This window comes from Leptodactylus fuscus, chromosome 2 (assembly GCF_031893055.1).
Source record: "Leptodactylus fuscus isolate aLepFus1 chromosome 2, aLepFus1.hap2, whole genome shotgun sequence".
In the NCBI taxonomy this organism is placed as follows: domain Eukaryota; kingdom Metazoa; phylum Chordata; class Amphibia; order Anura; family Leptodactylidae; genus Leptodactylus; species Leptodactylus fuscus.
Window position 1 is genome coordinate 85,365,603 of NC_134266.1, and position 288,358 is coordinate 85,653,960.

The following is a 288,358-nucleotide window of genomic DNA, read 5'->3' on the forward strand; positions in this document are numbered from 1 at the left end:
TGGAAAAATTTGATGGAGAACCAGCGTTGATTGGCTGAATGCTATACAGTCAGCCAATCAACGCTGATTCTTCTCCTACCTTTTGAAGTCTTCTCCTTGCTGCGTCACTGCGGTGTCTTCCGGCTCTGAATTCCCTCTGCCAGGCATCGGGCCTGGGCAGAGCCGACTGCACATGCCCGCGCTACAAGAAAATGTCCGTTTTGACTGTAAGCGGACATTTTCTTGTAGTGCGGGCATGTGCAGTCGTCTATGCGCAGGCCCGATGCCTAGTAGAGGGAATTCATTGCCTGATGACGAAACGGGGACGCTGCATGGAGAAGACTTCTTGGAGAATCCAGCCCAACCCTCACTCGTGGACTTGGTAAGTTCAATTTGATCGAATGTTGCCTACCCCTGAAATGAGCATTTTTCCCCATAGAGCATAATAGGATTCAATATTCGATTCTAGTAGTCGAATATTGAGGGGCTACTCGAAACGAATATCGAATATCGAGTATTTAACTACTCGCTCATCTCTACTCCTTAATCTAAAAGCAGAGATTTAGATAACTTTATTACAAAATGTAAATCTGGAAAATGTAAATCTTTTCCAGCAAAAGTTTATAGCAATCTTAGATTCTCCGCTATATAACATGCTGCAGATCAGACAGCATTATTCAATGCAAAGGATTGCCTTCAAAGATCTGGTTACTTTTACACCCAAAAACTATAGTATAAATTTATATGGACTCCAGCAGAGGTATGCACAGATATCATAAGGTCATATTGCAAAAATCAGAATGTGCCCCGCACCTCACTGAGAGCTTCACTAAATGTGTGTAATTTTATTTTAAGGCCCACAATTAGGTGCTGATTAATTTTGTAATATATCTGTATAAGGGGAAAACTGCACCAGCAAATGTACAGTACAGACCAAAAGTTTGGTCACACCTTCTCATTCAAAGAGTTTTCTGTATTTTCATGACTATGAAAATTGTAGATTCACATTGAAGGCATCAAAACTATGAATTAACACATGTGGAATTATATATTTAACAAAAAAGTGTGAAACAACTGAAAATATGTCTTATATTCTAGGTTCTTCAAAGTAGCCACCTTTTGCTTTGATTCCTGCTTAGCACACTCTTGGCATTCTCTTGATGAGCTTCAAGAGGTAGTCACCTGAAATGGTCTTCCAACAGTCTTGAAGGAGTTCACAGAGATGCTTAGCACTTGTTGGCCCTTTTGCCTTCACACTGCGGTCCAGCTCACCCCAAACCATCTCAATTGGGTTCAGGTCTGGTGACTGTGGAGGTCAGGTCATCTGACGTAGCACCCCATCACTCTCCTTCTTGGTCAAATAGCCCTTACACAGCCTGGAGGCGTTTGGGGTCATTGTCCTGTTTGGCCTCAAACATACAAATGTAACAAGGTTGAACTATAGGGAAAATAATAGGGAAAGAGATAAGGTAATGGGGCAATGTTATTATTATTTTAAGCCAGTTTTCTGGCATAAAGAAATTGCAAACCTTGGGCCAGTTTGCGACATAAATTACACTTCAAAGAAAAACTTTTGTACATAAGACTGGAAACCTATGCTAGTCTGAAAGCACCAGTCATCAGAAATCTTCTATAGTGTTTTTACTGTATTAATTGTCAATTAAATGTTGCTAATAGTGTATAATCATTGGTAAAACTGATATATATAACTGGTATACACAATACACATGTATCTGAACATAGTCATTTTTATGCATGTTTATTTCTGCAGTCCTATTACTGTGTTTGTGTAGATCCTTCTCATATATTATGAATGTCTGACCTTTCCCTGTTTAATTAATATGGCTGCAGGAAGTAACAGGGTATTTCCAAACTGAGATTTCATTCCCACTTCAAATACTGCCACAGTCAGCGTAATCCTATCCTTGTAATGCCCCATAGAGAATAACTCTATGCAGACAGATGTAGATTTTTTACAGGGGGCCAGTATTGACTCACAGTTAGATAAATGTAACATTTATTGCCGGTACTTTTTAGAGCCAGTTTAGGTGATGGATACATATTGGGTAAACCTAGGTAGATTGGCATGTAAAAGCAACTTTTTAAATTCAGAGGCCTCAATGTTTTCCTATAAATAAATATTTTTCATATTTTTTACAATTATTTTTTGATTTTTTTTTTTGGGAGTATTTTTTGCTTATATTTTTCTCAATGTTTCCCTGTTAGATATAAGGTTGCATAAAACCTTTCAACTTCTGACTTGTTCTCAATACAGATTTTACGGATAATGAACCGTCACTCAGTGTTATGCTGGTGCCTGGAAATGGCCTCTCACCACCATATCAATATAATCAAAGAAATTTCCAGCACTCAATAAGTATGCTTCCAAAAGTGAATATTTATTTTGACAAATAAATACTTTGACAAAATAAATATTCACTTTTGGAAGCATACTTATTGAGTGCTGGAAATTTCTTTGATTATTTTGTTCTCAATACACATCTGGACAAATGTTGTCATGTAGCCCTAGCCTTAACCACTTCAGTACTGGGCCAATTTGTGGCCCAGGACCAGACACATTTTAGGTTTATTTTGTATGTGCAGTTTTGAGGGCTGTAACATTTTTCTCGTATGTCTCAGTCAATTAATTTTTGCGTCTTTTTTTCGGGGACACATAGGGCTTTATTTTTATGTTGTTTTTATTTTCAAATGTGTTTTAATTTTTTTTTTACATCCGGGAAAATATGAACAAAATAGGAGGGAAATTGTGTCTGGTTTTCAATTTTTTTTTTTTTTTTAATTTAATAACACAAAGTGTCACTGAAAAACTTTATAATATAGTTTTTCCTCTCCGTTACGGTAAGTTTTATTTTGTATGGTGTCATCGGGGGTGGGGCTATAACCTTTAATAACAGCGTTTTATTAGCGTAGTATTATTTTTTTATTATTATTATTTTATTTACATTTCTTTTAAAACTTTTTATTATATTTTTATTTTATTTTTTCTTTAGATTGTGTCCCCATAAGGTGATAAGAGACCTTTGGGGACATCTGATCACTTTTTTTTTGTACTGGAGGCTGCTTTCTCCTATAACTGGGGCTGCTACATTTAACCCCAGTTGCAGGAGGAATACAGCCTCCTGCACACTGTATATACAGCTTACTGAGCTGATCTGGGTCCTGTGGGACCCAGCAGCTCTGGTAAGACGCTGCTCCCGGTGGATTATGTGACCGCCGGCTCAGAGGGTGGCTGAATTATGGCAGCGTCCATAGCTGTGTATACAGCGCTCATTGAGTGCTGTATACACAGCAATCGAGAAGGTAGGGGAGGTAATAAATCTTCCCTGCCATCTCTGTGGGAGCTGGCTTCAAACTTCTAGGCATGCACAATCAGCTCTGTTGTCCGGCCTCAGGCAGATTTTCCTGTGGTGGCTTACACAGTAAACTGGTTTAGGCGGCTATGTTTTAGCGGCTATGTTGGCTGCTTACAGAGTAAGCTTGGGCAAGCGGCTACAAGAAAATGGCCGCAGGCATGTATAGTCAGCCCTGCCCGAGGTCTGTCTGCGCATGCCTAGAAGTTTGAAGCCAGCGCAGGATGAAGACACAGGGAGAGGACGTTCCAGGTGAAGATAGAAGAGGCGATGCAGAATTCTCTTCTGTATGCAAGAGAACTCATTTGCATACAGAGGAAAACCGGGATTTCTTCTGAACAGTGACACGAAGAAGACATCTAAAGGTAGGAGAAGAATAGCCTTTCTTAAGGTTATTGCTACATTCTAGGGAGAAAAAAATTGAATTTTAATGATTGAATCCCTTTAAACTATTCCAGTTTATCTAGGTTTCTAACAGCGATTTAAATAAAAAGAATGCAAATTACACTAAATCTTTTCCCACTACATATAAATCTACTCTTCTCTTTCTGCTCTATAATATGCAACCTGCAGAGTAGACACTATTCTTAAGCATACCTCCAGTTATAAAACAGCATTTCATAAAGTAATAGTACAGGTGAATATGATAAAATCTGTAATATAGCGTATAAAAAAATATGTTTCCTTCCCAATTTATCAGGCTTAGAATTACTTTTTACATATTAGTCTATGGAGAGGGGAGGGGAGGAGTAGGCTGCTGGAAAACATATAAATTACTGCAGCTATAATGGGAGTCAGGTACTGTAACTTTTCTGACTCTCATTTCTGACTGCTGAAACTTCAAGATTCACGGCACAGAATGAAGCAATAAGTAAATGAATTGGTCAGCAGCAGATTCCTCCTCTCCGCTTCCTTCTCCATGAAGTACTATATGAGAGGTGAATACTGAGATGGATCTCAATGTGAATAAACAGTTTGAGGGAAACCTATCTGGCCAGGACAATCCAGGTGACCAGGTGAGCTATAATAACTCATATGATAAGTCTATCATTTTTAATGGTGGGCATGTGCTGACATGAGTTAATACGTTTAAGTGGAAGGGGTCCTATTTAGAGATGAGCGAACAGTGTTCTATCGAACTCATGTTCGATCGGATATTAGGCTGTTCGGCATGTTCGAATCGAATCGAACACCGCGTGGTAAAGTGCGCCATTACTCGATTCCCCTCCCACCTTCCCTGGCGCCTTTTTTGCTCCAATAACAGCACAGGGTAGGTGGGACAGGAACTACGACACCGGTGACGTTGAAAAAAGTAGGCAAAACCCATTGGCTGCCGAAAACATGTGACCTCTAATTTAAAAGAACAACGCCGCCCAGGTTCGCGTCATTCTGAGCTTGCAATTCACCGAGGACGGAGGTTTCCGTCCAGCTAGCTAGGGCTTAGATTCTGGGTAGGCAGGGACAGGCTAGGATAGGAAGGAGAAGACAACCAACAGCTCTTGTAAGAGCTAAATTCCAGGGAGAAGCTTGTCAGTGTAACGTGGCACTGACGGGCTCAATCGCCGCAACCCAGCTTTCCCAGGATCCTGAATGGAATACACTGTCAGTGTATTCCCGTATACCCGATATATACCCCGATACCCGTTCCAACGGTGTGCCCCCCCACCTTCACCCCAGAAATACCCTGCAAGTCCCCTAGCAATAGAATTGGGGCTATATACACCCACAATTTTTACTACTGGTATACAGTGCCATTGTCTGACTGGGAATTCAAAGAATATATTGGGAATACAAATACCCTCATTTCTTGCTACTGCCATATAGTGCCAGTTTCTGACTGGTAATTCAAAGAATATATTGGGGTTACGTGCACCCACAATTTTTACTACTGGTATACAGTGCCATTGTCTGACTGGGAATTCAAAGAGTATATTGGGAATACAAATACCCTCATTTCTTGCTACTGCCATATAGTGCCAGTTTCTGACTGGGAATTCAAAGAATATATTGGGGTTACGTGCACCCACAATTTTTACTACTGGTATACAGTGCCATTGTCTGACTGGGAATTCAAAGAATATATTGGGGTTATAAATACCCTCATTTCTTGCTACTGCCATATAGTGCCAGTTTCTGACTGGTAATTCAAAGAATATATTGGGGTTACGTGCACCCACAATTTTTACTACTGGTATACAGTGCCATTGTCTGACTGGGAATTCAAAGAATATATTGGGGTTATAAATACCCTCATTTCTTGCTACTGCCATATAGTGCCAGTTTCTGACTGGTAATTCAAAGAATATATTGGGGTTACGTGCACCCACAATTTTTACTACTGGTATACAGTGCCATTGTCTGACTGGGAATTCAAAGAGTATATTGGGAATACAAATACCCTCATTTCTTGCTACTGCCATATAGTGCCAGTTTCTGACTGGGAATTCAAAGAATATATTGGGGTTACGTGCACCCACAATTTTTACTACTGGTATACAGTGCCATTGTCTGACTGGGAATTCAAAGAATATATTGGGGTTATAAATACCCTCATTTCTTGCTACTGCCATATAGTGCCAGTTTCTGACTGGTAATTCAAAGAATATATTGGGGTTACGTGCACCCACAATTTTTACTACTGGTATACAGTGCCATTGTCTGACTGGGAATTCAAAGAGTATATTGGGAATACAAATACCCTCATTTCTTGCTACTGCCATATAGTGCCAGTTTCTGACTGGTAATTCAAAGAATATATTGGGGTTACGTGCACCCACAATTTTTACTACTGGTATACAGTGCCATTGTCTGACTGGGAATTCAAAGAATATATTGGGGTTATAAATACCCTCATTTCTTGCTACTGCCATATAGTGCCAGTTTCTGACTGGTAATTCAAAGAATATATTGGGGTTACGTGCACCCACAATTTTTACTACTGGTATACAGTGCCATTGTCTGACTGGGAATTCAAAGAGTATATTGGGAATACAAATACCCTCATTTCTTGCTACTGCCATATAGTGCCAGTGTCTGACTGGGAATTCAAAGAATATATTGGGGTTACGTGCACCCACAATTTTTACTACTGGTATACAGTGCCATTGTCTGACTGGGAATTCAAAGAATATATTGGGGTTATAAATACCCTCATTTCTTGCTACTGCCATATAGTGCCAGTTTCTGACTGGTAATTCAAAGAATATATTGGGGTTACGTGCACCCACAATTTTTACTACTGGTATACAGTGCCATTGTCTGACTGGGAATTCAAAGAATATATTAGGGTTATAAATACCCTCATTTCTTGCTACTGCCATATAGTGCCAGTTTCTGACTGGTAATTCAAAGAATATATTGGGGTTACGTGCACCCACAATTTTTACTACTGGTATACAGTGCCATTGTCTGACTGGGAATTCAAAGAATATATTGGGAATACAAATACCCTCATTTCTTGCTACTGCCATATAGTGCCAGTTTCTGACTGGGAATTCAAAGAATATATTGGGGTTACGTGCACCCACAATTTTTACTACTGGTATACAGTGCCATTGTCTGACTGGGAATTCAAAGAATATATTGGGAATACAAATACCCTCATTTCTTGCTACTGCCATATAGTGCCAGTTTCTGACTGGTAATTCAAAGAATATATTGGGGTTACGTGCACCCACAATTTTTACTACTGGTATACAGTGCCATTGTCTGACTGGGAATTCAAAGAGTATATTGGGAATACAAATACCCTCATTTCTTGCTACTGCCATATAGTGCCAGTTTCTGACTGGGAATTCAAAGAATATATTGGGGTTACGTGCACCCACAATTTTTACTACTGGTATACAGTGCCATTGTCTGACTGGGAATTCAAAGAATATATTGGGGTTATAAATACCCTCATTTCTTGCTACTGCCATATAGTGCCAGTTTCTGACTGGTAATTCAAAGAATATATTGGGGTTACGTGCACCCACAATTTTTACTACTGGTATACAGTGCCATTGTCTGACTGGGAATTCAAAGAGTATATTGGGAATACAAATACCCTCATTTCTTGCTACTGCCATATAGTGCCAGTTTCTGACTGGTAATTCAAAAAATATATTGGGGTTACGTGCACCCACAATTTTTACTACTGGTATACAGTGCCATTGTCTGACTGGGAATTCAAAGAATATATTGGGGTTATAAATACCCTCATTTCTTGCTACTGCCATATAGTGCCAGTTTCTGACTGGTAATTCAAAGAATATATTGGGGTTACGTGCACCCACAATTTTTACTACTGGTATACAGTGCCATTGTCTGACTGGGAATTCAAAGAGTATATTGGGAATACAAATACCCTCATTTCTTGCTACTGCCATATAGTGCCAGTGTCTGACTGGGAATTCAAAGAATATATTGGGGTTACGTGCACCCACAATTTTTACTACTGGTATACAGTGCCATTGTCTGACTGGGAATTCAAAGAGTATATTGGGAATACAAATACCCTCATTTCTTGCTACTGCCATATAGTGCCAGTGTCTGACTGGGAATTCAAAGAATATATTGGGGTTACGTGCACCCACAATTTTTACTACTGGTATACAGTGCCAATTTCTAACTAGGAATTCAAAATGCGCAAGGCTCCCGGAAAGGGACGTGGACGAGGCCGTGGGCGAGGTCGGGGGAATGGTTCTGGGGAGCAAGGTAGCAGTGAAGCCACAGGGCGTCCCGTGCCTACTCCTGTGGGGCAGCAAGCATTGCGCCACTCCACAGTGCCAGGGTTGCTTGCCACATTAACTAAACTGCAGGGTACAAACCTTAGTAGGCCCGAGAACCAGGAACAGGTCTTGCAATGGCTGTCAGAGAACGCTTACAGCACATTGTCCAGCAGCCAGTCAGACTCTGCCTCCTCTCCTCCTATTACCCAACAGTCTTGTCTTCCTTCCTCCCAAAATTCCGAAGCTTTACAGAACAATAACCCAAACTGTCCCTGCTCCCCAGAGCTGTTCTCCGCTCCTTTCATTGTCCCTCAACCTGCCTCTCCACGTCACGATTCCACGAACCTAACAGAGGAGCATCTGTGTCCAGATGCTCAAACACTAGAGTCTCCTCCATCTCCGTTCGATTTGGTGGTGGATGACCAGCAACCCACCCTCATCGACGATGATGTGACGCAGTTGCCGTCAGGGCATCCAGTTGACTGGCGCATTGTGCGGGAGGAGGAGATGAGACAGGAGTTGGAAGAGGAAGTGGTGGATGATGAGGACACTGACCCGACCTGGACAGGGGGGATGTCAAGCGGGGAAAGTAGTGTGGATGTTGAGGCAGGTGCAGCACCAAAAAGGGTAGCTAGAGGCAGAGGCAGAGGTCAGCAGCTTAGGCGAAGCCAGGCCACACCCGGAATCTCCCAAGATGTTCCAGTTCGTACCCAGCCCCGAAAAACTCCCACCTCGAGGGCACGTTTCTCGAAGGTGTGGAGTTTTTTCAAGGAATGCGCCGAGGACAGATATAGTGTTGTCTGCACAATTTGCCTCTCGAAATTGATTAGGGGCTCTGAGAAGAGCAACCTGTCCACCACTTCAATGCGCCGTCATTTGGAATCCAAGCACTGGAATCAGTGGCAGGCAGCAACGGCAGGACAAAGGCCGCCTGCCGTTCACGCCACTGCCACTGCCTCTGCCTCTGCCTCTGCCACTGCCACTGCTGACTGTGCTGGCGATGCACTCCAGAGGACGAGCCAGGACACCACTTCATCTGCCTCCGCCACTTTGTTGACTTCTACCTCATCCTCCCCTGGTCCTGTCTTATCTCCTTCTCCTGCACCATCAAAGGCACCATCAGGCGTTTCTTTACAACAACCCACCATCTCTCAGACATTGGAGCGGCGGCAGAAATACACTGCTAACCACCCACACGCGCAAGCCTTGAACGCCAACATCGCTAAACTGCTGGCCCAGGAGATGTTGGCGTTCCGGCTTGTTGAAACTCCCGCCTTCCTGGACCTGATGGCAACTGCGGCACCTCGCTATGCCGTCCCTAGCCGTCACTACTTCTCCCGGTGTGCCGTCCCCGCCTTGCACCAGCACGTGTCACTCAACATCAGGCGGGCCCTTAGTTCCGCGCTTTGCACAAAGGTCCACTTGACCACCGACGCGTGGACAAGTGCATGCGGACAGGGACGCTACATTTCACTGACGGCACACTGGGTAAATGTAGTTGAGGCTGGGACTGCTTCCCAAACTGGCCCGGTGTACCTCGTCTCCCCGCCTAACATTCCTGGCAGGGACACGAGAAGAACACCCCCCTCCTCCTCCTCCTCTACCGCCTCCTCCTCCGCCTCCTCCTCCGCCACCGCCTCCTCCTCCGCTGTTAGATTGACTCCAGCTACGAGTTGGAAACGTTGCAGCACTGGCGTTGGTAGACGTCAGCAGGCTGTGCTGAAGCTGATCAGCTTGGGGGACAGACAGCACACTGCCTCCGAGGTGAGGGATGCCCTCCTCGATGAGACGGCAATATGGTTTGAGCCGCTGCACCTGGGCCCAGGCATGGTCGTTTGTGATAACGGCCGGAACCTGGTAGCAGCTCTGGAGCTTGCCGGACTCCAACATGTTCCATGCCTGGCCCACGTCTTCAACCTAGTGGTGCAACGTTTCCTAAAGAGCTACCCCAATGTTCCAGAGCTACTGGTGAAAGTGCGGCGCATGTGCGCCCACTTTCGCAAGTCGACAGTAGCCGCTGCTAGCTTAAAATCTCTCCAGCAACGCCTGCATGTGCCACAACACCGGCTTTTGTGCGACGTCCCCACACGCTGGAACTCAACGTTTCAGATGTTGAATAGAGTGGTTGAGCAGCAGAGACCTTTGATGGAATACCAGCTACAAAACCCTAGGGTGCCACAAAGTCAGCTGCCTCAGTTTCACATCCATGAGTGGCCATGGATGAGAGACCTTTGTGACATCCTACGGGTCTTTGAGGAGTCCACAAGGAGGGTGAGCTCTGAGGATGCGATGGTGAGCCTTACAATCCCGCTCTTGTGTGTTCTGAGAGAATCCCTGATTGACATCAGGGATAACTCAGATCACACAGAGGAGTTAGGGATAGCATCCGATCCGTCACAGCTGGAGAGTAGGTCCACACATCTGTCCGCTTCACTGCGTTTAATGGAGGAGGAGGAGGAGGAGGAGGAGGAGGAAGAAGAGTTGTCCGATGATGTGATGGTGATACAGGAGGCTTCCGGGCAACTTCGAATCGTCCCATTGTTGCAGCGCGGATGGGTAGACATGGAGGATGAGGAGGAAATGGAGATTGAACTTTCCGGTGGGGCCAGAGGAGTCATGCCAACTAACACTGTGGCAGACATGGCTGAGTTCATGTTGGGGTGCTTTACAACCGACAAGCGTATTGTCAAAATCATGGAGGACAACCAGTACTGGATCTTTGCTATCCTTGACCCCCGGTATAAAAACAACATCTCGTCTTTTATTCCGGTAGAGGGGAGGGCCAATCGCATCAATGCTTGCCACAGGCAATTGGTGCAGAATATGATGGAGATGTTTCCAGCATGTGACAGTGGCGGCAGGGAGGGCAGTTCCTCCAGTAGGCAACCAAGTTCTCACCGGTCCACACAAACGAGGGGCACACTGTCTAAGGTCTGGGACACCTTGATGGCACCCCCTCGCCAAAGTGCCGCCACGGAGGGTCCTAGTGTCACCAGGCGTGAGAAGTATAGGCGCATGTTGCGGGAATACCTTTCCGACCACAGCCCTGTCCTCTCCGACCCCTCTGCGCCCTACACGTATTGGGTGTCGAAGTTGGACCTGTGGCTTGAACTTGCCCTATATGCCTTGGAGGTGCTGTCCTGTCCTGCCGCCAGCGTCCTATCTGAGAGGGTGTTCAGTGCAGCCGGTGGCATCATCACTGACAAGCGCACCCGTCTGTCAGCTGAGAGTGCCGACCGGCTCACTTTGATAAAAATGAACCACCACTGGATAGAGCCTTCATTTTTGTGCCCACCTGTGTAAAGCACCCCAACATGAAACTCCATGTCTGTACTCAACCTCTCCAATTCCTCCGCATCCTCATACTCATCCACCATAAGCGTTGCACAATTCTGCTAATACTAGGCTCCCTCCAACATGATTTCCCCCAACTCTGCTGGTTAGAGGCTCCCTCCACCCTGATTTCCACCAACTCTGCTGGTTAGAGGCTCCCTCCACCCTGCTTTCCCACAACTCTGCTGGTTAGAGGCTCCTTCCACCATGAATTTGCCCAAACTGGGCTGTTTAGAGGCTCCCTCCACCATGAATTGGTCCAAACTGGGCTGGTTAGAGGCTCCCTCCACCATTAATTGGTCCAAACTGGGCTGGTTAGAGGCTCCCTCCACCATGAATTTGCCCAAACTGGGCTGTTTAGAGGCTCCCTCCACCATGAATTTGCCCAAACTGGGCTGTTTAGAGGCTCCCTCCACCATGAATTGGTCCAAACTGGGTTTTTTAGAGGCTCCCTCCACCATGAATTGGTCCAAACTGGGGTGGTTAGAGGCTCCCTCCACCATTAATTGGTCCAAACTGGGCTGGTTAGAGGCTCCCTCCACCATGAATTGGTCCAAACTGGGCTGGTTAGAGGCTCCCTCCACCATGAATTGGTCCAAACTGGGGTGGTTAGAGGCTCCCTCCACCATTAATTGGTCCAAACTGGGCTGGTTAGAGGCTCCCTCCACCATTAATTGGTCCAAACTGGGCTGGTTAGAGGCTCCCTCCACCATGAATTTGCCCAAACTGGGCTGTTTAGAGGCTCCCTCCACCATTAATTGGTCCAAACTGGGCTGGTTAGAGGCTCCCTCCACAATTAATTGGTCCAAACTGGGCTAATTAGAGGCTCCCTCCACCATGAATTGGTCCAAACTGGGTTTTTTAGAGGCTCCCTCCACCATGAATTTGCCCAAACTGGGCTGTTTAGAGGCTCCCTCCACCATGAATTGGTCCAAACTGGGCTGGTTAGAGGCTCCCTCCACCATGAATTTCCCAAAACTTGGCTGTTTAGAGGCTCCCTCCACCATTAATTGGTCCAAACTGGGCTGGTTAGAGGCTCCCTCCACCATGAATTGGTCCAAACTGGGGTTTTTAGAGGCTCCCTCCACCATGAATTGGTCCAAACTTGGCTGTTTAGAGGCTCCCTCCACCATGAATTGGTCCAAACTGGGGTGGTTAGAGGCTCCCTCCACCATTAATTGGTCCAAACTGGGCTGGTTAGAGGCTCCCTCCACCATTAATTGGTCCAAACTGGGCTGGTTAGAGGCTCCCTCCACCATGAATTTGCCCAAACTGGGCTGTTTAGAGGCTCCCTCCACCATGAATTTGCCCAAACTGGGCTGGTTAGAGGCTCCCTCCACCATGAATTGGTCCAAACGGGTTTTTAGAGGCTCCCTTCACCATGAATTGGTCCAAACTTGGCTGTTTAGAGGCTCCCTCCACCATGAATTGGTCCAAACTGGGGTGGTTAGAGGCTCCCTCCACCATTAATTGGTCCAAACTGGGCTGGTTAGAGGCTCCCTCCACCATTAATTGGTCCAAACTGGGCTGGTTAGAGGCTCCCTCCACCATGAATTGGTCCAAACTGGGGTTTTTAGAGGCTCCCTCCACCATGAATTGGTCCAAACTTGGCTGTTTAGAGGCTCCCTCCACCATTAATTGGTCCAAACTGGGCTGGTTAGAGGCTCCCTCCACCATGAATTGGTCCAAACTGGGTTTTTTAGAGGCTCCCTCCACCATGAATTTGCCCAAACTGGGCTGTTTAGAGGCTCCCTCCACCATGAATTGGTCCAAACTGGGTTTTTTAGAGGCTCCCTCCACCATGAATTGGTCCAAACTGGGCTGGTTAGAGGCTCCCTCCACCATGAATTGGTCCAAACTGGGGTGGTTAGAGGCTCCCTCCACCATTAATTGGTCCAAACTGGGCTGGTTAGAGGCTCCCTCCACCATTAATTGGTCCAAACTGGGCTGGTTAGAGGCTCCCTCCACCATGAATTTGCCCAGACTGGGCTGTTTAGAGGCTCCCTCCACCATTAATTGGTCCAAACTGGGCTGGTTAGAGGCTCCCTCCACAATTAATTGGTCCAAACTGGGCTAATTAGAGGCTCCCTCCACCATGAATTGGTCCAAACTGGGTTTTTTAGAGGCTCCCTCCACCATGAATTTGCCCAAACTGGGCTGTTTAGAGGCTCCCTCCACCATGAATTGGTCCAAACTGGGCTGGTTAGAGGCTCCCTCCACCATGAATTTCCCAAAACTTGGCTGTTTAGAGGCTCCCTCCACCATTAATTGGTCCAAACTGGGCTGGTTAGAGGCTCCCTCCACCATGAATTGGTCCAAACTGGGCTGGTTAGAGGCTCCCTCCACCATTAATTGGTCCAAACTGGGCTGGTTAGAGGCTCCCTCCACCATGAATTTGCCCAAACTGGGCTGGTTAGAGGCTCCCTCCACCATGAATTGGTCCAAACTGGGTTTTTTAGAGGCTCCCTCCACCATGAATTTGCCCAAACTGGGCTGGTTAGAGGCTCCCTCCACCATGAATTGGTCCAAACTGGGCTGGTTAGAGGCTCCCTCCACCATGAATTTGCCCAAACTGGGCTGTTTAGAGGCTCCCTCCACCATTAATTGGTCCAAACTGGGCTGGTTAGAGGCTCCCTCCACCATGAATTTGCCCAAACTGGGCTGTTTAGAGGCTCCCTCCACCATGAATTGGTCCAAACTGGGTTTTTTAGAGGCTCCCTCCACCATGAATTGGTCCAAACTGGGCTGGTTAGAGGCTCCCTCCACCATGAATTTCCCAAAACTTGGCTGTTTAGAGGCTCCCTCCACCATTAATTGGTCCAAACTGGGCTGGTTAGAGGCTCCCTCCACCATGAATTGGTCCAAACTGGGGTTTTTAGAGGCTCCCTCCACCATGAATTGGTCCAAACTTGGCTGTTTAGAGGCTCCCTCCACCATGAATTGGTCCAAACTGGGGTGGTTCTAGGCTCCCTCCACCATTAATTGGTCCAAACTGGGCTGGTTAGAGGCTCCCTCCACCATTAATTGGTCCAAACTGGGCTGGTTAGAGGCTCCCTCCACCATGAATTTGCCCAAACTGGGCTGTTTAGAGGCTCCCTCCACCATGAATTTGCCCAAACTGGGCTGGTTAGAGGCTCCCTCCACCATGAATTGGTCCAAACGGGTTTTTAGAGGCTCCCTTCACCATGAATTGGTCCAAACTTGGCTGTTTAGAGGCTCCCTCCACCATGAATTGGTCCAAACTGGGGTGGTTAGAGGCTCCCTCCACCATTAATTGGTCCAAACTGGGCTGGTTAGAGGCTCCCTCCACCATTAATTGGTCCAAACTGGGCTGGTTAGAGGCTCCCTCCACCATGAATTGGTCCAAACTGGGGTTTTTAGAGGCTCCCTCCACCATGAATTGGTCCAAACTTGGCTGTTTAGAGGCTCCCTCCACCATTAATTGGTCCAAACTGGGCTGGTTAGAGGCTCCCTCCACCATGAATTGGTCCAAACTGGGTTTTTTAGAGGCTCCCTCCACCATGAATTTGCCCAAACTGGGCTGTTTAGAGGCTCCCTCCACCATGAATTGGTCCAAACTGGGTTTTTTAGAGGCTCCCTCCACCATGAATTGGTCCAAACTGGGCTGGTTAGAGGCTCCCTCCACCATGAATTGGTCCAAACTGGGGTGGTTAGAGGCTCCCTCCACCATTAATTGGTCCAAACTGGGCTGGTTAGAGGCTCCCTCCACCATTAATTGGTCCAAACTGGGCTGGTTAGAGGCTCCCTCCACCATGAATTTGCCCAAACTGGGCTGTTTAGAGGCTCCCTCCACCATTAATTGGTCCAAACTGGGCTGGTTAGAGGCTCCCTCCACAATTAATTGGTCCAAACTGGGCTAATTAGAGGCTCCCTCCACCATGAATTGGTCCAAACTGGGTTTTTTAGAGGCTCCCTCCACCATGAATTTGCCCAAACTGGGCTGTTTAGAGGCTCCCTCCACCATGAATTGGTCCAAACTGGGCTGGTTAGAGGCTCCCTCCACCATGAATTGGTCCAAACTGGGTTTTTTAGAGGCTCCCTCCACCATGAATTGGTCCAAACTGGGCTGGTTAGAGGCTCCCTCCACCATGAATTTCCCAAAACTTGGCTGTTTAGAGGCTCCCTCCACCATTAATTGGTCCAAACTGGGCTGGTTAGAGGCTCCCTCCACCATGAATTGGTCCAAACTGGGGTTTTTAGAGGCTCCCTCCACCATGAATTGGTCCAAACTTGGCTGTTTAGAGGCTCCCTCCACCATGAATTGGTCCAAACTGGGGTGGTTAGAGGCTCCCTCCACCATTAATTGGTCCAAACTGGGCTGGTTAGAGGCTCCCTCCACCATTAATTGGTCCAAACTGGGCTGGTTAGAGGCTCCCTCCACCATGAATTTGCCCAAACTGGGCTGTTTAGAGGCTCCCTCCACCATGAATTTGCCCAAACTGGGCTGGTTAGAGGCTCCCTCCACCATGAATTGGTCCAAACGGGTTTTTAGAGGCTCCCTTCACCATGAATTGGTCCAAACTTGGCTGTTTAGAGGCTCCCTCCACCATGAATTGGTCCAAACTGGGGTGGTTAGAGGCTCCCTCCACCATTAATTGGTCCAAACTGGGCTGGTTAGAGGCTCCCTCCACCATTAATTGGTCCAAACTGGGCTGGTTAGAGGCTCCCTCCACCATGAATTGGTCCAAACTGGGGTTTTTAGAGGCTCCCTCCACCATGAATTGGTCCAAACTTGGCTGTTTAGAGGCTCCCTCCACCATTAATTGGTCCAAACTGGGCTGGTTAGAGGCTCCCTCCACCATGAATTGGTCCAAACTGGGTTTTTTAGAGGCTCCCTCCACCATGAATTTGCCCAAACTGGGCTGTTTAGAGGCTCCCTCCACCATGAATTGGTCCAAACTGGGTTTTTTAGAGGCTCCCTCCACCATGAATTGGTCCAAACTGGGCTGGTTAGAGGCTCCCTCCACCATGAATTGGTCCAAACTGGGGTGGTTAGAGGCTCCCTCCACCATTAATTGGTCCAAACTGGGCTGGTTAGAGGCTCCCTCCACCATTAATTGGTCCAAACTGGGCTGGTTAGAGGCTCCCTCCACCATGAATTTGCCCAAACTGGGCTGTTTAGAGGCTCCCTCCACCATTAATTGGTCCAAACTGGGCTGGTTAGAGGCTCCCTCCACAATTAATTGGTCCAAACTGGGCTAATTAGAGGCTCCCTCCACCATGAATTGGTCCAAACTGGGTTTTTTAGAGGCTCCCTCCACCATGAATTTGCCCAAACTGGGCTGTTTAGAGGCTCCCTCCACCATGAATTGGTCCAAACTGGGCTGGTTAGAGGCTCCCTCCACCATGAATTTCCCAAAACTTGGCTGTTTAGAGGCTCCCTCCACCATTAATTGGTCCAAACTGGGCTGGTTAGAGGCTCCCTCCACCATGAATTGGTCCAAACTGGGCTGGTTAGAGGCTCCCTCCACCATTAATTGGTCCAAACTGGGCTGGTTAGAGGCTCCCTCCACCATGAATTTGCCCAAACTGGGCTGGTTAGAGGCTCCCTCCACCATGAATTGGTCCAAACTGGGTTTTTTAGAGGCTCCCTCCACCATGAATTTGCCCAAACTGGGCTGGTTAGAGGCTCCCTCCACCATGAATTGGTCCAAACTGGGCTGGTTAGAGGCTCCCTCCACCATGAATTTGCCCAAACTGGGCTGTTTAGAGGCTCCCTCCACCATTAATTGGTCCAAACTGGGCTGGTTAGAGGCTCCCTCCACCATGAATTTGCCCAAACTGGGCTGTTTAGAGGCTCCCTCCACCATGAATTGGTCCAAACTGGGTTTTTTAGAGGCTCCCTCCACCATGAATTGGTCCAAACTGGGCTGGTTAGAGGCTCCCTCCACCATGAATTTCCCAAAACTTGGCTGTTTAGAGGCTCCCTCCACCATGAATTGGTCCAAACTGGGCTGGTTAGAGGCTCCCTCCACCATGAATTTCCCAAAACTTGGCTGTTTAGAGGCTCCCTCCACCATGAATTGGTCCAAACTGGGCTGGTTAGAGGCTCCCTCCACCATTAATTGGTCCAAACTGGGCTGGTTAGAGGCTCCCTCCACCATGAATTGGTCCAAACTGGGTTTTTTAGAGGCTCCCTCCACCATGAATTTGCCCAAACTGGGCTGTTTAGAGGCTCCCTCCACCATGAATTGGTTCAAACTGGGCTGGTTAGAGGCTCCCTCCACCATTAATTGGTCCAAACTGGGCTGGTTAGAGGCTCCCTCCACCATTAATTGGTCCAAACTGGGCTGGTTAGAGGCTCCCTCCACCATGAATTTGCCCAAACTGGGCTGGTTAGAGGCTCCCTCCACCATGAATTGGTCCAAACTGGGTTTTTTAGAGGCTCCCTCCACCATGAATTTGCCCAAACTGGGCTGGTTAGAGGCTCCCTCCACCATGAATTGGTCCAAACTGGGGTTTTTAGAGGCTCCCTCCACCATGAATTTGCCCAAACTGGGGTGTTTAGAGGCTCCCTCCACCATGAATTTGCCCAAACTCTGCTGGTTAGAGGCTCAATCCACCCTGATTTTCAAAACAAATGTTGGTGCCAACCTCAACTTACTACAAGGGCCAAATTCACTGCTGGTGACAAGCTCTCCTCACTGCAAGTGCCAAATACACATGTTTCAAGGTGTTTTCCTACTGTCAGAGAGGTGGTATTGAGTGTGTAAAGTGTGTAGTTGTTAGGCTGTGATGTTGGGGTAATAGAGGGTCTTTGGTGTGTTAGATGCCCCCAGACATGCTTCCCCTGCTGTCCCAGTGTCATTCCAGAGGTGTTGGCATCATTTCCTGGGGTGTCATAGTGGACTTGGTGACCCTCCAGACACGGATTTGGGTTTCCCCCTTAACGAGTATCTGTTCCCCATAGACTATAATGGGGTTCGAAACCCGTTCGAACACACGAACATTGAGCGGCTGTTCGAATCGAATTTCGAACCTCGAACATTTTAGTGTTCGCTCATCTCTAGTCCTATTATATATTTTGCTAAAAGGCAATGACTTCTTTAAATTCACAAACCTAATTTTCATCCAGGATCCATGTTCTAATGTACATGGCATTAATGAAAATCATTAAGCGAAGGTGCTGCCTACTAAACTAATACACTGTAAACTGTAGTGACAATATATCACAGTTTTCCACAGTGCTTTTCACAGAAAGTGAAAAAGTAAGGACTTTCTGCTTCCATTATACCTATAGGGAAACCACACCTGTTTCTCTAGGTACACTGTCTACCAATAAGTATTTGGACACCCATGCAAATGAAGGTATCTGCAGTCATGACTTACGTCACGCCTTCCTCCGTTAAATAGGAAACAGCATTGGCATTAGTACATTGGTATTAGTGCATTGCCATTAGTCACATGCAAGATGCCACAAAGTTCAGAGTTGTCCGATTTCAAGAAAGGAGTAATTGTGGGGTACCACAGAAATGGTCAATCCTTAAGGGACATAGCAAGCAAACTGAATTACCCAAAATCGACAGTGACCTATGTGATTACGAATTGGAAGGTGAACGATGATTGTCAGAGAAACCGTACTCAATCGATGGCTCACACACACCAGGAGTTACAACAGGCATCCGGGAGTATTGTGTCGATCAATACCATTGTTAGAGTAATCTTATAGTTAGCTTGCTTGTGCTATGCAGTAGGGACTCCATTTTGTATCATATGTTACCTTTATCTGAACCTTTGTACTCTAAGTAGAAGAGCAAAATAAGTTGTTGTTCCATAACCTAAGACACATATCTTTTCTTAGGCGTTTATCACATTTATACAGAATTAGAGGATGTGTGTTAGGGGTGTTTGGGAAGAGGGAGTATAGCTTTTTGTCAGAGACAATTGTGGAATCGGTCAGGTCTCGGAAATACCCTCATCCTCGCATCCCTTTTTCTTAGAATTTGTATGAAATCATATCCATAAGCATATTATAAGCCAGAATTCTGCCATTACTGTGATTGATTGATTTATTGTATCGTCATACTATAAAATAAACCACTCAGGGGCGGGTTCTTTGCAGAGCTCTGACCCTTGTGTACTATACACTTGGATTGTGTGTCTTTCCATTCTTTGACCCATCTCATCTGATGACATCAGTCTATGCCACGGTCTGCTTGGTAAGAACTTATTAGACTCTAACAGTTTTGGAGGCCCCAGCGAGATACGCTGCCTGTCTCCAGGGGGGGAGGTTGGCCCTGAGGGGGGTTGATGCTCTGTTTGGGGAGACCACATTTGTCCTAGGTAAGTGAGGGCTATGCCCCACTGTGTGTGTCTCACTTGATAGAGACTCATTCCTTTGGGGGGAGCCTTCCCTTAAGGGAGCAACAGAGCGTTTTGACCAAGTAGCTTGGCATACTCTGGTGTGTCATTTCAGCATTGTCATTTCATTTTCCATATATTAACATTTGTCAATCTTCATTCACTCCGTTCTTAGTTGGTTTGAAAAAGGTTGATTTGAGTGTTGTGTTTTGCTGCTATTTTTGTGATTGACTTGTTATTGCTGATATATTTACAACTTATTGGCTATTATTGTATGCTTTTTGCTCAGCTGCTTGACACTGCCATTTATTGTTTGTGGTCCTTTGTTTGTTTGTCTGTTTTGTCATGTCCTTTGTTCCCCTCTTCCCCCCTCCCTGTTTCCTCCGCTATGGTCAGTTCGTAGCAGGCTGAATGTCTGCAACTATCCTGAATGAGGTGAGAGTGGCGTGCTGGGAGGGAGGAGGTGTCAGCGAGGAGTTATATGCCTGATAACAGATTTTCACCCACAAGTATATGAATATAGCAGCCCACACCAACAGGAGAACGATTAACCCAATCAGCTCAGAAACCAGCATCTGCTTTTGCAGGGGAAAGGTTAATTGCTCCTAGCACGGAACAAAAGACAATGCAGTGAACACTAGTCACATTCAAACTACCACAGCAGGAAATGAGATCTACGCCTCATATTGAAAGTCACACGAATCGCAACAAAAATGCTAAAAATCACCAATCCACTCACTACTAGCACAAAACCCTCAGTACAATATATTGTCAACCATCTCGAAGAGGAGTCACACAACAAAGTAGAATTCTCGGACATAGAGAAGGAAAAGAAGAACACAACGTAACAGATAATGCATAAACACCACAACAGTACAATGTAACTGTGACACAACTCAGTGTGATCAACTTAATATCAGACTCCTTAGACAAATCCAAAATGCAATACTCCAAATAAGTGCATCACAAAAACATCCACATTGATTGCAACATAGAACAAAGCCACAAGCACATACAACAAAATATAACGGACATAAAGGGGAACATATGAAGATATGACCAGACTCGAGGAGCGGGTTCATGACAGTGTCCACCCTCCAGCTTATTCAAATGATTGGAGAGTTGCCCCCTCACCTCACTCAATGTCATCAGAAGGAGTAGGTGAGGAATGGGAGTTGGGCTGGGGATGTGAATATTGTGGATACTGTAACAGTGAGCGTGTGAATGTCTGTGAGTCTTGCAACAGAGCTAAGGGTGAATTCGCAACTCCTTGCGATATATTAGCGGGGGGAGGTAATGAGTCCTTAAGGTTAAAAGTGACGCCAGGGGCACGGCGGACACCTACTGCTACGTCCACTCCCATACTTAAGTCCCCCAAATTGATTACAGAGAGAGTGATGGGGGGAAATTGGCGCACCAGTGCAACCTTAACTGTTCCCCCTAGCCCAATGCCTGCTCGGCGGCCTGCCCTTAGATCTCAGACTTGGATTTGTGCATGTCAGGGGATGCACAGGCGCAGTGTAAGTCCAGAATGTCGCACCTGTGGCCAAAGAGCTCCCCCGTTGATGGGAGCACCAAAGTTACAGACGTACCCAGTTATTACACAGGTATCCACTGCCCCTAGTCAAGGTGGAGGTAGAGAAGAGACTCAAACTGTAAGTTGGTATAAGCCCTGGAGTCAGAGTGAACAATTGACTATGGCAGCTGCGCTCCCTGATCCTTACAAGAACCCTTCTGGGTTCCAGAAGGCATTGCAGAGGGTCCAAGAAACGTATGATGCCACCTGGTTAGATCTAGCTTCCCTGTGTACAGTTTCAGTGGGGAGTCCTTTTGTGGAAAGGGTTAAAGCAGTAGCCACTGATGCAGCCAATGGTATAGAACCCGTGCCCACTGGGACTGATTTAAGAGTCAGGAAAAGTGGGGAACTGTTTATAAAAAGGCTGCAAGTGGTTGTTCGTACCTTAAATGATCAATTGGCAACAGGTTTGCCTGAAGCTTTCCAGGGGACTGAAGAGTCGATTGATAAATATCATGCCCGTTTAGTCGGCATATTCAGGGATCAGGATTTTGATGTTACCACCCCAAACAGTCGAGATGCCAGAATATTGCGTACTTGTTTCATTAATGGCCTGAGGGAGGAATACAAGACAGAATTGACTAAGATACGCCCTGAGTGTATGCATACTCCACTAGAACAGTCCCTAGTAGTCCTCAGAAGTTTGGAGGAGCAAAACAACAAAAAGAAATTAAAGAAAGTTCAGAAACAGGTTACCCCAGTTTTAATTGTGTCTCCAACCAACCATTTTTACCAACAGGGAGGGGGAAATAGAAGGGAAGGAAAGAGGGACCCTAGGAAGATGAGTACTGAGGAGTATAAGAAAAAGGGATTGTGTTTTGAATGTGGAGGGAAGGGTCATATGAAAAAAGATTGTCCATCAAAAGATCCTAATGTTCAAAAGACTCAGGGGAAATGGAAGCCCAGCTCACAGCAATGTCCTGCACAGTCTGTGCAGCTTGTTGCAACTGAGTGTAGAGAGTAGGAAATAGGCAGCCCCCAGTCAGGACCGGCCCACACACTCATGGTCCCTCCCCAACCTGGTCCGCAAGCAATGATGAAATTAACCCTTCCCACAGGGAAAGATATTAACTGTGTCTTAGACACGGGGGCGAGCCGTACAATTTTGAAAGCTGATAATATTCCTGGAATTTTGTTAACCCCTGAAAAGCAGATAGGAGTGGGTCTGGGGGGAAAGCCATACACCTTGGTTCAAACAAAGCCAATAAAAGTGAGGGTGCAGGATTCTATAGAATTGTTAGCACAATTCCTGGTGTCTGATTCATGCCCTGTGAACTTAATAGGTGCTGATGTGCTCAGTGCCATAAACGCAAACATACAGTTTGGGAAGAAGGGGATAACGGTAACAGGGCCCCTTGCAGAACCTGTCTTGTCAATGATATGTGCTGCTCTTTATCCACTAGGAACTGAACAGAAGCCCCAAGATGAACAAGTGGATGATATGTTGGCCCAAATTCCCCAGCAGTTATGGGTCAAAAGTAAAACTGATGTGGGCTTGTTGAAAGTTGCCCCGGTTAAGGTTAGATTGAAGCCGGGAGCAGTTCCAGTCAGGATTAAGCAGTACCCACTCAGCCAAGATCAGACTGGAGCAATATCTACACAATTGCATGATTACAAGATGTCAGGGATTATAAGGGAATGCCGATCCCCTTTTAATACACCTCTTTTTCCCGTCCGAAAGAAAGTAGAGCCAGGAAAGCCGCAGGCCTATAGGATGGTACATGATCTAAGAGAAATAAACAAATTGATGATCATTGATACCCCTATAGTACCGAACCCCCACACCCTCCTCAACCAAATCCCTTCAGATTCAACCCATTTCAGTTGCATAGACTTAGGTAACGCATTTTTTTCTGTGCGACTTGATGAGGAAAGTCAACTTTACTTTGCATTCACTTTTGATGGAAAACAGTACTGCTGGACAAGGGTGCCACATCTCCATCTGAGTTCTCTGAGGCAATGTCTAGGGTCTTGCAAGCATGGTCCCCAAAGTATGAGAGCACACGACTCCTACAGTACGTGGATGATTTACTCCTATGTACTGTAGGAAGAGGGGAATGTCTTGAGGAAACTTTGTCACTCTTGAAATTTTTGTGTCAGGAGGGGTGCAAAGTGTCCAGAGACAAGTTGCAGGTGGCCAAGGAGAAAGTTATATTTCTGGGACATTGCATTTCACAGCAGACCAAGCACATTACCTCAGAGAGGAAACAGGCAATCAGTCACTTGACACAGCCCACAACTGTCAGGGAATTGAGAACTTTTCTTGGCCTTGTGAGTTATTGTAGAGAATGGATTCCATCTGCTTCTGCATTGATGCAGCCTTTGTTCGATGTGTTGAAAGGCTGCAATAAGGGTCAGCCTTATGGTCTAACTGATGAGGCAAAAGAGGGATTCCACCGTCTGAAGTTGGCAATCGTTGCTGCCCCGGCCCTAGGAATACCCAACTATGATCTGCCATTCAATCTGTTTTGTCATGAGAATGTAGGACATGCTAAGGGTGTCCTGACTCAGCTTCATGGGGGTAGGCATCGACCACTTGGCTACTACTCAACACAGCTGGATGCAGTAACTCGAGGGGCTCCAACCTGCATCCGGGCGGTAGCCGCATGTGTCCTATTGAAAGACAAGGTAGCTGACATTGTACTGGACCATGACTTAATCATTTTTGTCCCACATGCTGTCCAGGAATTGTTGGCACAAGCAAGGATCAGACATTTGTCCATGGCACGTCTGACCAAGTATGAAGTTGCTCTTTTAACCCCTCCGAACGTTACCATTAAGAGGTGTAGTATCCTCAACCCAGCAACTTTACTTCCTGACAGCACTGACAGTGACACTGATATTCCTGACACGTTAGATCATGATTGTCTGGAATTAATGGAGACAGAAACTCAGGAGTTAGGACATGTTACTGAATTGCCAATAACTAATGCTGATCTTGAATTTTTCGTAGATGGATCCAGATACTACAAAGAGGGCAAACCATACACAGGCTATGCAGTGACCACCCTTGAAGAAATAGTGAAAAGTGAGGCCTTACCACCTGGGTGCTCAGCTCAGGAGGCAGAACTTAAGGCACTCATTGAGGCGTGCACATTGGCGGAAGGACGTGTGGTAAACATCTTCACCGACTCACGGTATGGTTTTGGCATAGCGCATGATTATGGTCCCATCTGGCGCAGCAGGGATTTTGTTGGGTCCTCAGGCAAACCAATCAAACACGCTGAGTTAGTCTCTCAGCTTTTCAGAGCATTGATGCTGCCTAAGCAGGTAGCAATAGTGAAGGTTCAAGCTCACACGAGAGAACAGACTAAGGAGGCTGAGGGAAACCGTAGGGCGGATGCTGCTGCAAAAGCCGCCGCTCTGCTCCCACCTTCCAGCGCCACATATATTGTGGACACTAAGGTGGCTGGAGGGGGGATATGGACCTGAACCTCCTCAAGTCATATCAGGAGCAGACCTCACAACAGGAAAAGGAGACATGGAAAAAAAAGATGGTCACACAGAATGAGGATGGGTTGTATGCCTTAGATTGTAAGTTGTGTCTCCCAAAGGCATTGTACCCAATGATGTGTGCTCTATCTCATGGGCCTACCCATCAATCCAAGGAAGCAATGGTAAGTTTGGTAGAGCAGGCTTGGATTGCCCCTGGATTCAACTATGCTGCTGCCAGATTTGTGCAGGGATGTATGATCTGTGCGTGTCATAACGCTGGGAGAACGGTCAAGGTGCCACAAATGTGTTCCCCTAAGCCATTGTACCCGTTCCAACGAATCCAGATAGATTTTATTCAGTTGCCAAGGGTGGGCACCTATGAGTATGTCCTGGTATGTGTTGACCTCTTTTCAGGCTGGCCGGAGGGTTGGCCTGCTGCCAAGGCAAATGCTAAAACAGTAGCAAAAAATTGCTAGCTGAGGTGGTTTGTAGATATGGAGTTCCGGAAGTAATTGAAAGTGATCGAGGAACTCATTTCACCTCAGAAGTGTTACATGAAATACTGCATGCTTTATGCATAGAACAAGCCTTCCACACCCCTTATCATCCTCAGAGCAGTGGGAAGGTGGAAAGGCTGAATGGGACACTTAAGTTGAAAATTCAGAAGGCCATGGCAGAAACAGGAAGGCCTTGGACTGAGTGCTTACCTATAGCATTGCATTCAGTCCGTGTGACACCTCATAGAAAGACAAGGTTGAGTCCCTATGAAATCCTTTTTGGTTCTGTGCCAAGAACCGGCCTGTACTTTCCTCAGCGGTTACAAATCAAACATTCTGACTTAACAGGATATGTAGGGGCTCTGCAGAGGAATCTTCAACAGATTCATGACCATGTTTTCAGTTCTATTCCAGATCCTGATTCATTGGAGGGCACACATATCCTTCAACCCGGAGACTGGGTCACCATAAAGAGGCACATCCGGAGGCCTCTGGAACCCCGATTTGACGGCCTATTCCAGGTTCAACTGACCACACCAACCTCAGTGAAAGTGGATGGTAAATCAGCCTGGATACACGCTTCCCACTGCAAAAAGCTATTCCAACAATGATTGCAGGGAAGTATTTGATCCTAATTTCTTGTCTTATTACTGTAAGAGCATATAATGACATTGATGGGAGTTGGGACAATAAATTCCTGAAGTATCATCATATTGTAGCAACTTTAAAGAATCTTTCCAGTTGCTGGATCTGCAGTCATTCCCCTATATCTGCCCATTCTATGCCTTATGCTGCCGAACCCTTATCTGTAGATGAACTCATAGAGGCCCCTTGTTGGAATTTAGACCCTTTAAATCTGGAAAAAGGAGGAGATACCTCTGTGGCTTTGAAAGTAACTGGATGGATTTCCCCACCCTGGTGGCAAGTAAATCTCACTATGAAAGAGGGGGCCTGGTATGTGTACGGTACCTATGGTGCAAAATTCAGAGATAACGGTTGGGCAAGTAAACTTGTCACCCACCTAGATGTGGGAAAGGTCCCTACAACTGGATTGAAAATCAGTTTCTCATCCCTTCACGATGATTCATTGTTATATAAGTATAAGATCACAAGAAACATACATGATACCAATTGGACCCAATCTAGTAAGTTTCCATCTGGGAATGTGGCCCACTGTAAAGAAATTGGTGCATATTATAGGAACAGAGAAGCTGGGGAAGGCAGATTGAGTGAACAGGAGGAAGTGGAGAGTGAAGCGAGGGATGGAGCAGATCAGATGAGTATCAAGCTCAATAAAAATGAATATAAGAATGAATGCACTCCATTCTCTTACTATAGATTCATAACATTTGAACAAGATTCTCCAGAATCTTGGTGTCTATATTATGACACTACTCCATTAGTTTCTGTTGTTTACCTCTTACTTAACCGGGGGCAGTTTAACTTGCCAAAAGATGTGTACATCGTGTGTGGTGATCAAGCCTATAAGTGGCTGCCAGAAGGCATAGGGGGAACATGTACCCTGGCTAGATTGGAACCAGCCACGTGGACATGGAAGTCAGAAGATATCCCATATCACCACATGCCAGAGCACACCCTTATAAAGAGAGAGGTTGGTGAGGCTGATGGGAAGGGAGATTGGGAAGCCCCCAGAGTTGCACCAGAAATTCCAGAGATACCGCCACTGTCAGAGCAGCATCATAAGTTGCTATATACCACCTGGCAGGACACTGCAGTTACTTTCCTACCGGTGATAGGTTATTATTTTGGGATATTGAGAAATGCTCACAGAATAGAAAATCTTGGAGAATTATTCGACAATATAACCACTTATTTGTTCGATGCAGTAGAAGTAAATACTGTCTATTTGAAGCAGTTAGTTCTAGTCACCAACCAACATGCCATGGTGTTGGACTACTTAACAGCCGCACAAGGAGGTTTGTGTCAGATTGTAGGACCCACTTGCTGTCATTACATAGATGAGAAGGGAGTTCTGAGAATTGCCTATGACCTGCAAGAAGCAAGGAAATTCAAGGAAAAATTCAGAAATGCACAACTGGAGAGGGAGAGTTCCTGGCCAAGCTGGCTCTCCTGGTTGAATCCCCTCAATTGGTTCAAGGGGTTATCCGGCTGGATATCTGGCATCCTTCATTTTGTGCTCCAAGGATGTCTCCTCTTGTTGATGCTGTATATCGTGTTAAAACTTGCCTTTATGTTCTGCAACAACATATTAAAGAGATATTGTTTTGCAGGAAAACCAAAGATTAACCTGACCACAGTAGAGGGTTCCAACACTCAAGCTATGGTGATGCTGTCAACTCGAAAGTATACCTGCACCTGTTGTGGAAAGGAAGCTTTGGAAGACATCACCAATTGCATCTATTGTGGAACTGACTTTGAAACCTCTCTGTGAATGGACTAAATAACTCCTACCGCATATAACCCTGATAGGAATATATACATATATATATATTCGGAAAATAGATACATGCAACGCCCTGATGCAAGTAGAAAGTGCCTATTCCCCTATTATTCCTTTTTGTACAGGTTTCATGCACAACACTTAGGGATTAAGCTAGTTGGATAGAGGTGTTGGGACCGTCCGGATGGATGCAGGCATCCCTCAATCTGTGGAATTAGTATTCGCACACTTTGAGTAGGTAGGGTGGTCCTACTTTGCTATCCAGTGAAAAGGGAGTTAGGAGTTTGAGCTGTGGATCCTGTATAAAAATGATAAAAGAGGGGAGTTGTTAGAGTAATCTTATAGTTAGCTTGCTTGTGCTATGCAGTAGGGACTCCATTTTGTATCATATGTTACCTTTATCTGAACCTTTGTACTCTAAGTAGAAGAGCAAAATAAGTTGTTGTTCCATAACCTAAGACACATATCTTTTCTTAGGCGTTTATCACATTTATACAGAATTAGAGGATGTGTGTTAGGGGTGTTTGGGAAGAGGGAGTATAGCTTTTTGTCAGAGACAATTGTGGAATCGGTCAGGTCTCGGAAATACCCTCATCCTCGCATCCCTTTTTCTTAGAATTTGTATGAAATCATATCCATAAGCATATTATAAGCCAGAATTCTGCCATTACTGTGATTGATTGATTTATTGTATCGTCATACTATAAAATAAACCACTCAGGGGCGGGTTCTTTGCAGAGCTCTGACCCTTGTGTACTATACACTTGGATTGTGTGTCTTTCCATTCTTTGACCCATCTCATCTGATGACATCAGTCTATGCCACGGTCTGCTTGGTAAGAACTTATTAGACTCTAACACCATCTGTAAGAAAGCACATCTGCTGGGTCTACCAACTATTGAATATGAATAAATATTGTTTTTCTATTCTACCACAGGTGTCCAAATACTTATTGGTAGACAGTGTATACATGTTTAAGATAAGATAAGATAAGATAATTCTTTAATAGTCCCACCATGGGGACATTCAGTGTGTTACAACAGCATGGATAATGCTACTAATATTATAAATGTGAAAGTTTATGTGTTTGGATGTTTGTTCCTCAATCACGCAAAACCGTCTGAACGGATTTGAATGAAATTGGCACATAGATAGCCACCGTGTGGCCCCCAACCTTAGTCCATTCTGTACATACATTTGCATTCTGTACATTGTCTGGGTCTGGGGTTGCTAGATGGGGTGGCATAGACACACAAGTCCAGTTTCTTTTAGTCCAAAACAAAGGTAGAGTTTATTTTCACTCAAAAAGGTAGTGCAGCAACAAAAGGAAACAATACAAAAATAAATACCTGCCCGTCTAGGCTCTAACTAAACAGAGAATAGGTTACCTCACCTAGAATAACAGAAATCCAAAAACAGCCAGTAGAATCATTCAGGACACAGCTCCAAAAATATGACCTCTCTGTCAGCTCTCCAGCCAAACTCTGCCAAAGTGTTACTGCTGGAGCTGGCTTCTTAAGCCTCCTTGATGAGGAGACTCTCTGCAGCTGAGTCACTGCTGGGAACATCCCCAAAGTGTGGACTTGAGGGGGGTGGAATGACAGGTCCCACTACCAATCCTACCTATCATTCCTAAAAATCCAGCCAAGTACTGAGCATTTACCAAAATGCTCAGCAGACGAAAGTTGTCTGCTGAGAACAAACATTCCTGGAGTTTTCTTATCTCACCCACCTGAGTAGTCTGGGTGAGATGTACACCCCTTCCATTACCTGACCGGCCATCGGCTTACAATATGCATTTGCATATTATCTGATATGCTCCAGGCAACATGTTGACATGGCAGTTTGCAAATTTTAAACATGCTGTGAAAAAGAAAATCTAATTTGTTGCAAAATACTAAAACAATGAGAGCTATGAAGGTACTCAGAAATCAACAGAGTTCTCCTCAAGCGGAGCTGAGGGGGATCATTGGCACCAACACTCATATGATGCCTCAGTGAGCTGCTGAGTTGCCAGAACAATCACAGGAATGAGTTCAGCAGCAGCTCAGCTTGACAGCTGCTGAAATGCCGAAACAACATGCTCATTATATGGCATCCCAGTGAGCTGCTGAGATGCTGGACCAATCACAGACATGAGATGAGGAACAAGTTCAGCTGCAGGACAGCTTAAGAGCTGCCAAAATGCTGGAGCAGGCAAACCATCAACGGCAGCAATTTGCTGAATATAGGCGGATCATCGACGCCAACAACATGCAGACGAAGTTGCGGGCAGAGGCTAGTACAGTAATACATTACAAGAAAAGAACACATACAAGCTCAGAATAGCAGATAGCAAAGATACTAGGAGTCATAAAAGCTAAAAAGAAAGACTCAGGATCTTTTAGTTCTCTGTGCGAAGTGATCTCCACTTAGCTCGATGTTGATTATACATTTCACTGCAGGGGGATTGACACATCCACCAGTGGAATAATATATAAATATAAAACTTCACTTTTATTTCTAGACCATAAAATTGACACACCAAAAAAAAAAGTGAAAAAAATTGTGCACAATCCACCATATAAAATCAGACAAATGTCTCTAGGGGGAGAGGAAAGGCTACTGCATATATAAGCCCTGCCATTATTTTCTCTCTACCTCCCTAGTAATACATACGATGTGCACCAAAACTCACAGGTTTAAAGTCAGAGCAAGACACACATGCGTGAGCTCAGTGGAATGATCCCCCACCCCTCCGAGGATACTGACCTAATGTCACACCAACGAAGAGGGGAGGTACCACTGGCTGTGTCTAAACTCAGGCTACCCGTGTGTGGGTGCTACACCATTAACTTTGCTGCAACCCTACGCGTTTCCTCTCTATAAAGGAGATTCATCAGGGGTCTATATCTTGGCTCTATAGGTCAGAGCTCAAGCCAAAAACATTAAGGTCTGCGGTAGATGGTCTGACCGCTAGCAGGACCGCCGCACATTTAATCAGCGGTGAATTGCCCTGCTATACTCGCGATATTTAAAGCATATTTCCACACCCTTCCACCGTCATACAAACCAATCATTCTCATTGGTCGGCGGCATCCAATTGGCACCCCGTGCGAAAACCATCCCTCGGAGCTGTGCGTCATACTCCCACTCTCATTGGTTAGCATAAACACACCTCCGCACCAAGTTCGCGCATGCGCGAGAACTTTAAACATTTTTCTACTTGGAGCGGCGTCTGACAGCCAGTCCATCAACGTCTGCGCATACGTGGCTGGCATAGACACACCTCAGCACCAAGTTCGCGCATGCGCAAGAACTTTAAACATTTTACTCCTCGGAGCGGCATTTGACAGCCAGTCCATCAACAACTGCGCATGCGAGTAGGACCGTGTCTATTAGATCCCATTATACGCCATCACGCATGCGCATGGACTCATTATACGGGCTGTCACTGCAATATTAGTTACAGTGTCTCCATCTTCTGCTCATATACCATCATACCATGTACTTTCCCACTGGATACTCTGTATCCCACTGTTTTGAAAAACATAGTTATATGGTATCGGGGACTTATATTGCTGTGTATTAACACTGTTACAACTCCCATTGTGAATTATATGCCGCTCTATCTTTTACAGGGTATAACTTCACATTCACATTCACCCTTTTGGATGTGCACTATTGTGTCCCACAAAGGGTGTCGCCGTTAGACACTGGAATTAGGTTTATAGGAAATAAGTCCCTTTCAACAGGGATATTACAGACTGAATCCATTAACTGTGAGATGTCACTGTATAATCCACAGGTAACATATTGTGTACTACAGACGAGTGGACAAGAGGACAAATATTGCTGTTAGATTGTAACAAAAAGTTTAAAGTTCTCGCGCATGCGCGAACTTGGTGCGGAGGTGTGTTTATGCTAACCAATGAGAGTGGGAGTATGACGCACAGCTCCGAGGGATGGTTTTCGCACGGGGTGCCAATTGGATGCCGCCGACCAATGAGAATGATTGGTTTGTATGACGGTGGAAGGGTGTGGAAATATGCTTTAAATATCGCGAGTATAGCAGGGCAATTCACCGCTGATTAAATGTGCGGCGGTCCTGCTAGCGGTCAGACCATCTACCGCAGACCTTAATGTTTTTGGCTTGAGCTCTGACCTATAGAGCCAAGATATAGACCCCTGATGAATCTCCTTTATAGAGAGGAAACGCGTAGGGTTGCAGCAAAGTTAATGGTGTAGCACCCACACACGGGTAGCCTGAGTTTAGACACAGCCAGTGGTACCTCCCCTCTTCGTTGGTGTGACATTAGGTCAGTATCCTCGGAGGGGTGGGGGATCATTCCACTGAGCTCACGCATGTGTGTCTTGCTCTGACTTTAAACCTGTGAGTTTTGGTGCACATCGTATGTATTACTAGGGAGGTAGAGAGAAAATAATGGCAGGGCTTATATATGCAGTAGCCTTTCCTCTCCCCCTAGAGACATTTGTCTGATTTTATATGGTGGATTGTGCACGATTTTTTTCACTTTTTTTTTCGGTGTGTCAATTTTATGGTCTAGAAATAAAAGTGAAGTTTTATATTTATATATTATTCCACTGGTGGATGTGTCAATCCCCCTGCAGTGAAACTTATCAAAAGGAGTAATAATATCAAACATCAGAGAAAACGATGTTGATTATACAGCCTGTCCACGGTTGGGAGGAAAGATCTCCGATAACGCTCCTTCTCACACTTGGGGTGAAGCAGTCGGTCACTGACAGTACTGCCCAGTGCTGTCATGGTCTCATACATGGGGTGGGAGTTGTTCTCCAGCATGGAGCTCAGCACAGACAGTATCACTAGTATTATTACTAATATCACATTTTATTGTTAAGAATGTAATGTTTACAATTTATTATCCTTAATGTTTTAATATATTATATTAACATTGTCATATCTAGGCTATATTATTCCATATGGGTCTGCAGTAGGTAATCTTCCCAACTATATACAGTAGAAATATCTTTTAATCAGAATATACTATACATTGTAATCTGGATACTGGATAATATGAGTAAACAGATCATTTTCTTGCATTAGGTAATGAGTGATACCATGACCTTTCTAGTTTGGCAACCATATACATATACTGTAGGCAGGAGTAATTGAAGAATATCACAAGCTAACTTTCTTTTACAACATGGTGTTATACATGACCAGAGATGCTCAGGAATATTTATTGTTTTTTGTTTTTTTGTAAATTTCCCGGTGTTAGCAGCAGAAAGGATACACTCATAAAAATGTAATAAAAAAAAGGAATTAACTTTTCGGCTTCCTTAATGGCTGTGAATAATTCAGGGAAACGTAGCAGGAGATTGTGCTAAATTATACAAACAAGCTGAAAAATGTTACATGGACGATATTGTATTTCACTCCCTACTATCTTTCATTTGGGAGATATTAACTGTAAATCCCACATGTAGGTTATATTGTTTTGTTTTCTGCTATAGTATAATACATTTAAACTACATTGTCTTCATATTTGACATCGGTTTTATTTCCATACCTGTCTGTTCTTTCTTTTAGACCCAGACATTCTTGACTAGTGTATGTATAGCCCTTCCCCTTGGTCTTAGTCTACCTGATTATACATACTTCATATATATATATATATATATATATATATATATATATATATATATATATGCTAGGAAAGCAGCAGTCTCGGATCAGATTTCGACTCCAGCGAAGATAATTCCTTCTCATTGTACTTCTGTTATAGAACTGTAGAACAAGGACAATTCTAAACTTTACAAATGACAGTAATTGGTATTCTTGTTGGAAGTATTACACTGCTAAAGCATTGCTGGAAGATGAATACAATAAAATCTGCATAATTATTACCTCAGTCTTTTAAATGAATACAACTGAAAGGTGTGGAGGATTTTATTACCACTTCAAGCTATAGAAAATAAAACTTCTTGGCGTATTTGTACTTGACACAAACAGGTGGGGATTGTTTTCCCTTGGGATGTGCACAATAAAAGTCATTCACTTCTTTTTTTATAAATGCATGAAAAAGACTTAATACAGTAAAGCGCGTGTATTTTCTACAGTTGTGTATTTTATAGATTTATATCATATTATAATATGTCTGACTCATTCTATAATGAGTCAATGACCTCCATGTGAGTCTCACGTATGGAATGGAGGTCCCAATTGCATTTACCAGAATCAAAAGGAAGTTCATCAGCTCCTAATTCACACTACAAGAAGTTATAGCATTATGCAAAGTACTTTACTATCTTCAAAGACATTGTTGTTTCTTAACGCCTTTAGCAGAAAGGTCATACCCATGGTCCAATGAGAAGCTCATTTACCAGAAGATAAAAGTGCAATTTTTGCAAAACGTCACCTCTGTAGGGCTTATTCACTTTTCCAATTGCTTTGACCTGCAAGTCTTTCGTACCTCCTGTCTGACATGTCTGAAAATATATCCCCTCTCATATAATATGTGATAGGCAGTTTATTCTTCTCAATGCCATACGATGTCATTAGAACAGTTGCTACCAGCTTACGGGAACATGCTGAGGATGACAACATTCTGCATTCCCAGAAATAGATTTATGATATGTGACAGTGGATAACTTGACCTGTATTAATGTCAACTTTAATATTGAGATCCAAGGACACTACCTCTGTCACTCTTACCTCTGAGGTAAAGTGCAAGTTCTAGGGGTTGTAATGTAGATAGGATACAAAGTCTGGTATAGACTTCACATCAGATGCCCAGATTAATATGAGGTCATCTATATAGTGGCCATACCAGACGAGGAATCACTCCTAACCTCCTAACCAGACGATCCTTCCCAGAAGGACATAAATATATTTGCCAGAGACTGTGAATATTTAGAGCCCATAGATGCTCCTGTGTTCTGTATATAAAACTGACCATCAAAAATAAAATATTTACATGAGCATAGAAATTCTACAATCATACTATCAAATTCTTTTAGCATAGTGGAATAATTGCTGCTAAAACCATCTTAAAGGGGTATCCCCATCTCAAGGATCCTATCTATACTGCTAGCTTATGTAAATTGAAGACTTCCTAAATACTTTGCTTTTGCAAAGCTGCTTTGTTTTCCTGCTATGTGAAATTATTTCTCCCATTATTTACACAGCATTTCTAAAACGCTGGACCTGTGTGATAGGACAAGTGATGTCACTCACTGCTCTCACTGTTACTGTATCTACAGCTCTGTAATCAGTTCAGTTAATTGCAGTTTGCTGATAAAGCCCTGCCTGTTATCTCTTCCTATAAACACAGAGATAACACTGAGTCCATTCTCTCTCTCTCTCTCTCTCTCTCTCTCTCTCTCTCTCTCTCTATATATATATATATATATATATATATATTAGATTTCTAGTAATCATAAGTATTGTGATACTTCATAGCATCCTGTTCATCAAGCTGAGGGGGGATGCAGGAAGTGAGAGGAGGATACAGCAGGCAAAGCTGCTGAAACAGGGAGATGGAAAAACCCCTTAAAGGCTGAGATGGCCAAATCATGTTGTAAAGAGGTGTATGTGACAATGCAGGTAATCCAATTATGTGACAGTTCCCATTTTAAGTCTTGTAGCAGCACCAATATTTGCCTTTTGTTTATTATATATCAAGGAATATTTTAACCATAGTTGTAAATTCTCATTCAAGACATTGCACTATTTGTTGTATTGGTGGGTGCTAAAAACCTCTTATTATAAATTCATAGTTAATAAAAACCCAACAAAGGGTTCTCCAGTATTAGAAACTCTGCCTCCTTATCATTGAGTAAGTGTATCTGTAAACCAGTTGTTTTACCCTCTATTTCTTTGTGCAGTTAAAAGAAAACCTTTTTCTGGATCACCACTTAAATTAGCTTACAAGTAAGTATCAGGTAAATGCTTTTCAGGCCAGGGCCACGGTAAATACCAAAGTTTGGCCAAGGTGGAAATGAAGTGGGAAAAAAACATGGCATTAAAATATTAAGATACATGGCATACAGTCACAGAAAGGTGGATGGGATCCCATCAACACCTTGAGAAAAAAATGCACCCTACAGACATGCTGCGTTTTCCAAAACCATTGTGGTTTATACCTAGAGAAACGTTGGCCGTTTCCTTATAGGTATAATGGAAGCAGATAGTTCACAGAGGAAATCTGTGAACTTTCTCTGAAAAGCTCTGCAATGCGTTGCCCTTGTGTTTTTTGTTTTTTTTAAATGTACAGTGTGATCTCTATATGGGGCTCACAATGTACATTTAAAAAAGTAGATTGTAAGCCCCATATAGGGATCACAATGTATTTTTTCCCTATCAGTATGTCTTTGTAGAATGGGAGGAAATCCACACAAACACGGGAAGAACATACAAACTCCTTGCATGTTGCCCCGCCTTTGTGGCTTTTCCTGCAACGCATTTTTGCTGCGTCCTTTGCCTCCTTTTTGTTTTTTACATTTCATGGTGTTCAATAACACAACAAATGATTACTTGTAGGGTGATTTGGATGCTGATAAACTTCTTTAACCCCTTAAGGACCAGGCCATTTTTTGGTTTCGCATTTTCGTTTTTCCCTCCTCACATTTCAAGAGCCATAACTTTTTCATTTTTCAGTTCACAGAGTCACATGATAGCTTATTGTTTGCGGGACAAATTGTACTTTGTAATGGCACCATTCAATATGCTGTGCAATGTACTGGGAAGCTGGAAAAAAATTCAGAATGAGGCGCAATTGGAGAAAAAATGCATTTGCGCCATTTTCTTATGGGTTTAATTTTTACAGCATTCACTGTTTGGTACAAATGACATGTTACCTGTGTTCTACGTGTAAGTACAAACGCGGTGATACCAAATTTATATAGTATTTGAAATTTTTTGATACTTTTAAAAAAATGATAAACTTTGCAAAATAGAAAAAAAAATTTGTGTCATCATGTTCTAACACCTGTAACTTTTTCATATTTCCATGTATGGAGCTGGTTGTGGTGTCTTTTTATGCGAGACAAGATGACGTTTCTATTGATACCATTTGGGGAAAGATCCGATGGTTTGATCACTTTTTATTCAATTTTTTATAGGAGGCAAAGTGTTGAAAAAAACGCTTTTTGGCTGTTTTTATTTTTTTTGCCGCTACGCCGTTCGCAGTACGGGATAAATGTTTTAATATTCTAATAGTTCAGGCATTTTGGAGCGCAGGGATACCTAATATGTTTATGTTTAATGTTCTTTAATTACTTTTATAGCTGATCTAGGGAAAGGGGGGTGATTTGAACTTTTATATTTTTTTAATACTTTTAAAAACTTTTTTTTTTCTTCTGTTACATTTATGATCAGACCCCTTAGGTACCTTGAAACCTAGGGAGTCTGATCGCTCATACTATTCACTGCAATACTACAGTATTGCAGTGAATAGGAAAATCGCAGCACTTCTATTAGACGATGCCTCTGGCATCGTCTAATAGATCTAGTGCAGAGACAAGCCTGGAAGCCTTCAATAGGCTTCCGGCTGTCATAGCAACCGATCACCGCCCTCATGTGACGTTCAGGAGGGCGGCGATCGGCAAAACATGGCGGCGCCCATGCCACCGGCGCCGTTTACACACTGCAGTCACGTTTGACCGCAGTGTGTAAAGGGTTAACAGCAGCGATCGGCTCGGGCACCGCCCGCTCTGTTAGTGGCAGGTCCTGGCTGTATTATACAGCCGGCATCTGCCGTGTATGGAGCTCGCTCAGCATGTGAGCTCGCTCCATACATCCCCATGCGACCCATGACGTACAGTTACGTCAAGGGTCGCTAAGGGGTTAAGCATGATACATTTCAAAACAGTATGCTTTTGGCATAGGTTTAGTCTGTAATCATAAGGCCAACTGTATGCAACTGTATGTTTAATCAAATATGGTACTTTTTATTTATTTAGAAAGTAAATATTACAAAAGATCAGTTGTTTGACAAGTAAGTATAGGAACAAATAAGCACAGGGATAAGGGCCTCATTCCACCTTGAGAAACTTAAGCAATACGTTTAAAAAATTATGATTATTTTGATCTCCTTACTACCAAAAGGCATAATTCACACAGTAGCATCTCCAAACAGGCATAACGCACACAGTGATGTCATAGTACAAGGAGAATGCATAGTGATGTCACAGACAGTACAAGGATAATGTAGTGATGGAGTAGAGTATTGCCATAAGGTATATCGTTTTGTGAAGGATATCGCCTTATTAAACCTCTTGGCACACCTGCAATCACCCCTCTTGTTCTCCACTCACACACCGTGAGTGTGCCTGGGTTTATAGGATAATATGAAATGAGCTTTATAAATTTTATGTATTTATTAAGCCAAATGGGTTAGTACCAGCCATTAACATATACAGAAATACATATCAGTGAATACAAGCAAACACAGATAAAAGCACAATACAATACATAAAATAAAATGGAAATAAAAGATAGAAAAGAAACAATACCATAATGGGTTCACCAAAGCCTGACTCCTAGGCCTCAGGGCACATGCTTAAGTCAGTAAGGGAACCTGTCTGCTTACATGGCTTCCAGGATCAGAACTCGCTTTGTCCCCTCAGGTGAGACCATTAAACTCTCCCAGTCTCCTCTCAGGCATTTCCCTGAGTGATGTCATTAGAGGGGAAGTCCAACCCTCCATACTTGAAACCAAATAACCATGAATGGTCATATTTCCTCTCCAGATGACCATAGAGTCAGACAAATTGTATGGGGGGATTTGTGGCGAGACCCCCATTTTGTAGACACCAAAGATGACACCCAATCCCCTTTAGCAATGATTTCCATGTCTGGACCTTTTTCCTGCCCCCAAACAGTACTTTGTGTGGGCTTGGAGCAGGCGCCTTCATTTTGTGCAGGTGAATTTATCGGGGCAACTGTAATCTGTCCTCCTAGGGAAATATTATCATGAAACCATATTACCTTTGAAGTTTGAGTTACAGACACCAAGTCTGATGGTGGTGTACTCAGAGGTCTTTCAATACACAACTTCAGAAGGTCCACCTACTGTGATAATGAGTTTAGCACAAGTATGCAAATGCGGCTAGGCATTGAACAAGAAAAGGGCTTTGATACAACAGATGGGGCTTGCTTACAAAGCAGAATTACCACATTCCTGCCCAGAAGGGTTAATATGAACCAGGTGTAATACACAAAAATAAAAATACAGGAGTGAAAATACATAACCGATGGTCTCTTCATCCCAGGTGTATGAGAGAAATAGTTGCAATGCAAACTGTCACTCTCTGCCTGGTATTATTAAGATACACAATGTTATACCAAACCTTATTCTTGACATATTGTGTTGGTAATCTGGTGTGCTAATAGCATATTGTTTCCTGTGGTTTATTGTTTCCTGCATAACAATGCATATTACTCAACATTTATCAAAGAATACATGTTATACAATATATTTCACTCATAAAAATCAAGGCTAAACATAATACATTCTAAATGATTTTCAGAATTTCAGTCTTTTGCTGCCTGGACTCCGAGTCTGTACTGATTTAAAATGGGTTTACAATTCTTCTAAAATATTTTTTAATACTCACAAGAATTCTTTCAGAGTTTTATCATAATATCCAATTTTGATTGATAAATGTTTGAAAAATGAGAACCAAATTTTGCAAATATCCAGGTTATGATTCTTCCTTCATCTATTCTACAAAAACACTTAAGTACCCTTTGGCAAAAAAAAAATAAATAAAAATTCCTATGATAAAATATAACTTTTATTTTGATTATTTTAAAAAAGCCAAAAAAGCGCTCATAGCCCACACGCGTGTATATTTATAAACTGAAGATACCAGACACACCCGATATCACATACACAGATATCCGACCCTCTCTGATGTGCATATGAAATCCTATATCACTGGAGGACTCTATAATCAATAGTATTTTTTAGAGTATCCTTCCCATGCTACACATCTCTACATCTAGATAGGGTCTGTACTAGCGATTTAAAGGAACAGTTTAAAATAGTTCATACACAATGGCAGATATGTTTCTAGGCTACTGGGTCCAGGGTTCTTAACGCTAATACTAATGGTCAGCCTAGGCTTGATACTATGTATCACCTGAAGAGTTAACCCCTTGTTGTCTCCCACATTTTGCCTATAGGTCCAATAAACCTAGATCCACCATACTATATAACGGCTATTGTAGATCCTATACTCTTTCTACTCCTCAACGTGTTTCACCATTAGAATCGTCAGGAGGACAATCTGTACGCTCGATACAAGATGTGCGGTTAGAACCACAGTTCCCGGGGTCTTCAAGAAGATCCAAAACCTTTCCTACAAGTGAATCTCCACTTATACACCTAGTACATACAGTATGCTGTATACAGTATATCTTACTTTTATTGACATTGAACTTCATTTCCCAAATGGATGCCCAAATAAACATGTCATTTTTAACGGACCTAAACAAAACATAAACTACTAGAAAAAAAAAAAAGTACAATGTTATATCATATTATACAAAAAATGTAACTGATCTTATATATATTTGATAGGTCTAGGGTTAAGTAATGTAATATCTCAGCGTCCTCTGAAGAGAAAAGGTTAAAACTTGTTCAAGACATATTACAAATAGGATTAAGGTGGACACAATGTAGCAAAGAAATAGAGAAACGTGATTAAAATTTGCGCTTGACATGGAAGCATCATTAATTTCTTACGTCCTGACAACAGAAGAAACTTCTGATCACACACTGCTCACTGAATATGGTGCAATGTGCCTGTGGAGCTGCCTAAGCTTTCCCATAAAATGAGAGAAAAATGTAATACTATATTGTCCATTAAAAGCTTTAATGACCTACAACAAAGCCGTGCTTCTTCAGGGCTGAAAATTCATTGGAATTTCTAGATGAGTCGATGCAAGATGCAGCAATTTATCATATGCAGATGAAAATTGCTTTCTATTCACTTCTATTTGCTGTGCATTAGACAGCTGAATAAATCTGCTATTTACAATGGTCTGTACAGGAGATAGATATATATATATAAAAAAAAAAGGAAACCATTTTTCATGTCCTCACTTGTATATTATTGCTGGGCATATTTCAAAGCTATAACCCAGTGATCATGGAAAAGGCTGCTGGCGTTTGGATGATTATTAAACTCCTGTTTTACTTCATAGGAGCGGTCAGACAGAATAATATTTCTGGGAGTTATGAGTAGGATGATTCATCCTTGTACCCATTGGCTAACAGGAATGGAAGTGAGCACGTGTTAAACAAAGCAGCATTGTGTTTGCTTTAACTAAAGGTAAATCAATATAGCCTTCTATCTATCTATCTATCTATCTATCTATCTATCTATCTATCTATCTATCACGTTCCTCAACCTTTTCAAGCCAAATGTTGGAAGATTCTCTTTGTTCCTTTTTTTTTTTTAATGTAGATGGTGAGCCCCACATAGAGCTCACAATGTACATTTTTCCCTATCAGTATGTCTTTTTTGGAATGTGGGATGGAAATCATGGGGAGAACATACAAACTCCTTGCAGATGGTTTTTCGCCCTTGGTGGGATTTGAATACCGGGACTCCAGCGCTGCAGGGGTGCAGTGCTAACCACTGAGCCACTGTGTGGCCCCTCTCTGTTCCCTACTTTGTCATTCTAGATAAAATAAGAAGTGAGAAATCCGTGTTCACACATCTTACTTTCTACAGCTCAAAATATTTAATAAAGTGTTACTACAGATTACATATAAACTTACATTAAATAATGTTACATAAAATACATCATTTAAGTAAACTGCACATAGCAAACAACTTCTTGTTATAACATTAGAACATTATAATGTCTTATAATTACCCCAGAAACATGCTAGTAAGAGTCAACCCTATGTTCCTGTGAAGATTCATGCAGCAATAGATATTGGCATCTTATAAGTAACTGGTCATTTTTACATAATATCTGGCTCATTTCAGGACTTTTCTAAGCACCACAAAAAAAGTTTCCATGACATACTTGATCATAGGCTTTGGCGTGTGGGAGGAAATCCACACAAACACAAGAAGAAAATACAAAGTCCTTGCATATGTTGTCCTTGTTGGTGTTTGAATCCAGAACCCCAGTGCTGCAAGACTACAGTACTAACCACTGAACCACACTGCTGCCCAATTCTTGCGCATATTTCTTCACCTGTATAGAAGCTGGGGGTTGTCACTAATAGCTATGCGACAGACTTGTGAAGTGGCCAGTCTTCTGGAAATAATTAACTCCTTGTTGTCTGTTCCAATTAAAATCTTTGTTGCTTTGCAAAATACATTCAGTTTACCATAAAGCCATCCAATTCATTATGAGAACTTTACAGAATATCTCCATCATACATTATTATCCCCCCCCCCCCTCCTTTAATGCTGAATTTTTTTATAAGGCACAAACGTGATAACCATAATATCAGATATAAAGTAACATTAGGGGGCATTCACACGGAGTAACGCCGGATATGTATCACAGTCGTACACACCGGCGTTACGCAGTCTGCACCGCTGTTATGAGCGCTCCCATTGAAGTGAAAGGGAAGTGTTCGTCAGTCTGCCGTAGCGCCGGCGTGTACGGCTGTGATACACGACCGGCGTTACTCCGTGTGAATGCCCCTATATTGCATAAAATAACTCCTAACCCCACTATGAGTGTACATTAATACTGTCTCAATAATGTTACTTCCATATGCACTCCATAATACATATGATAATCACACACAATGAAGAGTTTAAATAATAACACATACAAATCTGAATAGTGAAAAGTTACATAGTATTGGAATTTCTGAACGCAGTACCCCAGGAATGTTTAGAAAAGGAATTTGCCAATCTTGTTGTACCGGTCAGTTCTGTGAACAAATGTCAATCTGTCAATCTGTTGTTTATATATAAAAAATAACATTATAGCAGCATGAATCCATTATTACTCTGGCCTGATCTGGCAAAAAAAATCTTTGTTGGAAACTTCAAGCAACTAGAAATGTATATTTGTTCTGGTACTGACCCATTAATCACAAAATTAGGAAACTTTAGCTTATGATGTATTATATGTGATTCAGTTACGGGAATCCATATATTATATTCTTTGATACATACCACTAATTGGAACTAATGATATAGCTCTACAGATATACTTTTCCCATCTCAGCCAATTATTTACCTATAAATCTTGATGTCGTGCTGTGCAAATGTGCTAAGTAGTGGGCAAGATTGCTGGCTTAGCTAGGGAGACAGGGAAGGGGGTGTAATGGAGTGAGAGGGGGGGGCAGTGACTGGGAAGAAGTGTGGAAGATGAACACTGAAACCAGGAAGCTAACACCACAAAAACAAATGCAGAAGATTCCAGGAGCCCAGAATAGCACTAACAGATACTACCTAATGGTGTTTGCCTATTCTTCATGGATTGTGTTAGTAACTTACAAAATCCCACAGTAAACTTATCAACTTGCCAATTGTTCCTAACAATACTTCTTGTTCACGTTGTATAGCTGGACCATGCACTCTTATCATTGCCTCTGTTAATGTTTCTATCATTTCTATCATTGTTTCTAGCAATTTGTAATATTTAGGACAAACAGACCAGCTCAGAACAAACCAGTTCGCCCACCTTTACTCTATATCTCTAGGATATGCAGTAACTACTTCAAGTAACCTTTTGTTATAACATTTTGTATTGTTATATGTTTTCTATTGCAGCTTTAATAGACACTATAATTGAATCAGAAGAAATACATATTTTCAACCTTGAACTTTGCAAATTATAATTATGTATTATACTCCCAGTGAAAAAACCTTGTATCATGTTGTTTTTACACAGAAATTACAGCAATAATAATGTTTCCCATCCCCTGGGTGAACTTTATGGGCATATGTCTTTTTCCAACTAACTATGGAACTATACAGTATAATGTCATATACACACCAACTATCGGTATATTATCAGGTTTTTTTCAAATATGTTTTTATTAAAAGAACAACAAACAGAACAGAAATATGGATTGTATCAGTGAGTAGTACAACTGTTTACGGTATATAATAGTAGTACAGCTGTTTACGGTATATAATAGTAGTACAGCTGTTTATGGTATATACTAGTAGTACAGCTGTTTACGGTATATAATAGTAGTACAACTGTTTACGGTATATAATAGTATTACAGCTGTTTATGGTATATAATAGTAGTACACCTGTTAATGGTATATAATAGTAGTACAGCTATTAATGGTATATAATAGTAGTACAGCTGTTTATGGTGTATAATAGTAGTACAGCTATTAATGGTATATAATAGTAGTACAGTTGTTTATGGTATATACTAGTAGTACAGTTGTTTATGGTATATAATAGTAGTACAGCTGTTTATGGTATATAATAGTAGTACAGCTGTTTATGGCATATAATAGTAGTACACCTGTTAATGGTATATAATAGTAGTACACCTGTTTACGGTATATAATAGTAGTACAGCTGTTAATGGTATATAATAGTAATACAGCTGTTTACGGTATATAATAGTAATACAGCTGTTTACGGTATATAATAGTAGTACAGCTGTTTATGGTATATAATAGTAGTACACCTGTTAATGGTATATAATAGTAGTACAGCTGTTTATGGTATATAATAGTAGTACAGCTGTTTATGGTATATAATAGTAGTACAGCTGCTTACGGTATATAATAGTAGTACAGCTGCTTACAGTATATAATAGTAGTACAGCTGCTTACGGTATATAATAGTAGTACACCTGTTAATGGTATATAATAGTAGTACAGCTGTTTATGGTATATAATAGTAGTACAGCTGCTTACGGTATATAATAGTAGTACACCTGTTAATGGTATATAATAGTAGTACAGCTGTTTATGGTATATAATAGTAGTACAGCTGCTTACGGTATATAATAGTAGTACAGCTGCTTACAGTATATAATAGTAGTACACCTGTTAATGGTATATAATAGTAGTACACCTGTTAATGGTATATAATAGTAGTACAGCTGTTTATGGTATATAATAGTAGTACAGCTGCTTACGGTATATAATAGTAGTACACCTGTTAATGGTATATAATAGTAGTACAGCTGTTTATGGTATACAATAGTAATACAGCTGCTTACGGTATATAATAGTAGTACAGCTGTTTACAGTATATAATAGTAGTTAATAGTAGTACAGCTGTTTACGGTATACAATAGTAGTACAGCTGTTTCCGGTATATAATAGTAGTACAGCTGTTCAAAATAAAATAAAAAAATCAAAATAAAAAAAAGCTTTATTGGCACGTCCGAATAGATATTTGGCATTGCCAAAGCTAGTAGAGTGTGTGTGTGTGTGGGGGGAGTTGGACTCGGGTGGGTGAGTGGTGGGGGTGGGGTGGGTGATTTGTGGTATAACAGTCCATGGAGTCTCATCTTCCTTTTCGTTGGTGACCGTTATATGGGGAGGTGGGGTGGGGCAGTTGGTTTGGGGTATAACAGTCCGTGGAGTCTCATCTTCCTCTTCGTTGGTGACCGCTATATGGGGAGGTGGGGGTGGGGTGGGGCGGGTGTTTTGGGATAAATATAACAGTCCGTGGAGTCTCATCTTCCTCTTATTTGGTGACAGCTGGACACATATTGGGCAGCGATCTCCACAGTGGCCTCTTCTTCTCCCAGTAGGATGTAGAGTTTCCTCTTCTCGTCTGCAGATATGAAGTCTGGGATGTGGGCAGAGAGTCTTTGGTAGTAGACGGCCCTCACAGCTGAGTATTTGGTGCAGTGTAGCTGTTTTTGGTATATAATAGTAGTACAGCTGTTTTTGGTATATAATAGTAGTACAGCTGTTTATGGTATATAATAGTAGTACAGCTGTTTATGGTGTATAATAGTAGTACATCTATTTACGGTATATGATAGCAGTATAGCTGCTAATGGTATATAATAGTAGCACAGTTGTTTATGGTGTATAATAGTAGTACAGCTGTTAATGGTATGTAATAGTAGCACATCTATTTACGGTATATAATAGCAGTATAGCTGCTAATGGTATATAATAGTAGTATAACAAATTAAAAATATATGTTAAAGATGAATGCAAGAAATTCACTGCAACAAACAACAATCAATGGCATAACAGATTGTTAAGCTTTTAATATAGAAGAAAAGAATAAGAAAAGAATAATGAAAAGCTCTAATGATTTTTCTAGATGTGAGGTTAAGAAGCTGAGAAATCTCAAACTGCACTTTGATACGTGTTATTCTTGTCTGGGAACATGGATCACAATATGACATTTGCTTCTTTTTTTTTTTTAACCTTTTTTTTAATTAGGACCACGGGTCCATGTCAAACAACCTGAACAGTGTTTAGACCTTTTCAATTCAATAGGTATATCTGCATTCCATAAGATTTAGACCGCACTATGGACATTGAACTCAGAAGACACATGGTTGTCTAATTGGGCCCTTAATGGACATGAAGAACTGAGAACGTCATGTTTTTCTTTAAAAAAAAGAAAGCCAGTATGGCATAGGCCAGTCTATAGGGGTGTGGTATACCAGCATGGTTCCACTGCATTGACTGCAATACCACATGTAACCTACAGACAGGTGTGGCACTGTTTTTTCTACACCGACCGATAAACAACACAGTGGGCTCTGACAAACCAGGCTGGTTGAAATTATAACCTTTGTATCCTTGTATGCTATCAAATGCATTGTATTGCTATAGTAATTTAGCAGATGTGCTCTGAAAAACAGATTAAATATGTCATTCATTTTTTAATCTGTCAGAATTATTTATTACCCATCTTGTGCACACATATTCAATATAAATGAACGTTGTATCTTCCTGAATGTCACTGATAATTTAGCTAAGCTAAGAAAACCTCATTGCATTTATTTCTTTTAACATTTATTTGCTTGACTTGTCATCTGTTTTATATTTGCAAATACTATTTTATAAAACCTCCTGAGTCTAAAAAAAAAATCTGATGACCTGAGAATTGTCAGAGCATACACTGTAAATTTTTATGTATAGACTGTGCGGTGAAGTCAATCATAAGGCACGAACGTGAGAATATAGAATGATGGATATGTCACTGACGGAGTACATGCCTCACAGAAACATCATAAATCAGTAGTGTCACAAAGGCAAGGTTGATCAGGAGCCGAGCAATATGATGAACCCATAATAATGACATTAATGTACAGTGAGGATTCATTGCAAAGTTTGAAGAATATGAGGAATGAACAAGCATAGATTAGTTGTGTCATGGCTCTCACAAAGGGACAAGTAATTGTTGTGGCTGCACAAGGTTACATTTATATTGACAATAACTAATTGACTTTTTTATTATTATGAGGTTTTACTAAAGATTTTAGGTACATGGAAATGCAAAGTTACAATGAGTACCTATATAACAGAGATAAGACAAGTAAAATAGATACAAGCTACAGACCTCAGCGCCACCAATGTCACAATTTCTGTCGACCATGGATCTGGTAGCGAGATTCGAAGAATTGTCGAGTTGGGCTAACTTCTCGCATCATAAATTTCTGAAAGTATGGTCCCCGTGGCTGCAATATAGGAAAACCTCTTTGTCTGTTGAATCTTAGACCTGCTGAAGACATATTTAGTAGGTGTAGATTTGAGTCTTGAACTGCACTATCGGATACTGTGGATGGAAATACTGATTATATTTGCTCATTTTGATCCCCCCTAATATTTTCTGTCTTATACCCGGAGATTATGTGCCTTAACTTTCAATTCCCTGTATTTTGTTTTAGGTTACAATAAGCGGATTGTATAAAAGACCAATTCATCAGAATACTCGATTTGATATGTTTATTTTTGTTGTTCTGTATAATTGCTGTATTCTTTTTCTTGGACTCGGAATGTAGTATTGTTTAACGCTTTTCGACTACAAGTTTAGACTGTGGATTTTTGTTCTCAATTACTTTTCTGATATTGTACTTGTAAAAAATTTGTAAAAATGTAATAAAATAAGACTTAAAAAAAAAAAAAAAAGTAAAATAGATACAAGCCTAACAGGGTTGAAGAATACACATGGTATAAAATAAGAGATGGACTGTAACAAACAATCCATAACAAGAATGTCCGGATGCAAGAAAGAAGTCCTAATACCTGTGTAACAATAAACTAAAATAGGAGTAGGATCTGAAAGAAGAGGAAGAGAAAAAAGATCAAACATTGCACTATTTTGATTCTTGCTATGGATGGAGATGATAATGACGGTGGCCATGTGCTAGATGAGGATGTGACCAGCCTATAAAAAAGATTGTGGAAATAAGGAATAGAACTTTCTTGCTGACTTGGTTCCACTGCCAATTCCATTTTACCAAATGAGTTTGTGATATGATTTCATATGTGTGAAGAGATCTAGTACCTACACCAAGGCAAATTATCTGTTTGCACCTGTTTATACCTTGCCACTGAATTGTCATTTGGTAATGCACAAAAAAAAATCCCATACAGGAGATGACTACACATAGCTGATGCTACCAAAACCAGCAGCAATGGAAATGTGTCTGCCAGTGCCAACACCACTCAAGCTTGCAGGTCTTTTGGATGTTGGGTCTGCACATCAGGTGGAATTCTTAATATTGCAGCTGCCACTATCCTTTTCCTCTGGAGTGAAACGGTAGCTCTGACCTGGTTGCCAGGTCTTATCTGTTATAGAATCATCATTGTATTCAGTAATGTCATCATCTTCCCCAATTTTTGTAACTCATCATGACAATGCTCTCACAATTCCTAACAAATTTTCCCTCCAGCACAACTACCTGTATCACACCCACAGCCACTTCTATCTCTCAGCAGATGGCACATGACTAGAAAAGACATACAGAATGTGTCAGAATTGTTACCAATCACTATTATAATTAAGCAGTGTTCAGTAAAATGACTGTAAGAAAATTAAGGCAGGAGACAGGAAAAAGGAGGAAGAAATACTCATGCAAGTACTAACATTACGAATGTGGATAGCAACAACAATAATATATTTTTTTCCCAGATTTACAAAATGCCGAAGAAGAAAAAGCAAAAACAAATGCCAAAAAAAGCCAGATTGACAGATCAAAAACTGGGTGCCTAAACTCACCTCCCTCTTCCAAACCTATAAAAAAATTACAGTCCGAAAAAAAACATAAGTCACATCTGGCCAACAGTGGCTGCGCAACAATGCTGGAGACCACTTGATCACGTAAGTGAGCTAAGTAATCAGCCAACACCCATGTGTCTCAGCGAGTATCACCCGCCATATTCCTATCACCAACTGCCTCCTTTCATTCCCTCTATGCTTTACCGGGATTGGCCCACGTTGAAGGTGCCACTGAAACCTTGATGAGAAAATGTGTTGTCCAGCAGCATCCAGATGGAGGCCAGGCATTCCATAGGATGTGGCCTAGGATTCTCTGGCTGACCATGACCCTGAAGGTGGGTATTGACCAGTACAGGTTACTGGCACCTGAGGGCAAAGTGGGCTCGGTCACGATTGGAGCAGTCATATGTAAACTTACAGGACTCGTAAAAATGGCAATGCCCTTCATTAAAGAGCAAACATGTATAGGATCTAACAGGTTGTCCTTCTGTAGAGGGAAGATCTGAGAGCATGGTGGAGTGGGGAGGCAAGAAAGAGACACTATGATATCATCAACCAGGCCACATGACGTTCAACTTTTGCTGACACAGGTAATGCAGAGTCCAATTTAGACAAGGCTTTGACTGTGGATATCACTTCCCCATCAGACTCACCAGAACCAGACAACTGAAGGTAGCTTTGGATCAAGTTTGGGTGTCAAAGGCAGGACTGAAGGTAAAGCGTGACCAATCTGGATTCTCCGAGATGACTGGGAACCTCTATGATGGTGATTAGTGTTGAGCGAATAGTACTCAAATCCTAGTTTTGATTACCTCACTCTCATAGGAATGCATTTAACCCCTTCGCGATCGGCCGCTCCCATGCATGAGAGTGGAGGTATTCAAATCTAGGAATCAAATACTATTCGTTCAACACGAACGGTGATGTCCTCCTGTCCTGGCTCTCTTCCGCCTTCATCTTCTATTCTTCTGGATTGAGTTCGTTCGTGAGCGTACTGCGCATGCTCACCTAGTTCTGAGGGATACTTCGAACTACAACAAAAACGGCATTGGCGCGTTCGCAGCAGCGCTCTGGAGGGAGCGCTACTGCGCACGCGCGGGATTTGAATGCAACCCGCCGGAAGAACAGAAGATGAAGGCGGAGAAGAGCCAGGACAGGAGGACGTCGCTGGAAGAAGAAAGAAGAGGAAGGCGGGACAGAAGATGACGTCGGATCATGCATGACTGCCCCTGTGCATGCAAAGGTATGATTTACATAGATGTTTTTATAGTTTTATTTTAAAACAGGAGCGGGGTTTAAAATAAGATTAGCGGTGCCTGAATACCCTTTTTAAAGGCTATTCACGCATATGTGGGACTCATACAGCAAAATTTTGCTGATAGAGCCCTTTAATGACTTTTTAGTTGAAAATCCAAAGAACCTGTGGGAAGTGCATGTGTAATAAAGGGAATATTTATTTAGCAAGTATCTTGGTTGAAAAAGAAGGGACTAGAAGTAATTTTAAAACTTACAGAAGAGATCAGCATGTTGGAATCTATTCATAAACATACTCTAGCTAATGACTTTGCAACCTTGTTGCTTTTAAAAAGGGAGGAGCTTACTGACGGTTAGGGTCCATTCACACGGAGTAACACGAGGTGTTTTTTGAATAGTTTTTTGAAAAATATGCCTGTAAAATAACGGACGTAAAATTACGGACGTAAAAATACAGGCGTATTTTACTATAGAACTCAATGGAAACGTCTTTTTACAGCCGTAAAAATAAGCACAAAATAAGCACAAAAAACGCCTCGCATTACTCCGTGTGAATGGACCCTAAATGTTAAAAAATCGCTCTCTAACTGAATGCAAAATTTTTACAAATATGGTAATAAGTGTGGTAGGTCTCTAGCTAGAGCATTACATTACAAGCTAGTACTTTTGTCCTAGCTATCAAGGATTATTATAAAATTACTTCCGCACGATATAGCTAAAGTTTTTAGAAACAACTATGCAACTTTGTATAATGTAAAGCACAATAACTCATTGACCTTAACGTCTGATTTTCATAAACTAGAGAGAGAATAAGTTGAAATGTCGGGCCTCCTAGCAGTAACAAACAAAGCTATTCAATTATTATAAGCTATAATTACACAGCAGGAATTACAGGAAGCGAAGTGGCACTATGATTAATAAGTCTCCAGGCCTGGATGGGTTCCCTTTGATTTATTACAAAAGATTTTTTGAAGAATTAAAACAATGTATGTTACAGGTTTTTAATAGCATACTAGGACCTAAGTCTTTTCCAAGAGAATCTTTAAGAACTTAAAGAGTTATCCTAAAGGAGAGGGATGGAACTACATACCTGTCTTTCTACTGACTATAGATATAAAGTTGCTGGTTAAGATAATAAGACCTATATTGGCCCCATGGCTGAAGGATGTTATTAACCTCTTCAAGACCGAGCCTAAAAGTACCTAGATGACCAGGCCTCATTTTTCAAATCTGACATGTGTCACTTTAGGTGGTAATAACTTTGAGATGCATTAACTTATCATGGTGATTCTGAGATTGTTTTTTCGCAACACCTTGTACTTCCTGTCAGTGGTAGATTTTGGACAATATGTTTTGTCTTTAATTATGAAAAAATAGGAAATTTGGTGAAAATTTAGAAAAAAATGCAATTTTCAAACTTTGAAATTGCATGCCTTTCATGTAGAATGTCATACTACCCAAATTACTTCATACATTTAATTTGCCATATCTCTGCTTTATATTGGCATCAAACTTTAATTGCCCTTTCATTTTATTCAGATGTTATAAGGCTTACAAGTCAAGCAGTAATTTTCCAAATTTTTAAGAATATTTCCAACACATATTTTTCAAGGGACCAGTTCAGTTCTGAAGGGGTCTTGAAAGGCCTCTCTATTAGAAACCCCCATAAATCACCTGGAGGTGCCGGTAATTTTGAATTCCCCAACAAGTGACCCCATTTTGTAGGGGAAATTTTAGAGTCTCTACAAATGTGACATGGTGTCCAAAAACCAACAATCTAAATCAGCTGTCCAAAAGCACATATCGCTCCTTCCCTTCTGCGCCCTGCTGTGTACCCAAGCAGCAGTTTATGCCCACAGGTATGACACTGGTGTACCCAGGATAACGTACTTAATACCATATGTGGGTAGAAACGGCTGTTTGGGCACAGTCAGGCACAGAAGGGAAGGAGCACTATTTTGTTTTTTGGATCGCAGATTCAGATGTTTGCTATCTGGTTGCCCATGTCAGGTTTGTAGAGCCTCTAAAGTACCAGTAAAGTGGAATCCCTTAGAGAATGACCCCGTTTTAAAAACTGCACCCCTCAAAGAACTTATTAGGGGGTGTATCGGGCAATAGTATCCTAAACATGATTGCACAGCGGATGGTGAATAGTAGATATGTAAGCTGTGCGGACTACATTGGGAACACCAAATTCCCTACTATATCCGCAGTAGCTACTAAGTTTGAGTGGGGGGGGTTCACTCTGGGGGGCAGTTCTGGTTTATTTTCCGTCGTAAGCTCTAAATCTGGTTTGTACCCCAATATTCGCTCACACAGCTTATACATTCCCTTCCTGCCATAGCGAGTTGTGTTCTTATGATTTGGTGATTTTGTTTTTATTTTTGTCACATTGTACAAGCTATAATTTTTTTTTATTTTTCTGGTGATGTGGCCGCATGAGGGCTTGATGTTTGCGGTATGAGATGTATTTTGTTATAACATTTTTGGGTGTTTTTAACATATTGACTAACTTTTATTAGCTCTTTCTTGGTGAATTAAAAAAATCCCTATCAATTCTGGTATTGTGTTTTGCCTTTAAAAAAAATTTCAGCAAGGCGTATAGCATAAGTAACATGTGACCTTTATTCTGCGGGTCGGTACGATTACGGCGATACCTCATTTATATTGTTTTTTATGTGTTACAAGTTTTGCAGAACAAAAAATCCATTTGGGGACATAAATCAATTACTTTTGCATCACCAACTTCTGAGACGCGTAACATTTTTCGGTTGACAGAATTGGTTTATGGCTTATTTTTTGCGGAACAACCTGTGCTTTGTATTGGTACTGTTTTGGGGTACATGTGACTTTTTGATCACTTTTTATAGCGTATTTTGTAAGGTGAGATGGCAAAAAACCATTACTTTTGCCGGGTTGTTTGCGTTTTTTTTCCCAGTATTCACTGTGTAGGTTAAATATTGTTTCCGTTTTATTGTACAGGTTATGACGGACGCGTTGATACCAAATATGTATTGTTTTTAGTAATATTTTGTTTGGTTTTTTATATCATTAATTTTATATAAGAAAAGGGAATTTTGGGGTTTTTATAACTATATAAAAATTTTTTACACACTTTATTTATTTGTTTTTTAACTTTTTATTTACATTTTTTATTTGTCCTATAAGGACACTAGAACCAGCGATCAGAGAGGATTGCTGGCTCTATGCTATAGACTGCAATACAGTGCATTGCAGTCTATGGAGGAAGCCAGCCGATACAGACGTATCGGCTGGCTTCCTCAATACCTGGTAGGATCAACCAGGTACTGGGGGCTCTTAGCAGCCTGGGGTCACTGGTCAGACCTCAGGCTGCAGAAGATACTTATGGGCACCCCCCGATCTCGCCGCGGGGGGTGCCCAGGGGGCACTTTATCTTTTTCTAAGCCCCTTGGATACGGCGGTGATGTTTCACCGCCGGCATCTAAGGGGTTAAAACCTCCGCTCGGAGACCAGCTCCGAGCGGAGTACATCGGGCACAGTGCTAGCTATAAGATATGGCTAATACTTGCTTCCAATGCCGCCCGCAGGATCATCTAACCTGCGGGCGGCATCGCATGTCAGGGAAAGTTTGTTACTCCAACAAACTTTCCCTGACATGGCCGCTACATGATCGGGACCTGAATCTATCAGGTCCTGATCATGTCTCCGTGGACCCCAGCAGCTATTAGCGCTGGGTCCACGGAGCTCCCGACCCTTGGGGAGACCCGATCCCCATTTTAAAAGGGACCGTTAATTAACGTTGGCGCGGCACAGAGCCCAAGCCGCGCCGACGTTAATCTACAGGGGCCGGTCGGGAAGCGGTTAAACCAGACCAAGAAGGTTTTATGGAGGAAAGAGAAGCCTAAGACAACACAATTAAAGCTACAAATTTGATCTATAAGGCTAAGGTGGAAGAAGTTCCTTTGGTCCACTGATGTGTCAAAAACTTTAGAATGGGTAAATTGGAAATTTATGTAAGATGTTCTATTAAAATTGGGCCTTCAGGAATTTATGATACATTGGATTATGACCTTGGAGTTCGACCTATTTTCTAAGGTTTGGGTGAATGGCATCCTGTCTGATGATTTTAATCCTTTCCTGCAGAAAGTGATTTTCATTTTTTACTCCCCAACTTTCCAAAACCCATAACTTTTATATTTTTATGTTCACAAAACCATATGAGGGCTTAATGTTTGTGGGGCAAATTGTAATTTGTAATGGTACCATTTATTATTCTCTCATAGACTGTAAGCCCTTGCGGCAGTGCCCTCTATCCCACTGTGCCAGTCAGTTATTGTTAGTATTATATTTATTTGTGTATTTTGTGTACCGTATGTAAACCCTCAAATGTAAAGCACCATGGAATTAATAATGCTATATAAATAAACAATAGTAATAATAATAATAATTCTGTATGATATACTGGGAAGCTGTAAAAATTCTGAATCGTGAGGAATTGGAGAAAAACTGTCGTTTTGCCATTTTTTTACCAGCTTTGTTTTTACGTCATTCACTCTGAAGCCAAAATAACTGTATTTTATGGTTTGGTACGATTCTGGGGATACAAAATTTATATAGTATTATTTGTGTTTTAATTCCACAAAAAAATGGCACCTCGGTGAGCTTTGATCGAGGCGGCAGAGGCCTTCATGCCCATGTTCAGTATGACCCAAATTTAGGAACTATATTTCTCAAGAAATTTAAGAGGTATATGTGATCATATGGATATCAGGAGTGTTTCTCAAAGATTAATGTGCAAATTGAAAATTTTAACATCATACTCCATTTCTTTGCCCAACAGTGCTTAATCTATTGTGCCCAGCTTGTCAGTAAAGACAAAAACTTGAAAGACTATTAAGTGGGTTGTGTCAGGTACAACAGATTTTGGTGTGTGTGGGTTTCATAATGCCATGCTTGCAAGGGTATGCACAGACCTAGGAGTTTCAGTTCTAAACCCAGACATCACTGATACTGCATTTGTCCCTACTGACAAATTTCCTGGCCTCCTCAAAGGGTTTTAGAAGGCAACACACTTCCTTCATTGGTTCCCATTGGTAGATTTCAGAATAACATATTGTCCTTGTGGTTTGCTGCATGCAGAAATCATTCACCATCTTTTACTGCTGCTCATATAGACAGTTTAGCATGTGCAATATGGAATACCAGTAAGTTACAATTAGAGATGAGTGAGTAGTACTCGATCGAGTAGGTATTCGATCGAATACTACGGTATTTGAAATACTCGTACTCGATTGAGTACCACTCGCTATTCGAATGTAAAAGTTCGATGCAGAACCAGCATTGATTGGCCGAATGCTATACAGTCGGCCAATCAAAGCTGGTTCTTCTCCTACCTTTAGAGGTCTTCTCCGTGCAGCTTCCCCGCGGCATCTTCCGGCTCTTCATTCACTCTGCCAGGCATCGGGCCTGGGCAGAGCCGACTGCGCATGCCTGCTTGTAGTGCAAGGAGAAGACTTCTCGGAGGATCCAGCCCGACCCTCACTCGTGGACTTGGTAAGTATAATTTGATCGAATGTTGCCTACCCCTGAAACGAGCATTTTCCCCCCATAGACTATAATAGGGTTCGACATTCGATTTGAGTAGTCGAATATTGAGGGGCTACTCGAAACAAATATAAAAACCTCGAACATTTTACTGTTCGCTCATCTTTAGTTACAATGTCACAGGTGGTACAAGAGCATGCTGTTTTGTAGCTACAAGTCCAGCAGAAATGTTTTAGTCACTGAAATGGTTGAAACATGCTGAAACTTCTGCTGCACCTTCTATGTAGAGATTGCCGAACCTCTCAGGTTTCATTTAATTTCAGGTCTTTTCGGGTCGAACATGTTTTTCTCGGTGTGCAAATTAGCTCTCTCACAGCACTAGGGGTGGGCCCCAGTGCTCAAACAGCATTGGGGGCATCCCCAATGCTGCGAGAGAACTCTCTCCAGTGCTGCCTCCATCTTAGTCAGCAGCATCCTCTCCAGCCTCTTCTTCCGTCGGTGGCTTGTAACTTCTAGGTCTCAGGCCTTGGGCAGAGCAGACTGCGCATGCCCACAGGCCACAAGAAAATGGCCACTTGCACAGTATTGTAAGCAGCCATTTTCTCATGGCCTGTGGGCATGCGCAGTCAGCTCTGCCCAAGGCCAGAGGCCTAGAAGTTACAAGTCACCGCCGGAAGAAGAGGCTTAAGAGGACGCTGCTGACGAAGATGGAGGTGGCGCTGGAGAGAGTTCTCTCGCAGCATGTAAAATGAAATATGCCACACAGTGTGCTTTTTACTTGGATGATTCTGTATTAAAAAGTGTTGCTCACAATGCATTCATATTAAGAAATATAAACAAAAACAAAAACAATACATTCTTAACAGAGGTAAATACACATTTTCATCTTTTATTGGGTGATAAAAAAGGCATGTTGCTATATCCAGGGTATGTCCTGATGCTTTCCTGATGCATACACCAAAAATGCAATATGAACAGAGTCGAGTTACCACAAATGAGATTTGATCAAATTTCATTCATCTTTATAAAAAAGAGAGGGATACATTGTCTGTATTAAGCCAATGAATAGCTGTTACTTTAAGATAAACATGCATAAAATGTAAGATGTCTGCATGGCTTAACCCCTTAATGCAATATTCCAAAAGACATAACTAGAGATGAGCGAATAGTATTCGAAACTAGAGTTTCAATTACCCCGCTCCCATAGGAATGCATGGGAGCGGCCAAACACCAAGAGGTTAAGCGTTGGCCGGCGGCGCCGGCCGCTAACATACATTCCTATGGAGCGAGGTGTTAGAATCTAGTATTCAAATCAACTCTAGACATAACTTTTTATTTTTCTGTTCAAAAAGACTTGGGGGACAAATTGTACTTTGCATGGATTTGGTTTTTACTGCACTAACTGTGTGGTAAAGATGAAATATTTCTTATATACTTCAGCTCCATTTCATCAGAGCAACGCCAAAATTATATATATTTACATATTTACTAGAGATGAGCGAGTACTGTTCGGATCAGCCGATCCGAACAGCACGCTAGCATAGAAATGAATGGACGTAGCCAGCACGCGGGGGGTTAAGCGGCCGGCCGCCGTCAAAGCGGAAGTACCAGGTGCATTCATTCATTTCTATGGAGCGTGCTGTTCGGATCGGCTGATCCGAACAGTACTCGCTCATCTCTAATATTTACATATTTTACTGTGTTTTAATATCTTAACAAAAATTTTAAATTTAGAAAAATGCAAAAATGTATTTTAGTTGCCTTATTCTGACACCTGTAATGTCTCCATGTATGGAACTGTTTAAGGCATCTTTTTTTGGCGACACAAGATTACATTTCATTTATTTACTTTCGGGGAATGTCCTGTGTTTTTATCATTTTTTATTCAGTTTTTTTTTTGTCTAGGTGAAACTGAAAAACATGGAGAATCCTAATATATTTATATATATTTTTTTTTTAGATATTTTTTTTTTATTTATATATTTTTCAACTGTGACCTGGGAAAAGGAGGTTGATTTGTATTTTTTAAATATTTAAAAAAAACTTGAAAAAAAAAAACAAAAAAAAACTGTTATGCCTCTACAGAAATATATCTGTGATGGGCTTGGAAGCCTTTAGAATGTTTTTGGGTGTCATAAAGAACGGATCTTGTCCTTTGGGAGTCATCTCCAAAAACTGAAGTAAGCATGCGGAGGAGGAGGCTTAGGTGGCACTGGAGGGGCTTTTTTCTTGTTAGAAATACACACCCACACAAATGGCTATTTAGTTTTATAAACAACTCATGCTCCTAACCTATATACTATATCATATTATCATGTTAGTTGTTAGACATAGATAGTAGTACTACTAGCATTTGCTACGCTATGACTTTGCACTCACATGTTTACTGATTGTCATGTTGCCTGGTTTGTTATCAAGTCTTTGGCATGAGATTGTACGTGACAGAAATTAGTTACAAAATAGGGTTACTGTAAGAGGCTTTGGGTTTTTCTTTTACATGTGCTCATTAGCTTAATAGATCCTTTATTTTAGACAATTTTTGATCATTTTTTTTGTTTAACCCTTTCACTGCCAGGCACGTACACTGTACGTGCTCCCAAGGTGGCACTTCAGTAGCCGAGGACGTACTTAGTATGTCCTCCCTACTAATGCCGATATCTCTGGACTGCATCAACATATCTTGATGCTTTAAAATGCATTTTAAAGAAGAGACTCTCATCTTTAAAATGATACCAGGAACTTGATGATTTTACCTACAGTCTTGGAGGGATTCACTGTTGAAAACACTATTTGGCATTGAGATCCAACTGCAGATCTCAATTCCCGACAGCATTTCAACAGTGAATTTCTCCAAAACTGTACATCCAATCATCGAGTTTTTTATATCATTTTAAAGATGAGATTCTCCTCTTTAAAATGCAATTGAAAGCATCAAGATATGTTTATGCAGTCCAAAGATATAGAGCTCCAAATTATCGCCCCCTCCTGTCTAAGCAAGCAATTTGCGATCTAAAGAAAGGAAGAGGGACACGGAGCAGCCCAGCAGAGAGAGACACACACACAGAAACGATCTCTCTCTCTGCATAACTTGTATGTGACAGCAGCAGGGGGGTGGCAGGGACTCTATTGTCCCTATTAACCCTTCTCCTGCCAATCAGAGCGTATACTATACATTTGTCTCTGATTGTCACATACAGTTATAATGTAATTCCCCCCTGAGCTTTACTAGTGGGGTATTCTTATGTTATACCTCCTGAACATAACCAGGAAGTTTGTTGGTGCTGTGACCCAGACGTTTACCATTGTCCAGGTCGCAAGCCAAAAAAAAAAAGTCGCACCAAACACTTACACAACATATACATAAAGTCGCAAATAAAGTTTACATTTCACCCAATCCCTGTCCTGTCTATACCTGAGCTTTCTACAGTAAAATACGTCTCTAGTGATATCCGTTACACACTAAAATAATAGTAATAACGATTATCACTAGAGATGAATGTATAGCTGGCTAAAATTTTTATAGGGGGATGGAAAATAACATTTTTATGAAAAGTCCTATTTAATTTGCATGCACAAAATGGGATGGCACATTTCTGCGATTTTGGCGATTCTTTAACACCCGCCCCTGTAAATATATACATGTGTGGTATGTATGAACTCCTCACATATTGCAGTTTTATGGACAGTACATTATGTTTGCAAAAAGGGATTTCTTGAGCCGCACTTTAGTGGCAAATTTGAATTTTTGCGCAATTTTTGCTAGCAATCTCTGTTTGCGGGAAAGTTGAATGAAGGTGGTTGTATATATAAACTATTAAATTGTGTTTTTATATACGGTATGCTGTGTACTCTGAAAAAAGTTAGATTTTGGTATCACAGACACAGTTTGGTAGGTGCAGTATAGCTTTTTAACATATTAGTGAACAACAGCAAAATCCTGCTTGTCTTCTGTATTCGTGTTTTTGGAAGTCCGAGCTCTTGTTGTAGTTGATGTTTGCGGTACATATAGTATATATACACATTGTATACACCATAAGCTATTATTTTAAAAGTATTTTGTATATGAATGTGAGATTGAACATGAGTTTTAGGTGCAAATATGTGTTTTAGCGTATTTTTTCAAAAAATTATTTGTGTTGGTCGCAAAGTTGCATGAAGGTGGATGTGGCTATCGATAACCCATTAAGACATTTGTAATCTTCAGATTGTCTACTTTCAAAAAATATATAGGGCTTAGGGGTTCGCTTACTTTTCATGGTGTGTAATCCCTACATTTTATAGGATGATACTTTTTTAACATTTCTAGCTTCAAAGCAGAATTTTGTTCCTTCCAGTTCTAGCGATTTTCTGAAGACACGTGCATGCGGGTTCAGGCCATAGTGATATGTATGAACTCTGCACATGTTGAACTCTTATTTTTAGGAGGTTTGGTGCATTTAATTTTTTGTTTGGTTTCCGCTTTTAACAACTAATATACATTTATTTGCATTTTTTCATAAAACATTCACTTTAAATCAAAATTGCATGAAGGTGCCTGTTCGTATACAGTACCAAGTGGCATTCTGACAATGCTGCAGGTGTCTACTTTAAGAAAATATATAGGTATGGGGGGGTCGGATGCTTTTTTAATGTTGCAATTTAGGTTTGATTTGTCCATCTCAAAACTGTGAAAATTGCTCTGGCTACTGGAGGTGCAAAATTTCCAGAGACCCTTGGCAGCGAAAAGGTTAATAAAACTTATATTTTAACCTTAGTCCATTGAGGAAACTTTTCTGTGATTTGAATACTATTTAGATGGTTTCTTCATTCACCTTCTGTGATGTTCAACATCCATCATACTACCACAACAGATATTGGCAAAGGGTTAAGCAATGCTAAAAAAAGGCTAAGGACTAATGATGAGCGAATTCCGTTCGATCAAGTAGGTATTCGATTGAATATTACGGTATTCAACATATTCGATTCCGATCGAGTACCACGCGATAAACGCAGTAAAAATTTGTATCCCCTCCCACCTTCCCTGGCGCTTTTTTTTTTTGTACCAATAACTGTACAGGGGAGATGGGACAGGAAGCCGGAAAACACAGGCATCGAAAAAAAAAAAAAAAAAAAAAAAAAAAGGAAAAAGTCATTGGCTGGCTAAATCAGGTGACCTCGGATTTATAAGAATAGTGGCAGCTATATTTGTGTCAGATACGGTTTGATGAGATAGAGAGAGGGTCAGAGAGAAATTTTAGCTTCTGCTAGGCAGCAAAACTGAAAATCAACAGCTCTTTTCAGAGCTAAACTGCAGGAAGAGTATATATTCACCTCCAGTATATACACTCAACCTGCCAAAATTTCACAAAAGCCCTTTTTAGGGCTCAAATTCCCTACCACTCATATACACTATATACCTGTCCCATAGGGGGTGAGAAGAAACCTGTATACTGTCATCCGGTATATAGGGTAGTGGATATACGCTCAATATATCTACCCTTCAAGTGTATACTTTAACCAAAAACACTTGTATACATCTGAAAATGCTTCAGGGTAGCACAAGGGGATGGGGACAGGGGCGTGGAAATCCAGCTGGGGATCAGGGCCGCAGTCGGGCTACTGCGGATCCGATGGCTACTGGAGAGGGGTAGCCAGCAGTGCGCTCATCCACAATGTCAAGCAGGGTGCAGGGTACAATGCTGATGAGGCCAGAGCACCAAGAACAGGTGTTACAGTGGATAGTGGATATTGCTTCCAGTGGCATTTCCACCAGCTAGTCAGCCACTACCCCCAGGCATGTTACTACACAACAGTCTGCCTCTCCTGGCAATTTAGTGGTTGTGGACCCGCAACCAGCATGTCCCATCCTCAGTGCTAATGACGAGACACAGTTCCATGTTTCTGTTCTAGCTCACAAGTTCCTCCTCCTCCTCCTCCTCCACCACCATCACCGTTGAAAAACATTTAAAACCACCCCATTAAGGCTCACTTCAAGGGCCTTAAAATAATTTTTTCATGGCTCACCCCAAAGGCCTTACAAATAATTTTTTCATGGCTCACCCCAAGGACCTTACAAATGATTTTTTTCATGGCTCACCCCTAGGGCCTTACAGATATTTTTTTCATGGCTCTCCCCAAGGGCCTTGCAAATAATTTTTTCATAGCTCACCCCAAGAGCCTGAAAACTAATTTTTTATGGCTCACCCCAAGGGCCAAAAACACTGCTGGTTTAAGGCTCAATTCACCCCAAGTGCCAATAACTAAAACTCTGCTGCTACAAGGATCAACTCAACAAAAGGGCCAAAAACACTGCTGCTTAAAGGTTCAATTCACCTCAAGGGCCGAAAACATTGCTGGTTAAAGGCTCAATTCACCTCAACGGCCAAAAACACTGCTGGTTAAAGGTTCAACTCACCTCAAGGGCCAAAAAGACTGCTGGTACAAGGCTCAACTCACCTCAAGGGCCAAAAACTCTGCTGGTTAAAGGCTCAATTCACCCAAAGGGCCAATAACTAAAACTCTGCTGGTAAAAAGCTCAACTCAACTCAAGCGCCTCAATCTCTGCTGGTAGCTCAGCTTAAGGTCCTCTAACTTAATTTGGAAAGGCTTACCTAAAAGGCCAGAAAAGTATTTTTTGGAGGTCTCACCACATCACACCCACATACACAATGACAGCTATGGGTGGGGACTGTTGGATTCCCTATTGCCTATGCCATCTGTGGTTGTCATCGGCAACGTTATTTAAAGGGGTGCTTGCTAATGTTCCTTTAGCTTAAAATTTGTGTTTCTTTCCATACTAATGTAGAGGAAAGAAAGTTTCCATGTATTTTTCCATTTTCCATATTTAGTTTGGAGTGTCTAGTTGATAGCCTGTGATAGTGGGGTAATCTTGGGACTTGGTTGTGTTAGATGCACCCAGGTATGCTTCCCCTGCTGTCCTAGTTGCATTCCAGAAGTGTTGGCATCATTTGCTGAGGTGTCGTTGTGGACTTGGTGACTCTCCTTAGTCGAATTGTGGTTTCCCCTGAAACAAGCATATTTTCCCCATAGACTATAATGGGATTCGATATTCAGTTGAATAGTCGAATATTGAGGCGCTACTTGAAACGACTATCGAATATCTCACTACTTGCTCATCTCTACTAAGGACATTGGCAAGAAGCACTAAGGCAAGAGAGTAATCCTGATACATATTGACTTTCATGACCCCAAACTGATCAACAGAATGATGTGGTCACAGCAGTACAGATAGGACCCTAACCTGTGTGAATGTTAAGGTAAGTCTTAGCAATATGACATAACATTCTAAGATGGTAATGGTTAAAAGGATTTTTCCAGGAACATAACCATATTCCTTACACAAGTGTTATGGACATGAGGATATGTCTTCAATAGCTAGGAAGTGGAATACCCCTGCCATGAGCATGGGGTCCTCACTTTAGCCTCATGATAGCAAAGCCAACCACTGGCTTCTTTGCAAAAAAATGTCAAAGGCAATAAATCACTGGCAGCAGAAAACAGCACTCATTTAGATTTCAGTACAATGACCTACACAGGCATCAAAAAGCAAAGATGAGTATATATGCTGTTGTATTGGTATTGCTGTAGAGGGTTATGCCCCTGCTACCGAATATAGGTAATGTGTCAATTGCTATAAATAGTGAACGTCGTAACAAAAGCCATAAGAAAATGGTCCAACTGTGTTTCTTTTCTACTTTCACAACACTGGAATTTTTCCAGCTTCCAACTACATCACATGGAATTTCATTTGGTATCACAAGGAAGTACAATTTGCCTTGCAAAAAATAAGCCCGTATAAGACTCAAAACATTTAGTAAGTCAAGAAATAATAAACTAAAATAAACAGGAACTTATAAAAAAAACAAAAAATAGATCCCGAAAGTAAAATGTTAGCAAATATTCTATAGTTGTATATATGATTTCAGTTAATGCAATATTTTCACAGAATGTGATACATGTAACTCATTTACCATTACATAGCATGATGAATTATATCTCTTGAGAAATAGAAAATGTCATTCATTTCCATTCAGTGTTGGGTAAATTAAGTTTATTTTCGATTATGTAAGCATGTCGTATGTCTTTTACATGTCTTTTTGTCTCAAATGACTATTGATTTTTAGATGTTACCCAATATTCCTGTTGATTCCAAAGATGAATTTCTCTGCATGAAATTTCAAATTGTGTTTTTTCCTTAGAAAAATGTAAAGTCTCAGACATCTATATTCGCATATTTACAATACAACCCACTACTTAGATCGTCCATATCGAGTAACAAAACAAGAACACTTTGATCCTGTGTCGATACCTTCAAAATCAAATGTTTTTATCATTCAATAAAGGACCTTGTTCAGGTAACAGGTAGAGACGAGCGAACAGTAAAATGTTCAATATTCGATATTCGTTTCGAGTAGCCGCTCAATATTCGACTACTCGAATCGAATATTGAATCCTATTATAGTCTATGGGGGGAAAATGCTCGTTTCAGGGGTAGGCAACATTCAATCAAATTACACTTACCAAGTCCACGAGTGAGGGTCGGGCTGGATCCTCCGAGAAGTCTTCTCCGTGTAGCATCCCCGCGGCATCTTCTGGCTCTGAATTCACTCTGCCAGGCATCAGGCCTGGGCAGAGCCGACTGCGCATGCCTGCACTACAAGAAAATGGAGGCTTACAGTCAAAGTGGCCATTTTCTTGTAGCGCGGGCATGCGCAGTCGGCTCTGCCCAGGCCCAATGCCTAGCAGAGTGAATTCAGAGCCGGAAGACGCCACGGGGAAGCTGCACAGAGAAGACTTCTAAAGGTAGGAGAAGAACCAGCGTTGATTGGCCGACTGTATAGCATTCGGCCAATCAATGCTGGTTCTGCATCGAACTTTTCCATTCGAATAGCGAGTGGTAATCGATCGAGTACGAGTATTTCGAATACCGTAGTATTCAAACGAATACCTACTCGATCGAATACTACTCACTCATCTCTAGTAACAGGTAAAAATTGCACTTATGGCAGCTAAAAGGATATTTTGTCATTCATCTTCTTAAAGGTTGTATGACCTCATGATCAGACGACACAAAATTTGTATGTCGCATTTAGAGAATTTAGCACTACAGCACCGTGGTCTTTTGATCTCTGTTTTGATCTCTATCATTATCGAGACACTTTGACCTTTAGAATCAGTGCTGCTAAGAAATACCAGAACCGAATGGACACTATTAAAAATGGCTTCTGTCAGAGTTTACTTGAGCCCACTGGAAAATAGATCTGTCACGGTGGCCATGACACTATTATATACAGGTACACCACTGATCTGTCTTCCTATGTTACATTTCCTATTCCCTTTGTCTTAATTTTCATGTAAATAATGGATGCATTGGAAAGCTGCAGTATTTGTTTCGCATCATGTTTTTTCTCACTTCCTACAAACGTAATCATCGGTTAATTTGACAAATTGGGGACAAGGTGAATGCAAAGATTGTGGAGCAATGAGGCATACAGTATGTTCTGCTATATACATGATGATATACATTATACAAGAGATGGGTCTATGCTTGTATTCCATTATCTTTAAGAATATACATTTCATGTAATGTATGCTGTGCAGACTGTTATGGATTATCCATGGAAGTTTATGTCTTATATAAATGAATCATTCTAATATGATAATATAGTCTTTTTCAATTTAGGCCCGGAAACTATCCCTCTGCCTTTAATTGATAGTGTGGTAGCAAGGTGAATGCTTTATTTTTAGATAGATAGATAGATAGATAGATAGATAGATAGATAGATAGTATAAATACTGTGTAATATTTTTCATTCCCGGTCATTTATATTCTAGAACGTTGTATAATTATGGTTTCCCTCAGCTAATGTTGCCCACAGTGATATTAGAGTGCTCAAATATGAGGTTAGTGATCATTTCTTAATTTTCCTCTGACAGCCTGCGGGCATATTAAATTGATTTTTATCTCCAGCAAATGCAACCATCTTCAGTAAGGCTATTAGAGAAATATGCCGCACCCAGATGTTATGTCCTAAGGGAAGAAGGAGAGCTACAGGAATTTAGTACAATATTTCCGCTGTTTATTCATTCTTAGATTTACAGTACTAAGACAATTCTTCAAAGTTTTCCAAACAAAGCCATTCTGCATTGAATGAAAGGTGTTGCTCCAATTTATAAATTGCTGTTCTATCTGTATTCTTATATAATTCCAGGACACTGTGCAGCATCCTGGAGTGCTGCTATTTTTTCAAGTAATGTATCCTCATTACATCTCTGGCACTTGTTTACTTAAACAAGTGCTAGTAATAATCTCTGAAGGTATTATGTCCTATAAATGGCAAAGGCTCACAAGCTATAGCTTCATTTACATTATATGTTGTTACACTCTTACTGTAGCATTCACAATATATAGTGACACCACTTTGAAATGACCATCCAACTTTGCATGAAAAAGTGGTCTTCTGGAGAGGTTCAAAGAAGATGGGTAGTATGAAAAATTGAAAATCCATCACAGAAAATATAGCCTGGATATGGCAACTTTTGATTTTTGTCAACATTTCTGTTAATAATAAATATTCTAATATACTTTGTTAATTGATTTAATCTCCTTTCTATCTATTAAATTCACTTTCTATCCCCTGTTTCTCTAGTGACTTTAGAAATCCTTACTGCTTGATACTGTACTGATCCTTACAATTGATACTGGAATATGTTATGTAAAACATTACTTCTGGTGTCATATGAAAGATGAGTTTTTCAGCTTTCATATGCCATCAGTATCACAGTTCTACATGTATTATTTCCATAGATACAGATATAGCCATCCTGTGCTACTAGTGTGCAATTTGTTCCTTCTCCCTCTTCCCCTCCCCACCAGCAGGCACCTGATTTTACCAGTGCTACTGGTGTGGAAATGTATGACAAAGGCTATTGTTTAGCCTTCAGCTAAACTATGCATTATAGTGCAAACCAGGGCCACATAAGTTATCTAGCTCATATATGTGTAACACCCCTTCAGATCTCACTCTATAGGAAGGGTGTGTGTATCTTTAAATTTGCTATGGCGCAGTGCCTCCACCCGAATCTTTCTCAGAGCTCTGTAGGAAGGCATGAGGGTTATCCTCTTCTGCCAGGGGTTGATTGGGAAACCCCTGCCTAAGATCAGTACACATTCACAGAAATAGGGGTAAAACAACTGGGGAATATTTATTGGGATAGAATTAAATAGGAATGTTCTCAGGAGAGCAAATTGCAAAAGTAGAAAGGTAAGATAGCATATAACATATAAACAATCCAGCGGTTGCTCCTTTGTAACCATGAGCTATAAATGCATGCCAGGCCTGGCGGATAAAATAGTATAAATGGATCCCCTAATACTCTAAACTCTGGGGAACACAGGATTAATGTACAATGACCCACACATAGTACATAATTCTCTCACACACTCCACATAGCTAGCTGCATGTACTAAATCTCCCCTAATAAAGCTGCAGCAACATAAATAACTCAGTCCATCAGTTGGGGTCCTGTTGCCGCGGGTGTTGGCGCACTTGCTGGAACCATTGGTGCACTTAGGATTACTGTCCTCAGAAATAGTTCCCACAACAACTCTATAACACAGTTCAGTAGTGGCTACTCACAACTCCCAGACACATAGGTGCATCCACTTCCAGAATTTTGTTTGACTCTGCAGCAATCAAGTCCTGGTGGAGTGGGGTTCACCTGTGTGATGAGACAAGGGGTCTCTCCAGAGCCAAGTTGTAGAGCTGTCTAGCTGCAGGATGACCTCCTCTCCTGGTCTTAGCTGTTGTGCTGGCAGGACTGTCCCTGGAGGTCTGCCCTATGTCTGCAGGTGCTGGACTCTCTGCTCTCCCAACCATGTGGTCCCCACATCACCTTCCTGCTTTTCCTTGACCCACAATCTACTTCTCTCCCAATCCTCTGCGGCTCCTCCCCTAGATGGCAGGGGCACAGAGAAGCAGGTGGGGCTGGGATAGGTAATCGAGAGTGTCTGTACAGTGTTGCCTACTGCTGTTACTTTATCCCTAGCAGGGGTTACATATGCTTGGAAGGGTCCCAAGGTTACTCAGAAGTTAACTTTCCATTTCAGCTTTGCTTTAAAAGCAGGATTGATTTGTGCCAAGTTTTCAAGAAAGTATGTGGAATTTTGTGGTTGTTAAGGAGCCCCCAGTCTTTAACCAGTGAGTTACTTCCTTTTCAGAGCAGATCTTAGATAGCCCCAGAGTATAATAATAGATTGTGGGCGGTGAATGCCAAAAATTTCAGGTTCTGCCAAACTGAAATTTTTGCAAAATTTGCAACAAAAATGGTAGGGGCAACTAGGAACAATATACTGTGTGAAGGGGCTACTGTGGGACATTATAATGTATGGAGGGACTACTATGTGATATAATACAGTGTGGAGGCCACTTGGGAACATTATATCTTGTGAAGGGCCACTGTAGAACAGTATACTATATGGAGGCCACTATGGGACATTATAATGTGTAGAGGAGCCACTATTGCACATTATATTGTAGAAGGCCACTATGGGACATTATACTTCATGGGGGTTGCTATGAAGCATTATATTGTATGGTGGAAACTATGAGACATTATACTGAATGGAGGGAACACTCTGGAACATTTATAGCTGCTCCCTTTAGCATCCAAGTAGAAGAGATCCAAGTAGATTGAAACAGCTGTCCCCGATTGAGAGACTATACCTGGTAATAATCCCAGCGTCATTGCAAAACAAAGGCCTCTTGGAAGGTCGGGCATAATGCTAAAGGGAGCAGCCATTATTGGGTTATTTCACTGGAATCCTGTCATAAGACAGGCTTGCACAAACCAGTGAGCGCCCTCTATTGGTTTGCAATACTGAGGCAGCAACTGTCTTCCTAATTACATCATGGAAGGCAGATTTGCATATTCTTCCCATAGTTCCTTGCAAAGTGGAGTGCTAAAGGCTTAACAAGTCTCCACACACCTATATGGTGGTCTTTCCCTAAGGAGTGACAATATCCCCTTACATCTGTATTTAAAATAGTGGATCACAGCAAATAACCAGTTAAAATATAGGACATGTCATTTTTTTCACTTTTTCGGGCCTGACAGGTTCAGTACTATTCTATGGAGTCATCAGTTTTTTTGGTGTAATGTCTCAGCTTCGCTGATGTTAGAAATGGTTGAGTGGGTTGGTAATAAAAAAAAAAAAAAATGATACGAACTGATGCAAAAACTGACATACAGACAGAAAGCTGATTAAAAATATGTGATGCACTAATGGACAAATGAAAATAAAAACTGACATTTGTATCCATCTGTAATGTTGTCTATATGTAACCTAAATACAGTCATTTTATATTTCATATTACTATTCCAAAGATTTTATTTTTAACTCATAGGCTGTTAGACCCTATTTAAATGCTGTGGTTTTGCATCATTTCTGGCACAGCGGTAAATTCCAGTAAGTTTCTGTGGCAGTCAGATGTTGCACTGTAGTTAATGGAATTTTTAATGAAATCCTAGTCACATAGCCACAACTAACTTGCTCTTCAGACGTGCTGCCTTTTGGCATGGCTTACTGGTGATTGTCATTCTACATTTTTTGCTGTATTTGCAGGTGGATTTTCCAAGTTACAGCATCGACTGGATGTGGGATAAAATGTGCACTTGCACTGTTTAGTAATAGAGGCGTATTCATAGTCTGCAGGTAAACAATATCTCATGATCAAATACAGATCTATTAAATAAATACATTACAGAACTGTTTAGGTTGATTTCTAATAATGAAACAATAAATTGTGTAGATATCTGGGGGATTTCTGATATCTAAAATAATGATCCAGAATTCTTCACCTTTCAGGACTTTCCTTATATGATTAACCCCTTTAACAGATCTTTACCTCCTTGCTACTCTAGACCACAATGAAAGACTCCTAAGATAGCAGTATCAACCGCATTATATTTCCAGAATTCAGAAGTGTTCTTTTAAACACATTTTAGGTGCATTTGTGTTGTAACTAACATATTGTGCACAAAGGCAAATACAGTATATTACATGGTATGTGTTTCTGAAATGATATACAGTAGAACACAAATGAATTGAAATTGAGCTAACATGGAGTCACTGTTATATGCCGGGTTGTATCACTCATATGGCATTTTTACCCTAAGCCATATTTAAGCTGTTATAAAGTCATAGGCGACCATTAACACATTCATTTTAATGGGAGCAATGTTAATTAAGTGCACTTGTATTGTAGAATACTATAAGGGCTGAGACTTCTCAGTGACAATCTGCAATCAAGCAAATTATTATGTCCATTAGCCTCTTAATGCACAATATGTTTAGTGTTTTGGCAGAGGTCAGTTCCACTACATTATGTGTAATCTGCATCCTGCTGTAAAGTCAGTGGATCAACCATTCAACAGCTGTTCAATGTGAATGAATGCTGGCTTTCCCTGCTGTTCTATTGCACCTAATTCTGAAGCTTAATGCTGTAGAGTACAAAGACAATGAAATATGTAAACTCAATTAAGAGTTTAGTGCTGTAGTTCTAATATAGATATATATATATATATATATATATATATATATATATATATACACACACACACACACACACACACACACACACACACACTGTAGAGTACAAAGACAACAAAAAATATCAACTGAATCCAGAGTTTAGTGCAGTGGTTATATACAGTACATCTTTCTATCTAAGAGAGTCTTTAGATCTGGTGACAAAAATGGCCTGGAGAGGGGCCACATGGACTTGCAGCACTGGAGTCCTGGTATTCAAATCCCGCCAAGGGCAAAAAAACATCTGCAAGGAGTTTGTATGTTCTCCCTGTGTTTGCATGGATTTCTATCCCATATTCCAAAGACATACTGATAGGGGAAAATGTACATTGTGAACATTAGATGGGGCTCACAATCTACATTTAAAAAAAAAAAAAAGAAAAAATTGGCCTGGGGGAGGTGCAAAAACAGATGAAACGGCTGATCAGAGAGGGGAAGGCCAACTACAGGCGGATGATGGAACAACAGATGGAAAAAGGAAGGTTCAGCAAAGTGTGGAATAACCTTAAAGGGGTTCTACCATTAAAACCTTTTTTTTTGTGGATAAGAAGTTACGAGCCTGCGCCAGAAGAAGACATTGAAGATGACGCTGCGGATGAAGAAGGAGGCGTCGCTGAGAGACACTTCTCTGGCAGCAGTGGGAACACCCCCATCGCTGTTTGAGCGCTGGGGACCGCCCCCATCGCTGCGAGGGAAATCATTTGCATACCGGTAAAAACTGGTATTTATAAGGAACGGCGCAGCGGAGACCATGTCTAAAGGTAAGAGACGAATAGCCTTTCTAAAGGCTATTCCGACATCTTATCCACAAAAAAAAAAAAAAAATTTTAATGGTAGAATCCCTTTAAGGTAATATCTGGCCACATGCAGAAGGCAGGCCTTCAGATAGAAGGTGGCAGGAAATGGCTTAACGAGCTTAATCTATTGTTCAACAGATTCAACTATGCTCTCACCAGTATGTCAGTCAACCCCCCTCCCCTCACACACCAAGACCCTACCCCCATTGACTTGCACTCAATTGTCATCTGGCTATCTGAACATCACTGAGTCTCAAGTGTACAGGGAAAATAAGAGAGTTAAAGCAGACAAGGCTGGAGGACCCGATGGGATAAGCACAAGAGTTCTTAAAATGTGTGGAGACCAGTTGTGTGGTGTTATTTTGCACATGGTCAATATGAATCTAAAGCTGGTAGTGGTACCACAACTGTGGAAAACATCTTGTGTGTTACCAGTCCCAAAGAAACCCAACCCGATGGACTTCAACGGCTACCAACCTGTAGCACTGACATCCCACCTGATGAAGTTCCTGGAGAGACTTGTCCTCACATATCTACACCCTCTAGTGTGTTCTGCTCTGGACCCCCTCCAGTTTTCCTTTCGGCCAGCATTGGGGTGAATGATGCCATCATCCACCTTCTTCACAGAACTCTCTCTCATCTGGAGAAACCAGGAAACACTTTGAGAATAATGTTCTTTCATTTTTCCAGTGTGTTCAATACAATTCAGCTAGGGCTACTGTGGGACAAGATGGACTTTGTTGGAGTGGACCATCACCTATTCAACTGGATACATGACTACCTCACAAACTGACCACAGTATGTGAGAGCCAGGGACCGTGTGTACAGGGGCACCACAAGGTACAGTTCTTGCCCCTTTCCTCTTCACTCTGTGCACTGTTGACTTTAGGCACAACTCATCCAGCTGTTACCCACAAAGGTACTCCAAAGACTCTGCAATAGTAGGCCTCATCACTGATGGTGATGATAGGGAGTACAGAGACTTAAACCAGGATTTTGTAGAATGGTGCCAGCGGAACCACCTCAGGATTAATGCTGGGAAGACCAATGAGATGGTGGAGAAGTGCTCCAATCCTGATGGAGATCCAAGGGTCATGTATTCAGATAGTTAAAACCTATAAGTATTTGGGTGTGCTCCTTAATAATAAACTGGACTGGGCTGATCACCTGGATGTGCTGCACAAAAAGGGTCACAGCAGGCTCCACCTGCTCAGGAGGCTGAGGGCCTTTGGAGTCCAGGGGACACTTCTTAGGGCCTTTTTCAATGGTGTGGTTGCTTCAAATATCTTTTTCAGTGTGGCCTGCTGGGGGAGCAGTATATCAACCAAGGACAGAAATAAACTTGACAGGCTGATTAGAAGGGCCAGCTCTGTCCTGGGGAGCCCCCTCGACCCAGTATAGGTGGTGGTTGACAGAAGGACACCATCCTTGTATGAGACCAAGACTGCACTTGGCAGCACTGTAAGTGACATACTGCTTCACCTCAAGTGTGAGAAGGAACGCTATTAAAGGTGCTTCTTACCAATTGCAGTAAGGCTACATAATCTGGACCAGACCAAGCGAAGAGAGAGCTAAATGATCCTGAAGTCTACTTTCTTTCTTTTTTCCCCATAGCTGCTATTGATTCCTAGTATAGTATTTTGTCTCAGCTTATGTGTCTCCTTCTGTAATATATTACTGTTTATTATCCTGTATCTGTATTTTAATACTGCTGTAACACACTGAAATTTCCCCACGGTGGGACTACTAAAGGAGTATGATATCTTATTTATCTTACTTATAATTTACCATATTAGAATACATTATTTTATAACACATATTACCTTAACATTATTAAAATATCAATACATTTATTGCAATATTAATTAATGTACCGCACAATTGCTTATCTACCCACAATAACCACATCCCTCTAACAAACCCACTATCTCTCTCACAGTTTCTTATTAATCCCTCTTTGGACATTTACTCAATTTAATCAGCAGATCCAGAAAATATTTCCTCCCATTTTCAAATACCAACATCATTTTTCTTTAAAAACCTTCTGATTATGTTGGCTCCAGTTAACCTCCTCCACTACCCAATCCAACCTCATTAAGTTTCCTAATAATTCCAACACAAACTGTTTATTCGGAATCTGTGGCTCAATCCAATTCATCAGAATTGCTTTCTTAGCTGCTGAACCATCATTAATCCTTAATACACCTCGTGAAAGGAGAGAAATTACTTGACCAATCTCTCTTAGAAATAGCTAAACAGTAGAGATGAGCGAACACTAAAATGTTCGAGGTTCGAAATTCGATTCGAACAGCCGCTCACTGTTCGAGTGTTCGAATGGGTTTCGAACCCCATTATAGTCTATGGGGAACATAAACTCGTTAAGGGGGAAACCCAAATTCGTGTCTGGAGGGTCACCAAGTCCACTATGACACCCCAGGAAATGATACCAACACCCTGGAATGACACTGGGACAGCAGGGGAAGCATGTCTGGGGGCATAAAAGTCACTTTATTTCATGGAAATCCCTGTCAGTTTGCGATTTTCGCAAGCTAACTTTTCCCCATAGAAATGCATTGGCCAGTGCTGATTGGCCAGAGTACGGAACTCGACCAATCAGCGCTGGCTCTGCTGGAGGAGGCGGAGTCTAAGATCGCTCCACACCAGTCTCCATTCAGGTCCGACCTTAGACTCCGCCTCCTCCGGCAGAGCCAGCGCTGATTGGCCGAAGGCTGGCCAATGCATTCCTATGCGAATGCAGAGACTTAGCAGTGCTGAGTCAGTTTTGCTCAACTACACATCTGATGCACACTCGGCACTGCTACATCAGATGTAGCAATCTGATGTAGCAGAGCCGAGGGTGCACTAGAACCCCTGTGCAAACTCAGTTCACGCTAATAGAATGCATTGGCCAGCGCTGATTGGCCAATGCATTCTATTAGCCCGATGAAGTAGAGCTGAATGTGTGTGTTAAGCACACACATTCAGCACTGCTTCATCACGCCAATACAATGCATTAGCCAGTGCTGATTGGCCAGAGTACGGAATTCGGCCAATCAGCGCTGGCTCTGCTGGAGGAGGCGGAGTCTAAGGTCGGACCTGAATGGAGACTGGTGTGGAGCGATCTTAGACTCCGCCTCCTCCAGCAGAGCCAGCGCTGATTGGCCGAATTCCGTACTCTGGCCAATCAGCGCTGGCCAATGCATTCTATTAGCCCGATGAAGTAGAGCTGAATGTGTGTGCTAAGCAGATTAGGTTCATATGAGACTGTGAACTATGTGACTGTGAGACAGGGATAGATGTACTGGCAGGGTTAGCTAGGAATTAGCTTTATTTAGGTAGGAATCTTACTGAAACAGCTCTTTGGGGCTCTATATACCTTCCTTGCCAGACAGAGATACATGCAAGAGTACGGCCAATGCATTCCTATGGGAAAAAGTCAGCTCCCGCATAACGCAAGCAGCCAGCAATCCCGTCTAGCATATGGTGCACTGCCACAATGTGTTTGCATTGAACTTACTCTTGCATTTAGCTCAAGCTGGCAAGGTCTCATTACTTTCAAACTTCACCTGCAAGCACATCTTGTGGCAGCCCATTATATTCTAGTCGGGATCCCTAGCAGCTTGCGTTATGCGGGAGCTGCCTTTTTCCCATAGGAATGCATTGACCAGCGTTAATTGGCCGAATGCCATACAGTGTACAACATTGGCCAATCAACTCTGGTTCTGCCGGAGGCTCATCTGTGAGGAGGTGGAGTCTAAGATCGGTCCACAGCAGTCTCCATTGTGGTCCGATCTCAGATGTAGCAGAGTTCAGTGCACAGAGCTGAGATGTAGCAGAGCTGGCTGTGCGCTGAACACAGAGCTGGCTGTGCGCTGCTACAGAGCTGCTACATCTGAGATGTAGCAGAGCTGACTGTGCGCTGAACACAGAGCTGGCTGTGCGCTGAGTGCCGCTACATCTGAGATGTAGCAGAGCTGGCTATGCACTAAACACAGAGCTGACTGTGCGCTGCTACAGAGCTGCTACATCTGAGATGTAGCAGAGCTGGCTATGCGCTGAACACAGAGCTGGCTGTGCGCTGAGTGCTGCTACATCTGAGATGTAGCAGAGCTGTGTGCTGAACTCTGCTACATCTGAGATCGGACCACAATGGAGACTGCTGTGGACTGATTTTAGACACCCCTCCTAAGACAGAACCAGCGTTGATTGGCCGAATGCTGTACACTGTATGGCATTTGGCCAATCAATGCTGGTCAATGCATTTCTATGGGGAAAAGTCAGCTCCCGCATTATTAGTGGTGTAATACAGTGACTCGGGCGTGTTAGATGCCCCCAGACATGCTTCCCCTGCTGTCCCAGTTGCATTCCAGAGGTGTTATCATCATTTCCTGAGGTGTCATAGTGGACTTGGTGACTCTTCTGAGTCAAATAGTGGTTCCCCTGAAACAAAGCTTTTTTCCCCATAGACTATAATGGGATTCGATATTCGTTCTAATCATAAGCTTTTTAAGGGCATCCTTTGCCCTCTACCCTTTTTAAATAATTCCTCTAATTAAAGGGCATCTTTCATTGTTAATAATAAGTGGAGTATCTGCAATGGGAGTAGCAAACGAGTGAAAGTCACCATTTTAATAAGCTGAATTCTACCAAATAAAGGAATTTACAAATCTATGCATCTACTGAGCTCTTTTTTTAATCTTTTCAATTACCTATTGAAGATTATATTTATATATTTCATCTCTAGCGATCAATAATAATTCCTGTAGTTCTTATTCTTAATTAACAGTCCAAATCTATTTTCTCACCCTAAAAAAAATTCTCGCTTATGTTATATTCTGAACACACGCCAAAATCTTCTAATACCTCCAGCAATGTTCCTAAAGAATACTTTGGGTCTGACAAATCATCATCAGACTAAAGCCCCACATAGCATGCTGCAGCCAAAAAGCACTGCGGAATAAAAACAAGACGGAAACATATTATGTTTTTTTTCTGCAGCGCTTTTCACAGAAAGTTTTCCGCACTGACTTTTTGTCCCTATTATACCTATACGGAAGCTCTCAGGGTTTTTGTTTTTGACTCCGTCTTCCAAACCCCATTACTTTTTTTATTTTTCCATTTACAGAGCCATATTAGTGCTTAATGTTTGCAGGACAAATTGTACTTTGCAATGGTACCAGTTGTTATTCCATATTGTGTACTGGAAAAAAAATTCTGAATGGGGTAGAATTGAAGAAAAACTGCATTTGTTTCTTAAGGGCTTGTTTTTCCGGAACTGTGCAGTTAAAATTACATATAATCTGTATTCTATGGTCAGAACGATTCCAGGGATACCAAATTTATATAGTTTTATTTATGTTTTAATCAGTTTTAAAAAAAAATCCAAAACTTTCTAAAAAATACATTTCTTGGAGTCATCCTAATCAGACACACACAACTTTAATATTTGCATATACATGGATGCATAGGGCATCTTTCTTGAATGTCTATTGCTTTCCTTGCTTTTTATTAAAATTTTTATAGGAGGCAAAACAGCAAAAAAAAATAGAGATTCGACTCTTTTGATTTTGTCTGCACAGTGATGGCTATGACTATGCCCATGCTCCCCAAAAATGGCACCTCCATCAAAACTGACTGGGGGTTTTAATGCCTGGGATCAGTGCAGGCACCAATTGGGGGAATTAGCGTATTTTTTTTTTTTTTTTTTTAAGGAAATAAATGAAAACTAGCACAATGAACTTAGATATTTGGAGTGATAGTAGCAGGTCTATATTTGATTAACAAATTCACTACTAAAACATACTTAACAGGAAGATTCTTAGTTCTTAAAGTGGGAACTGGCTGCAATGATTATTAGCGTAGATTACACTGTTGGAGTCAGCTTGGATTTTTGTACTGATAACGGCAACTTTTCCGTATTGTTTAACAGAAGACACTATTGAAAAAAACAACAACTTTTTGCACTAAAATAATTGACTTCAGTCAAAAGACACTCTGCGGACAGTCACAGATCACAGTGCAACAAGACTAATGACAGATCTGACACTTATCATTAAAATAAATAAATAACTCTTTTGCAAAAAGAAAATTCAACAAAATGAGATGTTTGGTACTGAAAAGGTAACCTGGCAGGTGTATGTGAAACTCGATGAACACTGCAGTCACAGCAAAGTGCAGAGTTTTAACCCACCACTCTTATGATTTTTTCGGTCTAAAGTTGATTAAATTTATCTAAACTATGCTCCAGACTAGTCATCCTCTTCTATAATTCTGTAGTTTTATTGCAATGTTGATATCATTTTTCCACCAGCAATGTATTAGCAGTATTGAGTAGTCACAGTTCTTCTATTTGTATAATCACACTATTGTACAGTAATGTACAGTACTTAGAGTGGGGATCTAACTTTACACTTAGTCTAGCAAGGGCTCAGTCCCAGGAAAACTAACTTATGCACAATTATTCTGCCTACGTGTAGGATTTAGCTGTCCGCTTGAAAAATCAGACATCTTTGTAAACGGACACTTAAGGACACCCACGGACACTAAAGGAAACTACATGATGTCCCATTTAGAATAATGCAAATTGTAACGGACAAGTTAGTGCCTGATGCTAAAATCTTGCGCTGACATTAGCATCGGACACTAGCTGTCGGACACTGGCACTAGTGTGAACCCAGCTTTTTTTTGTTACTACAGGAGCTGGACAATATCTACAATAGTCATGGATACATTTGCACTCATTTTATAGTATGCATTGCCAAATACAAAATTAATTAACTTTCTAAATATTTCATTACAAATTTATTATTATTTCCTTGTTATGTGCAACTCTTATTCATAGCTGGCTGTGCTGCTACACACACAGGTGGACAAAATTGTTGGTACCCCTCGTTTAATGAAAGAAAAACCCACAAAGGTCACAGAAATAACTTGAATCTGACAAAAGTAATAATAAATAAAAATTCTATGAAAATGAACAAATGAAAGTCAGACATTGCTTTTCACTTCAACAGAATTTAAAAAAAAATAAAGCTCATGAAACAGGCCTGGACAGAAATGATGGTTCCCTTAATTTAATATTTTGTTGCACAACCTTTTGAGGCAATCACTGCAATCAAATGGTTCCTGTAACTATCAATGAGACTTCTGCACCTCTCAGCAGATATTTTGGGCCACTCCTCATGAGCAAACTGCTGCATTTGTCTTAGGTTTGAAGGGTGCATTTTCCAGACGGCATGTTTTGGCTCCTTCCAAAGATGCTTTGGATTTACTGTAGGTCAGGGCTCATAGAAGGCCACTTCATAATAGTCCAATGTTTTCTTCTTAGCCATTCTTGGTTTTTTTTTTAGCTGAGTGTTTTGGGTCATTGCCCTGTTGCAAGATGCATGAGACCAAGACCTGCAACTGAGACCAAGCTTTCTGATACTGGGCAGCACATTTCTATCTAGAATCCCTTAATCATCTTGAGATTTCATTGTACCCTGCACAAATTCAAGACACCCTGTGCCAGATGCAGTAAAGGGGGAATCAACAATTTTATCTATGTGTGTAGATTATAGCAGCAGACTACTTTTGTCTACTGTCTGTTTGGGATTAATGTCACCTATATAATTTACTAACAGTCTGTGCTTTCAGAGTAGCACTGAGTTAGAAATATAAGCAGCATGAAAGAAGGAAGGAAACACAGGGTAGAGTCTGCAGGGGAGGAGAAGAGATCACAGAGGAAGCATCAAATTAGAGAAAAAGTAAAGGACTGACAGCAGACTCTGCAGGAAAAGGAGGCAGATATCACACACATGTAGCATCAATGTCTGGGTTGAAACACAGTGGAGAAGAGATCACATAGGTTCTGTATCATATGGTGAAAGAGGTAGAAGAATGAAGAAGTGTTACTACATGGGAGCTGGTAAAGGCAGCAGTATTCTGGATTTACAGAACACCAGCCCTGCAGATATTACTTGGAGGAACATGCTTATGTGAGATAAGACTGAAACTAAGGAGCAGACTCCATAGTGTTTTCTTAAAATGATTGGAGGAATATAGAGTGTGACATTTAGGTCAACCACTTTTAACTAACAGTAATCACTAAGAAATGTAAAAATCGATTTATTAAAAGGTGTCTATGGAATATAATAAAAACCAAGATGTTTCATATGAGGAAGGGATTAAGATTATAATTTGGTGATAGGCCCAATTGTAATTGGATGAAGTTACCCTCACCCCTGCTCTGCAGCACATTGTGTCCTTATACTGGCTCATTGATGCTGGCTTTTAAGGATGACCTTCTCCCATTTAATGTGTTTGCAATATCTTGCTCCATTCAGCTTTTTGATGCTTAAAACCTTAGCTGATATTTGATGCTTAAAACTTTAACTGTTGGTTGACACATGGAGATGTTTAGGCCCGTAGAGTTATTGTAGATTAGTAATATAGAACAGATAAATCTAGGGCATTGTGACTACCTGAATGAAAACATTGGTTTTCAGTGTATTCATGGAAGCATCAATGTATCTAAAAGATGCAGCAGTGGGCCCTGGGTCTGAAGTCCAAAGACCTCTGTCACATAAAAAACAGTAGTAATTAGGGTTGAGCCGATCCTGACTTTTCAGGATCGATTTTAAAATCCGATTTCCGATCATTTTTAATTCAAACCCGATCTCGATCCCAATTCCGATCCCAATGCAAGTCAATGGGATTTTTTTATTAATCGGAGATTGGATTTTAAAAGCAATCCTATTCACTATACAGCATGGAATCTAAGAATTGTTAGAATCCATGCTTTGTAGTGAATCACTAAAGTAGCCAGAGGATTTTTTTTCTTTCGTGAAATTTTCTCGATCGCCGATCGGAATCCAATTTTTTCCGAACACGATCGCTCAACCCTAGTAGTAATGTAAGTGACACATAGTAGGTGGGTGGCCAGTAAACAGATCTTGCACTGAGTCCCTAAAGCTTTTAGTTACACAAGTGGATATAAAGTGTCCTATTAGCAAAAAATGAAAATGAAAAATATATAAGAATCTTCGCTTTTAACCATTTTACTTGTAAAAAACAAATGAGCTTATATATAAAGATCCAAAGACTCTTTTTAGGCTTCACATTTTCCTTTGCCCAGCTGGGCACCACTTGGTATTTATCTCCTAGCTTACTGAAAAGTGCCCACTTTGTATGCATGCCAAACTGTCATTGCCATCAGCGGCAGGTTATAGAAGCCCCCAGCAGTGACATTTCCATACTTTTCATCTGCAATAGATTCAGATGCTAATTGGGCAGAGACTGAATTAAAATGCAGGAGTCACCTTTGGTGTGTAATGTCACTAAGACAACAGCGTATTGATTCTGATTAATCCGATCTCTTTCAAAGTCTTGCCGTGCTTCACACGATGCAGGTTAACAGAGCAGATTAGGCAAGCATCTTCTACACAAACAGACCTAGGCAATGTTATCTTATTATTCTTGGATTTGTCTATTGAAATAATGCTTCTGTATTTTGTCTGGATATGCTTTATTTTAATAAGGGTAAAGGCATAAATGAAAGGAGAATGAGTTATATTGAAAATATTTCTGTCTGAAGTATACCATTTGTCATACAAAATCTTCAAAAATGTGTGACAGCATATATACAGGCAGAGAACATACTTCTTTATTGATACATATCTCACAAACAAAGCAAAGTCTGGACTCTTAGGGTGGGTTCACACCAACGCCCATTGTCCTTTTTGCAGGTTTCCGTTTCCTGCCCGAAAAACTGGACAGGAGACGGAAACTTGCAGGCAGTGTTCAAACCCATTAATTTGAAAAATGTTCGCCGGTGAGCGCCTGTGAGCGTCTTCTGCTCTCCTTTTTTATCCAGACACAAAGACAGATATGCAAAAAACCGGTTTTGCCGGAGAGAGCAGAAGACGCTCATGGGCGCTTACCGGCAGACACTGAATGCCAGTTTCCGTCTTCTGCCGACAGAAAACGGAAACCTGCATAACGGAGATCAGGCGCTGGTGTGAACCCACCCTTATTGTCTCTCATTTAGGTACTTTTGGGTGGGCTCTTAGGGTATTCCTAAGATCTCTGCTAGTGTCATACAGTGTCATATATTACACTTTAAGCCAATTTAAGCTGTGGTTCATAACAAACTTGTTCAACCCAAAACAAATCTTGGAACTGAACTACTCAAACTTGAAACAAATATAGAGAGGTTCACCCATCTCTAGTCAAGACCTTAACCCAATTGAAATACTATGAAGGGATCTTAGAAAGCGCTGTGGGAAAAACCACGTTGGAAACATGTCACTTTTCACAGAACGAACTTCTGCTTCTATTATACGTATAGTGAAAATGCCAGCGTTTTATGTAGGTAATAACTGACATGCTGCGATTTCCAAAAACGTGACAGTTTGGAAATTGCAGCATTATCATTATGTGTATTTTTCTGCAATGTGCAGGGACTATAACACATAAAAGAGGCAAAAATGTAAACTTATGTGTGGGTATACAATCATGTCCAACAGTACAAAACTACCACACAATTGATTAATAAAACATAATAAATTTTATTAATACCTACTAAAACAGTAGAATCACATGACATATATGAGAGACAATTACATAATACAATTCTATTGCTATAAGCAAGTGGGGGCAGACGAAACTACATAGTACCAACTAGCCAGTAGTAGGTAGAAAACAGATGGCCAATAACAGTTACATGAAGTAGGAATGGTCCTGGATAAGAACAACAATATATAATAATGTATGGTGCAAAATGCACCTAACCATTGACAGCAGTGTGAAAAAGCCAGGAACCCAGTATCTCTCCTAGGTGGTATAACAATACAGTGTTGCCATCTTACCTACCAACAAGAAAGGAAACGCCCGACGTGCGTTTCACCTGCACATAGGCAGGCTTCGTCAGGCTTCGTCAATATTATTATATATTGTTGTTCTTATCCAGGACCATTCCTACTTCATGTAACTGTTATTGGCCATCTGTTTTCTACCTACTACTGGCTAGTTGGTACTATGTAGTTTCGTCTGCCCCCACTTGCTTATAGCAATAGAATTGTATTATGTAATTGTCTCTCATATATGTCATGTGATTCTACTGTTTTAGTAGGTATTAATAAAATTTATTATGTTTTATTAATCAATTGTGTGGTAGTTTTGTACTGTTGGACATGATTGTATACCCACACATAAGTTTATTGGCCATCTGTTTTCTACCTACTACTGGCTAGTTGGTACTATGTAGTTTCGTCTACCCCCAATGTGCAGGGACAGTAAAACACTGCAGGTTTTGCTGCACCGTTACTGCCACAACCAAAGTGCAGCGTTTTTGCGAGGGGCTTCAGCCTAAGAGATCTATGCATAAACAAATACCCACAATGAAATGAAGCAGCATTGCAAAGAATGGCCTAAAATCCCCCCAGTACAATGTGAAAGAGTCTGATAAAGTCATGCACAAAACTACAAGCTTTTGATTTATGAGGTTTCGTTTTCTTTTATGACTTATACAACATTTTGTCTGTTAACCCCTTCCTGACATGCGCCGTAATAGCACGGCGCATGTCGGGTCTGTAACTATGGCGACCGCCCGGGAGCCGGGCGGACGCCATAGCCGCCGGGTTTCTACTGCTTTAAGCAGTAGACAACCGGCTCTAATGCCTCCGATCGGTCCCCGGACCGATCGGAAGCATTAACCCCTCCGGCGCCGCGGTCAAAGGCCATTTTCCCGGCGGCACATGGGCGCCGCCATTTTGGCCGGGATCGCCGGCTCCTGGAGCATGCTCCAGGGTTGACGTCCCGTTGCCATGACAGCCGGGAGCCTTGTACAGGCTCCCAGGCTTGTCTGCAAATCCTCTCTTTTGCAGGCTGGTCTATGCAGCCTGCAAAAGAAAGGATGCTTTTTTGCAATGCATTGCAATGCATTAGCATTGTAATGCATTGCATTAGTGATCAGACCCCATGGGGTTCAACACCCCTAGGGGTCTAATAAATGCAAAAAAAAAAAATAAATAAAAAAGTTAAAAAAATATAAAAAAATATAAAAAGAATTAAAAGTTCAAATCACCCCCCTTTCCCTAGAACACATATAAAAGTAGTTAAAAACTGTGAAACATATACATGTTAGCTATCCCCGCGTCCGAAATCGCCCGCTCTACAAATCTATAAAAATATTTTTCCTGTTCGGTAAACGCCGTAGCGGGAAAAATAGTCGAAAGTACCAAACCGCCATTTTTTCACTGTTTTGAGTCTGATAAAAATTTGAATAAAAAGTGATCAAAGCAATAACATTTCCCGAAAATGGTAGAACTAAAAAGTACACCCGGTCCCGCAAAAAAAGACGCCCTATACATCCCCGTACACTGATGTATAAAAAAGTTACGGCCGTCGGAATATGGCGACTTTTAGAAAAAAAATTTTTTAACACAGTTTTGGAATTTTTTTTAGGGGTCAAAATGTAAATAAAACCATATAAATTTGGTATCCCTGGAACCGTACCGAAACACAGAATATAGGGGACATGTCATTTTGGCTGCACAGTGAACGCCGTAAAACCAAAGCCCGTAAGAAAGTCGCAGAAATGCATTTTTCTTCAAATCCACCCCATTCTGAATTTTTTTCCTGCTTCCCAGGACATTATATAGAATAATTAATGGTAGCATCATGAAGAAAAATTTGTCCCGCAAAAATTAAGACCTCATATGGCTCTGGGAGCGGAGAAATAAAAAAGTTATGGGGTTTAGAAGGAGGGGAGTCAAAAACGAAAAACGAAAATCAAAAAATGCCATCGGCGGGAAGGGGTTAAAAAAATAATTAAATGGTTGACTCAGTGTGATGTTCTTTATCTGAGGTATGTACCTAATGTTAAGATGTTATAAGGACCAAGCTTTTTATCTCCTGATATCTGAAGCCGTAGTATTCAAAGATAGCGTTCTATTTCCTATAACTTTACACATAATACATAATTTATGACAGATAGCTTGTATAAATTGGAGATGCAATGTAAACCAAATTACTGCTGCAGGTCTGCTCCTGGTGGTTCTTTGTTCCTACCCTCCATAGTGGGAGCATATAAGGATACCAAATCTTAGGCCTGGTTCACATCTGTGTTGGTAAGAGTCTACATGGGGACCCTCTCGAACGGGCTACCGAATGTATTGGCAAGCGGTATGCAGTGAAAGCACACGGACACGATAGACTATAATTTGGTTTCTGTGCTTTCTGCACGGTCTCTGCATGAGTCATGCAGACAGGAAAGTAGACTGTGAACTACTTTTCTGTACACCACTTGCCAATTCGTCCAGTAGTCCGTTCAGGGCGGTCCCCATGCGGACTCCCCCGAAAGGATTACCGACGCAGATTTGAACAAGGCTTTACTGATCGAATGCTCTTGGTGTTTCCAGTGCTTCTACAATTGTAGTTGCCATATTCAGATCCAAATTTTAATCAAGTTCACATAAATTCAATTATTCAGCCATTTGAGGAAGTAGCCAGATATCATAGCAGGTAAACAGGTTTAAAGAAATTACATTTTGAGTATCATGTTCCTTTAGATTACAAATACCTCAAAGTCTTGCTCCTGCATTAAACCTATCTTGAATTCTCGCCTCTGTCAGCCTACATCCCCAAATGAATCCCCTACTCAAGAATCGTCGCATAATTCCTATTTATTCATAAACCAAAATGAATCTACCAGTTGTTGTCTGAAGTTCTTACATATGCAGCATTGTCCAACACATTTTTTATTACCAACACTGTTTACCGGATTCCATTTCTCAGTACAAATGTGTTATTTTCCTATAAATTTAACAACAAATCTGAAAAGTTTTAGTTTTATAAAAAGGTTGTATTCTGACTGTGAAACTAAAGATCTTTTCAATTCATTTACTGTATATATTAATCTGTAAAATCTATAAAAATCGGAGTGTAGGTTACGTATAAAAGCTAAAAAGTCATCCCATTGCATATTGCACATTATACACAGCCAATACATGTCTTTTGTGCCTTTTTATGAAATAAAAGCTTTACATAATGTCATCAGAAATAGTATTTTTATCCAGATATAATTCAATTTATATCTAAGCTTACACATTAGGTTCCTTTAAGCAGTAGCAAATCTGGAGATGCCTGAAATTTAGATTGTCAGAATAGTCAAAATATACCAAAGCATTGTCACATTCTGATCTGTTTTTTTATTTTTTTTATTTCTTAACATTAAAGGGATTATATCTTTTAAACACAATTTTTTCTCCCTAACATGTCGGAAAAGCCTTAAGAAAATCTATTCATCTCCTACCTTTCCTTTTCTTCTCTGCGCCGCCGTTCGCCTGCAATCCCGGTTTCTCTCAGTATGCAAATGAGCTCTCTCGCAGCACTGGGGGCAGTCCCCAGCGCTCAAACAGCACTGGGGACATCCCCAATGCTGCCAGAGAGCTTTCTAGCGCCGCCTCCCTCTTCTTCTGCGACAAAGTCTTCACCGCGTCTTCTTCCGGCAGAGTCTTCTTACTTCTAGACCTCGGACCTAGGGCAAGCCAACTGCGCATGCCCGCAGGCCACGAGAAAATGGCCGCTTACAATACTGTGGAAGCAGACATTTTTCTTGTGGCCATGGGCATGCGCAGTCAGCTTGCCCTAGGCCTGAGGCCTGGAAGTAAGAAGACTCCGCTGGAAGAAGACGCAGTGAAAACCTTGTCGAAGAAGAAGATGGAGGCAACGCTGGAGAGATCTCTTTCAACATTGGGAATGCCCCCAGTGCTGTTTGAGCGCTGAGGACCGCCCCCAGTGCTGCGAGAGAGCTCATTTGCATACCGAGAGAAACCGGGATTGAAGGCGAACGGCGGCGCGGAGAAGAAAAGGAAAGGTAGGAGATGAATAGATTTTCTTAAGGCTATTCCGACAATAGACTGACATTGACTCATTGATACATGTGGGAGAGTTTTCTAGACATGCTCTGTGCAGAAAAGGGGAGTAGCTAAGCTGTGACACCATCAATTGTCAGTCTATAGAGGTGTTATCTTCGATTGCAATGTAATTTGTATTGTCTGTGATGTAAATTAGGTGACTGCTGCAAAGAAAACCCCCTACAGAATTAGCAAGCATCAGTGTATTATTAGGCTTGGTGGACAGAGAGAAAATTCCAGGAATTAGTGCTTTTGAAAAAAAATATCGAAAGTGATATGAAAACTAAAAAAAAAAAATTATAAAAATTCTTTAAATAACTTGATTTAAAAAATAGGTCTTGTGATACATTCCCTTTAATGCTGCTTTAAATTCTTTATAAAGTTTTATAGCTTTGCTATCGAGACTTGAAATCTTCAAACTGGGTAGATGTTTAATTGCTGTAATAATTCTGGTCTTAGTAATAGGAAAACAATTCCTATGTGACTAGGTCCGAAAATTAATTCCATATAATAAATTATTGAAATCTGTTCTCTAATACAGTGTAAAGTATATAACGATTTATTGAATAACGCAGATCTCTTGGTCATCATTCAGGTTCTCCTGAATCCTGGGAGAATTAGACATATTCTGCTGTGCTGTCCAATGTCATGAAGGAAAAGAAAGACTAACAGCTATGTATATTGTGCTTGGGTGAGCCTTTCCACGCTTGTAGTCTGACACATTTCAACAATTCAACAGCAACAGAACGATATTTGCAAAAGTCTTTCATGATCAAGTGTCCTTTCTTGAGACAATAGTTTTTCTAGCAATAAGTTATTTTGTGTATGGCCTGTAAGGTTCTCACTACTTGTATGTGTATGTAACTGGGATACAACTTATTAGTAGCTGTTCACCATGTATAATGGCAGCCATCACCTGATGCAATGAAGTGTTTAGGGCCCACTTCAGAATTTGAAGCCAACGGATACAGCATTGTGCCAGCAGGGCACTCGGCCTCTGAATAACAAGTCTGCAAATCCTTAGAGTTTGCGTGAGGCTGGGACTGTGTTGAGAATCATAGTAACTGTAAGTACAGAGTACCTGCCAATACACTGTCTACCAATAAGTATTTGGACACCCATGCAAATGAAGATATCTGCGGTTGTAATATATGTCATGCCTTCCACCGTAAAATAGGAAACAGCGTTGGCATTAGTACATTAGCATTAGTCGCATGTAAGATGGCACGAAGTGAAGAGTTGTCCGATTTCGAGAAAGGTGTAATTGTAGGGTACCACAGAAATGGTCGATCCTTAAGGGACATAGCAAGTGAACTGATTTACTCAAAATCGACAGTTGCCTATGTGATTACAAAGTGGAAGGTGAGCGGTGATTGTTGGAATGTGCCCTGAGTCGGCAGACCCCTGAACCTGGGAGATACAGACTGACGAGTGGTGGAAAGAGAAACCGCACCCAACCGATGGCTCACATACACCAGGAGTTTCTACAGGCATCCGAGAGTATTGTGTCGCTCAATACCATCCGTAAGGAAGCATCTGCTGGGGTCTACCAACTATGGGATATGAAGAAATGTTGTTTTTCTATTCTACCACAGGTGTCCAAATACTTATTGGTAGACAGTGTATTACAGTAGAGAGTGGTCTGAAACCTCCTCAGATACTGAATGTCACTTCTTCCAATCTGTAAAAGACCTGGAGACACTGTAAGGAAGAGTTTACCCCGTATGTGGCTCTTATAATGGCCCACTGCATTGATGAGAAGTAGTGATGAGCGAACACTGTTCGGATCAGCCGATCCGAACAGCACGCTCCCATAAAAATGAATGGAAGCACCTGTGAAGCTGACTTTGCCAGCGGCCGGCCGGCGTCACAGGTGCTTCCATTCATTTCTATGGGAGCGTGCTGTTCGGATCGGCTGATCCGAACAGTGTTCGCTCATCTCTAATGAGAAGCAGTATGTAAATCTGTTTTATTACTTAACTGGAGATTTGGGGAGAAAATAACCCAGAATTTAATTTCAGACAACAAACACAGCTTGGCTCTAGCAGACATTTTGTAAGCAAAAAAAACAATAAACAGTTTGACCCCATAAGACTGTGGAGAGATACAAGTTCTTCTCAAGGAATCAGGAGGTTGAGGAAAGTGTGGACAGATGTGGCAGAGTTGAGGAGACAGGCTGTAACTTGTGGATTTGGAGACACTAGAGATTCTGTCACCAGAGACAGAATAGTGAGTAGCATCAGAGACTCTCACCTCAAAGAAAGGTTACTAAGGGATGAAGAGATGACTTTAGAGTCAGGAGAATTTGCAGGGCTGCTCACCTAACAAAGGTCACCCTGAAGATGATGGAAGGCAGTAGTAATGCCACAGCATGTGCAGTATATATGAAAGGGAACGTAAATCCAAGGCTGAACACAAGATTAGTCCAGTATAAATATTGTGGGAAAAGACATGAGAAAAGCAAAGAGTAGATGAGTGTCCCATTATATTTCAGCTGGATTGTGGATCAAACTGCAAAGTATAGTAGTGTTCAAAAAAGTAAGTTTAAGAGTAAGTTCACAAGGATTTTTTTGGATCGGAACCTGAGGCGGAAGCCGCTTCAGGTTCCGATCCAAAAACTGGGTAGCCGCAACTGAAAGGCGGTGCACTGCACCGGCATCCAGCCGCACACTCAGCTCCAGATTAAGCCCAATGAATGGGCCTAGTCCAGAGGAGGGAGTGTCTTCAGGCTGAATCGCGAGGTGACTCGGCCTGAAGAATGAGCATCTCACTTCTTTTTTACCGGAGTCGGAAGAAACGGCTCCCGGAAAAAACTTCTGTGCAGCTCCCATTGATTTTATGGCCTCAAAATCCTGACCAAAAATCTCTGTATGATTCTTGCCTTAGGCTGAGGCCCCATATGGCAAAAACACCACGGTTTGGCCAATGCGTTTTACAATTTCCTGCAGTTCTAGCGAATCTCATCTACACATTGTGGAAAAATAAGCAGAGTGGTTTTGGAAATTGCAGCATGTCAATGAAACCTATGAAACGCCAGTGGTTTTCCTATGGGTATAATGGAAGCAGAAAGGCTGCAGAGGAATAATTTGCGGACTTTCTGGGAAAAGCGTTTTGGGAAAACCCACCACGGTTTTCCTGTAGCGCTTTCTTTGCTGCGGCCTGCTCTGTGGGGTCTTAGCCTAAACAAGCAAATAAAGTATAAAATTATTACAACTTTCATTTGCATAAATCAAATCAATAGAATGTGTCCGGTTTGTATTAATTCTTTCAGAAATTAAAATAAAACCAATATTAGGAAAACAAAAGCATTTTTCTTTGAAAACTCAAAAAACATAAAAATGTACAAACAAAAAATTTTGGGAATTAAAAAGGTTTTTCGGACATAAGATTTTTTTTTTTTTTTTTTTTAAAACAGTCTTAGTATTACTAATGGGTTAATAAGTACACCTATATACCTTTAGCAGTGTCTCTGGGAGCTCCTGGAATCCTCTGCATTTGTTTACAATGTGTTAGATTCTTGATGTGTAGTTTCCTGTGTAGCTTCCACACTACCACCCTCTGACCCTCTTCTCTCACTCTGTTACACCCCCTTCCTGTCTCCCTAGCTATCCCACCCACAGCTATCCCATCCCAACTAACTCAGCCCACCCATCCACCCCATCATAATGCATGTGTCGCAGACACCTCCAGATTGTGCGATCGTTCTAAACTTGGCAAACATCTATCAGACGTGTGTGAGCCACTAAGGCAGCTAAGTTACAAAAATGGGAATGGCCAAAAATCAAGGAAACTGCTTTCCAAACATTGAAGAAGGCTATTGCAGACACAGCAAGTCCAAAGTATTTTTATGTAGATCAAAAAGTGGTGGCATAAGCCAATGTTTCAGAAACAAAACTTAGGCTCTATTCACACAGAGTAACGCCAGGCGTCATTTGTGTGTAATTTGTGTGTCTTTTACGGCCGTCATAAAATGTTTACATAGAGTTCTATAGGAAAAGACGTCATTAATTTACGGCCGTCATTTACGGACGTCTTTTCCTATAGAACTCTATGTAAACGTTTTATGACGGCCGTAAAAGAAACACAAATTACACACAAATGACGCCTGGCATTACTCTGTGTGAATGGAGCCTTAGAGATACAATAAGGCAGCATCAACAATCACATTTACAGGGGCCACACGGTGACTCAGTGGTTAGCACTGCAGCCTTGCAGCGCTGGAGTCCTGGTGTTCAAATCCCGCCAAGGGCAAAAAACCATCTGCAAGGAGTTTGTATGTTCTCCCCGTGTTTGCATGGATTTCCATCCCATATTCCAAAGACATACTGATAGGGAAAAATGTACATTGTGAGCCCTATGTGGGGCTCACAATCTACAAAAAAACAAAAAAAAAAACAATCACATTTACAGAGATTACCAATAAGAGATCAGTGTTGGGCATTGATCAGCTGTCTGAAGAGGAAGCAGCAGGGCTTTTACGGGAAGAGTGATCCCTTCACTGTTTATGCCATATGCAATATAATTACTGTTTACTTCTATAGGATATGGTTGCAATGCAACAGTCACTGTAAAACAGACTGCGTGCAATGTAAATAGTGAAGGGGTCGCAGCGCTTCTGCAAATTATTTTCAATCTCCATATTTCATAGTTAATCAGGTGTATAATAGTGATGAGCGAACACCCTTCGATCGAATAGGTATTCGATCGAATATCAGGCCGTTCGAGGTATTCATTCCCAATCGAATACCATGCGGCATACGCAGTAAAAATTCGTACCCCCCCTCTCACCTTCCCAGGCGCGTTTTTTGCACCAATAACTGTGCAGAGGAGGTGGAACAGGAACTATGACAACGGAAGCATCGAAAAAAAATTTTAAAACCCATTGGCTGCCGAAAAGATGTGACCTCCCATTCATAAAAACGGCCGCTGCCATATTTGTCAGATTTTCGGTCAGAGATAGGGAGAGAAATAGATCTGCTGAGGGCTAGATAGGCATTAGCTTCAGAGGGGCAGGGAAAAACCGAAGAACAACAAGAGCTCTTCTCAGAGCTATACACTGCAGGGACAGGAGTCCAGCTTTCCACGGACGGTGGAAAACAGGGATACAGAACAGTTACTTGTTGCTATATACGTGCACACCAGCTTTTGTTAGGACTGTCGCCTCACAAAATAGCAGGAATCCACAGCAGTTACTTCTTGCTATATACGTTCCAACCAGCTTTTGTTAGGGGTGTCCCCCCAGAAAAATAGCAGGAATCCACAGCAGTTACTTCTTGCTATATACGTTCCAACCAGCTTTTATTAGGGGTGTCCCCCACAAAATAGCAGGAATCCACAGCAGTTACTTCTTGCTATATATGTTAAAACCAGCTTTTATTAGGGGTGTCACCCACAAAATAGCAGGAATCAACAGCAGTTACTTCTTGCTTCATACGTTCCAACCAGCTTTTCTCAGTGGTGTCCCCCCAAAAAAAATAGCAGAAATCCACAGCAGTTACTTCTTGCTATATATGTGAAAACCAGCTTTTCTCAGGGGTGTCTCCCCAAAAAATAGCAGGAATCCACATCAGTTACTTCTTGCTATATACGTTAAAACCAGCTTTTATTAGGGGTGTCCCCCAAAAACATGGCAGGAATCCACAGCAGTTACTTCTTGCTATATACATGATAAACAGCTTTTATTAGGGGTGTCCCCCCAAAACATAGCAGAAATCCACAGCAGTTACTTCTTGCTATATGCGTGAAAAACAGCTTTTCTCAGGGTTTCCCCCAAAAAATAGCAGGAATCCACAGCAGCTACTTCTTATATGTATTTCTTATATATTCTTATATACAAAAATAACACATAATCCTTTTTCAACAGAGCAATCCATGCTAGCAAATTAAAAAAAGGAATTTCCTGCTCATATCATATCCAAGTCAACCTTATTATAACCATTTACCAAAGATTCATAAGAAACTAGATAACCCACCAGGATGTCCCGTCAATTTGCGGATAAACAATCCATATATCACATTAGCTGAATACATGGTATTGTACAACGATTTTAGGCAGGTGTGAAAAAAAGAATGCTTTCAAAAATAGGACTGTTAATATTTTGTGTTTCTGATTTAAGGCTTTCCAGTCTTTTTTACATGTCCATAACATTGCACAACAAGCCTATTGTTGTTGCCACCTTTTCGCTCTACCTTTCCACTCTTAGTTCTTAGATATGATCATTTGGTAGCTGGTATACTATTCATAAAACTTAGTATCCTGACTAATCTGCCCAACATGCATTCAACCCTCTCTTACCGTTGATCCTATCATTATTTCTAATAGAGATGAGCGAACAGTGTTCTATCGAACTCATGTTCGATCGGATATTAGGCTGTTCGGCATGTTCGAATCGAATCGAACACCGCGTGGTAAAGTGCGCCATTACTCGATTCCCCTCCCACCTTCCCTGGCGCCTTTTTTGCTCCAATAACAGCGCAGGGTAGGTGGGACAGGAACTACGACACCGGTGACGTTGAAAAAAGTAGGCAAAACCCATTGGCTGCCGAAAACATGTGACCTCTAATTTAAAAGAACAGCGCCGCCCAGGTTCGCGTCATTCTGAGCTTGCAATTCACCGAGGACGGAGGTTTCCGTCCAGCTAGCTAGGGCTTAGATTCTGGGTAGGCAGGGACAGGCTAGGATAGGAAGGAGAAGACAACCAACAGCTCTTGTAAGAGCTAAATTCCAGGGAGAAGCTTGTCAGTGTAACGTGGCACTGACGGGCTCAATCGCCGCAACCCAGCTTTCCCAGGATCCTGAATGGAATACACTGTCAGTGTATTCCCGTATACCCGATATATACCCCGATACCCGTTCCAACGGTGTGCCCCCCCACCTTCACCCCAGAAATACCCTGCAAGTCCCCTAGCAATAGAATTGGGGCTATATACACCCACAATTTTTACTACTGGTATACAGTGCCATTGTCTGACTGGGAATTCAAAGAACATATTGGGAATACAAATACCCTCATTTCTTGCTACTGCCATATAGTGCCAGTGTCTGACTGGGAATTCAAAGAATATATTGGGGTTACGTGCACCCACAATTTTTACTACTGGTATACAGTGCCATTGTCTGACTGGGAATTCAAAGAATATATTGGGAATACAAATACCCTCATTTCTTGCTACTGCCATATAGTGCCAGTTTCTGACTGGTAATTCAAAGAATATATTGGGGTTACGTGCACCCACAATTTTTACTACTGGTATACAGTGCCATTGTCTGACTGGGAATTCAAAGAATATATTGGGAATACAAATACCCTCATTTCTTGCTACTGCCATATAGTGCCAGTGTCTGACTGGGAATTCAAAGAATATATTGGGGTTACGTGCACCCACAATTTTTACTACTGGTATACAGTGCCATTGTCTGACTGGGAATTCAAAGAATATATTGGGAATACAAATACCCTCATTTCTTGCTACTGCCATATAGTGCCAGTGTCTGACTGGGAATTCAAAGAATATATTGGGGTTACGTGCACCCACAATTTTTACTACTGGTATACAGTGCCATTGTCTGACTGGGAATTCAAAGAATATATTGGGAATACAAATACCCTCATTTCTTGCTACTGCCATATAGTGCCAGTGTCTGACTGGGAATTCAAAGAATATATTGGGGTTACGTGCACCCACAATTTTTACTACTGGTATACAGTGCCATTGTCTGACTGGGAATTCAAAGAATATATTGGGGTTATAAATACCCTCATTTCTTGCTACTGCCATATAGTGCCAGTTTCTGACTGGTAATTCAAAGAATATATTGGGGTTACGTGCACCCACAATTTTTACTACTGGTATACAGTGCCATTGTCTGACTGGGAATTCAAAGAATATATTGGGGTTATAAATACCCTCATTTCTTGCTACTGCCATATAGTGCCAGTTTCTGACTGGTAATTCAAAGAATATATTGGGGTTACGTGCACCCACAATTTTTACTACTGGTATACAGTGCCATTGTCTGACTGGGAATTCAAAGAATATATTGGGGTTATAAATACCCTCATTTCTTGCTACTGCCATATAGTGCCAGTTTCTGACTGGTAATTCAAAGAATATATTGGGGTTACGTGCACCCACAATTTTTACTACTGGTATACAGTGCCATTGTCTGACTGGGAATTCAAAGAATATATTGGGGTTATAAATACCCTCATTTCTTGCTACTGCCATATAGTGCCAGTTTCTGACTGGTAATTCAAAGAATATATTGGGGTTACGTGCACCCACAATTTTTACTACTGGTATACAGTGCCATTGTCTGACTGGGAATTCAAAGAATATATTGGGGTTATAAATACCCTCATTTCTTGCTACTGCCATATAGTGCCAGTTTCTGACTGGTAATTCAAAGAATATATTGGGGTTACGTGCACCCACAATTTTTACTACTGGTATACAGTGCCATTGTTTGACTGGGAATTCAAAGAGTATATTGGGAATACAAATACCCTCATTTCTTGCTACTGCCATATAGTGCCAGTTTCTGACTGGGAATTCAAAGAATATATTGGGGTTACGTGCACCCACAATTTTTACTACTGGTATACAGTGCCATTGTCTGACTGGGAATTCAAAGAATATATTGGGGTTATAAATACCCTCATTTCTTGCTACTGCCATATAGTGCCAGTTTCTGACTGGTAATTCAAAGAATATATTGGGGTTACGTGCACCCACAATTTTTACTACTGGTATACAGTGCCATTGTCTGACTGGGAATTCAAAGAGTATATTGGGAATACAAATACCCTCATTTCTTGCTACTGCCATATAGTGCCAGTTTCTGACTGGGAATTCAAAGAATATATTGGGGTTACGTGCACCCACAATTTTTACTACTGGTATACAGTGCCATTGTCTGACTGGGAATTCAAAGAATATATTGGGGTTATAAATACCCTCATTTCTTGCTACTGCCATATAGTGCCAGTTTCTGACTGGTAATTCAAAGAATATATTGGGGTTACGTGCACCCACAATTTTTACTACTGGTATACAGTGCCATTGTCTGACTGGGAATTCAAAGAGTATATTGGGAATACAAATACCCTCATTTCTTGCTACTGCCATATAGTGCCAGTTTCTGACTGGGAATTCAAAGAATATATTGGGGTTACGTGCACCCACAATTTTTACTACTGGTATACAGTGCCATTGTCTGACTGGGAATTCAAAGAATATATTGGGGTTATAAATACCCTCATTTCTTGCTACTGCCATATAGTGCCAGTTTCTGACTGGTAATTCAAAGAATATATTGGGGTTACGTGCACCCACAATTTTTACTACTGGTATACAGTGCCATTGTCTGACTGGGAATTCAAAGAGTATATTGGGAATACAAATACCCTCATTTCTTGCTACTGCCATATAGTGCCAGTGTCTGACTGGGAATTCAAAGAATATATTGGGGTTACGTGCACCCACAATTTTTACTACTGGTATACAGTGCCAATTTCTAACTAGGAATTCAAAATGCGCAAGGCTCCCGGAAAGGGACGTGGACGAGGCCGTGGGCGAGGTCGGGGGAATGGTTCTGGGGAGCAAGGTAGCAGTGAAGCCACAGGGCGTCCCGTGCCTACTCCTGTGGGGCAGCAAGCATTGCGCCACTCCACAGTGCCAGGGTTGCTTGCCACATTAACTAAACTGCAGGGTACAAACCTTAGTAGGCCCGAGAACCAGGAACAGGTCTTGCAATGGCTGTCAGAGAACGCTTACAGCACATTGTCCAGCAGCCAGTCAGACTCTGCCTCCTCTCCTCCTATTACCCAACAGTCTTGTCTTCCTTCCTCCCAAAATTCCGAAGCTTTACAGAACAATAACCCAAACTGTCCCTGCTCCCCAGAGCTGTTCTCCGCTCCTTTCATTGTCCCTCAACCTGCCTCTCCACGTCACGATTCCACGAACCTAACAGAGGAGCATCTGTGTCCAGATGCTCAAACACTAGAGTCTCCTCCATCTCCGTTCGATTTGGTGGTGGATGACCAGCAACCCACCCTCATCGACGATGATGTGACGCAGTTGCCGTCAGGGCATCCAGTTGACCGGCGCATTGTGCGGGAGGAGGAGATGAGACAGGAGTTGGAAGAGGAAGTGGTGGATGATGAGGACACTGACCCGACCTGGACAGGGGGGATGTCAAGCGGGGAAAGTAGTGTGGATGTTGAGGCAGGTGCAGCACCAAAAAGGGTAGCTAGAGGCAGAGGCAGAGGTCAGCAGCTTAGGCGAAGCCAGGCCACACCCGGAATCTCCCAAGATGTTCCAGTTCGTACCCAGCCCCGAAAAACTCCCACCTCGAGGGCACGTTTCTCGAAGGTGTGGAGTTTTTTCAAGGAATGCGCCGAGGACAGATATAGTGTTGTCTGCACAATTTGCCTCTCGAAATTGATTAGGGGCTCTGAGAAGAGCAACCTGTCCACCACTTCAATGCGCCGTCATTTGGAATCCAAGCACTGGAATCAGTGGCAGGCAGCAACGGCAGGACAAAGGCCGCCTGCCGTTCACGCCACTGCCACTGCCTCTGCCACTGCCTCTGCCTCTGCCACTGCCACTGCTGACTGTGCTGGCGATGCACTCCAGAGGACGAGCCAGGACACCACTTCATCTGCCTCCGCCACTTTGTTGACTTCTACCTCATCCTCCCCTGGTCCTGTCTTATCTCCTTCTCCTGCACCATCAAAGGCACCATCAGGCGTTTCTTTACAACAACCCACCATCTCTCAGACATTGGAGCGGCGGCAGAAATACACTGCTAACCACCCACACGCGCAAGCCTTGAACGCCAACATCGCTAAACTGCTGGCCCAGGAGATGTTGGCGTTCCGGCTTGTTGAAACTCCCGCCTTCCTGGACCTGATGGCAACTGCGGCACCTCGCTATGCCGTCCCTAGCCGTCACTACTTCTCCCGGTGTGCCGTCCCCGCCTTGCACCAGCACGTGTCACTCAACATCAGGCGGGCCCTTAGTTCCGCGCTTTGCACAAAGGTCCACTTGACCACCGACGCGTGGACAAGTGCATGCGGACAGGGACGCTACATTTCACTGACGGCACACTGGGTGAATGTAGTTGAGGCTGGGACTGCTTCCCAAACTGGCCCGGTGTACCTCGTCTCCCCGCCTAACATTCCTGGCAGGGACACGAGAAGAACACCCCCCTCCTCCTCCTCCTCTACCGCCTCCTCCTCCGCCACCGCCTCCTCCTCCGCCACCGCCTCCTCCTCCGCTGTTAGATTGACCCCAGCTACGAGTTGGAAACGTTGCAGCACTGGCGTTGGTAGACGTCAGCAGGCTGTGCTGAAGCTGATCAGCTTGGGGGACAGACAGCACACTGCCTCCGAGGTGAGGGATGCCCTCCTCGATGAGACGGCAATATGGTTTGAGCCGCTGCACCTGGGCCCAGGCATGGTCGTTTGTGATAACGGCCGGAACCTGGTAGCAGCTCTGGAGCTTGCCGGACTCCAACATGTTCCATGCCTGGCCCACGTCTTCAACCTAGTGGTGCAACGTTTCCTAAAGAGCTACCCCAATGTTCCAGAGCTACTGGTGAAAGTGCGGCGCATGTGCGCCCACTTTCGCAAGTCGACAGTAGCCGCTGCTAGCTTAAAATCTCTCCAGCAACGCCTGCATGTGCCACAACACCGGCTTTTGTGCGACGTCCCCACACGCTGGAACTCAACGTTTCAGATGTTGAATAGAGTGGTTGAGCAGCAGAGACCTTTGATGGAATACCAGCTACAAAACCCTAGGGTGCCACAAAGTCAGCTGCCTCAGTTTCACATCCATGAGTGGCCATGGATGAGAGACCTTTGTGACATCCTACGGGTCTTTGAGGAGTCCACAAGGAGGGTGAGCTCTGAGGATGCGATGGTGAGCCTTACAATCCCGCTCTTGTGTGTTCTGAGAGAATCCCTGATTGACATCAGGGATAACTCAGATCACACAGAGGAGTTAGGGATAGCATCCGATCCGTCACAGCTGGAGAGTAGGTCCACACATCTGTCCGCTTCACTGCGTTTAATGGAGGAGGAGGAGGAGGAGGAGGAGGAAGAAGAGTTGTCCGATGATGTGATGGTGATACAGGAGGCTTCCGGGCAACTTCGAATCGTCCCATTGTTGCAGCGCGGATGGGTAGACATGGAGGATGAGGAGGAAATGGAGATTGAACTTTCCGGTGGGGCCAGAGGAGTCATGCCAACTAACACTGTGGCAGACATGGCTGAGTTCATGTTGGGGTGCTTTACAACCGACAAGCGTATTGTCAAAATCATGGAGGACAACCAGTACTGGATCTTTGCTATCCTTGACCCCCGGTATAAAAACAACATCTCGTCTTTTATTCCGGTAGAGGGGAGGGCCAATCGCATCAATGCTTGCCACAGGCAATTGGTGCAGAATATGATGGAGATGTTTCCAGCATGTGACGTTGGCGGCAGGGAGGGCAGTTCCTCCAGTAGGCAACCAAGTTCTCACCGGTCCACACAAACGAGGGGCACACTGTCTAAGGTCTGGGACACCTTGATGGCACCCCCTCGCCAAAGTGCCGCCACAGAGGGTCCTAGTGTCACCAGGCGTGAGAAGTATAGGCGCATGTTGCGGGAATACCTTTCCGACCACAGCCCTGTCCTCTCCGACCCCTCTGCGCCCTACACGTATTGGGTGTCGAAGTTGGACCTGTGGCTTGAACTTGCCCTATATGCCTTGGAGGTGCTGTCCTGTCCTGCCGCCAGCGTCCTATCTGAGAGGGTGTTCAGTGCAGCCGGTGGCATCATCACTGACAAGCGCACCCGTCTGTCAGCTGAGAGTGCCGACCGGCTCACTTTGATAAAAATGAACCACCACTGGATAGAGCCTTCATTTTTGTGCCCACCTGTGTAAAGCACCCCAACATGAAACTCCATGTCTGTACTCAACCTCTCCAATTCCTCCGCATCCTCATACTCATCCACCATAAGCGTTGCACAATTCTGCTAATACTAGGCTCCCTCCAACATGATTTCCCCCAACTCTGCTGGTTAGAGGCTCCCTCCACCCTGATTTCCACCAACTCTGCTGGTTAGAGGCTCCCTCCACCCTGCTTTCCCACAACTCTGCTGGTTAGAGGCTCCTTCCACCATGAATTTGCCCAAACTGGGCTGTTTAGAGGCTCCCTCCACCATGAATTGGTCCAAACTGGGCTGGTTAGAGGCTCCCTCCACCATTAATTGGTCCAAACTGGGCTGGTTAGAGGCTCCCTCCACCATGAATTTGCCCAAACTGGGCTGTTTAGAGGCTCCCTCCACCATGAATTTGCCCAAACTGGGCTGTTTAGAGGCTCCCTCCACCATGAATTGGTCCAAACTGGGTTTTTTAGAGGCTCCCTCCACCATGAATTGGTCCAAACTGGGCTGGTTAGAGGCTCCCTCCACCATGAATTGGTCCAAACTGGGGTGGTTAGAGGCTCCCTCCACCATTAATTGGTCCAAACTGGGCTGGTTAGAGGCTCCCTCCACCATTAATTGGTCCAAACTGGGCTGGTTAGAGGCTCCCTCCACCATTAATTGGTCCAAACTGGGCTGGTTAGAGGCTCCCTCCACCATGAATTTGCCCAAACTGGGCTGTTTAGAGGCTCCCTCCACCATGAATTTGCCCAAACTGGGCTGGTTAGAGGCTCCCTCCACCATGAATTGGTCCAAACTGGGGTTTTTAGAGGCTCCCTCCACCATGAATTGGTCCAAACTTGGCTGTTTAGAGGCTCCCTCCACCATGAATTGGTCCAAACTGGGCTGGTTAGAGGCTCCCTCCACCATTAATTGGTCCAAACTGGGCTGGTTAGAGGCTCCCTCCACCATGAATTTGCCCAAACTGGGCTGTTTAGAGGCTCCCTCCACCATGAATTTGCCCAAACTGGGCTGTTTAGAGGCTCCCTCCACCATGAATTTGCCCAAACTGGGCTGGTTAGAGGCTCCCTCCACCATGAATTGGTCCAAACGGGTTTTTAGAGGCTCCCTTCACCATGAATTGGTCCAAACTTGGCTGTTTAGAGGCTCCCTCCACCATGAATTGGTCCAAACTGGGGTGGTTAGAGGCTCCCTCCACCATTAATTGGTCCAAACTGGGCTGGTTAGAGGCTCCCTCCACCATTAATTGGTCCAAACTGGGCTGGCTAGAGGCTCCCTCCACCATGAATTGGTCCAAACTGGGGTTTTTAGAGGCTCCCTCCACCATGAATTGGTCCAAACTGGGCTGGTTAGAGGCTCCCTCCACCATGAATTGGTCCAAACTGGGGTGGTTAGAGGCTCCCTCCACCATGAATTGGTCCAAACTGGGTTTTTTAGAGGCTCCCTCCACCATGAATTTGCCCAAACTGGGCTGTTTAGAGGCTCCCTCCACCATGAATTGGTCCAAACTGGGTTTTTTAGAGGCTCCCTCCACCATGAATTGGTCCAAACTGGGCTGGTTAGAGGCTCCCTCCACCATGAATTGGTCCAAACTGGGGTGGTTAGAGGCTCCCTCCACCATTAATTGGTCCAAACTGGGCTGGTTAGAGGCTCCCTCCACCATTAATTGGTCCAAACTGGGCTGGTTAGAGGCTCCCTCCACCATTAATTGGTCCAAACTGGGCTGGTTAGAGGCTCCCTCCACCATTAATTGGTCCAAACTGGGCTGGTTAGAGGCTCCCTCCACCATTAATTGGTCCAAACTGGGCTGGTTAGAGGCTCCCTCCACCATGAATTTGCCCAAACTGGGCTGTTTAGAGGCTCCCTCCACCATGAATTTGCCCAAACTGGGCTGTTTAGAGGCTCCCTCCACCATGAATTGGTCCAAACTGGGGTTTTTAGAGGCTCCCTCCACCATGAATTGGTCCAAACTTGGCTGTTTAGAGGCTCCCTCCACCATTAATTGGTCCAAACTGGGCTGGTTAGAGGCTCCCTCCACCATGAATTGGTCCAAACTGGGTTTTTTAGAGGCTCCCTCCACCATGAATTTGCCCAAACTGGGCTGTTTAGAGGCTCCCTCCACCATGAATTTGCCCAAACTGGGCTGGTTAGAGGCTCCCTCCACCATGAATTGGTCCAAACTGGGGTTTTTAGAGGCTCCCTCCACCATGAATTGGTCCAAACTTGGCTGTTTAGAGGCTCCCTCCACCATGAATTGGTCCAAACTGGGGTGGTTAGAGGCTCCCTCCACCATTAATTGGTCCAAACTGGGCTGGTTAGAGGCTCCCTCCACCATTAATTGGTCCAAACTGGGCTGGTTAGAGGCTCCCTCCACCATGAATTGGTCCAAACTGGGTTTTTTAGAGGCTCCCTCCACCATGAATTTGCCCAAACTGGGCTGTTTAGAGGCTCCCTCCACCATGAATTGGTCCAAACTGGGCTGGTTAGAGGCTCCCTCCACCATGAATTTCCCAAAACTTGGCTGTTTAGAGGCTCCCTCCACCATTAATTGGTCCAAACTGGGCTGGTTAGAGGCTCCCTCCACCATGAATTGGTCCAAACTGGGGTTTTTAGAGGCTCCCTCCACCATGAATTGGTCCAAACTTGGCTGTTTAGAGGCTCCCTCCACCATGAATTGGTCCAAACTGGGGTGGTTAGAGGCTCCCTCCACCATTAATTGGTCCAAACTGGGCTGGTTAGAGGCTCCCTCCACCATTAATTGGTCCAAACTGGGCTGGTTAGAGGCTCCCTCCACCATGAATTTGCCCAAACTGGGCTGTTTAGAGGCTCCCTCCACCATGAATTTGCCCAAACTGGGCTGGTTAGAGGCTCCCTCCACCATGAATTGGTCCAAACGGGTTTTTAGAGGCTCCCTTCACCATGAATTGGTCCAAACTTGGCTGTTTAGAGGCTCCCTCCACCATGAATTGGTCCAAACTGGGTTTTTTAGAGGCTCCCTCCACCATGAATTTGCCCAAACTGGGCTGTTTAGAGGCTCCCTCCACCATGAATTTGCCCAAACTGGGCTGGTTAGAGGCTCCCTCCACCATGAATTGGTCCAAACTGGGGTTTTTAGAGGCTCCCTCCACCATGAATTGGTCCAAACTTGGCTGTTTAGAGGCTCCCTCCACCATGAATTGGTCCAAACTGGGGTGGTTAGAGGCTCCCTCCACCATTAATTGGTCCAAACTGGGCTGGTTAGAGGCTCCCTCCACCATTAATTGGTCCAAACTGGGCTGGTTAGAGGCTCCCTCCACCATGAATTGGTCCAAACTGGTTTTTTTAGAGGCTCCCTCCACCATGAATTTGCCCAAACTGGGCTGTTTAGAGGCTCCCTCCACCATGAATTGGTCCAAACTGGGCTGGTTAGAGGCTCCCTCCACCATGAATTTCCCAAAACTTGGCTGTTTAGAGGCTCCCTCCACCATTAATTGGTCCAAACTGGGCTGGTTAGAGGCTCCCTCCACCATGAATTGGTCCAAACTGGGGTTTTTAGAGGCTCCCTCCACCATGAATTGGTCCGAACTTGGCTGTTTAGAGGCTCCCTCCACCATGAATTGGTCCAAACTGGGGTGGTTAGAGGCTCCCTCCACCATTAATTGGTCCAAACTGGGCTGGTTAGAGGCTCCCTCCACCATTAATTGGTCCAAACTGGGCTGGTTAGAGGCTCCCTCCACCATGAATTTGCCCAAACTGGGCTGTTTAGAGGCTCCCTCCACCATGAATTTGCCCAAACTGGGCTGGTTAGAGGCTCCCTCCACCATGAATTGGTCCAAACGGGTTTTTAGAGGCTCCCTTCACCATGAATTGGTCCAAACTTGGCTGTTTAGAGGCTCCCTCCACCATGAATTGGTCCAAACTGGGGTGGTTAGAGGCTCCCTCCACCATTAATTGGTCCAAACTGGGCTGGTTAGAGGCTCCCTCCACCATTAATTGGTCCAAACTGGGCTGGTTAGAGGCTCCCTCCACCATGAATTGGTCCAAACTGGGGTTTTTAGAGGCTCCCTCCACCATGAATTGGTCCAAACTTGGCTGTTTAGAGGCTCCCTCCACCATTAATTGGTCCAAACTGGGCTGGTTAGAGGCTCCCTCCACCATGAATTGGTCCAAACTGGGTTTTTTAGAGGCTCCCTCCACCATGAATTTGCCCAAACTGGGCTGTTTAGAGGCTCCCTCCACCATGAATTGGTCCAAACTGGGTTTTTTAGAGGCTCCCTCCACCATGAATTGGTCCAAACTGGGCTGGTTAGAGGCTCCCTCCACCATGAATTGGTCCAAACTGGGTTTTTTAGAGGCTCCCTCCACCATGAATTGGTCCAAACTGGGCTGGTTAGAGGCTCCCTCCACCATGAATTGGTCCAAACTGGGCTGGTTAGAGGCTCCCTCCACCATTAATTGGTCCAAACTGGGCTGGTTAGAGGCTCCCTCCACCATGAATTTGCCCAAACTGGGCTGTTTAGAGGCTCCCTCCACCATGAATTTGCCCAAACTGGGCTGGTTAGAGGCTCCCTCCACCATGAATTGGTCCAAACTGGGGTTTTTAGAGGCTCCCTCCACCATGAATTGGTCCAAACTTGGCTGTTTAGAGGCTCCCTCCACCATTAATTGGTCCAAACTGGGCTGGTTAGAGGCTCCCTCCACCATGAATTGGTCCAAACTGGGTTTTTTAGAGGCTCCCTCCACCATGAATTTGCCCAAACTGGGCTGTTTAGAGGCTCCCTCCACCATGAATTGGTCCAAACTGGGGTGGTTAGAGGCTCCCTCCACCATTAATTGGTCCAAACTGGGCTGGTTAGAGGCTCCCTCCACCATTAATTGGTCCAAACTGGGCTGGTTAGAGGCTCCCTCCACCATGAATTTGCCCAAACTGGGCTGGTTAGAGGCTCCCTCCACCATGAATTGGTCCAAACTGGGTTTTTTAGAGGCTCCCTCCACCATGAATTTGCCCAAACTGGGCTGGTTAGAGGCTCCCTCCACCATGAATTGGTCCAAACTGGGGTTTTTAGAGGCTCCCTCCACCATGAATTTGCCCAAACTCTGCTGGTTAGAGGCTCAATCCACCCTGATTTTCAAAACAAATGTTGGTGCCAACCTCATCTTACTACAAGGGCCAAATTCACTGCTGGTGACAAGCTCTCCTCACTGCAAGTGCCAAATACACATGTTTCAAGGTGTTTTCCTACTGTCAGAGAGGTGGTATTGAGTGTGTAAAGTGTGTAGTTGTTAGGCTGTGATGTTGGGGTAATAGAGGGTCTTTGGTGTGTTAGATGCCCCCAGACATGCTTCCCCTGCTGTCCCAGTGTCATTCCAGAGGTGTTGGCATCATTTCCTGGGGTGTCATAGTGGACTTGGTGACCCTCCAGACACGGATTTGGGTTTCCCCCTTAACGAGTATCTGTTCCCCATAGACTATAATGGGGTTCGAAACCCGTTCGAACACACGAACATTGAGCGGCTGTTCGAATCGAATTTCGAACCTCGAACATTTTAGTGTTCGCTCATCTCTAATTTCTATCATTAGTATCTAACATTCTAAAAACAACAATGGAACATGATACAAATAAAGAACTCACAAGGACACTAAGGGCTAGTTCACACGTGAACTGCCCGCGCGGGTTTTGACACGGAGAGAGCCGTGGCGAGCCGCGTCTCTCTCTTGTCAAAACCCGCCCGCCGTGACCATCGCTGTCGCGGCTTAACCCTCTGCTGTCGGCTCAAATGAATGAGCCGACATAGGAGGGAGCTGCCGGGGGCGGAAGCCGCGCGGCTGAGCCTGCGCGGCTTCTGCCTGAAGAAAGGACATGTCTTTTCTTTTCTCCGCTAGCAGCAGCTCGCCGCTAGCGGAGAACAGAAGCCCGGCGGTCTCCATAGACCACCATTATAAGGGGAGGTTTTGGACGCGAAATCCGCTGTCAAAAACCTCCCCTTATACTCACGTGTGAACTAGCCCTTATGGTAACCTCAGGTCTCGACTGATGGGGACTTCACCGACACCTAGTGGTCACAGCTTATTACTACCCTCACCATCATACTTATTATCCATAACGTAGATCTCTCAGAGATTGTATATGAAATATTGTTGTTAAGCGTGATTATTTTTTAAAAATGTAGATAAACTACCCAACTCCTGTCTTTTTTTATCCAAGTATTGATCAGTTTATCCATTTATGCATTTGCCTATCAATTCCAGAACTTTCCTGTCTAGTTATCAAATTCTCCAGGCATCGGGGAGTGTGTCTTTGGCAAAATCATGTGACCTGGGTTAGTTTAAGGCTCCATGTTCCGAAAGCATAGTGTTTTTACCTTCTGCAAAAGCAGGAAAAAAATATTTTACTAGCAAAGTGAATGATATCCTGGCTAATCCCAACCACATATTGTGGGTAAAAACAGCTGCATTCTCAAAAACGCACTCAATCGTATTATCTGTCATTGAGCGGGAAGATTGATCATCCTAGGGCTTCTTCCCATCTGGTCATGTATCTATGAACAGGGGGCACCTGACTCACAGGAGAGGATAGGAGTTGATAAATCATAGTGATCAGGCCTCTTTTAGAGATGCCTACTTGACACAGTCTCTCAAAAGCGGTAGCGGGGGTTAACCCACAGAGGTCCCACTCAAGTTATTATGAAGTGGGATTTTTTTTTTTTCTTGATAGTGGAACCACTTTGTTTCAGGAATGTTCAATGCTGAGGTGAAATAGTCAAAGGGCCTGAGCTCCGGAGTCAAGGAGTCAATCATATCAGCAAGTATAAACAGGCCTGTCCTAGACCAAGGTTGGACCATAGAGGCCGTCAGGTCTAAGTCTCCTGTCACTGGACAAACAATGGAGGTCAAGCATAACAATAGGATAACAACCAATTGAAGCCTTACAAGAGAGGTGGATTTAGGGCTCCAGCTGAAGACATAAGTATTCCTTAAAGGCTTCTGAGGGAGGTGGAAACAAGAAATAAGCACAACATTAGTAACAATATAAAACAGACAAACTGTGGGACCTGCAGAAATTATTAATAATTTGAAAAAGTCACAGAAACCTGAGGTACAGGAACTGGAAAAGACAGAGTCAGAGACAAGGTGAAGAGGACTCCTCTCGTCCATGTAGTAGTAGTGGGAGCTACAGCTGTTTACACTTTGGTTTCTGCTGTTGCCGCATTTGGGTTGGTGGTGAACAAATAAATAGAGAGCTTAGTTTCCAGTCTGTCAATTCTGAGAGCGGATCTCCAGAGTCTCGCAGAAGAGTTGCAGGATCGCAATATAATAATAATAATAATAATAAATTTTATTTCTATAGCGCCAACATATTCCGCAGCACTGTACAATTTGTAGGGTTCAAATACAGACATACATAACAAAGAAAGTCATTTCACACAATGGGACTGAGGGCCCTGCTCGCAAGAGCTTACAATTAGAGATGAGCGAACACTAAAATGTTCGAGGTTCGAAATTCGATTCGAACAGCCGCTCACTGTTCGTGTGTTCGAACGGGTTTCGAACCCCATTATAGTCTATGGGGAACAGATACTCGTTAAGGGGGAAACCCAAATCCGTGTCTGGAGGGTCACCAAGTCCACTATGACACCCCAGGAAATGATGCCAACACCTCTGGAATGACACTGGGACAGCAGGGGAAGCATGTCTGGGGGCATCTAACACACCAAAGACCCTCTATTACCCCAACATCACAGCCTAACAACTACACACTTTACACACTCAATACCACCTCTCTGACAGTAGGAAAACACCTTGAAACATGTGTATTTGGCACTTGCAGTGAGGAGAGCTTGTCACCAGCAGTGAATTTGGCCCTTGTAGTAAGTTGAGGTTGGCACCAACATTTGTTTTGAAAATCAGGGTGGATTGAGCCTCTAACCAGCAGAGTTTGGGCAAATTCATGGTGGAGGGAGCCTCTACAAACCCTAGTTTGGACCAATTCATGGTGGAGGGAGCCTCTAAAAACCCCAGTTTGGACCAATTCATGGTGGAGGGAGCCTCTAAAAACCCCAGTTTGGACCAATTCATGGTGGAGGGAGCCTCTAAAAACCCCAGTTTGGACAAATTTATGGTGGAGGGAGCTTCTAAAAACCCCAGTTTGGACCAATTCATGGTGGAGGGAGCCTCTAAACAGCCCAATTTGGGCAAATTCATGGTGGAGGGAGCCTCTAAACAGCCCAGTTTGGGCAAATTCATGGTGGAGGGAGCCTCTAAAAACCCCAGTTTGGACCAATTCATGGTGGAGGGAGCCTCTAAAAACCCCAGTTTGGACCAATCCATGGTGGAGGGAGCCTCTAAAAACCCCAGTTTGGACCAATTCATGGTGGAGGGAGCCTCTAAAAACCCCAGTTTGGACAAATTTATGGTGGAGGGAGCTTCTAAAAACCCCAGTTTGGACCAATTCATGGTGGAGGGAGCCTCTAAACAGCCCAGTTTGGGCAAATTCATGGTGAAGGGAGCCTCTAAACAGCCTAGTTTGGGCAAATTCATGGTGGAGGGAGCCTCTAAACAGCCCAGTTTGGACCAATTCATGGTGGAGGGAGCCTCTAAAAACCGCAGTTTGGACCAATTCATGGTGGAGGGAGCCTCTAAAAACCGCAGTTAGGCCAAATTCATGGTGGAGGGAGCCTCTAAACAGCCCAGTTTGGACCAATTCATGGTGGAGGGAGCCTCTAAGAATCCCAGTTTGCACCAATTCATGGTGAAGGGAGCCTCTAAACAGCCCAGTTTGGGCAAATTCATGGTGGAGGGAGCCTCTAAAAACCCCAGTTTGGACCAATTCATGGTGGAGGGAGCCTCTAAAAACCCCAGTTAGGCCAAATTCATGGTGGAGGGAGCCTCTAAACAGCCCAGTTTGGGCAAATTCATGGTGGAGGGAGCCTCTAAACAGCCCAGTTTGGACCAATTCATGGTGGAGGGAGCCTCTAAAAACCCCAGTTTGGACCAATTCATGGTGGAGGGAGCCTCTAAAAACCCCAGTTAGGCCAAATTCATGGTGGAGGGAGCCTCTAAAAACCCCAGTTTGGACCAATTCATGGTGGAGGGAGCCTCTAAAAACCCCAGTTTGGACCAAATCATGGTGGAGGGAGCCTCTAAAACCCCCAGTTTGGCCAAATTCATGGTAGAGGGAGCCTCTAAACAGCCCAGTTTGGACCAATTCATGGTGGAGGGAGCCTCTAAAAACCCCAGTTTGGACCAATTCATGGTGGAGGGAGCCTCTAAAAACCCCAGTTTGGACCAATTCATGGTGGAGGGAGCCTCTAAACAGCCCAGTTTGGGCAAATTCATGGTGGAGGGAGCCTCTAAACAGCCTAGTTTGGGCAAATTCATGGTGGAGGGAGCCTCTAAACAGCCCAGTTTGGACCAATTCATGGTGGAGGGAGCCTCTAAAAACCGCAGTTTGGACCAATTCATGGTGGAGGGAGCCTCTAAAAACCGCAGTTAGGCCAAATTCATGGTGGAGGGAGCCTCTAAACAGCCCAGTTTGGACCAATTCATGGTGGAGGGAGCCTCTAAGAATCCCAGTTTGCACCAATTCATGGTGAAGGGAGCCTCTAAACAGCCCAGTTTGGGCAAATTCATGGTGGAGGGAGCCTCTAAAAACCCCAGTTTGGACCAATTCATGGTGGAGGGAGCCTCTAAAAACCCCAGTTAGGCCAAATTCATGGTGGAGGGAGCCTCTAAACAGCCCAGTTTGGGCAAATTCATGGTGGAGGGAGCCTCTAAACAGCCCAGTTTGGACCAATTCATGGTGGAGGGAGCCTCTAAAAACCCCAGTTTGGACCAATTCATGGTGGAGGGAGCCTCTAAAAACCCCAGTTAGGCCAAATTCATGGTGGAGGGAGCCTCTAAAAACCCCAGTTTGGACCAATTCATGGTGGAGGGAGCCTCTAAAAACCCCAGTTTGGACCAAATCATGGTGGAGGGAGCCTCTAAAACCCCCAGTTTGGCCAAATTCATGGTAGAGGGAGCCTCTAAACAGCCCAGTTTGGACCAATTCATGGTGGAGGGAGCCTCTAAAAACCCCAGTTTGGACCAATTCATGGTGGAGGGAGCCTCTAAAAACCCCAGTTTGGACCAATTCATGGTGGAGGGAGCCTCTAAACAGCCCAGTTTGGGCAAATTCATGGTGGAGGGAGCCTCTAAAAACCCCAGTTTGGACAATTCATGGTGGAGGGAGCCTCTAAAAACCCCAGTTTGGACCAATTCATGGTGGAGGGAGCCTCTAAAAACCCCAGTTTGGGCAAATTCATGGTGGAGGGAGCCTCTAAAAACCCCAGTTTAGACCAATTCATGATGGAGGCAGCCTCTAAAAACCCCAGTTTGGACCAATTCATGGTGAAGGGAGCCTCTAAAAACCCCAGTTTGGGCAAATTCATGGTGGAGGGAGCCTCTAAACAGCCCAGTTTGGGCAAATTCATGGTGGAGGGAGCCTCTAAAAACCCCAGTTTGGACCAATTCATGGTGGAGGGAGCCTCTAAAAACCCCAGTTTGGACCAATCCATGGTGGAGGGAGCCTCTAAAAACCCCAGTTTGGACCAATTCATGGTGGAGGGAGCCTCTAAAAACCCCAGTTTGGACAAATTTATGGTGGAGGGAGCTTCTAAAAACCCCAGTTTGGACCAATTCATGGTGGAGGGAGCCTCTAAACAGCCCAGTTTGGGCAAATTCATGGTGAAGGGAGCCTCTAAACAGCCTAGTTTGGGCAAATTCATGGTGGAGGGAGCCTCTAAACAGCCCAGTTTGGACCAATTCATGGTGGAGGGAGCCTCTAAAAACCGCAGTTTGGACCAATTCATGGTGGAGGGAGCCTCTAAAAACCGCAGTTAGGCCAAATTCATGGTGGAGGGAGCCTCTAAACAGCCCAGTTTGGACCAATTCATGGTGGAGGGAGCCTCTAAGAATCCCAGTTTGCACCAATTCATGGTGAAGGGAGCCTCTAAACAGCCCAGTTTGGGCAAATTCATGGTGGAGGGAGCCTCTAAAAACCCCAGATTGGACCAATTCATCGTGGAGGGAGCCTCTAAAAACCCCAGTTAGGCCAAATTCATGGTGGAGGGAGCCTCTAAACAGCCCAGTTTGGGCAAATTCATGGTGGAGGGAGCCTCTAAACAGCCCAGTTTGGACCAATTCATGGTGGAGGGAGCCTCTAAAAACCCCAGTTTGGACCAATTCATGGTGGAGGGAGCCTCTAAAAACCCCAGTTAGGCCAAATTCATGGTGGAGGGAGCCTCTAAAAACCCCAGTTTGGACCAATTCATGGTGGAGGGAGCCTCTAAAAACCCCAGTTTGGACCAAATCATGGTGGAGGGAGCCTCTAAAACCCCCAGTTTGGCCAAATTCATGGTAGAGGGAGCCTCTAAACAGCCCAGTTTGGACCAATTCATGGTGGAGGGAGCCTCTAAAAACCCCAGTTTGGACCAATTCATGGTGGAGGGAGCCTCTAAAAACCCCAGTTTGGACCAATTCATGGTGGAGGGAGCCTCTAAACAGCCCAGTTTGGGCAAATTCATGGTGGAGGGAGCCTCTAAACAGCCTAGTTTGGGCAAATTCATGGTGGAGGGAGCCTCTAAACAGCCCAGTTTGGACCAATTCATGGTGGAGGGAGCCTCTAAAAACCGCAGTTTGGACCAATTCATGGTGGAGGGAGCCTCTAAAAACCGCAGTTAGGCCAAATTCATGGTGGAGGGAGCCTCTAAACAGCCCAGTTTGGACCAATTCATGGTGGAGGGAGCCTCTAAGAATCCCAGTTTGCACCAATTCATGGTGAAGGGAGCCTCTAAACAGCCCAGTTTGGGCAAATTCATGGTGGAGGGAGCCTCTAAAAACCCCAGTTTGGACCAATTCATGGTGGAGGGAGCCTCTAAAAACCCCAGTTAGGCCAAATTCATGGTGGAGGGAGCCTCTAAACAGCCCAGTTTGGGCAAATTCATGGTGGAGGGAGCCTCTAAACAGCCCAGTTTGGACCAATTCATGGTGGAGGGAGCCTCTAAAAACCCCAGTTTGGACCAATTCATGGTGGAGGGAGCCTCTAAAAACCCCAGTTAGGCCAAATTCATGGTGGAGGGAGCCTCTAAAAACCCCAGTTTGGACCAATTCATGGTGGAGGGAGCCTCTAAAAACCCCAGTTTGGACCAAATCATGGTGGAGGGAGCCTCTAAAACCCCCAGTTTGGCCAAATTCATGGTAGAGGGAGCCTCTAAACAGCCCAGTTTGGACCAATTCATGGTGGAGGGAGCCTCTAAAAACCCCAGTTTGGACCAATTCATGGTGGAGGGAGCCTCTAAAAACCCCAGTTTGGACCAATTCATGGTGGAGGGAGCCTCTAAACAGCCCAGTTTGGGCAAATTCATGGTGGAGGGAGCCTCTAAAAACCCCAGTTTGGACAATTCATGGTGGAGGGAGCCTCTAAAAACCCCAGTTTGGACCAATTCATGGTGGAGGGAGCCTCTAAAAACCCCAGTTTGGGCAAATTCATGGTGGAGGGAGCCTCTAAAAACCCCAGTTTAGACCAATTCATGATGGAGGGAGCCTCTAAAAACCCCAGTTTGGACCAATTCATGGTGAAGGGAGCCTCTAAAAACCCCAGTTTGGGCAAATTCATGGTGGAGGGAGCCTCTAAACAGCCCAGTTTGGGCAAATTCATGGTGGAAGGAGCCTCTAAAAACCCCAGTTTGGACCAATTCATGGTGGAGGGAGCCTCTAAAAACCCCAGTTTGGACCAATTCATGGTGGAGGGAGCCTCTAAACAGCCCAGTTTGGACCAATTCATGGCGGAGGAAGCCTCTAAAAACCCCATTTTGGCAAATTCATGGTGGAGGGAGCCTCTAAAAACCCCAGTTTGGAACAATTCATGGTGGAGGGAGCCTCTAAAAACCCCAGTTTGGACCAATTCATGGTGGAGGGAGCCTCTAAAAACCCCAGTTTGGACCAATTCATGGTGGAGGGAGCCTCTAAAAACCCAAGTTAGGCCAAATTCATGGTGGAGGGAGCCTCTAAACAGCCCAGTTTGGACCAATTCATGGTGGAGGGAGCCTCTAAAAACCCCAGTTTGGACCAATTCATGGTGGAGGGAGCCTCTAAAAAACCCAGTTTGGACCAATTCATGGTGGAGGGAGCCTCTAACCAGCCCAGTTTGGACCAATTCATGGTGGAGGGAGCCTCTAAAAACCCCAGTTAGGCCAAATTCATGGTGGAGGGAGCCTCTAAACAGCCCAGTTTGGGCAAATTCATGGTGGAGGGAGCCTCTAAAAACCCCAGTTTGGACCAATTCATGGTGGAGGGAGCCTCTAAAAACCCCAGTTTGGACCAATTCATGGTGGAGGGAGCCTCTAAAAACCCCCAGTTTGGACCAATTCATGGTGGAGGAAGCCTCTAAAAACCCCAGTTTGGACCAATTCATGGTGGAGGGAGCCTCTAAACAGCCCAGTTTGGGCAAATTCATGGTGGAGGGAGCCTCTAAAAACCCAAGTTAGGCCAAATTCATGGTGGAGGGAGCCTCTAAAAACCCCAGTTTGGACCAATGCATGGTGGAGGGAGCCTCTAAAACCCCAGTTTGGACCAATTCATGGTGAAGGGAGCCTCTAAAAACCCCAGTTAGGCCAAATTCATGGTAAAGGGAGCCTCTAAACAGCCCAGTTTGGACCAATTCATGGTAGAGGGAGCCTCTTAAAACCCCAGTTTGGACCAATTCATGGTGGAGGGAGCCTCTTAAAAATCCAGTTTGGACCAATTCATGGTGGAGGGAGCCTCTAAAAACCCCAGTTTGGACCAATTCATGGTGGAGGGAGCCTCTAAAAACCCCAGTTTGGACCAATTCATGGTGGAGGGAGCCTCTAAAAACCCCAGTTTGGACCAATTCATGGTGGAGGGAGCCTCTAAAAACCCCAGTTTGGACCAATTCATGGTGGAGGGAGCCTCTAAAAACCCCAGTTTGGACCAATTCATGGTGGAGGGAGCCTCTAAAAACCCCAGTTTGGACCAATTCATGGTGGAGGGAGCCTCTAAAAAACCCAGTTTGGACCAATTCATGGTGGAGGGAGCCTCTAACCAGCCCAGTTTGGACCAATTCATGGTGGAGGGAGCCTCTAAAAACCCCAGTTTGGACCAATTCATGGTGGAGGGAGCCTCTAAAAAACCCAGTTTGGACCAATTCATGGTGGAGGGAGCCTCTAACCAGCCCAGTTTGGACCAATTCATGGTGGAGAAAGCCTCTAAAAACCCCAGTTTGGACCAATTCATGGTGGAGGGAGCCTCTAAAAAACCCAGTTTGGACCAATTCATGGTGGAGGGAGCCTCTAACCAGCCCAGTTTGGACCAATTCATGGTGGAGGGAGCCTTTAAAAACCCCAGTTAGGCCAAATTCATGATGGAGGGAGCCTCTAAACAGCCCAGTTTGGGCAAATTCATGGTGGAGGGAGCCTCTAAAAACCCCAGTTTGGACCAATTCATGGTGGAGGGAGCCTCTAAAAACCCCAGTTTGGACCAATTCATGGTGGAGGGAGCCTCTAAAAACCCCCACTTTGGACCAATTCATGGTGGAGGAAGCCTCTAAAAACCCCAGTTTGGACCAATTCATGGTGGAGGGAGCCTCTAAACAGCCCAGTTTGGGCAAATTCATGGTGGAGGGAGCCTCTAAAAACCCAAGTTAGGCCAAATTCATGGTGGAGGGAGCCTCTAAAAACCCCAGTTTGGACCAATGCATGGTGGAGGGAGCCTCTAAAACCCCAGTTTGGACCAATTCATGGTGAAGGGAGCCTCTAAAAACCCCAGTTAGGCCAAATTCATGGTGGAGGGAGCCTCTAAACAGCCCAGTTTGGGCAAATTTATGGTGGAGGGAGCCTCTAAAAACCCCAGTTTGGACCAATTCATGGTGGAGGGAGCCTCTAAAAACCCCCAGTTTGGACCAATTCATGGTGGAGGGAGCCTCTAAAAACCCCAGTTTGGACCAATTCATGGTGGAGGGAGCCTCTAAAAAACCCAGTTTGGACCAATTCATGGTGGAGGGAGCCTCTAACCAGCCCAGTTTGGACCAATTCATGGTGGAGGGAGCCTTTAAAAACCCCAGTTAGGCCAAATTCATGATGGAGGGAGCCTCTAAACAGCCCAGTTTGGGCAAATTCATGGTGGAGGGAGCCTCTAAAAACCCCAGTTTGGACCAATTCATGGTGGAGGGAGCCTCTAAAAACCCCAGTTTGGACCAATTCATGGTGGAGGGAGCCTCTAAAAACCCCCACTTTGGACCAATTCATGGTGGAGGAAGCCTCTAAAAACCCCAGTTTGGACCAATTCATGGTGGAGGGAGCCTCTAAACAGCCCAGTTTGGGCAAATTCATGGTGGAGGGAGCCTCTAAAAACCCAAGTTAGGCCAAATTCATGGTGGAGGGAGCCTCTAAAAACCCCAGTTTGGACCAATGCATGGTGGAGGGAGCCTCTAAAACCCCAGTTTGGACCAATTCATGGTGAAGGGAGCCTCTAAAAACCCCAGTTAGGCCAAATTCATGGTGGAGGGAGCCTCTAAACAGCCCAGTTTGGGCAAATTTATGGTGGAGGGAGCCTCTAAAAACCCCAGTTTGGACCAATTCATGGTGGAGGGAGCCTCTAAAAACCCCCAGTTTGGACCAATTCATGGTGGAGGAAGCCTCTAAAAACCCCAGTTTGGACCAATTCATGGTGGAGGGAGCCTCTAAACAGCCCAGTTTGGGCAAATTCATGGTGGAGGGAGCCTCTAAAAACCCAAGTTAGGCCAAATTCATGGTGGAGGGAGCCTCTAACAACCCCAGTTTGGGCAAATTTATGGTGGAGGGAGCCTCTAAAAACCCCAGTTTGGACCAATTCATGGTGGAGGGAGCCTCTAAAAACCCCAGTTTGGACCAATTCATGGTGGAGGGAGCCTCTAAAAACCCCAGTTTGGACCAATTCATGGTGGAGGGAGCCTCTAAAAACCCCAGTTTGGACCAATTCATGGTGGAGGGAGCCTCTAAAAACCCCAGTTAGGCCAAATTCATGGTGGAGGGAGCCTCTAAACAGCCCAGTTTGGGCCAATTTATGGTGGAGGGAGCCTCTAAAAACCCCAGTTTGGACCAATTCATGGTGGAGGGAGCCTCTAAAAACCCCAGTTTGGACCAATTCATGGTGAAGGGAGCCTCTAAACAGCCAAGTTTGGGCAAATTCATGGTGGAGGGAGCCTCTAAAAACCCCAGTTTGGACCAATTCATGGTGGAGGGAGCCTCTAAAAACCCCAGTTTGGACCAATTCATGGTGGAGGGAGCCTCTAAACAGCCCAGTTTGGGCAAATTCATGGTGGAGGGAGCCTCTAAAAACCCCAGTTTGGACCAATTCATGGTGGAGGGAGCCTCTAAACAGCCCAGTTTGGGCAAATTCATGGTGGAGGGAGCCTCTAAAAACCCCAGTTTGGACCAATTCATGGTGGAGGGAGCCTCTAAAAACCCCAGTTTGGACCAATTCATGGTGGAGGGAGCCTCTAAAAACCCCGGTTTGGACCAATTCATGGTGGAGGGAGCCTCTAAAAACCCCAGATTGGACCAATTCATGGTGGAGGGAGACTCTAAAAACCCCAGTTTGGACCAATTCATGGTGGAGGGAGCCTCTAAAAACCCCAGTTTGGACCAATTCATGGTGGAGGGAGCCACTAAAAACCCCAGTTAGGCCAAATTCATGGTGGAGGGAGCCTCTAAACAGCCCAGTTTGGACCAATTCATGGTGGAGGGAGCCTCTAAAAACCCCAGTTTGGACCAATTCATGGTGGAGGGAGCCTCTAAAAAACCCAGTTTGGACCAATTCATGGTGGAGGGAGCCTTTAAAAACCCCAGTTAGGCCAAATTCATGGTGGAGGGAGCCTTTAAAAACCCCAGTTAGGCCAAATTCATGGTGGAGGGAGCCTCTAAACAGCCCAGTTTGGGCAAATTCATGGTGGAGGGAGCCTCTAAAAACCCCAGTTTGGACCAATTCATGGTGGAGGGAGCCTCTAAAAACCCCAGTTTGGACCAATTCATGGTGGAGGGAGCCTCTAAAAACCCCCAGTTTGGACCAATTCATGGTGGAGGAAGCCTCTAAAAACCCCAGTTTGGACCAATTCATGGTGGAGGGAGCCTCTAAACAGCCCAGTTTGGGCAAATTCATGGTGGAGGGAGCCTCTAAAAACCCAAGTTAGGCCAAATTCATGGTGGAGGGAGCCTCTAAAAACCCCAGTTTGGACCAATTCATGGTGGAGGGAGCCTCTAAAACCCCCAGTTTGGACCAATTCATGTTGAAGGGAGCCTCTAAAAACCCCAGTTAGGCCAAATTCATGGTGGAGGGAGCCTCTAAACAGCCCAGTTTGGACCAATTCATGGTGGAGGGAGCCTCTAAAAACCCAAGTTAGGCCAAATTCATGGTAAAGGGAGCCTCTAAAAACCCCAGTTTGGACCATTACATGGTGGAGGGAGCCTCTAAAAACCCCAGTTTGGACCAATTCATGGTGGAGGGAGCCTCTAAAAACCCCAGTTAGGCCAAATTCATGGTGGAGGGAGCCTCTAAAAATCCCAGTTTGGACCAATTGATGGTGGAGGGAGCCTCTAAACAGCCCAGTTTGGGCAGATTCATGGTGGAGGGAGCCTCTAAAAACCCCAGTTTGGACCAATTCATGGTGAAGGGAGCCTCTAAACAGCCCAGTTTGGGCAAATTCATGGTGGAGGGAGCCTCTAAACAGCCCAGTTTGGACCAATTCATGGTGGAGGGAGCCTCTAAAATCTCCAGTTTGGACCAATTCATGGTGGAGGGAGCCTCTAAAAACCCCAGTTTGGACCAATTCATGGTGGAGGGAGCCTCTAAAAACCCTAGTTTGGACCAATTCATGGTGGAGGGAGCCTCTAAAAACCCCAGTTTGGACCAATTCATGGTGGAGGGAGCCTCTAAAAACCCCAGTTAGGCCAAATTCATGGTGGAGGGAGCCTCTAAAAACCCCAGTTTGGACCAATTCATGGTGGAGGGAGCCTCTAAAAACCCCAGTTTGGACCAATTCATGGTGAAGGGAGCCTCTAAACAGCCCAGTTTGGGCAAATTCATGGTGGAGGGAGCCTCTAAAAACCCCAGTTTGGACCAATTCATGGTGGAGGGAGCCTCTAAAAACCCCAGTTTGGACCAATTCATGGTGGAGGGAGCCTCTAAACAGCCCAGTTTGGGCAAATTCATGGTGGAGGGAGCCTCTAAAAACCCCAGTTTGGACCAATTCATGGTGGAGGGAGCCTCTAAACAGCCCAGTTTGGGCAAATTCATGGTGGAGGGAGCCTCTAAAAACCCCAGTTTGGACCAATTCATGGTGGAGGGAGCCTCTAAAAACCCCAGTTTGGACCAATTCATGGTGGAGGGAGCCTCTAAAAACCCCAGTTTGGACCAATTCATGGTGGAGGGAGCCTCTAAAAACCCCAGTTTGGACCAATTCATGGTGGAGGGAGCCTCTAAAAACCCCAGTTTGGACCAATTCATGGTGGAGGGAGCCTCTAAAAACCCCAGTTTGGACCAATTCATGGTGGAGGGAGCCTCTAAAAACCCCAGTTTGGACCAATTCATGGTAAAGGGAGCCTCTAAACAGCCCAGTTTGGGCAAATTCATGGTGGAGGGAGCCTCTAAACAGCCCAGTTTGGACCAATTCATGGTGGAGGGAGCCTCTAAAAACCCCAGTTTGGACCAATTCATGGTGGAGGGAGCCTCTAAAAACCCCAGTTTGGACCAATTTATGGTGGAGGGAGCCTCTAAACAGCCCAGTTTGGGCAAATTCATGGTGGAGGGAGCCTCTAAAAACCCCAGTTTGGACCAATTCATGGTGGAGGGAGCCTCTAAACAGCCCAGTTTGGGCAAATTCATGGTGGAGGGAGCCTCTAAAAACCCCAGTTTGGACCAATTCATGGTGGAGGGAGCCTCTAAAAACCCCAGTTTGGACCAATTCATGGTGGAGGGAGCCTCTAAAAACCCCAGTTTGGACCAATTCATGGTGGAGGGAGCCTCTAAAAACCCCAGTTTGGACCAATTCATGGTGGAGGGAGCCTCTAAAAACCCCAGTTTGGACCAATTCATGGTGGAGGGAGCCTCTAAAAACCCCAGTTTGGACCAATTCATGGTGGAGGGAGCCACTAAAAACCCCAGTTAGGCCAAATTCATGGTGGAGGGAGCCTCTAAACAGCCCAGTTTGGGCAAATTCATGGTGGAGGGAGCCTCTAAAAACCCCAGTTTGGACCAATTCATGGTGGAGGGAGCCTCTAAAAACCCCAGTTTGGACCAATTCATGGTGGAGGGAGCCTCTAAAAACCCCAGTTAGGCCAAATTCATGGTGGAGGGAGCCTCTAAAAACCCCAGTTTGGACCAATTCATGGTGGAGGGAGCCTCTAAAAACCCCAGTTTGGACCAATTCATGGTGAAGGGAGCCTCTAAACAGCCCAGTTTGGGCAAATTCATGGTGGAGGGAGCCTCTAAACAGCCCAGTTTGGACCAATTCATGGTGGAGGGAGCCTCTAAAAACCCCAGTTTGGACCAATTCATGGTGGAGGGAGCCTCTAAAAACCCCAGTTTGGACCAATTCATGGTGGAGGGAGCCTCTAAAAACCCCAGTTTGGACCAATTCATGGTGGAGGGAGCCTCTAAAAACCCCAGTTTGGACCAATTCATGGTGAAGGGAGCCTCTAAACAGCCCAGTTTGGGCAAATTCATGGTGGAGGGAGCCTCTAAAAACCCCAGTTTGGACCAATTCATGGTGGAGGGAGCCTCTAAAAACCCCAGTTTGGACCAATTCATGGTGGAGGGAGCCTCTAAAAACCCCAGTTAGGCCAAATTCATGGTTGAGGGAGCCTCTAAAAACCCCAGTTTGGACCAATTCATGGTGGAGGGAGCCTCTAAACAGCCCAGTTTGGGCAAATTCATGGTGGAGGGAGCCTCTAAAAACCCCAGTTTGGACCAATTCATGGTGGAGGGAGCCTCTAAAAACCCTAGTTTGGACCAATTCATGGTGGAGGGAGCCTCTAAAAACCCCAGTTTGGACCAATTCATGGTGGAGGGAGCCTCTAAAAACCCCAGTTAGGCCAAATTCATGGTGGAGGGAGCCTCTAAAAACCCCAGTTTGGACCAATTCATGGTGGAGGGAGCCTCTAAAAACCCCAGTTTGGACCAATTCATGGTGAAGGGAGCCTCTAAACAGCCCAGTTTGGGCAAATTCATGGTGGAGGGAGCCTCTAAACAGCCCAGTTTGGACCAATTCATGGTGGAGGGAGCCTCTAAAAACCCCAGTTTGGACCAATTCATGGTGGAGGGAGCCTCTAAAAACCCCAGTTTGGACCAATTCATGGTGGAGGGAGCCTCTAAACAGCCCAGTTTGGGCAAATTCATGGTGGAGGGAGCCTCTAAAAACCCCAGTTTGGACCAATTCATGGTGGAGGGAGCCTCTAAACAGCCCAGTTTGGGCAAATTCATGGTGGAGGGAGCCTCTAAAAACCCCAGTTTGGACCAATTCATGGTGGAGGGAGCCTCTAAAAACCCCAGTTTGGACCAATTCATGGTGGAGGGAGCCTCTAAAAACCCCAGTTTGGACCAATTCATGGTGGAGGGAGCCTCTAAAAACCCCAGTTTGGACCAATTCATGGTGGAGGGAGCCTCTAAAAACCCCAGTTTGGACCAATTCATGGTGAAGGGAGCCTCTAAACAGCCCAGTTTGGGCAAATTCATGGTGGAGGGAGCCTCTAAACAGCCCAGTTTGGACCAATTCATGGTGGAGGGAGCCTCTAAAAACCCCAGTTTGGACCAATTCATGGTGGAGGGAGCCTCTAAAAACCCCAGTTTGGACCAATTTATGGTGGAGGGAGCCTCTAAACAGCCCAGTTTGGGCAAATTCATGGTGGAGGGAGCCTCTAAAAACCCCAGTTTGGACCAATTCATGGTGGAGGGAGCCTCTAAACAGCCCAGTTTGGGCAAATTCATGGTGGAGGGAGCCTCTAAAAACCCCAGTTTGGACCAATTCATGGTGGAGGGAGCCTCTAAAAACCCCAGTTTGGACCAATTCATGGTGGAGGGAGCCTCTAAAATCCCCAGTTTGGACCAATTCATGGTGGAGGGAGCCTCTAAAAACCCCAGTTTGGACCAATTCATGGTGGAGGGAGCCTCTAAAAACCCCAGTTTGGACCAATTCATGGTGGAGGGAGCCTCTAAAAACCCCAGTTTGGACCAATTCATGGTGGAGGGAGCCACTAAAAACCCCAGTTAGGCCAAATTCATGGTGGAGGGAGCCTCTAAACAGCCCAGTTTGGGCAAATTCATGGTGGAGGGAGCCTCTAAAAACCCCAGTTTGGACCAATTCATGGTGGAGGGAGCCTCTAAAAACCCCAGTTTGGACCAATTCATGGTGGAGGGAGCCTCTAAAAACCCCAGTTAGGCCAAATTCATGGTGGAGGGAGCCTCTAAAAACCCCAGTTTGGACCAATTCATGGTGGAGGGAGCCTCTAAAAACCCCAGTTTGGACCAATTCATGGTGAAGGGAGCCTCTAAACAGCCCAGTTTGGGCAAATTCATGGTGGAGGGAGCCTCTAAACAGCCCAGTTTGGACCAATTCATGGTGGAGGGAGCCTCTAAAAACCCCAGTTTGGACCAATTCATGGTGGAGGGAGCCTCTAAAAACCCCAGTTTGGACCAATTCATGGTGGAGGGAGCCTCTAAAAACCCCAGTTTGGACCAATTCATGGTGGAGGGAGCCTCTAAAAACCCCAGTTTGGACCAATTCATGGTGAAGGGAGCCTCTAAACAGCCCAGTTTGGGCAAATTCATGGTGGAGGGAGCCTCTAAAAACCCCAGTTTGGACCAATTCATGGTGGAGGGAGCCTCTAAAAACCCCAGTTTGGACCAATTCATGGTGGAGGGAGCCTCTAAAAACCCCAGTTAGGCCAAATTCATGGTGGAGGGAGCCTCTAAAAACCCCAGTTTGGACCAATTCATGGTGGAGGGAGCCTCTAAACAGCCCAGTTTGGGCAAATTCATGGTGGAGGGAGCCTCTAAAAACCCCAGTTTGGACCAATTCATGGTGGAGGGAGCCTCTAAAAACCCTAGTTTGGACCAATTCATGGTGGAGGGAGCCTCTAAAAACCCCAGTTAGGCCAAATTCATGGTGGAGGGAGCCTCTAAACAGCCCAGTTTGGACCAATTCATGGTGGAGGGAGCCTCTAACCAGCAGAGTTGTGGGAAATCAGGGTGGAGGGAGCCTCTAACCAGCAGAGTTGTGGGAAAGCAGGGTGGAGGGAGCCTCTAACCAGCAGAGTTGTGGGAAAGCAGGGTGGAGGGAGCCTCTAACCAGCAGAGTTGGGGGAAATCAGGGTGGAGGGAGCCTCTAACCAGCAGAGTTGGTGGAAATCAGGGTGGAAGGAGCCTCTAACTAGCAGAGTTGGGGGAAATCAGGGTGGAGGGAGCCTAGTATTAGCAGAATTGTGCAATGCTTATGGTGGATGAGTATGAGGATGCGGAGGAATTGGAGAGGTTGAGCACAGACATGGAGTTTCATGTTGGGATGCTTTACACAGGTGGGCACAAAAATGAAGGCTCTATCCAGTGGTGGTTCATTTTTATCAAAGTGAGCCAGTCGGCACTCTCAGCTGACAGACGGGTGCGCTTGTCAGTGATGATGCCACCGGCTGCACTGAACACCCTCTCAGATAGGACGCTGGCGGCAGGACAGGACAGCACCTCCAAGGCATATAGTGCAAGTTCAAGCCACAGGTCCAACTTCGACACCCAATACGTGTAGGGCGCAGAGGGGTCGGAGAGGACAGGGCTATGGTCGGAAAGATATTCCCGCAACATGCGCCTATACTTCTCACGCCTGGTGACACTAGGACCCTCCTTGGCGACACTTTGGCGAGGGGGTGCCATCAAGGTGTCCCAGACCTTAGACAGTGTGCCCCTCGTTTGTGTGGACCAGTGAGAACTTGGTCGCCTACTGGAGGAACTGCCCTCCCTGCCGCCAACGTCACATGCTGGAAACATCTCCATCATATTCTGCACCAATTGCTTGTGGCAAGCATTGATGCGATTGGCCCTCCCCTCTACGGGAATAAAAGAGGAGATGTTGTTTTTATACCGGGGGTCAGCGCCATCTTGGTAGGGCGGTGGCGCAGGATTCTTGGAAACAACCATCTCAGACTCTATGACATTCTTTACATAGCCATAAATCTCTTCACCCCCCATCTCTCCTGTAACTTCTTCAAATCCTTCAGCTTGCAGTGCTCGTGCCACTTGGAGGTGGGCTTGAGCCGCCTCCAAGAGACCCTTATCTTCCAACATTCCTCGTGACTCCTCCAACATTTTCCTCCACAGACTTAATCAGATGTTCGATGATTTGGGATTCTCACACCAGGCCAAGGCACACAGATTACTCCTTACCAAAGCCTTTGTGGAAGGCCTCCGGGAACCATTGAAGGACAGGGTTCTTGCCATTCGACCTGATTGTGTAAGTGGTACCATTCAAGATGCTGTGACAGTGGCCAAGGGGTTCGCCCGATCTATGACCAAAGAAGGGCCTGAGAAAGCCAAAAGGAAAGCTGCGGCCCTCATGATGCAGGAAGAAAATGATGCAGATGCAGATTCCATTTTATGCCCTGTTCTTCCTGCGGTCCCCGCATCAGCTCCCACTGGTCAGTTACCCCCACAACAGCCCTTGGCCCAGCAGGCCCCTCTTATTGGCCCGTATCCCCCTCCAGTCAATCCTTATCAGATTTATGGCCAATATCAACTACCTCAACTACATCAACTACCTCAACTACCTCAACTACCTCAACTACTTCAGCCTACACAGATGCAACAATTTAGGGGAATCCCTAATGGACCAAGACCACTCCGCACTTGCTGGGAGTGTGGACAGCTCGGCCACCTAAGGAGACAGTGCCCCCAAAGACCCAGGAACATTGGATACCGTGGAAACGATGTGCCCACTGGACCTGTCAACCAAGTTGGCTGGCCTCGCCAGTGACGAGGAGGACAACCTGGGCCCGCCATGGCTGTTGTGGGCTCATCTCCCACGTGTGGCAAAGTTACTTTGAACGTGGCTGATGTGCCTATGGACTTCTTGGTGGATTCAGGGGCGTCCACTTCTGTTATTCACAAGTCCAAGTTGCCTCCTACAGTTGAACTCTCTGATGATTGGATGTCCTGTATAGGACTTGAAGGCAAACGCCAGAAAAACAGGCTAACGGTCCCAGTCCCCTTGGGTCCTTTCCCAGATGTCACCGCCAGATTTCTTGTCTCAGACACGTGCCCACTGAACTTATTAGGCTCAGACTTACTGAAGAAACTTCGAGCACAGATTACCTACGATACTGATGGTATGCAACTCAGACTCAAACGTCCGGATGATGATGACCCCACCACAGGAGTCTGCGTCCTAAAGGCTCTGCCGTTGATGGTTCTCCAAGAGGAACATAACCCAGATTCTGGAATTCCTCAGTATGTTCTTGAGAGCCTTCCCACTACCCTGTGGTCTACTGGTCCTGACGATGTGGGTCTACTCCCTGTACCTCCAGTGATGGTACATTTAAAGGAAGGTGTCCCCTTCCCTCGTGTTCCACAGTATCCACTCAAACAGGCCCAAGAAGTTAGCCTTGGAGAGCAGATTGCAGCATATCTGTCCATTGGGGTCCTCAAAGTCTGCACATCGCCCTGCAATACGCCCATGTTCCCAGTCAAGAAGAAAACGGCCAAAGGCCAACCTGACAGATACCGCCTAGTGCAAGATCTCAGAGCTGTGAATGCTGCCACCATACTTGAGACTCCTGTGGTCCCCAACCCAAACACCTTGCTCAGTGGGGTCCCTCAAGATGCGTGTTTGTTTACGGTAATCAACTTAGCGAACGCATTCTTCAGTGTCCCACTACATGAAAACTCACAGCTACTTTTTGCCTTCACCTTTCAAGGGTCCCAACTCACATGGACCAGAACTCCACAAGGAGTGCAAAACAGTCCTAATCAGTTCACCCAAGCTTTGAAACTTTGTCTTTCACCTTGGACTGCAATGCACCCTCAGGCCACCCTGCTCCAATATGTGGATGACCTTCTTTTGTGTGGTCCTTTAACCTACCCTGAAATGGAAGATTTGTCAATCTCCCTACTGCAACATCTCTCTATCATCAACTGCAAAGTCTCAAAGGCTAAAGTCCAGTGGTGCCTTCCAAAAGTTGTATTTCTGGGACATTGTGTTTCACAAGGGGTCAAGCATCTCACGGATGAGAGGAAACAACACATCTGGTCCATACCGTATCCCACCACAACTGCTAAGATGAAAATTTTCCTGGGACTAGTCACCTATTGTCGACAATGGATTCCAGATGCTTCAGAGTACATGCAGCCTCTCTATGAGACTCTCAAGTGCAGCCCGTTCCCTCCTCCTGACCCAGGTGAAATCTGTGACCCCCTTACTCACCAGACTTACATGGATTGTTTCCTCTTCTTGAAGAATGCCATAGTCCAAGCACCTGCGTTGGGCCTGCCAGACTACACCAAGATCTTCAACTTATATGTGTCTGAATCCAAGGGACATGCTTCTGGAGTCCTTACCCAAGAGCATGGTGGAAGGCAGCGCCCTCTTGGTTATTACTCTTGCCGCCTCGACCCTGTTGCCAGGACCTCACCTTCCTGCCTCCGAGTTGTCCATGCTGCACAAAGACTATTGGATAAAGTGGCTGACATTGTCCTGGGCCATGACCTGGTGATTCAAGCTCCTCATGACCTGGCCGCTATCCTCACACTCACCCTACCTCGACACCTCACCCAACAACGTCATCTTCGACTGCAGCTCTCCCTCGTGGTCCCCAGCTATGTTTCCTTCAAGCGCTGTACTACCCTTAACCCTGCCACCCTCCTGCCACAGGTTCCAAGGGGGGAGACAAGAGGAATGGATCCTGATGTAGCCAGACCTTACACTTTGGAACCTGATGAGAATGGTGAACACAACTGTTTAGCAGCCCTTGAAGAAGAAACAGCAGAGCCAGAAAATATGGCCACCTCGGAAATTCCAAATGCAGACCTGGAACTATGGACTGATGGATCAAGATATGCAGATGGTGGTGGAAAATTCCACACAGGATTTGCAGTGACAACTGAAGACCAAGTTCTGGTAGCAGAAGCCTTGCCAGCCAGCAGATCAGCTCAAGAAGCTGAGTTGATTGCCTTGCAAACCGCCCTGGAAATGGCAGAAGGGAAGACAGTGAACATAAGGACTGATTCTCGATATGCCTATGGGATTGCTCATGACTTTGAAATCATCTGGAAGAATAGAGGCTTTATCACTGCTTCGGGAACTCCTGTGAAGCATGCTGCATTAGTCCGAGGAGTCATGGAAGCCATGACCAAGCCACTGAAGGTAGCAGTACTCAAAGTGAAGGCTCATGGGAAGATCAACAGCAGAGAAGCCAGAGGAAATCATCTTGCAGATCAAGCTGCAAAACAAGCTGCACTGAAACCTGTGGCAGTCAAGTGGCAGAACCAGGAGCTCCAGTGGAAACCTGGAGGGGCAGAAGTAGCAATGGTGACCACCAGAGCACAGAAAAGAAAAGAGGAGGATGAAGATCCACCGGGAAAAGAACTAGAGACACCAGCTGCAGTCAAAATATCCCTCCAGAAGCTACAACAGGAACAAGCACAAACACCACCAGATGAAAGGAGACAATGGAAGAAAGATGGAGCAGAAATGGAAAAAGATACTCAGTTATGGAAACTGAACAGCGTCTACTGTCTCCCTAGGCGCATGTATCCAGCTGTAGCTGCTTGGGCACATGGTATGACACACAGAGGGAAGAACCAGGCTCTAGCCTTTGTGAGAAAATACTACCACGCGCCTGGAATCAGCACTACCCTGACTGCCTACAACCAAGCCTGTCAAGTCTGTCAAACCTGCAATCCAAGCAGTACTCAGCCTGTTCCTACCCAACACCTTGCCAAGCCAGACTACCCATGGCAAAGGATCCAAGTTGACCATATTCACATGCCTCCAGCTGGAGGATATGAATATGTGCTGGTCGTAGTGGACATGTTTTCAGGATGGCCAGAGGCGTACCCAGTGAAAAACATGACGGCCAAGACAACTGCAAAAAGGATGCTGATCGAGATTGCCTGCAGATTTGGTATCCCAGAGGTCATCGAAAGTGATCAAGATCCAGCTTTTGCAGCCTCAGTGTTTTCAGAACTATGGTTCATGCTGGGTGCCCACCAAGGTCTTCATACACCTTACCATCCACAGAGTTCGGGGAAGGTTGAAAGGATGAATGGTACTCTCAAGACAAAACTTCTCAAGATGAGCCAGGACAGCCCTCTTCCCTGGCCAGAGTTGCTGCCCATAGCTCTGTATCATGTCAGACATACCCCACAGTCTAAGCATGGGCTCACTCCCTATGAGATTCTGTTTGGTTCCCTGGTTAGCTGAGATAGAGACTCAAGAGTTGCAGAAAGGACAGGATAAGCTTGTGCAGTTTGTGATTTCTCTTGCTCAAGAATTGTCTAACTCCCGCTCTCTAGTCTCTGCTTCATTTCCAGAGTCTACAGGTGACACAGTGCATCCCTTCAAGCCAGGGGATAGTGTATACCTGAAGAAGCACGTCAGAAAAGACTGTTTGGAACCAAGATTTGAGGGTCCCTATCGAGTCCTGCTGATCACTCCCACTGCTGTGAAGCTTGAAGGGAAGGACCTCTGGATCCACGCTTCTCACTGCAAGAGATCTTCACTCGAAGCAGAATAATGCATATCCTTTTTATAGTACTGAGTATCTTGACTCCAGTAGTACTCAGTCTTCCCAGTACCATTTTTTGGATAAATACCACGGCCCCGATAGTCACCTACCAGTTCGATTTCTGTAATGTGGTTGAATGCCTAAATTTTTTACTATGACCCAATGTACATACAAGGGGGGGGAGGTCAAGCTTACTTGTGTGTCACCCGACCTGGTAATGAGAACTGTTATTACTGGTCTGATGTGGGTTGGAACACGGGGGCAGATTGGGCCTACCGTCCCCAAGAGGGTCTAGACAAGAAAGACAAGAATGGGAAGTCTCTGATAAGTCGAATGACACTGACCAAGGGGGTGTGGAACCCAGCACATTGCAAAGACAATAAGCCAAAGATCTGTCTCCCTTTATATCTAAACATAGAGAACCCATCCTCAGGGGATGTTGGGAAATATGTCCTGGGTATGTATGGGGGAATTTTAGCTGGGAGGCTGGGAGTGATAGAACTCAAAGATATCGCATCCAGGCCTACTGAAGCCCCAAAAATGGATACCCAAAAACAGGACCAGCTTGTCCAGGAGGTGATTCCCATCCCAGGCCTGACCTGGCAAGATGCATTTTCCATTGAAACCCAAACCAGCCCTAGGAAGAACCTGTGGGTGGAATGGGTCAGGTATACAGTCAGAGCAGCAAACATCACCGTCAGTTGCCTGGCATGTGCAGCAGCCAATGTGCACTTGACCACCATTCCTTTTGAGCTATCTGAAGGGAACTCTACTGATTGCTTACTGAACTTAATAAGGAACCAATCTGATAATAGATGCCCAGAATACCTTCCCCTAGTCACTAGTCACCTAAGGGTGAGACCCCCAGGAGAGATATATGTCCACGATGGAAACTATATCTGTTTTACAGCCAATGAGGTGGCAGGGACTGGGCTGGGAATCTTTGGTCCAGATTTTTGTAAGAAAAATTCATCCATCCCCTCCTCTTCTCTCCAAAACCTTACCCGAGCCCTGTTTGATATATTCTGGTTGTGTGGGGACGGTAGACTCAGAAACAAACTACCGCAAACCTGGAGAGGTCAGTGTACATTGGTGAAAGTGGTTATGCCCTTCAGGATAACCCCTTGGGACCCTGAAGAAGGAGATCAGGGTTCTAAGTCGCAGACACCAACAAGGGAAAAAAGATCAGCCCTGTTGAAAGGTTTCCAGTCTGACCCTAGCATGTACATTGATGCCATTGGAGTGCCAAGGGGGGTCCCTGACCAGTTTAAAGCCCAAAATCAGATTGCTGCAGGATTTGCCTCTATAATCCCTCAAGTGCAAGTTAACAAAAACACTGACTGCATTAACTACCTGTGTTACAATCAGCAGAGATTTGTCAACTACAGCCGAGATGCCTTCCAGGGGATAATTGAGGAACTAGGTCCCAACACTAGAATGACCCTTCAGAACAGATTAGCCATTGACATGATCACAGCAGAAAGAGGAGGAGTTTGCTCCATGATTGGTGAGGAGTGTTGTACTTACATTCCGGAAAATACCGGGGTGGATGGTAAAATTACGGTGGCCCTAAACAAGATAAAGGGACTAGCTGGAGAATTAAAGAGAAATACTGGAGTTGACACCTCATGGGCTAACTGGATGACAGAATGGGCCGGAGGATGGAAGCAATTCTTTATTACCCTGGGTATGGTGATGATGGGACTATTAGTCCTGGGACTGGTTGCTCTGTGTTGTTGTGTTCCTATTTACAAGAGATTGATGTTGAAGGTTGCTAGCATAGAGATGGTTATCTCCACTGGAGAAGGAGACTCATTACTCCAGATGACTGAGATAGATATGCCTGTGGTAAAACCCCCAAGTTCTAAGAAGAACAATCTCATTTCACGTCAAGGATTGATTTAGGGACAGGTTTAGGGATGGGCAGACTCCCATGGTGTGATAAGTCTTGATGGAAGGAGTTGGTGTTTGTTAGGAACATTGGCTCCAGTAGTCAAGTGAAGTCTCCAGGTTACCCCTCCCCACCATGGGACAGCTGCAAAGGTCAACATTAGTCAACAACAGAATTAGGGAGAGAAAAATATAATTTAGGGGGGATTGTGAAGGTAAACCCATATATTCCTGTTTTTATATATCTCTTATACTGCTTAAGAAATTATATTTTTTCTATGCAAGCTTATTATACCTTATACACATTAAGATGGCACCTGTATCCAGTACCGCACCCAGATGCTGACGCACACGATCGTCATGTGGTTTACAAGAAAGACAGTATCATTTTCCTGGGAATCGAAACCTGAGGAGATGTTGAAAATTTAAGAGCCAATGACTGATCGCCAGTGTATTCGGATACAAGACGTATATGCTTACAGACTGCCGTTATCTTATCTTTCTTGCATTCCTGTATAAGATTTGTGATTTTCTCAATAAACCTCAGTTCTGTGTGAATAGGCATCACGCTCATTGCATGGACTGGGATTAACCCTGACATATGTGTCGGAATTCATTCTAGTCAGCGCGCACATGCATGATTGATTTGGAGCAGGTGACTGACCACTGTAAGTGACCTGTACTCTGGCGGGGGTTCTCCCTCAACACCAGTACTGGTTGTCCTCCATGATTTTGACAATACGCTTGTCGGTTGTAAAGCACCCCAACATGAACTCAGCCATGTCTGCCACAGTGTTAGTTGGCATGACTCCTCTGGCCCCACCGGAAAGTTCAATCTCCATTTCCTCCTCATCGTCCATGTCTACCCATCCGCGCTGCAACAATGGGACGATTCGAAGTTGCCCGGAAGCCTCCTGTATCACCATCACATCATCGGACAACTCTTCTTCCTCCTCCTCCTCCTCCTCCTCCTCCTCCATTAAACGCGATGAAGCAGACAGATGTGTGGACCTACTCTCCAGCTGTGACGGATCGGATGCTATCCCTGACTCCTCTGTGTGATCTGAGTTATCCCTGATGTCAATCAGGGATTCTCTCAGAACACACAAGAGCGGGAATGTAAGGCTCACCATCGCATCCTCAGAGCTCACCCTCCTTGTGGACTCCTCAAACACCCGTAGGATGTCACAAAGGTCTCTCATCCATGGCCACTCATGGATGAGAAACTGAGGCAGCTGACTTTGTGGCACCCTAGGGTTTTGTAGCTGGTATTCCATCAAAGGTCTCTGCTGCTCAACCACTCTATTCAACATCTGAAACGTTGAGTTCCAGCGTGTGGGGACGTCGCACAAAAGCCGGTGTTGTGGCACATGCAGGCATTGCTGGAGAGATTTTAAGCTAGCAGCGGCTACTGTCGACTTGCGAAAGTGGGCGCACATGCGCCGCACTTACACCAGTAGCTCTGGAACATTGGGGTAGCTCTTTAGGAAACGTTGCACCACTAGGTTGAAGACGTGGGCCAGGCATGGAACATGTTGGAGTCCGGCAAGCTCCAGAGCTGCTACCAGGTTCCGGCCGTTATCACAAACGACCATGCCTGGGCCCAGGTGCAGCGGCTCAAACCATATTGCCGTCTCATCGAGGAGGGCATCCCTCACCTCGGAGGCAGTGTGCTGTCTGTCCCCCAAGCTGATCAGCTTCAGCACGGCCTGCTGACGTCTACCAACGCCAGTGCTGCAACGTTTCCAACTCGTAGCTGGGGTCAATCTAACAGCGGAGGAGGAGGCGGTGGCGGAGGAGGAGGCGGTGGCGGAGGAGGAGGCGGTGGAGGAGGAGGAGGAGGGGGGTGTTCTTCTCGTATCCCTGCCAGGAATGTTAGGCGGGGAGACGAGGTACACCGGGCCAGTTTGGGAAGCAGTCCCAGCCTCAACTACATTCACCCAGTGTGCCGTCAGTGAAATGTAGCGTCCCTGTCCGCATGCACTTGTCCACGCGTCGGTGGTCAAGTGGACCTTTGTGCAAAGCGCGGAACTAAGGGCCCGCCTGATGTTGAGTGACACGTGCTGGTGCAAGGCGGGGACGGCACACCAGGAGAAGTAGTGACGGCTAGGGACGGCATAGCGAGGTGCCGCAGTTGCCATCAGGTCCAGGAAGGCGGGAGTTTCAACAAGCCGGAACGCCAACATCTCCTGGGCCAGCAGTTTAGCGATGTTGGCGTTCAAGGCTTGCGCGTGTGGGTGGTTAGCGGTGTATTTCTGCCGACGCTCCAATGTCTGAGAGATGGTGGGTTGTTGTAAAGAAGCGCCTGATGGTGCCTATGATGGTGCAGGAGAAGGAGATAAGACAGGAACAGGGGAGGATGAGGAAGAAGTCAACAAAGTGGCAGAGGCAGATGAAGTGGTGTCCTGGCTCGTCCTCTGGAGTGCATCGCCAGCACAGTCAGCAGTGGCAGTGGCAGTGGCAGAGGCAAAGGCAGAGGCGTGAACGGCAGGCGGCCTTTGTCCTGCCGTTGCTGCCTGCCACTGATTTCAGTGCTTGGATTCCAAATGACGGCGCATTGAAGTGGTGGACAGGTTGCTCTTCTCAGAGCCCCTAATCAATTTCGAGAGGCAAATTGTGCAAACAACACTATATCTGTCCTCGGCGCATTCCTTGAAAAAACTCCACACCTTCGAGAAACGTGCCCTCGAGGTGGGAGTTTTTCAGGGCTGGGTACAAACTGGAACATCTTGGGAGATTCCAGGTGTGGCCTGGCTTCGCCTAAGCTGCTGACCTCTGCCTCTGCCTCTAGCTACCCTTTTTGGTGCTGCACCTGCCTCAACATCCACACTACTTTCCCCGCTTGACATCCCCCCTGTCCAGGTCGGGTCAGTGTCCTCATCATCCACCACTTCCTCTTCCAACTCCTGTCTCATCTCCTCCTCCCGCACAATGCACAGGTCAACTGGATGCCCTGACGGCAAATGCGTCACATCATCATCGATGAGGGTGGGTTGCTGGTCATCCACCACCAAATCGAATGGAGATGGAGGAGACTCTAGTGTTTGAGCATCTGGACACAGATGCTCCTCTGTTAGGTTCGTGGAATCGCGACGTGGAGGGGCAGGTTGAGGGACAATGAAAGGAGCGGAGAACAGCTCTGGATAGCAGGGACAGTTGGGGTTATTGTTCTGTGAAGCTTGGGAATTTTGGGAGGAAGGAGGACAAGACTGTTGGGTAATAGGAGGAGAGGAGGCAGAGTCTGACTGGCTGCTGGACAATGTGCTGTAAGCGTTATCCGACAGCCATTGCAAGACCTGTTCCTGGTTCTCGGGCCTACTAAGGTTTGTACCCTGCAGTTTAGTTAATGTGGCAAGCAACCCTGGCACTGTGGAGTGGCGCAATGCTTGCTGCCCCACAGGAGTAGGCACGGGACACCCTGTGGCTTCACTGCTACCTTGCTCCCCAGAACCATTCCCCCGACCTCGCCCACGGCCTCGTCCACATCCCTTTCCAGGAGCCTTGCACATTTTGAATTCCCAGTCAGAAACTGGCACTATATGGCAGTAGCAAGAAATGAGGGTATTTGTAAACCCAATATATTCCTGGAATTCCCAGTCAGACAATGGCACTATATAGCAGTAGCAAGAAATGAGGGTATTTGTAAACCCAATATATTCTTGGAATTCCCAGTGAGACAATGGCACTATATGGCAGTAGCAAGAAATGAGGGTATTTGTAACCCCAATATATTCTTTGAATTCCCAGTCAGAAACTGGCACTATATGGCAGTAGCAAGAAATGAGGGTATTTGTAAACCCAATATATTCTTGGAATTCCCAGTCAGACAATGGCACTATATGGCAGTAGCAAGAAATGAGGGTATTTGTAAATCCAATATATTCCTGGAATTCCCAATCAGACAATGGCACTATATGGCAGTAGCAAGAAATGAGGGTATTTGTAAACCCAATATATTCCTGGAATTCCCAGTCAGACAATGGCACTATATGGCAGTAGCAAGAAATGAGGGTATTTGTAAACCCAATATATTCCTGGAATTCCCAGTCAGACAATGGCACTATATGGCAGTAGCAAGAAATGAGGGTATTTGTAACCCCAATATATTCTTTGAATTCCCAGTCAGAAACTGGCACTATATGGCAGTAGCAAGAAATGAGGGTATTTGACTGGGAATTCAAGGAATATATTGGGTTTACAAATACCCTCATTTCTTGCTACTGCCATATAGTGCCATTGTCTGACTGGGAATTCAAAGAATATATTGGGGTTGCAGACAATGGCACTATATGGCAGTAGCAAGAAATGAGGGTATTTGTAAACCCAATATATTCCTGGAATTCCCAGTCAGACAATGGCACTATATGGCAGTAGCAAGAAATGAGGGTATTTGTAACCCCAATATATTCTTTGAATTCCCAGTCAGACAATGGCACTATATGGCAGTAGCAAGAAATGAGGGTATTTGTAAACCCAATATATTCTTGGAATTCCCAGTCAATGGCACTATATGGCAGTAGCAAGAAATGAGGGTATTTGTAACCCCAATATATTCTTTGAATTCCCAATCAGAAACTGGCACTATATGGCAGTAGCAAGAAATGAGGGTATTTGTAAACCCAATATATTCCTGGAATTCCCAGTCAGACAATGGCACTATATGGCAGTAGCAAGAAATTAGGGTATTTGTAACCCCAATATATTCTTTGAATTCCCAGTCAGACAATTGCACTATATGGCAGTAGCAAGAAATGAGGGTATTTGTAAACCCAATATATTCCTGGAATTCCCAGTCAGACAATGGCACTATATGGCAGTAGCAAGAAATGAGGGTATTTGTAACCCCAATATATTCCTGGAATTCCCAGTCAGACAATGGCACTATATAGCAGTAGCAAGAAATGAGGGTATTTGTAACCCCAATATATTCTTTGAATTTCCAGTCAGACAATGGCGCTATATGGCAGTAGCAAGAAATGAGGGTATTTGTAAACCCAATATATTCTTGGAATTCCCAGTGAGACAATGGCACTATATGGCAGTAGCAAGAAATGAGGGTATTTGTAAACCCAATATATTCTTGGAATTCCCAGTCAGACAATGGCACTATATGGCAGTAGCAAGAAATGAGGGTATTTGTAAACCCAATATATTATTGGAATTCCCAGTCAGACAATGGCACTATATAGCAGTAGCAAGAAATGAGGGTATTTGTAACCCCAATATATTATTGGAATTCCCAGTCAAACAATGGCAGTAGCAAGAAATGAGGGTATTTGTAAACCCAATATATTCTTGGAATTCCCAGTCAGACAATGGCACTATATGGCAGTAGCAAGAAATGAGGGTATTTGTAAACCCAATATATTCTTGGAATTCCCAGTCAGACAATGGCACTATATGGCAGTAGCAAGAATTGAGGGTATTTGTAAACGCAATATATTCTTGGAATTCCCAGTCAAACAATGGCACTATATGGCAGTAGCAAGAAATGAGGGTATTTGTAACCCCAATATATTCTTTGAATTCCCAGTCAGACAATGGCACTATATAGCAGTAGCAAGAAATGAGGGTATTTGTAACCCCAATATATTCTTTGAATTCCCAGTCAGACAATGGCACTATATAGCAGTAGCAAGAAATGAGGGTATTTGTAACCCCAATATATTCTTTGAATTCCCAGTCAGACAATGGCACTATATAGCAGTAGCAAGAAATGAGGGTATTTGTAATAGTGGGTGTATATAGCCCCAATTCTATTGCTAGGGGACTTGCAGGGTATTTCTGGGGTGAAGGTGGGGGGGCACACCGTTGGAATGGGGATTTGGGGTGTATATATAGGGTATACGGGAATACACTGTCAGTGTATTCCATTCAGGATGCTGGGAAAGCTGGGTTGCGACGATTGAGCCCGTCAGTGCCACGTTACACTGACAAGCTTCTCCCTGGAATTTAGCTCTTACAAGAGCTGTTGGTTGTCTTCTCCTTCCTATCCTAGCCTGTCCCTGCCTACCCAGAATCTAAGCCCTAGCTAACTGAATGGAAACCTCCGTCCCCGGTGAATTGCAAGCTCAGAATGACGCGAACCTGGGCGGCGCTGTTCTTTTAAATCAGAGGTCACATGTTTTCGGCAGCCAATGGGTTTTTCCTACTTTTTTCAACGTCACCGGTGTCGTAGTTCCTGTCTGTTGGGGTCATAATAGCCCCAGAGCTTATGTTGTTGTAGTTTCAAATTAAATAACGGGCCAAGATCGGCTAAAGCCATCCTTTGGCCTGGAGAACCACAAGACACAGATGGTATTGTATCAAAATGGATTCTGATTTATTATTACAGAGAGTAGCATTTATACAGACAAAAGCAGGTTGGACTTTGACATGATTGGTTATACATAATCTGTGGCACATGACTATTGGATATGGTCTGCATCTCATTATTATACTCCAACCTGGGATGACCTTTCTCATGACATACAGAAGAATTTACAATATTTATGTGTAAACCAACATCTTACACTAATTCTAGATGTATATATCACAGCAAGAGAGATAATGATCACATGCTATCTGACCAGTCCGGTTTGTGGCTAAGGATCACCACAAACAGATAAGGAGTTATAACCCAACCATCAACATTCCACACGCCTTATCCCCTAAAGGGGTCTCTTAGACTCTAAACTGACATCCTTATGAAGCTTGTGAAAGAAAAAGGTTACAAAATGGCTGACAAAAATACAAGATGGAGGATGTGATCCTAACAATTCCCCCATTTTGAGATAATTGGATACAGGAATTCATATTTAGGTACTTCAGTGACTTAACGTCTACTGCTGGACCTTTCCAGATTCCCCTCGTATATTCCTGTATTCCAAATTAATCTCAATCATAGTTCTAGCCTGTTATTTTCAGTCTGCTTTGTATTTTTCAAACAAATAAACATAAGATTATACATTCACTTGCTTATACTATGTATCATTACTTCAAACATTTCCTGTTGTGTTATGAAAACAGCTATATATAACATGACTGATGCTAATATGGGGCTATGAGGACATATCCTACAGTCTGACACATTCAGATCTTCGTTCAAGATCATATGATGTTTAAAGAAAAAAAACTTATTGTCCCACTCATTGTCAACTGTTCTATGCAGGCTTATCGCCAGAATAATCTATAACAGTAACATCAGGAGAATCTTCATCGCTGTTTGTGTAGAGACGTCTTTGCAATGTGAAGCATGGACACAGTTACTCTGTCCTTCAAGTTTCATAGAAGTATTAGTAGTTAGCAGCACTTGGAGCGAATCATCAAATCTTGGTTCAAGAGGATTTCTCACGTGTCATCAATCTCTTGGCTTAAATGAATAGGTCCCGTCCACTTAACTTAAAATCTGAGAGGGAGGAGAAAACTCAAAGCCATACATTAGTCAAATGTTTTTGCCAAGACATCACATAGTCAGTCAGTACACCATAATACAACCCTAACCTGGGGCTGACCCAAAGTAAGTTTGATATGGGCTAAAACCAATTCTTCTATCAGGAGGATACCTTACAGAAAATACAAATACAAGTGACACACTACTTCTTTAGTATCTGCAGCCCACTTGTGATGGCTTTCTTCACCAGATATGTCCCAGGCCATCCTGAAGAGATATCACTATACACACAAGCACGTACTTATACCATCTCACCTTTAGTAGTTACTAAAGTTATAGTTATAGCATATAGTTATCCTGCAATCCCTGGAGCAGGTACAAGGGCTCTGGGCATGGCTCAAAGACACTTTTCACTTTTTGGCCTACTTTGCACTTACCACATGCCATGCAGGCTTACGGTACATTCAATTTCTTCATCTGCTCCCTGTGGAGACTAAAAATGTAACAATACAAACATGGATAAACAGAGCATGTGCATATAGCGAATATATGTAACACATATGGGCCCATTCACTTCCTTCCATACATGCAACCTTCACACTGGAGCTCCAGACAACACACATCCATTAAATCATAAAGAACTTGTCAAATTTTCATATATTTTGTACAGTGATATATCACTTATTGTCTCAGGATGGACAATCTTATTTTCCTACAAATAATCACAGGGTTAGTTATAATTCCTGCACCGCTGAATATTGAGGAAGAATAAACAAACAAATCATTAGATGGCTTCATCTTCAATGTGTATCACTGAAAAATAAACATAATAATGATTATCTAACATTTATGCCATTAATCCAATTCTAAAGACATTAAATATGATTTAAACAGCCAATACTGATACCAACATTACATATTAATATTTCTGTGCAGTTTTTGAATATTTCCATGGCAAACCTCACTCATCTAATTACCACTCTCCTTTACAAGATTCCAATCAAAGTTTTTACCACTGTAACACACCACAATAATCTTACACAAGTTTTTAAAATCAAACACTGGCATTGACTGAAAACAGCTTACACTATACAGTTACAAATTATTAAACCATATATTCATAATTCTCCATACATTATACCAATGATGTTACATCGTATCATTCATAGCTGAAATCTTAGCTACCTGCTGTGTCTCCCCTCCCCCCTTCTGTTGAATTCCAGCAAAACCTGTATCCTGTATACCTCTGCTGTGGATATACAGAGGACAATAGGAGGTGGGGGAGGGGCCTGACCTTCATTGTGTATTATCCTGACCTCAATTAGAGACACACAGGAGCTTCTGATCTTTTTCTGCCATTTTTCCTTGCATAAATGCTTCAACAATCATGGTGTTTTTCAAAGCATTATAGACCTGATTTCACCCAGAATCTACTACCTTGGTGAGTGGTCTGCCACAATATACTTCAGCGGACTCTCCCTATATCTTTATCTAGTCACCACTCATATATAGTGCTAACATCACAATGCAGACCACATTTAATCCTTTAGCTGGACTGTGAGTGGGTGCTCACTATACAGTCCCTTATACTAAGGAAAATATACAAACACTGAATACCTTATTTCTGTAACCATTCCTTACTTAATGTTTATCCAACTATCCAACATCTTATCAGCAGTTTATCACCTCCTTTTCTAACTGTTCTTTCCTTAAACTATCTCTTGGGTTGATTTCCATACCGGCTGACTCTGCACTCCTCCCATTCTGTTCTTCAATTAGAGCACATATCCCTTTGTAACTTATGCTCCTGTATCTGTCCTGCATGATCTAATCTCCATTGGTTCCCAAAATTTATTATCAAACAATCCTGATCTTAGGAACCCCTGCTCTCTTAAGGATTTTTATTTATTTATTTTCCCTTTTTCTTTTACTTGGCAACTTCTTCTATCTCACATCTCTATTAGTTCATATGGGGTATATTTATTTGGGGGATCACACAGATTACTCCCCAGAACCACACAGATTTATTTGGGGGATCACACAGATTACTCCCCAGAACCACACGGATTTATTTGGGGGATCACACAGATTACTCCCCATTTTCACTGAACTAATCTCTGTCTTTTAACTAAGGATGGAGACTGCCTGTACCGCCTTATACACTTTATAACAGATGTATCAATCAAATCACAGCATGGACAGTATACAAAGAATGAGGTATAACATTTCCCACCCCCTTTACAGACAATATATTCTTTTAGGTTCTTTGCAAAAAGCTTGAGCTATCTATATAAGGAACATATGCGTTTACCTCACACTCGGACAGGAAAACAAAAGTCCTTAGAAACACAGATCGGATTGGTAAGAAAAAAGTTCTTACCTGCAGCACTGACTTTTGTTGGATCTGTGGTCCCAGGAACTTCTGTAATCACTGGTTGTCCGGGGGATCAGTAAACCGTCTCCTTATTTCTCAAGCCCCACGTTGGGCGCCAATTTCTGTTGGGGTCATAATAGCCCCAGAGCTTATGTTGTTGTAGTTTCAAATTAAATAACAGGCCAAGATCGGCTAAAGCCATCCTTTGGCCTGGAGAACCACAAGACACAGATGGTATTGTATCAAAATGGATTCTGATTTATTATTACAGAGAGTAGCATTTATACAGACAAAAGCAGGTTGGACTTTGACATGATTGGTTATACATAATCTGTGGCACATGACTATTGGATATGGTCTGCATCTCATTATTATACTCCAACCTGGGATGACCTTTCTCATGACATACAGAAGAATTTACAATATTTATGTGTAAACCAACATCTTACACTAATTCTAGATGTATATATCACAGCAAGAGAGATAATGATCACATGCTATCTGCCCAGTCCGGTTTGTGGCTAAGGATCACCACAAACAGATAAGGAGTTATAACCCAACCATCAACATTCCACACGCCTTATCCCCTAAAGGGGTCTCTTAGACTCTAAACTGACATCCTTATGAAGCTTGTGAAAGAAAAAGGTTACAAAATGGCTGACAAAAATACAAGATGGAGGATGTGATCCTAACATGTCCCACCTACCCTGCGCTGTTATTGGAGCAAAAAAGGCGCCAGGGAAGGTGGGAGGGTAATCGAGTAATGGCGCACTTTACCACGCGGTGTTCGATTCGATTCGAACATGCCGAACAGTCTAATATCCGATCGAACATGAGTTCGATAGAATACTGTTCGCTCATCTCTACTTACAATCTATGAGGTAGAGGGAGCATCCATTCCATCAAGTTGTCAAAGCAAAAGGAATCCCCCATCTATGCCAAAAAGAGAGACAGCCATAGAGATTCATATTAAAATTAATACATGCTGGGAGTGTAAAATTTATAAACTTTATTAATGACTTGTTCAGATTTAGAAATAAACATGTCTGTTTTCTCTTTGCAAAAGTTCTGCGCTGTTTGTGTATTATATTGCATGTTAGCGATATTACCACAAGAACAATCAAATTTTACATAAAAAACACTTTGCAAAATGTGGACTTGAAATAGAGCTCAAAACACATTGTGCAAATAAAATATAGATAGATAGATAGATAGATAGATAGATAGATAGATAGATAGATAGACTTACCATTACTACTAGGGACTACTGGTTCACTTAGTACCAAAGAAGTTCTCACTTTTTTAAATATTTAATGCGTGTTATTCTACTTCAGTATACCATAGAAACATCTGACTAAGGCCGGGGCCCTACAGCCAGAGACTCCACAATTTGCAGGCGATGGAAATGCCGTGGAAAAATTGCAGCATTTTACAGTACTTGCAAAGTGGATGAGATTCTTGCGAAGCCCATGCCCACTTTGTGGTAAAAGCTGCAGTGCAGGCACGCTGCAATTTCCAAAACCGACGCGGGTTTCTGCCATGGTTCTTCCCGCTTCGCTATAGCACGGTATTTCTGGCCCGTGGGACCTTAGCCTAAAAGATCTAAAATTGCTGAAGCAGCAAACTGCGAGAAAACTAAAATCTGTGTCAGGTCCTGCATTGCAGAAACACAGCTTTTTTTATTGCACATTTTGCTGCGTTTTTTTCAGCCAAAGCCAAGAATGGCTAAAAAAGGAAGGAGAATTATATAGGAAGTTCTTATACTTCTACCTTCTACTTAATCCACTTCTGGATTTGGCTAAAAAAAAACATAGCAAAATCTGCAACCAAAGAAGCTGCGTTTCTACAATGTGGGTCCTCAACCTCTTTTTTGAGCATGACTATAATATTTTGTAACTTCAAATGTCTTCCAGTTACCCTAAGGAACATATAAAGTAACTTTTGTACATGTTATCCCTCCATTTCATCAATTAGATATGATGTACCTATGGCTTGGTGGTGGAAATGCAACATTTTTTGTTGCAGATTTTGCAGCAGTTTGTGTGAGCCAAGTCAGGAGTGGCTTGAAAAGGAATAGAAAATATAAAGGAAGCTCTTAGATGTTTCCCTTATGTTAAATCCACTCCTGACTTTGGATAAGAGAAAAAAAAGGCAGCAAAATCTGCAACACAAATTGCTGTGTTTCCACAACATGGGGCTGTAGCCTTAGGATGGCAGTGTTGTTATTGTACTGTACTGCACCCAGCCCGCCATTCCTGACTCAAATGCTTATAAGCTTCTGGGAATGATGAAATGTCAAGTCACACTTGTGTTCTCTGCACATCTTCATGAAGTATTTTGGAAGGTGCTGTGCGTTTATGGCTTTGCATATTAGTATGAAAAATCATTTTCAAAGCATTATTACTAGAGATGAGCGAGTAGTATTCAATCGAGTAGGTATTTGATCAAATACTACGGTATTCGAAATACTCGTACTCGATCGAGTACCACTCGCTGTTCGAATGTAAAATTTTGATGCAGAACCAGCATTGATTGGCCGAATGCTATACAGTCGGCCAATCAATGCTGGTTCTTCTTCTACCTTTAGAAGTCTTCTCCGTGCAGCGTCCCCGCGGCATCTTCCGGCTCTGAATTCACTCTCCCAGGCATCGGGTCTGGGCAGAGCCGACTGCGCATGTCCACTTGTAGTGTGGGTATGCGCAGTCGGCTATGCCCAGGCCCAATGCCTGGCAGAGTGAATTCAGAGCCGGAAGATGCCGCGGGGACGCTGCACAGAGAAGACTTCTCGGAGGATCCAGCCCGACCCTCACTTGTGGACTTGGTAAGTATAATTTGAACGAACGTTGCCTACCCCTGAAATGAGCATTTTCCCCCCATACTATAATATAGACTATAATAGGGTTCGATATTTGATTCGAGTAGTCGAATATTGAGGGGCTACTCAAAACGAATATTGAACCTCGAACATTTTACTGTTCACTCATCTCTAGTTATTACACTTTGATATAAATTTGCATGGATGTGTCCATGAGTGAAAAGAGTCCTTTTCTGTCAGAATGTGATGGACGGACAGACGGACGGACGGACAGACAGACAGACAGACAGACAGACAGACAGACAGACAGACAGACAGACAGACAGATAGATAGATAGATAGATAGATAGATAGATAGATAGATAGATGAAATCGATATTTTGTATCATTGCTGCTTTATAATTTCATAGGGCTGGAATCTCTATGTATGTATTGCAGAACGAAAAAGTAAATATCAGTTGTTGAAAACAAGCACCAGATGGATCTGTCAGTAAGCACATGCCATCAAGCTGCTCTGTACTAAGATCTGAATAGAAGCTTCTTTCTTTTCAAATATTGTGGTTTGTGCCTATTTTCCTTTGGATTGCAGATTTGTTTGTTTTTTGGCAGTGGGAATTCAGAGCGCATCTGAATGCATGTGATGCATCAGCTGCTACAGTCTAATAGAATAAAAGTTATCTGGATTGTGTTGTTAAGGTTTTATTGCTGCTTTCTTTAACAGGCAAACAAATTAACAATAGTTTCATCATCACAACATCTCAAAGTTAAAAACAAATCTGGTGTTTTGCTTATCTGGTGAAAACTTGAGATCTATTTACATCAGCAGAGGCAATTATTCACGAGCTCCGATCAAACAATACTCAAACAACATTGCTGCTCTTTCACATCATTCACATGTCCACATGTGATCCCTGTAAGGGTATGTTCGCACAGAGTTTTTTGGAGTGAATTTTGATGTGAAATCTGCCTCAAAATCTGGCTCCAAAAACGGCTCCCAGTGACTTCAATAGGAGCCACTTGCTTCTTTTTTCCGCTAGCTAGTAGCAGAAAAAAGAAGTGAGCTGTCCTATCTTACCGCAATTCCGTCCGTAACGCGAGGCTCCCTCCCGAATGGGCCCATTCTTTGGGCCTATCCAGAGCGGAATGCCACGACTGGATGCCAGTGCACTACACAGGCATTCCATAGCGGCTAGATGCGTGGAAGTATTCACACGTGGAATGCATACCCTAAAGGATTTTTTTTTTTACAGCATAGCCTAGTTTACACAGAGCAATGTGCTGCAGATAATACAGCATCTCACCCTTTTGGTAATCCATTCAGGGGAGTCGGCATGGGGACTCCTTGAACGGACTAACCAAACGCATTTACAAGCAGTCTGCAGTGAAAGCACACGGACCCCATAGAGTATAATAGGGTCCGTGTGCTTGCCGCAAGATCTTCGCACGAGTCATGTGGACAGAAAACTAGATTGTGAAGTACTTTTCTGTCCCCATGTTCCATTATAGTCTATGGGGATCCATGTGCTTTCACTGCACACCACTTGCAAATGTATTCGGTAGTCCATTCAGGGGGTCCCCATGCGGACTTCCCCGAACGCATTACCAATGCAGATATAAACAAGGCCTTATGTTGGAAGGTAGAGACACATGTTTTTAGGTTTTTTATGCAATTTTTAAAGCCAAAATAAAAAGCAGGTTTGTATATTCTTGTCCTTAACCCTTTAACTACACAGAATAGTTTGTATGTTCCAAAATTGTTGTATGCATTTTGTTTTTATGGCGTTCACTCTGAATTAAAAATGACATGGCAAATTTGTCTAGTAGGTCATTAGGGCAATACCAGATTTATATTGGTTCTATTGTGTTTTACCATGTTTATAAATAAAAAAATATTTTGAAAGTGAATGATTTTCTTGGGGTCACTGTTTTCCGATGCTTTTAACTTTTTTACTATTTTGTTGATGGAGATATGTCAGGGCTCTATATTTGCAGATTAGTTGTACTATTTTTTGGTACCAATGTTTAGTATTTATGACTTTATGATCAATTTTTTTGTAATTCTTTGGGGAAGCAAAGTGACTAAACTAAATACTTTTTTTGCATTTCAGTATTTTTTTTTTCATTGTACAGGATAAATAAATTTATTTTTGGATAGTGGTGACTTATGTTCACAGAAGGATACCTAGCAACTTTTTTTTTGTTTATGGTATTTTTTTTTTTTTTTGCATGTAAGTCTAAGGCTCCACGGGGCATCACACCTCACCTCTTTAGACAGAAAGTTCACAGAGTTTTCCTCTGCGGACTTTCTGTTTCAATTATACCTATGGGGAAATTGCTGGAGTTTCTGTAGGTATAATTGACATGCTCTGATTTTGAAAACCACACTAGTCTGCACCATGATTTTTTACCACAAAGCGGGCATGGGATTCGCTAGAATCCCATCCACGGTGTCCTGACTATAAAATGCCGCAAATTTTCCCACTGTGTTTCCGACATGGGTAAATCGCAGCATTTACACTCTGTGGGGCCTTAGCCTAAAAGTTTTTTTTTTTTTTTTTTAACTTATTATTATATTATAGTTTTTTTTATTTAGGTTTTTTTTTTTTTTACTATTTACCTGTCCCTCAAAGGGACTTGAACTTGGGATCTCTGATCCCCAGTGCAATGTACTGCAATACATAGTATTGCAACCAGGGGCATAACTAGCAAAGATTGGGGCCCATATCAAACTTTTGACTTGAGAGACTCCCACTCAGCATGGCGCCCCCTTCCCTGGCACCCACATGGTATGACAACCCATTTAGATACACAATAATATTCCAAAAGTTCCAAGTATAATGTCCCAAAATGGCCTCCAGACAGTATAATGTCCCATAGCATCCCCTCCACACAGTATAATGTCACATAGAAGCCCCTTTGCATAGTATAACGTCCTATAGCAGCCCTTTCACACAGTATAATGTCCCTAAGTGGCCCCTCCATACAGTATAATGTTCCATTGCGGCCCCTGTACACAGTATAATGTCCCATGTAGGTCTCTAGATACAGTATAATGTCCCATAGAGGGCCCCTAGATACAGTATAATGTCCCATAGTGGCCCCTTCATACACTATAATGTGCCACACAGTCTAATGTACTAATAGAGGTTGTGGCAAAATTTTCAGGTTTGTCAGGGTTCACCCCCCCACAAACTATTATTATATTCAGGGAAGCCCAGGGGAGGTGATCAAACATAAAACCCACCTCTCCTGGTCTCCGGAGTAACTCCTTACTGTTTTCATCCCTGTTCAATGGCAACACAGACGTGGATTACACCAGCGTCATTATATGTTTTAATGCCAGCTTGACCCACATGACATATGTAACATCATTAAAGAGGCCCGAAGACAGCAGGGAGTTACTCCAAAGTAGAGATGAGTAACCGTTTTCATATTTTTCACCTCCTCCGGGCCTCAAATCTGAAGGGCTGCTGGAGTAACCCCAGTTAACAGTCTACTTAAAAAAACAAAAAAAGCAGCAAGGGCCCATCATGCCCCTATGGTTGTGGGCCTGATTGCAGTACATTGCACATAGGCTCACTATGTGTGATGAGCATAGGCAGTCAGGAGGTTGTTGCTCGGTATTCTGGCTGCCATGGCAACCCCTTGGACCCTGTTCTTATCAGGGATCCGAGGGGTGGCCATCTTGGATTGGCGATTGGACCACCTGGATTCTGTAATCACTATTGATCACAGACACTGAGAATTTAATTCACTGAAGTTGGAGTATATTCCGACTCCGGAGGCTAGTCTCAGTCCTTGGCTATGTAATACAGCTGAATGTGGAAAATAATATTGAGGCACAGCCCATGACATTGCAGCGCTACACTGTGACTACACTGAGCATTAACTACACAATCATCACAATGTAATAGTACAAGAAGGGGTTAATGAGCTTTCAAACCTGTATCACCAAAACTTGAACATATGGCAATATCATGTAAAAAAATAAAGATATGGACTGCACATCCCAATATTATACATTGATCTACGCTTCTTGGTTACAAAAATAAACATGAGGGTCTTAGTATACATCTTGATCAAGGTGTATTAACCTACTAACCACTTCAAATCAACCTCTCTATAGTGGGTCCTTATTCTATTTTGTGCAAAGTTGCATGGCAACTGAAACCACTTTAGCTTAGCCCCTACAGTGGCCTGAGGCCACAACTTGAACATGTTCTTTACCCTTAAAAATGGAATCAGCAGGCAATATGGATGCAAAAATGGACAACCAATTTTTTTTTTTTTTTAAATCGGCGAGAAATTCTACAGCAAGAAGACAGTCAAGCTGCAGGACTGGACCACCCTGGGAGGTCACCAGAGTGCCGGGGACAGGTATGATTGGACAGGTATGATTTTTTTTCGCCTCCCCTGCCTATTTTAAAAATAATCGGAAATAACGAGCAGAGTGAATAAAATATAGACAAGTGCACCAATTGGTGTGTGTATATTGTCCCTGCTTTACTCTATTGAAGGCTCTACACAAGAGAGTGCCCCTTCTGCCAATGTTTGTTTTATGTACAAACCAACCATCAGCAGACAGTCTAAAATCTGCCACTTCAGCAGTCTAAAATTTAATGTGTATAGCCATATTTAGTTAGCTACAACTGCAGGGAGACTCTACTTGTCTCAGATGTCCCATAGAAGTAAATGGAGAGAGCCACCCATGTGGCGTATTCTCTCTCCTGTGATGCCGTGACTACGCGGTCAGTAATTAAATGCTGCTGAAATTCATTAATATTTCACTTACAGAGAAGTGAAAACACCAGAGGTTGGGGACTGGATTAGGCCACCAATATAGCTGAAATGCATGGTAGCATACGATACTCATCACTGCAATGAAAAAAGCATGCAAGTTTTAATGAAAAGGCACTGTGTCAACCAAGCCTAAATGTCAAGTCTTAAATGTATTCCACTATCAGCTCATATTGTATTTCTAACAAGCACCTTGTACACAACTATAAAGATTTCAGGAACAATAGAAGTCATAATTGATACTGTATCACGGATATCATAAAGACATTAATGGTAGACTAAGATCAGGGAGAAACTAGGAGCAAGGTTTGTAAAGAGCTTTACTTCTTTCCAGCAGGACCATTCTTATCATGAGCGGACCTACAGAATATTTGACAAAACAGAAAGTACATGTATCCATGGTTGTGGACATGGCCGAAAATGTACTTGATTCATACAGCAAATGTGCTGAACATTCTGATGAATTACTCCTCGGACAAGCCAAATTCACTTGCTAGATCCATAAATTAGAAAGTGTTATCCATAAATGTCAGAGGCAGCAACACACTGAGAACAACTAATTATTCACCGTATTCGCCTTCATCCGGTACCTGCCCTTTGGAGACATATTAACGCAAGCTATTTGTGTGTAGCACCATTATGATAGCAAGATACAGTAAGGTAATTGTTAAGCATGTCCGCTGAGTTTTAATTCTTAATATAATAGAAAACTATACAGAGATTTAATTTCAGGAACAGAAAGTCATTTGTTTCTTTTGCCATATGACAGTCAAAATAACACAATGTACAAGTAGTAAGTAGAGATGAGCGAGTAGTATTTGATCGAGTAGTCATTCAAACGAATACTACGGTATTCTAAATACTCGTACTCTATCGAATACTACTCCTATTCGCAGTAAAGATTCAATTCAGAACCAGCGTTGATTAGCTGAATGCTATACAGTGCTATACATTGAAAGCAATAGGTAAAAAAGCCTCCCATTGATTTCAATGGGTAGTGCGCATATGCCTGCACCCATAGAAATCAATGGGATCTGTTTTAACGCCGCTCATTCTGAACGAGTTTACGTTCAGAATAAGCGGAGTGTAAACTCTGTGTGAAGGCTCCCTAAGGAATAAACAACCGTGATGGGGGCAGGTGGGGGCCTGCTATATAATACAGCTAGCACTATCTGAGTATGAACAGGGCTCAATCTCTGAACTCTCTCGATACCAAATTAGAAACAAGATGACATACATAGCAGATTCTCAGATTCTGGTGACTTCCTTAGTAAATCTTGCACATTGTCTTTCAGATGTCAGACCAGATTCTGGATTGCAGAGAAATCTTATTTCCTTCACTCAATATAATACCACAAGAAAAAGTTTGCGATAAGCCAATGGCTTTGACTAAGTAGAGGATGAAGCGTCTGATATGGCAAACAGCATATGTTTAGATTTGCCAAATTATCCTTCTCGTATTGATTTCTCCTTCACATTTATTTCTATAAGCCGCAGTCGCATATCGCATCAGCTGTAATATAGTTTGAAGGCTAAAAGTAAAGTAAATGAGATTATAATTTGTTTTAAGCATTTTAATAAGATAGAACCTCACAGCAGTTTACAAGATGGCATTTCTTTTCTGTGGGTCCTTCCAAGTGTTAGAAATTTATATTTATGAGCTATGTTTTATCACAAGGCAGTGATATAAAAGAGTGGCTTTTTATTTGCATTTTTTTCTACTAATTTCACCATGCCAGCAATTTTAATAATGAAGCTGGAGATGTTTACAAAGTGCATCGCTGAACATAAAATTTATAGCCACACTTTTCAGCTATTATGGCTCTACGGCTCAGGTATATGGATTGGCCAGTTTCTAATAAATGGCTTTCAGTTGTCATAAAATAAGTTACCCTCCTTGATAATGCAATTTTAAGTGGCTTTTACCAGAGCAACTTTCAGGGGAGCACTGTCATGGAGCTCCCTGGCAGAAAGTGAGCAGTGTTGACCAGTGAGGACCCGGCCTAAGACCATGGACAGTCTCCTGTTTGTTTCCATCAATCAGGAAAACTATAATGTCTAATATTCTGGTCCTCAGATGGATGAGAATTATGGACATTCACTAGCAGTGTTTCCATAGATCTAAGGCATTATTATTAGAGATGAGCGAGTAGTATTCAATCGAGTAGGTATTCGATTGAATACTACGGTATTCAAAATACTTGTACTCGATCGAGTACCACTTGCTATTCGAATGGAAAAATTTGATGCAGAAACAGCGTTGATTAGCTGAATGCTATACAGTTGGCCAATCAACGCTGGTTCTTCTCCTACCTTTAGACGTCTTCTCTGCGCAGCGTCCTCGCGGCGTCTACTGGCTCTGAATTCACTCTACCAGGCATCGGGCCTGGGTAGAGCCGTCTGCGCATGCCCGCGCTACAAGAAAATGGCCGCTTTGACTGTAAGTCGGCTCTGCCCAGGCCCGATGCCTGGCAGAGTGAATTCAGAGCTGGAAGACGCTGCAGGGACGCTGCACGGAGAAGACTTCTCGGAGAATCCAGCCCGACCCTCACTCGTAGACTTGGTAAGTTCAATTTGAGCGAATGTTGCCTACCCCTGAAACGAGCATTTTTCCCCCATAAAGTATAATAGGATTCAATATTCAATTCGAGTAGTCGAATATTGAGGGGCTACTCAAAACAAATATTGAATATCGAGTATTTAACTAATCGTTCATTTCTAATTATTATTATTATTATTATTATTATTCTCAACATGAGTTTGCGGGGCGGGGGCTCATCGTAAACACATAAAGCAGCAGTAATAGAGGCAACAGTCAAATAACACAGTTTAGTATTAGTGACTCATGTGGAAATCTCAGCTCACCATTTAACCATTGATACATCATCCCATGGAACCCTGACATCTTTATACTAAAGCATCCATTTTCTTAGCAAGTAAAGTAATCCAATCATTATTAGGCCCTTGACGTGAGTTGAGCCTTGCACCAGCAGAATATTAGGCCCTTGAAGTGAGTTGAGCCTTGTACCAGCAGAGTTTTTGGCCCTTGGGGTGAGTTGAGCCTTGTAACAGCAGAATGTTAGGCAATTTACGTGAGTTGAGCCTTGTACCAGCAGAGTTTTTAGCCCTTGGGGTGAGTTGAGCCTTGTAGGAGCAGAGTATTAGGCCCTTTAAGTGAGTTGAGCCTTGCACCAGCAGAGTTTTTGGCCCTTTAAAGAGGACCTTTCATGGTCCGGGGCACAGGAAGTTCTATATACTGCTGGAAAGCCAACAGTGCGCTGAATTCAGCGCACTGTCGGCTTTCCCGATCTGTGCCCCGGGTAAAGAGCTTTCAGTGCCAGTACCGTAGCTCTTTACAGTCAGAAGGGAGTTCCTAACAGTCAGTCAGGTACGTTCTTCTTCAAAGCAGCGTCTATCGCGCTGTACGAGCGGGGAGGAACGTCCACCTCACAATGTATACAAGTGTGATCTTTTGCAAGTATACAGGGATGGTATATAGTTAGTGCGCAGAGCAAATAAGGTATATACTCTGTGGGAATTTTAGATCTTGGTTCACACCCATATGGAACAGGTATATTGGGAACACAAAGGGATGTATACAAGCGTAATCTTTTGCAAGTATACAGAGACGGTATATAGTTAGTGCGCAGAGAAAATAAGGTATATACTCTATGGGAAGTATACACCCGTATAGGATGAATGGTGGTAGGGAATTTGAGCCCTAAAAAGGGCTTTTGCAAGTTTTTGCAAAATTTTTTGCAAGATGAGTGTATATACTGAGGGTGCATATACACTCTTCGAGCTGTTTAGCTCTTTAAAGAGCTGTTGGTTTGATATTTCCTGCATAAAAGAAGCTAATCGTTCGCTAACCCTGAGCAGACGTCTCTCCCTCTCTAAATCCAAGCCGCATCTAACACAAATCTGACAGGGGCTATTCTTATAAATAGGAGGGCACATTATTTAGCCAGCTAATGACTTTTTCCTATTTTTTTTTTCAATACCTACGTTTTCCTGCTTCCTGTCCCACCTCCCCTGCACTATTATTGGTGCAAAAAAAAGAGCTAGGGAAGCACTGTTGCCAATAACGTGCGCACATGGGCGGCCGCTCACCTACTGCAGCCGCCCCGCTCAGCCAGAATTAATGGCCGCGCATTCAACTCAGATCTGCGTCCGGAGGACGCAGATCTGAGTTGAATACTGACACGACTAAAGCAAGGAGCTGTCACAACTCAGCTCCTTACTTTGCCGCTAGTTGCTGTGTAGATGTCATCACATTGCGCCTACAACTGTGTGCGAGAGAGAGAGGCGCGGAGAGAGCAGCGGGGGAGTGAGGAGAAGGTAAGTTTAATGTGTAAACTGAGGTGGAACGTGAAACTGGGGGCAGATGAAGGAGGAGACGGCATGAATCTGGGGGCAGAGATGGAGGGACATGAATCTGGGGGCAGAGATGGAGAGGACATGAATCTGGGGGCAGAGGTGGAGGGACATGAATCTTGGGGCAGAGATGGAGGGGGGACATGAATATGGGGGCAGAGATGGAGAGGACATGAATCTGGGGGCAGAGATGGAGGGGACATGAATCTGGGGGCAGAGATGGAGGGACATGAATCTGTGGGCAGAGATGGGGGGACATGAATATGGGGGCAGAGATGGGGGGATATGAATCTGGGGGCAGAGATGGGGGACATGAATCTGGGGGCAGAGATGAGGGGACATGAATCTGGGGGGCAGAGATGGGGGGATATGAATCTGGGGGCAGAGATGGAGGGGACATGAAACGGGGGCAGAGATGGAGGGGGGACATGAAACGGGGGCAGAGATGGAGGGGGGACATGAAACTAGGGGCAGAGATGGAGGGGGACATGAAACTAGGGGCAGATGAAGGGTGTATATGAAACTGGGGGAGAGATAGAGGGGGGACATATAATTTACGGGTGACTGTAGGAGGATTATACTGTGTAGGAGCACGTGAAAAATGAATGAGAATGGGCAGAGTCAACATAAAAGAAGGCGGAGCTAAATTTGTCCCTCTTTCCACTTTACAAAAGTTGGGAGGTATGCACTCAGGAGGACAGGCAGCAACCAACGGTTGTTTAATATGGCATCTGCCATATTGCTGTCTGTTCTCCTGAGCCCTGAGTGCCGGGTCGGCCCGTCACTTTCCTCAGCACCGATCTGTGTGTGGGGGAGGGGGTGACTAAGGAAGGATCATTATACTATCTATACACTAGATTAGCGTTTTCTTGTTTACTACTGGTGGTACTGTTTGGCCATTAGGTCGCCCATCATTGAGGGAGCCTTGCCCAGCTCACTAGCTATTCCGCTCAGCAACTTCCAGGGCTTAGAGGGAACATTGCAGGGAAGGTGGGAGGGGAATCCAATTTTTACTGTGTTTACCACGCGGTATTCAATTTCATTTGAATATCTCGAATACCTTAGTATTCGATCAAATACCTATTTGATCGAATACTATTTGCTTATCTCTATTAAATATTATTTATTAGAAGAGACCTGTGGTATCTGTTCAGACTTCTGTGCTATTTTCCAGCCATATGGTGCAGCGCAGGAGGCTATGCCCAGCTATGATTTTATGATTTTAGGTTTCTTGTAGTCTGACTGAACTCAGCTCTGTTCCATCTCCTCCACTCTTTGCTTCCCTCTGCTCCTCAGTTTTGCTTATGTGATTGACATCCTTCCTTTCCACTCTCACTTCTCTTGTTTCTTCTGTGATTGATGGGAGATCAGGGTGCAGTCCAATCAAGCCTGGGGTGGAATCCTATCCAATATATAGATATTTTTTTTTGTAAGTCTTTATTTATTAAATTTTTAACATTATATACAGTTATTCAAATGCAAATATCAATATGCCATATTGATTACATCATATAATTTCAAAGAAACAAGGGAGAAACGTAATTGAAAACACATCTCGTAGCCAAAGAAATGTTTCCCATGACTCTATGTCATGAGATCGGGTAGTAATCTTATGCCTGACCCAAAGGCCAAGCAGAAGGGCAGACAGAAGGTGTGGATGAGGCACATCTTGAATTATAACCATAGCCCTAGGGGCCATAGTAAAAAAAAAAAAAAAAAAAGGATTGAGGTGTGGTAAGAGAAACATGGCCGAATTTTCTCTCTTCAAAAAGAAGGTGATGGAGGAAAGAAAGAAGAGAGGAGAGCGAGATATGTAAGAAAGAGCCTCTGAAGGAAAGAGTAAGTGCCAAAGGTAAAAGTTTATGGGGTCAAGAAGAGAAAATTAAGGGAAAGGTTGAGAAGGAAGAGATGAGGGGGAGGGGGGGGAGGTAGGGAAAAAGAGGTTGGAGTGGCGTCTTTTCCAGTTCACACATCAGAGTTCAAGTTGGTACCATGGTACGATAGCCAAGGCGACCAAATTTTCAGAAATTTGTCATGAGTGCCTCTTGACCAGCTCAGTAATTCCTCAAATCGTGCTATCTGATGGTTTTTTTCAACCCAGTGATCAATGGGAGGAGTGATGGATTGGAGCCAATAGTGGGGGATCACAGCTTTCGCTGTTTCAACTAGAAGGGTGGTAAGATCTGATTTCTTAGGAGTAAGTTCGTGTTGGGGAAGCGACAGCAGTATGAATGAGGGTGTCAATGTCAAGGGTTTTGAATTTATTGTTCGGATAATTTGTTGAACTTGTGACCAGAAGGGTGCTATCATGTTGCAGTACCACCAAATATGTGCTGGGGTGCCTTTTTCAGACTTACATCTCCAGCATATATCTGAGGTGGCTAGGCATCTAGCGGAGAGCCATGTAGGGGATCTATGCCATCTAGACAAAATTTTAAAGTGCGTTTCCTGCAGTTTGACACATGGGAAAAAAACGTGTGAGTGACGGAGGACGGTGCTGGTCTCCTCATCTGTGAGGGAGACCTTCAATTCCTTCTCCCATGATGATAGATATACTGGCTTGTAGATCGTTTGAGCAGATAAAAGCGCTTGCTTACAGGTCGTGAGTTTCCTCATTTTAGAAGAAGGGGATAAGATTAGTCTTTCAAAATGGGTGAGAGGTCTTTTTAGGTCTGTCACGTTGTCAAGAGAGGAAGCACACCATTTGAAGTGCTGATAATGCAGGTATGAAATACGAAGTTCTGGAAGCATGTCTGAAAGGGATTCAAATGTGAGTGGGGAATCATTCATGTAGAGATCGTCTAAGTATTTTCCCCCTAGAGACTCCCAAAAATCCTCTTGTAGAAATGGAATTTTCTTGCTTAACATGTGGGGGAGAACTTTAGCTGGGAAAACTCTCGAAGGAGTTGGGGCCAGTTTTTCTCTTAGGCTATACCACGTATCACAGGGGCCTTTCAATAGGAAGTCACTTGTGGGTGAAGCAAAATGCTTCTTCGAGGGAGTCCACAGTATGGGATCTAGCGCAGTACCATATTCTAACTCAGCTAGGGATCTGATGAGAGAGCCTTCTTTTGGGGCACTTAAAGAGAGCCATCTATTTAGCATGTTGGCATGGTAATAGGTTAACATGTTTGGGAGGGCTATGCCTCCTTTATCCTTTTGTCTCGTTAGGAGGCCAAAGGAGAGGCGTGGGGTTTTGCCATTCCAAATAAATTTGTTAAGGAGTGATCTGACAGTCTGGTGGAAGGTTTTTGGTAAAAATATCGGGAGCATCTGGAATCTGTATAGAATGGTGGGGATCACATAAGTTTGTACTATATTTTTGCGTCCAAACCAAGAGAGGAAGGGGAGGTCATATTTTTTTAGAGTGTCTTTCAGATCTTTTATAAGGGGTATAAAATTCTTGCAATAGAGAGCATCCAGTCTATTAGTGAGTTTAATGCCTAAATATTTTATATGATCTGTTTTCCAGACGAAGGGGGAGGACGATTGTATCCTCTTTTGAATCTTCTGTGGTAAATTTATTACTAGAAGTTCGGACTTCGTGAGGTTCGGTTTATAGTTAGACAATTTCCCATAGTCTTCCATCAAGGAAGTCAATATTGGCAAGCTAGTCTCAGGTTTAGTCAGTAAGAAAAGTATGTCATCTGCAAATGCAAGCGAGTGCAGTGATTTGTCTCCTATTGGGTAACCCTGGATTAAGGGGTGTTGTCTTACAGATTGGAGAAGCGTTTCTAATGTTAGAATAAAGATGGAGAAAGGGGACATCCTTGGCGTGTACCGTTAGAAATGTTAAAATAGGGGGAGAGTGTTCCATTTATTTTCAAGCGGGCGTGGGGTTCAGAGTAAAGGGAGAATATTTCGTCTACAAAAAGTGGGGGGAATCCAAATTTATAGAGGGTTGCCTTCATAAAGCCCCAATCAACTCTGTCAAAGGCCTTCTCGGCATCTACTCCGAGAAGGACCAGTGACTGTCGTTTCTTATTAGCAAGGGAGATGACATGTAGAAGCTTGTGAGTATTGTCTTTACCTTCTCTGGTGGTCACAAATCCTGACTGCTCTTCATGGAGTAGCGTGGGGAGGAGTGGTTGGATACGTAATGCTAATATTTTCGCCCAGATTTTCAGGTCTAGGTTTAAGAGGGATATTGGCCTATAACTTCCGCATAGGTTCGGATCTTTCCCCTCCTTGGCTATGAGTGTTATGAACGCTTCATGCGTTTGTCTCGATAGTCGAGAACCTGAGAGTAAGGCATTGCATAGGGAGGCGAGCTGGGGGACCAATATATCTGCAAATTTTTTATAATACAAAAGTGTAAGGCCGTCTGGGCCAGGGCTTTTTCCTGGTGGGAAGGAGTTAATAACCGTTTTTAACTCATTATGTGAGATTGGGTCAAGTAATTGTTCCGCTTTATCTTGTGGGATAGATGGTAGGTGGAGGGACTCTAGGAATTTAGCAGTGGCGTGGGACCTGTTTGTGAGTTCCGTTGGGTTTTCCTCAGATCTGATATTATATAGTGTTTCATAAAATTGTTGGAATGAATGGGCAATTTCGGGAGTGTTAGTGTGTAGCGCATTCTTGTCATCCCGTATGGATTTGATGTATGACTGGTTCTTTATCTTTTTGATATATCTCGTCATTAATTTGCTGCCCCTATCGCCATGTTCGTATAGTTGTAGTTTATAGAATAAGCGGTGTTTTGTGGACTGTTGTTGGAATATACGGTTTAGCTTTTCTCTAAGGGATATGAGGTCCTTGTGTTGTGTAGCTAGTCTTGTGAGTTTATGTGTCCTTTCAATGCTCGAGATTTGGGACAGAAGGGAGTCTATTTCTTTCTGCTTTTGCTTTTTCGCTGCAGTTGCTTTTGCGATAAAGATGCCTCTGATAAATGCCTTATGAGATTCCCATACACTACTAAGGGATACGTCTTCCGTAAGATTTAATTGAAAAAATTCTTTAAGCTTACTATGGATATCTGGGAAGGGGAAAAGAGGGGTGGTTGGGTGGGGAAGGGGAGAGGAGTAGGAGAGGGGAGGGGGAATAACTTAAACCAGTACAGTAGAAGATGTCGCATAAATAAAGTAGTAGGATGGTTAGGCACATATCTGTATATCCTCAAGAGGGAGCTTAGCGGAGCTCTTTATAGGGGTTCTCATATAGTAAAGGAACGGGTAAATAGAGAAGATATCTCCTTACCATGGGGGGGGGTAAAGGGAGGAGGGAAAGGGTATGAGGGAGGGGGGGTAGTAGAAGAGGGGACATAATAGTAGTAAAGTTAAGTCTAGAAGATGTAAAGTAAATATCTGGAAGTGTTGAGCTATCACTGAAGGAGAGTATAAACATGAGTTACGTTCCTCATATATAGAATAACTCCATTTTCCTTACCAGGAGGCTGTAGCCAACAGTTAAACTTAGTCAAACTGTGTAGAGGTCACAGAATATAAGAACAAATAACATGTTATACATTACTAAATGAACTGTCAAAAGAGTACAGTGGCAAAACCAACTGAGAAAGTTTGTCTGATATACCGTTAGTCACCAGTATGAGAGTTTTAGGGAGACAATGGTTAACCAGTTCCTTACAATAAAGAACGTGTGCTATATGCATACTTGCAGGTTGCACAAGAAACTGTAGTGTTAGTCATTCTAGTGGCGAAGTCCTCTAGTGGGCATATTTATAGGCACGGGTAACAATTCGAAAGGTAAGCGTGAGGACTGAAAAAAGCAATAAGTAAAGAATAACATTTCAGGTGTCCATATTTAAATGATCAGTCATGAGTTATGGCTCTATGTTTAGGCGGGTATCTCTTGGCCTTTGGAGACTTATGGCAATAGGCAAGGCGCTCAGGATAAATCTCAGGGAGATCTGGGAACTCCGGTAACGGAGGTGTCGGTGTCCAGGACTGTATTTCAAGTGGCTCCATGTTTAGAGAGGTCCATAGGGCGGGTAAGTCATCAGGCGTATGGATTGTAAAACGCTTTCCACGTATTGTAACCGCAAGCCTGAAAGGATATAACCAGGCGTATCTTATATCTTTTTGTCGCAGCACTTCCAATAGGGGTTTCAGGATTCTCCTTTTCACCAATATAGAAGGAGCGATATCTTGATAAATGGCCACTACTTCGTCTCCTATTTTAACTTCTGGTCTGCTACGTGCCGCGGTCAAGATTGCTGCGGTGTCTTGGTATGAAAGTAGGCCGCAGATAATGTCCCTTGGAGGATCATTCTGCTGTGGTCTGGGTTTGACTGCTCTGTGTATCCTCTCTATTACAATGGAGGATGCCCGCTCAGCTCCAAGCAAGTCAGAGAAAAGGGAGGCCGCCATTTTTTCCAAGTCCTCTGATTGTCCTGTTTCAGGTAGGCCTTTAATTCTAATGTTTTTCCACCTATTGCGGTTCTCTTGGTCTTCGATAAGGACTAAAGACCTGTCAATATAATCTTTATATAGGTGTAGCCTGGAGGACACCATGCTAGCGTGATTCGTCAGGGCCTCGCAGCTAGTTTCCAGGGATTGTACCCTCATGCCTACATTTTCCATCACCGTCTTAAGCTCCGTGAGTTCGGTGAGTATCGGCGTTACAGCCATAGTGATAGTCTTTTGAAAAAAGGATTTAACAGCAGGTGTTAGCAAGGTGTCGGTCTGCTCACCTTCCCCATCGCTATCTGGGTCCGTGTCGTTAGCTGCGTCAGCCTCCTGGTGTGTGTGAGGCGCCATCTTGAGAGAACGTGTGGGCGATTGTGAGGTCTTCCTTCTCAGGTATTTCTGCAAGTCCCCTTGATTTTTCATGGTTTTCGGGGTGCCAGGGGCATCAGGGTTTCTTTCCTTATTTGGTTTGACCATTTTGTAGAGGAGACGCTAGAATATGAGGCTGAATGTGGCTGTTGTAGACGGAGCTCTTCTTTCAAGCTGCCATCCGGCGCCGCGGTCAGACTCCGCCCCCTTGAATATATAGATTTCTAAAACTGTTTTCTCCTGTAGCTCTGATCTTGCTTTTCGTGACCTCTGCTTTTTGCAGACCTGTCTATTTTTCTTGTTCTGATTTTGTTACTTGCTTTCCAACTGGTTCTGCCCCTAAGCTTTTTCCCTGTCTATTCTTCTTTGGGTAAGTTCACACGGAGTAACGTGCTGCGTGATGTGGCACGTATATGGCGTGTGAGAATTTACACGCCGTATACGTTCCCATTGATTTCAATGGAAGCCTGGATCGTATATGCCGCAAAATCACGGCCGCAAAATAACGCGGCATATATGATCCAGGCTCCCATTGAAATCAATGGGAACGTATACGCCGTGTAAATTCTCACACGCCATATACGTGCCACATCACGCAGCACGTTACTCCATGTGAACTTACCCTTTGTTTGTTTTGTCTTGTCTTGTGGGAGGAAAACAAAAAAAAAACAATTTTTCAGGCCCAGTGGAGGTCTCAGCAGACAGACCTCCATCAATCAGGTATTCATCCCCCATCCTTTAGGTGAATTCAGTGCAGTAACATTTTGTGACTTACAGGTGACGTCTATGACTAACGGTTCACATTTCCCTTCTCTCCCCTTTGGACTGCCACTTCTTCCAGCTGTGACTTATCTCTACAAAGTTTACAGCACAAACATCTTTGGCTTCACACTTTTCCAGGCAGCTGACCCACATTGTCCTCATCTAACAAAGACCCCATCATGCTGCTAGCCCAATTATAAAATATATGATATAACCCCCCCCCATAATCAATAATTCTCCCAAGCGCATCTTTATTATAATAATGTCCATGCGTACCCCCTATATATATAGGTTTCCGAATTCAAAGATTTTTCAGATCATTAATAAAATAATCAAAAACCCTGAACCCCCACTGATCAGCTGTTTGAATGAACCGTGGTATCTGTGTAAGCGCTGTGACCGTTTCTGTGTTTACATAGTATCATTCATCTCATAGCTGCCATGTCGTGTAACTGCAGCCTGGCCCTATACACGTCTATGTGACAAGAATGTAATTACATCACATGGTCACTATAAACAGACAGTATGAGATATAAACAGGCTCCATGGCCCCTTCAAACTGCTGATTGGGAAGGGGGGTATCTACTGATTTCTTATTGATGATCTGTCCTAAGGATAGATCATCAATAAAAATAAGCTGAAAAGTTCCATTATTAAAACCAACTGACACCTTAAAGGGGTTGTCCAGGATAACCACTTTTTTAATATGAGGCTGGGGAAGGTTCTCCAGTGTCTTCTAGCGCGTTCCAGTCCTGCTGCTCCGGTGTCTTGTTCCCTACAGCACTGTGACATCCCCTGTCAGCGACCTCAGCGGTCATGTGCAGTGGAGAGAACACACCAGAGCAGCAAAACCAGACCGCGGTGGGAGTTCTGCGGTGGTACTGCACTGCACTGCACTGCACTGGGGTATAAGGTATGGATGCACATTCTTCCATTGTAGGAGAGAACATCAAACATGAGATTCTTGGTTTGTCTAGTCATCAGTTCCATTTAAATGGATGAGACTTCATGTTTTTACATTTTTCACCGGGTCCTTGGTGGCCACTACTAATTGTAATTCATATTAAAGGGATGTTTCAGGCTTTTGATATTGATGACCTAGGTAGAGTTCTGATACTAGGCAGTGATTTGTTGTTCTCAATAGCAATCAGCACAGGTACGACACAGTGGACAGAGCTGGAAGTAGGAGGCAGCTCGATTCCACTGTGAAGCGTCTCTGCTGGGTTACTGCATTCTAGCCCCCATTCAAGTACAGCAAATATACTGGATAAAACACACTAGTAATGAAAAACAAGGTTGTTACGAAATCAAGACATGATTGGAGATCTGTTCACACACAAATATCTGGTATTACTGGTCAAACATGTATACAGCTTTGATTATAGGTTGAGAGGGTAATATGTACTAACAGATTAGGTTTCTCTTTAGATGGAAAACATAATCCAATCTGTACATCATACATTTTTTTGACCAGAGCAACCAACAACTGAAATGTTATTCTTGGCATACAGATGTGATCTTCCCTTATGTAAAGCATACAATATAGCCATGCTTCAGAACAAGGTTGTTAAGAAATAAACACATGGTTAGAGATTAGGAGCTCTTCACACTGTTCACACCTAAATACAGTACGAGGTGTTGATGGTCACAGTTTTATAAGGCTTTGAGTATAAACAAGCAAAGTTACATAATCCGAGATTTATTCACTGCAAAGGTGAAGCAGGAAAGGCAGATCCAAAAGAATATTTATAATGTTCAACGGACAATAATCATAGCATTCTGAACTTTATCAACAACACATATGATATACTGTATGTACAGGTATGTATGCCATGATGTAAAGAGCTGAAACTAATATACCACAGTAGCACTCAGCATGTCTGCAATTTTCCTATTGACAGCCCTGCTTATAAATTGCAAAAAGTTCTGTGTATAGTAAAGTGATTAAACATATATTAAGATAAATATATCCCTATAGGTGTTGAGGTAGCACCAACAATCTGTTTAGTATTTACCTATTGGCAACTATTAACCCACTCACTATCAACTATAGCCCATCACTTTCTGTTTATATATATTAAAATAACTATTATTATTAATATTTATAAAACAAAATAATAATTATTATAAAAAGATAATTGGTAAAAGCCCAGGGATTACCCTGCTGGTTGAACTCTATCCCCTCTCTATTATTAATTGTTGAGGTACACATTTTACAATGTGTTTAGTTGCCAAGGGTTGGGAGAAATGCCCGTAGCTTGGCATGGAGTACCAAATCAGTTTCCTATTGTGAAGAGGGAGATCCCTGTCCATAGAGCTATTTCTACCAGAGAGGGAGGGATATGCACTGAACCTGGCTATAATTGATTATATAATTGTCAATAATATTGAATTAGCCTTTGACAAGAAGCGGTGGTGTGGTCATTTGCCATTATCAAAGATGGAGTATATGGAAGTTTAGGTAGGAGATCTGTATGCATGCACAAGACTTAGATAATGTTACTTGAGCTTGTAGTAAAAGTGACACATACCGATTAGTATACAAGTTGCCATGGTACTGTTTTCTATGCTTGGGCATGCGCAGTAGCGATAGTTTGACGCTGGGATATAGTTTAATACTGTAGATTATAAGGGCTCTCTGAATGATGTATGTAAATTGGCATTAATTACTACACCTGCGCTAATTAAATCTGTGTTCACTTATTCAAAGAAATTTTATTATATGCATTTATTGTCACATTGATGAGATTTCAATTTTGTAACAATTTGTATTTATTTGTATTGTATTTGTATATATATATATATATATATATATATATATATATATATATATATATATATATATATATGGATCAGCGATTCTTCTCCCTGGCATTAAACTTGAGATGGGAGAATGTAAGTATAGTTCATGTATTTGGCAAATACCTATTACATGCAGCCTAACCTATATTTAAAGCCAACACCTCTGTGCATTCCCTAATGATAATGTATGTCCAATATTTACACTGTTGTATAAAAATATTAACTATGCCAAGAGATATGCATAAACCTAGAACTCAGATTTGTTAATGGTATATATTATATTCATTTTTTTTTTTGTTTGTTTGTTTTAAGATTTGTTTGGTGTCTATTGTCTAACCATAATTTCATAGACTCACTAACACATCATTATATAGGAGAAACCTATATAGTCTCAATAATAATGTAGGAGTGAAGACCAGGTAACCCGCTCCTTTTAATTCCCCTTCAGAGCAGTGAACAAACATTAAGTCACAGTATGTACACAATATTCTGTTTCAATATTTTTTATTATTAAAGTGAAGCATTGATATATAGATACAATATATAGCTAAGTCTACAAACTTAATTCAGAGTATTTCAGTATTAATACAAGCATATGTAGGCGAAACAATAAAGTACATCGGTAAGCTAGCCATCTGTCTTTATTCCAGAAAACTATAAAAATCCACAAGAAAGTGAGTAATGTAAGTTGTCTACACATTTCAGACGGATGCGCTATCCTTGGTCATGACTACAGACAGTATATTTGTCTGAACTGAAGAGTCCACTTATACTATAAGTAAATAAGTAAATAGAAGGAAAATACAGACTCTCAACGACCCCAATGTCTTTCTATACAGCAGACGTCACCCCTTGCAACTAGCAAGGTAGATATTGGTGGTACTCGGCATATTGGAAGTAACATTCATGCAACCACATTTATTACACTATGTAACAGAGTTTTTGTCCTTGTTCATCAGATGTTATTTCCTAACAGTGCATAGGTTGGCATTACAGAAAATACTAAATATTATTAATCAACTTTGTTTTTATGACCAGAGCATTTAAATAATAAAAATGTCTGATATTAGTAAAAATAATGACTATATTCAGCTGTCTAGCTTCATAAACAATAACAACATGTTATAGAAAAATAATGTCATTATACAGTACTGTAAGAGTCGAGATATTAAACTTAAAAGTGTGTTTGCTTTCTAGATTTATGATTATACTATAAGTCACTTTCTCGAACAAGTCTGCAAATGTAATCTCGCATCATGTTTTCATTGTACTGTCCTTAATTGTGACGTTCAAAATCTATTATATCTTGATGAAAGCGTTCTCCTTGCTCCTCAGAGAATGCCCCATATTCTCCTTAAACTTGTCGAGGTGGGCATCAAGAAAATGAACTTTAAGAGACATCCTGCAGCCCATTTTGTGTTACTTGCGCACAAGAGTTTGGACCAGCTCTGCATAATTTTCTGCCTTTTGCTTACCAAGAAAACTGTGTCAAGCCACTTTCTCCTTCTTTGTGAGTAGCTGAGGAAATTCTATATACTCCATCATCTTCTTTATCTGAAGACTGACGAAAATGTCAGCTTTGATCTTGGCCTCAGACAGATTCGGAAAGATATTTTGAAGGTATGTGAAAGCTGGGGACTCTTTATCTATAGCTGTGACAAACTGTTTCATGAGCCTTAATTTGATATGGAGAGGTGACAATAGAACCTTATTGGGCTCCATCAGCTTCTCCCATTTTACATAGCTCATTCCTAAAGAGAACTCGGAACCTTGTGGCAAGTCCTTCTGGAGGTAATGTACATTCTTGTCCCTGCTGTCCCATAGGCAATGGTAGCAGGGATATTTTGTGTTATTACCCTGTAAACCCATAAGAAACGCTACCATCTTAAAATCTCCAATAACATCCCAATGATGAGCAGTATATTTCAGCATCTCCAACAAAGTCTTGACGTTGTTGTAGTCCTCCTTTAACCCCTTCCCGCCGATGGCATTTTTTGATTTTCGTTTTTCGTTTTTGACTCCCCTCCTTCTAAACCCCATAACTTTTTTTATTTCTCCGCTCCCAGAGCCATATGAGGTCTTAATTTTTGTGGGACAAATTTTTCTTCATGATGCCACCATTATTTATTCTATATAATGTACTGGGAAGCAGGAAAAAATTCAGAATGGGGTAGATTTGAAGAAAAATGCATTTCTGCGACTTTCTTACAGGCTTTGGTTTTACGGCGTTCACTGTGCAGCCAAAATGACATGTCCCCTATATTCTTTGTTTCGGTACGGTTCCAGGGATACCAAATTTATATGGTTTTATTTACATTTTGACCCCTAAAAAAAATTCCAAAACTGTGTTAAAAAAAATTTTTTCTAAAAGTCGCCATATTCCGACGGCCGTAACTTTTTTATACGTAAGTGTACGGGGATGCATAGGGCGTCTTTTTTTGCGGGGTCGGGTGTACTTTTTAGTTCTACCATTTTCGGGAAATGTTATTGCTTTGATCACTTTTTATTCAAATTTTTATCAGAATCAAAACAGTGAAAAAACGGCGGTTTGGCACTTTCGACTATTTTTCCCGCTACGGCGTTTACCGAACAGGAAAAATATTTTTATAGATTTGTAGAGCGGGCGATTTTGGACGCGGGGATACCTAACATGTATATGTTTCACAGTTTTTAACTACTTTTATATGTGTTCTAGGGAAAGGGGGGTGATTTGAACTTTTCATTCTTTTTATATTTTTTTATAATTTTTTTAACTTTTTTTTTTTTTTTGCATTTATTAGACCCCCTAGGGGTGTTGAACCCCAGGGGGTCTGATCACTAATGCAATGCATTACAATGCTAATGCATTGCAATGCATTGCAAAAAAGCATCCTTTCTTTTGCAGACGGCATAGACCAGCCTGCAAAAGAGAGGCTTTGCAGACAAGCCTGGGAGCCTGTACAAGGCTCCCGGCTGTCATGGCAACAGGACGTCAGCCCTGGAGCATGCTCCAGGAGCTGGCAATCCCGGCCAAAATGGCGGCGCCCATGCGCCGCCGGGAAAATGGCGCCTCCGGCGCCTTTGACCGCGGCGCCGGAGGGGTTAATGCCTCCGATCAGTCCGGGGACCGATCGGAGGCATTAGAGCCGGTTGTCTACTGCTTAAAGCAGTAGACACCCGGTGGCTATGGCGGCCGTCCGGCTCCCGGGCAGTCGCCATAGTTACAGACCCGACATGCGCCGTACTATTACGGCGCATGTCGGGAAGGGGTTAAGTGTATGGAGTGAGCCAATGGAATAGACGGACACTTGTTCCCATTATGTAGCAGCATAGCCTTTAAACTTCTAGATGAGCTATCTATAAAAAGTCGCCACTCTTGTGGGATAAAGACAATACCAATTGCAAGGAATAAACCAGTGATGCTATGACAGTAGTACAGACCATCACAATTGCTGAAGAAACTAGCAAATGTTCGATACCGGTTCCGGTGGTCCATAACTTGAACACTGTCATCCAGAAGGTTCCACTGCTTCAGTCTAGATGTCATTAGCTCAGCATTGGACTTTGTAAGTCCCATACCTCATATCAAGTCGTTGAGAACCTTTTGATTGGGGTAGTATCTCTTCCTTTCTCCCCTCCTGACACTATAGACTGGCTCAGTTACATCTTCTTGTTTAAAATCTGATGTGCCACTTTCTTCTGATGATGGGTGATTACTTTCAGGAGGTGCAGGTATGGGGAGCTCAGTGCAGTGTGGTACTGGATCAATTGATGATGGGATATAAGGATACGCCACTGGAGAAGCATTCTTGCCACTTCCACGTTTGGAAGTATCTACCATGCAAAAGTAGCAGTTGGTTGAGTGGTTGGTAGGCTCTTGCCAAATTCTTGGAATAGCAAATTTCATGGTTCTTCTTTCCCCTTGGAACCATCCCTAAAGTGTTCTTTTGCAGTTTTCACAACTGTAGTGAGGTGCCCAGGGTTTGTCCTGGTCCCCAACCTGTACTCTGAAGACTACCTTATAGGCTTCACACATCCGGATCGGAAATATACGATTTTAAAATATCAATGTCTTTGTTCCAAAAGCAAAGTTTATGAGTTGAAATTAGCGTTTAATATTCTTTTCGTATCTAAATAATCAGAAAATAACATTATTAAAACAAAGACAAAACAAAAATAAAAATTTGTTACATAGTGTTATTTATTTTTCTTACTTGTGTTGTACCAATATATTCATCAAAGCTTTACAGACATTATCAGTAGCTGGTCCATACAGGACTCACAATCTAAATTCCATATCTGTGCGTCTTTGGAGTATGGGAGGAAATCTATGCAAACATGTAGAGAACATACAAGCTCCTTACAGATGTTCTCCTTGGTGGGATTTGACGCTAGGACTCTGGAAATGTGAGGAGATTCTGAAACACTCATCACCTGTAAAAGAGCTTCTTTACTGCATAGTAATCCCAAATCTTATATAGATATCAATAAACTGTTATGATAAAATGGAAGTAAGGTCATTCAGAAGCAAATTGTGTCTATCACTATCCCGTAAGTGTTGCTTCATGAAGAAAACGGAAAGATATGCTCATTACTGAGTAACTGAGGAGACAATTCAGCTGTCTGAATAGACTCTACATGTTCCCTATATATAACAAACATAGACCTAATGGATTGATCAATGTAAAAGAAACCAGAGGGACACATTAATGTGTACACCATATATGTCACATGTCATGAATGAAGTGACAGGAAGATCGCATCCTCCAATTTTTGAGTTTCTTGTATGGATCAAATTGCTTACAACCATTACAAGGCTCACACGTCAAATTACCATTTGGTATCTGCTGGGTTAACCAATTAGTTCCCGGATCATAGGATATCAATGGTCCCTTAATTAGAACATCTCTCAAATTTTTGCAGCATCTAAGAGAGAAACTAGGACAATTTTGTGCAACATCCTTTGAACCCGAAGCACTTTCCACAATACTCTAATATCAGAGAAAAAAATATGAGTTTCTATAGAACTGTCTTGAACAGAGAAAACTTAAAAATGTTGTTGTGCTATGAGATCACTGTGCAGACAAAATGTTTTCAGTTGTATTCTGTGGGTCAGTACGATTATGAAAATACCAGATTTATATAGGTTTTTTTTTTTTTAATATTTAAACTGTATAAAAATTTAAAATATTAAAGAAAAATATTACTGGAATCGCCATATTTTGACACCCATAACTTTATATGTAAACAAAGCAATACTTACCCTTCCAATGCTAATGAGGTTTGCTTTTCTTGGTCCCATCTTGACATATAAGCTATTTCAGGAGATATGTGCACAACCAAAGACTAGGTCAGGTAGGTGTCTGCTGCAGCTAGTAATTGGCTAAGCAATCAATGAGAGTTAAGACACAGTAATGAAGTGTATGGACCCCTGTGGTCCCAGCTCTTCATACTGTGTAGTTCGACCACTGGTGCCTTCTGATATTGGCACATTCTTGTGGATCCCCATTACTCTGAAATTGATGAACTATCGAAGGTCTTCATCATCTAAAGGCTGGACAGTCCATTGAACCTTTGGATTTCGGATTATTTAGCATATATGTGTGTCGGCTCACAGTCTTGTATGTCTGTTAGATTATTTTTCAAACACAAATGACACCATAACCTATAGGACTTTACCTATTCAATATTCTTTTACAGGAGAAAAATTGGAACATTGATCAGCCATGCCTAGACACAAATCTATTTTGGGAATCCCTGCAGTTGCACCGTCTCTTATCCACGGTTCTTGTCAAGAGAAACAACAGGAGCTTCCTAACAAAAGCTTCCAAATCTCCTAACCTTTATCCGAAAAAAGCAGAGCCATTGATTCCTGCAAGAGTTATTTATAGCAGATCCTAACATATCTTTGAACTAACATTACAGCTCTGCCTTGTTTAGCTCATATCTCTCCACCTTTGTACTACTGTTTCTGAGTTTAATATTTGCCTCAAGTTTCAGTAAAACAACATAGAATTTCTGATTAAATAAAACATAATCCTTTAAGGAAAAAACACAAGAGAAAAGAAGAGACAAAAATAAGAAAAATGGATCAGTCACCAGAAACTTATATTAGGCTCTGTGCACACTGAACCTTTTGTCAGTGAGTGTTTTGACAGAAAGTTATAGGTATACACGCATACATTGCCTATACGTTCCCATTATTACACTAAATGGGTTTTCTCATCAATGTAACTCATCCCCTATCCACTGGATAGAGTATAAGCTTCCGATCAATGGAGGTCAAACAGTTGAGACCAGCACCATTCACAAGAACCATGGCACCTTATATGGATCAGTGGTTGGGTAAATGCACTACAGTCCCATCTGTTAATTTCGACCACCAAATATAGCCAAACACTGTACTGTGGCTATTTCTATAGCAATGAATGGAGCAGCAGAGTTTCCGACTGGGGTGCAATGTACTCTTGGTTTTGTGATTAGTCCCATTGGCCAGATCCCCACCAATAAGCAGCTTATTCACTATCCTGCAGAATCAGTTGCAGTGATGGAAAAACGTCTTAAAATACGTTAAGTATACCACATGGTATAGGCTTTTTGCAATGTCTATGAGTTCCTATGCAGTTGGGAAAAAAAAGTGTGGTGGTGGTTATGGCTATGGTGGATTATCACATAGCAATGGACCAGAAAAATCACAGACCTGGTAAAACGGTCCCTTAGTCATGGGCACATTTATTTATGACACTTATGCACACATCACTATTTGTTTAATACTACATGGGGTATTTTTTATGCATTAAGTAAAAGTTAAGTTGTATGATCTATAATTTTCTAATGGTTTTGATTGTTTTGGATCAGTGGTGGTATCAGATTGAGTAATCACTATTTGCCTTTGTGTCTGGTTTGTTGAATATGGTTATGTTTGTGAGAATATCTCTTTAAACCATAATTCATTAGGGTCCATTGTTTCCTTTTTGCCTTCACTTATGTGATCTAGGTATACATTAACTGGATAGTGAATTCATTCCTTTAATTCCAATCACAATAGGACCTTTCCAAGACACAAATGAGATACAGCACCATTAAAACCAGGCGTGTAACTGCTAGCGGCTGCCACAGGGATGGGACATTAGGGGGCTACCACTGTGGGGTTTTTTAGTTTTTTTTTAAATAGACTGTTACCTACTGGAGTAACTCCAGCAGGTAACAGGTTCTATTTATTTACCAATCCTGGTTCCTGATCATGGCCTCCGGCGCTTCCCTTTCTGCGGAGGCAGCTGTGAGCAGGAGCCTGGATCAGTAAGACCGTTGGCTTTTCAAACCCCCCCAAGTATAATGATTGGAGGGCTAGGGGAGGTGAGGGAACATTAAAAAAAACTGTGTTACTTACTTCTCTTGGCTCCAGGAAGGCTTCAGGCCTACTTGTGTGATGTCCCTGACGTCACATGACCGGGGCTTGCATCCTTATGCAAGCCCCGGTGCAAGCTCCTGTGCACATGACCTCCCGTATATCAGTGAAGATGGCCAACATCAGCAGGGACTGCACAAAAGCCAGGGAGAGGTAAGTAACAGAGTTTTTTTTATTAAATTTGTTTCCTCCCCTGGGTTTCCGATTATTATACTATTGAGTCTTTTCAGACCCCAGAGTATAATAATTGTTTATAGGTGTCCCCAATGAGTTATAATGTGAAGGTGTCACTTTGGGGCATAATACTGAGTGCAGGGGGTCACTATGGGCCATAATACTGAGTGCAGGGACCACTATAGGGAATAATATTGAGTTCAGGAGCCCCTACGGGGCATAATACTGAGTGCAGGGGCCACTATGGGGCATAATAATGTGTTCAGGGGCCACTATGGGGCATCCTACCGTGTGCAAGAACCACAATGGGCATCATACTGTGTGCATGGGGAATAATAATCTGTGCAGGAACACGAGAAGGTTGGTTGGGGTCTCCAGGGGGGGTCCTTTGGTTGGGGTCTTTGGCAGGGGTCGATTGGTCAGTTGGAAGGACCCCATGTCAAAAGTTCGCCGTGGGCCCCCACAATTCCTAGTTACACCACTGATTAAAACCTAACAACACATGGCGAATTTCTATCACAAGGTAACCCTCTTCATCAGAAATTATAGTACACTGTGTAGCAAAATAGCAGCCACAATTCCAGTATCGTGGATTGCAAGGCTAACCTTCATGCAGCTAGGAAAAATAAGATTTGTAATATATTATTAGTACTAAAACATATGGTGATAAACTTGTTCTAGAAGCATGTAATTCTTACTAGAGGCACTGACATAGCACAAGACAGTAAAACTCACACAGTAGATTAAAAGAACATGCATGTCTGCTGTAGCGAGTGTGTTGCACACATGAAAAACCTTTTGTTATCCCTCCGGCAGTGATTGTATTTCTAGTTCCTTTCTGTTATGTAATTTGTTTGGATAGCTACAAAATCATGAACTTTTCAACTGACACATTTTTCAACCTGCTGTCAAATGCTGCAGTCCCAGAGACAAGTTCTGCTCACAGGCTGTGTAGGCGGACATCATGATATTTGTTTTCTAGATAGCAATCCCTAAAGAGCAAAGGAGATTACATTTGGTAGACAATATTTCAAGTATATTTTGATATTTTCCTTCTGGTGAGTTATTTTTGCGGGTTGCATCATATCATGCATTCATTCTTATATTGCAGAGTGGATGATTTGTTAAATGTAAGGCTTGGTTCACATCTGCATCTGGTATTCCATTCAGGGAGTCCACTTGAGGACCCCTTGAAAGGAATACCAAACGCATTAAAAAGCGGTGAGCAATGAAAACACACAGACCCCATAGACTGTAATGCAGTCCATGTGTTTTCCGTGGGGTGTTCGCACGAATTATGCACAGACAAAAGCACTTCAAGCAGCACTTTTCTCTTTTGTCTGTGCATTATTCGTGTGGACACCGCGCAGAAAACACACGGAACCCATTTTAGTCTATGGGGTCTGTGTGTTTTCATTGCTCATCGCTTTTTATTGTGTTCAGTATTCCGTTCAGGGGGTCCCCAAGTGGACTCGCAGAATGCAGATGTGAACCAGGAGTGAGTAAGGCTACGATCACATCTACGCTCGTGTCTCCGTTGGAGCCCCTGGCACGGTGTCTGCTGAAAATTGGTAAAAGTAAAAGTCTTCTTAGAGGAAAACAGTTTTTTCCTCAACCAGTTTCAGTTTAGCAATGGAAAAGGGGTGTTAGTAAGAACCTAGAGTAAGGTTGCGCTTTTCCTACTTGAACTAGTAAACCTGGTAGCTGTAGGTTATATTCACATGTGGCAGATTTGTTGCAGAAAATTCTGTGACTGTCTATCTGAATAGGGTTTTCAGAAAACCATATAAGTTCCACAGAAGCAACTTTAATAACATTTCTGCGACTTTCTTACGGGCTTTGTCTTTATGGCGTTCACTGTGCAGCCAAAATGAAATGTCTGTTTGTCCCTTCTTTTCTATGTATTTAGTTATACCCTGTTGGGGAATGTCTATTGGTTTGATCACTTTTTGCTCAATTTTTTTATCGGCGGTGAAACCAATTCAGCACTTTTGATTTTTTTCTCCTGCTATGGAGTTTACTGTATGTCTTTTATAAGTGTGTAGACCAGACACAGGGATGCCTAATGTGTATGTGTTTCACAGTAATTTTTTTAGTTGTATATGTATTCTAGGGAAATATTGGTGATTTGTACTTTTAGGGGTTTTTTCTTTTTTTATTTTTTTAAAACTATTTAAAAAAATATTATACTATTTTATTAGCCCTCTCTATGATTGCAAATCCTATAGACTGCATACAACTGTATTGCAGTATATGGGACTTTTGATACATTACTATTGAGGCTGGTCATAGCCAAGCTTCAATAGTATTATTCCTATGACAAGCTTAGAAGCCTTCAGAAGGCTCTCAGTTGTCATAGGAGCAGTGGCGGATCCAGGGTTTGCGGGGCCCTGGGCAATTGACTTTGTCGGGGCCCTACTTACTGGGGGTCTCACACTTCTAACCTGTACTTCCCAACTGTTGAAGACTAGAAAGAGGGAACAAAACGTGCGGCGCGTGCAGCAAATTAGGCCCCACCCACTTGTATGTTGACTCCACCCATTCTCATTCAATTTTCATGTGATTCCACACATTATAATCCTCCTACAGTCACCCGTAAATTATATCTCCCCCCCATTTTCATATACACCCTTCATCTACCCCTAGTTTCATGTCCCCCCCCTCTATCTCTGTCCCCAGTTTCATGCCATTCTCCCCCTTTATCTGCCCACAGTTTCATTTCCCCCCGTCTCTGCCCCAGTGTCATGCCGTTCTCCCCCTTCATCTGCCCCAGTGTCATGCCGTTCCCCCCCTTCATCTGCCCCAATGTCATGCCATTCCCCCCTTCATCTGCCCTAGTGTCATGCCGTTCTCCCCCTCCATCTGCCCCAGTGTCATGCCATTCTCCCCCCTTCATCTGCCCTAGTGTCATGCTGTTCTTCTCCCTCCATCTGCCCCAGTGCCATGCCATTCTCTCCCCTTCATCTGCCCCAGTGTCATGCCATTCTCCCCCCTCCATCTGCCCCAGTGTCATGCCGTTCTCCCCCTCCATCTGCCCCAGTGTCATGCCGTTCTCCCCCTCCATCTGCCCCATTGCCATGCCGTTCTCCCTCCTCCATCTGCCCCAGTGCCATGCCATTCTCCCCCCTTCATCTGCCCCAGTGTCATGCCATTCTCCCCCCTCCATCTGCCCCAGTGTCATGCCGTTCTCCCCCTCCATCTGCCGCAGTGTCATGCCGTTCTCCCCCTCCATCTGCCCCAGTGCCATGCCGTTCTCCCTCCTCCATCTGCCCCAGTGCCATGCCGTTCTCCCCCTCCATCTGCCCCAGTGTCATGCCGTTCTCACTCACACACACTCACACACACACTCACCATTCCTCGTTCCCTCGCAGCTCTCTCCCTCAGACACATATTGTAGCCGCGATGTGATGACGTCATCACATCGCGGCTACAAATGCCAGAGGCCGGAGCTCAGCGTTAAAGCAGGAGCTGAGCTGTGACAGCTCCGGCTTTAAACGCCTATGTATTTCATCTCATCGGCGTCCTACCGCCGATGAGATGAAATACATAGGCGTTTAAAGCAGGAGCTGTGAGCTCAGCTCCTGCTTTAACGCTGAGCTCTGTTGGAGTCGGGACATGCCGACCGGGACCATTTTGTTAGGTTGCCCGGCTCGCCCAGCCCTGGATCCGCCCCTGCATAGGAGCAAGTCGGCTACCGCAATTTCAGCATGCAGGAGCCGGCCTGCAATGTTAAAGGTATGGGGCCAGTGGGGACTGGCACTGGGGGGATATTTGGACTTTGTGGGGCGACACAGCTGTGCAGAGTGAACTATGATCGCAGACATTAACCTTGAGTTTCCACTATACATAACAGCGGAGATCGGGTAGCTATGGTAAAAGACACAAAATCCGTCATACTAGTACAGCAGATGTTGGAAGGGGTTAAGGACACAAAGTTCAAAAGACAAGTATAGTACAGTCATGGGCAAAAGTTCAGAGACATATTTTGATGTTCACAAAGATTGCTATTTCAGTGTTTTCTTTAGATCTTTTAGTCAGATGTTTCTATGGTTACTGAAGTACAATCATAAGCATTTCAAGTTTTTAAACTTTTATTGACAAATAAATCAAGTTTCTAGAGAGACTCAACATTTACACTGTTGATCCTTAGTTTTCAAGACTTCTGCAATTCACCTAATTTTTCAAATCTTCTGCAATTACCAAGCTGACTGTTATGATAGTGGAGCAAAATTACAGAAATTGCATGGCTGACAACAGAGAGCACTCTGATGGCAACGCATTTTTGCCTAATTTGTGCTCGAAGCTTATTAATTAAATTATCTTACACCTGCAGCACGTCAATTATTGCTGCAGATACTAGCCTCATTTTTCAACCTTTGTACAGTTGAGAACTGTGTGGGACCCACCATTTATTTTGTGTTTGTACCCAGAATTAAAGGGGACTCCACTGATTCTAGAGAAGCTACAGAAAAATTCCAACTGAGCTGAAAGCAGTGAAACAACGCTTATTAAAGAACGCAAAGACATGGAGTTACTGGAGGAGGTGAAAGGTCATCTATAAATGGCGTATTTATTGTGTAATGTATTTCTCGCCTCTGCATTTTGTATTCCTGTTGAACCATTGCTATAGCACACTATACACACATTTCTACAATACTAAATAATCCACTAAATTAATTCTGATTAAAACTGATAACCACATTGATTAGTCATTCATCAAAGTTAGAACAAAAATACAATAGATTAAGCCTAAATAATGGTCATAGGATTTACCTCTGTATTACTTATGTATAATGATTTGTATACTAAGTGATATTTATATAAAGTAGAACAAATAGAGAGAGAATACTGCCTGAAAGCACTGATGAAGAGGATCAAACCATTACTGGCCAAAAAAATTTCATCTGCAATGGGAGTTACTACAGGTATAGCCTGCTCCATGTTTATGTCATCTTTGGTGGATACAGAGATGCAATGGGATCCTATTTTGTCACAACTTCTTTCACCCATCCAGTATAGAATACAATAATTGTTAGGAGTATTTTAGTTCATTGCTTTCTATTTTTCTTACCTGGGGAGTTTTTGGCTGCGCGGTTTCTGGGGTGGCATCCTGGCGCTCCGAGGTTGTCCTGTCGTGGGTATTGGTGCACACCTTCTGACTTGCACGCGCGCACTGCATCCCGAGTTCTGGATAGCAGATATGTTCGGGGGAAGCTACAGTATCTGGTGGCATGGAAGGGATACGGTCCTGAGGATAATTCTTGGGTTCTGGAGTCGGATATGTCAGCCCCCAGACTCGTGGAGAAATTCCACAAATAGTTCCCAAAGAAGGATGCTCCTAGAGAATCCGGAGTCTTCTCCTTGAGGGGAGGATCCTGTTAGGTGTATTTTGGTTCATTGCTTTCTATTTTTCTTACCTGGGGAGTTTTTGGCTGCGCGGTGTCTGGGGTGGCATCCTGGCGCTGCGGGGTTGTCCTGTCGTGGGTATTGGTGCACACCTTCTGACTTGCACGCGCGCACTGCTGGTAGGCAGCTTTATTTCCTGGTTGATTAGTCTGTCCTCCCATTTGCACCTGGGAGGAGTGGTCTCTACTCTGTATTTAAACCCATGCCTCCCATGGTTCTGTGCTGAGTGTCTCTTTTACAGTGCTAGGCCTTAGCAGGAGGAGTAGGTGGTGATCTGGGATAGAGGAAGTTCTGTGGTTGGTTTTTGGGAGGTTTGGGTGAACTAGTTGGTTTGTGAGTTTTCCCTTCTGTGTTCACCAATCCTTCCTCTGTGTGTAATTGACTGTGTGAGTGAAATTGCCTTATCCTTTGATTTCTACTCAGTTTCCCTGTGTTTGTTTCCTAGTGTAAGGTTCCTTCCCATATTGGTTTGGGGGAATCCTTTCCCACATTTTTCCTGTGTGCTACTTGTGTTGGTAGTCAGCGCACACCCTTGTCAGTCCCTGTCAGTAGCAGCTTCACTTGTTCGTTAGGGGTGACCCCCTTTTAGTCTCTAGTCCCTAGAGAGCTTATAGGGCATTCCTTCTCCCACTTCCCTCTAGGCCTACAGTATCAGTGAGAGAGGAGCTGTCGGGGTCAGGCTTAGCCTGAGAACAGCCGACCCACACCCGTGAGGCAGGGACCGGGATAGCTAGTGGGAGTAGTGCAGGGCGAGATTTCCTACTGCTATTCCTTAGCCCCGTTGTAGCTACCTGGACTGACATAACAATAATGCCACCAGTGAAAGAGTGAACAGTAGGTTTTTGAAGGTTGTAATCATGTAATGTAAGAAAAACATAGTAATCTTTAAGAGCTGAAAGATAGATGTGGTTGCTTATGCTTCAGGCTGGAGTATGATGTTATAAGATAAGATGGTGTCTGTCCCAGGATAATACCCCATTGTGTAAAGAAGAGCACATGCTTGACTTACTGCCAGGAGACCTCTCCCAGGAGACACCACCAGGAGTGGAAGCAGCTGGCTATATATGGAACTGTTTAAACTTTCTTTTTTGTGCGATTAAGATATATTACACCAATCAGGAACTAACACAGAACTTACGCTGTTCTTTTGGCTGAGAGAGGAAGTAATACCAACATTGTGTGTGGTGTGACTTCTTTACTGTCTGGCACTCAGCCTAATCAATTAGTACAACAGTTACCCAGGAATACTGGTCATTTGGTCATAAACACGGCCTCTGACCTTATCTGGTTCACACATGTCATGATGGAAATTTATTAAACTGTATGAAAGTTAAATTGTCATTGTTGTCCATTTTTTATAGTGCTCTTATGGCACAATACAGTTATATTGAGCAAGAGTGGCTGCCCTTCTCCGAGACCTTGGTTGTTCTGCAGAAGCCAATATCAAATTCTGCACAATTGGGGTTCATAACATATGCACTTGTGTGCGTGTAGGTGGCCGAGTGGGATAGGCAGTGTCTACTGGTATGCGACACAGACGGTCGATCGATATGTACAGGTGACTAGGGAAGCAATTTCCAACTGAAAACCTGATTAACCCCTTAAGGACCAGGCCATTTTTTGGTTTCGCATTTTCGTTTTTCCCTCCTCACATTTCAAGAGCCATAACTTTTTCATTTTTCAGTTCACAGAGTCACATGATAGCTTATTGTTTGCGGGATAAATTGTACTTTGTAATGGCACCATTCAATATGCTGTGCAATGTACTGGGAAGCTGGAAAAAAATTCAGAATGAGGCGCAATTGGGGAAAAAATGCATTTGCGCCATTTTCTTATGGGTTTAATTTTTACAGCATTCACTGTTTGGTACAAATGACATGTTACCTGTGTTCTACGTGTAAGTACAAATGCGGTGATACCAAATTTATATAGTATTTGAAATTTTTTGATACTTTTAAAAAAATGATAAACTTTGCAAAATAGAAAAAAAAATTTGTGTCATCATGTTCTAACACCTGTAACTTTTTCATATTTCCATGTATGGAGCTGGTTGTGGTGTCTTTTTATGCGGGACAAGATGACGTTTCTATTGATACCATTTGGGGAAAGATCCGATGGTTTGATCACTTTTTATTCAATTTTTTATAGGAGGCAAAGTGTTGAAAAAAACGCTTTTTGGCTGTTTTTATTTTTTTTGCTGCTACGCCGTTCGCAGTACGGGATAAATGTTTTAATATTCTAATAGTTCAGGCATTTTGGAGCGCAGGGATACCTAATATGTTTATGTTTAATGTTCTTTAATTACTTTTATAGCTGATCTAGGGAAAGGGGGGTGATTTGAACTTTTATATTTTTTTTATTTTTTTAATACTTTTAAAAACTTTTTTTTTTCTTCTGTTACATTTATGATCAGACCCCTTAGGTACCTTGAAACCTAGGGAGTCTGATCGCTCATACTATTCACTGCAATACTACAGTATTGCAGTGAATAGGAAAATCGCAGCACTTCTATTAGACGATGCCTCTGACATTGTCTAATAGATCTAGTGCAGAGACAAGCCTGGAAGCCTTCAATAGGCTTCCGGCTGTCATAGCAACCGATCACCGCCCTCTTGTGACGTTCAGGAGGGCGGCGATCGGCAAAACATGGCGGCGCCCATGCCGCCGGTGCCGTTTACACACTGCGGTCACGTTTGACCGCAGTGTGTAAAGGGTTAACAGCAGCGAACGGCTCGGGCACCGACCGCTGCTGTTAGTGGCAGGTCCTGGCTGTATTATACAGCCGGCATCTGCCGTGTATGGAGCGAGCTCAGCGTGTGAGCTCGCTCCATACATCCCCATGCGACCCATGACGTACAGTTACGTCAAGGGTCGCTAAGGGGTTAACCTCTTATAAGGTCAGAACAGACACACCCTAGAGCACTTCCACTACTGCAGATAAATGTGAGGAAGGGGTGGTGCCCTCTGTTTGACACCAGTACCCCGAAACATGTCATCTTTGTTCAATAAACTACTTGCTGATACATCTCTTGTTCGCTGAACATCCTTAATCTCCGAGGGAGCACGCAACCGGGTTGTCTGTTGGGAATCGTTTCCCTACTCACCTGTGCTTATAGTGCTCTTAAAAATTGAAAGTTTGATTGGTAGCTATGGACAAGTACAGTTTTTTATACTGTTCTGATTGCTGATTGCTGAAAGCAACGGTACAACACCAGTGCCTTGGCAATTAGGAGTTTGGGTGTGTAATAAAGGCATTGATAAAGAAATACATATTTTTTTCCTGGAGGCTGGGAAATGTTAGAAAAAAAAAACAAAAACCTGTCCCTGACGCTACAGTGTTCCCTGTCACTGTCTGGTCAAACGGCGGTCCATGGCTTGCTCTAGCAGAAGTTCTCAATGAGAACTAAGTGAGAAGTTCTCACTAACCACTGAGGGCAATCAGCGACGTAAGAAAAGGACATGACAGGTGATGTATGTGAGGTCTTTTCCTTAGGATTCTGAGGCTGCTGATTTCCCTCAGTAGTAATATGTGCCTATGCCACAGGACCAGACAGGTAGGTATGATATATATATACAGTATATATATATATATATATATATATATATATATATATATATATATAATTTTTTTTCATATATATATATATATATATATATTTCACCTTTCCCGAGTTTTTCCCTAGGTAAAAGATCTGTATTTCGTGGATAACCCCTTTAACCACTTCAGTACCGGGCCAATTTGTGGTCCAGGACCAGACACATTTTCAGTTTTTTTTGTATGTGCAGTTTTGAGGGCTGTAACATTTTTCTCGTAAGTCTCATTCAACTAATTTTTGCGTCTTTTTTTCGGGGACACATAGGGCTTTATATTCATATTGTTTTTATTTTCGAATGTGTGTTTATGTGTTTTTTTTATATCCGGGAAAATATAAACAAAATAGGAGAGAAATTGAGTCTGGGTTTTCACTTTATTATTATTATTTTTTTATTTAATAACACAAGGTGCTACTGAAAATCTTTATAAAATAGTTTTTCCTTTCCATTACGGTAATTTCTATTTTGTATGGTGTTGTCGGGGGTGGGGCTATAACCTTTAATAACAGCATTTTATTAGCGTATTCTTTTATTTATTTTTTGAAATTATTTTATTTACACTTTTTTTTACTTTTTTATTATATTTTATTTTATTTTATTTTTTTCAGATTGTGTCCCCATAAGGTCATAAGAGATCACTTTTTTTTTGTTAGGGAGGCTGATTTCCCTGTGAGACTGCTTCATTTAGCCTCCGTTGCAGGAGCAATACAGTCTCCTGCACGCTGTTCATTACACTTACAGAGCTGATCTGGGTCCTGTAGGACCCAGCAGCTCTTGTAAGACGCTGCTCCCGGTGGATCACGTGACCGCCGGGTCAGAGGGTGGCCGCATCATGGCGGCGCCCATAGCCGTGTATACAGCGCTGATTGAGCACTGTATACACAGCGATCGAGAAGGCAGGGAAGGGAATAAACCTTTCTCTTTCTCTCATGCAGACATTTGTTCTTCTTTCTGAGACCAATAGAAGATGAACCATGACACTTTGAATATTAATTTTATACATTCTCTGATGAACCCAAGGTTCAACCTTAAGCTCCACCAAGACCAGAGAAAGATCTGTCATTCCACACACTGTATAACTTTCTTAACTATAAGTATTATTCCTTGATTGTCCAAAATCAAATCTATCCATGATAAGTGTTGGGAATGTTTTGTTTATATTATATTAATATAAGTAGTTGTAGTTATTGATATTAAGGATTAGATTGAGACATTAAATAATCAGTCTGACAGAGGATGGAAAATGCCCTTCATCTCTGTAGTTGTGTGATTTATGGAGCTTGAACACATATTGTTTATATAAAGATAATACAGCTAATGAATAAATTACTCTATTCCTCGTAATAGTTTTTTCTGTTTCCTGTTTAATATGTTATATGATGGCAGCATATATTTTTCCGTATATTGTGAAAAATTGAACACATAAAATCATGTGACCAATTATGTCTAAAAATTTGTGTTTATTGGAAGTTTGTGGGCAGATGCACTATAGCTTGCATGCTATGTGTGTGTTCCTTTTTGTTAACAAATAAAACTAATCATATTATGTTTCAGATGACCAGTGATGTCATGATTTGATAAGGATTTAGAATTTTCCCAACAATAAGTAATTGAATGGTGGTGGTAGATTTGCCCTTAACCATTCTATCCAACCACCTATAGAATTTCATAGCCAATACATTGTTAAAATCACCCAAGATCAGCAAAGGATAAGTGGGATATTGCTGTCACCAGTCAAATGCCTCTAATGAAACCTGGAAAAAAAGGTTCTGGAATATATAGAATAATAATAATAATATATTTCTTCCCAGCAAATGTCCCATACAGACAAGCATAACGTTCATATGTATCAACACTCACCACTTCCATTTACACTTGTGGCTTATGAATCAATATACTCATACTCATACTAAATGAGAAAAAGTTGAGTGGTAAGAGTGTGCTACTCAAGGTTTCAGCAATAAATCGAGAGAAAGATCAGTAAAAGTGGGTTGTTGCTACACAAATTATTCACCCCTCCCAGGCCCATAGCATAAATGCATACAAGAACAAGGTCCTACCGCCTTGACTAGGCCACTGCCATTTGCTTAAAGGGGTATTCCCATGTACATAATCATATCTATATTTGTAGATAATTAAAAGTTAAAGAAAGTTAAAGAAAGTTAGAGAAAATCTTTAAAACTCTGTAGAATTTTTAATTACTTACATTTGCAAAAAAATGTTTAACTTTTAATCATCTACAAATTAAAAAATAATTATGTAGATGGGAATACCCCTTTAACATTGTCAGGTGCTTATGTAGACCCCGGTTATGGACAATACCTCCACATCTACTTTAGTTACGTTTCACATCAGGAATAGCATGTACAAAGAAATAAAGCATACTTTGATCTACTTAACGTGAAATCTATTGTGTTATACATAGCTTTGCGAACCGTAAATTTAAGTTTATAATCTGCAACCAAAAGGAAATTACAAGTGTTTAGGTGTTTGAAGAGGAAACATGTGAGCTAATATGTTCCTGTGATTACTTGGTAATAAAATGTACCGTGACTCGCTCAGTTCTTCGGTGCACAGAAATGGCCTCTCACAAGGGGCCACACGGTGGCTCAGTGGTTAGCACTGCAGCCTTGCAGCGCTGGAGTCCTGGTGTTCAAATCCCGCCATGGGCAAAAAAACATCTGCAAGGAGTTTGTATGTTCTCCCCGTGTTTGCATGGATTTCCATCCCATATTCCAAAAAAAGACATACTGATAGGGAAAAATGTACATTGTGAGCTCTATGTGGGGCTCACAATCTACATTTAAAAAAAAAAAAAAAAAAAAAAAAAGAAATAGCCTCTCACCGTCATAATACATAGAAGAAAATCTCTGGCACTCACTTACCGGTATTGGTAAGATTGTTTAGGATTCAATTTATGTCAGGATTACAGCTTTCTGTACTAGTAAACTGGGCACTCGTCCTCTATTTATTTATTCATTTATATACTTTACAGTATACATGCTATATGACTGTATCTATAATCTTGCACTTGAGATACCATACTAGTCAAACTCCTTGTGATACCATCTGCACCATCTGAAAAAATTGATGTACCATCTGTACCGTCTATAGATTTGATGTTCCATCCTCACTGTATTGTATACCCTATGGATTTTCCATGTTTATTTTGTTTTATTTTTTCTTTGCTACTTTGTCACATTGTTATTGGACATGTTATACTTGACATCTGTAGATATGACTTTATTTCTGTTTTTTGAAGATGTACTGAGGAAGGTCTTATTGACTGAAACATCTGTGTAAACTCAGATATCATAAAGTTCTATACTATTTGGAAGTTTACACTTTGAGTGCCAGAGATTTTCTTCTATGTTCCTGTGATCACAGCAGCCTCAGCAAATCTTTTAGCAATATGTTGGAATGTCGGGAAGAAGGGAGAAATGAGTACATTCATAAGGTGGCAGATTTGTAAAAAAAAAAAAAAAAAAAAAAAAAACATACTATGACTAGAGATGAGCGAACTCTAAAATGTTCGGGGTTCGAAATCCGATTCGAACAGTCGCACACTGTTCGACTGTTTGAACGGGTTTCGAACCCATTATAGTCGATGGGGGGAAATGCTCGTTTCAGGGGTATGCAACATTCGATAAAATTTCTACTTACCAAGTCCATGAGTGAGAGTCGGGCTGGATTCTTCTCCCTGCGCAGCATCCCCGCGTCCTCTTCCGGCCTTGAATTCACTCTGCTAGGCATCGGGCCTGGGCAAAGCCGACTGCGCATGGCCACACTACAAGCAGACATGCGCAGTCGGCTCTGCTCAGGCCCGATGCCTGGCAGAGTGAATGCAGAACCGGAAGAGGACACGGGGATGCTGCGCAGGGAGAAGACTTCTAAAGGTAAGAGAAGAACCAGCGTTGATTGGCAATGTATAGCATTCTGCCAATCAACGCTGGTTCTGCATTGATTCTTAACTTCGAACAGCTAGTAGTACTCGATCGAGTACTACTCGCTCATCTCTAACTATGACCCTTTTTTTAATATGGAAAACAAAGATACTGGACCTATACTATGAAGTAAGAACTACTAGAATCATATTAAGTAAACCAACATTAGTGCAAAATATATTAGACATTTTCCAAACTGTGCACTTTCCTTTTACAATTTAATCTATTTTACATTGCTTTTACTAAGTAAAGCTTCAGTGATCAGCGTAATTATTTTCCTCCCACTCTAATACATTACATGCAAAATGATTTTGAGGAATATTTAAAGCCTTTCTATCAAATGATACAATGGGAATATTCTTATTCAACAGAGAACATCGAAGTATAATAATGGAGCTGCAGATAGCAACAGGTCACATAGAAATGTGTCTGCAGAGAATTATTCAATACAGAGATTAAAATAAATGAAGCTTTTAAAATCGAACAGGAACTTTCTAAATGTTCCTGAACTTATACAGATGTATAAAGGAAGTGTGACAATTGTTGGTTGTATGGAACCATAAGTCCCAACAATCCACCGGGACCATCAAGTCAAGATTTATAAAATAATCTTATAATATAACGTCTTAATCTATATTCTCAAAATATCCCTTTACAGATTTGTCATCAAAGTAAAGCAGCATATTTTCCTAACTCCGATAGTATGTTACAATAAAGCTCAGATGTCGGACATATTGGGAGTTACTCAACAACTGGTTTGGCAATAATGTTATAAAAGCTTCTAAAAAATGCTTCAAAAGATAAACAACAAACATAGAATATGTGTCATTCAACCATTCAATATGTTATTTAATAAAGTGGTTTGCTGTACTTATACGATCGATGACCTATACTTTGGATCTACAGTACAATTTAAAATTGGCTAGTCCTAGTCATTTGAAGAGACCCTAACACAATGCTGTATATTGTGCTGTAGATGTGTTTGGTGTTGCAGCTCAATCCAGTTCACTTATATGGGTCTGAGCTGGAAACAGGACAGGTGACACAAGACTGATCAATGTGATGTCTTATGGCTTGTGAATTGATGTCTGTTCTCAATTGGAGATCAGTGTCAGAGCACCATTGATTTTCAATTGCTGATCTATCCAAAAGTTAGATCATCAATACTATAACTAAGCAAAATAACACCTTCTAAATAGAGATGAGCGAACAGCGTTCGATCGAATTGGTATTCGATCGAATATCAGGTTGTTCGAGGTATTCGATACCAATCGAATACCACACGGCAAATGCACTAAAAATTCGTATCCCCTCCTACCTTCCCTGGTGCTCTTTTGGCACCAATAACTATTATTATTATTATTATTATTATTATTTGTTATTGTTTATTTATATAGCATCATTAATTCCAGAGCTGTGCGCGGAACTCTGCCACATCTGAGATCGGACCACAATGGAGACTGCTGTGGACCGATCTTAGACTCCGCCTAATCCGGCAGAACCAGCGTTGATTGGCTGATTGCTGAACACTGTATGGCAATCGGCCAATCAACGCTGGTCAATGCATTCCTATGGGAAAAAGTCAGTTCCCGCATTATTAGTGGCGTAATACAGTGACTTGGGCGTGTTAGATGCCCCCAGCCATGCTTCCCCTGCTGTCTCAGTTGCATTTCAGAGGTTTTGTCATCATTTGCTGAGGTGTCATAGTGGACTTGGTGACTCTCCTGAGTTGAATAGGGGTTTCCCCTGAAACAAAGCTTTTTTTCCCCATAGACTATAATGGGATTTGATATTCATTCAAATAGTCGAATAGTGAACAGTGAAATATTCTAAACGAATATCGAATATTTCACTGTTCGCTCATCTCTACTTCTAACTACCAGCAAGTGATAAACATGTGTATACACCACTCACGACCTATTGTTATGATGTCTCTAATTTCACCCTAACCTAAAGAAAAACTTATGCATTTATATAGAAAAAAGTTACCCATTCTAAATAAACAAAGCATACATAAAGTATATATAAACAGTGCTGCAATAGAGCTAAAAGTCCACCCCAGTGTTTCAACAACCTCATTTGCAAAGTTATCTTTCTCTAAATTTACATAAGTGACATGCATATTATGTGATGCAATGTGCTCTTTGACATGGTGGTGACAGTTGAATATGCATAAGGGAAGAGATAGGAAGTCTTTAAGTGTTTACATGATGAATCTGAGATAATTGATACTGCCATTTAGTGTTCAATTAACATGGCTATATAAAGGTAATGGCAATGAGTCCAGCATTCCCTACTGCATGGAGTGAAGATGAGATGATGGAAAGTAAGATGAAGCTGCTCTCCCAAAGCAAAGTCTGAGGAACATTTGTTAAAATCCCTAGTGGTGCCTTTTAGGCAGTTTGTCAGGAAAGTGGCGCACCCCTAACCCACTTCCATAGAAGGTGGGAGTTCAGGTATGAGTGAGCGATCCTGTGCACTGTGGGACTTGCCAAGAGCTGACACTAACACTGCCAATAATGACTCTCTGAAAATGTCAACACATGGACGGGGATTTCTGAAAAGATATGAGAGTATTAGTTTGGTTTCTAAGCATTAAGATAGAAGAAGAAAGTTAAAGTCTTTAACCAAAGTGAAAATAAAAAAAATAATGCCTTTTTACCTAAATGTTTCAGATAAGTTTAGAGGGTCATAAATTTCACCTAAAACTACTGTAAGTATGAGAGCTATCATATCATATCATATATGTGGCATTTATACATAGTACATTTATAGTACATTTTATTAGCTTCTATGTTCATATTAAAAATATATCAACAAGATGAAAAAGATGTTCTGCAGGGTAATGACTATTATAACATTTCCTTCATAGGCAGGTTATTTTATACATCTAGAAATCTTTTCTGGACCCTTCAAGAAGATACTAAAGGTCCACAAAATATCTAATATTCATATTTTTAAGTAGAAGCATTTCTAAGCACTAGCTCAACTTCATTCACTAAAGAATACATTTCAAGCTGCATCCCCTTCTATTCTAAAATGGTGCAATGTACTGGCCTAAAGTACACCATGGGGTTCATTCGGGTTCACTATGGGGATAGTACTTAAAGTTTAGGTAAAGAATAAATAAAAGAGAAGGGGTATTTAACAGAACGGAAGTGTCTAAGAGCTTCCTTTATATTTTCTATTCCTCTTCAAGCCATTCTTGACTTTGACTCAAAAAACTGCAGCAAAATCTGCAACAAAAAAATCTGTTGTAGATAGGAGAAGTTTAATTAGCCTCCACTTCAACAATGCAACACCCGAAAATGCAGAGGCTCTGAGTGAGTTAACTATTAGAGATGAGCGAACACTAAAATGTTCGAGGTTCGAAATTCGATTCGAACAGCCGCTCAATGTTCGTGTGTTCGAACGGGTTTCGAACCCCATTATAGTCTATGGGGAACAGATACTCGTTAAGGGGGAAACCCAAATCCGTGTCTGGAGGGTCACCAAGTCCACTATGACACCCCAGGAAATGATGCCAACACCTCTGGAATGACACTGGGACAGCAGGGGAAGCATGTCTGGGGGCATCTAACACACCAAAGACCCTCTATTACCCCAACATCACAGCCTAACAACTACACACTTTACACACTCAATACCACCTCTCTGACAGTAGGAAAACACCTTGAAACATGTGTATTTGGCACTTGCAGTGAGGAGAGCTTGTCACCAGCAGTGAATTTGGCCCTTGTAGTAAGTTGAGGTTGGCACCAACATTTGTTTTGAAAATCAGGGTGGATTGAGCCTCTAACCAGCAGAGTTTGGGCAAATTCATGGTGGAGGGAGCCTCTAAACACCCCAGTTTGGGCAAATTCATGGTGGAGGGAGCCTCTAAAAACCCCAGTTTGGACCAATTCATGGTGGAGGGAGCCTCTAACCAGCCCAGTGTGGGCAAATTCATGGTGGAGGGAGCCTCTAAAAAACCCAGTTTGGACCAATTCATGGTGGAGGGAGCCTCTAACCAGCCCAGTTTGGGCAAATTCATGGTGGAGGGAGCCTCTAAAAAACCCAGTTTGGACCAATTCATGGTGGAGGGAGCCTCTAACCAGCCCAGTTTGGGCAAATTCATGGTGGAGGGAGCCTCTAAAAAACCCAGTTTGGACCAATTCATGGTGGAGGGAGCCTCTAACCAGCCCAGTTTGGGCAAATTCATGGTGGAGGGAGCCTCTAAACAGCCCAGTTTTGGCAAATTCATGGTGGAGGGAGCCTCTAAACAGCCCAGTTTGGGCAAATTCATGGTGGAGGGAGCCTCTAACCAGCCCAGTTTGGACCAATTAATGGTGGAGGGAGCCTCTAACCAGCCCAGTTTGGGCAAATTCATGGTGGAGGGAGCCTCTAAACAGCCCAGTTTGGACCAATTCATGGTGGAGGGAGCCTCTAAAAAACCCAGTTTGGACCAATTCATGGTGGAGGGAGCCTCTAAACAGCCCAGTTTGGGCAAATTCATGGTGGAGGGAGCCTCTAACCAGCCCAGTTTGGACCAATTCATGGTGGAGGGAGCCTCTAACCAGCCCAGTTTGGGCAAATTCATGGTGGAGGGAGCCTCTAAACAGCCCAGTTTGGACCAATTCATGGTGGGGGGAGCCTCTAAAAAACCCAGTTTGGACCAATCCATGGTGGAGGGAGCCTCTAAACAGCCCAGTTTGGGCAAATTCATGGTGGAGGGAGCCTCTAACCAGCCCAGTTTGGACCAATTCATGGTGGAGGGAGCCTCTAAAAAACCCAGTTTGGACCAATTCATGGTGGAGGGAGCCTCTAAACAGCCCAGTTTGGGCAAATTCATGGTGGAGGGAGCCTCTAACCAGCCCAGTTTGGACCAATTCATGGTGGAGGGAGCCTCTAAACAGCCAAGTTTTGGGAAATTCATGGTGGAGGGAGCCTCTAACCAGCCCAGTTTGGACCAATTCATGGTGGAGGGAGCCTCTAACCAGCCCAGTTTGGGCAAATTCATGGTGGAGGGAGCCTCTAAAAAACCCAGTTTGGACCAATTCATGGTGGAGGGAGCCTCTAACCAGCCCAGTTTGGACCAATTAATGGTGGAGGGAGCCTCTAAACAGCCAAGTTTGGACCAATTCATGGTGGAGGGAGCCTCTAAAAACCCCAGTTTGGACCAATTCATGGTGGAGGGAGCCTCTAACCAGCCCAGTTTGGGCAAATTCATGGTGGAGGGAGCCTCTAACCAGCCCAGTTTGGACCAATTAATGGTGGAGGGAGCCTCTAAACAGCCAAGTTTGGACCAATTCATGGTGGAGGGAGCCTCTAAAAACCCCAGTTTGGACCAATTCATGGTGGAGGGAGCCTCTAACCAGCCCAGTTTGGGCAAATTCATGGTGGAGGGAGCCTCTAAACAGCCCAGTTTGGGCACATTCATGGTGGAGGGAGCCTCTAACCAGCCCAGTTTGGACCAATTAATGGTGGAGGGAGCCGCTAAACAGCCCAGTTTGGACCAATTGATGGTGGAGGGAGCCTCTAAAAACCCCAGTATGGACCAATTCATGGTGGAGGGAGCCTCTAAAAAACCCAGTTTGGACCGATTCATGGTGGAGGGAGCCTCTAAACAGCCAAGTTTGGACCAATTCATGGTGGAGGGAGCCTCTAAAAACCCCAGTTTGGACCAATTCGTGCTGGAGGGAGCCTCTAACCAGCCCAGTTTGGGCAAATTCATGGTGGAGGGAGCCTCTAAACAGCCCAGTTTGGACCAATTCATGGTGGAGGGAGCCTCTAACCAGCCCAGTTTGGGCAAATTCATGGTGGAGGGAGCCTCTAAAAAACCCAGTTTGGACCAATTCATGGTGGAGGGAGCCTCTAACCAGCCCAGTTTGGGCAAATTCATGGTGGAGGGAGCCTCTAAACAGCCCAGTTTGGGCAAATTCATGGTGGAGGGAGCCTCTAAACAGCCCAGTTTGGGCAAATTCATGGTGGAGGGAGCCTCTAACCAGCCCAGTTTGGACCAATTAATGGTGGAGGGAGCCTCTAACCAGCCCAGTTTGGGCAAATTCATGGTGGAGGGAGCCTCTAAACAGCCCAGTTTGGACCAATTCATGGTGGAGGGAGCCTCTAAAAAACCCAGTTTGGACCAATTCATGGTGGAGGGAGCCTCTAAACAGCCCAGTTTGGGCAAATTCATGGTGGAGGGAGCCTCTAACCAGCCCAGTTTGGACCAATTCATGGTGGAGGGAGCCTCTAACCAGCCCAGTTTGGGCAAATTCATGGTGGAGGGAGCCTCTAAACAGCCCAGTTTGGACCAATTCATGGTGGAGGGAGCCTCTAAAAAACCCAGTTTGGACCAATTCATGGTGGAGGGAGCCTCTAAACAGCCCAGTTTGGGCAAATTCATGGTGGAGGGAGCCTCTAACCAGCCCAGTTTGGACCAATTCATGGTGGAGGGAGCCTCTAAACAGCCAAGTTTTGGGAAATTCATGGTGGAGGGAGCCTCTAACCAGCCCAGTTTGGACCAATTCATGGTGGAGGGAGCCTCTAAACAGCCCAGTTTGGGCAAATTCATGGTGGAGGGAGCCTCTAACCAGCCCAGTTTGGACCAATTAATGGTGGAGGGAGCCTCTAAACAGCCAAGTTTGGACCAATTCATGGTGGAGGGAGCCTCTAAAAACCCCAGTTTGGACCAATTCATGGTAGAGGGAGCCTCTAACCAGCCCAGTTTGGGCAAATTCATGGTGGAGGGAGCCTCTAAACAGCCCAGTTTGGGCACATTCATGGTGGAGGGAGCCTCTAACCAGCCCAGTTTGGACCAATTAATGGTGGAGGGAGCCGCTAAACAGCCCAGTTTGGACCAATTCATGGTGGAGGGAGCCTCTAAAAACCCCAGTTTGGACCAATTCATGGTGGAGGGAGCCTCTAAAAAACCCAGTTTGGACCGATTCAAGGTGGAGGGAGCCTCTAACCAGCCCAGTTTGGACCAATTAATGGTGGAGGGAGCCTCTAAACAGCCAAGTTTGGACCAATTCATGGTGGAGGGAGCCTCTAAAAACCCCAGTTTGGACCAATTCATGGTGGAGGGAGCCTCTAACCAGCCCAATTTTGGCAAATTCATGGTGGAGGGAGCCTCTAAACAGCCCAGTTTAGACCAATTCATGGTGGAGGGAGCCTCTAACCAGCCCAGTTTGGGCAAATTCATGGTGGAGGGAGCCTCTAAAAAACCCAGTTTGGACCAATTCATGGTGGAGGGAGCCTCTAACCAGCCCAGTTTGGGCAAATTCATGGTGGAGGGAGCCTCTAAACAGCCCAGTTTGGGCAAATTCATGGTGGAGGGAGCCTCTAAACAGCCCAGTTTGGGCAAATTCATGGTGGAGGGAGCCTCTAAAAAACCCAGTTTGGACCAATTCATGGTGGAGGGAGCCTCTAAACAGCCCAGTTTGGGCAAATTCATGGTGGAGGGAGCCTCTAACCAGCCCAGTTTGGACCAATTAATGGTGGAGGGAGCCTCTAAACAGCCAAGTTTTGGGAAATTCATGGTGGAGGGAGCCTCTAACCAGCCCAGTTTGGACCAATTAATGGTGGAGGGAGCCTCTAAACAGCCCAGTTTGGACCAATTCATGGTGGAGGGAGCCTCTAAACAGCCCAGTTTGGGCAAATTCATGGTGGAGGGAGCCTCTAAAAAACCCAGTTTGGACCAATTCATGGTGGAGGGAGCCTCTAACCAGCCCAGTTTGGGCAAATTCATGGTGGAGGGAGCCTCTAAACAGCCCAGTTTGGGCAAATTCATGGTGGAGGGAGCCTCTAACCAGCCCAGTTTGGACCAATTAATGGTGGAGGGAGCCGCTAAACAGCCCAGTTTGGGCAAATTCATGGTGGAGGGAGCCTCTAAACAGCCCAGTTTGGACCAATTCATGGTGGAGGGAGCCTCTAAAAAACCCAGTTTGGACCAATTCATGGTGGAGGGAGCCTCTAAACAGCCCAGTTTGGGCAAATTCATGGTGGAGGGAGCCTCTAACCAGCAGAGTTGTGGGAAAGCAGGGTGGAGGGAGCCTCTAACCAGCAGAGTTGGTGGAAATCAGGGTGGAGGGAGCCTCTAACCAGCAGAGTTGGGGGAAATCATGTTGGAGGGAGCCTAGTATTAGCAGAATTGTGCAACGCTTATGGTGGATGAGTATGAGGATGCGGAGGAATTGGAGAGGTTGAGTACAGACATGGAGTTTCATGTTGGGGTGCTTTACACAGGTGGGCACAAAAATGAAGGCTCTATCCAGTGGTGGTTCATTTTTATCAAAGTGAGCCGGTCGGCACTCTCAGCTGACAGACGGGTGCGCTTGTCAGTGATGATGCCACCGGCTGCACTGAACACCCTCTCAGTTAGGACGCTGGCGGCAGGACAGGACAGCACCTCCAAGGCATATAGGGCAAGTTCAAGCCACAGGTCCAACTTCGACACCCAATACGTGTAGGGCGCAGAGGGGTCGGAGAGGACAGGGCTGTGGTCGGAAAGGTATTCCCGCAACATGCGCCTATACTTCTCACGCCTGGTGACACTAGGACCCTCCGTGGCGGCACTTTGGCGAGGGGGTGCCATCAAGGTGTCCCAGACCTTAGACAGTGTGCCCCTCGTTTGTGTGGACCGGTGAGAACTTGGTTGCCTACTGGAGGAACTGCCCTCCCTGCCGCCAACGTCACATGCTGGAAACATCTCCATCATATTCTGCACCAATTGCCTGTGGCAAGCATTGATGCGATTGGCCCTCCCCTCTACCGGAATAAAAGACGAGATGTTGTTTTTATACCGGGGGTCAAGGATAGCAAAGATCCAGTACTGGTTGTCCTCCATGATTTTGACAATACGCTTGTCGGTTGTAAAGCACCCCAACATGAACTCAGCCATGTCTGCCACAGTGTTAGTTGGCATGACTCCTCTGGCCCCACCGGAAAGTTCAATCTCCATTTCCTCCTCATCCTCCATGTCTACCCATCCGCGCTGCAACAATGGGACGATTCGAAGTTGCCCGGAAGCCTCCTGTATCACCATCACATCATCGGACAACTCTTCTTCCTCCTCCTCCTCCTCCTCCTCCTCCTCCATTAAACGCAGTGAAGCGGACAGATGTGTGGACCTACTCTCCAGCTGTGACGGATCGGATGCTATCCCTAACTCCTCTGTGTGATCTGAGTTATCCCTGATGTCAATCAGGGATTCTCTCAGAACACACAAGAGCGGGATTGTAAGGCTCACCATCGCATCCTCAGAGCTCACCCTCCTTGTGGACTCCTCAAAGACCCGTAGGATGTCACAAAGGTCTCTCATCCATGGCCACTCATGGATGTGAAACTGAGGCAGCTGACTTTGTGGCACCCTAGGGTTTTGTAGCTGGTATTCCATCAAAGGTCTCTGCTGCTCAACCACTCTATTCAACATCTGAAACGTTGAGTTCCAGCGTGTGGGGACGTCGCACAAAAGCCGGTGTTGTGGCACATGCAGGCGTTGCTGGAGAGATTTTAAGCTAGCAGCGGCTACTGTCGACTTGCGAAAGTGGGCGCACATGCGCCGCACTTTCACCAGTAGCTCTGGAACATTGGGGTAGCTCTTTAGGAAACGTTGCACCACTAGGTTGAAGACGTGGGCCAGGCATGGAACATGTTGGAGTCCGGCAAGCTCCAGAGCTGCTACCAGGTTCCGGCCGTTATCACAAACGACCATGCCTGGGCCCAGGTGCAGCGGCTCAAACCATATTGCCGTCTCATCGAGGAGGGCATCCCTCACCTCGGAGGCAGTGTGCTGTCTGTCCCCCAAGCTGATCAGCTTCAGCACAGCCTGCTGACGTCTACCAACGCCAGTGCTGCAACGTTTCCAACTCGTAGCTGGGGTCAATCTAACAGCGGAGGAGGAGGCGGTGGCGGAGGAGGAGGCGGTGGCGGAGGAGGAGGCGGTAGAGGAGGAGGAGGAGGGGGGTGTTCTTCTCGTGTCCCTGCCAGGAATGTTAGGCGGGGAGACGAGGTACACCGGGCCAGTTTGGGAAGCAGTCCCAGCCTCAACTACATTCACCCAGTGTGCCGTCAGTGAAATGTAGCGTCCCTGTCCGCATGCACTTGTCCACGCGTCGGTGGTCAAGTGGACCTTTGTGCAAAGCGCGGAACTAAGGGCCCGCCTGATGTTGAGTGACACGTGCTGGTGCAAGGCGGGGACGGCACACCGGGAGAAGTAGTGACGGCTAGGGACGGCATAGCGAGGTGCCGCAGTTGCCATCAGGTCCAGGAAGGCGGGAGTTTCAACAAGCCGGAACGCCAACATCTCCTGGGCCAGCAGTTTAGCGATGTTGGCGTTCAAGGCTTGCGCGTGTGGGTGGTTAGCAGTGTATTTCTGCCGCCGCTCCAATGTCTGAGAGATGGTGGGTTGTTGTAAAGAAACGCCTGATGGTGCCTTTGATGGTGCAGGAGAAGGAGATAAGACAGGACCAGGGGAGGATGAGGTAGAAGTCAACAAAGTGGCGGAGGCAGATGAAGTGGTGTCCTGGCTCGTCCTCTGGAGTGCATCGCCAGCACAGTCAGCAGTGGCAGTGGCAGAGGCAGAGGCAGTGGCAGAGGCAGTGGCAGTGGCGTGAACGGCAGGCGGCCTTTGTCCTGCCGTTGCTGCCTGCCACTGATTCCAGTGCTTGGATTCCAAATGACGGCGCATTGAAGTGGTGGACAGGTTGCTCTTCTCAGAGCCCCTAATCAATTTCGAGAGGCAAATTGTGCAGACAACACTATATCTGTCCTCGGCGCATTCCTTGAAAAAACTCCACACCTTCGAGAAACGTGCCCTCGAGGTGGGAGTTTTTCGGGGCTGGGTACGAACTGGAACATCTTGGGAGATTCCGGGTGTGGCCTGGCTTCGCCTAAGCTGCTGACCTCTGCCTCTGCCTCTAGCTACCCTTTTTGGTGCTGCACCTGCCTCAACATCCACACTACTTTCCCCGCTTGACATCCCCCCTGTCCAGGTCGGGTCAGTGTCCTCATCATCCACCACTTCCTCTTCCAACTCCTGTCTCATCTCCTCCTCCCGCACAATGCGCCGGTCAACTGGATGCCCTGACGGCAACTGCGTCACATCATCGTCGATGAGGGTGGGTTGCTGGTCATCCACCACCAAATCGAACGGAGATGGAGGAGACTCTAGTGTTTGAGCATCTGGACACAGATGCTCCTCTGTTAGGTTCGTGGAATCGTGACGTGGAGAGGCAGGTTGAGGGACAATGAAAGGAGCGGAGAACAGCTCTGGGGAGCAGGGACAGTTTGGGTTATTGTTCTGTAAAGCTTCGGAATTTTGGGAGGAAGGAAGACAAGACTGTTGGGTAATAGGAGGAGAGGAGGCAGAGTCTGACTGGCTGCTGGACAATGTGCTGTAAGCGTTCTCTGACAGCCATTGCAAGACCTGTTCCTGGTTCTCGGGCCTACTAAGGTTTGTACCCTGCAGTTTAGTTAATGTGGCAAGCAACCCTGGCACTGTGGAGTGGCGCAATGCTTGCTGCCCCACAGGAGTAGGCACGGGACGCCCTGTGGCTTCACTGCTACCTTGCTCCCCAGAACCATTCCCCCGACCTCGCCCACGGCCTCGTCCACGTCCCTTTCCGGGAGCCTTGCGCATTTTGAATTCCTAGTTAGAAATTGGCACTGTATACCAGTAGTAAAAATTGTGGGTGCACGTAACCCCAATATATTCTTTGAATTCCCAGTCAGACACTGGCACTATATGGCAGTAGCAAGAAATGAGGGTATTTGTATTCCCAATATATTCTTTGAATTCCCAGTCAGACACTGGCACTATATGGCAGTAGCAAGAAATGAGGGTATTTGTATTCCCAATATATTCTTTGAATTCCCAGTCAGACAATGGCACTGTATACCAGTAGTAAAAATTGTGGGTGCACGTAACCCCAATATATTCTTTGAATTACCAGTCAGAAACTGGCACTATATGGCAGTAGCAAGAAATGAGGGTATTTATAACCCCAATATATTCTTTGAATTCCCAGTCAGACAATGGCACTGTATACCAGTAGTAAAAATTGTGGGTGCACGTAACCCCAATATATTCTTTGAATTCCCAGTCAGACACTGGCACTATATGGCAGTAGCAAGAAATGAGGGTATTTGTATTCCCAATATATTCTTTGAATTCCCAGTCAGACAATGGCACTGTATACCAGTAGTAAAAATTGTGGGTGCACGTAACCCCAATATATTCTTTGAATTCCCAGTCAGACACTGGCACTATATGGCAGTAGCAAGAAATGAGGGTATTTGTATTCCCAATATATTCTTTGAATTCCCAGTCAGACAATGGCACTGTATACCAGTAGTAAAAATTGTGGGTGCACGTAACCCCAATATATTCTTTGAATTACCAGTCAGACACTGGCACTATATGGCAGTAGCAAGAAATGAGGGTATTTGTATTCCCAATATATTCTTTGAATTCCCAGTCAGACACTGGCACTATATGGCAGTAGCAAGAAATGAGGGTATTTGTATTCCCAATATATTCTTTGAATTCCCAGTCAGACAATGGCACTGTATACCAGTAGTAAAAATTGTGGGTGCACGTAACCCCAATATATTCTTTGAATTACCAGTCAGACACTGGCACTATATGGCAGTAGCAAGAAATGAGGGTATTTGTATTCCCAATATATTCTTTGAATTCCCAGTCAGACAATGGCACTGTATACCAGTAGTAAAAATTGTGGGTGCACGTAACCCCAATATATTCTTTGAATTACCAGTCAGACACTGGCACTATATGGCAGTAGCAAGAAATGAGGGTATTTGTATTCCCAATATATTCTTTGAATTCCCAGTCAGACACTGGCACTATATGGCAGTAGCAAGAAATGAGGGTATTTGTATTCCCAATATATTCTTTGAATTCCCAGTCAGACAATGGCACTGTATACCAGTAGTAAAAATTGTGGGTGCACGTAACCCCAATATATTCTTTGAATTACCAGTCAGACACTGGCACTATATGGCAGTAGCAAGAAATGAGGGTATTTGTATTCCCAATATATTCTTTGAATTCCCAGTCAGACAATGGCACTGTATACCAGTAGTAAAAATTGTGGGTGCACGTAACCCCAATATATTCTTTGAATTACCAGTCAGACACTGGCACTATATGGCAGTAGCAAGAAATGAGGGTATTTGTATTCCCAATATATTCTTTGAATTCCCAGTCAGACAATGGCACTGTATACCAGTAGTAAAAATTGTGGGTGCACGTAACCCCAATATATTCTTTGAATTACCAGTCAGACACTGGCACTATATGGCAGTAGCAAGAAATGAGGGTATTTGTATTCCCAATATATTCTTTGAATTCCCAGTCAGACACTGGCACTATATGGCAGTAGCAAGAAATGAGGGTATTTGTATTCCCAATATATTCTTTGAATTCCCAGTCAGACAATGGCACTGTATACCAGTAGTAAAAATTGTGGGTGCACGTAACCCCAATATATTCTTTGAATTACCAGTCAGACACTGGCACTATATGGCAGTAGCAAGAAATGAGGGTATTTGTATTCCCAATATATTCTTTGAATTCCCAGTCAGACAATGGCACTGTATACCAGTAGTAAAAATTGTGGGTGCACGTAACCCCAATATATTCTTTGAATTCCCAGTCAGACACTGGCACTATATGGCAGTAGCAAGAAATAAGGGTATTTGTATTCCCAATATATTCTTTGAATTCCCAGTCAGACAATGGCACTGTATACCAGTAGTAAAAATTGTGGGTGCACGTAACCCCAATATATTCTTTGAATTACCAGTCAGACACTGGCACTATATGGCAGTAGCAAGAAATGAGGGTATTTGTATTCCCAATATATTCTTTGAATTCCCAGTCAGACAATGGCACTGTATACCAGTAGTAAAAATTGTGGGTGTATATAGCCCCAATTCTATTGCTAGGGGACTTGCAGGGTATTTCTGGGGTGAAGGTGGGGGGGCACACCGTTGGAACGGGTATCGGGGTATATATCGGGTATACGGGAATACACTGACAGTGTATTCCATTCAGGATCCTGGGAAAGCTGGGTTGCGGCGATTGAGCCCGTCAGTGCCACGTTACACTGACAAGCTTCTCCCTGGAATTTAGCTCTTATAAGAGCTGTTGGTTGTCTTCTCCTTCCTATCCTAGCCTGTCCCTGCCTACCCAGAATCTAAGCCCTAGCTAGCTGGACGGAAACCTCCGTCCTCGGTGAATTGCAAGCTCAGAATGACGCGAACCTGGGCGGCGCTGTTCTTTTAAATTAGAGGTCACATGTTTTCGGCAGCCAATGGGTTTTGCCTACTTTTCTCAACGTCACCGGTGTCGTAGTTCCTGTCCCACCTACCCTGCGCTGTTATTGGAGCAAAAAAGGCGCCAGGGAAGGTGGGAGGGAAATCGAGTAATGGCGCACTTTACCACGCGGTGTTCGATTCGATTCGAACATGCCGAACAGCCTAATATCCGATCGAACATGAGTTCGATAGAACACTGTTCGCTCATCTCTATTAACTATAATTGGTAGACCACACAGCTAAGGATGCGTTCAAATGTAAGAATTCTTCATGGATTTAGGGAATTTATGTTCAATGGGTGGTAGAGATTGCAGAAAAACACTGAACAAATAAAGCCAGGTTCACACTGATTTTTTTTGGACCGGATTTTGATGTGAAATCCGATGTGAATCTGGCTCAAAAAACCACTTCCCATTGAATTCAATGGGTTCCTTTTTACCAAGTCCCACATTATACAGTAAAGGCTTCTGGGAAAGTGGGGCCTGATGTTCAGTGTTCTTCCTATAGAGGGCAGCATAACAGAGGCACTGTCTCCCTATTTACATCTTGGGAGACAGATTTGCATATTCCTCCTATGATCCCTTACAGTGGAGCGACTATGGCTGTATAAGTCTCCACACACCCAATAGGTGGTCTCTCCTTAAGGAATGACATTATCCCCATAATCTGGTCTCTCAGCCTCTTACTTCTACCAAGTCAGTTCTCTCTACGTTGCGCTGACAAGGTCCAACCAGACTGAAACCAGTCGGTAGCTGAGAAACTGACTTGGTAAAAATCCCACATTATGCAGTAAAGGCTTCTGGGAAAGTCGGGCATGATGTTCAGGGTGCTTCCTATAGAGGGCAGCATAACAGAGGCACTGTCTCACTATTTACATCTTGGGAGACAGATTTGCATATTCCTCCCAAGCAGTGTTGGAAACTGTGAAACTATTGACAATAAGGACAATAGTAATGCCCAAATGTTATTTGAATGATATATTTCAGATTTGTAAGGAAAGATACTCCAGGACTATTATTTTATCTAGAATGTCAGTTTTAACTAAAATGGACATGTTAGGAAGACTCAAGACTTTTTTCACTTATGTATGTGCATATTGAATATATGTTACGTATATTATGTTACCATTAACACCACTTGCTGTAGAAGAAAACCTTTGCGCCGTGATAACTCTTTTTTTTATCTAGGGACAATTTATGTCAACTTTTAACTGCATACCAAATATGAGCAAAGATGAGCAATTTGTTATCACCGCATCTGAAACCATTGTGGCGTAGAGAAGAAACATTAATAGTTGTAAGTTTTCGAGCCAAACCAAAGATGAATATGGAAGCTCCTTGGCACACAACATGAATTTCATTCCTTTCCAAAAGTCCCTCTCCCTTGGCGGGCACTGACTGTGCTTGAATTCTAGTGCTATACCTATGAATTATTTAATGATGTTCCAATATTTACAGCTTTAATTACATTTAGGCTTGTTCATATTTTCTCTTAAAATTGTTTACTAAGAATATTCTCTAGTCACATAACTTCACCGTCAGCAAAAAAAAAAAAAAGCAAGAAACTTAAGAATGAAGTTAAATGCATAAAGTGTACCTGTCCAGGTTGTTAGAAACATAAATCTAAGCTCTTCTGTGATTAAGCCAATATTACTTTATCTCTCATTCTGTAGCAATAGCATTTGATAAATTATCAGCATTTTATTGTGTTACATTTTCCTTTTCACACCAACAAAAGTATCATACAAGTAAGAAAGGTTAGGCAAGTCACTTATTAAAACAATCTTTCTAGAACTTGTCCTGCTACTGAATGTAAGAAAAGATATACTATGGCTGTGCTGTAGGATTTAAGGGACTTTGTCTCGTAAAGAAATAATAAGGACTCAATGGTCAAACCCGGGGGCTCTTGTATTTTTCCAATAGCAAAATAAACTAACCCAAGTATTTGTATTCAGTAGATGACTTGGAAATTAAAGAGGCAGTCCCATTTTAAAGCCAATTGCACACGACCATGTGCCATGAATGAATGGCATGGGTGGAATACAGGGGACTCGCAGATGTCACCCATGTACCGCCCATGCACCGGTCGTGCTTCTGCAGCCCCTTTCATTAAATGAATAGGAGCCACGGTAGCAGGGCCGCAAAATCGGACAGGAATAGGACCTGTTCCATATTTTGCAGCCCGGAATGTCAGCCCGCACATGGTCATTCACGGTCATGTGTAAGGGACCATAGAAATGAATGGGTCAGTGTGCTATCAGGGAAAAAACCAAGATAGCACACTGAACAGTCATACGGACGTCTGCAAGGGGCTGACACCTACTTTCCATATATCCTAATATTGTTTAGAGGGGTTGTTCCACAAAGGATACAGTATTTATCCATAGATTAGGTGCAAAATATCTGATCATCCCATTGCTGTTACTCCAGTGATCACTAGTATTACAAGCACCTTGGTCCTCCTCACCCAATTCAGTGTATGAGATGCCGACAACAACAGCTAGACTGGAGGAGACCTGGCCTGGTTAATTTAATTATAAGCTCTTTCCATAAGGCAGCTGTCACACAGTGTTCAGAGCACGTCATAGCTGTGTTCAGTTCTGGAGCTGCTGATGTATTCACATAGAAGTAAGTGAAACACAATTAATTGCATGATATTATTTATTAACTTTCTTACTTAGCTGTAGGTGAAAGCACCAGCGCCCAGCTCTGAATGCGGCTATGGCCATGGCAAGACACCTTCAAGCAAGCCTACTAATCTGGTCAGTATGTAATGCACATTTAGAATAACATCATTAACATCTTAGTCGAGCTGGCAAAAGACCTTTATTATAGATCTTCAATGTGTTTTACTGCCAGATGTTACTAAGGACGCGCAGAAGAAAAGTTACGTATATAAGCGTACTTATTACCAGTGTTGTTCAGGGATGTCCAACGCTGCAGCCTCATCACAAATCTTTCTTTTCATGTGCCAGTTGGGCCCTTTACTAACACTGGCATATGATGCATGTAATAAATCTGCCCCATAGTCTGCAGTTATTGGCTGTTTTTCTGACATTAATGGCCAACAATTAGCCGCAATCTGTATTTCTTATGAGAGTCAGTGACGGATTACTTCTTTATCTTTTCTTGCGACAATCTCCATACCTCTTCACCTGTGTACACTGACATATAATCTATGGTATGGTATATTATGTAATGAGAGCTGATGGGAATCAGAAACAAAGAAAATAGGTATTTGCATAGATTGTGAAAATGATACAGTAAAACATCTCAGGTGTGCAACATGAATATGTTTCACATGCAATTTGTATGCTTGTAGCACCCATTTTCATGGATCTCTCATACACTTAATTCCTTTGAGTGATCTATAAAAGTGTCAAAAAATAGAATATATTCTACTTTTTGATGAATCAGTCACAATGTCCATTAGGTGTGTAAATAGACCAGCTTTCATGCACTGGCTTCCTATGTATGATTTCGACCAAGGACAACATCTGCATGGAGTTTCATACCTCCCAACTTTGAAAGGACAGAAAGGGGAACAAAATATGTCGCATAGCCAGCCATGTCAAATTTAGCGCTTCTAAATTGACTCTGCCCATTTCATTTAATTTCTATTTGTGCTCCCCACACAATAACCCTAATATTATATGCCCCCACATTATAATGTTCTCCTCAAATTGACCCCAAAGTATAAAGTCTCTCTCCTGGGGCACTCACAGTTTAATGTCCTCTTCCAGCTGTCCCAGTTTAAACTGGGGCAACTGGAGGGAGACATGCAACCATGGGGGCAGCTTTGGAGGGACATTAGACTGGGGGCAACTAGCGGGGGACATTAATGTCCCCCTGCAGATTAGTTGAATTTGGGAGATACCTCCCATAGGTATGGAGTTTGTATGTTCTTCCTGTGTTTCCATGGGTCCTTTAATTTCCTTCCAAACACCAAAATGGGTTAAATTGGGTTTCAATGAAAAACATGCCCTAGACTGTTTTGGTGATGTGTGCCTATACAAAAGTTATTGACTTCCCTGTTCCAAAACTCTATTTGGATCCTCTGTGTGAGACAAGTGCATTACAAATATATATGCCATAGGATTGATAGATATTACTAAAGCCATGTAATGACCTTGTATCTGATATCGGAACACAATGGAGACTGCTGTGGACTCCACAGCAGTCTCCATTGTGGTATGATCTGAGAAGTAGCAGTGTTGACAGCATCAGCACGGCTACATCTCCAGATGGAGTGTGCGCTTGAACCCTTGTGCACACTCGGCTCTGCTATATCAGAGCCAAGTGTGCACTTGAACACTTCTGCACCCTCGGCTCTGCTACATCAGAGCCGAGGGTGCACTTGAATCCTTCTGCACCCTCGGCTATGCTACATCAGAGCCGAGGGTGCACTTGAATCCTTCTGCACCCTCGGCGCTGCTACATCAGAGCCGAGGGTGCGCTTGAATCCTTCTGCACCCTCGGCTCTGCTACATCAGAGCCGAGGGTGCGCTTGAATCCTTCTGCACCCTCGGCTCTGCTACATCAGAGCCGAGGGTGCGCTTGAATCCTTCTGCACCCTCGGCTCTGCTACATCAGAGCAGAGTGTGTGCTTGAATCCTTCTGCACCCTCGGCTCTGCTACATCAGAGCCGAGGGTGCGCTTGAATCCTTCTGCACCCTCGGCTCTGCTAAATCAGAGTCGAGGGTGCACTTGAATCCTTCTGCACCCTCGGCTCTGCTACATCAGAGCCGAGGGTGCACTTGAACCCTTCTGCACCCTTGGCTCTGCTACACCACCGGAGCGCACGGCCAACTCTGCTCAATCTCCGGCATAGCAGAGCTGGCAGTGCACTGAACTCTCGGCTACGCCACCGGCGTAGTTGAGAGTTCAATCTCCGGCATAGCAGAGCTGGCCGTGCACAGAACTCTTGGCTACACCACCGGTGTAGTTGATAGTTCAATCTCCGGCATAGCAGAGCTGGCTGTGCACTGAACTCTCGGCTACGCCACCAGCGTAGTTGAGCTCAGCACACACATTCAGCATTGCTTCATCACGCCAATAGAATGCATTGGCCAGCGCTGATTGGCCAGAGTACATAATTCAGCCAATCAGTGCTGGCTCTGCTGGAGGAGGCGGAGTCTAAGGTCAGACCAGAATGGAGACTGGTGTGGAGCGATCTTAGACTCCGCCTCCTCCAGCAGAGCCAGCGCTGATTGGCCGAATTATGAACTCTGGCCAATCAGCGCTGGCCAATGCATTCCTATGGGAAAAAGTTTATCTCACAAAAAACACAATTACACACCCGATAGAGCCCCCAAAAGTTATTTTTAATAACATTCCCACATAAATAAAGGTTATCCCTAGCTATCCCTGCCTGTACAGCTATCCCTGTTTCATAGTCACAAAGTTCACAGTCTCATATGACCCGGATCTGAAATCCACTATTCGTCTAAAATGGGGGTCACCTGATTTCGGCAGCCAATGACTTTTTTCCGATTTTTTTCAATGCTCCGGTGTCGTCGTTCCTGTCCCACCTCCCCTGCGCTGTTATTGGTGCAAAAAAAGCGCATGGGAAGGTGGAAGGGGAATCGAATTTTTTTGGAGTTTGCCACGTGATGTTCGATTCGAATCGAACACATTGAACAGCCTGATATCCGATCGAACATGTGTTCGATAGAACACTGTTCGCTCATCTCTAGTCATTATACTTTGCATTTGTTTGTTAAAAAAGGACAATATACTGAAAATTTCATAAAATTATCAATTTTGAAAGTTTCTGTTATTCTGGTAAAAACACAGACAGTCATGTCACAAAATTCTTCCTTATTAACATTAACCATGTGCCTACTTTATATTAATTAATGAGGTGCAGTTTTTAAAATGGGGTCACTCCCTGGGGGAAATCCGATTTTCTGATATCTTAGAAGGTCTGCAAACATGGCATGGTGTCCAAATACCAAATATCTAAATCTGTGCTCTAGAAGTCATATAGCACACCTTCCCTTCTGCGCCCTGCTGTGTGCCCAAACTACAGTTTATGCCCACATATATGACACTGGTGTACCCAGGATAATGTAATTAATGCCTGATTCACTTTTACAAAAGTAACTTTTTTCCACAATAGATTGCAATAGATAGTTTGATCCTGCCTAGGTATTTGGTGGACAGTTTGATCCGCACTAGGCAGCACTGAACAACCTCTGAGCCATTACACTTAAGACTGAATTTAACAAAACACCCATGGCAATTGGGATGTACAGTGGGGGAAAAAATTATTTAGTCAGCCATCAACTGTGAGAAAACTGTGAGAAACTGTAAGGGCTCGTTCACACGGTGCATGTTTGCGGTCGCGTTAGCGCCACGTAAACGCGCGTTAACGCGGCCGCAAACATGCACCGTCCAAATCGTGGCGCAAACGTCCCGTACATGCGGCACATTGCGTGCCGCGTTTACTCCGTGTGAACGAGCCCTTAGAAAACAAATCCAGAAAATCACATTGTCTTATTTGGAAAGAATTTATTTGCAAATTATGGTGGAAAATGAGCATTTGGTCACCTACAAACAATCAAGATTTCTGGCTCTCACAGACCTGTAACTTCTTCTTTAAGAGGCTTTTCTGTCCTCCACTCCTTACCCGTAGTAATGGCACCTGTTTAAACTTGTTATCAGTATAAAAGACAGCTGTCCACAACTTCAGTCACACTCCAAACTCCACTATGTTGAAGACCAAAGAGTTGTTGAAGGCCATTAGAAACAAAATTGATGTCCTACACCAGGCTGGGAAGACTGAATCCTCAATAGGCAAGCAGATTGGTGTGAAGAAATCAACTGTGGGAGCATTAATTAGAAAATGGAAGACATACAAGACCACTGGTAATCTCCCTCGATCTGGGGCTCCACGCAAGATCTAAAAATGATCACAATACTAGTGAGCAAAAATCCCAAAAATCCTTGATGGAAGCTGCAATCTCAATACCAGTGCTTATGGGCCTCCAAAGGTTTAGGCCCTGGTGCGACTGCACCCCCTCAAGTTACGCCCCTGGACAGAGCTTGTCCCTGACGCTTATGATCTTTTCTTATATCTGTCGCTCTAATGCTGGATTCACACTTCTCCTACGGAGACACTGCTGTAGAATCCAACATTGGCCAACATTTCTGTGTTAAATAATCTTTTTACACTTGGTCTTATGTAATATTCTATTTTTCTGAGATAATGTCTTTTGGGTTTTCCTTGGCTGTAAGTCACAATCATCAACATTAACAGAAATAAACACTTGGAAAGGTTCACTTTCTTTGTAATGACTCAATATAATATATGGGTTTCACTTTTTCAATTGATTTTCTAAAAAAAAAAATATTTTTTTGTGATATTCTAATTTATTGAGATGCACTAGTATTAAGTAAAGCCATTTTTTCTGGCTGACTGAGTTCTGTACCTGCTCTTCCCTCCTTTCTTCTCCACAAAATTGCTCCTCACTGTGCATAATCTTATATAAATCCTATGACATACTGCGGTGACCTCTGCACCCATAGCCCCTTATGATTGGCTGAGAAGTTGATGAAAAATTGTGGGAAAGCCTGCCTATATAAAAGTACAGTGAACCCCCCATCCCCCATTATAGTGCCAGTCATACTGTACCTCTCTATATAGCACAATAATAATATTCCTCAAACTATGATAGCTGAAATATTTTCACCGAATGCCTTCCAGTGCCGATCACAATGCCCCCATTGACATCAAAATTCTTCTCTACTTGGTCAACAAAAGTCATTTATTACACATTAGAGATGAGCGAACAGTAAAATGTTTGAGATTCGATATTCGTTTTGAGTAGCCCCTCAATATTCAACTACTCGAATCGAATATCGAACCCTATTATACTCTATGGGGGGGGGAAATGCTCGTTTCAGAGGTAAGCAACATTCGATCAAATTATACTTACCAAATCCACGAGTGAGGGTCGGGCTGGATCCTCCAAGAAGTCTTCTCCGTGCAGCGTCCCCGCGCCATCTTCCGGCTCTGAATTCACTCTGCCAGGCATCGAGTCTGGGTAGAGCCGACTCCGCATGCCCGCAATACAAGCGGACACGTGCAGTTGGCTCTGCCCAGGCCTAATGCCTGGCAGAGTGAATTCAGAGCCGGAAGCCGCCGTTGAGAAGCTGCATGGAGAAGACTTCTAAAGGTAGGAGAAGAACCAGCATTGATTGGCCGACTGTATAGCATTCAGCCAATCAATGCTGGTTCTGCATCGAACTTTTCCATTCGAATAGCGAGTGGTACTCGATCGAGTACGAGTATTTCGAATACCGTAGTATTCAATCGAATATCTACTCGATCGAATACTACTCGCTCATCTCTATTACACATTCCTCCTCCATGTTCTTCATCAAATTATAGGCAAAGCCATGTACTGGTTAAAAAGCTTAATAGTAAAAGGAGACTTATCGTGGCACTTTTCACTCCAGTCTCTTTCTTATTGTGAAGTCTCAAAACTATGTTTTTCAAGAACATTAAAAGGTTTTCCTGTTCTCTTAACCATTGCAGAATATTCATTTTACTCTACGATACTTAATTTTCTTAACAGAGGAAAGTACATGGAGCAATTTTCTTTGTAAAACCTTTTAGCGTTTCTAACCATTTCACTTTCAGTATTATTTTCTATAGATGTCTATTGTCTATTTTGAGTCAGCAGGGAGAAATTCTAAATGAGAGAAAGTTATATGAAGTAGTTATGTCCCGAGTTTAGAGCTTTAGAGTTTTACTTCCCCAAATTTCCTCTAATTGTAGAAACTGAATTAATAAGGGATGAATGGTAATAGTTTGCAGGATAACAAATATGCTTATATATGCAACCAGTATTGGAGAATTCCCAGTGCTATGGTTATTTTTACAGTTGCAGAATGTTGTTTATATTCATCATAATAGCTCTGTCTAGAAAAGTGACATGAAAAACAATAATGGAAAAGATGAAACAGATGGGACTGATCAAACATTTCAAGCAAACTTCTGCTCCGTAGTAATACAGTTCAAAGGTACTAAGCTAAATAGGTGATTTTGTTCAATCCCCTCTGTCCTTTCAGCAATGTACCCAGAGGAGTTCTTAATGGCCAACAGGATTTTGGAAAGTATAAGCATTAAAACTAGCATCGCAACATTTATGATGGTATGGTAACAATACTACTGTAGTGCTGACGGAGCTAATTCAGAAGCAAAAGATCTGTTGCTCCCGAACCACCACCATCCTCACATCGCCAAATATATTATGTGCACTGTGTGACAAGTGAAAATAACAACTACACTGTCAATGACTAAGCAGCTGATAGACTTTCTCTATTTAGTTTATTGCTATAGAATATGGTAGCATTACATGTAAATTGTTTTATTTTATTCTTTAAGCATTGTGTGAAGATCTCAAGGGAACACCTTGTATAAGCCACAGGCATAACTGGGTAGAAGGAGGGGGGTTGCCAACAAGATAATTTTTTAAGGTATTTAATATAGAGTAAGGTCAGTGGACTGAGCCTTTGCCCTGGGTGAAGGAGAGGCTAGCTACGGCTCTGATTTAGGGTCTGCCAAAAACCGATATGTGGCCATATATCAAATGTAATATTAATACTGTAGGCATAATTAAAAAGAAAACATTTTATACTAAGTGAATGTATATACAGTATATAAAGGTATTTGTTGAAAAATAGATTATAAGAAAACTGGTTTTGCCCTGAGACATCTGCATCATGGAACATTGTTGTCACTTTCTTGTACCTTCTTCCATGGCAGACATCTTTGTAGCCCTGGTGCTTTTTAGGCCCACAGGCCTGATGCGACTTGTGACCTACAACAAAGTAATAAGCAGCAGTGTTGGCTCTTCATTTCAATGGGTCTTTCAAGAAACCGCAGGTGTCCATATGCAGCCTCGCCGCCATTAAAATCGTTTTTTTTGCTCAGACACAAAGTCCTGTAAGTCCGACTTTGTGTTCGTGCAAAAAAAAGCGGTTTGACGGCATAGAGGCTGCATACGGACGCCTGCGGATTTCTTTAAAAACCCATTTACTTACTTTTTCACTAGAGAATTTTGAGCAGTGGTTACTTGATAATCTACATAATGACTCGCTAATGGCAAATACTAATGGCGTACCTAAGGGCCTTTGTGATTCTCCAGCTGACCCGCATCCTGGAGCAGACAGTCCAAGTGCTAGGTAGAGGGTCCAGTTGGTAGGACTCCCATGATTACTCGAAAAGGATATATCCTCCCTAGTCACAAAACAGCAAAGTACATTACATAAAATGATTGTGCAGTATGTCTCAGTGTTAAGAAACTGCAAATAACAAGAATCTAAGAACCAAGAACTGCTCTCTCCGAACACCATGAACGACAGAGAACCTTTGATGTATCCAATGTATAGGTGATAAATATTTGATCGAAAATATTAAAACACATGGGAACTTCCAGTATAGTACAGGAAATGTCATGTGGCTAGAAAAACAAGCAAAAAGCTATGATGGCTAGTCAAATATTCATTTGCTCAGACTAAGTGGAGAATATTATAACAGACTGTAGGATAACACTGTAAGGAAATGGGAGCAGTGGATGTAACCAGTGACTTATGCTATGTAACAGCTAATAAGAAAAGTTTAAAAAATGCCTTTAATATTAACTGTGTTTTATCATCTCTCAGCATTCTATAAGACATTAGACCCTCAGCAATCCTTCATTGCCATCCACTAATCACAGTCCTTTCTCTTCACTCATCAGCCTCATTCTTCAGGCCTTTTCTCCTTCACTCATCTCTTGTGATTGTTCTGTCTTAAAACACTCCACTTCTTTGCCTTCTTTTTCTTTGGAAGACATTTCCTCTCCATACATTATTGAGCTTATGAAGAATGCTTCATAATCATACCCACCAAGATATCACCGATATTACCTATGTCCTATCTTTTACAGGTCACTTCTTAAAAGAAAATTATGTCTTGCCCTCCAAAGAGAACAATCCTCTGTATACAAGCCCATTAAGATTGCTTCAGCGAGGATTTGTGTAATATAAAATTTACTGCTATGGCCTTCTTTCTGGGACGTGTTCAGATATGTGTAGCACACGGTTAGGCAGTTTTTCTAAAAACAACATGATTTTGTGATGTTATCAGAAGTGATATGCTAACTATGCAATTCATGTCTATGTGCGGTTGATTATTGGGGTTTACTGAATTGTAATATTCCATGTGGGTTTTTAGCATATTGTGTAGAATTGGAGAAACTGTAATCCTTAACTCAGGGGGTACAATTGAGGCTTTTGCCCCAGGCACAGAGGGAAAGGGAGGCAGTAACTTTTTTAAATGATTTTTATTGCTTGCTGTAACAGCTGCTCTCGGCACACAGAGCACCTAAATCAGCTACTGTATTCAACTGACAGTGCTCCGGGTGCCCAGCATTGTCTGCCTATCTACAACACCATGGGTCAACTTAATGATGTGTTATATCACTATGCCGACCTGCAGGGCTGCACCTCCTTGAGATGCCCTTCCTTAGCCCAGAATAAAGTATATCACATATATATATATATATATATATATATATATCTTCAGCCTATGTGAATGCAGGGTGTGAATGGATAGATAGATACTGTATCTATCTATCTATCTATCTATCTATCTATCTATCTATACTGTATATTACTATATATATATATATATATATATATATATATATATATATATATATATATATATTTTTTTTTATTTTTTTTAAGCCGAGGGCTGGTCAGGTAATGGAGGGGGTGATTCTCACCCAGATTACTAAGGTGGGTGAGATGAGAAAACTCCAGAAGGAATGTTTGTTCTCAGCAGACATCTTTCGTCTGCTGAGCATTTTGGTAAATGCTCAGTATTAGGCTGGATTTTTAGGAATGGCAGGTAGGTTGGTAGTGGGACCTGTCATTCCACCCCCTCCAATCTACACTTTGGGGATGTTCCGGCAGCGACTCAGCTACAGAGAGTCTGCTCATCAAGGGAGCTTAAGAAGCCAGCTCCAGTAGCAGACTGGAGGCAGAGCTTGGCTGGAGAGCCAAAGAAAGAGGTCATATTTTTGGAGCTGTGTCCTGAGTGATTCAACTGCCTTTTTGATTTCTGTTATTCTAGGTGAGGTAACCTATTCTATGTTTAGTTAGAGCCTAGCCGGGCAGATATTTATTTTTGTATTATTTCATTTTGTTGCTGTACTATATTTTTGAGTGAAAATAAAACTCTACCTTTGTTTTGGACTAAAGAAACTGGACTTGTGTGTCTATGCCACCCCACCTAGTAACCACAGATCCTGACAATATATATATATATATATATATATATATATATATATATATATACTAGAGGGAGGACCCGGCTTCGCACGGGTATATTACATGTTATGTTTGTGTAGTGGCCTTATAAGAATTGTCCAGTTTTGCACTGGTGTATTTTGTATGTGGTTTGTGTGTATGTCCATAAGCGTCATGTGATTATGTGTATCTCATTTTGGATATCAGTGAAAAACCTGTGATCAGTTGTTATAGATATGTGGAGTAAAGCTGTATCTAATCCTTCCCCATGCAGTACTGTGTTTAGACGCAAGTATCTAATCCTTGTTGGTGTGGTACTGTGTACAGATGTGTGTATCTAATCCTCCCCCGTGTGGCATTGTGTGAAGAGGCGCGTATCTAATCCTCCGGTAAATGAAACTGTGTGCAGACGTGTATATCTAATCTTACAACATGTGGTACTATGTGCAGACGCGTGTATCTAATCCTCTGGCGTGTGGTACTGTGTGCAGACAGGTGTATCTAATCCCTGGCGTGAGGTACTGTGTGCAGATGCGCGTATCTAATCCTCCCCCGTGTGGTACTGTGTGCTGAGATGCGTATCTAATTATCTGGCATGTGGTACTGTATTCAGACGCATGTATCTAATCCTCCCCCTGTGTGGTATTGTGTGAAGAGGCGCGCATCTAATCCTTTGGCGTGTGGAACTGTGTATAGACGTGCGTATCTAATCCTACAGCATGTGGTACTGTGTGCAGATGTGTGTATCTAATCTTATGGCGTGTATAACTGTGTGCAGACGTGCGTATCTAATCCTCTGGAATGTGGAACTGTATGTAGATGCGTGTATCTAATCCTACGGCATGAGGTACTCTGTGCAGACGTGTGTATCTAATCCTATGGCGTGTGGAACAGTGTGTAGACGCGCATATCCAATCCCCCGGCATATGGTACTGTGTGCAGATGCGCATATCTAATCCTATGGCATGTGGTACTGTGTGTAGACGCGCGTATCCAATCCCCCGGCATGTGGTACTGTGTGTAGACGCGCGTATCTAATCCTCCCCCGTGTGATACTGTGTGCGGAAACGCGTATCTAATTCTCTGGCTTGTGGTACTGTGTCCAGAGGCATGTATCTAATCTTCCAAAGTGTGGTACTGTGTGCACACACACGTATCTAATCCTCCCTTGTGTGGTATTGTGTGAAGAGGCGCATATCTAATCCTATGGCATGTGGTACTGTGTGTAGACGCGCGTATCTAATCCTCCCCCGTGTGATACTGTGTGCTGAGACGCGTATCTAATTCTCTGGCTTGTGGTACTGTGTGCAGAGGCATGCATCTAATCCTCCAAACTGTGGTACTGTGTTCACACACACGTATCTAATCCTCCCTTGTGTGGTATTGTGTGAAGAGGCGCGTATCTAATCCTTCGGCATGTGGAACTATGTGTAGACGCGCGTATCTAATCCTACTGCATGTGGTACTGTGTGCAGACACGTGTATCTAATCCTATGGTGTGTACAACTGTGTGCAGACGCGCATATCTAATCCTCTGGAGTGTGGAACTGTATGTAGACGCGTGTATCTAATCCTACGGCATGTGATACTCTGCAGACGCGTGTATCTAATCCTATGGCATGTACAAATGTGTGCAGATGCGCGTATCTAATCCTCTGGAGTGTGGAACTGTGTGTAGATGCGCGTATCTAATCCTACGGCAAGTGGTACTGTGTGCAGACACGCGTATCTAATGCTACGACATGTGGTACTGTGTGTAGACGCGCGTATCTAATCCTACGGCATGTGTTACTGTGTGCAGACACGTATATCTAATCCTATGGTGTGTACAACTGTGTGAAGACACGTGTATCTAATCCTCCTCTGTGTGGTATTGTGTGAAGAGGCACGTATCTAATCCTATGGCGTGTGGAACTGTGTGTAGACGCGTGTATCCAATCCCCCGGCATGTGGTACTGTGTAGACGCGCGTATCTAATCCTCCCCCGTGTGATACTGTGTGCGGAGACGCGTATCTAATTCTCTGGCTTGTGGTACTGTGTGCAGAGGCATGTATCTAATCCTGCAAAGTGTGGTACTGTGTGCACACACACGTATCTAATCCTCCCTTGTGTGGTATTGTGTGAAGAGGCGCGTATCTAATCCTTCGGCGTGTGGAACTATGTGTAGAGGCGTGTTTCTAATCCTACTGCATGTGGTACTGTGTGCAGACACGTGTATCTAATCCTATGGTGTGTACAACTGTGTGCAGATGCGCGTATCTAATCCTCTGGAGTGTGGAACTATGTGTAGACGTGTGTATCTAATCCTACGGCATGTGGTACTGTGTGCAGATGTGTGTATCTAATCCTATGGTGTGTACAACTGTGTGCAGATGCGCGTATCTAATCCTCTGGAGTGTGGAACTATGTGTAGACGCGTGTATCTAATCCTATGGCATGTGGTACTGTGTGAAGACGCGCGTATCTAATCCTCTGGAGTGTGGAACTATGTGTAGACGTGTGTATCTAATCCTACGGCATGTGGTACTCTGTGCAGACGCGTGTATCTAATCCTATGGTGTGTACAAATGTGTGCAGATGCGCGTATCTAATCCTCTGGAGTGTGGAACTGTGTGTAGACGCCTGTATCTAATCCTTCGGCATGTGGAACCGTGTGCAGATGCACGTATCAAATCCTTCAGTGTGTGGAACTGTGTGCAGAAGTGCGTATTTAATCCTCTGGTTTGTGGGACTGTGTGCAGACGTGTGTATCTAATCCTCTGGCGTGTGATACTGTGTGCTGATCTGTGTATCTAATCCTCTGATGCGTGTATCTCAGTTTGGATATCAGTGTTGGGTTGTGCATGTGGAGTGACCGTGTGTAGTTGCAGTTGGAATATGAGTGAAAGTCTTGCAGGTTTGTATTGGCTAAGGGGGGGCACTGTGTTTGGAATGCTGTATCTCAGCAACGGTGCGTCCGAGTGAGTTGGAGTCTCGTCTTAAACCTTCCTGGATACCTGAAGTATCTCTGTACCAAATTTGGTGAAGATCGGTCCAGTCGTTTGGTTCGCATTAGAGCACAGACAGACAGACAGACAGACAGAAATTCATTTTTATAATACTAGAGGGAGGACCCGGCTTCGCACGGGTATATTACATTTTATGTTTGTGTAGTGGCCCCATAAGAATTGTCCAATTTTGCACTGGTGTATTTTGTATGCTGTTTGTGTGTATGTCCATAAGCGTCATGTGATTATGTTATCATTTTGGATGTCAGTGAAAAACCTGTGATCAGTTGTTATGGATACCTGGAGTAAAGCTGTATCTAATCCTTCCCCGTGTAGTACTGTGTTTAGATGCAAGTATCCAATCCTTGTTGGTGTGGTACTGTGTGCAGATGCACATATCTAATCCTCCCCGTGTGGTATTGTGTGAAGAGGCGCGTATCTAATCCTCCAGTAAGTGAAACTGTGTGCAGACGCGCATATCTAATGACTCTGGCGTGCGGTACCGTGTGCAGATGCGCGTATCTAATACTCTGGCATGTGGTACTGTGTGCAGATGCACGTATCTAATCCTCCCCTGTGTGGTATTGTGTGAAAAGGCGCGTATCTAATCCTACGGCATGTGGAACTGTGTGTAGACGTGGGTATCTAATCCTACGGCATGTGGTACTGTGTGCAGACATGCGTATCTAATTCTACGGAATTTGGTACTGTGTGCAGACGCGCTTATCTTATCCTCTGGCGTGTGGTACTGTGTGCAGACGCACGTATTTAATCCTCCCCCGTGTGGTACTGTGTGAAGAGGCGCGTATCTAATCCTACGGCGTGTGGAATTATGTGAAGAGGCGCGTATCTAATCCTACGGCGTGTGGAACTGTGTGTAGACACGTGTATCTAATCCTATGGCATGTGGTACTGTGTGTAGACGCGCGTATCTAATCCTACGGCATGTGGTACTGTGTGCAGACGCGTGTATCTAATCCTAAGGCATGTGGTACTGTGTGTAGACGCACGTATCTAATCCTACGGCATGTGGTACTGTGTGCAGACGCGTGTATCTAATCCTATGGCGTGTACAACTGTGTGAAGACACGTGTATCTAATCCTCCCCTGTGTGGTATTGTGTGAAGAGGCGCGTATCTAATCCTACGGCGTGTGGAACTGTGTGTAGAGGCGTGTATCCAATCCCCCGGCATGTGGTACTGTGTGCAGATGCGCATATCTAATCCTATGGCATGTGAACTGTGTGTAGATGCGCGTATCTAATCCTCCCCCGTGTGGTACTGTGTGTAAACACGCATATCTAATCCTCCCCTGTGTGATACTGTGTGCTGAGACGCGTATCTAATTCTCTGGCTTGTGGTACTGTGTGCAGAGACACGTATGTAATCCTCCAAAGTGTGGTATTGTGTGAAGAGGCGCGTATCTAATCCTTTGGCGTGTGAAACTATGTGTAGACGCGCGTATCTAATCCTACTGCATATGGTACTGTCTGCAGACGCGTGTATCTAATCCTATGGCGTGTACAACTGTGTGCAGACGCGCGTATCTAATCCTCTGGAATGTGGAACTGTGTGTAGACGCGTGTATCTAATCCTACGGCATGTGGTACTCTGTGCAGACGCGTGTATCTAATCCTATGGCGTGTACAAATGTGTGCAGACGCACGTATCTAATGCTCTGGAGTGTGAAATTATGTGTAGACGCCTGTATCTAATCCTTCGGCATGTGGAACCGTGTGCAGACGCGTGTATCAAATCCTTCAGTGTGTGGAACTGTGTGCAGAAATGCGTATTTAATCCTCTGGTGTGTGGGACTGTGTGGAGACCCATGTATCTAATCCTCTCGCGTGTGATACTGTGTGCTGATCTGTGTATCTAATCCTCTGGAGTGTGGAACTGTGTGTAGACGCCTGTATCTAATGCTTCGGCATGTGGAACTGTGTGCAGGCGCACGTATCTAATCCTATGGCATGTGGTACTGTGTGCAGAAGTGCGTATTTAATCCTCTGGTGTGTGGGACTGTGTGCAGACCCATGTATCTAATCCTCTCGCGTGTGATACTGTGTGCTGATCTGTGTATCTAATCCTCTGGAGTGTGGAACTGTGTGTAGACGCCTGTATCTAATGCTTCGGCATGTGGAACTGTGTGCAGGCGCACGTATCTAATCCTATGGCATGTGGTACTGTGTGCAGAAGTGCGTATTTAATCCTCTGGTGTGTGGGACTGTGTGCAGACCCATGTATCTAATCCTATGGCGTGTACAACTATGTGAAGACACGTGTATCTAATCCTCCCCTGTATGGTATTGTGTGAAGAGGCGCGTATCTAATCCTACGGCGTGTGGAACTGTGTGTAGACGCGCGTATTCAATCCCCCGGCATGTGGTACTGTGTGCAGATGCGCGTATCTAATCCTATGGCATGTGGTACTGTGTGTAGATGCACGTATCTAATCCTCCCCCGTGTGGTACTGTGTGCAGACGTTCATATCTAATCCTTTGGCGTGTGGAGCTATGTGTAGATGCGCGTATCTAATCCTACTGCATGTGGTACTGTGTGCAGACGCGTGTATCTAATCCTATGGCATGTACAACTGTGTGCAGATGCGCATATATAATCCTCTGGAATGTGGAACTGTGTGCAGACGCGCATATCTAATCCTCTGGAATGTGGAACTGTGTGCAGACGCGTGTATCTAATCCTATGGCGTGTACAAATGTGTGCAGACGCACGTATCTAATCCTCTGGAGTGTGGAACTGTGTGTAGACGCCTGTATCTAATCCTTTGGCATGTGAAAACGTGTGCAAATGCACGTATCAAATCCTTCAGTGTGTGGAACTGTGTGCAGAAATGCGTATTTAATCCTCTGGTGTGTGGGACTGTGTGCAGACCCGTGTATCTAATCCTCTGGCATGTGATACTGTGTGCTGATCTGTGTATCTAATCCTCTGATGCGTGTATCTCAGTTTGGATATCAGTGTTGTATTGTGCATGTGGAGTGACCGTGTGTATTGCAGTTGGAATATGAGTGAAAGACTTGCAGGTTTGTATTGGCTAAGGGGGGGGCACTGTATTTGGAATGCTGTATCTCAGCAACGGTACGTCCGAGCGAGTTGGAGTCTCATCTTAAACCTTCCCGGATACCTGAAGTATCTCTGTACCAAATTTGGTGAAGATCGGTCCAGTCGTTTGGTTCGCATTAGAGTACAGACAGACAGACAGACGGACAGACAGACAGACAGACAGACAAGAATTCATTTTTATAAGATAGGGAGATAGGGAGATATATATATATATATATATATATATAATCATCCTAGCTTACATATACATATTCACACGCATCTGCCATGAGGCGAGGCAGCAAAGCCCTGAGTGGGTGACGGCATACAGTGATTGCCAAGCTGCCCCACTGTCTGCACCTGAGCAATGGCCTGCACATTTCTTCTGCCACCCTCATAGCTTTAGATACACATTCAGCTGTGGAGGCCCTGCCCTGTGTTGTATATGATTAGAAAAAAAATCTTTGCCAAAATAGCATTATTCTTATATTGTAGCTCAGGTTGTTTAAAGTGAATGAGATTGAGGTGCAATATCAGGCACTAGAGATGAGCGAGTACTATTCGAAACGGCCATTTCGAATAGCACGCACCCATAGGAATGAATGGAAGCGGCCGGCACGCAGACTTTGCCGGCAGCCAGTTGCTTAACCCCAGCTGCGTCCATTCATTCCTATGAGTGTGTGCTATTCGAAATGGGAGTTTCAAATAGTACTCGCTCATCTCTACCAGGCACCACTTTTCATCTAAAGTAGTGTTGTTTGTTGAAAAGAGATGCCTGTACTCTTCTGACACGGGGACCCCTGCTAATCAGCAGCACTGAGGCAGCGCAGTTCTCAGTAATGTTTGCATACCATGATCCATGCTGCTCACACACTGTACAATCTGTAGTGGCGAGTGTAGGTACCTACACCTGTACCTACACCTATCATTGCAGTCTGTGGGGATCCCCGATGTTGGACCCTAAAGATAGGCTATCAACAGTAAAAACCTGTTAACCCCTTTAACTGGTAGGAATAAGTAATACTAGAACTGTGCAAATAATAGCCAATACTTCCACAGCTAATAAAATAATACCTATCTCCCTATACTATAAAAATGAATTTCTGTCTGTCTGTCTGTCCGTCTGTCTGTCCGTCCGTCTGTCTGTCTGTCTGTTCTCTAATGCGAACCAAACGACTGGACCGATCTTCACCAAATTTGGTACAGAGATACTTCAGGTATCCGGGAAGGTTTAAGACGAGACTCCAACTCGCTCAGACGTACCGTTGCTGAGATACAGCATTCCAAACACAATGCCCCTCCCCCCCCCCTTAGCCAATACAAACCTGCAAGACTTTCACTCATATTCCAACTGCAATACACACGGTCACTCCACATGCACAATACAACACTGATATCCAAACTGAGATACACGCATCAGAGGATTAGATACACAGATCAGGACACAGTATCACACGCCAGAAGATTAGATACACGGGTCTGCACACAGTCCCACACACCAGAGAATTAAATACGAACTTCTGCACACAGTTCCACACACTGAAGGATTAGATACGTGCGTCTGCACACGGTTCCACATGCCGAAGGATTAGATACAGGCGTCTACACACAGTTCCACACTCCAGAGGATTAGATACGCACGTCTGCACAGAGTACCACATGCCGTAGGATTACATACGCCCGTCTGCACACAGTACCACATGCCGGGGGATTGGATACACGCGTCTACACACAATACCACACAGGGGAGGATTAGATACACGTGTCTTCACACAGTTGTACACGCCATAGGATTAGATACACGCGTCTGCACACAGTACCACATGCCGTAGGATTATATACGCGCCTCTTCACACAATACCACACAGGGAAGGATTAGATACACGTGTCTTCACACAGTTGTACACGCCATAGGATTAGATACACGTGTCTGCACACAGTAAGATATGCCGTAGGACTAGATACGCGCCTCTTCACACTACCACACAGGGGAGGATTAGATACACGTGTCTTCACACAGTTGTACACGCCATAGGATTAGATACACGTGTCTGCACACAGTACCATATGCCGTAGGACTAGATACGCGCCTCTTCACACTACCACACAGGGGAGGATTAGATACACGTGTCTTCACATAGTTGTACATGCCATAGGATTAGATACGCGCGTCTACACACAGTACCACATGCCGTAGGATTAGATACGCGCATCTACACACAGTACCACATGCCGTAGAATTAGATACACGGGTCTGCACACAGTCCCACACACCAGATGATTAAATACACACTTCTGCACACAGTTCCACACACTGAAGGATTTGATACGTGCGTCTGCACACGGTTCCACACTCCAGAGGATTAGATACGTGCGTCTGCACACATTTGTACACGCCATAGGATTAGATACACGCGTCTACACACAGTTCCACACTCCAGAGGATTAGATACGCGCGTCTGCACACAGGTGTACACGACATAGGATTAGATACACGCGTCTGCACACAGTACCACATGCAGTAGGATTAGATACGCGCATCTACACATAGTTCCACACACCGAAGGATTAGATATGCGCCTCTTCACACAATATCACACAGGAAAGGATTAGATACGTGTGTGTGCACACAGTACCACACTTTGGAGGATTAGATACATGCCTCCGCACACAGTACCACAAGCCAGAGAATTAGATACGCGTCTCCGCACACAGTACCACACGGGGGAGGATTAGATACGTGCGTCTACACACAGTACCACATGCCATAGGATTAGATACGTGCGTCTGCACACAGTACCACATGTCGGGGGATTGGATACACGCGTCTACACACAGTTCCACATGCCGTAGGATTAGATACGCGCATCTGCACACAGTACCACATGCCGGGGGATTGGATACACGCGTCTACACACAGTTCCACACGCCGTAGGATTAGATACGCGCCTCTTCACACAATACCACACAGGGGAGGATTAGATACACGTGTCTTCACACAGTTGTACACGCCATAGGATTAGATACACGCGTCTGCACACAGTACCACATGCCGTAGGATTAGATACGCGCCTTTTCACACAATACCACACAGGGGAGGATTAGATACACGTGTCTTCACACAGTTGTACACGCCATAGGATTAGATACACGCGTCTACACACAGTACCACATGCCGTAGAATTAGATACATGGGTCTGCACACAGTCCCACACACCAGAGGATTAAATACGCACTTCTGCACACAGTTCCACACACTGAAGGATTTGATACGTGCGTCTGCACACGTTCCACATGCCGAAGGATTAGATACGCGCATCTACACATAGTTCCACACGCTGAAGGATTAGATACGCGCCTCTTCACACAATACCACACAGGGGAGGATTAGATACGTGTGTGTGCACACAGTACAACACTTTGGAGGATTAGATACATGCCTCTGCAAACAGTACCACACGGGGGAGGATTAGATACGCACGTCTGCACACAGTACCACACGGGGGAGGAATAGATACACGCGTCTGCACACAGTACCACACGGGGGAGGATTAGATACGCGCGTCTACACACAGTACCACATGCCATAGGATTAGATACGCGCGTCTGCACACAGTACCACATGCCGGGGGATTGGATACGCGCATCTACACACAGTTCCACACGCCGTAGGATTAGATACGCGCCTCTTCACACAATACCACACAGGGGAGGATTAGATACACGTGTCTTCACACAGTTGTACACGCCATAGGATTAGATACACACGTCTGCACACAGTACCACATGCCGTAGGATTAGATACTTGCATCTAAACACAGTACTACATAGGATTAGATATAGCTTTACTCCAGGTATCCATAACAACTGATCACAGGTTTTTCACTGATATCCAGAATGAGATACACATAATCACATGACGCTTATGGACATACACAGAAACAACATAAAAAATAAATCAGTGCAAAATTGGACAATTCTTATGGGGCCACTACACAAACATAAAATGTAATATACCCGTGCGAAGCCGGGTCCTCCCTCTATTATAAAATAAATCTCTTTTATGAAGACATTTTAAGCCTTGATATCTTGAAAGATCTCCAGTTTAATAGTTCAAGGTGTTGTATTATGTTAATAATAAAGGTAAACTTTGCAGCTATCACTGTGGATAATGCAGGGAATAATATATCACAGGTTCATGATTTCAGGGACACATCATGTAGGAAAGTAGGTGAATATTTCAATTCATAGATTTGAATATTTCATTGAATATTTATTAAGAAAATTACATTTATACTGGGTAAAACCCTTCTGTTGAGTTCACAAGTCTCAAGCAGCCCAGACTTGTAGTTTGACCCAAAAGTTTGTGATGGAAAACAAGCAGAGACTTCAGAAAAAAAGAGCAAATTCATCACTAATTAAAACTTAACATCACACCAAGCCTAACATTATCGTTGTGTTCTATGGACTTCCTCCACGACATGTGTAATGTTTTTAAATTCAGACATTTTAATATTTCCAGGTAAAATGTATTACAAACTTAATCCAATCTTTTAAAGTCTCCAAATTCTCCAAAATAAATCATGTCATATGCAGAGTACTTACATTTAAATGTATCTATAAGTTTTATATTTATAAGCATTCAATGATATGTGTATACAGTGATATAATAATGCAAAGTGAAATCAAATTAAAATCCTTCATTCATCTAAGCTGCACAAGATACCATTTTTTGTAAATACTTTGTGCTCCATAAAAAATCCTTATCATGTCCCATTTTGAAACCCCTACAGTGTAGAGATGAGTGAGTAGTATTCGATCGAGTAGGTCTTCAATAGAATACTACGGTATTCGAAATACTCGTACTCGATCGAGTACCACTCGCTATTCGAATGGAAAAGTTCAATGCAGAACCAGCATTGATTGGCCGAATGCTATACAGGCGGCCAATCAACGCTGGTTCTTCTCCTACCTTTAGAAGTCTTCTCCGTGCAGCGTCCCTGCGGCGTCTTCCGCCTCTTCATTCACTCTGCCAGGCATCGGGCCGGTGCAGAGCCGACTGTGTATGTTTGCTTGTAGTGCGGACATGCGCAGTCGGCTCTGCCCAGGCCCGATGCCTGGCAGAGTGAATTCAGAGCCGGAAGATGCCGCGGGGACGCTGCACGGAGAAGACTTCTTGGAGGATCCAGCCCAACCCTCACTCGTGGACTTGGTAAGTATAATTTGATAGAATCTTGCCTACCCCTGAAACGAGCATTTTCCCCCCATAGACTATAATAGGGTTTGATATTCGATTCGAGTAGTCGAATATTGAGGGGCTACTCGAAACGAATATCGAATCTTGAACATTTTACTGTTCGCTCATCTCTACTACAGTGCCTTCTGTCACCAGAGTGTTTCCTGTCCCCCTAATATAAATTATGGCTGCATATATTGTATGGGTTATCCATCCTAACTATTCCATCTGCAAAGGTTTGACAGCCAGAACTGCTGCAGATCAGCTATTCCAAGACAGCATGGTTGTCAGTGATATTAACGTGCTGGAAGCTACAGTGTTCACCGGCTGTATGATGTGATTCATGTTAACATTACTGGTCACTGCGCTACTCCGGAACAATTGATCTGCAGGGTTCCTGGCTGTCAGACCCCTGCAGTTGAAATATTGTTGGCCTATTAAATGGATAAGCCTTAGATTCCTCTTCCTTTTCTGTTCCTGTTTAGGCTCAAATGAATGAGCCCATTCAGCAGGGTGTCTTGCAGCGGGGGACTCTGGAATCAGCAGCAAGATCGAGCAGAGCGATTATTTGTTCAGCATCCTGAATCAATCTCTTCATCCAATTGAAAACAATGATAGGCAAATTCAGGAATTAGAAAAAAACATTTGCACCAATTTCATATGGGTTTAATTTTTACAGCATTCACTGTGTTGCAAAAATGACATGTTACCTGTATTCTGTGGGTCGGTACAATAACGGCAATTCCAAATTTCTAAAGGATTTATAATCTTTTCATATTTTTCAGAAAATGAAAAACTTTGTAAAATAGAAAAAATATTTTTTGTCACCATGTTCTGACACCTGTAACTTTCTAATATTTACAAGTATGGAGCTGGGTATGGTGTCTTTTTATGTAGGACAAGATGGCATTTTTGTTGATATCATTTGGGGGAAGGTCTGATGGTTTTCATCACTTTTTATTCAATGTTTTTTTAGGAGGCAAACTGTTGAAAAAAAATACCATTTGGCTATTTGATTTTATTCCACGCTACGCCATTTACCACATAAATATTTTAATATTTTAGTTCGGTCCTTTTTGAGTAGAGGGATTCCTAAAGTGTTTATGTTTACTTTTATTTATTGCCTTATATGATCTAAGGAAAGGGGGGTGATTTTAACTTTTGTATTTTTGGTGAATTTTTTTTGTACTTTTAAAAACTTTTTTCTACTTACTTTTATGTTCAGGCCCCCTAGAAACCTTGAATCCTGAGGGGGTATGATAGCTCATACTATTCACTGCAATACATTAGTATTGCTGTAAATACTAAAAGCCATTCACTTCTATTACATGCTGCCTATGACACTTAAGATGTTGCAGATGTTAACACCAGGATCATTTAGTTCTCTGTGGGGAGTGCTCTTCGCTTGGCCTGATGTAGATTATTCAACCTGACCGTGGTTGTGAGGAAGGACCTCCCATAGCGCTTCTTCTCACACTTGGAATGAAGCAGTCAGTCACTGACAGTGCTGCCAAGTGCCACCAATGTCTCATACATGGGATGGGAGTTGTTCTCCAGCATGGAGCTCACCATGGACAGTATCCTTCTGTCACCCACCACCTGTATTGGGTCCAGGGGACTCCCCAGGACAGAGCTGGCACTTCTAATTAGCCTGCCCAGGCTATTTCTGTCCCTGGCTGGTATACTACTCTTCCAGCAGGCCACTCTGAAGAAGATGGCTGAAGCAACCACAGAGTTGAAAAAGTCCCTAAGAAGTGCCCTCTGGACTCCAAATGTACTTAGCCTCCTGAGCAGGTAGAGCCTGCTGTGACCCTTTCTGTGGAGCACATCCAGGTGATCAGTTAAGTCTAGCTTAATATTGAGGTGCACACCCAGATACTTATAGATCTTGACTATCTCAATGTCTATCCCTTGGATCTCCACCGGAATTGGAGCACTTCTCCGCTTACTGAAGTTCACTACCATCTCCTTGGTCTTCCCAGCATTAATCCTGAGGTTTAACTGGCCCCAGTCCACAAAATCTCTGTTTAAGTCTCTGTCAGTGATGAGGCCTACTATTGTAGAGTCATCAGAGTACTTCTGTAAGTCAGCAGTGTACAGCGTGAAGAGAAATGGGGCAAGAACTGTACCTTGTGGTGCCCATACTACAGATCACAGTGTCAGACACACAGCCCCAGGCTCCCACATACTCAGGTTGGTTTGTGAAGTAGTCGAATATCCATTTGGACAGGTGATGGTCCAGTCCAACAAGGTCCAGCTTGTCTCTCAGTAGCCCTGGCTGTATGGTGTTGAAAGCACTGGAGAAATCAAAGAACATTATTCAGTGTTTCCTGGTTTCTCCAGGTGAGAGAGAGCTCTATGAAGAAGGTGGATGATGGCATCATGCACGCTAATGCCCAGCCAGTAGGCAAACTGGAGGGGGTCCATAGCAGAACTAGAGGCTGGAGATGTGTCAGGACTAGAGATGAGCGAACAGTGTTCTATCGAACACATGTTCGATCGGATATCAGGGTGTTCGCCATGTTCGAATCGAATCGAACACCACGTGGTAAAGTGCGCCAAAATTCGATTCCCCTCCCACCTTCCCTGGCGCCTTTTTTGCACCAATAACAGCGCAGGGGAGGTGGGACAGGAACTACGACACCGGGGGCATTGAAAAAAATTGGAAAAAGTCATTGGCTGCCGAAATCAGGTGACCTCCATTTTAGACGAATAGTGGATTTCAAATCCGGGTCATATGAGAATGTGAACTTTGTGACTATGAGACAGGGATAGCTGTACAGGCAGGGATAGCTAGGGATAACCTTTATTTAGGGGGGAATGTTATTAAAAATAACTTTTTGGGGCTCTATCGGGTGTGTAATTGTGATTTTTGTGAGATAAACTTTTTCCCATAGGGATGCATTGGCCAGCGCTGATTGGCCGAATTCCGTACTCTGGCCAATCAGTGCTGGCCAATGCATTCTATTAGCTTGATGAAGCAGAGTGTGCACAAGGGTTCAAGCGCACCCTCGGCTCTGATGTAGCAGAGCTGAGGGTGCACAAGGGTTCAAGTGCACCCTCGGCTCTCCTACATCAGAGCCGAGGGTGCGCTTGAACCCTTGTGCAGCCTCAGCTCTGCTACATCAGAGCCGAGGGTGCGCTTGAACCCTTGTGCACACTCTGCTTCATCAAGCTAATAGAATGCATTGGCCAGCGCTGATTGGCCAATGTATTCTATTAGCCTGATGAAGTAGAGCTGAATGTGTGTGCTAAGCACACACATTCAGCTCTACTTCATCGGGCTAATAGAATGCATTGGCCAGCGCTGATTGGCCAGAGTACGGAACTCGACCAATCAGCGCTGGCTCTGCTGGAGGAGGCGGAGTCTAAGATCGCTCCACACCAGTCTCCATTCAGGTCCGACCTTAGACTCCGCCTCCTCCGGCAGAGCCAGCGCTGATTGGCCGAAGGCTGGCCAATGCATTCCTATGCGAATGCAGACTTAGCAGTGCTGAGTCAGTTTTGCTCAACTACACATCTGATGCACACTCGGCACTGCTACATCAGATGTAGCAATCTGATGTAGCAGAGCCGAGGGTGCACTAGAACCCCTGTGCAAACTCAGTTCACGCTAATAGAATGCATTGGCCAGCGCTGATTGGCCAATGCATTCTATTAGCCCGATGAAGTAGAGCTGAATGTGTGTGCTAAGCACACACATTCAGCACTGCTTCATCACGCCAATACAATGCATTAGCCAGTGCTGATTGGCCAGAGTACGGAATTCGGCCAATCAGCGCTGGCTCTGCTGGAGGAGGCGGAGTCTAATGTCGGACCTGAATGGAGACTGGTGTGGAGCTATCTTAGACTCCGCCTCCTCCAGCAGAGCCAGCGCTGATTGGTCGAGTTCCGTACTCTGGCCAATCAGCACTGGCCAATGCATTTCTATGGGGAAAAGTTAGCTTGCGAAAATCGCAAACTGACAGGGATTTCCATGAAATAAAGTGACTTTTATGCCCCCAGACATGCTTCCCCTGCTGTCCCAGTGTCATTCCAGGGTGTTGGTATCATTTCCTGGGGTGTCATAGTGGACTTGGTGACCCTCCAGACACGAATTTGGGTTTCCCCCTTAACGAGTTTATGTTCCCCATAGACTATAATGGGGTTCGAAACCCATTCGAACACTCGAACAGTGAGCGGCTGTTCGAATCGAATTTCGAACCTCGAACATTTTAGTGTTCGCTCATCTCTAGTCAGGACCAGTCTCTCTAGGACCTTCATCAGGTGGGATGTCAATGCTACAGGTCTGTAGCCGTTGAGGTTCGTAGTATTAGATTTCTTTGGAACTGGTACTACACAAGATGTTTTCCACAGTTGTGGTACCACACCCAGCTTCAGGCTCATATTGTACATGTGTGTAATAACACCACCCAGCTGGTCTCCGCACATGTTAAGAACTGTTGTGCTTATTCCATTGGGTCCTCTGGCCTTGTTTGCTTTAATCCTCCTGATTTCTCTACACACTTGAGACTCAGTGAGGATCAGATTGTAACCAGATGGCAGTTGAGTGCAAGTTGGTTGGGGTGGGGGTCTGGTGTGTGGTGGTGGGCCTGTATGTGTGTACTGTAAACTATATGTTTGTACTGTATGTGTGTATTGTATGTGTGTACTATACTGTATGTGAGTCCTATATGTGTGTACTGTATGTGTATACTAATGTGTGTACTGTATGTGAGTACTGTATGTGAGTACTATATGTGAGTACTATATGTGAATCCTATATGTGTGTACTGTATGAGTGTATTATATGTGTGTAAAGTATAGGTGAACATGCAAAATACGTGTAATATCTGGTACTGTATAGTATAGAGTTATACTATGGTCAGGGGTCCACATTTTGAACTTTACATAAAAGAGAAGTTTCCTTGATCTGTGACTTTATTGTAAACATTTCCCTGCCTGACAGAACAGATATATCTATATTCCACTGATACATTTAACTTTTTCAAATACAGCACATGAGGTCAATTTGGAGCTGTAGAAAATAATATATAATACAATCTTGTTATATGCTAGCACTCATTATTTGCTTCAGTGCAGAGAAAATAGCTGATTTCAGGTTTTCACAATGTGATCCTGTGTTTGGAAGGAATCTGAAATTGAAATTTGTAGAGCTGTAGCTTTGCAAACAGATGCATTTTTCATGACTACTGAAAGCTTATGTCTATTTTGCTTGACACGTTATAACTCTCCTGTTTACGAGGGATGGATGATTCTGGATATACTGTTTCTTGGTAATGGAACAAGGATATCATGACGACTGTGATAGCTCAACTGATTTCTTCTTAACCCCTGCAGAGTGGAAGATGTTATCTCTCTGATAAAGTATAATGGGCATTTGGTTTTTGTGCTGTGGCAACTACTAAAGAATGAAACTTCAGAGTTACTTTTGCACTGTCTAATGTCATCTGCTCTATGGCAAGTTTAATCACAAGGCAATTAAGTTTCAACAGCTATCATAATATTTAAAATTGGTATTAAATTGCAATATAATAACTACATAAATTTTACACACACATTAATGTAAAATTAATTTCAGTTCTATTTTTGACACAGAAATACATTTACTAAATACATTATGTGTGCATAAGAGCAAATTATATTCTATTGCAAATTTGTGGTTATTCATATTAAACAGAAACAAACATAGTTTATTAATCAATTATAATGAAAATAGTAAGGCAGATGTCGGGTATTTAAATATGATGGATATTTGGGAATGGCTGCCATAGCTACCAGGTTTCTGATGTGTTATATAGTAGGGACCTAGTGCTAATGTCTGCAATGAGTGTCCACTATGATTGCAGGCATTAACCCCTCTGGCGCCTCAGTCAAAGCTGACTAAGACTTCGGGGCCGGCGTTCCATTACTATGACAGCCTGGAGCCTTTTGAAGGCTCCCAGGCCTGTCTTTAGTTACTTTGCATAGTTGCATAGAGCAGCCTGCAATAGAAGCACCAACAATTTTCAGTGTATTAGCATTGTAATGCATTGCATGAGTGATCGAATCCCTTGGATTTCAAGACCCATAGGGTCCAAATCAACCCACTTCCCCTAGAACACATATAAAACTACTTAAATAGGACATTTCATGTCTTTGGGCTCATTTGGTGTTATACACCACTAGAAAACCAACAGTGTGCTGAATTCGGCTTCCCTGTTATGTGCCCCTGCTGAAGACCTATCGGTGCTATTACCGTAGCTCTTCAGTGTCAGAAGGGTGTTTCTGACAGTCTGTCAGGAACGCCCCTCATCACAGTACTGTGAGTAGCCCTGTACTGTGAGGTGGCGTTCTTTACCACCCAGCCATGACACTGAGCGGTGAGGAATACCCCCCAGTACTGGTGTTTGGGTGAGTACTCTCAGGAGGGGGAGGGGGAATTCCTCACCACTCAGTGTCATGGCTGGGAGGTAAGGAATGCCTCCTCACAGTACAGAGCTACACACAGTACTGTGACACTTCTGACACTGAAGAGCTACGGTAACGGCACCAATAGCTCTTCAGCAGGGGAACGTAACCGGAAAGCTGATAGTGTGCCCAATTCAGCGCACTGTTGGCTTTCTATCGGTGTATTACACTGCATGTGCCCGAGGACATGAAATATCCTCTTTAAATACTGTGAAACACATATACATTAGGTATCTCTGAGTCCAAAAATGCTTTATCTACAAATCTATAAAAATATTTTTAACGCACAGTAAACATTGTATTGGGGGAAATAAAATCAAATTGCCAAACCACAGTTTTTTCACTGTTTTGTCTCTGATAAAAATTTGAATAAAAATTATAAATATAAAAAAGTATATGGCAACTTTTAGGGGAAATAAATTGTGTCCGTTTTTGATCTGTTAACATCTGATACTGTCTGTTACTCTCCGGCTTTATAGGAGTCCATTTTGTTTTTCTTAATGGACACTATCATAACGGAATTCAGGCGGTAGTGTGAACACCCCCTTAGAGAGACATGTGCATATGCGAGTGGAATTTCTGCTAAACTCAGTAAAGTTAGTAGTGATGGCGGTGTGTAGTTGAGGTAGTTGGACTATGTTGGGTTGCAGTTTATGCTCAATTTGCAGCCCAACAACCATACCCATATATGATATTAGGTAGAAAACCATAAGGAATTAACACAAAGTATATTGGAAAATTGTACAACTTTTTTTTATTATACAAGCAATAACATTGGTCTCTCAATAGTAGGCTGAAAGTGGACAACCCCTTTAAGACTTGGTGACTTTCCCCTGCTGTTCTGTTCGCATTTGTTATACACTTGTACTGTTCCCTGGTCAATATGACCCGACCTAATAATTCTTGATTTTTAGCTACTCTAATTGTTTTATTTGAATACTTTTTTCATTGAAATACTATATGTGAACATGTTTGATCATAAACAAAAGAAAAATTTAAATTCAAACTTTATTTTTTTATTTTTTTTCATAAAAAGGTTTCACAGGCTTTTTGCAATTATCTTCGATTGTTGACATTCTGCACACAAATAATAAAGAAGCCTTACATTATTCTTATGGTAGAGTTGGAAGGGACCTCAAGGGCCATTGGGTCCAACCCCCTGCAAGTGCAGGTTTTCCTAAATCATCCCAGCCATATGTTTATCCAGATTCCGCTTGAAGATTTCCATTGATGGAGCGCCCACCACCTCCCGTGGCAGCCTATTCCACTCTCTCACTACCCTCACTGTCAGAAAGTTTTTCCTAATGTCTAATCTGTATTAGAGATGAGCGAACAGTGTTCTATCGAACTCATGTTCGATCGGATATTAGGCTGTTCGGCATGTTCGAATCGAATCGAACACCGCGTGGTAAAGTGCGCCATTACTCGATTCCCCTCCCACCTTCCCTGGCGCCTTTTTTGCTCCAATAACAGCGCAGGGTAGGTGGGACAGGAACTACGACACCGGTGACGTTGAGAAAAGTAGGCAAAACCCATTGGCTGCCGAAAACATGTGACCTCTAATTTAAAAGAACAGCGCCGCCCAGGTTCGCGTCATTCTGAGCTTGCAATTCACCGAGGACGGAGGTTTCCGTCCAGCTAGCTAGGGCTTAGATTCTGGGTAGGCAGGGACAGGCTAGGATAGGAAGGAGAAGACAACCAACAGCTCTTATAAGAGCTAAATTCCAGGGAGAAGCTTGTCAGTGTAAAGTGGCACTGACGGGCTCAATCGCCGCAACCCAGCTTTCCCAGGATCCTGAATGGAATACACTGTCAGTGTATTCCCGTATACCCGATATATACCCCGATACCCGTTCCAACGGTGTGCCCCCCCACCTTCACCCCAGAAATACCCTGCAAGTCCCCTAGCAATAGAATTGGGGCTATATACACCCACAATTTTTACTACTGGTATACAGTGCCATTGTCTGACTGGGAATTCAAAGAATATATTGGGAATACAAATACCCTCATTTCTTGCTACTGCCATATAGTGCCAGTGTCTGACTGGTAATTCAAAGAATATATTGGGGTTACGTGCACCCACAATTTTTACTACTGGTATACAGTGCCATTGTCTGACTGGGAATTCAAAGAATATATTGGGAATACAAATACCCTCATTTCTTGCTACTGCCATATAGTGCCAGTGTCTGACTGGGAATTCAAAGAATATATTGGGGTTACGTGCACCCACAATTTTTACTACTGGTATACAGTGCCATTGTCTGACTGGGAATTCAAAGAATATATTGGGAATACAAATACCCTCATTTCTTGCTACTGCCATATAGTGCCAGTGTCTGACTGGGAATTCAAAGAATATATTGGGGTTACGTGCACCCACAATTTTTACTACTGGTATACAGTGCCATTGTCTGACTGGGAATTCAAAGAATATATTGGGAATACAAATACCCTCATTTCTTGCTACTGCCATATAGTGCCAGTGTCTGACTGGGAATTCAAAGAATATATTGGGGTTACGTGCACCCACAATTTTTACTACTGGTATAGAGTGCCATTGTCTGACTGGGAATTCAAAGAATATATTGGGAATACAAATACCCTCATTTCTTGCTACTGCCATATAGTGCCAGTGTCTGACTGGGAATTCAAAGAATATATTGGGGTTACGTGCACCCACAATTTTTACTACTGGTATACAGTGCCATTGTCTGACTGGGAATTCAAAGAATATATTGGGGTTATAAATACCCTCATTTCTTGCTACTGCCATATAGTGCCAGTTTCTGACTGGTAATTCAAAGAATATATTGGGGTTACGTGCACCCACAATTTTTACTACTGGTATACAGTGCCATTGTCTGACTGGGAATTCAAAGAATATATTGGGGTTATAAATACCCTCATTTCTTGCTACTGCCATATAGTGCCAGTTTCTGACTGGTAATTCAAAGAATATATTGTGGTTACGTGCACCCACAATTTTTACTACTGGTATACAGTGCCATTGTCTGACTGGGAATTCAAAGAATATATTTGGAATACAAATACCCTCATTTCTTGCTACTGCCATATAGTGCCAGTGTCTGACTGGGAATTCAAAGAATATATTGGGGTTACGTGCACCCACAATTTTTACTACTGGTATACAGTGCCAATGTCTGACTGGGAATTCAAAGAATATATTGGGAATACAAATACCCTCATTTCTTGCTACTGCCATATAGTGCCAGTGTCTGACTGGGAATTCAAAGAATATATTGGGGTTACGTGCACCCACAATTTTTACTACTGGTATACAGTGCCATTGTCTGACTGGGAATTCAAAGAATATATTGGGAATACAAATACCCTCATTTCTTGCTACTGCCATATAGTGCCAGTGTCTGACTGGGAATTCAAAGAATATATTGGGGTTACGTGCACCCACAATTTTTACTACTGGTATACAGTGCCATTGTCTGACTGGGAATTCAAAGAATATATTGGGAATACAAATACCCTCATTTCTTGCTACTGCCATATAGTGCCAGTGTCTGACTGGGAATTCAAAGAATATATTGGGGTTACGTGCACCCACAATTTTTACTACTGGTATACAGTGCCATTGTCTGACTGGGAATTCAAAGAATATATTGGGAATACAAATACCCTCATTTCTTGCTACTGCCATATAGTGCCAGTGTCTGACTGGGAATTCAAAGAATATATTGGGGTTACGTGCACCCACAATTTTTACTACTGGTATACAGTGCCATTGTCTGACTGGGAATTCAAAGAATATATTGGGAATACAAATACCCTCATTTCTTGCTACTGCCATATAGTGCCAGTGTCTGACTGGGAATTCAAAGAATATATTGGGGTTACGTGCACCCACAATTTTTACTACTGGTATACAGTGCCATTGTCTGACTGGGAATTCAAAGAATATATTGGGAATACAAATACCCTCATTTCTTGCTACTGCCATATAGTGCCAGTGTCTGACTGGGAATTCAAAGAATATATTGGGGTTACGTGCACCCACAATTTTTACTACTGGTATACAGTGCCATTGTCTGACTGGGAATTCAAAGAATATATTGGGGTTATAAATACCCTCATTTCTTGCTACTGCCATATAGTGCCAGTTTCTGACTGGTAATTCAAAGAATATATTGGGGTTACGTGCACCCACAATTTTTACTACTGGTATACAGTGCCATTGTCTGACTGGGAATTCAAAGAATATATTGGGGTTATAAATACCCTCATTTCTTGCTACTGCCATATAGTGCCAGTTTCTGACTGGTAATTCAAAGAATATATTGTGGTTACGTGCACCCACAATTTTTACTACTGGTATACAGTGCCATTGTCTGACTGGGAATTCAAAGAATATATTTGGAATACAAATACCCTCATTTCTTGCTACTGCCATATAGTGCCAGTGTCTGACTGGGAATTCAAAGAATATATTGGGGTTACGTGCACCCACAATTTTTACTACTGGTATACAGTGCCATTGTCTGACTGGGAATTCAAAGAATATATTGGGGTTATAAATACCCTCATTTCTTGCTACTGCCATATAGTGCCAGTTTCTGACTGGTAATTCAAAGAATATATTGGGGTTACGTGCACCCACAATTTTTACTACTGGTATACAGTGCCATTGTCTGACTGGGAATTCAAAGAATATATTGGGGTTATAAATACCCTCATTTCTTGCTACTGCCATATAGTGCCAGTTTCTGACTGGTAATTCAAAGAATATATTGTGGTTACGTGCACCCACAATTTTTACTACTGGTATACAGTGCCATTGTCTGACTGGGAATTCAAAGAATATATTTGGAATACAAATACCCTCATTTCTTGCTACTGCCATATAGTGCCAGTGTCTGACTGGGAATTCAAAGAATATATTGGGGTTACGTGCACCCACAATTTTTACTACTGGTATACAGTGCCATTGTCTGACTGGGAATTCAAAGAATATATTGGGAATACAAATACCCTCATTTCTTGCTACTGCCATATAGTGCCAGTGTCTGACTGGGAATTCAAAGAATATATTGGGGTTACGTGCACCCACAATTTTTACTACTGGTATACAGTGCCATTGTCTGACTGGGAATTCAAAGAATATATTGGGAATACAAATACCCTCATTTCTTGCTACTGCCATATAGTGCCAGTGTCTGACTGGGAATTCAAAGAATATATTGGGGTTACGTGCACCCACAATTTTTACTACTGGTATACAGTGCCATTGTCTGACTGGGAATTCAAAGAATATATTGGGAATACAAATACCCTCATTTCTTGCTACTGCCATATAGTGCCAGTGTCTGACTGGGAATTCAAAGAATATATTGGGGTTACGTGCACCCACAATTTTTACTACTGGTATACAGTGCCATTGTCTGACTGGGAATTCAAAGAATATATTGGGAATACAAATACCCTCATTTCTTGCTACTGCCATATAGTGCCAGTGTCTGACTGGGAATTCAAAGAATATATTGGGGTTACGTGCACCCACAATTTTTACTACTGGTATACAGTGCCATTGTCTGACTGGGAATTCAAAGAATATATTGGGAATACAAATACCCTCATTTCTTGCTACTGCCATATAGTGCCAGTGTCTGACTGGGAATTCAAAGAATATATTGGGGTTACGTGCACCCACAATTTTTACTACTGGTATACAGTGCCATTGTCTGACTGGGAATTCAAAGAATATATTGGGAATACAAATACCCTCATTTCTTGCTACTGCCATATAGTGCCAGTGTCTGACTGGGAATTCAAAGAATATATTGGGGTTACGTGCACCCACAATTTTTACTACTGGTATACAGTGCCATTGTCTGACTGGGAATTGAAAGAATATATTGGGAATACAAATACCCTCATTTCTTGCTACTGCCATATAGTGCCAGTGTCTGACTGGGAATTCAAAGAATATATTGGGGTTACGTGCACCCACAATTTTTACTACTGGTATACAGTGCCATTGTCTGACTGGGAATTCAAAGAATATATTGGGAATACAAATACCCTCATTTCTTGCTACTGCCATATAGTGCCAGTGTCTGACTGGGAATTCAAAGAATATATTGGGAATACAAATACCCTCATTTCTTGCTACTGCCATATAGTGCCAGTTTCTGACTGGTAATTCAAAGAATATATTGGGGTTACGTGCACCCACAATTTTTACTACTGGTATACAGTGCCATTGTCTGACTGGGAATTCAAAGAATATATTGGGGTTATAAATACCCTCATTTCTTGCTACTGCCATATAGTGCCAGTTTCTGACTGGTAATTCAAAGAATATATTGTGGTTACGTGCACCCACAATTTTTACTACTGGTATACAGTGCCATTGTCTGACTGGGAATTCAAAGAATATATTGGAAATACAAATACCCTCATTTCTTGCTACTGCCATATAGTGCCAGTGTCTGACTGGGAATTCAAAGAATATATTGGGAATACAAATACCCTCATTTCTTGCTACTGCCATATAGTGCCAGTTTCTGACTGGTAATTCAAAGAATATATTGGGGTTACGTGCACCCACAATTTTTACTACTGGTATACAGTGCCATTGTCTGACTGGGAATTCAAAGAATATATTGGGGTTATAAATACCCTCATTTCTTGCTACTGCCATATAGTGCCAGTGTCTGACTGGGAATTCAAAGAATATATTGGGAATACAAATACCCTCATTTCTTGCTACTGCCATATAGTGCCAGTTTCTGACTGGTAATTCAAAGAATATATTGTGGTTACGTGCACCCACAATTTTTACTACTGGTATACAGTGCCATTGTCTGACTGGGAATTCAAAGAATATATTGGGAATACAAATACCCTCATTTCTTGCTACTGCCATATAGTGCCAGTGTCTGACTGGGAATTCAAAGAATATATTGGGAATACAAATACCCTCATTTCTTGCTACTGCCATATAGTGCCAGTTTCTGACTGGTAATTCAAAGAATATATTGGGGTTACGTGCACCCACAATTTTTACTACTGGTATACAGTGCCATTGTCTGACTGGGAATTCAAAGAATATATTGGGAATACAAATACCCTCATTTCTTGCTACTGCCATATAGTGCCAGTGTCTGACTGGGAATTCAAAGAATATATTGGGGTTACGTGCACCCACAATTTTTACTACTGGTATACAGTGCCATTGTCTGACTGGGAATTCAAAGAATATATTGGGAATACAAATACCCTCATTTCTTGCTACTGCCATATAGTGCCAGTGTCTGACTGGGAATTCAAAGAATATATTGGGGTTACGTGCACCCACAATTTTTACTACTGGTATACAGTGCCAATTTCTAACTAGGAATTCAAAATGCGCAAGGCTCCCGGAAAGGGACGTGGACGAGGCCGTGGGCGAGGTCGGGGGAATGGTTCTGGGGAGCAAGGTAGCAGTGAAGCCACAGGGCGTCCCGTGCCTACTCCTGTGGGGCAGCAAGCATTGCGCCACTCCACAGTGCCAGGGTTGCTTGCCACATTAACTAAACTGCAGGGTACAAACCTTAGTAGGCCCGAGAACCAGGAACAGGTCTTGCAATGGCTGTCAGAGAACGCTTACAGCACATTGTCCAGCAGCCAGTCAGACTCTGCCTCCTCTCCTCCTATTACCCAACAGTCTTGTCTTCCTTCCTCCCAAAATTCCGAAGCTTTACAGAACAATAACCCAAACTGTCCCTGCTCCCCAGAGCTGTTCTCCGCTCCTTTCATTGTCCCTCAACCTGCCTCTCCACGTCACGATTCCACGAACCTAACAGAGGAGCATCTGTGTCCAGATGCTCAAACACTAGAGTCTCCTCCATCTCCGTTCGATTTGGTGGTGGATGACCAGCAACCCACCCTCATCGACGATGATGTGACGCAGTTGCCGTCAGGGCATCCAGTTGACCGGCGCATTGTGCGGGAGGAGGAGATGAGACAGGAGTTGGAAGAGGAAGTGGTGGATGATGAGGACACTGACCCGACCTGGACAGGGGGGATGTCAAGCGGGGAAAGTAGTGTGGATGTTGAGGCAGGTGCAGCACCAAAAAGGGTAGCTAGAGGCAGAGGCAGAGGTCAGCAGCTTAGGCGAAGCCAGGCCACACCCGGAATCTCCCAAGATGTTCCAGTTCGTACCCAGCCCCGAAAAACTCCCACCTCGAGGGCACGTTTCTCGAAGGTGTGGAGTTTTTTCAAGGAATGCGCCGAGGACAGATATAGTGTTGTCTGCACAATTTGCCTCTCGAAATTGATTAGGGGCTCTGAGAAGAGCAACCTGTCCACCACTTCAATGCGCCGTCATTTGGAATCCAAGCACTGGAATCAGTGGCAGGCAGCAACGGCAGGACAAAGGCCGCCTGCCGTTCACGCCACTGCCACTGCCTCTGCCACTGCCTCTGCCTCTGCCACTGCCACTGCTGACTGTGCTGGCGATGCACTCCAGAGGACGAGCCAGGACACCACTTCATCTGCCTCCGCCACTTTGTTGACTTCTACCTCATCCTCCCCTGGTCCTGTCTTATCTCCTTCTCCTGCACCATCAAAGGCACCATCAGGCGTTTCTTTACAACAACCCACCATCTCTCAGACATTGGAGCGGCGGCAGAAATACACTGCTAACCACCCACACGCGCAAGCCTTGAACGCCAACATCGCTAAACTGCTGGCCCAGGAGATGTTGGCGTTCCGGCTTGTTGAAACTCCCGCCTTCCTGGACCTGATGGCAACTGCGGCACCTCGCTATGCCGTCCCTAGCCGTCACTACTTCTCCCGGTGTGCCGTCCCCGCCTTGCACCAGCACGTGTCACTCAACATCAGGCGGGCCCTTAGTTCCGCGCTTTGCACAAAGGTCCACTTGACCACCGACGCGTGGACAAGTGCATGCGGACAGGGACGCTACATTTCACTGACGGCACACTGGGTGAATGTAGTTGAGGCTGGGACTGCTTCCCAAACTGGCCCGGTGTACCTCGTCTCCCCGCCTAACATTCCTGGCAGGGACACGAGAAGAACACCCCCCTCCTCCTCCTCCTCTACCGCCTCCTCCTCCGCCACTGCCTCCTCCTCCGCCACCGCCTCCTCCTCCGCTGTTAGATTGACCCCAGCTACGAGTTGGAAACGTTGCAGCACTGGCGTTGGTAGACGTCAGCAGGCTGTGCTGAAGCTGATCAGCTTGGGGGACAGACAGCACACTGCCTCCGAGGTGAGGGATGCCCTCCTCGATGAGACGGCAATATGGTTTGAGCCGCTGCACCTGGGCCCAGGCATGGTCGTTTGTGATAACGGCCGGAACCTGGTAGCAGCTCTGGAGCTTGCCGGACTCCAACATGTTCCATGCCTGGCCCACGTCTTCAACCTAGTGGTGCAACGTTTCCTAAAGAGCTACCCCAATGTTCCAGAGCTACTGGTGAAAGTGCGGCGCATGTGCGCCCACTTTCGCAAGTCGACAGTAGCCGCTGCTAGCTTAAAATCTCTCCAGCAACGCCTGCATGTGCCACAACACCGGCTTTTGTGCGACGTCCCCACACGCTGGAACTCAACGTTTCAGATGTTGAATAGAGTGGTTGAGCAGCAGAGACCTTTGATGGAATACCAGCTACAAAACCCTAGGGTGCCACAAAGTCAGCTGCCTCAGTTTCACATCCATGAGTGGCCATGGATGAGAGACCTTTGTGACATCCTACGGGTCTTTGAGGAGTCCACAAGGAGGGTGAGCTCTGAGGATGCGATGGTGAGCCTTACAATCCCGCTCTTGTGTGTTCTGAGAGAATCCCTGATTGACATCAGGGATAACTCAGATCACACAGAGGAGTTAGGGATAGCATCCGATCCGTCACAGCTGGAGAGTAGGTCCACACATCTGTCCGCTTCACTGCGTTTAATGGAGGAGGAGGAGGAGGAGGAGGAGGAAGAAGAGTTGTCCGATGATGTGATGGTGATACAGGAGGCTTCCGGGCAACTTCGAATCGTCCCATTGTTGCAGCGCGGATGGGTAGACATGGAGGATGAGGAGGAAATGGAGATTGAACTTTCCGGTGGGGCCAGAGGAGTCATGCCAACTAACACTGTGGCAGACATGGCTGAGTTCATGTTGGGGTGCTTTACAACCGACAAGCGTATTGTCAAAATCATGGAGGACAACCAGTACTGGATCTTTGCTATCCTTGACCCCCGGTATAAAAACAACATCTCGTCTTTTATTCCGGTAGAGGGGAGGGCCAATCGCATCAATGCTTGCCACAGGCAATTGGTGCAGAATATGATGGAGATGTTTCCAGCATGTGACGTTGGCGGCAGGGAGGGCAGTTCCTCCAGTAGGCAACCAAGTTCTCACCGGTCCACACAAACGAGGGGCACACTGTCTAAGGTCTGGGACACCTTGATGGCACCCCCTCGCCAAAGTGCCGCCACGGAGGGTCCTAGTGTCACCAGGCGTGAGAAGTATAGGCGCATGTTGCGGGAATACCTTTCCGACCACAGCCCTGTCCTCTCCGACCCCTCTGCGCCCTACACGTATTGGGTGTCGAAGTTGGACCTGTGGCTTGAACTTGCCCTATATGCCTTGGAGGTGCTGTCCTGTCCTGCCGCCAGCGTCCTATCTGAGAGGGTGTTCAGTGCAGCCGGTGGCATCATCACTGACAAGCGCACCCGTCTGTCAGCTGAGAGTGCCGACCGGCTCACTTTGATAAAAATGAACCACCACTGGATAGAGCCTTCATTTTTGTGCCCACCTGTGTAAAGCACCCCAACATGAAACTCCATGTCTGTACTCAACCTCTCCAATTCCTCCGCATCCTCATACTCATCCACCATAAGCGTTGCACAATTCTGCTAATACTAGGCTCCCTCCAACATGATTTCCCCCAACTCTGCTGGTTAGAGGCTCCCTCCACCCTGATTTCCACCAACTCTGCTGGTTAGAGGCTCCCTCCACCCTGCTTTCCCACAACTCTGCTGGTTAGAGGCTCCCTCCACCATGAATTTGCCCAAACTGGGCTGTTTAGAGGCTCCCTCCACCATGAATTGGTCCAAACTGGGGTTTTTAGAGGCTCCCTCCACCATGAATTGGTCCAAACTTGGCTGTTTAGAGGCTCCCTCCACCATGAATTGGTCCAAACTGGGGTGGTTAGAGGCTCCCTCCACCATTAATTGGTCCAAACTGGGCTGGTTAGAGGCTCCCTCCACCATTAATTGGTCCAAACTGGGCTGGTTAGAGGCTCCCTCCACCATGAATTGGTCCAAACTGGGGTTTTTAGAGGCTCCCTCCACCATGAATTGGTCCAAACTTGGCTGTTTAGAGGCTCCCTCCACCATGAATTGGTCCAAACTGGGTTTTTTAGAGGCTCCCTCCACCATGAATTTGCCCAAACTGGGCTGTTTAGAGGCTCCCTCCACCATGAATTGGTCCAAACTGGGCTGGTTAGAGACTCCCTCCACCATGAATTTCCCAAAACTTGGCTGTTTAGAGGCTCCCTCCACCATTAATTGGTCCAAACTGGGCTGGTTAGAGGCTCCCTCCACCATGAATTTGCCCAAACTGGGCTGTTTAGAGGCTCCCTCCACCATGAATTTGCCCAAACTGGGCTGTTTAGAGGCTCCCTCCACCATGAATTGGTCCAAACTGGGTTTTTTAGAGGCTCTCTCCACCATGAATTGGTCCAAACTGGGCTGTTTAGAGGCTCCCTCCACCATGAATTTGCCCAAACTGGGCTGTTTAGCGGCTCCCTCCACCATTAATTGGTCCAAACTGGGCTGGTTAGAGGCTCCCTCCACCATGAATTTGCCCAAACTGGGCTGGTTAGAGGCTCCCTCCACCATGAATTGGTCCAAACTGGGGTTTTTAGAGGCTCCCTCCACCATGAATTGGTCCAAACTTGGCTGTTTAGAGGCTCCCTCCACCATGAATTGGTCCAAACTGGGCTGGTTAGAGGCTCCCTCCACCATTAATTGGTCCAAACTGGGCTGGTTAGAGGCTCCCTCCACCATTAATTGGTCCAAACTGGGCTGGTTAGAGGCTCCCTCCACCATGAATTGGTCCAAACTGGGCTGTTTAGAGGCTCCCTCCACCATGAATTTGCCCAAACTGGGCTGGTTAGAGGCTCCCTCCACCATGAATTGGTCCAAACTGGGCTGTTTAGAGGCTCCCTCCACCATGAATTTGCCCAAACTGGGCTGTTTAGCGGCTCCCTCCACCATTAATTGGTCCAAACTGGGCTGGTTAGAGGCTCCCTCCACCATGAATTTGCCCAAACTGGGCTGGTTAGAGGCTCCCTCCACCATGAATTGGTCCAAACTGGGGTTTTTAGAGGCTCCCTCCACCATGAATTGGTCCAAACCTGGCTGTTTAGAGGCTCCCTCCACCATGAATTGGTCCAAACTGGGGTGGTTAGAGGCTCCCTCCACCATTAATTGGTCCAAACTGGGCTGGTTAGAGGCTCCCTCCACCATTAATTGGTCCAAACTGGGCTGGTTAGAGGCTCCCTCCACCATTAATTGGTCCAAACTGGGCTGGTTAGAGGCTCCCTCCACCATTAATTGGTCCAAACTGGGCTGGTTAGAGGCTCCCTCCACCATGAATTTGCCCAAACTGGGCTGTTTAGAGGCTCCCTCTACCATGAATTTGCCCAAACTTGGCTGTTTAGAGGCTCCCTCCACCATGAATTGGTCCAAACTGGGGTGGTTAGAGGCTCCCTCCACCATTAATTGGTCCAAACTGGGCTGGTTAGAGGCTCCCTCCACCATTAATTGGTCCAAACTGGGCTGGTTAGAGGCTCCCTCCACCATGAATTTGCCCAAACTGGGCTGGTTAGAGGCTCCCTCCACCATGAATTGGTCCAAACTGGGGTTTTTAGAGGCTCCCTCCACCATGAATTGGTCCTAACTTGGCTGTTTAGAGGCTCCCTCCACCATTAATTGGTCCAAACTGGGCTGGTTAGAGGCTCCCTCCACCATGAATTGGTCCAAACTGGGTTTTTTAGAGGCTCCCTCCACCATGAATTTGCCCAAACTGGGCTGTTTAGAGGCTCCCTCCACCATGAATTGGTCCAAACTGGGCTGGTTAGAGGCTCCCTCCACCATGAATTTCCCAAAACTTGGCTGTTTAGAGGCTCCCTCCACCATTAATTGGTCCAAACTGGGCTGGTTAGAGGCTCCCTCCACCATGAATTTGCCCAAACTGGGCTGTTTAGAGGCTCCCTCCACCATGAATTTGCCCAAACTGGGCTGTTTAGAGGCTCCCTCCACCATGAATTGGTCCAAACTGGGTTTTTTAGAGGCTCCCTCCACCATGAATTGGTCCAAACTGGGCTGTTTAGAGGCTCCCTCCACCATGAATTTGCCCAAACTGGGCTGTTTAGCGGCTCCCTCCACCATTAATTGGTCCAAACTGGGCTGGTTAGAGGCTCCCTCCACCATGAATTTGCCCAAACTGGGCTGGTTAGAGGCTCCCTCCACCATGAATTGGTCCAAACTGGGGTTTTTAGAGGCTCCCTCCACCATGAATTGGTCCAAACTTGGCTGTTTAGAGGCTCCCTCCACCATGAATTGGTCCAAACTGGGGTGGTTAGAGGCTCCCTCCACCATTAATTGGTCCAAACTGGGCTGGTTAGAGGCTCCCTCCACCATTAATTGGTCCAAACTGGGCTGGTTAGAGGCTCCCTCCACCATTAATTGGTCCAAACTGGGCTGGTTAGAGGCTCCCTCCACCATTAATTGGTCCAAACTGGGCTGGTTAGAGGCTCCCTCCACCATGAATTGGTCCAAACTGGGCTGTTTAGAGGCTCCCTCCACCATGAATTTGCCCAAACTGGGCTGGTTAGAGGCTCCCTCCACCATGAATTGGTCCAAACTGGGGTTTTTAGAGGCTCCCTCCACCATGAATTGGTCCAAACTTGGCTGTTTAGAGGCTCCCTCCACCATGAATTGGTCCAAACTGGGGTGGTTAGAGGCTCCCTCCACCATTAATTGGTCCAAACTGGGCTGGTTAGAGGCTCCCTCCACCATTAATTGGTCCAAACTGGGCTGGTTAGAGGCTCCCTCCACCATGAATTTGCCCAAACTGGGCTGGTTAGAGGCTCCCTCCACCATGAATTGGTCCAAACTGGGGTTTTTAGAGGCTCCCTCCACCATGAATTTGCCCAAACTGGGGTGTTTAGAGGCTCCCTCCACCATGAATTTGCCCAAACTCTGCTGGTTAGAGGCTCAATCCACCCTGATTTTCAAAACAAATGTTGGTGCCAACCTCAACTTACTACAAGGGCCAAATTCACTGCTGGTGACAAGCTCTCTTCACTGCAAGTGCCAAATACACATGTTTCAAGGTGTTTTCCTACTGTCAGAGAGGTGGTATTGAGTGTGTAAAGTGTGTAGTTGTTAGGCTGTGATGTTGGGGTAATAGAGGGTCTTTGGTGTGTTAGATGCCCCCAGACATGCTTCCCCTGCTGTCCCAGTGTCATTCCAGAGGTGTTGGCATCATTTCCTGGGGTGTCATAGTGGACTTGGTGACCCTCCAGACACGGATTTGGGTTTCCCCCTTAACGAGTATCTGTTCCCCATAGACTATAATGGGGTTCGAAACCCGTTCGAACACACGAACATTGAGCGGCTGTTCGAATCGAATTTCGAACCTCGAACATTTTAGTGTTCGCTCATCTCTAATCTGTATCTCTTTCCCTTTAGTTTCATCCCATTGCTTCTTGTACTTCCTTGTGCTAATGAGAATAGGGTAGACCCCTCTGCACTGTGACTACCTTTCAGATATTTGTAGACTGCTATTAAATCTCCCCTCAGCCTTCTCTTCTGCAAACTAAACAATCCCAGTTCTTTTAGCCGCTCCTCATAGGACATGGTTTGCAGACCTTCCACCATTTTGGTTGCTCTTCTCTGGACTTGCTCCAATATATCGATGTCTTTCTTGAATTGAGGCGCCCAGAACTGTACACAGTATTCCAGGTGTGGTCTGACCAGGGAAGAGTACAGCGGAATAATGACCTCTCTTGATCTAGATTCAATGCTTATCTTAATACATCCCAGAATTTATTAGCCTTTTTTGCAGCAGCAGCGCACTGTTGGCGCATGTTGAATTTGTGATCTACTAATTACATTACTATTACTAAAACATGAAATTTATATTTTTGAAAACAAATTTTATAAATCAATAAATGAAAAATCATAAAAACTTCAACCATTTTAGAAAGAAAAAAGAAAAAACTGAACATGTTCATGCGTTTTTACATTGAGCACAATAATAAGACACATGTCCTTTACACAGATATTTTGAACATCCAGCACGACAGATTAGCCTTAGGGCTCGTTCACACGTGAGCCCAGGGGAGGTTTTTGACAGCAGATTTTGTGTCAAAAACCTCCCCTTACAATGGTGGTCTATGCAGACCGCCAGGCTTCTTTTTTCCGCTAGCGGCGGGCTGCTGCTAGCGGAGAAAAGAAGTGACCTGCCCTATCTTCAGGCGGAAGGCCGCGCGGGGTTGAGCCGCGCGGCTTCCGCTCCCGGCAGCACCCTCCTATGTCGGCTCATTCATTTGAGCTGACAGCGGAGGGTAAAGCCGCGACCGCGATGGTCGCGGCAGGTGGGTTTTGACCAGAGAGACGCGGCTCGCCGCGTCTCTCTCGGTGTCAAAACCCGAGTGGGCAATTCACGTGTGAACTAGCCCTTATTGTCACAGGAAGATGGACAGAAGCTACATCTCTTCCTTTTTTTGCTGATAGCTGTGCTGGTGGAGGCCGTGGATGTGGAGTCTCTTTCTTGAGCATGCAGGACACTTTTTACAATGGCTGCTGCTCCCTCACTTCTGGGCGTCACTTTTCTGCTCTCAATATATGGCCTCACCAGGGATTTTCCCAATTCCTCAAGAAATAATCTTCTTTTATGCAGCTTATTCCGGTTCCGGTCGATTTCTCTCCATAAGACAAATGCATTGTATGCAGAAACGTCCAGTATGTTATAAAATAAAATCATTGGCCACCGATTGGTTTTGCGTTTGCATGTATATGGCGCCCTTAGTGTCTGCCTCGATACAGTGCTCCAAGCTGGGAGCAACCTTATCTTTCCTTTCTCACTCTTTTTCTCTGTATCTTCAAAAATCCTGTAACCAAGAAAACTAGCACTATGAATTAGCAACTATAAATCGAATGGAAGATCCTGTGGAGTATTTTGTTCCTTTTGTATCTATTGTTTAAGCATGGACAATGACTGAAGACCTGGAGCACATGTGCCTGTTACCATCCCCCCAGGACACCATGTGGCATGGAGGAAAACCTACATGGAAGTGTGGACTTCTTCGTTCAAGGAGATGGTTTTTGGCGTCTATTGCTGATGTGTGAAGATGCTACAGCTGACTGGTATTTCTTTCTATTACTGTGTACACATGGGACTCTGCTACAGCCTGGAAACCTACCATCACCCACCTACCCCAGGAGTTATGGAAGCTTGGCAAGAGAACAGCACCATGTATACCTGGATGGCTTCAGACTTCTTTGGGGAAGTAGAACACAGTGGTAAGGAGGAAGGAGGAGGAGGAGGGCTTGTGATGAAGGGCTTGTGATGAAGGACATTTGGGACATTTTTTTGTGGTTAATGGACAATAGTGCTGATGCAAGATACCGAACTATCAGCTGTGAGCAGGAGATCTCACCACCTACCAAAGGACCTACCACATGTTATCATGATAGCTGCATATGTCCCCCACCTCTGCAAAAAACATTTTTGCCTGTTATATCTACATGCTGTGACCCCCCTCCTCGTGTCCTACAACCACATTCGGCTGTATTATTAACATCACTCCGCACAGAGAACTAAATGATCCTGCAGTGTGTCTGTGTTTCTTTCGTTTTAGTTGCTATGATTCCTAGGATTTCTCTATCTGCCATGAGCTTGTATGTGTTTCTCTCTTGTTATATACTACTGTACCATCTATGAAACTGTATCACTGAAATTTCCCCATTGTGGGACTATTAAAGGAATATCTTATCTTTATCTTATCTTATATTACTTGGTCTAAAGTATCAACTGCTCCCTTTGTGGCATTATAATCCAAAATAATGTCAGGCTTTCTGTCTTCTCTATCACTTACGGCATTGTCATGGTGCCTTGTAGAGATGAGCGAACAGTGTTCTATCGAACTCATGTTCGATCAGATATTAGGCTGTTCGGCATGTTCGAATCGAATCGAACACCGCATGGTAAAGTGCGCCATTACTCGATTCCCCTCCCACCTTCCCTGGCGCCTTTTTTGCTCCAATAACAGCGCAGGGTAGGTGGGACAGGAACTACGACACCGGTGACGTTGAAAAAAGTAGGCAAAACCCATTGGCTGCCGAAAACATGTGACCTCTAATTTAAAAGAACAGCGACGCCCAGCTTCGCGTCATTCTGAGCTTGCAATTCACCGGGGACGGAGGTTTCCGTCCAGTTAGCTAGGACTTAGATTCTGGGTAGGCAGGTACAGGCTAGGATAGGAAGGAGAAGACAACCACAACAGCTCTTGTAAGAGCTAAATTCCAGGGAGAAGCTTGTCAGTGTAACGTGGCACTGACGGGCTCAATCGCCGCAACCCAGCTTTCCCAGGATCCTGAATGGAACACACTGACAGTGTATTCCCGTATACCCCATATATACACCCCAAATCCCCATTCCAACGGTGTGCCCCCCCACCTTCACCTCAGAAATACCCTGCAAGTCCCCTAGCAATAGAATTGGGGCTATATACACCCATATAGTGCCAGTTTCTGACTGGGAATTCAAAGAATATATTGGGGTTACGTGCACCCACAATTTTTGCTACTGGTATATAGTGCCATTGTCTGACTGGGAATTCAAAGAATATATTGGGGTTATGTGCACCCACAATTTTTGCTACTGGTATATAGTGCCATTGTCTCACTGGGAATTCAAAGAATATATGGGGGTTACAAATACCCTCATTTCTTGCTACTGCCATATAGTGCCAGTTTCTGACTGGGAATTCAAAGAATATATTGGGGTTACGTGCACCCACAATTTTTGCTACTGGTATATAGTGCCATTGTCTGACTGGGAATTCAAAGAATATATTGGGGTTACGTGCACCCACAATTTTTGCTACTGGTATATAGTGCCATTGTCTCACTGGGAATTCAAAGAATATATTGGGGTTACAAATACCCTCATTTCTTGCTACTGCCATATAGTGCCAGTTTCTGACTGGGAATTCAAAGAATATATTGGGGTTACGTGCACCCACAATTTTTGCTACTGGTATATAGTGCCATTGTCTGACTGGGAATTCAAAGAATATATTGGGGTTATGTGCACCCACAATTTTTGCTACTGGTATATAGTGCCATTGTCTCACTGGGAATTCAAAGAATATATTGGGGTTATGTGCACCCACAATTTTTGCTACTGCTATATAGTGCCAGTTTCTGACTGGGAATTCAAAGAATATATTGGGGTTACGTGCACCCACAATTTTTGCTACTGGTATATAGTGCCATTCTCTGACTGGGAATTCAAAGAATATATTGGGGTTATGTGCACCCACAATTTTTGCTACTTGTATATAGTGCCATTGTCTGACTGGGAATTCAAAGAATATATTGGGGTTATGTGCACCCACAATTTTTGCTACTGGTATATAGTGCCATTGTCTGACTGGGAATTCAAAGAACATATTGGGGTTATGTGCACCCACAATTTTAGCTACTGGTATATAGTGCCATTGTCTCACTGGGAATTCAAAGAATATATTGGGGTTACAAATACCCTCATTTCTTGCTACTGCCATATAGTGCCAGTTTCTGACTGGGAATTCAAAGAATATATTGGGGTTACATATCACTTCAATTCCAGGGAGAAGCTTGTCAGTGTAACGTGGCACTGATGGGCTCAATCGCCGCAACCCAGCTTTCCCAGGATCCTGAATGGAACACACTGACAGTGTATTCCCGTATACCCCATATATACACCCCAAATCCCCATTCCAACGGTGTGCCCCCCCACCTTCACCTCAGAAATACCCTGCAAGTCCCCTAGCAATAGAATTGGGGCTATATACACCCACAATTTTTGCTACTGGTATATAGTGCCATTGTCTCACTGGGAATTCAAAGAATATATTGGGGTTACGTGCACCCACAATTTTTGCTACTGGTATATAGTGCCATTGTCTCACTGGGAATTCAAAGAATATATTGGGGTTACAAATACCCTCATTTCTTGCTACTGCCATATAGTGCCAGTTTCTGACTGGGAATTCAAAGAATATATTGGGGTTACGTGCACCCACAATTTTTGCTACTGGTATATAGTGCCATTGTCTGACTGGGAATTCAAAGAATATATTGGGGTTATGTGCACCCACAATTTTTGCTACTGGTATATAGTGCCATTGTCTCACTGGGAATTCAAAGAATATATTGGGGTTATGTGCACCCACAATTTTTGCTACTGCTATATAGTGCCAGTTTCTGACTGGTAATTCAAAGAATATATTGGGGTTACGTGCACCCACAATTTTTGCTACTGGTATATAGTGCCATTCTCTGACTGGGAATTCAAAGAATATATTGGGGTTATGTGCACCCACAATTTTTGCTACTGGTATATAGTGCCATTGTCTGACTGGGAATTCAAAGAATATATTGGGGTTATGTGCACCCACAATTTTTGCTACTGGTATATAGTGCCATTGTCTGACTAGGAATTCAAAGAATATATTGGGGTTATGTGCACCCACAATTTTAGCTACTGGTATATAGTGCCATTGTCTCACTGGGAATTCAAAGAATATATTGGGGTTACAAATACCCTCATTTCTTGCTACTGCCATATAGTGCCAGTTTCTGACTGGGAATTCAAAGAATATATTGGGGTTATGTGCACCCACAATTTTTGCTACTGGTATATAGTGCCATTGTCTGACTGGGAATTCAAAGAATATATTGGGGTTATGTGCACCCACAATTTTTGCTACTGGTATATAGTGCCATTGTCTGACTGGGAATTCAAAGAATATATTGGGGTTACGTGCACCCACAATTTTTGCTACTGGTATATAGTGCCATTGTCTGACTGGGAATTCAAAGAATATATTGGGGTTATGTGCACCCACAATTTTTGCTACTGGTATATAGTGCCATTGTCTCACTGGGAATTCAAAGAATATATTGGGGTTACAAATACCCTCATTTCTTGCTACTGCCATATAGTGCCAGTTTCTGACTGGGAATTCAAAGAATATATTGGGGTTACGTGCACCCACAATTTTTGCTACTGGTATATAGTGCCAGTTTCTGAGTGGAAATTCCCCAAATAATTTGGGGATTCATTCACCCTACATCTCAGGCTCTTGCCATATTCACCCAGGTTGTCAGTGCTGCACCAGCTCGTTCCCAGACAACTCGGCCCGAAAAACACGTTACCTATATAGACGATTTGGACAATGAAGACAACATGTTCTAAATCTAATGTCTGCACCTTCTCCAGAATTAAAATAAAGGCAGCGTTTAACTTTCAAATAGCACTGCACAAAGGAAGATCTTATCAGCTTGTCTCATGACATGCTACTAAAAAGTGTCATTTGTGTATCTTAATGTAAATATAGTTGTATAAGCTTTTTGGGTTTTAGGCACTGCCAAGTTATTTATTACCACCCGCTCCCTTATAATGATGATGATGCCAAAGTCACTGTGGGTGTTCAGAGCTCACAGCTTTGGTTGACATTTGTCTTGCTCTCTGTCGGTACCAGCTGTCTTTTTGGATACCGTAAAGTTATGTTGACTTTATTAACAGCTATAGAAGCTTTAGCCAGGTTGTGACGGTGTGTAACCCTAACAACACTAAGTGGGATACACATTAATAGTCAGTCTATGTACGCTAAACGTATCACTGAAGTAATTTTTTTTCCCTCTCCCCTAATATAAGAAAGGAACAGACATTAGACCTAGACCGGGGTTCGAGGCTTGTAAAAATCCAGTATTATTTGTTCTTCATGATGCGAAATATGTGTTGAAAAGCAACCCAAGATTAAGTCAGCCATGTGTGCCAGTGTGTTACTTGGCATGCCTTTGCTGGCCCCAACTGTAAGGGTCACTCTCCATTTCCTCCATTTTCCACTCCCCTTCACACCATTTGTGGTGAAGCAATGGGATGCACTGAAGTGCACCCTCTAGCCTCGTGTGGGACAGGGACATCAGATGCCACTCCAACCCCCTCGTCTTCCTCCGCCAGCCAACGGTGCGAAGATGAGAGGAGTGTGCTCTGAATGTTTTCTGCCTAGCAGAGGCTAGTTCTCACTTACGAAAATGGCCCCACTTTGACCTGTATATCAGGCACAATGGTGTAGGTTTCAAAGAAACATGGCACCAACAAGTTGGAAAATGTGGGCCATGCGTGGACCCTGTTTGAGTCTGGCAAGCTCCAGATCTGCTACCAGGTTCCAGCCATTATCACAGGCGCAAAAATGCCAGGCCCCAGGTGTAGCAGGGAAAAAAAAATGCCATCTCAGCCAGGATGGCATCCCTGACCTCGGAGGCACTGTGCTGTCTGTCCCCCAAGCTGACCAGTTTCAGCACGGCCTGCTGACATCTCCCCACGCCAGTGTTACAGTGTTTGCCGCTAGTAGCTGGGGTGGAGGTTGCAGCATCGTAGGGTTTCAGTCTACTCCTGCCATGAATTTTGGCCTGGGAGAGGAGATAGGCCACCCCAGTTTGCACCCGGGGACCAGACTCCACCACATTCACCCTGCCTGTCATTAAAGATAAGCACTGCAGCATCCCTGACCACAGGCGCTTGTCCATGTGTCGGTGGTCAAGTGGACCTTGCAGCAAAGCGCAGAGCTCTGGGCCCGACTGATGTTATGGGACACATGCAGGCGCAAGGCAGGGACAGCACACCAAGAGAAGTAGTAACGGCTAGGCCCAGCATAGGGAGGTGCCCCAGCTGCCATCTGCTGCCGGAAGGCCTGGGTCTCCAGAAGCATAAACAAACACCAACATCTCCAGGGCCAGCAGTTTATCGATGAGGCTGTTAAAGGCTTGGGCATGGGGGTGGGTTGTGGGTTGTGGGTTGCTTCTGCCTGCAATGAAAAGCTTGGGAAATGTGGAGTGGCTGGGAAGAGGCGCATGATGGTGCAGGCCAAAAGGGCGCATGAGGGTGAACTCCCCAATGTGTCAGAGATAGGTGTGTAGGTGTCCTTGCATCATATACTTGCACCATATTTGGCTTTGGAAGTTAATTTTGTGCCAAAAAGTGGTTAAGACAGCGATCCCTCAGCTACTCCCGTTACACTGTCTAGTGAAGTTACCATCTGTGGAAGTGGACCACCACTTGTAAGATCCCAAAGGAAGCAGGCAAGAGATGTGCAGTGCAGAAAAAAAGATGAGAAAATAAGTGTAGGCTGTAGAGCACAGAGGGATCGGAGAGGACAGAGCTGGTGTCGGCCAGGTATTCCCACAACATGCGCCTATACTTGTCCCTCCTGGTGACACTAGGCCCCTGAGTGGCAGTAATTTGTCCAGGGGGGCCATTAACGTGTTCCAGACCTAGGAATAAGTCTTCCAACAGGGTAGAGTTTTGCATGCCTTTGCTTCTACCCACTGTTTTTGCTGCTTAGCTTCCCTCCACATCTACACTGCTTTCACCCCTAAACATCACCCCAGTTTATGCCTTTGCTTCTACCCTGTTTTTTTTTTTTGTTGAATTAGCTTCCCTCCACATCTACACTGCTTTAGCCCCTAAACATCACCCCAGTTTATGACTTTGCTTCTACCCAGGTTTTTTGTTGATTTAGCTTCCCTCTACATCTACACTGCTTTAGCCCCTAGACATCACCCCTGTCCATGTGGGGTCGGTGGCCTCGTCATCCACCAACTCCTCTTCCAATTGCGCACTGGCCCCTTACTGCAAACCGCACATGACCACAGCTTGCCCTGATGGCAACTGTGTCTCATGATCCCCACTTAGGTCCAGACAAGTCGGTGGCGGGTCCAAAACCCCAAAATTGGAAGGAAATGGCGGATGCTGCAGTATTTCTAACACCTGTTCCTGGTGCTCGGGCCTGGTCTGTGTTGTACCCTGCACCCTGCTTAACGCAGCTGCCATATCCGAAGTTGTGCTGAGCGCATGCTAATGTTCGTGTCCAGTGCAATGGATGGGATGGGATTTCACATAAGTCTGCCACCCATGGCCACTCATGGTTGAGCAACTGACGAACCCGAGGGTTTTGGAGTTGGAACTACATCAAAGGTCTGTGCTGCTCAAACACTCTGCTCAACACATGATATGTTTAGTGCCAGCAGTGTGGAGACGTCGCACACCAGCCATTGTTCCAGCAGGTACAGGCGTTGTAGGAGTGCATAGAGGCTAGCAGCGGCAACTATAGACTTTAAAAACTATCCGCACAAGCGCCACACTTTCACCAGTAGCTCAGGAACATTGGGGTACCTTTTTAAAATGATTAGCAGCAATGAGTTAAAAACGTGGCCCAGGCATGGAATATGTTGCAGGCTGCCAAGCTACAGAGCCGATCCCAGGTTACGGCCATTATCACACATAACAACATGCCTGGGCCCAGGTGCAGTGGCAAAAACTACATTGCCGTCTCATCGAGGATGGCATGACTCACTTTGTAGGCAGTGTGCTGTCTGGCCCCCAAGCTGATGAGCTTCAGCACGGCCCGCTGACGTCTCCCCACACCAGTGTTGCAGCGTTTCCAGCTCGTAGCTGGGGTCAATTTAACAGCGGAGGAGGGTGGTGTTTCAGCCCTCCTCCCAGGAATGTTGTGTGGGGAGACAAGTCAGGCCACCACATTTTGCGACCCGATCCACGCCTCAACTACATTCAACCACTGTGCCAAAATTGAAAGGTAGCGTCCCTGTCCGCATGCACTTGTCCATTCGTAACTGGTCACGTGGAACTTTAGGGCTAAGCGCTGAATTTAGGGACCGCCTCATGTTTGGGGGAAAGTGCTGGTGTGGACGGCACAGTGCGGTGGCGCAGTAGACACTCTGCCCAAAAAGGGCAGAGTGTCCCCCAGCCGGGATTCCAACATCTCCTGGGCCAGATTTCTTGAGATGAGGCCGTTGAAGCCTTGGACATGTGGGTGGGTTGCGCTGTACTTTAGCATGAAATGAAAGGCTTGGGAGATGGGGAGTTGCTGGGAAGAGGCGCATGATGGCGCGGGCAAAAGGAGAAATGGCAGGAAAAGGTGAGGATGAGGGTGAACTCCCCAAAGTGTCAGAGGCAGATGTGGAGGTGTCCTGGCTGCTGGTCTGGACTGCAGCGCCAGCCCTGTCAACAGTGGGAGAGGCAGTGGCCGCCAGGCCAAACGACGATTATCCTGCGCTTGCTCTCACCCACTGAGCCCAGGGCTTGCCTTCCAAATGATGGCACCCGCAAGAGGTGGTGAGATTCCTCTCCGCAGATCTCCAACCCATCTTGGACTTGCAAATTGCACTAAATTTGTCATGTAACTGACATGTATATGATGAGTCTATCCATTGTCTGTTCATTTTGGTGAAAGTCAGCCTGTCAGCTGACAGACAGCTGTGCTTGTCAGTGATGATGCCACCGGCTGCTTGTACCCCCAGTTTTAGCTGCTTAGCTTGCCTCCACATCCACACTGCTTTTGCCCCTACACATCACCCCTATCCATGCCTGTGCCTCTAGCTATAAGTCTGCCACCCATGGAAACTCATGGTGCAGAAAGTGAGGGAGCTGACTCTGAGGAACCCTTGGGTTTTGTAGCTGGTACTCCATCAAAGGTCTCTGCTGCTCACACACCCTGCTCAACATACGGTATCTAGGGTTTGAGCGTGTGGTGACCTCGCACAACAGTAGGTGCTTCAGGCAGATGTAGGCCTTGCTGGAGTGTATTGCGGCTAGCTCCAGGTACTGTAGACTTGGGAAAGTGGGTGTCCAAGTGCCGCACTTTCACCCTTAGCTCAGCTAATTTGGGGTATGTTTTTAAAAATCGTTGCACCACTACATTGAACACGTGGGCCAGGCATGGAACGTGTTGGAGGCTGGCAAGCTCCAGAGCCCTCCAACAGGACAAAAAAGCCTGGCCCCAGGGGCAGCGGGGATAAACAAATTGCCATCTCATCCAGGATGGCATCCCTGACCTCAGTGGCAGTGTGCTGTCCGTCCCCCAAGCTGATGAGCTTCAGCCCAGCCTGCTGACGTCTCCCCACACCAGTGTTGCAGCGTTTCCAGCTCGTAGCTGGGGTCAATCTAACAGCGGAGGAGGAGGGTGGTGTTTCAGCCCTCCTCCCAGGAATGTTGTGTGGGGAGACAAGTCAGGCCACCACATTTTGGACCCGGTCCATGCCTCAAGTACATTCAACCACTGTGCCAAGATTGAAAGGTAGCGTCCCTGTCCGCATGCACTTGTCCATTCGTAGCTGGTCACGTGGATCTTTTGGGCAAAGCGCTGAACTTAGGGACCGCCTCATGTTTGGGGAAAAGTGCTGGTGTGGACGGCACAGTGAGGTGGCGCAGTAGCCAGCAGGCCCAAAAAGGGCAGAGTGTCCACAAGCTGGGACCCCAACATCTCCTGGGCCAGAATTTTTGAGATGTGGCCATTGAAGCCTTGGGCATGTGGGTGGGTTGTGCTGTACTTTAGCCTGGAATGAAAGGCCTGGGAGATGGGGAGTCGCATTGCAAAGTGTGTAAACCACACTCAGTTTGTCCTCGACCTATACATTTAGAAATTATCTCCCCCAGCGAGGAACGTGGCCTCGATGGGGGAATTTTTCTAAGGAAGCTAGAAAAGAGGGCATCTTGGGCCTTGCTGGCTCAGGTCTAGCTTCTGTCATGCAGCTGTCTTCTGCCTCTGGACATCCCTTTGCCTCTAGCCACCTTTTTCCCTGCTTAGCTTGCCTCCACATCCACATTGTTTTTGCCCCTAGACATCACCCCAGTCCATGCCTTAGCTTGTACCCCCAGTTTTTGCTTCTTAGCTTGCCTCCACATCCACACTGCTTTTGCCCCTAGACATCACCCCAGTCCATGCCTTAGCTTGTACCCCCAGTTTTTGCTGCTTAGCTTGCCTCCACATCCACACTGCTTTTGCCCCTAGACATCACCCCAGTCCATGCCTTAGCTTGTACCCCCAGTTTTTTCTGCTTAGCTTGCCTCCACATCCACACTGCTTTTGCCCCTAGACATCATCCCTATCCATGCCTCTGCCCCTAGCCATAACGCCAACCTCTCCTGGGCCAGCAGTTTAGCGATGTTGGCGTTCTAGGCTTGCGTGGGTGGGTGGTTAGCGGTGTATTTCTGCCGGCGCTCCAATGTCTGAGAGATGGTGGGTTGTTGTAAAGAAGCGCCTGATGGTGCCTTTGATGGTGCAGGAGAAGGAGATAAGACAGAAACAGGGGAGGATGAGGGAGAAGTCAACAAAGTGGCGGAGGCAGATGAAGTGATGTCCTGGCTCGTCCTCTGGAGTGCATCGCCAGCACTGTGAGCAGAGGCAGTGGCATGAACGGCGGGCGACGTTTGTCCTGCCGTTGCTGCCTGCCACTGATTCCATTGCTTGGATTCCAAATGACTGTGCATTGAAGTGGTGGACAGGTTGCTCTTCTCAGGGCCCCTACTTGATTTCAAGAGGCAAATTGTGTAGACGACACTATATCTGTCCTCGGCGCATTCCTTGAAAAAACTCTACACCTTCAAGAAACGTGCCCTCGATGGGGGAGTTTTTCTGGGCTGGGTACAAAAGGGAACATCTTCGGACATTCCGGGTCTGGCCTGGCTTCGGCAAAGCAGCTGACCTCTGCCTCTGGACATGTCTCTGCCTCTAGCTACCCTTTTTGGTGCTGCACCTGCCTCAACATCCACACTACTTTCCCAGCTTGACATCCGCCTTGTCCAGGTGGGGTCGGTGTCCTCGTCGTCCACCACCTCCTCTTCCAACTCCTGTCTCGCCTCCTCCTCCTGCACAATGCGCATGTCAACTGGCTGCCCTGACAGCAACTGCGTCTCATCGTCGTCGATGAGGGTGGGTTGCTGGTCATCCGCCACCAAATCGACCGGAGATGGAATGGAGGAGACTCTAGTGTTTGAGCATCTGGACACAGATACTCGTCTGTTAGGTCCGTGGAATCGCGAAATGGAGGGGCAGGTTGCGGTACAGTCAAAGGAAGGGAGAACAGCTCTGGGGAGTAGGGACAGTTGGGGTTATTGTTCTGGGAAGATTGGGAATTTTGGGTGGAAGGAGGACAAGACTGTTGGGTAAGAGGAGGTAGAGGCTGACTGGCTGGTGGACAATGTGCTTTAAGCGTTATCCGACAGCCATTGCAAGACCTGTTCCTGGTTCTCGGGCCTACTAATCTTTGTACCATTCAGCCTAGTTAATGTGGAACTTTTGTGCAAAGCGCAGAACTTAGGGCCCGCCTGATGTTAAGGGACACACGCTGTTACAAGGCTCAACTTACCCTAAGTGCCAAAAACACTGCTGGTGCAAGGGCCTCAATCTCTGCTGGTAGCTCAGCTTAAGGTCCTGTAACTTTGTTTGGAAGGGCTCATGTTAAGGGCTAGAAAAGTGAATTTTGGAAGGTCTTACCACATCACACACACACACACACACACACACACACACACACTCAAAATGACAGTTAAGGGTGAGGGCTTTTGGATTTCCCATTGTCTATTCCATCCGTGGTTGTCATGGGGAACGTGATTTAAAGGGGTGGTTGTTACTGTTTGTTGAGCTTAAATTGGGGTTTGTGTCCATCCATTTGGGGAGTAAAGAAGGTTTCCAGGTATTTTCCCACTTTGATAGAGGTTTTTTTGAATGTGGAAAGTGTGTAGTTGTTAGGCTGTGATGTTGGGGTAATAGAGGGTCTTTGGTGTGTTAGATGCCCCCAGACATGCTTCCCCTGCTGTCCCAGTGTCATTCCAGAGGTGTTGGCATCATTTCCTGTGGTGTCATAGTGGACTTGGTGACCCTCCAGACACGGATTTGGGTTTCCCCCTTAACGAGTATATGTTCCCCATAGACTATAATGGGGTTCGAAACCCGTTCGAACACACGAACATTGAGCGGCTGTTCGAATCGAATTTCGAACCTCGAACATTTTAGTGTTCGCTCATCTCTAGTGCCTTGTGCTCATGAGAATTACCTGTTTGGGGTTTTTTTGGAACATAAGGAACAACAGTTGTATTTCCAGAAAAATAAAAAGTTGAACTGTACACCTCTCTCTTGCTAAGGATACCTTGCGGTAGTTCAGGTTTGTTTTTTCTCATAGTACCCAGCATGGCAAGTTGTTTTTTCTTCAACATCTGGCCTAGTTGATAGGATGTAAAAAAGTTGTCACATGTGACATTTTGTCCTTTTAGTCCATGAGTCAAATCTAGAACAACACGCATACCCTGATTTTTTTCAGGTCTTTCATCAGGGGCTTTTCCTGTATACACTTGAACATTTAGAGCATATGAACTTTTGCTGTCGCAAAGTGTCCAGATCTTGATGCCATATTTTGCTGGCTTACTTGGTATATATTGCCTGAATGGGCACCTACCTCGGAATGCCACCAGTTTGGAGATGAAGTACACATAAAAAAACATAACTTGCAGTCAGAAATAATCAGAGACCTGTAGAACAGTATAAAATGCTATCGGGTCATATTGACCCGAACAGTACAAGTGTAACAATCAGCGTGTAGCAAAAAGTAAACAAAAAAAAACAAACAAAAACAACAAAAAAATGTAGATCTCCATAAATGAGGAGTCATATTGACCCGATCAGAACAGCAGGGTTAAATATTTTCTATTGTTGCCTTCCAAATATTTTTTGTCATCTATTTTCTGGCGCTACTTTGGGTACATATATTGTTTTGAATAGCTTTTATTAATGGTTTGAGGGGGTCCATATTTTGATAGCGTTAACTCTACATTAAAAATGATATGGCATCTTTGTCCAATGGGTAATAGCTAGAGATGAGCGAACACACACACTCAAATACCACGCGGCATATGCAGTAAAAATTCGTATCCCCTCCCACCTTCCCTGGCACTTTTTTTGCACCAATAATTGTGCAGGAGAGGTGGGACAGGAACTACGACAATGGAGGCATTGAAAAATTTGAAAAAACCCATTGACTGCTGAAAAAATGCGACCTCCCATTTATAGGAATAGCCAGCACACTCTTCGTGTCATTTGCGGTGAGAAATAGGGCGAGAGAGAGAGATCTGCTGAGGGCTAGATAGCTTCTAGTAGTTAGGGAAAAACTTAAGAACAACAACAGCTCTTTTCAGAGCTATATACTGCAGGGAGAGGAGTCGATATTTCAACGGGGTGTCTCCCCAAATCAGGGATACGGAGCAATTCAGTCCAGCAAGATACGCTGAACTCAGCTTTGCAAGCAGTGTCCCCCCAAACATCTAACAGGGAAACAGACCAAATCAGTCCAGCCAGATACGCTGAACATTTGTTCAATTGTAAAAGTGAAACCCATATATTATATTGAGTCATTACAAACAGAGTGAACTTTTCAAGTGTTTATTTCTGTTAATGTTGATGATTATGGCTTAAAGCCAATGAAAACTCAAAAGTCATTATCTCAGAAAATTAGAATATTATATAAACCAACTGTAAAAAGATTATTTAAAACATGTTGGCCAAATTAAAAGTCTTCAGTAAATGCCCTCAACACTTGGTCGGGGCTCCTTTTGCATGAATGCGGCAATGTAGCAGGGAGGCAATCAGCCAATGGCACTGCAGAGGTCTTATGGAAGCCCAGGTTGTATGATAGCAGCCTTCAGCTCATCTGCATTGTTGGGTCTACTGTCTCTCTTCTTCCTCTTGATAATACTCTATAGATTCTCTATGGGGTTAAGGTCAGGCAAGTTTGCTGGCCAATCAAGCACAGTGATACTGTGGTTATTAAACTAGGTATTGGTACTTTTCGCAGTGTGGACAGGTACCAAGTCCTGTTGGAAAATAAAATTTCCATCTCCAAAAAGTTTGTCGGCAGAGGGAAGCATGAAGTGCTCCAGAATTTCTTGGTAGACAGCTGCGCTGACTTTGGTCTAGATAAAACACAGTGGACCTACACCAGCAGATATATGACGTCCCTCAGGGTCTTGACCCAAGCAGGCGTGGAGGTGTGGGGATTGGTGTTTGTGCGCGCTTTTCCCCACACCTCCACGCCTGCTTGGGTCAAGACCCTGAGGGACGTCATATATCCATTTCTTGCTGTGCACCTCAGTTCACAAGAGGGGAAGTAGTCGCTGCCATTACCATCCTATATTTTGACTAATTCTACTAATTGTGGCATTGTGCCACGTGAGAAGGTAAGAGGCCATAATCTTGGTCTTTTTATCTCTTTACGTGCGAATATACTACACAATCATTGGCGCTCGGTGTTTCTCCCTTTTTTTGTTTTCTACACCAGCAGATGACATGGCTCCTCAAACCATCACTGATTGTGAAAACTTCACACTAGACCTCAAGCAGCTTGGATTGTGTGCAGTCTCTCCACTCTTCCTCCTGACTCTGGGACCTTGATCTCCTTGGCCCAAGTAAGACGCTTCTGGAGTTGTCTATTAGTCATGAATGGCTGGACACGTGGGAAAGCAACACTTGTAACCCATGTCCTGGATACGTCTGTGTGTGGTGGCTCTTGAAGCACTGACTGGCCAGGCCTCCTTCCTTGTTGTCTGATGTCTCTGACGCCACATGAACCCAGCCTGCGTCCCAGGTCATGTGACGTCCGACGTCATTGCAGGACGGCAGTGGAGGCCGACAGCGTAGGAGCCGGAGGACAGGTGAGAAACAGTAGTTTTTTATGTTTTTATTCCCCCGGGTCTCGGATTATTTTAGTCTGGGGTCTGAAAAGACCCCAGAGTATAATAATTGTTTATGGGTGTCCACTATGGGCTATAATACTGTGTGCAGGGGCCACTATTGGGGATAATACTGTGTGCAGGGGCTACTATGGGGGATAATACTGTGTGCAGGGGCCACTATTGGGGATAATACTGTTTGCAGGGGCCACTATGGTGGATAATACTGTGTGCAGGGCCCACTATGGGGGATAATAGAACGCACAGGAATGCGTAGGAGGGGGTCGGTCGAGGTCTTCAGCATCGGTTGGGGGGGGGCCATGTCAAAAGTTCGCCACGGGACCCCACCATTCCTAGTTACGCCACTGCTCTGATACATCACTTTGTGAACAGCCAGCTTCTTTAGCAATGATCTTTTGTGGCTTACCTTCCTTTTGGAGTATCTCAATGACTGCTTTCTGGACATCTGTGAAGTCATCAGTCTTCCCCATGATTGTGTTGCCTGAACCTGACTTAGGGTGCGTTCACACAGAGGAAAGTGGAGCGCAATCTGGCACGTATACACGTGCCGGCAGATCACGCACTCAAAATGCTCCCATTCATTTCAATGGGAATTAGGAGCGTATACGCCGCGTTATTTTGCGCCCGTGATTTTGCGGCCGGAAAATACGTATACGCTCCTAACTGTGTCTAAATAATCCAACCCACAGCCTAAAACCATTATTACATAAAATTTGGTAGAAGCTCTGGACAGTATGCAGACACACATAAGAGAACATTCACTACTTTTAGCAGCCTTTTATGTATATTCCATGGACACCTTCATCTGAACATGAAAGATATACTGCATTCCTAGTATACACTAGATAAATGGAATACAGGTATAATGACAGATATTCACATACAAAGCATTGGTCCTGTCCAAAGATTATTGAAAAATATGTCACATCTAGAAATTCTCAATCCCTTATCTGTCCTTTCCCATACTGCTTGTGCACACTCACTACAAAGGAGAGGATTTTCTATTTCACTGTCAACTGCTGTGTCAGTCTGTTCAGTTTGCAGATTACTGGATGAAGACATATGGAATATAAGTAACCTGAAACATTACTTACATCACAGTCACTTAGATAGCTTAAGGGCTGAAGTTAATGACATCTATCTATCTCCTATCTATCTATCTATCTATCTATCTATCTATCTATCTATCTATCTATCTACCTGTCTATGTATTGTAAGACAATATCTTGTTATATTAATTATGTTTTGTGCTTTAATCATCCTAGACAATAGCAGAACTTTTGTTCCAAATTTACATTATACAACACATATCCAACATTGTAAAATCCCAAGTATTATACTTACTATACTAGAAAGATCGGTCCACTTTTGCATTTGAGGGTCTTTTAGGAACCCCATTCATGGAGATCGCTTAAAGTGATCCTATCTTTCAAACACTTTTTTTTTTCTAACACGTCGGAATAGCCTTAAAAAAAGCTATTCTTCTCCTACCTTTTGTTGTCTTCTCCGCACCGCCGTTCGCTTGAAATTCCATTTTTTCTCGGTATGTACTGTAAATGAGTTCTCTCGCAGTACTGGGGGCAGGCACCAGCACTTGAACAGCACTGGGGGTGGCCCCAATGCTGCCAGAGAACTCTCCAGTGCCGCCTCCATCTTCTTCTGGAACGAGGTCTTCACCGTGTGTTCTTCCAGCGGTGGCTTCTAACTTCTAGGCCTCGGGCCTAGGGCAAGCCGACTGCGCATGCCTGCCAGCCACGAGAAAATGGATGCTTACTAGAGATGAGCGAACACTAAAATGTCCGAGGTTCAAAATCCGATTCGAACAGCCGCACACTGTTCGACTGTTCGAACAGATTTCGAACCCCATTATAGCCTTCGGGGGAAAATGCTCGTTTCAGGGGTAGGCAAAATTCGATAAAATTATAACTTACCAAGTCCACGAGTGATGGTCGGGCTGGATTCTCCATGCAGTCTTCTCCCGGTGCAGCGCCCCCGTGGCATCTTCTGGCTGGAATTCACTCTGCCTAGGCATCGGGGCCTAGGCAGAGCCGGCTGCGCATGCGCGGCCGGCTCTGCCCAGCCCGATGCCTGAGCAGAGCCGACCGCGCATGCGAGGGCATGCCCGCGCATGCGCAGTCAGCTCTGCCTAGGCCGGATGCCTAGGCAGAGTGTATTCCAGCCGGAAGACGCCGCAGGGACGTTACACGGAGAAGACTTCTAAAGGTAAGAGAAGAACCAGCGTTGATTGGCAGACTGTATAGCATTCTGCCAATCAACGCTGGTTCTGCATCGAACCTTAAACTTCGAACAGCTAGTAGTGTTTGATCGAGTACGAGTATTTCGAATACCATAGTATTCGATCGAACACCTACTCGATTGAACACTACTCGGTCATCTCTAATGCTTACAATACTGTGCAAGTGGCCATTTTTCTAGTGACCGTGAGTATGTGCAGTTGGCTTGCCCTAGGCCCGAGGCTGCCGGAAGAAGACGCGATGAAGACCTCGTTCCAGAAGAAGATGGAGGTGGCACTGGAGTGTTCTCTCACAGCGTTGGGGATGCCCCCAGTGCTGTTTGAGTGTTGGGGCCTGCCCCCCAGTGCTGCGAGAGAACTCATTTCAATACCGAGAAAAAACGGAATTTCAAGCGAATGGTGGCGCAGAGACGACAACGAAAGGTATGAGAAGAATAGCCTTTCTATTCCGACGTGTTAGTTAGAAAAAAAAGTGTTTGAAAGATAGGATCCCTTTAAAATTGCCCACAAAACAGCCCTTCATGTATGAATGATGGGTTACGGTGATTTCTTTTTTCACATCCAACGTATGCATCCACACATGCAAAATTGTTTGGAGATGTATGCATTGAGTAGATTTTTTTATTTATTTTTTTTAATTTATTGAATTTAGCAGATACTGTCTATTTTTTGCACAAATGCACGCAAAAATTGCATGCGTTTTTGTAACATTAGTTTCAATTTACGTTATTGTGCTGGATTGTGTAGCATGATACTCTATGCTATTCTACACACCAAAAACTGCAGCTGTTCATTTCCAGCACAATCCATCTAAGTTCACATTTAAGATGTAGTCTGCAGGGGCAACATGGTGGCTCAGTGGTTTGCACTGTAGCCTTGCAGCACTGGAGTCCTAGGTTCAAATCCTGCCAGTAACAACATCTGCAAGTAGTTTGTATGTTCTCCTCTCATACTATAAAGACATACTTATAGGATAAAAAAAATATACATTGTGATTCCCCATATGGGGCTCACAATCTAAATAAAAAAATAAGATGTAGTCTCCATTAGAGACTCTTGTCACAATGTCCACCTCAAATTGGTGGATGAAAATGTCCTGCACGGAAAACTTTTTATTCCACCTGAAATTGTTTCACTTTCAAAACAATAGACACCCGACAGACCCCATTATAATCAATGGATTTGACGGGTTTTATGTATAACCGCTATAACCGGTCCTCTGATAGACCAGAACAACAGACAGGCCAATGCTAGTGTGAACCTAGCGTAAAACTGAAAAGCAAAGCATAGGAATATTGATAAGGACAGGTTTTGTTCCATTTTTAGAATGAAAATAAAGGTAGATACCAGAGATGAGCGAGTAGTATTCGATCAAGTAGGTATTCGATCGAATACTACGGTATTCGAAATACTCGTACTCGATTGAATACTACTCGCTATTCGAATGGAAAAATTTGATGCAGAACCAGCGTTGATTGGCCGAATGCTATACAGTCGGCCAATCAACGCTGGTTCTTCTCCTACCTATAGAAGTCTTCTCCGCACAGCGTCCCCGCGGCGTCTTCTGGCTCTTCATTCACTCTGCCAGGCATCGGGCCTGGGCAGAGCCAACTGCGCATGCCCACGCTACAAGAAAATGGCCGCTTTGACTGTAAGCGGCCAGACCCGATGCCTGGCAGAGTGAATTCAGAGCCGGAAGACGCCGCGGGGACGCTGCACGGAGAAGACTTCTAGGAGAAACCAGCCCGACCCTCACTCGTGGACTTGGTAAGTTCAATTTGATTGAATGTTGCCTACCCCTGAAACGAGCATTTTTCCCCCATAGACTATAATAGGATTCGATATTCGATTTGAGTAGTCGAATATTTTTTTGGGGGGCTACTCGAAACCAATATTTTACTGTGCGCTCATCTCTAGTAGATACCCTCTGACTTAGACAACTAATTGTCACATAGGCCCTAACGTTGGCTGTACTTTCCTCCCAGTGGTTTCCAGTGTCGCTGGGTGCAAGTCTGGCACCAGGTTTTTGGCAGGCCTTGAGCGACAGAATTTCAGTGGGCCTCCTGTTAGTCATGGTAGCAAGCACAATCCTTTACATCCGGTGAGTGCTGTGATTCATACAGAACACCATATCTGCTTTTTCTGCTCAGACTTTATCTTCTATCTAAAACAATAGCAAACAAGAAAGAAGAAAGTTTCTGTCTGGTTCTTATCATTGCAGTGAATGGTGGTGATTGCAGATGAGGAAAATCCATCTGCATCTTTCATTCTATCAGAACAACAAACTGAAATGTGTCAATCTAGCCTTACTCGTACCGTTCTAAATGCATTGGTTGGATATATACAATACATCCCTCAATGCAATAAATATAATACTAGACATATAAAACAATAATTCAGTCTCAAACACTATTTTGGAAATCTTTAATGCAAGAAAGCCACAATATAAGAGTGTGTTCACATCTCCATCATGGTCTCTGTTATAAATGCACAGTGACATACTGTCAGCTTTGCCTCATGGCAGACACTGCCTTTAACCAACAGATCTTAGTGACTTACAATGGAGTCCATTCAGTTTTATCAATCCATTGTTTTACTTTGGGAATTTGTTGTGATGTTCCTTATTGCAACTACAAGCACACACATTGACAGTAGACAGTAATAATAAGGGTGAAGTACTACAAGTCCCAGAAAAGGGCAGACAAAATGCACAACGGACTGTAGTATAGACTCTAGCAAATAAACACAATTTACACCCTGAAACAAACACTAAATATTGACCAAAGGTTCCCATTATAGTTATAGTCTGAGAACTTGGGAACCATTTGATTCTGCAATTTAAGGGATTGGAATTCCCATTTTCTTTTTTTATATTCATTGATATTCCACTTCAGTTGTGCACAATGTTCAGCATTATGGTACAACACTGCCAGTGATCCTAGTCAAAGTAACACTTGCTTTGTTTTATTTCATCAAAGAATATGAAATATTTCAATTACTAATCCTGAATAAATTAATCAAAGCAAACATAAAAGTACATGGAGATAATTTTTCAGCAGCATACAGTATGGTGAAGTAAGGCAGGTATTTCATTACAAAATTGTCCTCATTGCATCAATAGAAGTCCTCTGCTACCATCTGCTGGTCAAAATGAAGTATGCAAATTTCAGAAAATGTATATTTATAGGATTTTGAAATGCTACTCTAGTACTTGTACTAGAAAATCTATGCAAAAGGTATGACTCAGTTTATTCTATTCAATATAATAATGCATGTGAAATCCCTTCCAGCTGAACTTAGTCTGACAAAGATCTTATTTTAATGCCTGAGTTTTGGAAACTACAATGTTATCGTTTGCATAGATTTAAAATGGCAACAACAAGGGGTAGGGTTCAATATTTTTCTTCTAATGTCTGCAAGCTCCTATGTTTGCATAATTTTGCAGACAGTGTATAGTTCTCATAGATTGTAAGCTCTTGTGAGCAGGGCTCTCAGTTTCAATGTGTGTATTGACTCTCTTAACGTGAGTGAATATCAGAGTGAATATCACTCTGTAATGTACTTTTTTTGTCTGTACTTGAACCCTACAAATTGTGAAGTGCCATGGAATATGTTGGCACACATATCTATATCTATCTATCTATCTATCTATCTATATATATATATATATATATATATATATATAATTATGATTATTAAGTGTATTATTATAGTGGGCGCTATTGCTGCAGGCACTAGGGTTGAACGATCGGAATCAGAAAAGATTGGATCCTGATTGGCGATTGATTAAATTTCACGATCGCAATCGGATTCCGATCCCGCCCAAAAAAGATTGGGAATGGAATTCCGATCCCGATCTCTCAACTTACCTGCACAGAAGCACTGCCGCTGCCGCTCCCCGTTGTTCTCGGTCCAGTCCTCTCTCGTTCACAGGCCTGCAGAGCGCCGTGTGCGTCCCCGCCTTGCAGGCTAGTGTTACTGATGCTGGGAGAAGGTGGGGCTTGTGGCTTAGGAGAGTGTGGGCGAGTACTGGGAGGGGAGACGTGAGTGATACACTCACGTCTCCCCGCCTTGTACCCGCCCACACTCTCCTAAGCCACAACAAGCCTCGCCTACTCCCAGCATCAGTAACACTAGTCTGGGAGGTGGGGGTGCGCACATCACTCTGCACGTCTGTGAATGAGAGAGGACCGGACTGAGAACAAAGGGGAGCGGCAGCAATTCTGTGCAGGTAAGTGGGGGTAACTAAGTAGCCAGGGGATTTTTTAATCACTACACAGTGTGGAGTCCAAAAATTGAAGCCTTGAATTTTTGGACTCCACGCTGTGCAGTGAACAGGATCATTTTTAAAATCCGATTTTCGATCATTAAAAAATCTCATTGACTTGCATTAGGATTGGAATTGGGATCAGGATCGGGTTTGGATGGAAAATGATCGGAAATCGGATTTTAAAGACGATCCTGAAATCTCAACATCGGCTGAACACTAGCAGGCACTTAATTATTACTGTTTCACTAAGTGCCCTGTAGGCATTGTTTATGTGACACTTTCATATAGGTAGTGTATGGCAAAATTCTAAAGCTACATTCACATGAACATTAAAGGGAGTTTGTCAGCAGGAAAATCATAAAGTAATTATAATAACTTGTAGTGCTCCTTACACACTTTCCTAATATGCCTTTGCTATTTTGGGGTAATTCTTATCTTCCCCAGGTTTCTGTTCATTGGGGGTTTCAACAGTTGTGCCCCAGTGATCTAATATAATAAATGTCTTCAATGGCACTAACCCCTTAAAAATGGTAAAAACTTGACTGCCTGGGGGAAGAGTCCCCAGTCATCAGTCAGTACCAGTAAAGAGTGTTCTACTTACTTATAGCTAAGAACTTCTTTATATGTAAGAAGAATAGTCTTCTGACATTGGCTGTGGCACTCCCCCCCTCCCCCCTTTTCCCAGACAGTCAACTTATTGCAATTGTATATTCCAAGACTCCATCACCTCCTAATGCTCCCTCCAATGGAGAGATGATATTGAATAACTGCTGACTTTTTATATATCCTATTTATACTGTGGCACCTCTGTCTCTGTGTTCTCTCTGGACAGGTTCTGGAATCACTACGCTAAGATGCAGACATAGCACTCCTTCCACTTCCTGGCTGTGTCAGGCTACATTCTGCGCAGGGATGTACACTGAGCAGCGTCATGTGTGGATGAAAGGTCCTTCTGCTTGTACAGTGTGAGTGTGAGCAAGAGGGCAAACTAGAAGATGCCTAGGTGCTAAGCCAAGGATATGGTCTGTGGGCAGGCAGTGTAGGATTTATAACAAACCAGTAGCTCACTACTAGGGGGCAGAGAGAGGAGCATATTAGCGATATGGGCGGTCTACCGGACCTCCTAATGTCACAGACCCCATAGCAACCCCAGCAGTAGATTTGTGTATAAGAAAGCCCATTTTGTTGGATAGAACAGGGTTTTGCAACATTCATAAGGATTAGAGATGAGCGAACACTAAAATGTTCGAGGTTCGAAATTCGATTCGAACAGCCGCTCACTGTTCGAGTGTTCGAATGGGTTTCGAACCCCATTATAGTCTATGGGGAACATAAACTCGTTAAGGGGGAAACCCAAATTCGTGTCTGGAGGGTCACCAAGTCCACTATGACACCCCAGGAAATGATACCAACACCCTGGAATGACACTGGGACAGCAGGGGAAGCATGTCTGGGGGCATAAAAGTCACTTTATTTCATGGAAATCCCTGTCAGTTTGCGATTTTCGCAAGCTAACTTTTCCCCATAGAAATGCATTGGCCAGTGCTGATTGGCCAGAGTACGGAACTCGACCAATCAGCGCTGGCTCTGCTGGAGGAGGCGGAGTCTAAGATCGCTCCACACCAGTCTCCATTCAGGTCCGACCTTAGACTCCGCCTCCTCCGGCAGAGCCAGCGCTGATTGGCCGAAGGCTGGCCAATGCATTCCTATGCGAATGCAGAGACTTAGCAGTGCTGAGTCAGTTTTGCTCAACTACACATCTGATGCACACTCGGCACTGCTACATCAGATGTAGCAATCTGATGCAGCAGAGCCGAGGGTGCACTAGAACCCCTGTGCAAACTCAGTTCACGCTAATAGAATGCATAGGCCAGCGCTGATTGGCCAATGCATTCTATTAGCCCGATGAAGTAGAGCTGAATGTGTGTGCTAAGCACACACATTCAGCACTGCTTCATCACGCCAATACAATGCATTAGCCAGTGCTGATTGGCCAGAGTACGGAATTCGGCCAATCAGCGCTGGCTCTGCTGGAGGAGGCGGAGTCTAAGGTCGGACCTGAATGGAGACTGGTGTGGAGCGATCTTAGACTCCGCCTCCTCCAGCAGAGCCAGCGCTGATTGGCCGAATTCCGTACTCTGGCCAATCAGCGCTGGCCAATGCATTCTATTAGCCCGATGAAGTAGAGCTGAATGTGTGTGCTAAGCACACACATTCAGCACTGCTTCATCACGCCAATACAATGCATTAGCCAGTGCTGATTGGCCAGAGTACGGAATTCGGCCAATCAGCGCTGGCTCTGCTGGAGGAGGCGGAGTCTAAGGTCGGACCTGAATGGAGACTGGTGTGGAGTGATCTTAGACTCCGCCTCCTCCAGCAGAGCCAGCGCTGATTGGCCGAATTCCGTACTCTGGCCAATCAGCGCTGGCCAATGCATTCTATTAGCCCGATGAAGTAGAGCTGAATGTGTGTGCTTAGCACACACATTCAGCTCTACTTCATCGGGCTAATAGAATGCATTGGCCAATCAGCGCTGGCCAATGCATTCTATTAGCTTGATGAAGCAGAGTGTGCACAAGGGTTCAAGCGCACCCTCGGCTCTGATGTAGCAGAGCCGAGGGTGCACAAGGGTTCAAGTGCACCCTCGGCTCTCCTACATCAGAGCCGAGGGTGCGCTTGAACCCTTGTGCAGCCTCGGCTCTGCTACATCAGAGCCGAGGGTGCGCTTGAACCCTTGTGCACACTCTGCTTCATCAAGCTAATAGAATGCATTGGCCAGCACTGATTGGCCAGAGTACGGAATTCGGCCAATCAGCGCTGGCCAATGCATCCCTATGGGAAAAAGTTTATCTCACAAAAATCACAATTACACACCCGATAGAGCCCCAAAAAGTTATTTTTAATAACATTCCCCCCTAAATAAAGGTTATCCCTAGCTATCCCTGCCTGTACAGCTATCCCTGTCTCATAGTCACAAAGTTCACATTCTCATATGACCCGGATTTGAAATCCACTATTCGTCTAAAATGGAGGTCACCTGATTTCGGCAGCCAATGACTTTTTCCAATTTTTTTCAATGCCCCCGGTGTCGTAGTTCCTGTCCCACCTCCCCTGCGCTGTTATTGGTGCAAAAAAGGCGCCAGGGAAGGTGGGAGGGGAATCGAATTTTGGCGCACTTTACCACGCGGTGTTCGATTCGATTCGAACATGGCGAACACCCTGATATCCGATCGAACATGTGTTCGATAGAACACTGTTCGCTCATCTCTAATAAGGATATATAAGAAACTGACATGTGGTTAGTTGTGAGTCAGAGAAGGAAGAATAGGAGACAGGAACATGCCAGAAGGAGAAAGGCTAAGGCTGTTGGCAAAAAATGTGCACAGGTGGGATTCAATAGGCAGTCAACAACTATCAAGGTATAGAGAAGGAGGAGGTCATTCATGACATCCATTCATATGTGTGTGGCCCTTATTGCAAGAGGCCAGTAAGGACAAAGTGTATCTACATCCCACTGTGGAGCTGCAGTTGCTTGTCTTCCAGTAGGAAGATGGCCAGCCTTGTGTTATTAGATGTTTGTAAAGTTGTTGGCTATGGGCTGGCATTGGTGTCTTGTAAGTAGTGACACCATGTTGAAAAGGGACATTAGATTGTTGAAGTGTTTAGTGGTCACCCTATATAGTAAAGGAAACATGCCAGTGGATGACCAGTGATCCAGGCCAATGACGAGGATGCCCTGACCAGTAGGCAACCTTTGAGTTCTACATTCTAGGTCTCATGAGTAGCTTTGGATTTTTTTGGTCATGCAAGTAGCATGAACCTTGTGAGTGTTAGATCCTATGAGTACTTTGTGAGTGTTAGGTTTGTAGCTTGGATCTTGAGAGTCTTGGGTCCTGCAAGTTGCTTCAGTTCTGTAGAGATGTAAATGTACCCTTAGTGTGTATAGAGTTCTACTCACAGTTATCAAGTAGAACCTTTGACCTGTAGGACCAGTCTAGCATGGTGTTGGTGACGCATACATGTATTTGAAGACTGTAAATGTGTGGAGACTGATATTAGTGGCTGTTGGAGTAAACCTGCAGATTGACAATCTACAGATATTGATGCCTTCATGGTATGTTTGACATTATTGACTGTTAAAATGCTCCTGCAGGTGGATGATCTCCAAATGATTTTACCTATGCAATATAACCAAAATATCCCGTATGTTCACACGGTGGAAAATGGATTCCGCGTGTGAACATTCCATCGCTACTAGCTGCGCGGTATGCCGATGCAGTGCAAATGAATGGGCCTAGTCAAGAGGGAGTCTAGCGCCGTGGACACCATGTCTGAGTTAGAAATGGAATCCGCGGGAGGAAGGAGCATGCCGCTTCTTTTTTCGGCCACTAGCTAGCGGGAAAAAAAAGAGACAAGTGGCTCCCATTGAATTCAATGGGAGCCCTTTTTGGCAGCGGATTCCGCACAAAAATCCACTGTCAAAAATTTTTGTGTGAATAAGCCCTTTAAGAACATGCAGTGGAGGAGAAAAATACTCCCTCCCTGCTGGTAAGGAAGATGTAGAATATCTTGTACAGACAAATACTTTGAATACTTGCTATATGTGATGTCAATGTAATAATTCTTTAACCCCTTTCCACCATAGCTATTTTTTGATTTTCGTATTTTACTCCCTGCCTTTCAAATGCCATAATTTATTGTCTTTTTCCATTCACAGGGCCTAATTTTTAGGGAAAAATTTGACTTCATAAAATCCAAAACTTTGACAAAAATAATCTCTCAAAGTCGCCATATTCTGACAATTTGTTATATTTTTACAGGGCTGAAAAATTTGTCTTTTTACTGGGAGAATGCCTGGTGATTAAATACTGTGTGCTGATCTGTGTATCTAATCTTCCAGCGAATGGTACTTTGTGCAGATGCGCGTATCTAATCCTCTGGCATGTGGAACTGTGTGCAGATGCGCATATCTAATCCTTTAGCATGTGGAACTGTGTCCAGACGCGTGTATCTAATCCTCTGGCATGTGATACTGTGCAGGGCCGGCTCCAGGTCTTTATGTGCCCTTGGGCGACAGAGCTTCAGTGGGCCCCCTTGTAAAGGAGGCAGGGGAGTCGAGACACTGTGCGTCGCAGATGAAGTATGTGACGTCATGCAGGAGTGTGGCGTCACCAACGCCATACCTCCCAATTTTTAAAGAGGGGCAAAATGTGCGGCGCACTCTGCGTGCCATGGCAAATTTGGCTCCACCCACTTTTATGTTGACTCCGCCCATTCTCATTCATTTATCATGTGCTCCCACACAGAATAATCCTCCTACAGTCACCCGTAAATTATATGCCCCTCCTCCATCTCTCCCCCAGTTTCATATACACCCTTCCTCTGCCCCAGTTTCATGTCCCCCCCTCCATCTCTGTCCCCAGTTTCATCACATTCTCCCCCTTCATCTGCCCACAGTTTCATGTCCCCCATCTCTGCCCCAGTGTCATGCTGTTCCGCCCTCCCATCTGCCCCAGTGTCATGCCGTTCCCCCCCCTCCCCTTCATTTGCCCCCCAGTTTCATTGGGCCCCCTCCATCTCTGTCCCCAGTTTCATGCCGTTCTTTCCCCACCCCCTTCATCTTCCCCAGTGTCATGCAGTTCCCCCCCTCCCCTTCATTTGCCCCCCAGTTTCATCGGCCCCCTTCATTATGTTCCACCTTAATATTAAATACAAAACAAACACACTCACCTTCCATCGCTCCCCCGACGCTCCTCTCTCCGCACTCTCACTCCATTCACATAGGCGATTAAAGCAGGAGCTTGTAACAAAAGCTTATATTGACAGTTAGAATGAGTTAATGCAGCAAGACGATATTTGCAGTGTTGACCCTTCTTCTTCAGGACCTCTGCAATTCTCCCTGGCATGCTCTCAATCAACTTCTGGACCAAATCCAGACTGATAGCAGTCCATTCTTGCACAATGAATGCTTGCATTTTGTCAGAATTTGTAGGTTTTTGTTTGTCCACCCGTCTCTTGATAATTGACCACAAGTTCTCAATGGGATTAAGATCTGGGGAGTTTCCAGGCCATGGACCCAAAATCTCTCTGTTGTGTTCCCTGAGCCATTTAGTTATCAACTTTGCTTTATGGCAAGGTGCTCCATCATGCTGGAAAAGGCATTGTTGATCGCCAAACTGCTCTTGGACGGTTGGGAGAAGTTGATCTTGGAGGACATTCTGGTACCATTCTTTATTCATGACTGTGTTTTTAGGCAAGACTGTGAGAGAGCCGATTCCCTTGGCTGAGAAGCAACCCCACACATGAATGGTTTCAGGATGCTTTACAGTTGGCATGAGACAAGACTGGTGGTAGCACTCACCTCGTCTTCTCCAAATAAGCTGTTTTCCAGATGTCCCAAACAATCGAAAAGGGGATTCATCAGAGAAAATGACTTTACCCCAGTCCTCAGCAGTCCACTCCCTGTACCTTTTGCAGAATATCAGTCTGTCCCTGATGTTTTTTCTGGAGAGAAGTGGCTTCTTTGCTGCCCTCCTTGAGACCAGGCCTTGCTCCAAGAGTCTCCGCCTCACAGTGCGTGCAGATGCACTCACACCTGCCTGCTGCCATTGTGTGAAATGATTTTCTTTGTAATGTATCTTTCTGTCTGTATTTGAACCCTACAAATTGTACAGCGCTGCGGAATATTTTGGCGCTATATAAATAAAATTTATTATTATTATATTATATAGCCTGATCCCGCAGCTGAAACACTTTTAAGAGATGGTCCTGGTGCTTTCTGGTCTTTCTTGGGCGCCCTGGAGCCTTTTTGCCAACAATGGAACCTCTCTTTTTGAAGTTCTTGATGATGCGATAGATTGTTGACTGAGGTGCAATCTTTCTAGCTGCGATACTTTTCCCTGTTAGGCCATTCTTGTGCAGTGCAATGCTGACTGCACGTGTTTCTTTAGAGATAACCATGGTTAACAGAAGAGAAACAATGATGCCAAGCACCAGCCTCCTTTTAAAGTGTCCAGTGGTGTCATTCTTACTTAATCATGACAGATTGATCTCCAGCCCTGTCCTCATCAACACCCACACCTGTGTTAATGGAGCAATCACTGAAACGATGTTAGCTGGTCCTTTTAGGGCAGGGCTGCAATGATGTTGAAATGTGTTTTGGGGGATAAAGTTCATTTTCTAGGCAAATATTGACTTTGCAAGTAATTGCTGTTAAGCTGATCACTCTTTATAACATTCTGGAGTATATGCAAATTGCCATTAGGAAATCTGAAGCATTAGACTTTGTAAAAATTAATATTTGTATCATTCTCAAAACTTTTGGCCATGACTGTACATTTTAATAATTTTGTTTTAATCCACGTTTTTGAAAATCACAACATACCTTCAGAAATGCTGGAGTTTTTCTTATTGACATAATAATGGGAAGAAAACCAGCAGAGAACAACTCAGCAAAAACACTGTGGGAAAAATAACATATTCCTTTCATGCTGCATTTTTTCAGCAGCATTTTTTAGCTGCTTTTTGCTACATGGGGCCTTAGCCTTAGACTCCCTTTAAGGGGTGAAATAAACATTTTCAATGACATCTTATTTCCAGTTTCTATGGAACAAAGAGTGGGACAATCTCTCAGTGCAGGTCTTATTCCACCAGTCACTCATCATAGCTCAAGATGGAGCTCATGACAATATCTTCCTTAAAGGGATCCTATCTAGAGATGAGCGAACAGTGAAATGTTCGAAGTTCGAAATTCGATTCGAGTAAACGCTCAATACTCGACTATTCGATCGAATATTGAACCCCATTATAGTCTATGGGGAAAAAAATACTTGTTAAGGGGGAAACCACTATTTGACTCAGGAGGGTCACCAAGTCCACTATGACACCCCAGGAAATGATGCCAACACCCTGGAATGCAACTGGGACAGCAGGGGAAGCATGTCTGGGGGCATCTAACATGCCCAAGTCACTGTATTACGTCGGGATCCCTGTCAGCTTGCGATATGCCATACAGAGTACAGCATTCGGCCAATCAATGCTGGTTCTGCCGGAGGAGGTTCTGCCAGATGCAGCAGTTGCGGTCACTATTCTGCTGTTACATCATGTCTTATACTCCAGTCATGGCCAGTTCTGCTACATCTGAGATGTAGCAGGGTTCAGCACACAGTCAGCTCTGCTGCATCTGAGGGTGTAGCAAAGCTCAGCATGCACTCAATGCTGCTACATCTGAGATCGGACCAGAATGGAGACTGCTGTGGACCAATCTTAGACTCTGCCTCCTCTGGCAGAACCAGCGTTGATTGGCCGAATGCTGTACTCTGTATGGCATTCAGCCAATCAACGATGGTCAATGCATTCCTATGGGAAAAAGTCAGCTCCCGTATATCACAAGCTGACAGGGATCCCGACGAGATAGAGCCCCAAAGAGCTGGGTGAGTAACATTCCTACCTATATAAAGCTAATTCCTAGCTAACCCTGCCAGTACATAATAATAATATAATACATTTTATTTATATAGCGCCAACATATTCCGCAGCACTGTACAATTTGTAGGGTTCAGATACAGACTGATACATAACAAAGAACTTAATTTCACACAATGGGACTGAGGGCCCTGCTCAAGAGAGCTTACAATCTATGAGGTAGAGGGGGTGACACAAGAGGTAGCAGGGGTGGCATTGCTTATACAGTATTCAGACAATTCTGTAATAGAGGTTACTGTCAATACACAAATAATACTGTATGAGCCGTCACTAGTGGTGACCTTTAACATGTGGATGGAGATTGAACAAATAAGTTAGGCTGGAAAGGCATCATATCAAGTGGGGTAATGTGGGAGCGGGGACAGAGGAGGGTTAAAATGTAGGGATTCTAATTGTAGTACGGAGGGGATGACATTAGGAATTGTGATAGGCCTGTCTGAAGAGATGTGTCTTTAGTTTGCGCTTGAAGCTGTAGAAATTGGGAGTTAATCTGATTGTCCGGGGTAGAGCATTCCAGAGAAGTGGTGCAACTCGGGAGAAGTCTTGTATACGAGTGTGGGAGGTTCTGATGATAGAGGATGTAAGTGTTAGGTCATTGAGTGAGCGGAGAACACGGGTTGGGCGGTAGACAGAGATGAGGGAGGTGATGTAGGGGGTGCAGCATTATGGAGAGCCTTGTGGATGAGAGTGATAACTTTATATTTTATTCTATAATGAATAGGCAGCCAATGTAGCGACTGGCACAGACCGGAGGCATCGCTGTAGCGTCTAGCCTGATAGATGAGCCTGGCCGCTGCATTCAGAATAGATTGTAGAGGGGAGAGTTTAGTAAGGGGAAGACCGATTAGTAAGGAGTTACAGTAGTCAAGGCGAGAATGAATCAGAGAGACAATAAGTGTCTTTAGTGTATCTCTGGTAAGGAAAGGGCATATTCTGGAGATGTTTTTGAGGTGGAGGTGACATGAACGTGCAAATGATTCAATATGAGGGGTGAAGGAAAGGTCTGCGTCAAACATGACCCCGAGGCAGTGGGCATGCTGCCTAGGAGTTATAGTAAGGCCTGAGACTGCAATGGATATATCAGGGACAGATCTATTAGTTGGTGGAAACAGTAGTAGTTCAGTCTTAGAGAGATTTAGTTTCAGATAGAGCGAGGACATGATATTAGAGACAGCAGAGAGACAGTCACTGGTGTTCTGTATGAGTGCAGGGGTGATGTCACGGGAAGATGTGTATAATTGGGTGTCATCAGCATAGAGATGGTACCTGAAGCCAAATCTGGCGATGGTTTGTCCAATGGGGGCTGTGTAGAGAGAAAAAAGCAGGGGGCCGAGGACCGAGCCCTGAGGAACCCCAACAGCAAGGGAAAGAGGGGAGGAAACAGAGCCTGCGAATGATACATTGAAAGTGCGGTCTGAGAGATAAGAGGAGAACCAGGAGAGCACAGTGTCGTTGAGGCCGACTGAGCGGAGCATAGTGAGGAGGAGATGATGGTCAACAGTGTCAAAAGCTGCAGAGAGGTCCAGAAGAATAAGAAGAGAGAAGTCACCATTGGATTTAGCGTCAGGAGATCATTGGAGACTTTTGTGAGAGCCGTTTCGGTAGAATGCAGAGCGCGGAAACCAGATTGTAAGGGGTCAAGCAGAGAGTTAGCAGAGAGATAGCGGATTAAACGAGAATAAACCAGGCGTTCCAGAAGTTTAGAGATGAAGGGGAGGTTAGAGATGGGTCGATAGTTAGCAGCACAGGACGGGTCCAGGGAGGGTTTTTTCAATAGCGGAGTTATAACAGCATGCTTGAAGGAGGATGGGAAGATTCCAGAGAGAGAGGTTAAATATTTTAGTAAGGTAAGTTGTGACAGCAGGGGACAGAGATTGGAGAAGGCGTGAGGGGAAGGGGTCACTACTGCAGGTTGTAGGGCGAGATGAAGAAAGTAGCTGGGAGACTTCCTCTTCTGTAACAGGTTCGAAAGATGTGAATGGACAGTCTGAAGTGCGGTTGGTGAGGGGATCGGTACTATGGTAGGTGTGGGAATCAATGCCACCTGGGGCTTGGGCAGTTATTTCCTGACGGATCTTATCAATTTTATCATGGAAATACGTGGCCAGGTCATCAGCACTAAGGTCTGTGAATGGCGTCTGTACCTTGGGTGTGAGTAAGGAGTGAAAGGTTTCAAAAAGCCTTTTAGGGTTGCTGGAGAGAGAAGAGATGAGGGCGGTGAAATAGTCTTGTTTGGCGAGGTGAAGGGCAGAGCGATATGATTTAAGCATAAACTTGAAGTGGAGGAAATTTGCAGGTGAGCGTGATTTTCTCCAGACACGTTCGGCACACCTAGAGCACCGCTGAAGAAATCGTGTCTGTGACGTGTGCCAGGGTTGCTGCCTCCTATGTGGGACTTTACGAGTGGAGGGGGGGAGCAACCTCATCCAATGCATTTTTAAGAGTTTCATTATAGTGACTGGTGGCCAGGTTGGGACAGGAGATTGAGGAGATGGGGGACAGGGAGGACTGAAGAGTATCTGAGAGGTGCTGGGTGTCAATAGCACGCAAATTCCTATATGTGTGATGGGTAGGGGTATCTTGTGAAGGGGAGAGAGCACTGATGGTGAGAGATAGAAGGTTATGATCAGAGAGCGGCAGAGAAGAGTTAGTAAATTTAGAAACTGTGAGGAGTCGATGGAAGACTAGATCAATCGTGTTCCCATCTACATGTGTGGCGGAAGAAGAACATTGTGAAAGACCAAGAGAAGTGGTTAATGAGAGAAACTGTGAGGCAGCTGGGGAGTGAGGGGTGTCAATAGGGATGTTAAAGTCACCCATGATGAGGGTAGGAATGTCACTGGATAAAAAGTGGGGAAGCCAAGAAGCAAAGTGATCCAAAAATTGGTAGGGTGAGCCAGGTGGACGGTAGATCACAGCTACACGTAAGGAAAGTGGGCGGAAAAGTCTGATAGCATGGACTTCAAATGAGGAGAAAGTGAGTGAGGGTAGTGAGGGAATGGACTGAAAAATGCACTGTGGTGACAGAAGTAAGCCTTACACCACCACCCTGCCTGTTATCAGGCCTAGAGGTGTGTGAGAATTGTAGGCCACCATGAGACAGAGCAGCAGGGGAGGCCGTGTCTGCCTGCTGGATCCAGGTTTCTGTAAGGGCGAACAGGCTGAGGGATTTACTAAGGAATAAGTCATTGATATATTCTAGTTTGTTACATACTGAGCGGGCATTCCAGAGAGAGCAGTTAAAAGAGACAGGGGAGAGATAAGGAGAAGGAACACGGTAGATATTGATGAGGTTTGTAGGCCTTCTATGTGTGCAGGAAGAAGAAGAGTTAGTGAAGGAAGGAGGGCCGGGGTTAGGAGAGATGTCCCCAGCAGCTAGGAGGAGTAACATGGACAGAGACAGAAGGTGGTTCAGTGATTTATGGGGCGCTTATGTTTGGTGTCACTGCTAAAAGAAGTAAAGGGGCGATTAAAGAGACTGAAAAGTGTGTGAGAGCTGTACATGGGAGAAGGAAGAAGAGAGGGACTGATATAGATGGAGTGTACTGGTGGTAGAGATGGAGGAGAGGTCTGCAGGAAGACAATGACTAAGATAGTAAGAGAAAGTGCAGCTACAGGATACCATGAGTTAAAACTTGTTGTTTTAGGTTGAAATTTACCTGGTGTTCTGCCATGGTTAGCCTGTTTCGTGCCCTGTTTAAGTGCCATGTATAAGTGCACTTTGGTTAATCTGCACTTCGGTTAAGATGCAATTTGGTTAAGATGCATGCTGCAAATGAGATGCCCCTGCATATGAGATGCTGCCCCATAAGCTATATCTACTTATATAGAAAGACAGAGCTTTAGAGCTAGCAGTAATTTAAGTCGTTAACTAATTAATCTACAAACTGTGATACATGAGGAGACTGGTCATAAAGCCATAAAATCAGTGAGGATCAAACGGCTGACACTAGTACAGATAACACATGGAAGTGCAAAAATATACAGCCTGGATGAACTGCTAGGATATAGTTCAGTGGTCATGCAGAGGTGGATACAATAGAAGATCATATACCATTGAATATTACAGCAGAAGATTGAAGGGAGATGCAGACAGCAAGCAGAGGTGGATACAATAGAAGATCATATACCATTGAATATTACAGCAGGTGATTGAAGGGAGATGCAGACAGCAAGCAGAGGTGGATACAATAGAAGATCATATAACATTGAATTTTACAGCAGATGATTGAAGGGAGATGCAGACAGCAAGCAGAGGTGGATACATCTATCCCTGTCTCACAGTCACATAGTTCACAGTCTCATATGACCCGGATATTAAATCCACTGTTCGTATAAATTGGAGGTCACCTGAATTAGCCAGCCAATTACTTTTTCCGATGTTTTTCGATGCCTCCATTGTCATAATTCCTGTCCCACCTCCCCTGCACAGTTATTGGTGCAAAAAAAGCACCAGGGAAGGTGGGAGGGGAATCCAATATTTAGTGAGTTTGCCATGTGGTGTTCGACTGGAATCGAACATCTCGAACAGCTTGATATCCGATCGAATATGTACTCGGTCGAACGCTATTCGCTCATCACCAATCCTATCATTAAAGCTCATTTTTTCCGGGTACCACGTAGGAATAGCCTTAAGAAAGGCTATTCATCTCCTACCTTTAGATGTCTTCTCCGGGTTGCTGTTCAGTATATAATCTGGTTTTCATCGGTATTCAAATGAGTTCTCTCGCAGCACTGGGGGCAGGCCCCTGCTAGCAACAAGAAAATGGCCGCTAACAATACAGCGGCCATTTTCTTGTGGCCAGCAGGCATGTGCAGTCAGCTCTGCCCTAGGCCCGAGGCCTAGAATTTTGAAGCCAACCCCCAGAAGAAGACGCAAAGAAGATCCTTTCCTGAAGAAGATGGAGGCGGTGCTGGAGAGTTCTCTTGCAGCATTGGGGATGCCTCCAGTGCTGTTTGAGCGATGGGGCCCGCCCCCAGTGCTGCAAGATAACTCCTTTGCATACCGACGAAAACCGGATTACATACTGAACGGCAGCCCAGAGAAGACATCTAAAGGTAGGAGATGAATAGCCTTTCTTAAGGCTATTCCTACATGGTACCCAGAAAAAATTAGTTTTAATGATAAGATCCCTTTAATGTTTGAAGAACTAATTTATTTTATTACAATAAAAAATGACATTTGACATCTCACATAAGCATATTATAAAAAAGAAATGCAAATTACTGTAGATGAAACAGCAGATAGGAACAAGTTTCTGTAGATGTATCAGAGGTACAGTGTTGGCCAAAAGTATTGGCACCCCTGCAATTCTGTCAGATAATACTCATCTTCTTCCAGAAAATGATTGCAATCACAAATTCTTTGGTAATAATATCTTCATTTAATTTGTCTTCAATGGAAAACCACAAAAAGAATTGTCAAAAAGCCAAATTGGATATAATTCCACACCAAACATAAAAAGGGGGTGGACAAAAGTATTGGCACTGTTTGAAAAATCATGTGGTGCTTCTCTAATTTGTGTAATTAACAGCACCTGTTACTTAGCTGAGGCACCTAACAGGTGGTGGCAATAAGTAAATCACACTTGCAGCCAGTTGAAATGGATTAAAATTGACTCAACCTCTGTCTTGTGTCCTTGTGTGTACCACATTGAGCATGGAGAAAAGAAAGAAGACCAAAGAACTGTCTGAGGACTTGAGAAGCAAAATTGTGAGGAATCATGAGAAATCTCAAGGCTACAAGTCCATCCCCAAAGACCTGAATGTTCTTGTGCCTACCGTGCGCAGTGTCATCAAGAAGTTTAAAGCCCATGGCACTGTGGCTAACCTCCCTAGATGTGAACGGAAAAGAAAAATTGACAAGAGATTTCAATGCAAGATTGTGCGGATGGTGGATAAAGAACCTCAACTAACATCCAAACAAGTTCAAGCTGCCCTGCAGTCCAAGGGTACAACAGTGTCAACCCGTACTATCTGTCGGCGTCTGAATGAAAAGAGACTGCATGGTAGGATACCCAGGAAGACCCCTCTTCTTACCCAGAGACATAAGAAAGCCAGGCTGGAGTTTGCCAAAACTTACCTGAGAAAGCCAAAAACATTTTGGAAGAATGTTCTCTGGTCAGATGAGACAAAAGTAGAGCTTTTTGGGAAAAGGCATCAACATAGAGTTTGCAGAGAAAAAAAAAGAGGCCTTCAAAGAAAAGAACACGGTCCCTACAGTCAAACATGGCAGAGGTTCCCTGATGTTTTGGGGTTGTTTTGCTGCCTCTGGCACTAGACTGCTTGACCGTGCGCATGGCATTATGACGTCTGGAGACTACCAACAAATTTTGCAGCATAATGTAGGGCCCAGTGTGAGAAAGCTGGGTCTCCCTCAGAGGTCATGGGTCTTCCAGCAGCACAATGACCCAAAACACACTTCAAAAAGCACTAGAAAATGGTTTCAGAGAAAGCACTGGAGACTTCTAAAGTGGCCAGCAATGAGTCCAGACCTGAATCCCATAGAACACCTGTGGAGAGATCTCAAAATGGCAGTTTGGAGAAGGCACCCTTCAAATCTCAGGGAACTGGAGCAGTTTGCCAAAGAAGAATGGTCTAAAATTCCAGCAGGGGGGCCCCACGGTTGCTCAGTGGTTAGCACTGCAGCCTTGCAGCGCTGGAGTCCTGGTGTACAAATCCTGCCAAGGGCATAAAACCATCTGCAAGGAGTTTGTATGTTCTCCCCATGTTAGCATGGATTTCCATCCCATATTCCAAATACATACTGATAGGGAAAAATTTACATTGTGAGCTCTATGTGGGGCTCACAATCTACATTAAAAAAAATAAAATAAAATTCAGCAGAGCATTGTAACAAACTCATTGATGGTTACCTGAAGCGGTTGTTCGCAGTTATTTTGTCTAAAGGTTGTGCTACCAAGTATTAGGTTGAGGGTGCCAATACTTTTGTCCGGCCCATTTTTGGAGTTTTGTGTAAAATGATCAATGATTTGACTTTTTTTCATTCTCTTTTGTGTTTTTTCCATTGCAAGCAAAATAAATGAAGATATTAATACCAAAGACTTTGTGCTTGCAATCATTTTCTGAAAGAAAATGAGTATTATCTGACAGAATTGCAGGGGTGCCAATACTTTTGGCCAACACTGTATAATAGGATAACATAATTTCTTTGGCTGCTGATATTGTATTAAGCATTGTAAATCACTGTGTTAGGATATACAGTACAATGTTCTTTGATCATTCCCTTTACATTATTTAATATATCCATTTATATTATGTATGATACTCTATCTTGTCTTCTCAGATCTATTTCAATAATTTACTTTATAGATCTGGATCCCTACCAATAAATTATTACCAGTTATGACCTTTATATCATCATCCTTCATTATTATTATATGATGGCCTCTCAACACATATTTCATCCATATCTACACTCATTTATCTTGTACCATTAGCCTCTGTAACTTACTATAAATAGAGGATACTTTCTTTTTCCATATACAAAGCATTTATATTATTTATCTTCTGCAGTGCTGTATTTCATGTTTCATATAGACAAGAAAGTCCAGTATTTCGTTTTAGGTGGAAAATAAGATAAGATAAGATATTCCTTTAATAGTCCCACAATGGGGAAATTTCAGTGATACAGTTTCATAGATGGTACAGTAGTATATAGCAAGAGAGAAACACATAGAAGCTCATGGCAGATAGAGAAATCCTAGGAATCATAGCAACTAAAAAAAAGAAAGAAACACAGACACACTGCAGGATCATTTAGTTCTCTGTGCAGATTGATGTTAATAATAATAATTATAATAATAATAATACAGCCGACTTGGTTGTAGGACACAAGGAGGGGGGTCACAGCATGTGGATATAACAAGCAGAAATTTTGCAGAGGTGGGGGACATAGTCAGCTATCATGATAACATGTGGTAGTTCCTTTGGTAGGTGATGAGATCTCCTGCTCACAGCTGATAGTTCGGTATCTTGCATCAGCACTATTGTCCATTAACCACAAAAAATGCCCCAAATGTCCTTCATCACAAGCCCTCCTCCTCCTCCTTTCTTCTTACCACAGTGTTCTACTGCCCCAAGGAAGTCAGAGGCCATCCAGGTATACAGGGTGCTGCTCTCTTGCCAAGCTTCCATAACTCCTGGGGTAGGTGGGTGATGGTTCCCAGGCTGTAACAGTGTCCCACGTGTCCACAGTAATAGAAAGAAATACCAGTCAGCTGTAGCATCTTCACACATCAGCAATTGACGCCAGAAATCATCTCCTTGAACGAAGAAGTCCGCATTTCCATGTAGGTTTCTCTTCCATGCCGCATGTTGAGCCATGCTGTCCTAGCTGGGGGGATGGTAACAGGCACATGTGGAAACCAGCTGAACCAGGTCTTGAGTCCATGCTTTACAATGGAAACAAAAGGAACAAAAAACTCCACAGGGTCTTCCATTCGATTTATAGTTGCTAAATTCATAGTGCTAGATTGCTTGGTTACCGGATTCTTGAAGCTAGAGAGAAAAAGAGTGAAAAAGGAAAGAAAAGTTTGCTCCCAGCTTGGAGCACTGCATCAGGCAGCCAGCCTCTCAGGGGGCGGCGCCTAAAAAAAAAAAAAAAAAAAAAAAATCACATTTTTTTTAATGATGCTAGCAAAAGATATCTACAATGGTGGTGGTACCCAAACTTTATCTAAGATAGGCAAGTTAAAGTTCATTTTAGGTGCATAATGGAACATCTAGTCTTAGGCCATTCACTATGCAAGTGTACAGAGATAGCGTCTCACACTATTTGAATCTTGTATTTTTAGCTGAGTACTTGTGCTATGAATAAGAACCAAGGTCTTATTCACATGACAGTGAAAAAAGGCTATGTTACGTCCTTTGGCATGTTAAAAACAGGATGATTATGATGTATAAGGCCTTAGTTATAGCGCAAAACAAGTAAGTGCACACCATAAATCACAGGTGTCAAAACACAAGGCCCGTGGGCCATATCCGGCAGAAGGTCTTGTGTTTTGTGGCCCACCTGCCATAAGGCAACCTAAGGCAATACTGAAAGGAGGCGCTTCATGGAATAAACTGGGCAGTCAGCATTCTTTAATTGGCCACTACTAATTGTATTATTGCAATAGGTAGTGGACGATAATTTACTCACTAATCCAGGCTCCTGTCCAGGCTGGCCTCTGCTACTACATCTAGGTGACACTGCACATTTCATCACAATGCAGAAGAATTTCGGGAAGTCAGGTGATGTCCTGGAGTTCATGGGAGAATTTTTATAGATCTGGCAGTAAACCAGGCTCGTAAGGGCACTTTACCACTTATATAGATGTTTTTTCACTTCTTTTTGTCACTCGCCACCTTTTTTGTGTGTCAACGAAGGGATGCTGTACCCTTTTGGGACGCTTCCTGACGGTTGTCTGGAGACGAGGCCTATAATGGGCCTCCCTCCTCTGTCAGTTGACCTGTCCTGTGCAACCGGGGCAGGTGCAGACCTTTTGCCTGAGTGCAGGAGTATCTCTGGTGGTGGCAGCCCGGAGAGAAACTGGATGACTGGTAGTCTTGAGTACCCTCGGTGGTGGCAGCCCAAGGGGAAAACAGACGTTGGGGACCTCCTGCTTCGGCAGTTGGTCCATTGGTACTCGACCCCACTCGGTCACCTTTTGGTCCTTGTGGGGAAGAGTTAGTCAGGAACCCCCTTCCCTTTAGGGAAAGGGTGCGTTTTTTGGCAAGCATCCTGGGCACGTTTTTTTTTTAGTGTGGCACCCACACTTTTTTCGTGCACTTGGTGTGATTGATTTGGCACTGAAAGGAGACCTTCGAGATGTCCTGGTGTTCTTCAGCAACATTATCACCTGGTGGTGGCAGGTGGCCAGGCACAGTATCAGCACTTTGCAGGAAGGAGAGATGTGATGTAATTTGGGATTTGGTGGCTAAATTTATTACTTGTGGGGGTCACCAATATCTATGTGGGAGGACAAATAGGACACTATTACCTATGGGGGGACTGTTACCTGTAGGGAGAGATAGTTAGCACACTATTACCTATGTGTACTAACAATATGTTAACAATAGCCTTATGGTTGCCTTCAATGGGTTACACCTAACTGGCATAGCTACATTCACATACCATATATTGCCCCTAATTTTACCACAAAAAACTGGGAAAACTTATTGACTCGAGTATAAGCTGAGGGGGGGGGGGATGCAGTAGCTACTGGAAAATTTCTAAAATTACAATGGTCGGAGTTTTGGGTGCAGTAGTTGCTGGGTGCTGGGGAAGGGGAGGGGATGTTTTGGTTGTCTGTCTGCCCCTTCCCTGAGCTTGAGGACTGGGGTTTTTCCCCCCACGTGGAATTCAGCCTGGCTGAATATAGGGTATCTGCAGTGCTCCTATTAACCCCTTCCCGACAGAACAGGAGCACTGCAGATACCCTATATTTAGTAGACCGGGCACTTTCAGACACAGATACCTAATGTGTATGTGTTTCACAGTCATTTTCTACTTTTGTATGTATTCTAGGGAAAGGAGTGATTTAGAACTTTTATTTTTTTATTTTTTTTAAAGTTTCTTTTTTTTCCCCACTATTTTATGGGAGATTCTATACATTGATTTTGCGGCTGGTCATAGATTTTGCTGACTCGAGTATAAGCCGAGGGGGGCTTTTTTCAGCAGAAAAACTGTGCTGAAAAATTCGGCTTATACTCGAGTATGTAGGTAGTTGTCAAATTACTAATGGCCCTTTGAAGACAACTATAAGGCTAATGTGGTCCTCGGCGAAAATGATTTTAACATCCCTGCCATAAATGTATTACATGAAGATTGATGTTTCTTTTTTATCAACTGTATTTTTATTAAACATTTTCAACATAAAAGGAAATGAGAAATGAAATTTATCCAAAGTAAAGATACAAATAAAGCAAAATTATAGCATCAACATGAAGGCCTACATGGTAAGTGTGAATCAGGAGCGTAACAATTGTGGTTGCAGGGAGTGTGACCGCAACCGAGCCCTGCAAGGTACAGGACCCGCGGAACAGCTAAAGATGGCCGGAGCCCCGTACAACTATGACAGTGGTTCGGGGAAAGCCTGGTTCCACAACCAGTATACATACTAGCCCAGGGGAGATAACAAATAATAGATATACTTGCCTCTCCTGGGCTCAGCATCCTTTCCGGTGCTCTTCCATCATGTGACTGGGGTTTGTGATTAGGCCCAAGTGGTTGCATGCGGTGTGGCAGCATAATGATATCAGTGCTCCCCCACGTGACTGCTGAGGACCAATCACAGGCCTCAGCAGGGACATCAAGAAGATGGCCAAAGATGCTGCAGACATCTGGAGTCAGGATGCCCAGGAAAGTTGGGATAAGGTGAGTATTAGTGTTTGTTATTTTTATTCACCTTCCCTGGGTCTCCTATTATTATACTCTGGGGTATAATAATAACACTGGAGTGGAGGAGGGCTGTTGGGAGTATATAATACTGTGTGGCAGCTACTGCTGGGCATATAATACTATGTGTGTTTGGGGGGAGGGACATTGCTGGGCATGTAATACTGTGTGGGAGGGGCACTGTTGGGCATATAATACTGGGGGGAGATCACTTCTGGGTATATAATACTGGGGGGGCACTGGGGGGTATGTTATACTGTGGGGAGGGACACTGTTGGACATATAATACTGTGGGGAGATCACTTCTGGGTATATAATACTGTGTGGGGGCCAAAACTGGGGGGGGGGGCACTGGGGGGTTAGACAAAAGTTTGACAGGGCCTAATTCTGATGGGGCAGCTGGACACTTCCAATGAGGCACTACCAAATATTCCATAGTGTACCAATGGCTATCCCACATCGCCAGAACACATTTGGGACAGAGAGATTCATTTTATGTAATACTACTTTTATATGATACCAAAACTTTAATAATTTAGATTGGTTTTCTGTATGTTGTATAGGCTGAGGTTTGTAAAGCTCTTCTGCATATCAGCTGCCAAATATATAACTATAGTGGATGAATTTTTCCCATCTTCCCACATAAGAGTGTTAACCCTCTAATGGTGGTTTCCACTTTACAGAAGGAAACTGCACAGAAATTCAGAATGGGAGGGATTTGTGTCATATTTTTTATGGGGTTTGTTTTTACATTGTTCACATGTTGCCAAAATGACACATTATCTATATTCTGCAGATCATTACAATTACAACAATACAAAATTTATATAGTTTTATTGTTTAGAAATCCAAAACTTCGAAAAAAAATACATTGGTTGGAGTATCTTTATTCTGACATTCATATTTTTTTAAAATTTCCGTATAAAGAGCTACATAAGTCTTTTCTAGTGTGGTCAGGGGGCAACTTGTAACTTTTAGTTATACCATTTTGTGGTTTGGCTATTTTTATTCTTCCATTGCAGCATTTAGAGTATGGAAAAAATATTTTTATACGTTTGTAGATTGGGCATTTTCGGGCATGGAGACGTGTCATTTCTGTAATTTTGCAATCTCTATATATGGGAGCCGTACAAGCAGAAACAAGTATGAGGGCAAGGAGGAGGAATCCAGACGGGCAAGGAGGATTCTGAGGACAGGCAACTAATTCCAGGTCTCCTCTCGGTAGAAAATATCTAAAGAGCTGACATGCACCATACTTTTACAGCAGATGTCAGGAAGGGGTTGAAGGATGCACTAGGTTTATCATTCAGTATCAGTCATCAATATGGATTACTTTCAGACTGCCTGCCTTAGTTTACATGCTGTTATCTCTGGATTTACAGAGATAACAAAAACACCAACACTGTCCCAGCCTGTTATCAGAGTTAAGCAGCTGAATGCTGTTTTAAAAACACTAAAAAATTTACCTTCATCAGAGCAAAATTCCACACCAACATGGAAAATGTGTTGCAGACTATCAGCTGCCTGCCAGTTGGAATGGGAATAATGGTAGTTTATGTAGATAAACTGTTTTTCCTTAGTCATAACAGCAGCACAATTTGGGGTATTTCTGCCCCTTTGTGCTGGTAGGACAGATGGAATATTTTAATCAGCAATTAATTTAAATATGCATGACTAGGCCCTATAAGAGGGCACAGAGACCTCCCCTCCACGTCTTAATACAAGAGTATAAGATGAATAATAGGGAGGGAAGCCTTGTGCTGCTATTATGACTAAGGGAAAACAGTCTATCTACATAAACCACCATTCCCTGTCATCATACAGCAGCACAATGTGGGGAGATGTCAAGTAATCCCCTTAGGGAGGGTTTCCTCAACTTAACTTACAGAGCTCAAGACAGAACGGCCAAAGGCCGTCACGTCCGAAACACGTGAGCTCAGCCTATAGTGCTTCACGAAGGTGTTATGAGATGACCATGAAGCTGGCCAGCAAATCTGTTCTAGAGGTACTGCCTTATTCTCCGCCTATCTAGTTGCGACAGCCCTCGTGGAGTGAGATCTTAGATAACCTGGAGGAGAAAGACCTTGGGAGGAAAAAGCCAACCTGATGGCCTCTCTGACCCATCGTGAATTCGAAGATTTAGAAGTCTTCAGGCCCATCGATTTCCCTGCTAAATTAATCAGGAGATTTTCAGATCTCCTGAAAGCTTGCGTGCGTACTAGGTAGATGCGCGAGCACCTACCCAAATCAAGTGAATGAAGCCTTACCTCCTCAGGCGAGGAGGCAGCAAGAAAAAGACTGGCAAAGATATAAGCTGATTTAGATTTGCCAGTGAAGGGACTTTGGGTATGAATTCTGGCAAAAAAGTAATTGTACCCTGTCCTCAAAGAAAGAGGTAAAGGATTCCTTGGAAGAGAGTGCCTGAAGCTCTTCCACTCTCTTGGCTGATGTAATTGCAAGCAAGAAGGTCCTCTTGTAGCCCAGGAATTTCAGATCTACCTGACTCTACGGAAGGAACAAACACGTTAGTGTATGACCATAGGAAATAATAGCAAGACCTACATACTCACGGAAGAGCCCACCAAGAGCTTGAATAATGGAGCTGAATAGCACAAGAAGCTCCAAAGCAATGAAGCAACCGCTACACAAATGCAGGCTAGTGCCAACAAGCCCCACTAGTAACTAGTAAGGCCCAGAGCCTCCAGAGGAGGGATCTCCAATAGGGAAAGGGCCGGAAGGGGCATTGTCACCCGCTGCCAACAGAACCCTGCACTCCAAAACATAATGAGAACAAAAAGGGGCTCAGAACCTTGAGACCCTGCAAGAAAAGCAGGGATAAAACATAAAAATCTTGCCCCACAAGCAAGGAGCTGGCCGCATGGGGTGGAGAGCTAACCAACACCGCCCAAGGCCCGCCCCTCACTAGACAGATGGCCTATCAGCAGGCTGGAAGTGGAGCAAGCGACTAGAAGTAGGCCGCAAGATCCTGTCACTAAGGTAAGCGGTAAGTAAGCCAGACTAGGCTGCAAGTGTGGCCGGAGCTAGGCTGCAAGTGCGACTGGAACAAGTCGCAGCACGGCCAGACCGCGAGCGCGGCTAAACAAGGCCGCAAGCACAGCCCAACCCAGGCCGCAGTGCGGCCAAAACAAGGCCGCACAAACGCGATCTAACCACAAGTGGGTGGAGCTTAACCGAACCAGGCTGCACTGCGGCTAACTGACCAGATAGACAGCCCGTAAACTGAACTGTCTTCTCTCATTTCTGCAGAAAAACAAAGAAGATGAACAAAAGAAAAAGGACCGGGACCTCGTACACAGGCCAAGGAGAGGTAACAAAACCCCCAAAACTCCGGTCAAGGAGGACACAAAGTGTCATCTTATACTCATATATTAACACGTGGGGGGGAGGTCTCTGTGTCCTCTTATAGGGCCAAGTCATGCATATTTAAATTAATTTCTTATTAAAATATTCCATCTGTCCTACCAGCACACAGGGGCAGAAATACCCCACATTGTGTTGCTGTATGACGACAGGGAATTCGTTTTATTTAAAAAGGCCATCTAAAATTAAACCTTTATTGGAGCAGATGCCACTAACATGAGATGACTGTCAATTACAGAATTTCAAGAAAATTTTTGGTACACTGTCCCTGCAGCTGAAAAACACCCCCATAGCGTGATGCTGCCACCACCATGTTTCACTGTTTGGATTGTACTGGGCAGGTGATTTTCTCCACACATACCACTTAGAATTAACGCCAAAATGTTAAATCTTCATCTCATTAGACCAGAGAATCTTATTTCTCATAGCCTGGGAGTCCTTCATGTGTTTTTTTTTTTTTTTTTTTTTAGCAAACTTTATGTGGGCTTTCATATGTCTTATACTGAGGAGAGGCTTCCTTCGGGCCACTCTGCCATAAGGCCCAAACTGGTGAAGGGCTGCAGTGATAGTTGACTTTGTGGAACTTTCTCCCATTTCCCTACTGCATCTCTGGAGCTCAGCTACAGTGATCTTTAGGGCTCTCCTTTACCTCTCTCACTGAGGCTTTTCTCCCTGATTGCTCAGTTTGGCTGGACGGCTGGTCTAGGAAGAGTTCTAGTCGTCCCAAACTTCTTCCATTTAAGGATTATGGAGGCCACAGTGCTCTTAGGAATCTTGAGTGCTGCAGAAATTCTTTTGTAGCCTTGGCCAGATCTGTTCCTTGCCACAATTCTGTCTCTGAGCTACTTGGGAAGTTCCTTTGACTTCATGATTCTCATTTGCTCTGACATGCAGCTGGACTCCAATGAAGGAGTAGAACCATCTCAAGGAGGATCAGAAGGAAAGGGACAGCATGTGAGTTAAATATGAGTGTCACAGCAGAGTCTGAATACTTCTGACCATGTGATATTTCAGTTTTTCCTTTTTAATAAATTTGTAAAAATATCTACATTTCTGTTTTCTTTCTGTCACGATGGGGTGCTGAGTGTACATTAATGAGAAATAAAATGAACTTTTTTGATTTTAGCAAATGGCTGCAGTGCAACATAGAGTGAAAAATTTAAAGGGGTCTGAATACTTTCCATACCCACTGTATGAATAACATTATTCAGTAATAATACACAAATGGGCTCTTTTCATCACAATTATTTTTATATATGTTTTGTTCTTGTTTTGGGGGAAATCTGTTTTTCTTTTTGTTTCTGTTTTTTGTGGAAATCTTGGATAGGAAAACTTTTTAGAAACAAATTGGAAAAACATAATAAATTCTGATAATGAGTAATACATGTACAATCAGTATACAATTTATATATTCATACCAATCTCAATGCCCATTGTACATAAAATATTACCACTGATTTTTGTAGTTTAATTTTAACAGTAAAAGCATTTACTGTTTACAGAAAGTCGAATCTATACTTTTACTTTGTAATATATAATTCTTAAACTTTCATCTTACACTACACACAATTTCTAAACTGGTTATGACTGATAGAAAGGGTATAATTAGTTGAGCTGGACCAAGCATAAGCCCAAGTCAACAGGACAGCACATCAGAATGTCCTATGTTTCCTACAGTAATGCATTTGAGCATTACTACAGCAGGTGCTTACGGCATTTCTCCAAATAAAAAGCCTTCATCCACATTTATAATAGTCATGCTGTTCACAACCTAAGTTTTTTTCTAGCCAAAACCTTGGGAAATGTGATGCAGTCATCCCAGCTCATGCTCTAACAATATGAGAGCCTGGGGGAAGGAGCAGCTAATGACCCAAGCTCAGAAATCCTGCAATTACTATTGCCAGTCACACTGTGGAGGTATACACTCTTCCAGGCTAATCAAGATCATTCTAGCAGTTGCAATGAACAAGCAGACAATCACTCATGCCGGTAAGCAAACTGCTGTGACTGCTCCCCGGACATTAAGTCAGCCTTATACTAGCAGGCCATTAGCTCAAAACTATTTTACTGGATTGGATCTGTCTGTCAAACCCTATAGAGAATATTCTTGATGCTACTAAAGTATACAAATATGCCTTAATGACCTGCAAGAAGTGTCTTTAAATCCCCATAGAAGCTACACCTATTACATAAATATTGATCTGGAATTGTCAGAAAGAATGGGGCACCAAAGCAGCTAAATTGGAGAGGGACTCTCAGAGCCGTCACCTTTGGAAGATTGTAGGGGATTAGGAGGATCTATCCTTCCTCGCCACTATAAATATCTACATAGCACAGTGAGCTACAACAATGTTCATTTTACAGTTGGCCTAAGGCACTCCTTACAG